Source organism: Sceloporus occidentalis, unplaced genomic scaffold, assembly GCF_023333645.1.
Source record: "Sceloporus occidentalis isolate IW3139 unplaced genomic scaffold, rSceOcc1.0.p SCAF_21, whole genome shotgun sequence".
Lineage (NCBI taxonomy): Eukaryota > Metazoa > Chordata > Lepidosauria > Squamata > Phrynosomatidae > Sceloporus > Sceloporus occidentalis.
In genome coordinates, this window is record NW_028317001.1 from 4,965,839 (window position 1) to 5,251,145 (window position 285,307).

General features: G+C 43.9%; 6 protein-coding genes and 1 long non-coding RNA gene across 9 annotated transcripts in view; 2 read left to right on the forward strand and 5 right to left on the reverse strand.

The window, feature by feature from the left end:
- LOC149301467 (Fanconi anemia group J protein homolog) overlaps positions 1–26,038 on the reverse strand; it is a 173,638-nt gene extending 147,600 nt beyond the window's left edge. Inside the window, exons 1-6 of the mRNA XM_089484364.1 lie at positions 25,525–26,038; positions 24,452–24,563; positions 21,365–21,562; positions 20,761–20,918; positions 20,319–20,444; positions 2,743–3,033 (exon numbers count right to left, since the gene is read on the reverse strand). Of these exons, the coding sequence (XP_089340490.1) occupies positions 2,743–3,033; positions 20,319–20,444; positions 20,761–20,918; positions 21,365–21,562; positions 24,452–24,563; positions 25,525–25,617 (978 nt within the window). The 5' untranslated portion in view covers positions 25,618–26,038. The remainder of the gene's footprint in view (positions 1–2,742; positions 3,034–20,318; positions 20,445–20,760; positions 20,919–21,364; positions 21,563–24,451; positions 24,564–25,524) is intronic.
- Positions 26,039–30,156: 4,118 nt separating this feature from the next.
- Positions 30,157–53,801, reverse strand: LOC149301468 (integrator complex subunit 2). The gene is made up of 25 exons (XM_089483985.1): positions 53,722–53,801; positions 51,697–52,002; positions 51,257–51,395; positions 50,527–50,629; positions 50,020–50,133; positions 48,962–49,092; positions 47,374–47,547; positions 46,425–46,651; positions 45,624–45,749; positions 45,026–45,097; positions 44,619–44,733; positions 43,643–43,711; positions 43,314–43,448; positions 42,521–42,697; positions 41,533–41,644; positions 41,049–41,153; positions 40,555–40,719; positions 39,246–39,447; positions 38,149–38,274; positions 37,048–37,237; positions 34,596–34,877; positions 33,057–33,164; positions 32,514–32,619; positions 31,462–31,638; positions 30,157–31,256 (listed from the first exon to the last, which is right to left on the reverse strand). Exons 2-25 carry the CDS (start codon positions 51,987–51,989, stop codon positions 31,087–31,089), a joined length of 3,618 nt encoding a protein of 1,205 aa, XP_089340111.1. The 5' UTR covers positions 51,990–52,002; positions 53,722–53,801; the 3' UTR covers positions 30,157–31,086.
- A 6,170-nt stretch (positions 53,802–59,971) lies between these two features.
- On the reverse strand, positions 59,972–173,047 carry LOC149301469 (mediator of RNA polymerase II transcription subunit 13-like). 2 transcript variants are annotated; one of them, XM_089484353.1, is made up of 31 exons: positions 172,927–173,047; positions 169,421–172,407; positions 166,479–166,713; positions 137,262–137,430; positions 108,115–108,260; positions 105,218–105,415; positions 99,942–100,124; positions 97,766–97,928; positions 96,333–96,443; positions 95,174–95,857; positions 87,262–87,469; positions 85,207–85,273; positions 84,762–84,889; positions 83,780–83,870; positions 83,297–83,511; positions 81,968–82,164; positions 79,048–79,961; positions 76,074–76,241; positions 74,838–75,061; positions 72,293–72,482; positions 70,334–70,778; positions 69,408–69,624; positions 68,483–68,674; positions 67,722–67,945; positions 66,946–67,088; positions 66,159–66,317; positions 65,865–66,053; positions 64,314–64,462; positions 63,049–63,222; positions 61,439–61,539; positions 59,972–60,140 (listed from the first exon to the last, which is right to left on the reverse strand). In XM_089484353.1, exons 2-31 carry the CDS (start codon positions 169,484–169,486, stop codon positions 60,008–60,010), a joined length of 6,483 nt encoding a protein of 2,160 aa, XP_089340479.1. In that variant the 5' UTR covers positions 169,487–172,407; positions 172,927–173,047; the 3' UTR covers positions 59,972–60,007. The 2 variants fall into 2 exon arrangements, with proteins under 2 accessions (XP_089340479.1, XP_089340481.1); XM_089484355.1 differs by lacking the exon at positions 172,927–173,047 and adding an exon at positions 167,229–169,192 and having other exon boundaries at positions 169,421–169,508.
- A 32,706-nt stretch (positions 173,048–205,753) lies between these two features.
- Positions 205,754–212,307, reverse strand: LOC149301470 (uncharacterized). The gene is made up of 3 exons (XR_016272247.1): positions 212,199–212,307; positions 209,070–209,173; positions 205,754–206,153 (listed from the first exon to the last, which is right to left on the reverse strand). It is a non-coding gene; the product is annotated as an uncharacterized LOC149301470 (long non-coding RNA).
- Positions 212,308–227,128: 14,821 nt separating this feature from the next.
- On the forward strand, positions 227,129–240,234 carry LOC149301471 (E3 ubiquitin-protein ligase RNFT1-like). Its single transcript, XM_089483991.1, has 9 exons — positions 227,129–227,339; positions 229,946–230,379; positions 231,929–232,005; positions 233,662–233,762; positions 234,157–234,310; positions 236,360–236,518; positions 237,434–237,499; positions 238,557–238,658; positions 239,049–240,234. Exons 1-9 carry the CDS (start codon positions 227,314–227,316, stop codon positions 239,181–239,183), a joined length of 1,254 nt encoding a protein of 417 aa, XP_089340117.1. The 5' UTR covers positions 227,129–227,313; the 3' UTR covers positions 239,184–240,234.
- A 5,448-nt stretch (positions 240,235–245,682) lies between these two features.
- Positions 245,683–268,890, reverse strand: LOC149301472 (ribosomal protein S6 kinase beta-1-like). The gene is made up of 15 exons (XM_089484356.1): positions 268,670–268,890; positions 264,028–264,077; positions 263,620–263,740; positions 260,040–260,108; positions 258,130–258,277; positions 257,102–257,159; positions 256,611–256,711; positions 255,744–255,834; positions 254,195–254,285; positions 251,728–251,835; positions 251,344–251,406; positions 250,536–250,613; positions 249,400–249,507; positions 248,519–248,631; positions 245,683–247,612 (listed from the first exon to the last, which is right to left on the reverse strand). Exons 1-15 carry the CDS (start codon positions 268,829–268,831, stop codon positions 247,375–247,377), a joined length of 1,599 nt encoding a protein of 532 aa, XP_089340482.1. The 5' UTR covers positions 268,832–268,890; the 3' UTR covers positions 245,683–247,374.
- Positions 268,891–269,201: 311 nt separating this feature from the next.
- Positions 269,202–276,482, forward strand: LOC149301473 (tubulin delta chain-like). 2 transcript variants are annotated; one of them, XM_089483968.1, is made up of 9 exons: positions 269,202–269,286; positions 270,690–270,876; positions 271,435–271,582; positions 272,169–272,385; positions 273,103–273,331; positions 273,437–273,601; positions 274,497–274,637; positions 275,438–275,624; positions 275,937–276,482. In XM_089483968.1, the coding sequence occupies exons 2-9, from the start codon at positions 270,705–270,707 to the stop codon at positions 276,037–276,039; spliced, it is 1,362 nt and encodes a 453-aa protein (XP_089340094.1). In that variant the 5' UTR covers positions 269,202–269,286; positions 270,690–270,704; the 3' UTR covers positions 276,040–276,482. The 2 variants fall into 2 exon arrangements, with proteins under 2 accessions (XP_089340094.1, XP_089340095.1); XM_089483969.1 differs by lacking the exons at positions 269,202–269,286; positions 270,690–270,876; positions 271,435–271,582 and having other exon boundaries at positions 272,257–272,380.
- The last annotated feature ends 8,825 nt before the right edge of the window (positions 276,483–285,307 follow it).

A 285,307-nucleotide genomic window follows, 5' to 3' on the forward strand; every position in this document is an offset into this window, starting at 1 on the left:
GGTCTTGGGGTAAAAGGAGGGCGACTCAAGTAACAGTGTGAATTGGTCCACATTGCCACTGCGGTTTATCCTCAGGGCCTGGAGAAGGGAGGGCAAAAAGACTTAGCACCTTGTTAGCACTTGTCAAGGACCAACATCACATGAAAAACAGAGAAAAAGAGAAAGGAAGGGAGTTTGCCAGCACTGTGGGAGTGATGGATGTGTGTGGCTTCAAGTCATTTCTGACTTATGGCGACCCGAATGCAAACCTCTCATGGGGCTTCCTTTGATTTGTTCAGAGGTTTGCCCTTGCCTTCCCCTGAGGCTGAGAGAGCGCGACTTGCCTAACGTTACCCAATGGGTTTCTTGGCCACACTGGGAATCAAACCCTGGTCTCCAGAGTCACAGTCCAGCACTCAAACCACAACGCCACACTGACTAACTAATGCTGACCTCCACTGGAGGCTTATACATAACACCAGGACTGGTTTTAGTCCTGATCTCCCTGTGGTATAGTGGACAGAGTGCTGCCCTAAGATCAAGTAAGACTAGGGTCACAATCCTAGTTCGGCCCCAAAGCTGTGGACAACCTTGGGATTCTTGGACACCTTAAGCCTAGTCTACGCAATAAATTTGGGGAAGGATAATCTTATAATAAAGTGTGTATAAGCAAGACCCATATCAGGCAATCAAAGACAGAAGAAATTCTATGCAACAACACACAGATCCCTGTCTTTGTTGCTGCTTCACTTAAACACAGTTCCCCCTTCACCTGGGAACTATAACTCAGGCCAGGATTCAGAAGCTAACTTAAAACAGGGGCCGCACAGAGCTGCACACCGTCATGGTTTATGAAACTACGATGTGTCCATCTCAATGCAGCCGGTCACTAGCTCAAGTCATCGCCTAAGTTTCATGACTTATACATATAAGCACCTATAAAATATTTTGAGTACACAAGAAACCTGCAAACGCTTACATAAATACGTCCCACTGAATTAGGGAAAGTTCAGATGTCCTCTTCCCACCTAAAACTCATGCCTATCTGCAAAAGGATGCCCTAACTTAATATATGCGTTATTAAATAATAAAACAGAGATTTTAAAATGGCATCAATGATACATAATAAAGTGCTGTATGAATGTTAATAAAAACATTTCATTGGCTGCACAGAAGCAACTCAGCAGCCCAGGTTTCACTGGAGTGAAATATGTGACTGTATTCTGCAATTGTGGCACTTCTTAACCACAGAAAAGCCTGGTCAGCTTCTCGATTGCTGGCTTTTTGGCGTCTAGTAAAAAGCTTGTCTGTTTCACAAAGCTTTCAGAGTGTTTTAAACATTTTTAGTTCATTTGTAGAATTTATCTACACATTTACTTTTTTAAATCTCTTTGTTCCTCTGACCCAGCAGTGCCAACCATGAGGCCTTCCAGATGTTGCTCAACTGCACGTCCCAGCAGCCTTTGCCAGCTTAGCCAATGGCGAGGAATGCTGGGAGCTATAGTCCAAGTCCATCTGAAAGGCAACATGAGTCCCACCTCTGTTCTTACTATGTTGATTACATTATGTATTTAACTGGCTTTGCATGGAAGGGGGGAGATTCTAAAAGGCAATGTATTTATCAATACATAAAATGAAAGTCTAAAATTGGTACTAGAAAATTCTCAGATGTCTAGTGAGGTACATAATCTTTTCAGCTACTTACCCATGCCTTCGAACTTAACACATGGTCAGAGGAAATTGCTCTTTCATGCCCTCTTGACTGCTATAAGATCAGTACTGCATAGATAACATTTGCTCACTTGTGACCCAATGGACAGAAGATTTAACAACGCTTGCAGTATTCAAAAGAGTGCTATATCGATGTAGCTAACAGGCTTATATTCAGATATTTGCTCTGCTTTTATGGTAATTTATTACATTCAAAGGTAAAGAAAAACCATGAATAACAAATTTCACTAACCAAATATTAAGTCCATTTTTAGGCTGCATCGATATATCACTCTTTTACTAGAAGACCATAATATGTAACCGAGACCTCATAAAATACATTGTGTGTTTTCAGTTTGCATAATATTTTGAATAAAATGTATATAAATACAAAAAAGAAGGGTCTGGTGGAGAGGGGTGACCCGTCCCAGCATTCTTGGGTCGCATTGGTGTAATGTGGAAAGTAACCTCCAACCCCAACATTGAATTCATGTTCCATAACCCTGTTAAGTCCCTTTTGGTCACAAGCTCTAAATCCACTTGCGCAGTGGGGCTTTCTACTTGGCTTCATCCCATACTGTATTTTGTCTATAGCATACTGAAAAGAAAAACCTGTCAATACTGGGAGCGAGCGTGTTCAGAAACTAGGCCAACCGTCCCTCCCTCTGCAAAGGTTGAAGAGAGCAGAAACATTTTTCCTGCGCACAGAGTCATGCCACAACTTCGAATTGTGACTGCGCACCTCTCCAAAACACATCCTTAGATTCAAGCAACTCAGCTTCAACAGACCACAAATCCTTTGAATGTTATTTTCAATACCACAGGGTTGTTCTTTTTAAAATAAGGATGGGGGCAGGAATCATTATTGTTTCAGTACAGAAGAAATATATCTTGCATGTTTTTCATGTTTTCAACCTTGCAGGAAAATGCTTCATTGAACTACCTTTTCCAACAGCCGGTCTAAACTGCTAAAAGACAACAGGATATGAAACGGACAGCAAGGAAATAAAGCAATAATTAGGGTTTTCCAAAAGACAAAGAAAAACAACTTACATCTTTGGCTTCCAGCAGCTCTACGCATTTTTCGTTCTTGTTGCTGCAAGTCGATACCGTCGGATGGACACAAGTGTGGTCCCTGCTCGAAAGGATTGTCATGTGGACACCTGAATACGCCGTCCTCCGCATCTCCCGCGTAATCTGAGCTATCTGTTTGTGGGTTCGGGTTCCAAAGTATATTTTGGGGATGAACAGCCTCTCTCCATTTTCTTTCTTCTTGGCGTCGGCAGCGTCTCGGGCTTTTTCCTCCACAGAAGAGCAGGAACACCGACCGCAAGGGCTAGAAGGCTGTAAATAAGATAGAAAACATCTCATTGAGAATGTTACCATCGCCACAAAAATACCAAAGAGTTTTGTAGCACCTTAAAACCTAGCAGGTTTTCCTTAGCTTTTGTAATAATCTGTTTCGTCAGATTCACAATTCACTTGGCGGAATGGACTAAAAGCTTGCCTCAAACAAAACGACAACATAAAATCTCAATTAAGTGTTCGGTTTTTTTAAAAGCACATGATGCCGCATAAATCTGTAAAAGAGAACGTGACGTTAGGTAATAGAATTTACACTTATTTAGCTAGAATTGTCTACTAAAAACATTCATTGCTGTGCTTTCAGCTTCAGATCTTACATTTTTAGACAAAGCCACACTGGGGGGAGAAGCACTTTCAATTGACTAATATATTTCTATATTAGTTGCATTGTTACAACTAGTCTGTAACGCTTACATACATTTTGAGAATCCTGGGACATCGATAAACGGAGAATTCACTAAGAAAGAAATAAAGGCAGCTTTCAAATATGCTAAATTAGTCAGAACGTAGTCAAGGAATGCCATTCTGTTAGCACACAGTTAAACTGCAGCTTTCCAGTCACTATCCCCTAATGTTCAAGAATTCATTTTTCAGCTAGCGTGCCAACACTACCATCGTAAAACGCCACACATTTTTCCCCATGTAAAACTAACCTACCAAACCGAAGTGTGCCATAGTTCGATATCTTTACGAGTTACGGCTAAGAAATGAGAGATACAACATTTGCAAATTATGGTTTTAATTGTTTTTTTAAAGCTTCTATACATAACACAATGTATTTTGTTTGCACAAATCAGCACCGGGTTGAAATAATAAAACTCTTTTTGGTGGATAGAAGTCTGATAAGCCTGAAATCAGATGCGCATTTACTTGTGAGAAAGTCGAACTGAAGACACCAGAACTTCTAAACATAGGCCTGTTACAGACTGCCCAAATAAAGCTGCTTCGGGTCTCTTTGGAGGTATGCTGTTTAAATGATGCATGCATCCTAAGAATCTGGAAGCTGCACCAAAGCTGCACTCCAGTGCTTAGGAGTGGAGTGTGGCTTTGGCGCAACCTCCGGACTCTTAGGACCCATGCATCCTTTAAACAGCATACCTCCAAAGAGACCTGAAGCAGCTTTATTTGGGCAGTCTTTAACAGGCCACAGCTATACTACTATGTATTGTTTGAGTCCCCCATGAGATTCGACAAGTCGGTTTATCCATCGGAGTCTATAAATCAGTTTATCCAAAAGATCAGCTCCCCACATGCGTGTTGAGATAAAAGCTCTTTCAATGTTTTCCATGTTCTTGTGCTTTCTAACCATGCAGCCCTAAAACAAGAAAGAAAACTGATCTTCAAAAGGGGAGGAATCAGAGCATTTGCCAAACAGTCCTTTGTGTTAGAGTGGAATAATAAGGTAAAGAATAATCATTTTGGAAAACAGCCTTAGTGTAAAAAATGACACGACGACACAGTGTGCCCAACACGCTATTCTTGTCAATTTCACCATTTCTTCCCTCGCCCCCTCCCTCCGAATTGTGAGCGGTAAGATGATCCTTCGCAGGCAAACGCAAAGTCACGGTGTGCGTCGCATCACAATACCAGGGATCAACTGTCTCTTGGCCTCCGCTCTGTGGAAAAGCAGGCTCAGGTTACCCCTCAGCCCCACTCAAGCTTGTCCACCATTAAATATTACAATGCGCGATAGAATGGAGGTAAATGCAACCCCTTCAGGAGCTGTCACTCACTGGGATAAAAAGGCCCGCGGACGTGCCAAGTAAACAGGCCGCCCAAGCAGATAAGGTTACCGGCCGCGCTAGAATTGTTACATTCCTCTCTCGGGTTGCCAGCAACGGCAGGTTTCATTACGGTTTGCTGCCACATTAAATAGCCAGTTCCAAGTATCCTGCCTCCCCTATATTGAATAATTACTTATTCACCCGAAGGATAAAAGGAAGCATTATGAATGGGGCTCTTGTCAGCGATACAGCGAGGAAACAGCTGACGGGAGGTGTACGTTACATACGAGTCCGTCAGCGGCCTCCATCGTAGAATCGGCACAGGGAGGCAAGGACTCGGTTTCCATCGCGTGATATGTCTTGTCCGTACTCTGGCGTGGGCTTTGGGAAAGAAGCAACAACATACCTGCCCACAAGCCCACCACCATCCCCATCACCACCCACCCATGAAATATGTATAAAGATTCAGGTGTTGGTTGTCACATTGTTCTTGCTCTTCCCTCTTGCCTTCGGTTTACACAGACATTTCTTTTAATCGAATACGCTTTGTTATGACCGAAGGGTGAAACAGACAGGCCAAATACACTTGTCCCTCCATATTTGCTAGGGTTAGGGGCACAAGACCCCAATGAATATGGGAAAAAAACGCAAATAACAAAAACACGTGAGAGGACACCTCTCTAGGAATCTCTAGGTCCTCCAGTGCAACTCTGTGGTCAACATCCGACAGACACTGACCATCGAACTGTGCTGGAGGAGCTACAAAGGTCTACTAGAGTGTTCTCTCTAGGAATCTCTGGGTCCTCCAGGGCAACTCTGTGGTCAACGTCCAACAGACACTGACCATTGAACTGCGCTGGAGGAGCTACAAAGGCCTAGTAGAGTATTCTCTCTAGGAATCTCTAGGTCTTTCATTGCAACTCTGTGGTCAACATCCGACAGACACTGACCATTGAACTGCACTGGAGGAGCTACAAAGGCCTAGTAGAGTATTCTCTCTAGGAATCTCTAAGTCTTTCATTGCAACTCTGTGGTCAACATCCGACAGACACTGACCATTGAACTGCGCTGGAGGAGCTACAAAGGCCTAGTAGAGTATTCTCTCTAGGAATCTCTAAGTCTTTCATTGCAACTCTGTGGTCAACGTCCGACAGACACTGACCATCGAACTGCGCTGGAGGAGCTACAAAGGCCTAGTAGAGTATTCTCTCTAGGAATCTCTAGGTCTTTCATTGCAACTCTGTGGTCAACGTCCGACAGACACTGACCATCGAACTGCGCTGGAGGAGCTACAAAGGCCTAGTAGTGTATTCTCTCTAGGTCTTTCAGTGCAACTTTTAGTTAAAGTTGACCACAGAGTTGCACTGGAGGACCTAGATATTCCTAAAGAGAACATATTAATCAAATCCGTGGATAATGAAATCCGCATATACCAAAGCCGCAAATATGGAGGGATGATTGTCAAATGGCTTCCAGCGTTTATATGACGCATGAGGCAAAAACGGGTGGGAAATGGAACAAAACCACGCTCCGGGGCTGAAACCCTGAGGAAAAAGAAGCCCTGATACTGCAGCATCACACAGAAAATGTGCATCTTTACTCCTGCAAAGCAAAAAAGAGAAAGTGACCAACTGTTGGGAAAGACTTAGCCATTTTGGCTACCCCAAGAAAGGCAGGATGGAGACATAAACGTGGCATTGCAACGTTAGTTAGCACAGCTTTACAGTTTACATGTGTATCATTTATTTATTCATCTTATTTCTAACCTACCTTTCTCCCCAATGAGGTTAGACTAGATGGCCCTTGGAATCTTTTCCAATGCCCTCACGACAAACATGTATTATAGCCTGCATTTTTGGGGACTAGGGCCTGCTTCAAACACACGAAGGATTATGCCATAATAAATGTTTGAGTCTTATGATAGCAATACAGCTCTTCAATTGTTGGTGTTCTGCAATAGAGACTTCAGCATGCCACCAGAGAGAAATATGTGCATTGATGCTGTAATCCAAATCAATTTTCTGTACAAACACACATGTCTTCTATCACCGGGTTTATTGGGAGATGGGAATTAAAATGTACTTGACATTAGGATTTTGTTTTTTAGAAGTATATATAAAGATATAAAATAAAAGACAGCAAAAACGGCGAGGAACCGGGGGGAAAAATAACATTATTTATTGAGGCCATTTTACAGGTGGCCTCAAAAGATTTTCTTAAAAGGTTTGAAATTGGTATAATACTGCCTTTAATAAGCACCTCGCCCTCCGCTGCAGCAGCTTTAAAATGTTACCTTTTTACTTTAAAAAAAAGAAAAACCCCAACATCGGGAAAGTAGTAAACCCTGTCTGATTTTATAGTCACCAGTAAAATGGCATAGAACGGCTTTGCAGTAGTCATAACATTTCTCAAAGCCACAGACGCCACCAGCCAAAAAGTAAAGCCTTTTAAGAAGGTGCCCAACAGAAGGGAGGGCATGTATATATAGCTGTAACTGTTTTTTCCTCCTGTTTGTGTATGGAAAAATAATAATAATGACAATTATTATTAGCAATTCAGGCCTTTGTTTTGTGTGAGTAAAGAAGAAGTTCACCCTCTTTTGCAGAAATATATTTTGATAAAGGTTTAATCTGGGGGAGGAATATATGTACGTTAAAATAAAATATACCAGACTATATGTAATCTTTCCAGTTATTGTATGCTGTGATGGGTCTATTGACCGTAAATAAAGATTGTATTGTATTGTTAGTCCCAACCATGATAAACCCACCGAATGAATTGTTGAATGATGGGTCAGCGCTTATGTCAGTGATGGCGAACCTATGGCACGCGTGCCAGAGGTGGCACTCAAAGCCCTCTCTGTGGGCACATGTGCCATCATCCCAGCACAGAGTTTGCCAGAGTTTGTTACTAGAAAGCCAGAGGGACATGGCACTTTGCAATTAATAAGTGGGTTTTGGGTTGCAGTTCAGGCACTCGGCTTCTAAAAGGTTCACCATCACTGGCTTATGTAAATCCCATTAGTTCAATGCGTTTTCTCTAGATGGAAGGCAATTGCAATTGAGGCCATTTTGTTTAACAACTATTTGAAGGGTAGGGTTGCCAACTATTCATAATTTTTATGGGCCGTTCTGGTTTTGTGCGCTGTCTGTATAACAGCAAGCTTTTCCCACCGTGACTCATAGTCATTGGCATTATTATACTTTATGGAATTGGTTAAACCGCCTTAGAAAGCCATTTCATCTAGCAGCTACTGTCACATCGTGTGCCCGCAAAATCCTAGACGGAGTACTGGAAAGAAAGGAGCTCGGAAAGGCTTACGTTTTGGACAACACTTCCCAGAATCCTAGAACATATGAATCAAATCCGCAAAGGTCAAAGCCACAAATGTGGAGGACCGACTGTAGACATGAATGCTTGGGAAAAGGGAGAGTATTGGGAAAAGAGGAAGACCGCATTCCAGATGGATAGACTCAATGAAGAAAGCTATGGCTTTGAGTCTGCAAGACCTGAGAAGGGCAGTCAGTGCCAGGATGATTGAGAGGTGCCACAACAAACTACACTTCCCAGAATTCCATAGCACTGAGCAGTTAAAGTGGTGACAAAACAGATTACTTCTGCAGTGCGTTAGGGGTCTCTCATTCATAGTGTCGCCATGGGTCAAAGTCAGCCAACAAGGAAACGGCACGCTAGCAGTTCCCTCGCTCTCATGGCAGCGGGTTTGCGGGATCTAAGGGCTATAATGACCATTAAGCAATAGTGACCCGTTTTCCAACTCACGCGTTTAATAATTAAAGTAAAACAACGTTATTAGAGACACAAGGCTGTACTAGGTCATGCCCCTTGATGTTGTATTCATTTTGCCCGGCTGCTGTGATGAGCGATTAGACGGCCTATATTTTGCCAAGGGAAACAAATGCCAACCTCACCAAGGAAACCAATGGAGTGGGGGGGGAACTTTGTAGAAGGTAGCAGGCATCTTTTAAACAAATGCAACACACTTATACCTATCCCTACAATATTGTAGGTTAAAATGAAAGGAGGGAGGTTACAAGCTGTGTAAAAACGTACCCCTGGTTTTGAGGTGTTTTGCTTGTATCGTGTTTTTAAAAGTCTCAACTTGAATCATGAGTCTAACTTCAAAAACAAACCTTCTGTATATGAAAAAGCAAGGCTTCAAATATTAAAGTTACTTTATGTACCAAGATTTGTGAAAGAACCAAGTAGGACGTTAATCTGAGATTTTAAAAAAAGGAAACGAATCTTTAAGCCAGCATTTCCCAAATAGGTTCGCCGGCACAATTTTATGAAGTCGCCTAGTAAATTTAATTCAGAATGCGGTTCTACCCTAAGTTCAATCTCAGTAATAAAAACAGTAACTGGCAAAAGACTTGACTTACTCATGCGCTGCTTTATTGTTGCAATAAAAGAAGTACGTTTGCACTGGCGGCCAGCAGTACATGATGGCCAACAACCAAAGAGGTTTTCCTAACTCCCCCAAATTTTATCCATAGGACGACCTGCCTCCTGTCTGCTCAAAAGGGAGGTTTTCGAGGCCCAAACGCCACCATTGTGATGCTCTATTGCAGCAGTCCCCAAACTGTGCCCTATAAGAGATTTTGGACTTCAACTCCCAGAATCCCCGACTATTGGTCAATGTGGCTGAGGCTTCTGGGAGCTGAAGGCCAAAGTCTTAGGTGGACAGAACAACGCAAACATGAACTTAGGAGAAAATAAAACGTGTTGTTTCCTGTTGTTAACTTTCAACTTTCACTTTAGGAAAAACAGATCTCCAAGGACCCAGGTCATCCACAGCTATTTTCAGGGCTTGCAAGTCAATCCATTTGTAATGTGGTTCTTCCTCTTTTTCCATTCCCTTCTACTTTACCAAGCATTGTCCCGAAATCTCCCTGGAAGCCAAGATGATCATCCTAAGGCTGTTGTAGTTTGGTCACATCGTGAGAAGGCCTGGCTCACTAGAAAAGACAATAACGCTGGGAAAGGTAGAAGGAAATAGAAAGGAAGGCCACAAGCTAGATGGATAAATTCAATTGTAGAGGTCACAAGTACAAATGTATAGGACCTAAGCAGAGCAATGGAGGACAGGGGGGCTTGGAGATGTCTCATTCACAGGGTCAAAATGAATCAGGGACAACTTGAGGGCAGTCAACAACAAGAAGAAGAATAATCTTTTCCAATGAAAATGAAACTGTCCAAGCCTGTGTTCTGATAAATATTCATATAAGCAACAGAGGCTTTTGTCATAGCCACCTAATGGAGATTTTTGCCTTGCTGCTAAGCAAGGAAACACCTGCTTCTCACGCAGCCTTCAGAAGGAAAACACTCAAGCGGATAGATTTCATGGCCAACCCATCGTCGCAGCTGCCTCGCTCAAAAGGACAACGTAGCCTCAAGATAAGCCAGCTTAGGAGGTCAGCGGCTATAAAAGCGAAGGACTGAAACATCAGAAATGGAACGCAAAATCCGACGGCAATGTAAGGCTAAACAAACAACAGGGTCGAGATCCCTGACACGAGAAGCGATAAGAGCTTCCTTGGCGTCCCAGATCTAAGTGTCATGGGAAACCAAGTGTGCTTGCTAGTGAGCGCATAGTGTGCGAAATCTCACACAAGGGCAGCCTACTAAGATAACTGAAGTAGCGTTATCAAATCTTCTTTTTTTCTTCCCTTTCTTTTTTGACAAGGAAGCCCAACCCGATTCTTTGAAAAGGCATAGTCTTCGGCTTCTTGATTAAAAGTGCACAAAGCAGCTGTTGATCCGCTCGCCGTAACCAGCAGGTGAACCCGATTCAATATTGATCGCAGGCTTTCACAGATCGCCGCCAACCGAGCAAACGTTTTAATTAAGCTGGAGCTGGCTTCAAAGGGCTCATTCAGGACGTCAGTCAGCGGGGCTAGCGGATCGGATACTGTGTCGGGGTGAGAGTGTGTAATACAAATCCGCAACTTTCTTCGTCCCGTCGGCGGTAAGCTAGCCGGCCCAGAGCCCCGCGCTCTGATTGTAACAGACTGCCAGTCTCCTGGAATGCGTAACCGAAGTCACCCAAGCCCCATTGTGAAGGTTGTAAGCAATATGTTAAACTCCAATGGGCTAGCACATTAAGACAGATCCTTTTCACAGCTGTGTCTTGATACTCCAAGTGTTTGTTACACTACTCTCCATTTACTGTTTACTTACTTGCCCAGTGGAAAAGGGAAAGGGGAGGGGGGGGTGTTCCAAAAAGCAGCTGCCCCAGTTTCTTCGGGGGGGAAAGTAAAACCGGGGAGCGGAGCAGAGAGTCTGTGCTTCAGCGGGATTCATGGAAAGAGTGCTGCCACGCTTCTGGAGACTCCGAATCTGAACTCAAAAGACAACACACGAGGACACAGGTTGAAATGCACACCCATAAACGCACACCTGTTACCACAGACTAGGAAACGCTCCGCCGCCGTCAGCAGAATTTTAGGGGGATTGCAAACAGGGCTTGAGGATGCTGTTGAAAGTGGTAGGCATCAAGGCATAGCTAGGATTTTCTCAAGCCAGCGAACGCATTCATTCTGCTCAGAGACGAAACAAGCTAGAGTCCTGAAATTGAATATCATGGAGATAAAGCAACAGGATCTAGAACTCTGTTCAGAAGCTATCCTGATTTTTCCTAGCTCTTGTGACTTCCACTTGAGAGTAAAGAAAAGTACCCTACATTTTAGGTCTCCTCAAAAATCTCGATAGACTTCTCTTCTAAACAAACCACTGCCCCTCATGCCTTAGACCAGGCTAACCCAACCTAGCTCCCTTTAGTTGCGTTGGGATTACAACTAGCATCATTCCCATAGCTGGGGACGCAATGGGACTTCCAATCCAACACAGCTGGAGGAAGCCATGTTGAGGTTGGTTGCCTTTCTGTTGGCCTAGTTAGCCAAGCATTTCAGGGCAGGAGCTCAGAAGGATCTCCCTAGGCACTTTCTAGGAAAAACGGTCAAAAAATCTATATCTCTATGAGATCACAAATGGAGGACTACTACAGATGGGCTGTTTGCATATTCGTAGTGGAAACCTGAAGCAGATTTATTTATTTCAACATCACTACCCTCTTCCCAAAACTCAAAGTAAAGGTAAAGATAGTCCCTTGATATGAATCTCTAGTCATAACCGATTGCAGGGGCCGGTGCTCATCTCCATTACTAATCTGAAGAGCCAGCACTGTCCAAAGATGAATCTGGTGGTCCTATGGCCAGCATGACTGCATCGAACGCTATTACCTTCCCACTGAAGAGGTACCTATCTATCTACTTGCACTTCCATGCTTTCGAACTGCTAGGTTGGCACAAGTGATAGGAGCCCACTCCACCATGCGGCACCTGGGCTTCGAACTGCCAACCTTCTGATCTTCCGATCATCAGAATTGATGTGTTAACCATAAATAAACAAAGCACAATATAAAACCAAAATGAAAGCGCATCTTGTCAAGAAATCCCCATGATAGGTTAGCCTTAGGGTCACCCTCAGTCAGAAATGACTTCAATGCACACACATCCATCTGGAACAGCCTTGTTTTGAATTACAGGTCTCACCACTGGCACCGATTGCTCATAGTCCAAGCAGGGACAGTTCAACCCCAACAATGTGGCCATACTGTCAGTGGGTTATGGGGACTGTAGTCTGGGACATGTAGAAGGTGTATTGATGTAAGGCAGGGGTAGGCAACCTTTTTGAGTCGGGGGTCGGGTTGCTGTCCCTCAGACAACTGGGGGGCCGAACTCAAAATGGTGTCCGGAGTGGCGCAGAAACTGCAGCGGGGGCAGCAATCGGCGGCAGGACCGGGCTGGGGCCGGTCCCAAGGCCTCGCTGGGCCGGATCTGGCCCGTGGGCCGTAGGTTACCAACCCCTAATGTAAGGGATACCCACAGGCCTCTGAGTGGTAACAAGAAGTAACAAACTTCTCAAGTTTGAAGTTGCTGAAATTTTCAACCTTGCCCACAGTTGCCACTCCAAATTCATTCTGGAAAGTCCAAGAAATTGTCCTCAACACTGTTGAGAAAGCTGGATCAGGAACAGTAACACATGGCAGTGACATGGTTATAGTTCAGGCGACCCCAGAGCCACTCTCCTAGTCACCTATAGCGATTAAAATCATCCCTCCAGACAATAAGGAAGAACATTTAGCAGGCTGGTTCTTTTGTGACACCAAAATCCTCAAACATCTAAGCACATGAATATGTGGGTAGTGCGCTGGTGGGGGCGGTAAGGCTGTAGGCTAATAATCTTTTTGAATTTATCTATTCTTTTATGTTATTATTATTATTTTGAAATAAAGATAATCAGATGCACGGTGTTTACTGAACTACACCATTTCTGTTTGAAGTTTTACCTTTTCTGAAGCTGACAGTCATACATGCAAAGGTCCTTCACTTAAACATACGCTCTTTTAAGATAAAAGGTCAGGCCCAAACAAAAGCTGGGTGCCCTTTTAACTGTTAATAGAAATGCAATTCTTTTCACGAAGTCATGTTTCCGTGATCCCAGCGGCATCCTGCTCCTACTTCCCTCCGCTCTTTTCTCATGTAACCCACGGCAGGTCTTTTTAAGTGAACAAATATGTTTTAATTCTTCTATTGCAAACACTTGTCCGCTGGGCTTAGGACAAAAACAGTAGGATCACCTCCCCATCCTGCAAAAACAAAAAAGCAAACCCTAATACATATGTATGTTCAAAGAGTTCCATGCACGGCCTGGCTTTCGTAATACATAGTTAGCATAAGATAAAAGAAGAAGGAAAACACCTTCAAAGGATATATTATGAATAAACACCAGGCAGGCAGAACATTAGGGAGAGCAAAGAGTTTACCATTGCCTTTATCATGGCTCTTTTTTTTCCTGAGCTGCAAGTCAGGTTTTAGAACTGGTACCAAAAGCAGTGCATTTCAATAGGAAAGAGGAGAAAGGAGTTGGAGGAGAATTAGTCAACATGTCTACTTTCACCGGAAGATCTTGAGGGACTTTTCGTATGTGATGAATGAAACCAAAGTAAAATATGTGGCGCTTCTCACTTTTTCTTCACTGTAGGTGGAGAGATTCAGAGAGATAAATTTTGAAGGGATGTCATATTGAGGATGGGGCAAGCTTGTTTTCTGCTGCTCCAGAGAACAGGACCTGGAATAATGGATGCATGCTACATGAAAAGAGATTCCACCTCAACATTAGGAGGAACTTCCTGACAGTAAGAGCTGTTCGACAGTGGAGCAAACTCCCTCGGAAAGCGGTGGAGTCTCCTTCCTTGGAGGTCTTTAAACAGAAGCTGGATGGCCATTTGTCAAGGATGCTTTGTGATTTCCTGCATGGCAGGGAGTTGGACTGGATGGCCCTTGCGGTCTCTTCCAGCTCTATGATTCTATGACTGTGACATGTCAGTTTGATGACTGACTGGGGACTTCAACCTGGATCTTCCAAGTCCTGGCTCAAGTCCCAAAAAAGACTAGTGTAGGAAGGATGAGCCCCTTTGTGAAACGATCTGGCAAAACTAGACCACCAAGAGTCCTATGCATTTGAACCTCCGCAGACATTATCAATCAGAAGTGTGCCAAATGGTTAAGAACTAAGAAATATGAATACTACCTTTAAAAAAAAAAGAAATTAGCAAATTACCGTATATATAAGTCATGTATAAGTCAAGGGTGGGTTTGGGGGCCAAAACTATGGAATTTGATATGCCTCATGGATAATTCAAGGGTAAAACTTAGGGCCACATAAGAAAGGATCTAAAGGATTAAGCGAAAGAAAAGAACTTACAGAATTTCAGAAGGCCTAACTGACTGTACTCATCCTAAAAGTTGAATGCATGATAGAATAGAGGAGGTTCAGTACTTCCAGGCCAGTACTAACATTGACCCATGGATAAGCCTATACTGTACATGAGTATATACAGTAACCTACAGACAAGACACAGGAACAACAGCAACAACTGGGACAAAACAGAAATCTTAAGACAGGGTCAGAAAACATATCATTCCCTAAATCGACAGGCGTCTTATGTGAGTGTATCTAGCTCTTGTATTTCTGTTAGCAGTAAGAGCCAACACTGAGATAATTTTGGCAACATCTTTTAGAGTCCTGCATACTTTATAGGTACGCCGTGATTTGGTGTCCAGTTCGACCACTTTGTAAAAATGTACCTAGTTAAGTATAGTCTGTTTTCTTCTTCGGTCTCCTCTAGTACCAACCTGAAATAATTGAAGCCTTTATCCAGGGAGATGATTAGGCCTTGGGTTGTAATTAACTTTTCCATTACTCGAAGCGCCGCTTTAAGCAGATTCCGAAACCTGAGCCTTGTGAACTTTAACATTGTGAGCGGAGAGTGAGACCGGCATTGTTGTGCTACGTGTTTCCATCGTATGAGGTTTATAATGCAGTGTCTGTCTGCAAAAGGGGACCTGGGATCAAAATATGGAAAGGTGCATTTGTTTTGTGTGTAGGAAGGGGGATGCACAAAGGGGCAGGCAGTTCAAGCAACAGAAATGGACATTCATCCTCATTCGTGAGGCTATTTCTATCTGAAAACCAAGAGCACCCCCTGCTGACGTCTTCCATGCTTTAAAACTAAACTCCGCAGCGTGACAGTTGTCAAATTTGACCCCGCTTTGGTCTACTCTTAGTCTTATTATTTATTGCCCATTAAATCCGTACAGATCCCCGTCATCTTAGCAAGCGCAACCATTACAGTATGGTTTGTTGGGACCTTCAAGGTATCAAGCCTCTAAGCGGGTGACGAACACAAAGTATGCTTTAAAAAGTATTTCAAAAGCACCTCTCTGGTTACGTCCGTGGCTGGGATGGAAGAGATCTTGTTCCCGATACCATCATTTCCCCACAGGCACCCTTTTCTCTTTCCTCGCCTGTGAGCACTTAACTTTATTCTGCCATAAACGCTGACTTACCTGGGAAAGGACATGACTTCTGGGAAAGGGCTCGTGGTGAAAAAGAGAGAGTGGAAGGCAATAGGAAACAAAAATAGCTTTTATATACATGCACACATAACATTTCATTTCCTTCCCATTCTGTTGTATTGACGGCGCAATAGTAGCCCACTGAGTATCACCTACAAGATCAGATAGCACCATTAAGCATTTCTCCATTTGCGTCACTCAGTGCGTCTCGGGAATTCACCTCCAATACGCCCTTTTCTTGTAATACTAAAGCCTAAATGTGCATTTCATGTAATGATTGTGTTTTAACCTGGCTCAAGTCGTGAGGAGAGGCGGGTAAGAAATAAAATTATTATTATTATTATTATTATTATTATTATTATTGAGACAGGAGGAGGCCCCATCCTCCAATAGCTGCCTCTGAGGTCCCCCAAATAATAATAATAAATGATAACCAGCATGGCATATCAGTGTGAATCCAGGACTAGAACTTGGGGAGACCAGAGTTCAAATCCTCCCTCAAGCCATGGTTGACCACATTTTCCCAGCCTCAGAGGAAGGCTGAAACCTCCTCTTGAGTAAAATCCTGCCAGGAACATCAGAGTCACTATGGCCTGTCACAGAATGCCAAAATAAAGCTACTTTGGGTCTCTTTGGAGGTATGCTATTTAAATGATGCATGGGTCCTAAGAATCCGGAAGCTGCACCAAAAGCTGCACTCCGGTGCTTAGGAATGGAGTATGGCTTTGGAGCAACCTCCGGACTCTTAGGACCCATGCGTCATTTAAATAATATACCTCCAAAGAGACCTGAAGCAGCTTTATTTTGGCAGTCTGTAACAGGCCAAGTTGGAGCTGACTTGAAGACATGCAACAACAAGAAGGCTTAAACCCAACTGTCAGATCCAATTAGAGTAGACCCACTGAATGGTAAACCAACACTTATGCAAGCCCCATTGAGTCAATGGTTCTACACATAGGAGCCCTGGAGGCGTGGTGGTTAAATGCTGGTCCTGCAGCCACAATGTTGTGAGTTCAATCCAGGAAGGGCTCCAAGGTTGACTCAGCCTTTCATCCTTTCACAGGTCAGCAAAATGAGTAGCCATCTTGTTGATGGGCTTACGCATTGTAAACCACTTACAGAGTGCTGAGTTCACTGATAAGCAGTATAAGAAATGTAAATGCTATTGCTATTTGGGATTAACAACTGGATTTAAACCTGAGAAGCGCTTTAAGAAGTGTGGAAGTGTAGAAGTGAGGTGGCAGGACACAAGGCTGCGCCACATTTTAAGCCACCTTGGAACTTAACAAAACTCCTTTCAAAACACAAACCTTCTTTTAAGTTAACTTCCGACAGTGAATTCCAAAGTCTGGGAGAAGCCCCCAAGAAGACCCTTCCACTGAGAAGACAGTGGGACAGAGAGGAAAGCTTCTCATCTGAACTTTCATCCCAAGGGAGATATGGTCCTTCAAAGAGCCTGGTCCTATGCTGTAAATTCTTCCTTAATTCAAGAATAAAAGCAAGTGAGGAGGAGAAGGAGGAAGGCAATTTTGGCAGACAACCATTCATTCCACTTTTCGCTCTTCCCAGCATTCCCAATCCGTGCACCTACGCTGTGTTAAACAAAACAGATTGACACAAGGGGGAGTTCAGCAGGTGTGTCATATATTATTAAAAGTTTATACACTGATTTACAGGGCCAGGTTTTTCTGCTGACATGCTTTCGGCAAAGATGGTTCAGGAGTGAGGGGGAGAGAGAAATCGATGGAGTTACCTTGGCAGACGATCTGACCCATTTGCATTTAATGGAATTTCAAAATTATCCAGTACTTAAAAGAAACAGCCATCGCTCTGAACGCTACTCAAGCTCCGAGTAATAAATCACTCAAGATTGTTTAAAAGGGCTCCCCCGCCACCATCGCCACCACAGATGCTTAACTGGTTTTAAAAGCTTACGCGATTCCTAGCGAAACGGGCAGGAAGAGAATGCAATAAGGTGAAAGACATAATCCTTTCATTGCTTTCCTTTACATTAAAGGCCACAGGCTTCTTTGTGGACGCGTATATCACTGCTTGACCACCCGCCGTTTGGGTGTCACTCAGCCAAACATAGACGCCGTCTCAGGTGAAAAAGTGCCATGCCTGAGCAGGCATTTGCTGACATGGAGGGTCTCTCCATTACTTGATGTGAGCTCGCCGCATGTAGTTGTATTCAGATTTCACATATGTGCCTGTCGACGTATGGCAGCCCCATGGATTTCACAGGGTTTTCTTAGGCAAGGAATACTCAGAGGTAGTTTTGCCAGTTCCTTCCTCTGAACTACAGAACCTGCTATTCATTCCCATCCAAGGCTAACTCTTCCTACCTTACAAATTCAGACGGGATCTTGTGCGTTTGGATATATCGGTCTATTGGCAAAGTGACTCCTCGTCCTCCAAGCTCTCCTCCTTTTCTGCAACTACAAGGATCTTCGATTTGTTTTAGAGCAGTGATTTCCAAATGTTGGTGTTTTGGACTTCAGCTCCTTGAATCCCTGACAGTTGGTCAAGCTGGCTGGGGCTTCTGAATTTGAAGTCCAAAACACCTGGAGAACCAAAGTTTGGGAACCACTGTTTTAGATAACTTGTCTCATCACCTTGTGTTGGATGGGATTTGGGTAATCCAAGTTCAGGCCCTCACCAAGCCAAAGTTCACTTTGGGTCAGTCATTCTCTCACTCTCATTCTTATGCTTCTAACTCTATGATTCTATAATTCAGTCAAACTTGTTTGCAACATGCCAGATTACAGCTTGACGTCGACATCCAGAATATGTCTCACAACTGGAAATATAAGGCGGGATTCCAACCCAGAAGATGCTAAGAGTTTCTTTAAAATTAATATGCAAGTAACTTTGTTGCTGTTGTTGTTAGAATTTGCAAAGCTCGGATGAGTGATTCAGAACATTCTGGAGCCTGAAGGGAGAGGGTTTACCTGAAGTTACGACCTGTGAGGCAATTTGGCTGAAGGAATCCCTATTGATTTCCCATAGCTCTCCGCTCTGCTGCAGGAGGAGAAGGAGGCTAACTATAGAAGCAACTTAATTGTGCCGTGACTGATTTTTCTGTTAGACACTTACAGCAGCAACAGTGAAAATCAATACTAGTTGCCCAGCTTATTAAGTCATTGTGGCAGCTGAGGTCATTAACTTACAGCAGCAAAAAGGAGCCAGGAGAGAGTTCGTCTTAGTTATACTTCTTGTATCCACATTAACTACTCTTGCTAGCCCTTCAAGGGGAGATTAGGAAGTATTCCCACACACAAAAGGAGTCAGCTGAAGATCCAGAGGCAGGTTTAGGATGGAAAAATCCCTTTCTCAACTACCAGGTACCAACCCAGTTGCAGAGAGCAGAGTAGGCAAGTTATTGTATTTGACTACAGTTCCTATGTGGCCAACCTGGTGAGGGATTTTGGGGGTGTTGTAGTCCCAAAAAGTAACATTCCTGGGCTCTGGCGCAGAGGTAACTGAGCAGCTTGACCCCACAGCGAAGGATGATAACACGGATGACAACAGGACACATGCATGAACCCAAAGGGAAGCAAATCGCCTTCAAATATTACTCTCAATTCTTTCCAGATGCAGGTATGCGGAAGAGTCAGACCTGTTAGATGTTTTTGTTTTGAAATGACGCCAAACATTCTTTGAATACAAATGCCGACACCATTTGTCAAAAGGTGCACCCCAGTGTAACAGCATCCTGACCCTATAGATGGAAGAACTAGGGAATGGAGAAGGGGGTAAAAGAAACCAGTTCATCTAAGCTGGGACCCTTTCACACCACACAAATATAATGCTGTATTTCTACTGTGAGAGCCAGGTTGAGTGTTGGACTAGGATTCTGGGAGACCAAGGTTCAAATTTCAGCTTGGCCATGGAAACTCAAAGGGTGACCTTTGGGACATCATACTCTCTCAGCTTCAGAGGAAAGCAAGAGCAAACCTCTTCTGAATCGATCTGGCCAAGAGAGCCCTGTGATAGGTTCTTATGGCCTTAGAGCTGCCATAGGTCAGCAATGGCTTGAAGGCATACAATGAGAAAAGATTCTGCTTTAACTGACATGGCAACATCCTTGTCAACTGAAAATCCTGGGACTTGCAGTTCATGTATGTATGTATGCTTTCAAGTACCTTGTCGACGTACGTGAATGTTATGGGGTTTTCTTTGCCCAGAAATGCTCAAGAGGTGGTATTGCCAGACAGAGCCTACTGTCCCAGGGATTCATTGGCAGTCTTCCATCCAAGTACCAACCAGGGCTGGCCCTGGCATCTGGTGCCTTTAGGGCAGTGGTCCCCAAACTGTGCCCTTTAAGAGATTTTGGACATCAGTTCCCAGAAGCCTCATCCATGTTGGCCAATAGTCTGGGATTCTGGGAGCTGAAGTCCAAAATCCCTTAAAGGGCACAGTTTGGGGACCACTGCTTTAGGGTATTTAGGCCCTTAAGGAGAGGCCTTTTGAATTTTCAGCCAGAGAGCTCAAGTTACAAGGGGAACTGTAGCACTACAACTATAGTGTGAAAGGGTTGCTTAGCATCACATCGAACTCTTCTAGAAAAATGCAAGTTCTGTAAGGCTGCTGTACTTACGGTTTTGAGAGCGGAAGGCGCAGCTTTTCCCGAGGCCTCTATCAACTTCCCATTTTTCTGCTGCTGATACATTTCCAAAGCGCCAACAAACTGGACTCCTTTGGCCAGCCGGTGTCGTTTCCTAGCCTGTTTAGGATTTGCAAAATAAATAAAGTAAGCGCTGGCTTGTTAAACTCAGTGTTTCTATATCAAGGGAACTCTCGGCGCGTCAATTTATCTACTACAGAACCCCTGCAACTGCCATACTGCAAAGAATTCTGGGGGGGATAGTCTGTGGGTTTCTATTTGCATGGTTAGATTGTTTTCTTGGTCCGCCACTTAAAATATGCCTATACAAGATTCCTTTGCTAATGCCTGAATCCATTTTACCAACAGTAAAGTGGTCTAAGGCTGAAGAGCGGGGTATAAATACGCACAATAAATAAATATTAAGTTTTCTCACCTGCTCTTCAGTTTCTAGCGAACGATTCCGTTTCCTATCCACTCTAAAATCATCATCTTCACCACCTTCCTGCAAAGACGCCTGCTTCTTTGCCGACAGTTTGGAAGCAAGTGTGGTTTTTGACGCGTCCTTTCCGACGGCAGGATATAAATCGGAGTCTGTTAAGGAAAACATATGTACGCATTACGCTACAGGTAGTTTCTTCACCTTAAAAGACACTTTATTCCACAAACTGGAAGTCAATCCAGCTTGTTAGGATTTCTATACCATGGGAGCAGTCACCAAGAATGCTCTTGTCTTGTCTCTTCACCAAATATGGCTGGGACACAGAGCAGACCTTCTGGATTGTTTAACACCAAAGAAATACTTGGTTTTCGAACCCAAAAGTGGGTTTTCGAACCCAAAAGTGGGCTTTCGAACCCAAAAGTGGGCTTTCAACCACTTCTGGGTTTTTGTGGTTTTCTGTTGTTCTGGTTGCAACTTGTGTAGCTCCCAGAGGGTCCCAAAGACAGAAAGCTGGACACGGTTGTCCACCCCAACCATAAGACATAAACACTCAAGGACACCTAATAAAGATTTCCCGAAGGACGGCTATAAGAATCACCTCCATCTTTTGGCTTTCCTCCGCTGTTGGTGGGTGTGACTGGTCCACTGTTGGTGAAGGCGTAAGACGTGCCTTGGCTCTGCTTGGCACCATCCTGGCTCTGCGTTGTGTGGCTAGCATGGCAACCGCAACGGCACGACATCAAGAGATCTGGCTTCTTGCATCCCTTTGAGCCCGTCAAGTCATCAATGGGCTTTTCTGAAGAGAAGACAAGAGATATGTGCTTATTAAAATGTTGGAGAAATCATATTGGAAATCGTTTTGGAACGCTCTCCCTGAGGAGCTCCGTTTAGCCCCCTCCCTGGAGTCATTCAAGAAAAACCTTAAGACCTACTTATTTTGTCAAGCCTTCCCCCACATGTCCTGATTGTTTTTTTCTCCTGTGTATTGTGTATCGTATTTTTAGACTGTTTTATCGATTTTGATTTAACGACGGATTTTAATGATGTATAGTAGTGTATGGTTTTATATGAGGGATTTTTTTGCTGTTAATTCTTATTTATAATCTGTAACTTGTCCTGTAATGTATTTCTACTATTGTTTTGTAAACCGCCGTGATCGCAGGAATGGCGGTATATAAATAAAATTTCAATCAATCAATCAATATTGTGGGAATTTTCTCAGATGGGTATTGTGCCTTTCCAAGCCAGGAAGATATATGAGTCGCTCTGCCAACAGAGAAGCAGTGTAGCTACCTCCCACAACATAACCCAAATAATGGACTTTTCTGGCCATCAAAAGCAAAGAATCATCGAAGATTTCTTTCATCAGGTCACAGCCCTGATAACTAAGGGACAAGAACCCAAGAATCTATACGCATGGATCTACCAGAGCCATAAACCACTATGAATTCAGACCTTATGTGACCTTCTTGTCCTTACTAGGAAGAGTGCCTCCTCCTCATTCAGATCATAATTCCTTTGCGCCCAGCGACTCACCTGTTCTTCTGCATTCTATATGAAGCACCACAACAGAACTCAATAATGAATAAATGACAGCCGAGCACCATTTGAATAATTTACAAAGCCAGAAAAAAAAGCCCAGATATTTTTCCAGTTGACTGGACTGCATACTTTTCAGGTAAACAGCCTACGAACAGGGCAACCAGGATCAAATAAATGCTACAGGCTGAATTGTAGTGAGTGAGATCTAGTTTAGTGGTGCCCAAACTTTGGTACATCAGGTGTTTGCTCAGCTCCCAGAAGCCCCTGCCAGCTTGGTCAATAGACAGGAATTCTGGGAGCTGTAGAGACTTGAGGCGTGACTTGAGACTTGATGGTAGGGACTTGAGACTTGACCTGAAGGTAAAGACTTGAGACTTGACTTGAGACTTGAAGGTAGAGACTTGAGACTTGATGGTAGGGACTTGAGACTTGACTTGAAGGTAAAGACTTGAGACTTGACTTATTTATTTATTTATTTAGGTATTTATTTATTTATTTATTTATTTAGACTTGAAGGTAGAGACTTGAGACTTGATGGTAGAGACTTAAGACTTGACATGAGACTTGAAGGTAGAGACTTGAGACTTGACTTGAGACTTGATGGTAGGGACTTGAAACTTGAAGGTAGAGACTTGAGGCGTGACTTGAGACTTGATGGTAGGGACTTGAGACTTGACTTGAAGGTAAAGACTTGAGACTTGACTTATTTATTTATTTATTTATTTATTTATTTAGACTTGAAGGTAGAGACTTGAGACTTGATGGTAGGGACTTGAGACTTGATGGTAGAGACTTAAGACTTGACATGAGACTTGAAGGTAGAGACTTGAGACTTGACTTGAGACTTGATGGTAGGGACTTGAGACTTGAAGGTAGAGACTTGAGGCGTGACTTGAGACTTGATGGTAGGGACTTGAGACTTGACCTGAAGGTAAAGACTTGAGACTTGACTTGAGACTTGAAGGTAGAGACTTGAGACTTGATGGTGGGGACTTGAGACTTGACTTGAAGGTAAAGACTTGAGACTTGACTTATTTATTTATTTATTTATTTATTTAGACTTGAAGGTAGAGACTTGAGACTTGATGGTAGGGACTTGAGACTTGAAGGTAGAGACTTGAGGCGTGACTTGAGACTTGATGGTAGGGACTTGAGACTTGACCTGAAGGTAAAGACTTGAAGGTAGAGACTTGAGACTTGATGGTAGGGACTTGAGACTTGACCTGAAGGTAAAGACTTGAGACTTGACTTGAGACTTGAAGGTAGAGACTTGAGACTTGATGGTAGGGACTTGAGACTTGACTTGAAGGTAAAGACTTGAGACTTGACTTGAGACTTGACTTATTTATTTATTTATTTGGGTATTTATTTATTTAGACTTGAAGGTAGAGACTTGAGACTTGATGGTAGAGACTTAAGACTTGACATGAGACTTGAAGGTAGAGACTTGAGACTTGACTTGAGACTTGATGGTAGGGACTTGAAACTTGAAGGTAGAGACTTGAGGCGTGACTTGAGACTTGATGGTAGGGACTTGAGACTTGACCTGAAGGTAAAGACTTGAGACTTGACTTGAGACTTGAAGGTAGAGACTTGAGACTTGATGGTGGGGACTTGAGACTTGACTTGAAGGTAAAGACTTGAGACTTGACTTATTTGTTTATTTATTTATTTATTTAGACTTGAAGGTAGAGACTTGAGACTTGATGGTAGGGACTTGAGACTTGATGGTAGAGATTTAAGACTTGACATGAGACTTGAAGGTAGAGACTTGAGACTTGACTTGAGACTTGATGGTAGGGACTTGAGACTTGAAGGTAGAGACTTGATACTTGATGGTAGAGACTTGATTTGAGAGAGGATCAAAGTTTGGGAATCACTGATTACTAGCTCAACACTGCCCTCAATAGTAATACATAAAACAATCCAGGAACCTTGGACATTACATGGGAAGAAGAGCTTTCATGCATAAGTTTTCATGGCCTTAGTCCACTTCATCAGGGGCATCTGAACCCATGATTCCAATATTTCACTCTGCCTAGTGGCAGAAGTCTACTTCCTCAGATGCATTCCAAGCCTCAAGTACCTGGTTTGAGCCACAGAGACCCTGACTTGGCTACAAGAGACGAAGACTAGAGCTCACCGTATTGCGCCTGCTGCCACGACAAAGCCGAACAGAGCAATGCCAAGCTTTTCCCACTTCCGGTTGGACTCTCCAAGAGGCAGTGTTGCTTGGAGTTTAGCCCTTTCACGATCTGTAATGAACGAAAACATCAAATCAGCACAGAAGACTTCCAAGCCATCTTTAGGGCCTAGCTTTCTACTTGCGGGGATTTGGTTGTTGTCGATTACAACCCCCAGTCTCCAATTGTAGGCCCTGAAGCCCCCTGCCAATTATCAGTGCCCAGGATTGCGTAGCATAGAGCCAGGGCAGTTAAAGCAGTCTCAAACTGGATCATGCCTGCAGTGTGTTTTGGATCTACTGTCAGCCCTCCCCATTTGCGGCTTGGGCTTTTGCAGATATGATTAATATGTTCTCTTTAGGAATCTCTAGGTTCTCCAGTATGCCTCTATGGTCAACGTTTGTCAACTGTCACGCTGAAGGACCTTGACCACTGTAGCTAGGCATCTGTAGGTCCTCCAGGGCAATTCTATGGTCAACTTGTGGCAGATGTTGACCACAGAGTTGCCCTGGAGGACCTAGAGATTCCTAGAGAAGTGTTCTTTCAGATAGTAGTGCTTTTGTGGTTTTTCCACTTTCATGGAAGTGCCCCTAAGCCCAGCAGCAAATGTGGAGCGTCCGCTGTATATCATTAGAATTAACCCAAAGATATAGCAGTGTTAGTCTGTAGAATCAGTACGTGGAGAGATCTTGTAGCACCTTTGAGACTAATTGAAGGAAAGAAGTTGGCGGCATGATTTTTGTGGGGTTTTCGGGCTATGTGGCCATGTTCTAGAGGAGTTTATTCCTGACGTTTCGCCAGCATCTGTGGCTGGCATCTCTCTGAAGACTTCACATTGGCAGCATGAGCTTTCCTAGACTAAAGTCTACTTCCTCAGATGCATTACATTAAATGCATCCGAGGAAGTAGACTTTAGTCTAGGAAAGCTCATGCCGCCAACTTCTTTCCTTCAGTGAGCCTCAAAGGTGCTACAACGTTAGTCTCTCTACATACAGAACGGATTCAATTCATCAGCTTTTGCCACACAACGTACAGCGTTCATCATTGCCAGCTGCGAAGGATATGCCTTGCAAGGGAAGAGGATCTTCACGCCACCAATGGTGTATTCTGAGGCGGACGAAACCATGATGACGCTTACGTTTCTGAATTCGGAGCTTACATCTGTCAATAAAAACAAAAAGGGAATGCATTTTAAATACTATAGGAGTCATGTAAAGCCACCATAGTGTAGTCCAAGGTTTGATTTCCAATTAGCCATATTGGAACTGATCAGAAACACTGGAATGTTCTAGAACAGCAGTTCCCAAACTCTGGTCCTCCAGTGTTTTGGACTTCACTTCCCAGCATTCCTTACCATTGGCCAAAGCAGCTGAGGATTCTGGGAGCTGAAGTCCAAAATTATTATTTATTTCATTCCCATGCTGTCTTTTTCTCCCAAAAAGGGACCCAAGGCAGCAACACACTGCAGAAATATCCCAGTTTGAGACCGCTTTAACTGCCCTGGCTCAGTGCTAGGGAATCCTGGGAATTGTAGTTTATTGCGGCACCAAGTCTCTCCCTGACAGAGGTGGCTCAATGTCCTTCAAAGCCACAGTTCCCAGAATTCCATAGCAGTGAGCCATGGCAGTTGAAGCGGTTTCATTATTTCCGCAGTGCGTTTCGGACCGCGGAGGACCAAAGTTTGGGAATCGCTGTTCTAGAATATTCTTCTTCTCTGTCCCTTTCTTTTCTTTTTTTTCCTGCAAATAAACAAATGTTACAAGTATAAACATTTCCATCTAAATAGCCATTTTTTAAATGCTATATGGAAGTCTCCCTAACTTTTAAAGGAATGCATGGGTTTGTAAAAAAGGAAAAAAAGACTTTTATTTGAAATATGACAGTTTTGCAAAAGAAAAAAATGTGGGATAAGGAGATGTATTTTATATAATAATTATTATTATTATTATTATATCCAGCCTTCGATCCCATTGGACCGAAGCAGCATCCAATAAGAATAAAATACAATACTTTTTAGGTAGGTTGTTTGTTATATGAGTTAGATAGATAGATAGATATACATATATACATACACACACACATACATGTTATATATGTTATATATATATATATATGTTATATATGTGTAATGTATGTGTGTTTATGTATAAAACATGTTTTATACACATAATATATATATATATAAAATACATATATATATATATATATGCACACACACAAATTATATATATATATGCATTTTATATATATAACATAAATATATATTACATATGTTATATATATATAAATATATGTAATATATTATATATACAATATGTTATATATACATATATATATATATTATGTGTGTAAATTTGTACTTAATAAATTTTGTATTAATTTGTACTTAATAAAAATTAAAAAAGAATAAAATAATACAATACAGAATCCAATAAAAAACACAATAAAACCCATTTTAAAAGCTATACTGTTTTAAAAAAATTGGAAACAGAAAATGGAAGACATTTTGTTTCTCTGAAGCTTCCATTTTTACCTCAGGAATGGTTTTATATTTAATATTACTATAAAAAACAGGGCTATATTTTTATTTAATAAATGGGTTAGGATACAAGTGAACAAAAAAGATATAACTTTTTCCCTCTGAGGTTTCCATTTTTACCTCAGGAATGCTTTTATATTTAATTATATTGTATTTAAAAAAACCAGGGCAAATAAAGGCTAGGCTCCCCCTCCGCCTTGTAATGGTAGAGTCCAGTGTTTTAGCCCGCCCCTCCCCTTTTGGCGAAATGGACTCGTCCAACCGCCGCATAACTCCCCCCTCCCCCGCGAAAAAATATATTTACCTCAGGATTCTAAACCAGAACCCCTTCCCTTTAGGTTCGATCCATTTTTCCCGCCTGTACCCCGACCGGCTCTGTCGTCATCCGACAGCGCGAACAGCCAATCAAAAACGAAAAGGGCGCTCGCAGCGACCAATCCGTTAACAGAAATCAAAGCCCCGCCTATGTTTCCTCGAACAGTTTTGTCCTATAGACTACTCCTCGGCCTTGCTTCCGGGTTCTTGTGGTTGCCGTGGCAACCGGCTGCTGAGTGCGGCCTAGCACAATTTAGGCTGTTTTTACCTCCTCTTCTCGATTTTCCTATAGAGACAGCCTAGTGCTAACATAATAATTATTATATATATAATAAATATTTTGTGTGTGTGTGTCTCTCTCTCTATATATATATATATGATAATATATTATATGATAATTTTATACACTTATAATTATATTAAATATACAAAATACAATTATATTATAAAATTATATATATATATATATATATATATAATATGATGATATATAATTATATACAATTTATAATTATAAATATACAAAAATACAATTATATTATATAATTATTATATATAAAGTGTAATTATATAATAATCATATTAGAAATATTATATTATATAATATAAATATATAACATAATACTAATTATATATAATAAATATTATATATATATTATTTAATTATATACAATTTATAGTTATATACAAAAATACAATTATATATTATATTATTATAATTATATATATAATGTAAGTATATATTAATTATATTAGAAATATTACATAATTATATAATATAATTAAATATAATAGAATAATGCAAATTATATTATTAATATAATATTAATATTAATTATTATTATTTATATATTTTTATAATTATATTAGAAATATTATATAATTATATATATTATATATTATATAATTAAATATAATATCATATTTATCTCATATAATATGAGAATATTATATGCAACTGGTGTTGGTCAAAAAGTGTGCTTTTAAACCAACCAACCAACCAAAAGCAGAGCAAATTAGGAAGTAAAATAAGCAAATAAAATGTTTATGTAGTTAGCAATTGGTTTATGTAGTTAGCAATTGGTTGTAACACTACCTACAACAATTAGATGTATCAGTACAATTGTTTGTTTGAACCTATATGTTCATCACATAACTGTATGTAAATAGATAATGGGCAAGTTTAGAGAAGGAGACAATTCTAGAACAGCGATTCCCAAACTTTGGTCCTCCAGAGTCAAAAACACACTGCAGAAATAATCCAGTTTGAGACCGCTTTAACTGTCGTGGCTCAAATGTTAGGGGATTCTGGGAAATGTAGTTCAGTGAGGCATTTAGCCTTCTCTGCCAGAGAGAACTCTGGTGCTGCAATAAACTACAACCGAAACATTATTGCTGTAAACATTCTCAGCTCCAATTTTTATGAAAAGCCAACTTTTGTCTATGAGGAAGAGACTTTTGAGGGTTGCTTTTTCATTTTGGCACAAGCCACATGGCTTTATGTTAGGCTATGGTGACATCTTGTGGTGGATTTAAGTTCTTTCCCCTCCTAAAGCTATTTCCACACCACTTTTAACTGCTATGGAATTCTGGGAACCGTAGGTCGGTGGGACATTTAGCCTCCTCCGCCAGAGGGCTCAGGTGCCACGGCAAACTACAATTCCCAGAATTCCACAGCATTCAGCCACGGCGGTGTCAGCGTTTGTTATTTTCTGCGTTGCGGATGCAGCTTGTGCCTAGGCTAATTACTTTAACATAACAATACAGTCCGTCCTCGCCTTACGCGGGGGATCCGTTCTGGATCCCTCCGCGTAAGGCGAATTCCGCCTATGCTCAAGCCCCATTGGAAACAATGGGGCTCGTGCGCGGCGGCGCGGGTGCTTGCAGGGTGCAACGGGCGCACGCGCCCATTCAATTGAATGGGACGCGCCACCCCTTCCACCCCGCACGCGCCCCGTGGCTTGAGCGCGTATGCTCAAGGCCGCGTATGGCACGGGTGCGCTGTACAAGGTTAATTTATCAGATAATGTCAGATAATATGGTTGTGTATGCATATAAATGTTTAAGATTTTGAAAATGCTGGCATAGTGACTTCAGTGCTGGACTATGACCAGGGTTCAAATCCCGGCTCGGTCATGAAACCCACTGTGTGGATTCACTTTGAGCAAGTCACACTTTCTCAGCCTCAGAGGAAGGCAATGGCAAGCTTCATCTGAACAAACCTTACCAGGGAAACCCAATGATAGCTTTGCCATAAGTCAAAAATGACTTGAAGTCACACCACAATTTGTCAGATTGAGCATCCATCGATCAGGATTTAGATGCATCATGGAAATCTGTGATGTTAAGTTCAATTCCAGTTTAATAATTCATTATTTGTATGATACACTTGAGCCTCTGAGAATGCTACCTATTGGAAAGCTTGAGTTCGGACACAGTGTCAGTGGCGGCGACAGATACTCCAAGATGGTGGTGTCTGGTGGGGAGATAAGATGGATAAAATCTTGCGCATGAACCACGAGAGCATCTAGAAGGTTCCCACAGCAGTGGGGCAGTCTTCATTAGACTTTTAAGGGGCAACCCAGGGTTTCTTCCATTACGTTCTTTGGACTCTTGTAAAAATCATAAGTCAACAGGCGACTTGAAGCCACAAACACAAAGAGAAACACACAAACACTTTTGGGATCCACTTGCCAATATGGCCAAACCCCATTGCAGACAGTGGCATTTTGGCTACGCAAAAATTTGCTGTTAACTCCATAGGATATATAGATATAGTACAAGAGAAAGAGAGATCGGAACAGTAGAAACGTTTATAAGAAACACACTATATGCACCGGGTCCTCATTGAAATGTACATTAAAATGTTACAGCCTGAGAAACCAGAAGGCATGCAAACATACCTACTTCTTTTCCACTATTTTATGAGAAACCAACTACAATACACTAACATATAAAAATAAATTACAATAGGTTCGGAGCATAATATCATAAGGAAGGAAGGCTGGCGGGTACCATTACACCGAAGCAGGATATTCTGAACCATCAGAAGAAGAAACGAAGCTTTTAAAGAATAGCGTCAGGTTCAACTTCGCTTGAGTGTAGAATTCAAATGGCAGCTATAAAGAGCTTTAAAAATCACCAGTACAAACAAGTACTTCTTTCTCGGGAATGAAGGCAGCATGGGATTAAACTTGTAGACATTTTCCTATTTTCCTTATCACCATTTTTGACCCTTTTGAAAACTCAGCCAGTTATGAGCACGCAACTGGAAAGCAATTTCCCTGTGCGCCAACCACGATGTATACGTTTTCACGTCACAGTCAAAACATCCTGCGTTTTCGTTTGGTTCTTAACAGCCTCTTCCAAAAATTTTTAAAAAACAAGCTTAAATTTTAAAAACAAAGTCAAGAGAGTCTTGTTTTAGAGACTCTGAATTCAAGTTTGCATCCAGATTTCCATGTGGCGCACACCAGAGTCAGCATACACTGTGCATTCAAATATCAATCGGTTGTGGATCCTTCCAAGGAAGGCGCTCCACGAAGCCCACTAGCAAGAACCCGAGATGCTTTCACTAAAAGCAGGCATTCACATCTTTCACTGGTGACGCGGCATCGAATCCACCCTGATGGAAAAGCAACTGCTTGTTCCAAGCCAATTCTCAGCTCCGCTGGCCTGCAAAACGTCCTCTTTCCACCAAGAAATCAGCCTAGCAAAGAGCCCTTCCATTTTGGAAGGGGCTTAAACACCGCCAACACTCATGTTGATGATTTCAATGAACGTATTCTCAATACAGTGGCACAGCTGGACATTGGGGTCTGCGCTACTCGTGTCTCCTGCTCCGGATTTACAAATGGGTTCCTTAAGGAGTCTGGTCCGCTCACACGGCTTCTCCTTCAGCTGCTGCAGACCTGGGGAGAATTCAAAAAGGAACGAAGCAGTGGTTGAGGCTCAACGTGGAAATTAGGACCGGTATTTTGGGGCACTAGTTTAATTGAGAATTACATGATTTGAGTGTAGAAAGTCCCAGATCGCAGCTACCCTCTCTTCCCAGGATAAGAAAGGATTCCAGCTAGCACCATCTATGGCACATTTCCACATGCGTTCAACACTTACGCGTTATGATCGGGTCGAAGTCTCTCGTCTCCGTGGCCACATCCGAGGCGCAAACTTGTCCGATCTGAATAAGCAGGGACATAATATCCTCGTAGAGAGGGGGGAAAGCTTGGCAGAATGAAACCAAGCAAGGCAGGGTGGGCACGAAGAAGGCGTAACGTTTTGCCGCAGCTAAAACTGGGGAGAAAAAGGAAATAATTTGAAATGACAGGCTGCATCATAGTGTGCAGATCAAGGAAAGCAGTGGAGCCCTTATGTCCAGTTTTGGGCAACAGAGTTCAAAGAATACATTGAGAACCTGGAACGTGTCCAGAGGAGGGTGACCAAAATGATAAAAGATCCAAAAACGAAGTCTATGAAGAACAACTTCGCGAGCTAGGCATGTTTAGCTTGGAGCAGAGAAGACCAAGAGGTGGTATGATAGAGCCCCTGCTAAATATCTGAAAGGTTCTCCTATAAAAGATGGAGCCAGCTTGTTTTCTATTTCTCCAGATATCAGAACAAACCAGGAGATTCCATTTACCAGAAAAGAGACTCCATCTAAACATTAGGAAGAACTTCTTGACTGTAAGAGCTGTTCAATGGATAGGTATCTTTATGAAGTCGGATAGGTCCCTTTAGGCTTATGTTTCCGCTTTTTACTTTCTAAGTGCGTAGCCATTCTTGCCGTAATCTTAAATGCATCTAAATATTTATGTCCTGTCATATGGAAAGAAAGCTTATTCTCTGTCCGGTTGGCAAGGCAGGAAATTAAAAACACACCTTTCATGCAATTGCAATGGTGTGTTCTTGTTTCATTTCTCCCTTTCCTAAGACGGAAGCTTGACTGCGGAAACAGCGTGGAGAAATCCTCCTTTCTTTCTACAGTGATAATCATTCAGGATTGGGGAACATGTGGATTGCAGCTTCTATCAGCCCAAGCTAACCTAGACACTGATGGGAACTGCAATCCACCCACAACTGGGTGGTGACCACACATCCCTCCTCCGATTCAGTCACAACTCCAGCTCCCTCACCCCAAATTCTAACACCTTGCAGGATTCTGGTCTTACCAGTTAGCAGTGTCCCCATCACATTGATAGCTAAGCGCGCCACGCTGAGGGATTTCGGCAGCGCATACTGAATACACAGGTAAGAAAGCAGCTGGATGGCGAAAATCTGGAAGGGGAGAGCAAACAGAAAACCCAGACATAAAACACGCATTGGTATCTACATGCTGGTTACTACTTTGGATCCAGACAATATGAAAGGCATTATCATCCTATTGGAGCCTGCCCAAGTTTTAAGTTCATAAGGACATAACTTGCTAGGAGAAGAAGAAGCTTTTAATGGAGTACACATAAATGTGTTTTTAACTCAGGCCTCACTCCAGGATAGAGGTAGCAAATAAGTTAAATAAATGCAATAAATAAGCAAGCATGTGTATGTATGTATGTATGTATGTATGTAAGGGATGGAGGTTCTGGGCACAAAAGGGAATGCTACCATGTTCTTGGAAGAAAGAGGCTTCCTATGAACATTTCTTCAAGTCTGAATGTAGTGGAGGGTTTGGAAGGGAGAGCGTGAGGAGAGAAGCTACCTTCCCCAAGCAATACCTGTTTCTCCAGTTCAGGCTGAGCGATCAGCTCAGGGATGAAGTCCAGGCAAATGTGCATCGACGGGATGCCAGCCACTGTCAGGGGAAGCAGCTCACACGGGTAGCCCTGTTTGAACACAACCCAAAGACAAAACCAATAGAAAGATGAGGTGATAGAAAGAGAGAAAGAAATCTGAGTTGCATTGCAAGGCGTTTGATTCAAATGAATTCAAGGAGTGGGAAAGAGACAGCTCAGCCCACTGTTGAAAGGAAGCTATTTCAGAAGGACTGAGGCCTGCAATGACCAGAGTGTAGCAATACCATGATAAACCAAGCTGACAGTTTCACTGGGTGTGTAGCTCGCTTACAGTTTATTTAATTAAAAAACCATCTTAAAACAATTAAAACAGGAATGAGGAACCCAGGGCTTTTCTGACACAGTCTGGCTAAAACTGAGGTGGGACGGAGCTGCAAAAGTCAAAGATGTCACTTTTTTGGACTACAACTGTCACATGGGTTCCTGGGGGCTCTGTAAGTCAGGCTCCGTTGCTGCTAGAGGAAAGGGAGAAATGAAAAAGGTCACAGACACTGCAGCATGGAGGAAAAGAGAGGAAAATTGACAGTGGTAATGGGGGAGAAAAGGCTGCCAGCTCTCAGATGCTTGTTTTTCCAAATAAGGGAGGTGTGTGTCTTCGGAGCAAAGGTGTTGTGAGACGGATGTCTTGGAAAGAACTACAGGAGCACAAAGATGGATGGACAGACACAAACACACACCACGAATGATGTAGCAGAGGAACATATGGGAGCAACAGTGCCCTCTCCTTCCACTGATGTTACCTTGACCTTACGTGAGATCAGGGCAAATGCTCACATAAGGAAAGGTAATGTTAATCGATTTGATTCCAGCCAGAATATCCGCAGCCAGCAGCCATTCTGGACTGGAGGAGTTCCAAAGTCTCGATGGCATTATAAGCACACCAACATCTGGAACACCCAAATTCTCCCCTCTATAGCATGTGACGGGAAAGCTCTTTCTACCCAGAGAGCCGCTGCTAAACCAAGGAAGGCTGTGCAGCATATGTTCTGACATACCATATTGAAGGGATGTCATATTGAGAAGGGAGCAAGCTTGTTTTCTGCTGCTCCAGAGACTAGGACCCGGAGCAATGGATGCAAACTGCAGGAAAAGAGATTCCACCTCAACATTAGGAGGAACTTCCTGACAGTAAGGGCTGTTCGACAGTGGAACAAACTCCCTCGGAGTGTAGTGGAGTCTCCTTCCTTGGAGGTCTTTAAACAGAGGCTGGATGGCCATCTGTCAGGGATGCTTTGATTGTGATTTCCTGCATGGCAGGGAGTTGGACTGGATGGCCCTTGCGGTCTCTTCCGACTCTACGATTCTATGATTCTATACAAGATGAAAGGCAGAGCCCAGAAACATTACCTTTTTTTTTGGGGGGGGGGGGGATTATAACCCTCCCATTATCACCACCAGCAGTAGAAGTTTTACAAACTGGTGCTGAACATTGCAGAAGACAGAAAAGCGGCATCCACGCACCTGGAAGTGAACCAGCTTGGCGATGTTGGGGTCCGCAATGAACATCTGATGCAAGAGGCAGCAGATGAGGCACTGCACCTCACGAAGGCTGCAGAGGAGGCTCTCTTTTTCCTTCTCCCCGTCTGCCCACTCCTCTTCTTCCTCTCTGGGTTGTCTTTTCGGAGGGCTGGAGCCCGCCGTCCCCGGGACGCTCCTCAGCAGCCTGCCAGTGCTGACACTTGTGGATTTCTCTTCCTCCATGGGCAAGCAGATCTCCAAGAGAATCTGGACCGCGGCACTGTCCTGGGCAGCAGCAGCCGAAGGCACACAGAGAACAGGACAGAAAGAAAAACAAGCCAAAAGCAAGAAAAAAGTCAGGATATTGTCATAGCGTTGGTTTCGTTTATTCCACAATTAACCAAAAGAATGAGGATTGTGAAAGAGAACCAATGACTCAAGATGGCTGCAACCAAGAATCCAATCGGCTTGGTCTATATGTCATATCCTATCCCTGCCTGCCTTGAGATGGAGATAGGACAAAACTCTGATTGTGTGGATTCCTCCTCTTTCCAACCACAGCTAATAAATAAATCATGATATTGTAATAACTAGGGGCTTGTGTAATCTGTAGTTGACTAAAACAGTGAGGTGTGAGAAAGAAAAGCAACCTCTGTCGCTGCTCTGTTGTGTAGCGGTTTGAGTGTTGGACTAGGACTTCAGGAGATCAGGGTCCAAATTCCACTCAGCCATGGAAACCCACTGGGTGAGCGTGGGCAAGTCACACTCTCTCTGCCTCCAGCAAAGCCAAACCCTCTCTGAAGAAATCTTGCCAAGTGATAGGGTGGTGATAGCCAGAAACTACTTGTAGGTAAAAAATAACAACGACGAGAATGGCTACTGTAAGTGAAATGAAATAAAATCTAGTGCATGTTATAAAAGGCAAGGCTCCCTTATTATCTTTTACTAATGCTGCCATATGGATTCTAGTTCTGCTGCTCATATGGAGGAATGAAGAACAGTGGAGTTCGCTCTAGTTCTTATCCCTCTAGTGATAAACTACAACTCCCTCTAGCTGTGACCGACCGAGTTCCCAGACCCAGAAATCCCATTTCTGCAACACGGACGGAGGACAGCTGCTTGCGGGCCTTTTGAACGGAGCGTCCCAGGACAGAAACGTTAACGTCGGAGATGCAAAATCAGCATGGAGCTTCCCTAACTTCAGGATAAGGCCTGGTTAGCCACTTACACAACAATCCCTGCTAAAAAAGAACAATGAAAGGGGTTGTGCTGGTTCTGGATGGAGTAACTTGTGCCGCAGACAAGATTGAGCAGCCCAACGAAGCGTGAGGGTCTTCGGCCTCCCTTTTGTTGGCTCTTGAAAAGGACGTATGTGACGGCGGTTGCAAAACCACTGGCTCAACACCCCCCACACACCCTCACCGCAAGTTGGGAGCATTTAATCACACTTGGGTGAAGGCAGGGAGAGAGGGAGAGAGGGAAAAAGGGACTGAATCAGAGCTAATGAAAAGAAAAGCAAGCGTAACAAGTAGGCCGGCCCAGAGACACTGAAGAAGTCGAAGGACTGTTGCCAGAGGCTCACAGTCCCCCAGACAGCATTCTTTCCTGCTGCCTCCATTAAATGGGCGGACAAAAGGGCGAGGGCTCATGTTTGTTCATGCTCTATTACCCCTCTGTTGCAGAGTTTATAAAACACTTCAATGGATGTCAAGGAAGGGGTGCGGGTGCGGAGGAGAAAAGATGGCAGGCTGAAAGAAGATGCTCGCCCAACAGACCAATGCTCTGGGATAGAGCGTAACATTTAAAGACGTTTGAGCAAAATGGAACGTGGGCACTTTTGAACCCAGCCTCAAGTCTTCACCTTCCATGTTGTTATGATTTTTTTGCAAATGGGAGTATGTAGAGAGATCTTGTAGCGCCCTTGAGACTCCCTGAAATACAGAAGTTGGCAGCATGAGCTTTCATAGACAAATGCATCTGAGGAAGTAGGCTGAAGTCTAGGAAAGCTCATGCTGCCAACTTCTTTCTTTCAGTTAGTCTCAAGGGTACTACAAGATCTCTCTACAATTTGTGACTGGTATTGGTGTACAACATGGCAGCCTGTTAACAAAGCATACCTAGGGTTTCTGGGTGCAACCCATAGGGGCAAGCCTTTTCACCCCAACCCCTTCCAGATGTGGTTGACTATAACTCTCATAATCTCCATCCAGCATTGCTATGATGCCTGGGTAGAATGGAAACTGGAATCAACAACATCTGGAGAGTAGCTGGGGTGGGACGGATGTTCCTATAAGATGTACATAAAGTATGCTACTTCAAAGTGCTGATGCACACCTTTGTGGGATGGAATCTAGACTTATACTGCAACCTCAAAAAGGCACCTATTATTTTTTTAGAAACCTACCCAAGGTGCCCCTGGCTGAGGATTTTGAGAGAGAAGCTTTTGAAGAATTACCTGGGCAGCCAGCAATGCGTTTTTCAGTTCTTCCCTCGTGACTTCTGGAGCTTCCAGGCCCATTAAAGTGTTTTGAGATGGACGGATGTCTTGATCTGCCGTTTCCTTGAGATGGGCACTCAGGTAGGCTTTCGAGGCAAGAAGGTATCCATTCAGCATATGGAGGGTGATATCCATCAGAGGAGGACACCTAAGAGCAAAGGGGAGGAGAAGAGGCAAGAAATCACTCCTCAGGAAAAAGCAATCTGAAATGAAAAACAACAAAAGTGGCAAAAGAACTCTTAATCTGCCCTATAGGTAATAGGTAAGGAAGCATTGCCTTTTCAAACCTCTGCACTCAGGAAGTCTAAGATGTGAATCAATTCTGAAAAGCTATTATCCAATCTGGCCACTTAGCAAATGGACAGTTTCTCCTTTCACGTAATATATCCTACTATCGATGAAGAATAAATCGCCAGTCACAGGATAGATACTGATGCCCCACCTGCCATTACAGTAATGGTGTTGGTTTCTGAAGCCTCAGCAGACAAGGTAAATAATGACACCCATAAGGGCTAGAAACTTGAAGCTGAATTTCAGGACTTATTGCCCCTGTTCTATATATATATTTCCCCCTACAAGTCTCCTAGAGCTATGGTATATGCATAATTCAGATCATTGCACAGTATTAGTGATTGATAGCTGGCATGTCTGGAACAGTGGTAGAGAAGGTGGATGAGAGACAGTGGTGTCATTTAGCTGGTTCATATTGGTTTACCCAAATCAGTTGCTAAACCTGTTAAAAGACCCAGAGGCTGGGGAGCCAGGAGTACAGAAAAGGAAGAGGAGGAAGAGAGTGGAATGGATGGAGTGGGCAGGGAAGCAAAGAAGGTCAGAGGAGGAGAAACAGGGACGCAAATGTGCCCAATGCCCATCATACAGCATGGTCGCTGCCAAGTGGCTGGAGGAAACATTAACCAGATGTGGAGCTGGGGAAGAAACACTGCCAGTTCCTGGGATCCCAGCAAGGAGGCAGCAGACGTCCCCATTTACACATGGACACATTTTGGCAAAACATTAAGACAGAACTGGTTGTCCCACTGTTGAGAGAAGGCCGCTTACCGGTGGACTCTCTGATCACATCTCAACACAATCAGAGGGTCGATCATCAGGTCCTTCTGAGTGTACTTTTGCTGTCTGATCATCTTGTCGGACGGCTGCAAGGCATTCACAGTCATTACCCACAACCTATAAAAACACCAAAAGAACAACGGACTGTGAAGCTGATACTTTGATTCCCGGAAGCCACTTATCTGACCGTCAACAGGGGCTACATTTCCAAATCAGGTTTAAAAAGAACATCAGGCTTGGTAGTCTCTCTATTAGCATCCTATCAGGAGTGGGCAACTGCGTAGAGGCCAACAGCCAAATCTTTTCCTCTGCCCTTCACAGGATGCACCCTACCAAATTTACCCCCAAAAACCTATTTTTCCTCCATTTCACTTCCAAAGTGGGGACAGAAAGTGATGCCATATCACTTCTTGTTGCCATTTTGGAGGGGAAAGAGAAGAAAAATAAGGAACAAGGTTGGGGAAATGTAGTGAGCACTGGGCTTAATTTCTGCCCCAACATCATACCAAACAGGTCTTTAAAATTTGGGAGAGGGGCTTTGAAGGCTGTTAAAGTAGGGTCCGTGAAGTTGTATGAGGCCCATGGGTCAAACTTTCCCTGTGCTATACATGTTGTTATTACATGCCTTCAACTTGACACCAACATAAGGCAACCCTATTGTAAGGTTTTCTCGGCAAGGTTTCTTTGGGTCAGGTTTGCCACTGACATCCTCTAAAGCTGAGACTTATGGCAAACCTAACCTAAGGTTTTCTTGGCAATATTTGTTCAGAGGGCCTTTCTTTGATGCTGAGAGAGCATGACTTGCCCACAGTCACCCAGTGGATTTCCACACCTATCAGAGATTCAAAGCCTGGTCTCCCAGAATCGTAGCCCAACACTCAAATCACTATACTAACACTATAATATACACATACACATCATAACTATGCTACATACAAGGAACTATCCAAACCTGTTTCCCACGGTGGACAACCTGACACTGCCCCCCCTTAGAAATCCCACAAAGAGGACACGAAGACAGGCCCGACAAGAAGCACATAATGCAAGGCTAGTACAACTGAGCAAAGGGCAGCAGCTGAACCACTTACCTCCGTGGCATGACTGTGTTCAGCACCATCCACAGTCGGTTAACCGTCTGAAGGATTCGCCGAGAGATCCCGGGATAGAGAAGCTGGTTCATATTTGACGTCAGCGCCTCTGCGTAAGGGATCAGCTCTCCTGCCGAGAGGAGTGTCAAATGCTCCAGAATCTGCAGGACCTGAGTGTGATTTCCCCGCAGCGCTGAAAATGCTAAGGAATTGAAAAACAAAACAAAACACAACATTGGAAATACATTATGGCATCCCACAGATAGGTTTATCAAATACATACAGGGTTTAGAGCAAGGATGGGGAGCTGAGGCCTTCTTAACCAGGAAGAGAGGAGCCACTGGCTCTCTGGCATTTTGAACTAAAATTCCCATAATCCCTGACCGTTGGTCATGTGAGTGGAAATGATGGGAGTCAAAGACCCAAACATTTTGGGGGCCAAAGGTTCCACGCTCAAACCCTAGGTGTTGTTGGACTCCATGTCCATCAGCCCAGCCAGCCTGACTAATGGTGAGGGGTGATGGGAGTTGCAGTTCCTGAAAGTTTGGTGAGCTACACATTCCCCACCACTGGCTCAATGGATAGAGGTCTATAAGGCACAAAGCTGAGTAAAAAGCCACATCATGGCCTGTTACAGACTGCCCAAATAAAGCTGCTTCGGGTCTCTTTGGAGGTATGCTATTTAAATGATGCATGCATCCTAAGAATCTGGAAGCTGCACCAAAAGCTGCACTCCGGTGTTTAGGAATGGAGTGTGGCTTTGGCGCGACCTCCGGACTCTTAGGACCCATGCGTCATTGAAATAGCATACCTCCAAAGAGACCCAAGCAGCTTTATTTGGGCAGTCTGTAACAGGCCCATGATTTAAAAAAAAAAAACCAAACCTACAAAAAAACCAGTGGGATACAGAACTTGGAAAGAGTGCAAAAAGAGAGAGAGAGATCTACATTCAAAGAGAGATGCCAGGATGCCATTCCAGCTTTGATTTTTAATAAGATCTTCAATGCATACATATGTGTATAGTCAGCCCTGTGAAAACACACTGGGTGACTTTGGACAAGTCACACTCTCTCAGTCTCAGAGGACAGCAATGGCAAAGCCCCTCTGAAGGAACCTGCCAAGAAAACTCTGCAATAGGTTTGCCTTAGGGTCATCCTAAGTGAGAACGACTTGAAGGCATACTATACACAACACACACACAAAACACACACACAGAGGACGGGATGGTTATATCATTTAGGTTGTTCTTGCAGTCCTTCCAAAGAGACTCCTACTACTCAGCTATTAAAAGGCATTCTAGGACTCTTACCCTCCTGAAGCTGCTTGGGAGAATGCTTTTTGGCAGCATTGGTCAGAAGCATCCTGCGCAGCAAAGCATCGGTGCCCGTGATGTGCTCCTCACAGATCCAGTCATCCACAATGCACAGATGGGGGTAGTTGGTGGCCAGGAGACGGAGGAGTGCGGAATGCAAGCCTTCAAGAGCCAAAAAATGGGGTTGGGATCGATGGATAAAAACCTACAAGTTGCCTAAACAACCAAAGTCCATTTGGCACCTTGTAACAGAAGCTCTGATCAAAAAGGATGAGAAGCAAACCCAACATAAAAACGTAACAAGAGTTAAATTTCCACACCGAGGAAATCCAGATTCTGCACCAAGAAGAGCAGAATCCTGCAACCTGAACCATGTTTTCAGCACAGTCACAGCTTTACAGAATGCTGTTTTCTTCTCTCTGCACTCATAAGCCATCATTACAGGCCTGCGTTTTTGTTTTAAATGGAAATTAAATCCCAGCTAGTGTTACCTCCCAGTTCCTGCTGCAGCCCCTGAGCCTTTCGGATGAGAAATTTGATTGGGATCTGATCCATCAAGGCAGGAGAGTAAGACTTGGGCTTCCTTTGCATGGCAGCTGCAATGAAAGAGGCAACACAAATAATAATCAAATCAATCAAAAGCAACCACAAACCACATACGATCAGATATCTATATCTATATTATATATAGATACACACACACACACACACACACGCGGGGAAGGAGGAGAGATGTGGACTCCCATATACTAGGTCAGGAGTGGAGGAATCTAGACATTTTAGACTATAATTCCCACCACATTCACTCTGATCATGAAGCTTCTGGAGGTTAAAAGACCAAAACATCTGGAGAGCTACATGATCCCCAGATCCCTTTTCTTAAATTGACTAGAATTTGTCTAGGGAAAAAATGGTCCAGAAAAGAACTGTTTAGAAAAGGAAAATTTGGCTGTTTGGCTCATCCCTGGCCCATACCCAGAGTCTTTGAACTGGCCAGGATTGCTTCTTCGTAAGACAAGACATAATACAGGACCAGAAGTTGGGCTGTGATGCCGTAGCGCTGTTTCCGGCGAGCATTCTCTCCTCCCTACAAGAAACAAAATAAAAGAGAGAGAGGAAGAAACATAATAAATATAGGCAGCTGCTCCCGTACGGACTCAAACCTTGTGTTTTCCTAGTGCACTACAATCTACTTACAGAAGAAAGGGGCATTTCTGATGTTCTGCTACTCACATCTTTTAACTGGAGATTCTAGGACTGAACCTGGGACCTTCTGCACCCAAAGCAATGCGATGGTCCTGCCCCACACCAAGCTCTTATGTCAAAATCGTGCACTCTTTCCAAGTCCTCTATCCCACTGGTTTTCTAAGGACTGAGCCCTCGTGTCAAGTGGCCACCGTATCCTTTTGTTGTCTGTTCTGAACTCATCGGGTGTGTGTGCGAGAGAGAGAGAAAAGTAGATTTAACATTGCCACCAAAAATTGGAGGCCTTCATGAAGTTCTCCTGCACTCCCTGGTCTTTCCAGAACATCCAGGGCGTGCCTATATTGTTTTGCTGTTCCAACCTTAGTAACTGTGGCTAAATGTCATGATCTGTTAAATATACAGTCTGCCTTTCCTCCAACAAGCTCAAAGGCTTCCTCCCCATTTTTATCTGCGCAATAACACTGCCCTGGAACACATCTAACTCTATATTAATTGAATTATATCTGTAGTCAAAACCAATGCAGCAGAAAAATCCAATTAATTTAGATGCATGTACAAGGTTTCCAGTTCTCTAGATCAGTGGTTCTCAATCTTTGGGCCTACAGATGTTTTGGATTTCAATTCCCAGAAGTCCCAGTCAGGATGCTCATTGTTCAGGAATTCTGGGAGTTGAAGTCTCAAAAATCTAGAGGACTAAAGGTTGAGAACCACTGCTCTAGATGGACATGCACACACACACATAGATATATATCCCTACCCCCATTAGTCCTTCAAATACGTTCAGGATTTCCTGCTCTGTGATGGGCTGGTTTGTGGCCTCTGGGTTGGACTTGGATGCTGGAGTAAGGATGGAGTTGATATAGACATCAATTAGAGGCAGCAACTGAGGATGGAGTGGCGTGGCGGTCTCACACAGCTGCCGATAGATCCAGTCCTTAAAATAAAGGAACAGAGAGTTTACTTAGCCTTCAAAGTTTCAGTTGATGCACTAGGAGGAAAATAAAGTCCCATCCCTCCCTTCCTTTTATTAGCAGCTGAGGCCATGAGCCCAGACACTCCATGCTTTGGAAATGCCAGGCTCAGAGGCTTAGATTCAGGTTTTGAGAGACATCTCTGCCTGCCTTCACCCCATGCCAACCTTCTGTTCAAAGAAAAAAGAAGTACAAGCTCAATTTTCCCCTCTGCCTGCTTGCTGGCACTCTCCCTCTCTGGAAGAGGTTGAGCAAGTGGCAGCGACATGGCTAAAAAGGTCTGGGAGTCACCAATGGGCCAATCCCTAAAGTGCCCACCTCAATAGGTGCCCAACAACGCCAAGGTATGGATCCTGTCCTCAGGCCAAGCACTGAACCTTCCCATGTGCAAACCCCCTTCTCTGTCATTCAGTTATGGCTCCTCCATCTAAAACTGGGTCCAAGACTTTGCACCGTTTGAGTCCAGTTCTTTCCTACTTTGCACAGCAACAGATATCTGGAACTTGAGACAGTCCTTTCCCAATCCCAACTGGAGATGCCAGCGACCAAACAGCAATTCTTTCTTTTTGAGTTACCCACCTTGATGGAGACTTTGTGCTTGGTGAAAGATCGGCTCCGGAGAAGCTGGTAAATGCAGTGGATGGGCAGGAAGCCAGTGATGTTGGCGCTCAGGTTACTTGTGACTGCCACGCGGACGGCGTGAGCAGTGACCACCTACGACAGACAAGATTCCTCAAATCCAAAACTCGACAGCTCAAAAGCAAATGTACTCCAGCTTAAACTGAACTCAGGACTGTGAGGCAGTTCACCTCACAGACATGGCTTAGATTTATCGGCCTGGAAGCTGAAATAATATAGAAGGTGATTCAGGAGGAAGAGGGCCAGCCATCTTCTTCTTGCCACTTTACCTGTTCAGTGAAAATTTCCTGCGTGAAGATAGTTTTCATGCGACTCAGAGAACTAGGCTTAATGACAATCTGAAATAAAGAATTAAATGTATGTAATGAGACATTCTTGTCACATTTTTCCTTATATAGTGTGCCTCTGATTTTGGAGAGACTACCTAATGTTTCTTTACTATCAGCCTCATGCAAAGGTTAAATCATAATGCGGGACCATGGGTTATTCATTATGTTTATAGTCCAAGACTCTGAGCATGAAATTGAGTAACTAAGGACCAATACAGACAGGCCAAAATAAAGCTGCTTCGGATCACTTTGGAGGTATGCTGTTTAAATGCTGCATGCATCCTAAGAGGCTGGAAAGCACGCCAAAGCTATGCTCCAGTCCTAAGGGCTACTACAATGCAGCTTTGGCACAGCTTCTGGCCTCTTAGGACACATGCATCATTTAAACAGCATACTTCCAAAGTGACATGAAGCAGCTTTATTCTGGCCTGTCTGTATGGGTCCTAAGGGAGGGGAAATTTGAGTTACACTTTCAGAAATCCCTATAATCCAGATTCCTTACACTACCACTTCCATCATCTCTACCAGGGTTGCTGAAATTTAACAGTTCAAGACACAAGGATCTGGTTGCTTTAAACTGTCCTTCTAGTCACAGAAACACTGCTTTCGTGTGACTAGTCCCTGCCAAGCAGGTAATGTTTAGTGTCTCAGGCAGAAAGAAGTATCTTTTTCTCATTCCTTGATTCTTTTAGGTTTGAAACAAGCCAGGGACTGAAAAAGGAACCTTCTCTACATACTGCTGCAGAGATCCCTCTCTGTTCTGGATCATATTGCTGAAACCACTTCATGCAAATGTGGACTTCCAAGAGCTTTCCAGTAGAAAGGCAGGAGATGACTCCAACAAACCAGAAACACAACACGAAGCAGCAAAGAGAGAGGCAGAGAAAGGAGTTTCCAACAAGACGCACGAGGTTACCTTCATTCCCAGAGTCGAACAGACCAAGTCGATGATGGCGCTGAGCTGATTGCTGTGGAAGTACATGGCAACCAAGAGGAGCATCTCTCCAAAGGAAGCAGACACCCCAGAAGTGCTGTCAAAACAGGATAAAGAAAGAGTTATTACAAAGGGTAGTGAGGGTGGAACAGTCCTGACGCAGCTGGGTTTTCCCCCTGCAAATGGGGAAAGCAAAGGAGGAAAATTTCAAAGTAGCAGCCACATTAGTCTCTTGCAGCATAAAAAGGAGGAAGGGAGAGAAGGGGGAAAAAAGAAAGTAGCAGCACTTTTAAGACTAACTGGTTTCTATTTTAGCACAAGCTTTCATGGATATGAACCCATTTCTTTCGATGCAGTACAGTGATATCCAAAGGGGGAAACACACTTACCTTTCAAAATAAGCTTCTTCCTTGATCATCCAGCTCAGCCACATCACCATCAGCTGCTCCTGTTCTGGAGTGCTAAAAAGATGCAGAGGTTACGGTTTCAAAAGCTTATGCTACAACTTCTTCCACTCAGTAAGGGTGCTACAAGATCCCTTTGCACACCAATATTCCAGATCAACATGACTAGGTCTATAAACCTAACTGTGGCCCCATACAGACAGGCCAAAATAAAGCTGCTTGGGGTCACTTTGGAGGTATGCTGTTTAAATGATGCATGTGTCCTAAGAGTCCGGAAGCTGCGCCAAAGCCATGCTCCAGCCCTAAGGACTGAACATGGCTTTGGCACGGCTTCCAGACTCTTAGGACACACGCATTATTTAAATAGCATACCTCCAAAGTGACCCCAAGCAGCTTTATTTTGGCCTGTCTGTAAAGGGCCTGTATTTGGTTTTTGAGAGAAATGGTTAGCCACTTTGTGTCCCATATTGGGAGAATGGTGGGATAGAAATGACATAAATATATAACAATGCGCAGCCAATGAATACTCTTTTGATAAGAAAAAGAGGCGAAAAAGAGGCCACTTCTGTGGTGAAAAGGGTACCTGACAAGTGTGGAGAAGGCCAGCAGCATGCAGAAGGAGAGTGAAACAAAGCGGACGCCAGCTGGCGTTGCTGGAGGGCGGCTTGTCATGAGTTGGAGCAACTGCTCCGCTTCCTCATCCGTCGGCCTGGGCGACAATGACACAAAGGGAGAATCAGCCCCTGCCTACAGACCCAACACACTCCCACAAATACACAATGGGGGGAATGGCTTGTTATAAAATGGTTGTTTTATAAGTCTGCATGCCTTCAAATCACTACCAACTTCTGGTGAGCTTGAGGCAAACCTATTTCTTGGCACAATTTATTCAGAAGGGGTTTCCCATGGCTTTCCTCTAAGGATGAGACAGTGAAACATGTCCAGTGGGTTCTCATAGCTGGGTAGGGATTCGAACCCTTATCTCCCAGAGTCCTGATCCAAACACTAAAACCATTACACCACACTGGTTCTCACAACAGAGAGGCTGTTGTTGTTTTCATGTGCCTTTAAAGTTTAATCTGACTTATGCTCATCTTCTCCAAGGCTATTCTTGGCAAGATTTGTTCAGAGGGGGCTTGCCTTTGCCTTCCTCTAAGGCTGAGAGAGTGTAACTTGCCCAAGGATACATGGTGGGTTTCCATGGGTGAGTGGGGATTTGAATCCACAGCACAGGGGGGAGAGAACCCATGTTGATCCCCCCATATCAGGTAGCTAGAGCAGCACTGGTCTAGAACTAAGAAGGACCTACTTTGGAAAAAACACTGAATCTTAATAACACGACCAACTCCTCCAAGTTGAAAAGGTATATTTGAAATGTGCTTACTTCAAGCCAGCGATACCCATGAGAGCACAATAAAGACGCAGGAGTGCGCTGGCTTTGACGACATGCTCCTCTTTCAGCCCTGAATACACAGAGACGTTGGTGTCCGTGTCAGCTTCCGCTTCCTCTGTAATGTGCATGCTGCGCACGGTGGGCAGGATACCCATCAGCTCCAGAAGCAGCTGTCTCCTCATCTGCCAGAGCACAGAGCTGATGGTCTCTTTCTTTCTCTGTGGGCATGGAAGGAGAAGAGAAGCCTGGATACTCCTTTTAGAGACATTATTTTTCTCTTACGAGTTATCATGCAAAACACACTTTCGTTAAAACGACTCAACCATATTCTGGATCTAACCATGTGCTGCAGTTACCAATCACAGATTGCTTTCCTTAATATTAAACACGACTGCCTAAACCATAGTGAAAGACAAGTTGAAAACCAGGATGCAAAGCCAGTGGTTTACAATCTGACATGCGTGAGGTTCTGATATCGGCGAGTTACCTTTTTGGGTGCACCGCAATGTAAAAATGTGATGATTTGACAAGTAATAATACAGATTCTTCCCTAACACACAATGATCAAAACCACAACACGGAAATAAGAACCACCTCTACAACAGCACAGTTTGTTTTATGTATAACAGCTTGCATTAGCTTATATTTCTATGTACAGGTTGAGCCTCCCTTATCCGAAATGTTCAGGAGTAGAAGCGTTTTGGATTTTGGAATATATGCATAGTACATATAATGAGATACCTTGGGGATGGGACCCAGCTAACCATAAGGACAATTTTGGATTTCAGAATTCCAGAGAAGGGATACTTGGTCTGTCTATCTATCTATCTATCTATCTATCTATCTATCCATCCATCCATAAATAATTTTATTTAGCAAACCCTGGCAACGTCTTTTGCCTTTTTACCTGTTCCCAGACTAAGCGGGAGTCTGTTCTCACCTGCTGACCGTTCCGGATAAAAGTCCCAAACCAAGTCCGAACCTTGGCATTGGTCCCCAGCAGCAAGCCACTCACGAAGCACACCAGGTCGCTGACGCCATCTTCTGAAGACTCGTTCTTTGTGTGGTCCAGAGTCAAAGCCACTCCAAGCCCCGGTAAGTGACATTCCTCCACCTAATCCCACATGCAAAGAAGAAAGAAAAAGAAAGAAATGCTCGGGGGATCATTTACTTTGAAAGGGGAGATGTACTAGCAGAGGAATAACACTCAACTAGAATGACCACTGTCCCATGCAAAGGCAGCTTCTTCCCTTGCAAAGCTGTTCAGGATCTTTGCTCCTTTGCCAAGCTCATAAGAACCTGAGAAGAGAAACCCACAGGATTAAACTAAAGGCACCTAAAAAGCTAAGTTCGGCCGGAGAAGGGTCTTCCCCAGAGCTCTCAACCCAATACTCAATACTAGCCATTGACCTGTGGGGTCCCTCAAGGTTCTGTGTTGTCCCCTATGCTGTTTAACATATAAATGAAACCGCTGGGAGAGGTTGTCCGGAGTTTTGGGGTGCGGTGTCATCAATATGCAGATGACACTCAACTCTACTACTACTTCCCACCTCAATCCAAGGAGGCTGTCCTGGTCCTAAACCAGTGCCTGTCTTCAGTAATGGACTGGATGAGGACAAACAAGTTGAAACTTAATCCAGACAAGACAGAGGTGCTCCTGGTCAGTTGGAAGGCAGATCGGGGAATAGGGATCCAGCCTGTGTTAGATGGGGTCACACTCCCCATGAAGACACAGGTTCACAGTTTGGGGGTACTCTTGGACTCAGCTTTGAACCTGGAGGCCCAGGTCTCTGCTGTGACCAGGAGTGCTTTCGCACATTTAAAACCTGTACACCAGCTGCGCCCGTTCCTTGAGAAGCCTGATCTGGCCACAGTAGTACATGCCTTGGTTACATCCCGTTTGGACTACTGTAATGGGCTCTACATGGGGCTGCCTTTGAAAAGTGTTCGGAAAATTTAGCTGGTTCAAAGAGCTGCGGCCAGGCTATTAACAGGGGCAGATTACAGAAACCATACAATGCCCCTGTTGAAACAGCTTCACTGGCTGCCAGTTTGTTTCCGGGCACAATGCAAGGTCCTGGTTATTACCTACATAGCCCTACATGGCTCAGGCCCACACTATTTGGCAGACCGTTTCTCTTGGTATGAACCGGCCCCGACTCTAAGATCCTCTGGGGAAGCCCTTCTCTCTGTCCCAACATCCTCACAAACAGGGTTGGTGGGGACACGAGAGAGGGCCTTCTCAGTGGCTGCCCCTAGACTCTCGAACTCCCTGATCTCCCAGGGAATGGATCAGAACGGCTCCCTCCTTGATGGCCTTCCGCCGGCAGGTGAAGACCTACCTGTTCAAACAGGCATTTAGGGATTTACTATAAAGGACAGGCTGGGATGTTCAACGTTGGACCAGTTTAAAAATTCTTTTCAATGTACTTATTTTATTGTACTATTTTTATTTATCTACCTATTAAGGGGCTGCTCCACCCATTGTAGTTTCCCTTTCCTCCGAAGGCAGATACAAAAGTGCTTACCACCATGCCACGGACCCTCAGCGCCTGGGAGGGGTTCATCTTGCAAAGGTGCCGGAGAGCCTCTGTCCTGCGACGGCCCCCAAAGCTTTCCTCGTCTTGCCGTTCACCGTTCTTGATCAAGCCCCTACAAACTGGAAAAGGCCAAAGGCACAGTGGGGAAAGGGTCTATGTTGGTCAATTACATCCCTTCTACTCTTGTTGTGGTTACTGAGTGATATCAAACCATTTCCAACTTATGGCAACCTATGATTTGTTCAGAGGGGTTTCTCATTGCCTTCCTCTGAGGCTGAGGGAGTGTGACTTGCCCAATGTACATCCACTGGATTTCCACATCCAAACAAGGAATGTCTCTCAAAGAAACCCAAGTCTCTCAAAGTCTTATTCCAGCACTTAAACCATTTCACCACAATGGATGTTGGCCCTTCATAAACCCATCTGAATTAAAAGTTTGTACACCGCACTGTAGTGTACACCCCTAAAATTCATTGTAGGGACTGCCATCAAGCTGAATACAATGTATGGTGACCCTAAATACTAAACTAGGGCCTGTTACAAACTGCCAAAATAAAGCTGCTTCAGGTCTCTTTAAATGACGCATGGGTCCTAAGAGTCCGGAGGTCGCGCCAAAGCCACACTCCATTCCTAAGCACCGGAGTTCAGCTTTGGTGCAGCTTCCGGATTCTTAGGATACATGCATCATTTAAACAGCATACCTCCAAAGAGACCCAAAGCAGCTTTATTTTGGCAGTCTGTAACAGGCCTAAGAGCCCGTACAGACAGGCCTAAATAAAGCTGCTTCAGGTCACTTTGGAGGTATGCTTTTTAAATGATGCATGTATCCTAAGAGGCCAGTAGCCGCGCCAAAGCCACATTCTAGTCCTAAGGACTGGAGCGCAGTTTGGGCGCAGCTTCTGGCCTCTTAAGATGCGTGTGTCATTCAAACAACATACCTTCAAAGTGAGCCGAAGCAGCTTTATTTTGGCCTGTCTGTATGGGCCCTAAGTAAAATATTCCGTGCAGTAAGCAACACCTTTCCCAGTATTAATTATGCTAGATACCTTCATTAAAACTGTCAGGTACATTGGCCACTAAGAGGCAGAGGAACCAAGCTCCGTTCTTCACGTGTAATAAAGCTTCAGCCACATCCACAATAGGTAACAGCGAAGGCAGTTCTGGAGGGAAAGAGATTGCGTTTAAATAAAAGCAACAGTCATCCTTGCTTTAACGCTATAAGAATCACCACCCAAACAGAACATTGGTTTGGTTCTGGAAAATTTGAGGATCTAATATGAGCTGCGAAGGGGACAAGATAAGAAAGAAGGGGTGCCCATAGCATTCTGGTGCTATTGATCATCCATCTCAGTGTGAAAAAATGGAACGCTGCATTGCTGTTTCTGGAGTTTGCAGGAGACAACTGATTCTGCATTTACCAGATTGAGATGGGCCACATGTTACTCACTCCAGGGCTGCACTTTATCTACTCCTGCCCTGAATCATTTAACTCCAGCCTATTTCTCTGTCCTCAGACATATGTAGAAAGGAGACACACTTCCGAGGGCACATACCTGCTTGCAGGATGCAAAGTACATCGGCCGCTTCTTCCAAATAAACTGGGCTCTCAAATAGTTCTGGTGACTTGAAGAAAAACTCACCATTTGAGTCTGCCACCTGCAAAGAGACGTTTATCTTGAGAGGCGCTTTCCCAAAAACACAAAACCGGCAGCCAGCAGCCAACAAACTGAACAAATAGCAGGAGGAGGGAAAGACCTGCATGCATTCTCAGAGAGGCTTCTACAATTTGGACCAGTGCTAGCCTGGAAACCATTGGCTGCCACTCTGTGGACGGTTTCCAGGAAAGAAAGAAAGAGCTGTAGGCAATGGGCACAAATATGGTGAGGGTCCCCTGCATACTGGGAGAAGGGAAACCTTGATGGTCCTCCACTTCAGACAGCTTAAGAACGTTTTGCTCTGGATCAGCGGTCCCCAAACTGTGCCCTTTAAGAGATTTTGGACTTCAGCTCCCCAAATGTATTGTTAATCTGGGATAATCTGAAGTCCCCAATCTCTTTGCCATTTATGCAGACCTCTTTGAGGACCCTTCCACATGTATTTATGAACTCCCAAAGCCCTTAAAGGGCACAGTTTGGGGACCACTGCTCTAGATGTTTTGGACTCCTGCTCCCATTTTCTCCAGTCAGGAACTTGGGAGGTTAAGGGAGACGCAACAAAAGTCGCCTTCAGAACTTCCATTTGTGTTTTAGGGGTGGAAGAAAGGGGGGGGGGGGAAGGACATACCTTGTTCATAATGGCTAGCAATTCACTAAGCACAAGACGGAGCCGCCGGGGAGAATCGCTGTGTTCGAACTCCAAGGCAAGGCCATGCTGCAGCTGGGACACCAAGATGCTCTCGCCACTGCCTCCTCCAAGCTTATGCCTAAAAGAAGAGGATGGCGGTTCAGAACATAAAATATGGACTCTTACTAAAGCAATAGGGCTCATGATTTTTCATCTGCTCAACCCAGCTAAAATAGCCTTGGGGAAGGTAGTTTCTCTGTAGTGAAGGCCATCCATTTCGTGCTACAAGATCTCTTTACATACTACTCAAGATTGTGGAGGGCCGTTTGCAGATCTCCACCGCTGTATTAAGAATTGCACAGGATATAATAAGGCAGCTGGGCGAATATATATTACAAGTCTTAAGACCGAACATGTATTATTTGTTCCCTCGGAGTTACCTCAGCTGTTGCTCCTTGTTTGCATCCTGCTCCAAAGCGTGGAAATCCACAGAGAGCAGGGCGACGATGGAGTTGACCGCTTCCACTCCGGAAAGCAAGCGAAGGATCAGCTTTTTGTCCTGAGCCCAGCTCTGGCTCTGGTCAGCCGGCGCGCATAAGGCCATGCGCACCAAGCAAGGCAGCAGCAGGCGGAGCTCCGGGTCGCTCAAGGCGGCTAAGCGCAGGACGTCCACCTTCTGCATGGCTTCGAAGGCGTAAGGGCTGACAAACTGCAAAGCTGAACAGTCCCCCATCGTCCCAAGTGCCCTGGAAACGACAATAAGGCAGAAAGTGGATGGTTAGGAGAGTAACTGCTGAGAGAAGGCAGACCAAGGTCCCACGAAAGTAGCTTTGATTCTTTAAACAGAGGCTGGATGGCCATCTCTTGAGGGTGCTTTGAAGGTGTATTCCTGCATGGCAGAATCGGGTTGGATCAGATGGCCCTTTTTGGGGTCTTTGTATGGTGCCTTCAGTCCCTTGGAGGAAAGGCAGGCCATACATATGTATATATAAATATATAATATTTAGATATGTATATTTATATGTGTATATATAATATTATATATTATTACGCTTCATTTATATAGCGCTGTAGATTTACACCACGCTGTACATACAAACAATAAAATAGATAAAGTAAACCTGCCCATACTGTACAATTCATTATGATATATATATATATATATATATATGTATATACACACACACACATATATATATATATATTACTATACATAATGTATTATCTATAGCTACTAAATATAATAATGTATTATCCATAGCTATTACATATAATAATGTATTATCTATAGTTATTACATATAATATAATGCTTGTTATGTTTATTATACATATAAAAACATTTTAATATATGCATAATAAATATAATAAACATTATTATATATAATAATTATATAAAACATTTTAATATATGCATAATAAATATAATAAACATTATATATAATAATTATATATTTATTATACAGAATCTATCATATATAATGAATATATATAATAATGCTTATTATGATTATTATACATATATAAATTTTAATATGATTATAATAAACATAATAAGCATTATTATATATAATGATATATAAAACATTATGTATATTATTTATATATATTAGATATTATATATATAAACATATATTAAATATTACATATAGAACATTACACATAATATTGAGATATATATATGTAAACTATTATATGTGTATATGTATATATATATATATATATATATAATATTATATATATAGAACATTAAGTATAATCTATATACATATATAATATTATAAAATAGATATCTATATAATAAATATTCTAGATATTTATATAATTATACATAACGTATTATATATATTATATATGATAATGCTTATGTTTATTATACATCTTTAAACATGATTAACATTGTTAATAATGTATACATATACGTCTATATTATATGATAGCTATCTGTATTATATTATAATATAAATACTATAGATATTTATATAATTATACATAATATTTTATATATAATTAACATATATTATAATGCTTATTACCTTTATTATACATCTGTAAACATGATTAATATTGTTAATTAAGGTGTACATATATATATATATATATTAAATATTTATAATAGATACCTATATTATAATATAAATATTATAGATATTTATATAATTGTACATAATATATTACATATAATTACAATATATTATAATGCTTATTACCTTTATTATACATCTATAAACACGATTAATATTGTTAATAATGTTTATATATATATATATATATATATAAAATGCACATATTATAGCTATATAATGTTTATAGATGTATAATAAAGACAATAAGCATTATTAATGTTGCTCTTCTATTTATTGGCATCCCTCTTTTTCCCTTCCAGAGGCTTCCAAAAGTGACAATGAAACTCTAAGCCATCAATGAACCTAATAATCAAATAGCAATAAAAGGGGGGAGACTCACTTGCTGACCCCTCATTAAGGAACAACACTGGCTTATGACACACCTGGGGAAGGAAACACCAGCCCACACACCACTACTTCCGGTGGAGACCTCGCTTCCGCCTAATAGAAGGCAGGGGACCCCCCAAAATAGGTACTTCCGGTGTGGAGCGGAAGGACATCACCTAGCCACGCCCCTGTAAGGGCGGAAGTAGCTCCTCCTGCTTCTCCTGCCCGGCCTTCAGGGAGACCTCCGCCGAAGGCAGAAGCCAGAAAAGAGGAACTTCCGGTGTGGAGCGGAAAAACGCCACCTGGCCCCCGCCCCTGTAAGGGCGGAAGTGGCTCCTCCTGCTTCGCCTGCCAGGACTTTCAGTGTGCCTCAGTCTCTCTCTCTCTTCCGCCTCCATTCTGGACCTCCTTTGCCCTTATAATTAATAGTTAGGAATTATTAGCTGGCAGGGGGGCGTTACTTATTAATTAGATGATCCCACCTGCTGCCATGTTATTTCTATTTCTATTTTATATATATATTTATATATATATATATATATATATATATATATACACTATTTAATATATTTTAATATATATATGTTATAATTACATAGAATATATATATCCTAACACACACACATATATCTTTAATATAAATATTCTATATAATTCTAACTCTCTCTCTCTCTATATATATATATATATATATATATTCTATATAATTGCAACTCATCATATATATTACATATATATTAATTCTAACTCCTAAGCGTGTGTAATATATATAATGTATATTCCTTATAATTCTAGCTCATCATATATGTCTCACATCATATATATACTATCTTCTACATAATTCCAACGCCTTTCCTATATATATATATATATATATGAATATATATATATATTCCATATAATTCTAAACATATATACAATCTATCTTGCATATACTATTTTAAAAACACTATGTAATACTAATTCATCATACTATTCTAACTCATAATATATATATTCCATCTATCTATCTATCCATCCATCCATCTTCTATATAATTCTAACTCCTTTCCTCTCTCTATATATATTCCTTATAATTCTAAGTCATTGTATAAATATACTATCTTCTATATAATTCTAACTCATCACATCTATAATTGTAACTCACGATATATATACCTCTACATCTATGTGTATGTATGTGTGTGAAATACTTATATGCATCTATACTCTCTATCTATCCTCTATCTATTTCTAACTCATATCCTATGTATATTTAATATATGTCTATATACCATATATAACTTTCATCCCATCTTAGGGCGACTGTGAAGACCAGATTCGCAGGCACATCGCATGCGCTCTGAAATGTCTGTGCGCATTATTGAAAATCAAAGTTCCACTTCGATTTATTATTATTATTAGGACACTGGGAGTCCAGGGTTCGAATCCTGGCTCGGCCATGGAAAGCCACTGAGTGACTTTGGGTCAAGTCACGCTTTCTCAGCCTCAGAGGAAAGCAAGGACAAACCCACTGTGAACACAATTCTGTTTTGGGGTCGCCGCCAGTGACTCAGAGGCACACAATGACACCGAAATGACCACCGCCAGAGTGCCTTTCTTATATAAGAGCTTGGTTGTGTGTGCCCCTCTCAGAGCCATGTATACCAGTTCGAGTGTTGGCGCTAGGACTCCAAGAGACCAGGGTTCGAATCCCCGCTCAGCCATGGAAACCCACTGGGTGAGAGACTGAGCAAGTCACACTCTCTCAGCCTAAGAGGAAGGCAACGGCAATGTGTTCCCTCTGAACAAATCTCGGTAGCATTCAGACCAAACGGATCTGAAGAAGTAGACTCAATATGAGCTCAAGAACTCCCTCTCTACTCCTTAAAAGTGGCCCATCTTTTTACCCTCCGTAAAGAGGGTAAGTTAGTAAGTTATCAGAAGCAGGAGGGGGTTCAAAACATAAAGATATAGTAATGCTTAAGTTTAATTTTTGCCATGCCGCTGGGCCTTTGTATCCTAAGAGGCTCAAAGGAAGATGCGCCTCTGGATGCTGCAACCGGAGAGTCCAGAGCAAAGTGGACTTTCTCTCTCCTGGTTATGGCTCTGCAAAAATACTACCAGTTTCCACCTTCTGGTCTTTGCTATAATAATAATAATGAGTGTATTATCTATAAGGTATGGACCCATCTCACATGAATTGTTAAACCAAACTATAAAGCTATTTTATGACATCGGGGAAAACAGTAGACCCAGTATGCCCTATATATGGACAGCTAAGGAGATTTGGCACATGGGATATCAATGTTCTGCAAATGTGAACCGGTGTTGACTCTCACCAAAAAGCAATGCATGAGGCATCCCCGTTGCACAGGCAATCTGAACCTGTCTTGAGACACATAGAAAATGGAGGAATGAATGAATGTATGAAGGCAAGGAAAGCTGAGAGATGCCTTCCACAGATTCTAAGAAACATTGGTTTATTACCAATAAATACCGGATAATATAATATTATTATTTAATATACAATATTAGTGAGGATCAATAAGCCTTGTGTGAGCACAAGGCAACGCTCCGTTGTCGTCTTGCTGTTTTAACCCAAAATGGGAATTTCTTCCTAATAAAACCATTCCTAAGTTTATGTGTTTCCTCTACTTATTTCCAGTGGCTTCTTTTCCTATCACACGCAAAGATGATTTAAGCAGAAGAGAGGCAGGCTCAAAACTGATCTTACGAAGGCGACTTCTCAGGAATTGCCTAACTCACAATATATTTTGGATTATCACCATTTGATTTTGTTTTTAGGGAGGCCTCTGGGCAAAGCCCTTTAGGAGAGCCAGCAGATGAGTTGCTGAACCGGCAAAAGATGGAAAACAGTTTCCAGATACCCGAAGCCACAACAAAGACGGTGTGATGTCCAGTTTGTGCGTGTGTCCATAGCAGGCAGGGATGCAAAATGCACGAGCTTTTAAAATGCTATCACATTATGCTGTACTTAAACGTACTCTGCTTTAACCTAGGAAGCTTCGTGCCACTGGTTTCTTTAAAAACGTGGTTTACAGCTGGACTCTTCTGACTTCATCCTAAGCGTTGTTAACCGCTTCAAAATATGAATACTCCCAACCTTGAAACAGTGACACATCGGAGTAATCTGAACGCTTGGGTGCAAGCGTAACAGCCTCTTGTTCCTTAACTCTGGTTTGCAACGGAGCGGTGCAGAAACAAACAGCCTGCAAACCGTTTGGCGCAAGTTTATCATCTTTACTAGACACAAGGAATAAGGCCATAAAGGTCTTGTTTTTCCTTGCCAAACCTAAAAAGCAAAATACGGCCCTCAAAATGTGGCCGGACCGCACCTCCCACGATCCCACATCGTTGGCTATGCTGACTCCACTTTCAGTCCAGTGTCTGGAGAGGGTTATAAACCACCTCGATCTTGCTTAAAAGGCTAAACCCTGCCAAGTATTTGCAGCAGGCGTTCCCCAAACCCCACTTACCTCAATGGGTGTCTGTCACTTCTTCCATGACTACATCATTCATTCCCACATGCAGCGTCCTACGCATCACGCAGAGCAATAGCCAGGTTCAATATCTGTGGATGGTCACCGTAGCCTCAGGAACCGGAGAACGTTGCTGGCGAAGATCCTTAACCTATAGAAAGGCACAGCGATCCTGAAAGCAGAAGCAAGGCAGATGCGGAAAAAGAGGGACCAGAGGGAAGGTAGGCAACACGGACCCCAATGCTTAGAGAAGGCAACATCTCAAGAGCGGATCTCTCCAAAGAAAAGGCAGAACGGACACAGAGAGTAAACCAAAAGAAGGGGATGAGAGTGTTGGGGAACCACTTGCGTCCTTTCTGACTTTGGTGCTTTTCCATCCTGGAACCCGAACGGTGATTTAAAAGATAGGAAAACTGTACGCAAGTGACCTAATGAAAAGCGTCAATCCAAAAAGAGATTAAAACAAGAGGTTTGGGCTGGGTAGAAGAAGCAAAGGAGACATTTCTTGTTAGCGGAATTAGCTCCGGACACAACTATTCACAGCGTACCATATATACTTGACTATAAATCCACCTCATGTATAAGTCGAGGGCATGTTTTGGGGCCAAAATGATAGATTTTGATATGTCCTGTGGATAAGTCGAGGGCAAAACTCATTATAACAAAGGATCTAAAGGATGAAGCAACAGGAAACAATGCCAAAGAAACGACAAAATCCCAGCAGATATAACTGTTTCAAAGGCTACATGGATAAGAAATTAGAGGGGATCAGTGCTTGTGGGGCAGAATACATACTGGCCCTTTTAGAAAATGGTTTTCAAAAATCAGAGTTAAAGTACAGTACTTACATTAACCCATGGATAAAGTCGACTCACATTTTTGGGGTCAGTTTTTTGGACTAAGATTGCTAGACTTACACATGAGTGTATACAGCAGGGGTCGGCAACCTACCCGTGGGCCGGATCTGGCCCGGCGGGACTGGCCCAAGCCCGGTCCTGCCGCCGACTGCCGCCCCCACCGCAGCTTCCGCGCCGCTCCAGGCGCCTTTTTGACTTCAGCCCCCCAGTTGTCTGAGGGACAGCAACCCGGCCCCCGGCTCAAAAAGGTTGCCTACCCCTGGTATACAGTATCTACCAAAACCTTATTGATGCATACACCAGTCAACAAAACCAATTTATGCTGTCGTCGTAATTTTTAGTTATCACGAAACGGCTAAAAACCCGAGGGACGCGGGGAAGCAGGAGACGCCGTTTCCGCCGTCGCGGCCTCTCCAAAATCCAACCGGCGGAGAAGTCCCGCGGAGCCTTAGCGACGCAGACAAAAATACTCAGAGGTGAAAGTGACGCAGCTTTATTGAAGGGGGGAAGGACATATCTTTTCCTTTTTAAAAAAGAGTGTCGCGATTTCATCGAGTGACACAGATTCTCTCTCGGCTAAAACGCGCAGAGGAGGAGCAGGAGGAGGAGGAGCGCTTACGGCAAACGCGTCCTCCTTCCTCGGCGGGGGACCAAAAAACGGGAACGGGGCCCGAAAGAGTTCGTTTCGGCCCTCGACAAAAATACCCCCCACCACCACCACCAAAAAATTAAAATTATTATTATTATTCTCCTTTTTAAATCCTCGCTACAAGTTAAACCACCTAACGATATCGCTTTATTTTTTCATTCTTTCTTTCTTTTAATATATTGCCATTATGTTAACTCTGCAAAGGTTGCGATATAAAATTGCTGTAAGACCCGGTACCTTTTGTTTTGTATTTTTTTCTTTTCAGCTTTTATATAAACACAGCGAACTTCATTGACTGTACACGCATAATCTGCAACTACAGCTTAGCTGTAAATCTCCCACACACAAAGGTATGGACATCTATAACCCTCCCCGCCCCGAAACCTCCTATATGCCCCCCCCCCCGTTAAACTGTACATCGAGACCAAATACAAATTTCGACGGTTCCCCTCCCCTTCCCCGAAACCCTCTCCCCCTCCCCTTACAAAAAAATAATACTCTAAAAGCAATCTACTGCAACTTTTCAATTTAAGACGATTACATATATATTTTTTAGACCAATTGCTTTAAAGCAAGAAGGCGGTATAAACCTTCTAGGAAAAAAATTCTGTTTTTGTTTTTGTTTTTATAAAAGAGGTTAAGAAATATAAGACAATTTATACATTTAAAAACTTACAATAAATAAGAGATGCAGGCATATTTTTTTTGTTTTTGTTTCTTGAATACTAGGTACTATAATCCAATACAAGAACATTGCGATGTTCTGAAAGCATTCGACAAATTGGTTTCTCTTTCTTTCTTTCTTTCTTTCTTTCTCTCTTCCTTTCCTCCCTCCGTTTCGTCGTACGGTTGTGGTCTCCATGCTCGATTCTTCCTTTCAAAATATTCATCCAAACATGGCTGGGGCCTATGGCTCATATACTCTTCACAAATACTGTGACAAGGTGGGGATGGGGATGGGGGGGCGAGGGAAGGATGGTTACTCCGCTACTAAAAAGATGTGTTATAATACAGTTGGACCGATCGATCGACCGCCTGAATCCGTCTGATTAGAGGCAATGCGCCAACGAAAAGAAAAGGGCCGGCGGGGAAATGACCGAGCCCCGCCGAAAGTCAAAACCCAAATTTTGTCGGAAATGATTTGAGAATGATAACTCCCCTCCCCGATCGCAAAAAAAGAAAGAAAAGGACTCGTACGGCGAAGGATTAACTTAGTCCTGCAGTGAAAAATCTTCCTTTCCCTTTTTCGTTGGTTGTAGTTCTTTCTTTCTTCTCCTTCTCCTTCTCCTTCTTGCACAGTTCGGATAAAGATCACAGCATATTCATGATAAAGTTATACAACTGGTTCAGCACCACAAAGTGAACCGGGAGACACGACCGCCGGTCCTGGGTCGCGGGGTCACAGGTTAGCCAGGAGAGTGCGTTGTACTGTTCCAACACAAACCTGGGACAGAAAAGCGAGAAAGAAACGTCCGGCCGTCAGTCAAAGGAAGCCTTTTTGTTGTCGTTCATTTTCAAACCAAGCTTAATACACAACTATTTGATCAAACACAGTCGGTGGAAGGGCTTAACAACTATCACTAGGTGCTACTGATGCTGCTGATTTAATTTACACTCATCCATCCATCTTTGCGCCTCTGATATTTGCGGCTTTGATTACTATGTTCTCTCTAGGAATATCTAGGTCCTCCACTGCAACTCTATGGTTAACTTTAACTAAAAGTTGCACCAAAAGACCTAGAGCTTCCTAGAGAGAATGTTCTACTAGGCCTTTGTAGCTCCTCCAGAGCAAGTCTATGGTCAGTGTCTGTCGGACGTTGACCACAGAGTTGCCCTGGAGGACCTAGAGATTCCTAGAGAAAACACTGTACTAAGCCTTTGTAGCTCCTCCAGCGCAGTTCTATGGTCAGTGTCTGTCGGACGTTGACCACAGAGTTAGCCTGGAGGACCTAGAGATTCCTAGAGAGAATACTCTACTAAGCTTTTGTAGCTCCTCCAGCGCAGTTCTATGGTCAGTGTCTGTCGGACGTTGACCACAGAGTTGCCCTGGAGGACCTAGAGATTCCTAGAGAGAATACTCTACTAGGCCTTTGTAGCTCCTCCAGCGCAGTTCTATGGTCAGTGTCTGTCGGACGTTGACCACAGAGTTGCCCTGGAGGACCTAGAGATTCCTAGAGAGAATACTCTACTAAGCTTTTGTAGCTCCTCCAGTGCAGTTCAATGGTCAGTGTCTGTCGGACGTTGACCACAGAGTTGCACCGGAGGACCTAGAGATTCCTAGAGAGGTGTCCTCTCAGGTAAAAACATGTCGTTTTCGTTATTTGTGGGTTTTCCCATATTCACGGGGGTCTTGTGCCCCTAACCCTAGCGAATATGGAGGGACAAGTGTATACCTAATGTTTCCTCTTAGGAGCCCTTTATATAAAATGGGAAATCAAGGATTGGTATCTGGAATTTATACTTTTTAAAAACATTTTCAAGCCGTGGATGTTTGAATCTGTGGCTAAAAAAATTGTGGATAAGGAGGGCCAACGCATGAAGCACTTCACAATTGCAAAGCGACGTTTTATCCAGCCAGAAAGAAGTCGTTACAAGTTGAAACAAACAAGAGTATAGCCGCAAGGCGAGTGTTGCACGTTAAAAATGACAACCCTGTATTCCTTTCCTGTCCTTCAGGCCCCAATTCTCCCTGTCGCATATGTTCCCCTCCCTCTCCCTCTCCCAGAAACAAACACTGAATACCTGAGGACGTCGGAAGTTTGATTCGAATCAAGAGGGTGGGAGTGTTTACTGTGAAGTAGCTCGTCCGATTGCACTGAAGGCACATGGAGGTGCAAAGAAGCCTGTGAGAGACATTTTAAATTAGTCAGTCTTTGGATATAATCCCCTTCTTTCTCTTCAAACCAACACTTACATTTGTGAGGAGGAAAAAGGCACAGATGCTAGCAAAGCAGATTGGGAAGACTATGACTAGGGACTAGGACTTGAAAGAGTCCCAGGGGATGGAAAGCCATAGAAATTAGGTCTGCCTGGTCACTATCAATCGCCAGGAGTGGCACTACCCATTGGTGGCAACTGCCATAGCAAAAGGATTCAGAAACACAGGCTACATCACTGCCTCACTCTGAAAGCCTCTCCAGTCAAGAAGCGTTACCAATGCATGCATGTTCTTTGTGGGTTTTTCAGGCTATGAGGCCGTGTTCCAGAAGAGTTTCTTCCTGACGTTTATATGCAGAGCTCCTTCCCTTCTGGCCAAGGCCTTTCACTACTGTCTAAATTCAGACAACAGTCTTTAAGTCCCCAGACGGGACTGAAGCAAAACCTCCCCCTTGCAGGAGCCAAGGAGCATATGTGGGCTTGAAATTTGGCTCCGAAACAGGGACCCGAGGCCAGCTGAAGAACTGTTTTGCCCTACACTTAAAATATAGATACTTGATTGCTACAATCCTAAATTGAAGAGGTGCCCTAAAAAGACATTAGAGGTCTTTAAACGGAGGCTGGATGGGGATGCTTTGATTGAGATTTCCTGCACGTCAGGGGGTTGGACTGGATGGCCCTTTGTGGTCTCTTCCAATTCTATAATTCTATCAAAAGGCATATGCTGTAGAGCTCTTTGCCTGATGTTCTCAGCCAGGCTAAGTCGTCCTTAGGAGTCGGGGTAAAGGCAGTAAAACTTCATCACAGCCAGCTACATAGTTCAAGCTTGCACTTGCTGGCGGCTCTAACCAATGCTTGGCTAGTTATTTTTTAGGACTACACATCCCAGGATCCCCCAGCCAGCAAACATGGTAATGGGTATCCTGAGAGCTGTAGCCCACCCTCCCCAAATTAACTTCTCCAAGCTCTCTTCCTTGTCAGGGGGAAGCAGCCAGAGGCATGGAAGAAGCCAGCGGTCTGAGTGATGTCCCCAGAAGCAAAGTTCTGGGTGCCCATTGCTGCAGAGGAGAAGGAGTATCTTCTTCTTCCTCTGTGCAGAATTCAGTGGCAGGTTATCTCTGCAAAGTAGCTACTGAAGCCTGAGAAATCGTGGACACCAGGGTCTCCTGGATCCTTTGCTTGATGCTTCTTTCAGTAGGAGGGTTCTCCCTTCAACTCTGAAAGCAGCAGATACCTGTGAGCTGCACACAAACTCTTTCCTATTGCCTGATCCGGTATATTTAACAGCGTGTTCCAGTCCCATATGGTTGCTACCTTCCCACACGTTGCCAGCAAGCTTCCCCTGACCAAAGATGAGGATGTGGTGTTTCCTGAAGCACTGTTTCATCTGTTCTCATGCATTCTCCCCTCTCACAGCGCCAACCCCACCTCCCACCTCAGGCTTACAACCCGCGCGCACTGCCCTGGTTCGTTACCTTAAGAAACAGCGGGCACTGATTTTGTGCTTGAGGACACGCCGACCAAAACCAGTCAGGCAACGGACCTGCTTTGGCAGTTGAGACGAAGTAACCGAGGGCCAAGGGTTGCTGCAGGATGTTGGTGACTTCATCGTGAGACTCTGTCGAGAGCAATCGGTCGGTACCTTGCCCCTGGTGAGAGAGAAGGATGGAAAGTGATGAAGGACAGCAAGAGTAGGTCAAACCAAAGGCCTACCTAAACTGAGATTAAGAGCCTCGGATAGCCCCCTTTCCCATGGTTTTGTCCAAACCTCTTTTAAAATAATCTAAGGCCTGTTACAGACTGCCAAAATAAAGCTGCTTCGGGTCTCTTTGGAGGTATGCTGTTTAAATAATGCATGCATCCTAAGAATCCGGAAGCTGCACCAAAGCTGCCCTCCAGTGCTTAGGAATGGAGTGTGGCTTTGGCACGACCTCCGGACTCTTAGGACCCATGCGTCATTTAAATAACATACTTCCAAAGAGACCCGAAGCAGCTTTATTTTGGCAGTCTGTAACAGGCCTAAGTTAGTGGTAAGGTTGAGGTTGAAAAGTTCCACAGTTTAACCATAGGCTGAAGAAGTATTTTCTTTGGTTTGTCCTGAACAGAAGACCATTCAGCTTTACTGGACTCAGGATTCACAGAACCTCTATTTCCTCCATCCATTTTTCTATCTCATATATCAGTGATGGCGAACCTTATAAATGTATATACATCTTTCTATACATTCATTATAAAAACCCAAACTCTAAACCTTTCTTGATAACCAAGTTGCTCCAATGATTTTTCAAATCTCCCCTTTTGCAACTGTGCCATATCCTTTGAAAAATGCCACGGCCATCGCATTCAAAGTATAGTCTAACCCAGATCTTATGGGGAGGAAGAGGGAAATTATGTTTGTTGGTTTATGTTTTGGACTACAGCACCCAGAATCCCCACAGCTTGCATGACCGGTGGGGAAAGTAATTTTTCCATGCAATTACACACACACCATAAAAGCATTACGATATTGATAATGAAAGTCCCTCTAAACCAGGGGTTCTCAACATTCATTCCTCCAAATGTTTTGGACTACAGCTCCCAGAGTTCTGGGCCACTGGCTATGCTGTCTGGGGCTTCTGGGAGTTGATGTCAAAAACAGCTGGAGAGCCAAAGGTTGAGAACCACTGCTCTAGACAAATGCATTATCGCTCTTCCTTGGGACATAACACACAGAAGATAGTATTTTGCCACAGGACAGTACCTTGCCCATATCGCCTCCATGAGTAAAATGGGAACTTGGTGAATGCACAGGGGACCCTGTCGGGGACGCAGGCAGGATATTTATAATATCAGGGTCGAGGTCGTCCGCAGTGTCCAACAAGTCAAAGATCCCCATTCCATCGGCTCCATCTTGGGAGGAAAATAAAAAGGCATTTTTGTTAGCCGAAAGCCGCCACACTTCTATACTTTATAAAAAGAAAAGAGACAAAAACGTGAAGAATACTTTGCTGAGATCTAACATGGTTTAGTGTTACAGCTTTCTCCAACCTGCCACCTCACAGGTTATTTATCTTGCAACTTCTAGCACTCCCCACAATGTATTAACACTGGAAGCAGTTGATGGGAGCTATGCTCCAAAGCATCTGGAAGGCTGAAGCAGGTTGACTTGAACCACAGAGATCTGTGAAGCTATGAAACCTGCACAGCAAGTGACACAGAATACGTAGCACACAGGAAACCTTAGGGCCAGCTGTATTTTCTGGGTCGCTTGCTGTGCAGCTTTCGTAACTTCACAGGCCTCTGTGGTTCATGGTTGTATGTATCTAAAAAAACCAAGTATGAAAGAGATCAGAGTAAAGCAGGAGTTGAGTCTCTCTTTAACCACCCAATGTCTTACTCCAATCTGTTTTGCACCAATTTTATGCTTTGCTGTGACTAACACTAACACTGACATTTGCATCCAAGGGAAGCACAAAAGGACCAGCTCCTTGCTGTTTGGCACATTCCTCATAGCCAGTGCCTGAGAGTCGGTGGACTATCACCAAAGATTTTAACAGAGGATAGTGAAGTATCAGGAACCAGAAAAATAAAAACACAATGCAGTTACTATGAAGGCAGCAGAAGGTCCTAGGGCTGGGGTGACAACTGAAGAGGGTGCACCTATGGGGTCACACTGGCACTCTTGATGCAACTGGAAGCAATGTGATTCTATGTTACATAAATAAATAAATAAATAATAACAATAATAATAATTTATTTTTATCCCGCCTCTCCAACAGGATCAGGGCAGATTACAATGCAATAAAATCATACAATACAAGAAATAGTCCCATTATCCCCTCCTTATTTTAGTCACTGTTGTATATTGGAGGAACTGTGGATTTTTGGAGGGGCGAACTGGTGGCAAATGTAACATTTGCATTTGGCACCAGTTTGCCCCCTAAAATTGCAATATATATATATATATATATTGAGGAAGATCCCAGGGCTTTGAAGGACTTCAAGGGACACGAAATGGGTCCCCAAGGCCCACATGAAGGCCCACAATCCTCTCCCAGGAGAAAGCAGGACTTTGTACTGGTGGGCAGAAGAGGAGGGAGTCAAGCGTTACATGGAGGCAGGAGAGAGACAGATAGAAAAACCTGCATGTTTGAAAGAATCACTTCAACAAAAAGCCGTATTTTAGGCCATCAGTCTCTATCTATCTATCTATCTATCTATCTATCTATCTATCTATCTAATTGCATATATCTTTCTACAAAGCTACTGGAAGACAGACACAAACGCACGCACAAGTAACACACACACAAACCATTGTTCGTATTAAAGGCCAGTTCCAAGCCAGTTTCAGTGGTGTAGGTGGACGAGGCGACTTGCACCGACGCAGACGTGGGGAACACGAGGATGTGGGTACACGACGTATCCTGCGGCGTGTTCAGCTGGGACGTCTGCATATTTAGGGTGGTGCTGCGCCCAAATACCGAGCCAGTTGACACAGAATCTTTCGAGGGGAAAGAAAGAGAGAGGATAAGAGAAGATCCCCCTTAAGTTTCAGTAGTCATGAATGTTAGGAGAGAGGGGTGGGGAGAAGCGCTGGGCAAACTACCTGGCATGATGACAAAGGATCCCTGTGGTTCCATTGCCACTAAGCAAGCGCTGAGGATGCTGGGAGAATCAGCTGCGGATATGCCACACATCCGGCACATGTCTTTCAGCCTCTTGCTGAGGGACTGCAGATTTCGGCGACTTAGCAAACAGCTCCAATCTAAAGGAGAAACCACAGAGGATGACTGTCTGGGAAATCACTTAGATGCCCGCTAATGAAACAAATAATCTATACACATGGAAGTATTCACTGGGGCAGATATGTTCTGGTTGTGATCTCTGCCGAGTCCCACGATGCGCACGAAATGGAGAAACAGCCAGCAAAGAAGTCAGTGGATCAAGCAACCAGCAAAGAAAATGATCTACAAACCCATCTGCCCATTCTGTAACACACGATTAACTACTTTAGCTTCCTATTCCAGTCGGGTGAAGATGGTGTTGCTCAAAAACTTTCCATACACTGTTTTGTCCATCCCAAGAAAATCAAAATGCAATTCCAGACATGGTCTGGGACAAGCAAGGCGAGAACTAACCATTTTAAATTCTTTCCCAGATAGCAGTACAAGAACTAGAAGCGCTCTTTCACTTTTGTGCCTAGTGATGAAGGCTTCACAGTTATAACACAGGCATCTTTGGAATATTCACATATTACATCTGAATGAGAGGGGAAACGTCAAGGCATTCTTGCCCACATCAAACGTTTCAGCAAATTAGAGAGTGCCAATTGCAGTTATCTTCAATGGGCAATGAAAGAACAGCAAACCTTCCCAGACACGTTTCTGTCTTACCTTTCAGTTCCCCGTGGCCTATTCTTCCAAGACGTCCTATTACAACCCTCCAGGGCAACGAACTCATCTGGACAAGCCCCAGGCACCATTCCCAGAGCTTCTGGAGACCCAGCCTGCGGGCAGACCCCTTTTTCCTGCGAGCCCTAATAGGAAACAAAGGTTCGCAGGTGAACAGATCCACACAGGCACCATCTGTCCCTTTTTAGGCTGTTCCCAAAGGTGATTTTAACATTATTTCACTTTTTAAGTGTTTGAAGGGGTGTCACACTGAGGATGGAGCAAGCTTGTTTTCTGCTGCTCCAGAGAACAGGACCCAAAGCAATGGATGCAAGCTACAGGGAAAGAGATTCCACCTTAACATTAGGAAGAACTTCCTAACAGTAAGAGCTATTTGACAGTGGAATATACTCCCTTGGAGGATGGTACAGTCTCCTTCGTTGGGGTTTTTTAAACAGAGGTTGTATGGCTATCTGTTGGAAGGGGGTGATTTTGCGTTCCTGCATGGCAGGGTCTGCACTGGATGGCCCTTGTGGTCATTTCCAAATCTATGATTCTATCACTCTTCTATGATTCAATGATACACAATCCAAACAGTAAAAACATTACATAACCTACATCTTATTTAAATGGCCTCTACTATGTGCCTCAAAGGCATCAGGTCCTGTATGAACTTAGAATCTAAACAAGTCCTTGCAGTCTAGGTTTACAATGTAAAAGGAGAATGCAAAAGAGAAAGGGGATACCAAAAGGAAGAGGACAACGTTCTAAATTCTTACCTGTTTGGTACATCAATGTTAATGATGCATGTTTCCAAGAGTTCTCCATACATGTCTGTGCATGATGCAAGAAGCCACCGTTGATCGTGGGAAAGACAGTAACCCACGAAAAGCACGTTGTATTTCTGCCCAGCCTCCCCAAATGTTTCTCCCAGCTCTGTCTGTTTATCTTTGACAGGAGCCAATATGAAAGGCGGCGCATATAGCTTGATACACTCCGGTCTCTGTGAAATTGAAACAGAGAGGATAGAAGAATGGAAAAACCTTGTATTATTTGTCCCATATTGTATGAGATATATTCTCTCTCTTTCTCTCTCCATCTCTCTCTCACACACAAATATTACTCTATTATATCTATTATGTCTACTACTTTTCACTACCAATTCCTCAAATGATCCAAGTGTGGTATGGGAGTCCTGACACAAGCAGGGTACATAAACCAGGTACACTGAAGGTTATGGCAGAGCATCAACTAGGGCATGTTGCACTGCATTCTCATATTTTATCAAATTAAGAAACGTCTGAAATGTCGCAGCAAAACTAACTTAAGGGTCAGATGACGGAAAGAGCATGTTTGCAGTTTCTTTCCTTCCCCAAATTGCAGCGCATGTGCCAGAGGTTTCTGGAAAACCTGCACAGAACATCTTCCACAGCAAGTGGAGTGTGGGGTCCCGGTGTGTACATTATTAATACCTCACCCTGATGGATATTTCTCCACCCCTGACTCCAATTCATAAAGTTTTCCTCTTTGCAACACTCACCTCAGGACTTCTGAGTGCCATTTCCATTGCTAAGCCTGGGCCAAACCCGGTTAACGTTTTCACATTGGTTGATGTGGGGAGCGGTCTGCGGCACTGCGTGAAGGCTGAGAACGCCAACGACTTCAGATGCTGAGTGTAGATGTGTCTGTCTTCATTCTTGACAGGTTGTAACAGATACTGACAAGGAACGAGCTGAGAGGGCCGGGAAGAGAGGGAAAGAAACAGCTTATGTTAACCAGTACTGACTTGCTAGAATACTGCTATGGCTTCGACTTGTGGATCTGGAGTTTTGGACACGAAAGAACCAAAGCTTGGAAAGTGACGTTTCTGGACTTGTATGATGACCTGGTGGATTCTCAGTTGTTGTCCAAAAAGTAACTTTCTTCAAGCTGGGGAAAGGCTCCCCAAACGAAAATGGGACGTGTGCACAAACAATAACCTAGAAAGGAGATTTTCTCTCCTTTACAATTACTCCTATGACTCCTATAAGAGCACAGGACAGACTTCCACTGTTCATGGGTTCAGTTCTCTCTAACCCTTCAGGTATAAGATCAACCTTCAGCCACCCTGTTTCCACTGCCCCATCTCCCTGGCAATAATGATAAAATCTCCATCCTATCAGAAGATGAAATTTGCAAGCAGATGCCTTCAGACCCCACATACTCTCTTACCATTTTATAGCATATAAACCCATAAAATAAACTGACAACATGGGAAAATTTCACGGTGAGATTGGCTGCAGCCTTTATAAAGGCTCCTTGGCTTGAGTCCTACTGGTTAGTCCCAAACAGACAGACCCACTGAATGAGGCCAAGCAACAGTGGACCCACAAGTTTGATCAACAGAAAGTAGTCACATTTCCAGGATCTCCTGCACAAATACACGTAGGGCGACAGGCAGGTTTCCTTTCCGTCTGCTCACTCACCTGAACAGAAACGATGTTTCTGATGTGGGGAGGAAGATTTTGGATCATTTCTAGAAAGCAGCGGAGAAGGCCAAGAGTCCAGACGTTGGAGGAGCTGCTCTCCTCTTTCTTCTCGTACGTGAAAGGATCGACGATGTAGACAACGATGGCCGGCGGGTAGGTGACCGCGTGCGAATCGCCGTCAGTGGGGATCCCCACTTTGTCACGCTCCATAGTGCTGGAAGCAGGTTGCAAAGAAAAAGAGAACGGCTGTGAGACACAGAAAAAGAACCTCTCTTGCATTCAAGTAAGGTAAGAAAACAGCTTGGCATCAGTATGTTCCTTTTGGACTACAGCTCCCCAAATTAGCACCTCTGAGTAGTAACCACGGGGAGAGGATCAAAAGTAAAGCTGGAGGAGATCTGTAAGGATACCCTGGATTGCCAAACCAACAAGCCAAATAAAATGGGCCTTTGAGCAAATTAAGCCTAGAAGCCAAAATGATTATATTAAGCTATTGTACTTTGGACATGTCTTGAGATAATATGACTCACTGGAAAAAGCAATAAAGAGTACAAGGCAGAAGGAAAAGAGGAAGACCACATTTCAGATGAATTGACTCAATCAAGTAGTAGTAGTAGTAGTAGTAGTAATAATAATAATAATTTATTTATATTCTGCCTTTTCCCTGGGGAATCAAAGCGGATTACAACAGAAGCTGTAGGAAGCTGTGGCCCTGAGTTTGCAAGATCTTAACAAGGCTGCTGATGACAAATGCCTTGGAGATCTCTCATTCATAGGGTCACCATTAGTCACTGCTGACTTATGACAATAAGTAGCAATGTGCAAACTGCCCTGAACGCTTTGAAGCAAAGGTGAGGTATAAAAAGAGTGGAACCTATCAATCCGAAAAGCACCGTGGAAATAAATCTCTGCTACTACATTACCTCTCGGAAACTTCTGGGTGTGGCTGTGCGGGGAGAGAGGGAGCTTCCCCAGGTATTCCAGCTGCTTGCTGTTGCGGCTGCGTCCCAGCCTGCCCATTCTGGACCGTTGCGGGCTGCGTGGAAAGGGACGAGGGGGTGGCATTGTTCATGCTGCCAAATGGCGGGAACGAGGAAGGTTTGCTTGCCGGCATCCCACTGCCCATGCTGGAAGAGGAGGACGAAGTGGCAGTTGTGGTCAAGGTAGAGTTGGCAGTGGTAGCGGTGGAAGGGATGGAGCTGCTTGAGTTCATTGCTACGGCGGTGCTGGCGGTGGATGATGGGGTTGATGATGGGGTGGAGCTGCCTGCCACCGGAGGCTGGGTCGATGCAGGATGGCTTGCGGGGGGAACTAGGTTGGACTGAGAAAGCAAGGAATTGTCCAATGGCTGTGTAGCAAGGTAAGGACCTTGAAAGAAAGAGGAGGGGAAAATGGCACAGGAAAATTAATATTTTGTTGATTCAGTCTGAGGATCAGTGCTGTGATTTTCATTACTTTGCCCTCTCTATAAATGGACTTTATACTCCAAACTCACCCACCGCTGTGCTCCATAAAACTCTGATTTTTCAATGATTTTATTTAACATGAAAAAACACAGAAAGGGTCCCTGTAATGACTGACAGTTGGGATGTTATAGTTGGAACCCCACTAGAATGTTAAAAGCTCACAGGCTACTGAAACTGGCAGGCCATAATCATAGAATCATAGAATCATAGAGTTAGAAGAAACCGCAAGGGCCATCCAGTCCAACCCCCTGCCATGCAGGAAATTCAAATCAAAGCATCCCCGACAGATGGCCATCCAGCCTCTGTTTGAGGACCTCTAAGGAGGGAGACTCCACTACACTCCGAGGAAGGAGTGTGTTCCACTGTCGAACAGCCCTTACTCTCAGGAAGTTCCTCCTAATGTTGAGCTGGAATCTCTTTTCCTGTAGCTTGCATCCATTGTTCCTGGTCCTGTTCTCTGGAGCAGCAGAAAACAAGCTTGCTCCCTCCTCAATATGACATCCCTTCAAATATTTAAACAGGGCTATCATATCACCTCTTAACCTTCTTTTCTCCAGGCTAAACATCCCCAGCTCCCTAAGTCGTTCCTCATAGGGCATGGTTTCCAGACCCTTCACCATTTTAGTCGCCCTCCTTTGGACACACTCCAGTTTCTCAATGTCCTTTTTGAACTGTGGCGCCCAGAACTGGGCACAATATTATTCCAGGTGGGGCCTGACCAGAGCAGAATATAGTGGCACTATGACTTCCCTTGATCTAGACACTATACTTCTATTGATGCAGCCTAAAATCGCATTGGCCTTGTTAGCTGCCCCATCGCACTGTTGACTCATGTTCAACTTATGGTCTACTTAGACTCCTAGATCTCTTTCACATGTTGTTTCCTTAAGCCAGGTGTCCCCCATCCTATATCTGTGCATTTCATTTTTCCGCCCTAAGTGCAGTACCTTACATTTCTCCCTGTTGAAGTTCATTTTGTTAGCTGTGGCCCAGCTTGCTAGTCTATTCAGGTCATTTTGAATTTTGATCCTGTCCTCTGGAGTATTAGCTATTTCCCAAACATCTATTTATATTTCTGTTTGCTTACATTCATTTGGGAACACACTAATTTTGTTCACTTGGGAACAAAGTAACTTTCCAGCCCTTGTTATGCCACTCAGTTTTCATCAGAAGGTAGAAATTACATTTTCAGTGTTTGAGGAGCAGTCCGCTCCTGCTTTAACTTGGGCTACTTAAAACAAATATTTAATGAAAAGATTAAAAACTTGCCCAGGACCAAAGGGCGAGACCCTGTTTAAGTCCAAGTGTAGATATGAATTTGGGGTTTGGTGTGTCAGCATCACAACACTTTTAACTCTATGCTATGTGTGTATTTCAGTGATAGGTTTGAGGAAAATGAAGGAGGGGAAAGCATACCCAGATCATATCGGCAGACTTGAGCGTACAGCTTGAGCCTAGAAAAGGAATCGTTGTTGGCATGAGCTGCTTGGGAGAACCATTCGGCAACAGACTTCTCAGAGAACTTGTTGGAAGCGGCAGATCCAACTCTCATGATGCCATCAGGCAACAGTTTGCAGATGGGTCGATGCTGGCCGAGTCGACAGGACTGCAAAACAACAATATGGGAATTAAACACGGTGAATATAAGGCACCGGTGAATGTCTATTTTAAGCAAGCGTCAAGCATGGGACAGTGCCATTCTACTACACAGTAATTAGCTACAAGTAAATGCTTACTAATAAGTAATTCCCTTTTTCCTAATTAAGATACAACTACATGAAATCATGCTCATGTTACTGCTCCGGAGCGAAAGCTGTTGTATAGATACTGCAGTCAAAACGATGGGTCAGGTCCAGATTTTCGGTGCATCCAACTGAGCTGGCAGAAGCTGACTTCCTCAAGCCCTCCTTCCAACGAAATGCGACACGAAGGATCGGGGAGTGTTGACGGTGGCACGAAGATGTGCAGCGAGTGAGAAAGAATGGAGGGTCCCGAAAAAATTAGGCAGAGGGGCTTTTGCAACTGGAAAGCAAATGCTACTTCCAGCCAAATATATTTGGCTCCTTTAGGTACCTAATGAAGCAGACACAACTCCCTGAATGCTTCTGCCACAATAAACCCAATAGTTATTTGGGCTTTTTTCTTCTAAATATGGGACGTTTCAACATTATTATTTTTCTAAAGGATAGTTTTCCTGTATTTTGACTCAGAGGTATTGGTCCATAAAGCTTCAATACACAGATTTTATCAATCTGGGCTGCAACTTTACTCTTAGAAATACATGACTATTATAAACTATGGCCTAATACAGACAGCCAAAATAAAGCTGCTTCGAGTCACTTTGGAGGTATGGTGTTTCAATGATACATGCGCCCTAAGAGTCCAGAAGCCACACCAAAGCCACGTTCCAGTCCTAAGGACTAGAGTGCAGCTTTGGTGCAGCTTCCAGACTCTTAGGATGCAAGCATCATGTAAACACCATACCTCCAAAGTGACTCAAAGCAGCTTTATTTTGGCTGTCTGTATAGGGCCTGTATGACTATTACATGATGCCACTAACAGGATAACAACCATTACGTGTCACCCTCGATTGGGCTTTTAGATTGGTTTTCCCCTGTTGTCAGAGAGAAAAGGTAAAGTGGAACGTTGTTTAAAAATGACATCTGAATGCTCCGTCATCTAAGAGATAGGTTCCATTTGGGCCCTGACCAAGCATGAAAAATGCAACTAAACCAAAAGGTGGAAGCAGCCCTCTTCTCCCTTTACCCTGAGCATGATGCGACAAAATGGCATGTAAGGCCAAAGAAGAAGCTGCCGCCTGTAGTTCAGCTTCTCCGTCATTGTTTCGTGACAACTTCACGACTGATTTGATCTTCAGAGGTGGAAACTATTATTTTCATTCCCAAGAAAGCCTCAGCAAGCCTGAGCCAAACACTTAGGCACAGCATCATTTCACGCACATACACACAAGGGTGAGTTACTTTCCAGGGATCCCCAGCCAAAGTTTCCCTAAAACCCTACACTGTGAATTGGCAAATTCAGTGGCCATATGTTGGAGTTTCTATTTGAAATGGAAAGGGCAGCATTTTTGGTTCTGCTGCTGAAAGTTCGGTGAGATTGAAATGATCACAACCACTTCGGCCAAACCTTTTACTCTTCATTATCCTTTGTACATCAACAGCGCTCTCTCTGTGTGTCTCCCGGATTGCTGTGTCTTTCTCTGGCTCTTGGTACATCTCCATAATTTTCTTGGATGAGGTAAAACAAGTTATTTTTAATCCTCCCAGCGAGGGTCTATGTGACAGTGATGCACCCCTTTTCTCTGACAAGACTCAGTACGTAAATACAGCAAAGCCGCCCTGTTATATTAAGCAATGTTTTCCTTCCTTTCTTTTTATAATGAATCTTCAGAAATATAACAATTAAAAACAGCAGTTCCAAGTGCAAAATCCAGCCCTGGGAAGAGTAACAGCAAGCCCTACAGTTGCTTCACAGAGAGGAAAGAATGGTGTGTGGAAGGTAAAAATGCTGTAAAAACGGGATTTCCTAGTAGGAGAATGGCAGAGCCCTACATTTGTAACAAGCCCTACCATAAAATAAGCGGCTGATCAAGGGATTCAACGAACCTGAAAAGAAAAGGGAATCTTTTTCTTATAGGGTTGAGATAGGCGGTGCCTTGGAATTATGCATCCTTCAGGAGAATGCAAAATGGTGTGCGGCCTTGAATGCGGGAGGGCAGTACATAAAATAACCACTTGATGGCATCTGCATGATAAGGAAACTGCTCCTTAAATGAAGTTTTGCTAGATGAGCGAAGCCTTTTATCTCTTTCCACCATCCATTTTGGTTGCTTTGTGGAGATAAGGCCTCTGGCAGTTTTAAGTGCCAGCTGGAATGCAAAGTTGAGGAATGATCCCCATTAAGAGAGATGGGGAACAATGCACTTTGGGGGTGTCCTTACCTCGTATATCGCGGTGAGATCCCGGAAGAAGGTCCTTGCTCCGTTTAGCAGCGCTTCGTTCTCCGGACACACCACGACGTAGGCTATGTCTCTCTGAGATCCGTAGGGCTCCAACATGAGTCTCTCCCAGTACGGTAAGGCAAAGGGGGACAGCACCAGGAAGTCATAATCGTATCCCAACAAAAAAGTGGGAATGGGCAGTGGTTCTGGAGATTCGTCAGTTCCTGGATGAGATATCCACATTTCACCATAGGCATTAGAACAGGACCAGATTGTAACAAAGCCACTTGTATTCTAGAGGACCGACTGCCAGCTCTCTACTCTCTTCTAAATAATTTAATCCTGAGAGAGGAGCAAGCAAGGGCACAAACTTTCACATCCAGAAGAGAGATCCTGGGAAATCTATCTAGCTCCAACTGAGATCTACAGTCTCAGAAGTTCAGCTTCGGACATCAACGTCAGACCACAATCTGAATATGCGATGGATTCACATCCGTCCCCTTGCACATGCCAATGCTCTCCTCTGCTTACTGATCTTCCAAAAGCGTCTACCTGCACATGCTAAGTTTACTAACAGTTTAGCCTCCAAATGAGAATCAGGACCATGTTTCAAAGTAGGTTCGTAACTGTGAAGTCGAAGGCTTTCACAGGCGGCATCCATAGTTTCTTTGTGGGGCTTTTGGTCAATGTGGCCATGTTCTCTGAAGATGCCAGCCACAGATGCTGGCGAAACATCAGGAATAAACTCTTCTCGAACATGGGCACATAGCCTGGAAAACCCACAAAAAACTATAGTTTCTTAATTCTCAATTAGAAGCAAACCATGGTTAGCACTAACTGTGGTTTGCATGCTCTAACCCCCAGAGTGAACTACAGTTGCTACAAAACAGAAGGCACAGGGATATTAATTTATGTATGTATGTATGTATGACACAGGGAAGCAATGGAAACCTATTTGTGACAGGGCAACTATCATTTCACTACACTGTGAACTGGTCCTATACAAATACAAGGTGGCACAAGGTCTCCAACCTCAATTCCTTGAGGTCCTAGATCTTGTTTTGATGCTCCATCTGGTATTTGAGCACACTTTCCCCCAAATAAATGTTTTCGCAAGCACCAAATTCCTTTTCCTTAGGGTTGGAAAGTTAAAAAACATCTCTCCCACCTGCCAGTCCCCAGCCCCAGTTAAAACGAAAACGTTTTGTTTTGGCAATAAAAATGTTTAACATTTACCGTAAGAGCCCCGGCCAGCCATTTTGTGAAACTGCTGCCACGTGAGAGGGCCCTGTACGCCCCAAGATCGAACGGTCCTTTTTTTCTGAATGGCATCCTGAAGGACAGGCTGGAGCGAGAGCAGCATGCGGAGGATGTCCTGAGAACATTGCATGCTCACGTCTACAACTGAAACACAAAGTTAGTTGGAAGGAGCTGTGAATCAATGTTCTGGTCGCTGGCCATGCATGTCAACAACTGATATTTCCCATTTCCAGGCCTTGTAGCGGAAATATTTTTGCTCGGTTGCATTCCTAAAAATGACTACACTTCACATTTATGGCCGTCATTTTTACAGGTTTGATTATTCATGGATTTGATTAATGAATATCTAGGTCCTCCAGTGCAACTCTCTATGGTCAACTTTAACCAAAAGTTGCACCGGAGGACCTAGAGATTCCTAAAGAGAATACCCTACTAGGCCTTTGTAGCTCCTCCAGCGCAGTTCTATGGTCAGTGTCTGTCGGACGTTGACCACAGAGTTGCACCGGAGGACCTAGAGATTCCTAGAGAGAATACTCTACTAGGCCTTGGTAGCTCCTCTAGCGCAGTTCTATGGTCAGTGTCTGTCGGACGTTGACCAGAGTTGCCCTGGAGGACCTAGAGATCCCTAGAGAGAATACTCCACTAGGCCATTGTAGCTCCTCCAGTGCAGTCCTATGGTCAGTGTCTGTCGGATGTTGACCACAGAGTTGCCCTGGAGGACCTAGTGATTCCTAGAGAGGTGTCCTCTCAGGTAAAAACATTGTCTTTTTGTTATTTGTGTTTTTTCCACATTCACATGGATCCTGTGTCCCTAACCCCAGTGAATGTGGAGGGACAATGTATACATTTTATTGGTCACACTCCATGCACCTAAAAAAATTGAAATGCTGGATGAAAAACTACAGGAGGTTTTCTGATTAAGAAGTGGTTAGCCACAACTTAACTATTTTTTGAGATTCTTATGCCTCATTCATCTAGTTTGATGACTTGGCAATACACACATTCATGTTGGTTGACGTATCAGCCTTCCAATTAAAGGCTTAGGATAAACAGATTTAAGAATCCGTCAACTGGTTGACAATTACCCTCGAAAGGAGTATATTTGCCTGTTACTTGAATAACCCAATGCATTCTTCAAAAAATGACACGAAGCATACAGAGCACGCATGGCAAAAAAAACCCAAAACATTTGTGCCCTGTGCAGTAAGTATTTGCAGCTTTTGATATTTGCGGATTTGATTATTCACAGATATGATTAATATCTTCTCTCTAGGGATATTTAGGTCCTCCAGTGCAACTCTATGGTCAAATTTAACTAAACATTGCACTGAAAGGCCTAGAGATCCCTAGAGAGAATACTCTACTAGGCCTTTGTAGCTCCTCCACGGCAGGTCTATGGTCAGTGTCTGTCAGACGTTGACCACAGAGTTGCCCTGGAGGACCTAGAGATTCCTAGAGAGAACACTCTACTAGGCCTTTGTAGCTCCTCCATTGCAGTTCTATGGTCAGTGTCTGTCGGATGCTGACCACAGAGTTGCGCTGGAGGACCTAGAGATCCCTAGAGAGATTACTCTACTAGGCCTTTGTAGCTCCTCCAGCGTAGTTCTATGGTCAGTGTCTGTCGAATGTTGACCACAGAGTTGCCCTGGAGGACCTAGAGATCCCTAGAGAGGTGTCCTCTCAGGTAAAAACATGGTGTTTTTGTTATTTGTGGTTTTTCCATATTCACGGGGGTCTTGTGCCCCTAACCCTAGCAAATATGGAGGGACAAGAGTAAATTTCAAGTACAGCCATCAGCCAGCAATGCTGAAACTCCCATGTAAAACATTTACGAGCCAAGTGAGATTTGGTTAAATAAACTAAATCTGATTGTTTGCACCAACTAGAGTAGACCCACTGTATCAATGCAACATATATGTGTACCAATTTACCAGGTTCCCACTGCTTCAATATATCTATTCTAGTTAGGGCTGATAATTGGATTTAGGCCTAAATGCTGTTATGCTTGTGTGAGTAATTTATTTAACATCCTAATATACTGATGCACTAGCCACACTTGACGCAGCTAACCAGAGTATTATGTAGTAACATTTCCTACTTTTACAAACTATTTTTGTCTCGCATGTCACGCTGTTTCACAACAATGTATTATATTATATATAATATATCAAAGAGCACAGTTCAGGGAACACCAAACAGTTTAGCATGCTCCTTCAAAGACATCGAAAGAGTCTAGTTCAAGATCTCAATGCAACATAGGACAAAAAAAAGTATATATGGGCTAAAGGAGGCATAACTATACGATAGAAATCTTTCATGCTCTGCCGAAAAAGTTCATCCTATAGGTATGTGGAGGTGGTCCACCAAAACAGTCACCGTAGAAGATTTCCTTACTACTTCAAAAACCAGAGCCAACCCACAAATCCGTTTACACACACTTTGCGGAACCTTGTTATGTGACTTCCAAGACAACTTTGACTTAGAGTGGCGCTACTCATAGGACTTTCTTGGAAGGCAGTTGACTTGCCATTGCCTTCCTCTGAAGCCAAGGGAGCGTGACTTGTCCAAAGACGCACAGTGGGTTTCCAAGACTAAGCAAGAATTCAAATCCTAGTCGCCCAGGGTCCTAGTTCAACACTCTTACCACTACATCATGCTTGAAGAAGTAGTCAATTTAACTGTAAATGCCACAGAGCTCCCTCCAATGTGACTGTGTCCATGGCCTAAAGCATCAAGGAAGCTACGGTTAACCTAAGAAACCAAACTTTCCAGTCTTTCAGAGAATAATAATGTGGAGTTTCAGAAAACTAGAAGTTTCTAGGAAACCCAAATAAGCTATTCTCTCTCTTCAAACTGTAGTAAACCACTGGGTTGCTTCTAAGTTCGGGGCGGAACATTGAAAGCACTGCGGCTGGCAACGTCACGTCCTCTAGCAAAGAAAAACACTTACCGTTTCGTTTTGACCAGTGATGCAAGCAAGTATTTTTCACAAGTGCTTCGTCAACTTTCCCTCCCGACATGTTGTCCATAAACTGGCGCCCGTGTTCCAACGCAAGGTAGCAGTCGTTGCAACAATCCCTTTCCTCGGCCCGTACCACGCTCCCAACGGCACCAACTTTGGGCAAGGAGTCGTGATCCGCTGCACCAAACGGCGAGAACAAGTTGGTGCACTGGTCTTGCAGCAAGAGGATCAGGTCGTCGGGTAGCCGGTCGGCCTCCTTCGACCCTCCGCTATGCTCGAGAGAAGTGGCGCGGAGGGCCTCGAAGCGTTTCTCGGCTTCTTTGCCGCATTCCGAGTTGCGCCCCAGGATGTCCAACTCGTCCTCCAGGAACAAGCCAGAGCTGTTGCCAAATTTCCTGTTCATCACTGCGCTGAAGCCACAGGTACAGCGGTATTGGGCCTCCTGGGTTGGATCGGGAATGTAAACTCCAACGTCAGCACCTTTGATGTTCATATTGCAGACACAGACGCAACAGCTGTCAAAATTACAGTCTTTGAAGAGATTCATCACCGATTCCGAGAGAATGAGGTTGACGTAGAGGCTGTGGGCCTCGGGGATAGAAGGAACGGTAGCCGGCTCAACCGAATTCAGCGGCCGGCACGTGGATGGTGTTGAAGCTGGTGAATACAAGTCTGAATTCTCATACTTGACTGAACCTTGGGCACTGGCCGGCCCACCAGCCCCGCGGGGAGTTCGAGGAGTCCTTGGTGTCCGAGGAGTTGGGAAACGAGGAGTGGAAGGCGAAGGGAGGATGCCCGGCCCGCTATTACTTGGCGGGGCACTGCTTGGTGGCATTCCAAATGGAGTATGCGTTTGCGGGGTATAGGCAGGGCCATAGTCTTGATCAATGGTGCTCCCATCACTTAAAAAAACACAACAACAATAAAGAGTGAGGTTATTATTATTCCACGCTTTCAAATGGTAGATCAACCTACAAACAGTAAGATGCTAGTGTACAAGGCAAGGAGCTGGACGCAATGCAAACGTCTGGACAAAATGGCCAAGATATAATAAGGCACATACTAACATTAATCTATAATCAATGATCTTATATACCACAAATGTTTAAAACTGAATTTAGACCCTCACTGGACTTGCAAGAGTCGTAGGCGAAGCCTCTTAATGACCCTAAAGTCTTTCTATGACAGTATCCACATCGAAATGCAATATATTACAGTCGGCCCTCCTTATCCACGGGTTTTTTATCCACGGATTCAAGCTAGAAAATATTGGAGGGGAATTCTAAATTCCAAAGAGCAAACCTTGATTTTGCCATTTTATATAAGAGACACCATTTTGCTATGCCACTGCATTTAATAGGACTTGAGCACCCATGGATTTTGCTATCCATGGGGGATCCTGGAACCAAAACCCCAGCAGATAACAAGGACCCACTGTACAGTTCCCAAATGCTGGGACCAAGCAAAGGAGGAGAGCTTCTATGGTCATTGCCCGGCTTGAGAGCATCCAAAAGCATATTGCCAATTACTGGACTGAGTGGAACTGTATTGGTAGGTTCTTTGACCCACAGAGAAAACACTGAAGATGATTCAAGATTGAGAAATCTAGAGTTACAAGCTGTTAAGATCCAGCAATAACAAAGCCTTGTTCTACAATGCAGCTTCTGAAGGAAGACCTAGAAATCAGAGGGGTGATTTTTGCAGCCGCCCATCTACAGACAGGGCAAAATCCTCCCTTCATATATGTACCTCTCACATTCAGGTAAATGCTCGGATTTAGCTTAAATGCTGATTTGGCTTCCTTCTGTTCTCAGTGATGTCACTGTATAACCCAACCCGATTGGCTAGGAAGCCACGTCTCACTGTTACTGGGAAGACTGCCTCCTTTTTTTGTTGTTGACAGACAGAGAGCACCAAAGGCGCCTCCAGCGTGCTCCTTTGTGCCGTCAGATCAAATGTTTGCTCCCAAACCTTCGACACAGTCCTAGGAATTTACGAAGGATCCCATTCCAAACATGACATTTGCGAGCAATCGTTTCCCTTCCCTAAACAAAACAAAGAAACACTTTTCCCTTCTCTCCTTCCCCGATATGTAGCATAATAAACCGGCGCTATTAACGCTGCCAGAAGTGCGGCGGAGTCCCTGGTTCGTCTTTACGGAACTATTCATGGCTTATTAAAATTAAATTAATACTCCAAAGCACCTCCAAGAAGCCATTACACAAGAGTTAATAAATAAAGTTTAACACCTAATAGCTACTTTTAAAACAGAGAGAGACATTAACACCATTGTAAGCTACACCGTAAGCCTAGTGTGAATTATTCAGAGAGTACAACATCTCAAGCACCTTGCCAACACTTGGAATATATTATATGCAACGCAACGCTAATGTTCCTTAACACCCCACGGCTCCTCAAATGTGTTGGAATACAACTCCCATGATCCCAAAGCCAACACTTGGTGGTGGTGATGGCATGATGGGAGCTGTCCTCTATGACACCTGGAGAGAACAAGGCTAAGGAAGGCTTGGCTAACTTAGCCAAGCTTGAACTAAGTTGGTTATCTGAGGCCTTTTACAGACTGCCAAAATAAAGCTGCTTTGGGTCTCTTTGGAGGTATGCTATTTAAATGACGCATGGGTCCTAAGAGTCCGGAGGTCGCGCCAAAGCCACACTCCATTCCTAAGCACTGGAGTGCAGCTTTGGTGCAGCTTCCGGATTCTTAGGATGCACGCACCATTTAAACAGCATACCTCCAAAGAGACCCAAAGCAGCTTTATTTTGGCAATCTGTAACAGGCCTGAGTTGTACAAAAGCAATGCTCAGCTCTTGCACCAGCATATGGAGACGTCTCTTTGAGCAGTTTAAAAAAATAAAGGCCTCTTCCACCTTATAGACAGACACATACCCCTCTTTGATGAATGGCATTGTGGGTCCTGGAGGAAGCAACTCCAACTTGCCAACGGTCCAGCTCTGACGGTAAACGCACTCCTCCGGCAGTTTGATGGTCGGGAGGCATTGGCTGGGGAGAGTCTTCAATGGTGCAAACATGGAGCAGCCCACAAAAGGTTGAAGGTTCTCAGGCTTATAAACGTAGGAATAATCCTGGCAAGCAAAGGAGAAGAGCAGACATGAAGATGTGGACAGTTAGAAAATGAAGAGCGGGGTAGGAGACAATAATCTGGCTCCCTACATCATTTAAAAACACATGCATTTAAAAAAAACACAACAATATGGGCACACACACAGGACAAAATAAAGCTGCTTCGGGTCACATTGGAGGTATGCTGTTAAAATGATGCATGTTTCCTAAGAGTACGGAAGCCGCGCCAAAGCCATGCTCCAGTCTGGAGCGTGGCTTTGGTGTGGCTTCCAGACTCTTAGGACGCATGCATCATTTAAACAGCATACCTCCAATGTGACCCGAAGCAGCTTTATTTTGGCCTGTCTGTATGGGGCCAATACAGAAGTGGAAAAGGAGTTGGGTTACATCTGGGCTGAAGGCGCACATTCTGAGCCTTCATCTTTATGGCAAAGAAAATACTTGTCTCCAACACTGTTGCACTTTCTCAGTGCATAAATCCTTACTGAACAGCAGAATTAAGGAACATACATAGTTTGCTGCCCAGAAACTAGGAAAAAAGGCAGCCAAGCCCACTGAATACTATTCAAAATTGGCTCCCTTTCTATAATACAGCAGTTATAAAGAAGCTGACATATACATATATGTACGGTTTAGGAAAAAGGTAATTTTTTGAAAATCGACGGATGCAACTCCTTTGTCACATTTTGGAAGGATAAAATTTGCTGTGCTGGAGTTGCGTGTTTGAAGATTTTTAACTTAGTCATCTGTATATTATACTTTGCATCACGAGACCCTAAGATTTATGTATTGCACAATGCAAATGTATCAGAACTAAGAAAACATTATGGTGAAAACCAAACCAAGTGCCTTTCTTATCGCGCAGAACCAAAGCTTTGGTACTACAAAGACAAAATAAAAATCCCACCGCATCCCAAATAAGAAAAGAATTAGAGTGGGTCAGCCTGTACCTTTTGAAAAGAATGTAAGAGTCAGTAAACACGGTATCTACCCACAAGAAGCCATCTATTTAGCCAGCCTCTTTTAAACATCTGATAAGCCGCAAACAGACACAGGGGAATAACAAATGAAGAAGAAATGAAAAAGCAGGGGGGATTTCGAGAATAAAGGTGTCAAGATGCTGAATTCACGTACCTTTATTTCGGAGGGTTTGGGACTACAGAATCCTTCGTCTACCTCAATTCTGAACTGAACGCCGGCGGTAGCGCCATTTCCTTCTAGGACGGTTCCTCCCGGTGTAGTGTCCATGCTGCCATACTCCTTATTGTTCATGTTCATGGGAGAAAACCCCATAATGTGTTGCTCCAAGGATGGCGGCGTGGGATACATTTTATGAAGATCCGCCGTACCTGGTTTAGATTTAAAAGGGTGTTTGTTTTCTACTTCTGTTACAGTATAGTCTGCTATGGCACAGGTTTCTGTAGCACGGCAAAATTACTCTACTGTAAGATTATTATTAATTGATTTTTAAATAATCATATGGACCAGCCATCAACGGTACTGTATTTGCAACCATTCACATGACAAGGAGAACAAGGCACAGCAACTTCCACATATCGTAGAGAGGACATCAAGTTGTATGAGTGACACTATGAAGCCAGGAAGAAAGCCACTTACTTATGCATGACAAGGGGTCCAGATTTCCTGCTTTTGACTCTTTGCAATTGGATTTGTCATCTGTTCCATTCAGCAGTCTTTTAGACCCAGGCTGCGGAGGGGGAAAGAAGGGGGGGAAATCAAACATTGTTCTTATTAAGAGGTGGGGAAGGCTGGTCAGCATGACTGGAGCAGTGTATCACCCGAGGAATGGAACATTGAAACAGACTGCTTCCATCAACTGAGCTGACCTTGTTGAGGATGCTGATAAAGTAGCATGACGCAAGGACCCAATGGCACACTGGTACATACGTCACTCTCAGCAATTCTCAGCTGAGACATTCCCCCAAATGGACCCTTTAAGAAGGCCATGATTTGGGGAAGTAGTGTTCAGTGTTAGGGGCAGTGTCTCAGCTACTTCACCGTTCGAAGGGAGGTACACCTGTGACTTCAAATTGAAAGGTAAGAGGTCCAGGCATACAGAGAAAGGTGGGGTATCAATTCAATAAATAAAAGAAATGTAAAATATTTCAAAATGCCCCTACCCCCTACTGGCACCCCAATATACTGTACTTTCACAGCTACCAAGTGGAACAACTGGAACCTGCCCCATCCAGCCCCATTTGATCCAATGTTCTCCACACTGCACCTTTACCATTGATGGTCACATGGATTCGGGGTGGGAACCGTGCAGGATTTATGCAGGCCCTGAAGGCCTTCCAAGCAGCCCCAGCGCCCCTCTGCCACCCCTCCATCTTTCTTAAAAAGGACCCCAAAAGGAGAATTGTGCCCGCTAAAGCCCCCAGGGGGTATGATTCCCATATAAAACAAGCCCCCTTCCCACCCCATCCCAGCACTTGGTTTTACTGGAAAGATGGAAGTATGAGAACTGGCCCTACTATTCTTATTTTTAACCGCACACTGTGCATCTCTGCAAGCGCTGCTTCTTGACCCCTACCATAATATAAAGCTGCAAAACAAACCTCAGCAGAAAACCACTTACTGTGAGCTCGTCTTCATCGGAATTGAAGAGATTGTCGAGGTCTGTGTAGGAGACAACCAGGTCATTTTCATGGAACAAACTAGTTGACGCCGTGCGATTGTGAGGAGGAACGCGCTGGGCATCCAATGCTGAAAGGAGAAGATGCTCAACATCAGGCATAATTTAAATTATAGCAGTTTAACCACACATGTAGTTGAGCCCAACAATCCCAATAGATAAATGCATTCTTGTATTAGAGATCCTTTTCTCTTTGGCACATGGATAATCTAATGGGTCAACTTTGGCAGTTATTTTGCCCCCCAGTCCCAACAATATCTAATTTTAATGAAATTAATTTATTTGAACATTAAAAAAAAACTAAGCACATATACTGGTCAATGACCGAATAAATTTTATTGACTATTAAACTAAGCACAACATATTTTTTAGAAAGCAGGAACTTTACCTTGTTTGACAGAAGGACTAAAAAGAGACATTGCATCTTCTCCCACGTTGGGTGCCCCATCGTCAGTCTGGAGGGATCAAAAACACCAGCCAGAGGTATGTGTGAGCATGTGGTTACTACACATGAATCATCAGTAATATATGAAGCAGCTGAACATAGTCAGGCTATTGGTATGTGTAGCCCAACACATGGGATACTGGCAGTATTTCTACTACCAGTAACCAAGCTAGGAAGAGGTCCTTCACAGACTGTCACCTATGATTCTTTTCAAGGGAGATGCTAGTAACTGAACCGGGGTCTTACTCTTGAAAAGCATATGCCTGGAGATATGGCATCTAATAACAAAAGTGGAAGCAGACTAGAAAAGGCAGAAGCAAGATCAACACAGCTACTCCTCGGGTGTTTCAAACAATCTTCTCAACTATATTCACAGCCTGAATATGAAAGAAACCTATTCTATCAATACTCACCCCCTCCCTCTTTCTATTACATACTAACATTCCCCACATCGGTGATTTCAACACCAAGTATTTACTCCATTTTGAGCAAACCAAGACTGCTTAGTCCCTCTTCCAGCACATTTGTCAAATGTAGGAGCCACCTTATACCATGTCAAGAGCTTTGCCCATTTTTGTAGAGTACTCTTTTGTAGTGTACTCTTGGAAAATGTACTCATTTGGACAACAATTGCCAGAAATCTCCAGCGCATGTGGGCACAGTGGCTGGGGTATTCTGGGAACTGTAGTACTGTAATACCATTCTTTCCTTACTACCTGCCACCACATCTTTAAAAACTAAAGATGGCAGGGATTGGGAATGGGAGCAATTCCATGCCAAGTGTGTGATCTACCACTGAGCTACAACCTCTCCATGTAAACACTTCATGAACATTTCCATGCATTTAATGCAGAAAACATTAGAATTGAGCACCTGAATCCTTTTTCCCTTTGACCATCCCATCCCTTCAAGTGTCACCTACTGGCAACTGTTCTGGCAAACTAACCTCCAGCCAGAAATGTAACCTGAACATGCTTTTCCCTTCCTCTACTCCTGGTACACTGTATCTAAAATTTAGACTGCTGGCCTGAGTAACGGGACTGCTATGCTGCTTATCTTCGTAACATATTCCAGGAGCTTTTGGAGGTCTAAAGGGCAGAGTATAACATTTATACTACAAATGCTTTAAGTAAAAAAAAGTGTGTGTCCTGACCACAGATCCTTCTTTAAAATCTGCATGGATTTTTTATGTTCCAAAACTACTTTTACAGCTGGGGCCCAAAGAAAGTCTTTAAGGCCTGTTACAAACAGCCAAAATAAAGCTGCTTCGAGTCACAGTGAAGGTATGGTGTTTCAATGATGCATGCGTCCTAAGAGTCCAGAAGCCACACAAAGCCATGCTCCAGTCCTTAGGGCTGGAGCGTGGCTTTGGTGCGACTTCTGGATGCATGCATCATTGAAACACCATACCTCCACTGTGACTCGAAGCAGCTTCATTTTGGCTGTCTGTAACAGGCCTAAGTATACTTAAAGAGATTAGGCATAGTCTGTGGGACATTTTGACTTCGAAGGCTTTCACGGCCGGCTTCCATAGTTTTTTGTGGGTTTTTCGGGCTATGTGGCCATGTTCTAGAAGAGTTTATTCCTGGTATTTTGCCAGCATCTGTGGCTGGCATCTTCAGAGAGTGCTGGAGATCTTCTCTGAAGCTGCCAGCCACAGATGCAGGTGAAACATTAGGAATAAACTCTTTTAGAACATGGCAATACGCCCCAAAAACCCCACAAAAAACTATTTTGACTTTGTTCTTAGAACAGCGAGCCCCACCAGTCCACTGCAATCTGTTTTTAAATCCTGAAAGTAGGTGACCATGTGGCATGGGCTGAAACTAGTATCAGAGAGATAGAAGCCCACCTTGCCTTGGATGCCAAGAACTAGTTGTGTGGTTCTTGAGATCCTAGTCCACATGCATTCTATACAGAAGCCATTCCTGAAACGTTGTAGAGCCCTTGCTCTTAAATCACCACATGCTGGTCAGTGCCTTCACGTTTTCCACTCACCTTGTGTTTCTTCCCAACTTCTCGCTCACTGTTCTGCCTGTCCTTTTTATCTGGAAAGGGAAATTCTTCATCTCCGTCGACGAATGCATACGGGTCCATTTCTGGCTCCTGGTCGGCTACTATTGCTGCTAGATACTGATTCTTGCTCTGGTACTGCTGTACCAATTCATCAGAGACCTTAAGAGGTTTCCTGCATTGCACCATTAATCTGTAAAGAAGAAAGAGGCATGGTTACAATGGATAAGAGCTGGAGACGCAAAATCCTTCAGTGGATTAAACATTTCATTGCTTCCCACATTAGTTTCTTACCCTCTCTCCAATGATCTCAGAACAATATATGTAAGATTTATCACCTTGCGACAGGTGGGCAATTCGATCCCGAACTCAACAAAATCTAAGGCCATCAACTCACTTCGCAGCGGAGAAAGAATTTTAACTCATGACACCCTTTTCCAAATCTAAGCAACACACCACACTGACCCTCCTACAACAGTGGTGCAGTGGTTAGAGCAGGGGTGAAGGACTGTGTCCCTCTAGATGTTTTTAGTTTTCAATCCCACAATTCCTACTACTGGCTATGCTGGTTAGGAAAGATGGCAGATGTAGGCCAAAATATCTGGATTGCCACAGTTGCTCAACCGCGGTTTAGAGCAATGAACTGGGACTTGGGAGATCTAGGTTCTGGTGGTAGGCCCAGGCCACCAAACTGAGGAGTAGGCCACCAAGCTGTAAGGGATACATCCGAACGGCAGAGTGAGTATGAGATACATCAAGCAAGCCATAAACACAACCTGAAAAGGTTAACCTTTGGATTAAATCTCTCAGATCCCGTCACCCAATACGCTTGTACCGACTGGAAGGGAAGTCTGAAGCAGAAACGTTTCCAAGTGAATAAAGGCTGAAGCAAATACAGTCATCCCTCCATATTTGCGGCTTTGATATTTGCGGATGTGATTATTCACGGATTTCATTAACATGTTCTCTCTAGGACTGTCTAGGTCCTCCAGTGCAACTCTGTGGTCAACGTTAACTAAAAGTTGCACTGAAAGACCATTTGTAGCTACTCCAGTGCCATTCTATGGTCAGTGTATGTTGGACATTGACCACAGAGTTGCACTGGATGACCTAGAGAGGTGTCCTCTCAGGTAAAAACATGGTGTTTTTGTTATTTGCGGTTTTTCCATATTCACGGGGGTCTTGTTCCCCTAACCCTAGCGAATATGGACAACTGTATAATCCCTTTATTCTGAGCATTACCACGGAGGAGACCCTCTTCCCAAGCTTCAAGTAATCTGAAAATAGCTTTCCATGTTGGCCTTTTTCAGCTAAGGCGACTTCCAGTCTGTCTCCCAAGAGACAAATCCTGATCAAATCTTTTGTTCCAATTTCCCTTAGATTGTCCTTCAGGGAAGCACCGAACTGGATGCAAAACTGAACACTAGAGACAGCTGGAATTTCTATCCGGAGAAGGGCTGGGAGCAGCTGGAGCGTTTGCACGATCGTGACTTCATCCCACTCCAGTGATTTGCAAACTTTCCTCTCTTCCCACGTCAACCGATTCGCTGAGGAGCCCCGGCATGTTTGCCACTGAACTCTAGGATGCTGCCCACGAAGAGGCACATTACTGGGGCCTGTCGGGGCAGGTTTCCAAGTTGTTGTTCTACATATTTGTGTGTGTGTTTTAAAGCAACACTGAGATGCTGCCTTTCTGCACTGAACAGACGCAGACCCAGTGGCTTTATAGAATAGAAAAGCCCCTGAGAAAAAAACAATTGTTATAAGCATCCAAACCACCAACAGCCAACGTAACGCAACCTAGCAGCGGAAAATCAGGCAACACACAAATATAATTCAAGTTGCCGGTAATTTAGAAGCTTGTCTGAACAATAAACTCTCCAGCTTTCAGCAAATCCCAATGATGTTCTGCAGCCAAGGCATGTCAGTGCACTAGGTCCCACCTCACCTTTTCTTCTGATATAACACATGCACCTGGGCCTTGCCAAGCAGCTTGAACATTTCAGAGACTATGCTATTCTTTATGAACCTGCCTGGATCTTGAAATCTTCAAGGGAAGCCCTTCTGTTGGACCTGTTCCCCTCATAAACACATTTGGTACGGATGGGAAAGAGATGGCCTTCTTTAGTGCCTGCTCCCAGACACTGAAACTCTCCCCGGAGGGAGGCTGAATTCAAGATATAGCCGTATTAATCTGTTGAATCAGTATGTATAGAGACCTTGTATGGCACCTTTGGAGGCTAACTAAAAACAGAAGTTGGCAGCATGAGCTTTCATAGACTTAAGTCTACTTCCTCTGTGCAAATGCAAAAAGGCTGGGTTTTTTCCCTCCCTCCCTGTCATCCTTTTAGCATCAGGCCTTTTGGCATTTAAGGAAGGATGTAGTTATAGGAAGGCTTTGACTGGATGGGTGATACTGCATTCTTTTCTATTGTGGTTTTATTTCATTTGAAATGTTTTACTTGTATTTGTTTCTGCATTGGATTTTGTCACAGCGAGCCACCTTGAGTGCCACTAGCTAGCAGAAAGGCAAGGTATACATTTGCTTAATATGTGAATAAAACGTTGAGAAGGCTCCTGAGATAGATGCTGGTCCCTCTGGTCTAAGCCAATGCACGAACTAACAGCATGCCACAGAATATGTGCAATGGTTGGCCACTGTAGAGCAAGGGTGGTGACATGCGAGGGACTCCAGATGTCGCTGAACTACAACTCCCATCAGTCTTCATCAATGGCTGTGCTGCCTAGAACTGAAGGGGCCTGCAATCCAACTGCTGTTGAGGGGAGTTATGACCTCCTCATTCATATAAACTTACCTATTAAGTGTTTTGTGGGTCTTTTGGGGCTATGTGGCCATGTTCTAGAAGAGTTTGTTCCTGACGTTTTGCCAGCATCTGTGGCTGGCATCTTCAGACAGCACAAGAGACTGGATGCCAGCGTTGTTTAGTTACTCTAACACCGGCCTTCCGAATAAGCAAGTAAACTAAGCTAGGAGGGGGCTGAAAAGCAAAACGCGCATTTCCTTACTCCTGAGCAAAAGGAAAGCGACAGCTCAATGTTGTTCAAGCTCTGGATGTGTTTCCAAGCAACTATCAGCTGAGAGACCAGGGACAGCTTCACCGCGGCACCCAAAGCCTCCAAAATAGTGGAGCAGAGCCAAGGAGATGGTTCCCAGCACTTCTGTTTCCTCACCACTGATCCCACCCAGCCGAGGATGTTTACTAAAGGTCACTCTACTGATCTGGATGGAAAGAGCAACCCTGCGAGAAGGGCTGGTTTCATTCTCAGAAGAGAAGCAGAGTTTAACCAAGAGAGAATTCCAGGATTAAATGCCAATTTAACTTGGAAGAATTAGGTGTCTAACTTGATGCCCTTTCGTACATCCTTCTGCTTCAAGTCATGCAAAACCCACGCTCCTCTAGGCTTGAAGTGTATTCCAAGATCAACGCGGGATTTGCAAATTCTCTATGCAAGTACCTATCAGGGGGAATATAAAAAGGGAAGGTTGGAGGGTTTGCTTTTGTGGTGGTGGGGGGGACCCTAAAGGCACCAGATCCCATCTGATCTTGGGAGCTAAGCAGGGTCAGCCCTTGTTAGCACTCGGATGGGAGACTGCCAACCAATACCGGGTGCTGTAAGCAGTATTTCAGAGGAAGGAACTGGCAAAACCACCTCTGAGTATTCCTCACCTAAGACCAGTGGTCCCCAAACTGTGCTGTTTATGGGATTTCGGACTCCCAGAATCCCAGGCTATCATGGCTGAGGCTTCTGGGAGCTGAAGTCCAAAAACCTCTTAAAGGGCACAGTTTGGGGACCGCTGCCTAAGACAATCCCTAGGAGGTCGCCGTAAGACAACAGAGAACTTAAGGGTACATACTTATGAGGACATGGCTAGAAAACCTAGTCAATGGAAAGACTGGAAAAACATGGCCCTCATACTAGATATACTGAATCCAGAAGATGGTTCCTCACATAGCTCTCACACACCTAGAAATATTACACACGGATGTTGGGCATAGTTGTTTTATGGCAGGGGTGGGCAAACTGCAGCCCACAGATGGCATAAAGCCCTTCTAGGGACATTTTTGTGGCCCCGAGGGTTCAATTTCAAAAAAATTAACTTCTTTTTACACATACAAATATATATATATTTCCCCCAAAGGTCTTCATTAGTTGTAAGGAACATTTCTGCCACATTTCTGGTCCTCTCGGGCTGCCTTTAGGGCCAAGAGAGACCTTTCCCTTAAAATAAAAACCAAACCCATAGGACATAAAAGAATTCTTACTTTAAAAGGCCTCCCTGTTGGCAAAGAGAGGGCCCAAAAGATCTGATTTCTGGGGGACCAGTAAGGATACAAGATCTCCTGGGAAGGCTAATGCAGCCCCACACAATTGTGCAACACTGTTTTAAGGGTACATTTGCACTTGCACATGTAAAGCACAGGGAAATGTGAGTTGATAGACATACGTCTCATACGAATAAATGCATGCAAAACCAAGGTTCATCACTACATAACTCCAGGGGAAAGGTCTGCTTTCTCCTTCTTGAGCCAACCAAGATGAACTCGTATCAGACAGCACCTTCCATGCTTTTCACCCACGGGTGCTCCGCAACAGAGCCTTATGCTGCTGAGCAGGCTAAGAGGAGCTGGAGGCATGCAATGGCACCAGATCATACTGGAGACAAGCTGGCTGTGAAGAGTCCTGACCTTTTGGAGCCAGACCATGACTTCTGGAGGCGGCCCATGTACAACTGAGACTTTCGGGTTTACACAGAGGGCAGAGGAAAGCTTGCTATGTAGCACTGCTAGACATTTTGGATGTGTTTATGACAGAAGCAGGCACACAATCAACCAACATATGGGATGAGAAAAGAAGGGAGGGAGGGAAGGAAGGAAGGAAGGAAGGAAGGAAGGAAGGAAGGAAGGATGGATGAGAAAATGAAGGAATGAAGGGTTGAGGGAGGGAAGAAAGAAGGAAGAATAGAAAGAAGGAGGGAGGGAGGAATGGAAGGAAGGAAGGAGGAATGGAGGGAAGGAAGGAAGGAAGGAAGGAAGGAAGGAAGGAAGGAAGGAAGGGGGAAAGCACCCAAGACAACGGCAAGATAAAATGCCATCCGTTTTCAGGTGCCTTTAGCTAGGTCCAAGGAGTGGCCACATAATATTGAGAGCCCTGTTATATAAAAGAAGCAGGCCCTGCAAAAGGGTTGTAGAGGAGAGAAAAGCAGGCAAAGATGCTGGATCAGCAGGAAAAAACCCTCCCTCCTACCCCCGTCTAGATGAATCGTTCCTCAGGCACACTTCTTTTTAAAATGATCTGTCTTGTAAACCTCCTTGAGAGACCCTACTTACAAACAAACCTTAAATGTCCTATGCTCTCCCTCCCGTTCAGTCTGACTTGCTCAGTGGTTTACAAACCCATAGGAAATTCCATCCATTTCCATAGGAAATAGAAATGACAGTTAAAGAGGAATCATACTGCTGTAACTGTCTAGTGGGAAAGGGTTCTGGTTTCTATTCCAAGTCCATGAATTGCCTATTTCTATCACTTCCAACATGGTTAACTGCCCTGACTGCTCAAGATACAACAGGACATGCATTTTGAACACTCTTAAGATGGAAGAGGATAACTTTTTAAGTATCAGCGCAAGGCAACCTTGCAACCTATTTAAAGTATGAATCGACTGTCCTGGATTGTTCCATGACCCTCTTTGGCCAGAAAAGGGTCTGTTTCGGGGAATCTGGAGCCACAAAACCACCTTGGGGGGGGTTGCATGAGACCCCAGGGCCACACTTTGTTTTCCGTCTCTCTTGAGAGATTCAAGATCCATGGGAGAAGATATAAGCAAGGAGGCTCAAAGAGCTTAACCTCAATTGGGTTGCCTTTAAAAATTTGGAGACACGATTTCTCCCTCTTCATTCCAGAGATTCCAATGGATTGCACAGTTTATTGCAAGCTTCAATGTTTGGGGACACCCAGAAAGGGATTTTGCTTTGGACTAAAAATCTTGACTGGAAACTATGATAACATCGTAGGAATAACTGCTCTTCTGGCAGAGTTAAGCAGAGAGGTATTCCATTAAACGCCAAGTCTTCGTTCAGGAATTTGTGACAAACGCCCAGTTAGTGAGTCCCCTCGGAAGGAAACGCATAAGCCTTCAAATCCGACGTATATGAATAGCATTTATAGCAGAAGTGTAAAAAGCCGCTTGCAAGATCAAACTCCAGGAAAGGAAACAATGGCAAAAACAGTTGCTCAGGCTCATTATTAATCCATCAAGTTCAGCATTATCTTTTACCAGCAGTAGCTTTCCGACGTCTCAGGAACGTTTCTTTCCCAAGATCCTACTAAGTGGAAGCAACCTTCTGCGTGAAATGCCGCAATCTGGTTCCTATTGTCAGTGCCAACTAGAGTAGTATCAATTGTCTCTTAACCCATTGATTCAATGGGTTTACTCCAGTTGGACCAGTATGACTCCATCATCATACTGTCCCTACAAACAGCCAACGCAACTCAAGGAGGCCTGAATTCTAGATATCTCAACCTCTACGTTATAAACCTGTACCAGTGTTAGAATGAAATGGTCTTCTCTCTCTCTCCTTTTTGCATTGCCAAGACACAGATTATAGGCATGCCTCCGTTAACAAAGCCTCTGGCATAAAAAGCTCTATTCTACTAAATAGAGTTGGAAGTTGTGGATTCTTAATGGTAGAGGATATGTTGAAGGAGGACATGTTAATGAAGGACAGAGCTATAGATTTACTCACCAAAATGAGAATAAAGTGGCATGGAGGCCGGTGAAAGAAAAAGTCGCCTCCGGACAAGTCTTCTTTAGAAGGTTTACTTATGTACAGTTTGCCCGAACTGGTTGTTTCGTTTTATATCTGCATATCGTTCTGTGTATACTTAGTACTTTAGAAAGCATACATACAGATATCTGTAGGCAGACTGGCTAGCAAAAACTCTTTTAAGCGTTAGCACCTTTTGTGGGCTTGCTTAAAGGACCGCTTTTCATCACTACAGATCCCTAAATTGTTAGAAGTCCTTCTTTAAAATTCAATTTTAACCTAAGATTTTTCAGTCCAATATTTTAGGAAAGATCAGGTCTAACAGACAGGCGCCTGTGCTTTATAAATGAAGGGCAATGTGATCAGAATGGATAGTTTTGCAGTCTCCAAATGGCCTGAGCAAGTTGCAGAGCAGAAGCTATGGTAGTAAAGAAACTTATGGCCTGTTACAGACTGCCAAAATAAAGCTGCTTCGGGTCTCTTTGGAGGTATGCTATTTAAATGACGCATGGGTCCTAAGAGTCCGGAGGTCACACCAAAGCCACACTCCAGTCCTAAGGACTAGAGTGCAGCTTTGGTGCAGCTTCCGGATTCTTAGGATGCATGCATCATTTAAACAGCATACCTCCAAAGAGACCCGAAGCAGCTTTATTTTGGCAGTCTGTAACAGGCCTATGTTTACTAGGATACATTCTAATAACTTCAAATTACACAGGTGAGTAAGAGTGTAAGGCCAAAGAGACAATGCACACATTACAACAGCCTCCAAAATAAAGAGTTTTGAGTCTACTTAAAGCTTGTGTTAATAGAGGAATAGTCCTGCCTGCTGACAACTACAATGGCTACAGCAGCCCTAGAAGGTCCATTCCCTTGAAAGCATCACAATTCACTGCAACACAAAATGATCACCTCCTCAAACTAAGATTATTATTTTGATTTCAGAAGAAGGTAGTAATCATCATGCTACAAATAATTAGAAACAAGACAGCATTAAAAAAAAAACCCCACAGGATCCTAAAGTTGGCTTTCACAAGGCAAATGTTTGACTAACCACCAATTGTCCTGAACACAGATTTTGTTTTTAGGATTCGAACTTAAGCTACACTTACTCTGTGGCTGAAGATAAAGCATCTGGCCCTGCAGATCCCATGGGGTCATCCTTAAACTTTTCGCTCGGAAGCGGAGGTGGCAAGAAATCTATGTCCCTTTTCTTTGGAACCTTGTAAAACTTCCAGGTGGAATCTGCGTCGTCTTCTTCCAAGTTCACCGCCGTACCGACGTACATCGTGGGCTCTATAACCTCCGGAAACGGAGCCGGGAAGGTCTGGGACAAGCCCTCTATTCTATCTTCCATGGCTTTGGAAGGAACCAAAGGATCTGGAGTAGGCATCTGATAGAAATGCTGGCTCTGGGGAGTGGAAGGGGTTTTGGTTGCCCCTTCGTCGGGAACTTCGCACGGGTGAGGGCTGAGGGGTGGCGGCTGGGGAGAGTTGGCCATCTCGGTGCCATGCATTTGAGGGGTTTTTGCTACGTCGTTCGTTCGGAGGTTCGAAAACCTGACTTGGCTGTCGGACGCCGTGATCACGAGCCGCTGGTTGGCCGAGTCGGCCTCCATGGCAACATCGTCGCTAATGGACACACGGTGGTGAAATGGAGTCAAAGGACGCTTCTGGGGCTTGTCCCCCTTCTCTTGCTTTTCGTTCGCCTTGTGCTTTGGAGCTGCTTGCTGCTGCTGGCCCACAGGAGGCACCGTCCCCTGTTGAATCGCAAGCCTTGGTTTGAGACTTTTGTGCCTACAGTTGGGACAGGGAGAGAAGACAGTATATATCACCTGTATTTTAAATGCCAGAGGCAACCGTTGCATCTTGTTAATACTGTGGGCCAGTACTTCCATCAAAATTAAAGATACAAATCCTCTAAATAAATAAAAGTTATAAATATATACACACAGTCCTGTATTTTATCATGTCATGAATGGTCTTTTTCCAGCGATAGAGGTGGAAACATCCTATAACGTGGGTTGATTCCATCTCTTGCTCCGAAATAGGCAGGAAAAAGACTATATATTTCCACCTACATCGCTGAAAACGAACATCTCAGAGGTAAGAACCAATGTTCCTTTCTCCTCACAAAGGTGGCATAGAAAATACACAGAGAAGAGTCAGACAGACACACTCAGAAATATATCAAATAAAGTATATATTGCATGGGTCCCTGCATTATCCATCTGGTCTTGTGTTGTTTTTACAATACTGGCAGGAACCATACCTTGAGCAAATGCAATTTGTCCTCTGTGTGGCTTCGACAAAGTCCCAAAATGCTATTTTGTCAACTGTCTCCTCTTCGCACAAGCCATTTGACGTAGCAGAATACTTCCTCCTGCATTGCAGTTCAAACAAAAAGGTTACTGCTAGGTTTTTTTTTAAGTACATTAAGTTTTAAAAATGGTAAAGAAAAGAGCACATGAGTCTGTACTGCATCCCCAGCTAGGACAGAAAGTTAAACTCCACTAAAATGTTGCAGGAGCAAGAGGGAAAACCGTAAGTGGGTATCTGATCAAGCCCTGGCAAGTGTGAGAACCCAGAGAGCTTGGACTACGACAAACTCATTAACAGCTTGATCAAAGATTACATTTTTAAACGCCGGGATAAATTAATTAATCCTGAGTGTGCCTGATGTTTTGAGAAGGGAATTAAGGCGGAGATAGGCGGGATAGATGGAATCAGGTAAAAGGATTATACGCCTGACTAAGAAATTCCATACCTCTTAGCCGAGGGCCCAAGACTTTTTCTCGCTGGCGATTATGAATTTGGCAAATTCTTTCAGGACAGAAGAATAAGGGAGGCAGAGGTTAGGGGACATGCTTTCAGTCGGTCCGCAAGCAGAGGCAATATCATTCTCTTATCACGGAGCACTCAATATGTTGGAAGTCTTTGGTGGGCAAAATTTGAACACAGGGGCTTCTCTGATTTCACAGCTCAGACGCAAGCCACTATTTTACATTCGCCATAGTGAAGTTCCAAAACGTAACCCAGCTAGGTGAGGATCAACTGATGAACCCAACTTATGCAGCAAGCTTGAAGTGGCAAAATATAAAAGGGCACGGTAAAATCAAAAGATTGAGCTCTCTGTGATTGTTTCAACAGGGGAGAAAAAAGGGGCAGAAGAGTCTTCCCAGTGAGCAAAAACAGATTGGAGGAAAGGATGGGAATGGAACAAGTCAGGGAGGTAGGAGGCAGAAACCATCTCTCAAAGCAAGGGTTATTTATGGAGGAGCTATTAGTTGTCAAAAGCGTCCAAAGAATTTGAAGGGGCTGGTGTTGTGTTTAAGTCATTTCCAATTCATGGCAACCCTGTTTTGGAGAGTTTTCTTGGAAAGATTGGTTCAGAGGGGATTCAGAGGCTAGTGTTGGCTGTCCTTTAAAAGCATCTCTTTCCCCAGGTATCACTCTCATCCTCCTCAAACATCTCCATGGCTAAGCTACAAATAAAAAAGTGTGACTTTCCTCTGGCCCTCCAGATGTTGAGGAGGCACAACATTCATCATCCCTAACACTGACTCGGATTGATGGAACATGAAGTCTAACATGGTGCGCTGAAGGTTCCCCATTCCTGCCCCAAACCACATCGTGTTAAGTGACATTTTCATCCTTTTTGGAACACAACTGTGTTGGTGTTAAATTGTTTTTTAAACCACGTACTTGGTTAGTGCTCTGTTCATATTGCATTCTTGCCAAACTCGATCGACCACTTGGTTGGCCAGCTTCCGAGGGATTCTGCCACCGTGGTGACTAGTGCTGTCCGAACTGAACACATCCGAAACAGAAGAGAGCTTCACCCACTTTTGGGCTGAGCGAGCATCAACTGATGAGAAGGACAGAAACACCAGTGTTTGTTAAGACCTTACATTTGATCCATCCCACCTAATAAAGCAATAAAATAAAAATATCCCCCTGCTATCAACTCATGCCAACTCTGTGCCCTTATTTAGTCTGACAAGACCATTAAAAGACCTAACAAAGGTCACAACAACATCAGTTGCTCAGCTGTCAATGTGATATTGGACGTATCTCAGCAATAACTTTCTGCATTCTGTGTACAGTTAACTGGCCAATTAATTGTTGCTGCTCTGTGTATTAAGTTAACTCATTGTGTTTTCTTTACAGTGTTATTTGCCACTGTCTGCTTCTGAAGTTGAGAAAGCATGACTTGCCTAAGGTCACCCAGAGGATTTACGTGAGTGAGTTTACATAGAGTTACTCAGTTTTGATTTGGTTTAGAAATCATTTTACTTTTTGGTTTTTTAAAACCAGCATCTTTGTGTATAACCTTTTACAAACTCCAACACTCACAGCATTATGCTACACTGATTCTTCCAACAGGCCAATATCTACCTATTAACGGACACTAGTCTGGCATCTGAAATGGCAGTCTTCAAAAGGGAGAATACTTCAGGATACACTGTCACTAACCTTAAAGTAGCTGTTCTCAAGAAAACAAACTTTCAAAGGCGATTAGCCAGAGGGAGAGACTGCTGACTTACACATCATTAGTAAGCTCCCAACGATCATCAGAGGTTTGAATCAGGATAAGAGATTCTTAGCACATTACATGTGTTTGCTGGCTTGCCTAATGCCAGAATGTTTGCGTTATCAGCAGGAGTTTGGTGAATGGCCAATGTTAGGTAATTGTCACCGTCAGTATTTTCTGCATTTGCTTTCCCTCCAGCCTTACACACTACACCTCTAGCAATGTGCACCAAATTTAGATCTGAACTTCACAAATCTGATTGTACAGTCCACAAAAGCTTAAGCTATACAAAATGTTTAGTCTTTAAGGTGCCACAGGACTCTGTCCTGCAAAAAGCTAACATGTTAAGCACCATTTGTGCAGCTCGCCTAATGCTTTGAATGCGCATGTAATCAAAACAAATTCTCATTATCTAGAGGCACTGCATGCCTACACATTGTATATGATGGCCTGTTAGAGACTGCCAAAATAAAGCTGCTTTGGGTCTCTTTGGAGGTATGCTATTTAAATGACACATGGGTCCTAAGAGTCCGGAGGTCGCGCCAAAGCCACACTCCATTCCTAAGCACTGGAGTGCAGCTTTGGTGCAGCTTCCGGATTCTTAGGATGCATGCATCATTTAAACAGCATACCTCCAAAGAGACCCGAAGCAGCTTTATTTTGGCAGTCTGTAACAGGCCGATATTTCTTGCTTTTGAAAATTACTATAGCATGCAGTTTATTAAAAGAACAGCACAAGGAAGGTGATAATAAAAACACCTTCAAAATTCCCTCTATAAAAATCTATTGACAGTCCAAAAAATAAAATGATTTCCAGTCAAAACTGGATAACTGTACAAACAGAGAACTCTGGATCACAAAACCAGGCCCAGATGTCCTACGTGGATTGTAGCAACAGTGAACATTCGTACTTTTCTGCCTTTTGTTATCTGAAAAAGACTATTGTTATTAAAACTTTTCATTCATGTTACCAGCCATATTTGTTGTGGGGAGACACCAGGTCTGCGCAGCACCACACTAAGGGCACAGGGACCTCTAGCATTGCTGCTTACTCACTGATCGAGTCATGCCTGTCCTCTCATACCCTTTGCTTAGTTTATAGACACAAACCCTGGAAGCAAACACCATCAACAAGGTGATAATGGAAGTTGTTCCTTATTAAGGGAGCGTGTCACAGTTATGAAAGGAAGATTATGCAACCAAGAGTGGGAGAGGTGAGCATCTTTCAAAATTACAAATCATAAAGGCTATGGATGACTAATCTAGTGGTAGGAGCACCAGGACATTTAGAGGAAACGTGACCAACTACTCGGACGCCTCTGTTCACACGCAACGTTGCCACTGTACCTGTTTGAACATCTTCCGGGGATGTTGGTGGAGTCAGAGTAACCGAAGACATCGCTGGGTCTCTTGTAGAAGCAGGCACTTGATGGGCGCCCAAGCAGTTGCTTGACCCAGGAGCACTAGGCGCGGGAATGTCAGTCTGAGGAACTAGAACAAAGCATGCTGGGTAGACCATTCGCACACCAGCTGCAAAGGAAAAAATGAACAGAAGCAGTTTATTCATTCAGCAAACCAGCCAAGGCACAAGCACACTAACCAGCCATTATAGGACTGGCTGCTTTTTAAACTTTCCTTGACAACTAAATACAAAAATAGGCACACATCTCGATTATAGAGTTTTGTTCCATCTTTCCTCCATCAGTATCAGGTTTTTCATTCTGACTTTATGCTTCGGAGATGAAATAATATGAGACGGGTTATGCTAAGAAGGTGTAAGTCGCTGGCCCAATACCTGTTAAAACAATAGTTTTCAACTCACTAGTGGTCCTTCACAAGATTTTCTAATGAATGTTCATTACTGATGAACAAGTTCTCTAGGAAGGAGATTTGCTCATTCTGGTCACTTTCCCCTTATAATTCAAGTCACAGAAAAGGGAACACGGTGTGCCCAAAGCTGACCAGGATTCGGCAGCCGATCTCTGAGTGGTAACCAAGAGATCGCCAAGTGTCCCAAAGCCAGACTGATCAACAGAAAGAAACACAAAGCTTAAACAGAAGGGAGGAGTGGGTTTTTCTATGAAAGGAGTACTGAATCTAGCACTGTCCTGAGCAGACCAATTCTTGCCTTTGAACTGCTAGTGAATGTCCACCTGATAGTATTTTGCACTTGGTTCCAGCTGGTGGATCTTAGGGTTCTTATTTTATTTGAGGACGCAGCTGGTTGGGTAGGACACGTTTCTAGGATGGAGGACCATTGTCTCCCAAAAATAATACTCTATGGTGAACTCACCACGGGTCAGCGTAAGAGGGGCGCCCCAAAGAAGAGATACAAGGACTCCCTGAAACAACATCTCAGGCTTGGCCAAATCGGTCACCAACAATGGTCTGCCCTGGCCTCGCATCGGGAGGCATGGAGACGCACTATCCACAATGCGGCAGCCTTTTTTGAAAGCTCACACTGAATGAGTCTCAAAGAGAAATGACAACACAGAAAGAACCACAACCCGGAAACATCACCCAAGGAGACTTTCCGCTGTGCTTTCTGCAACCGGACCTGTTTGTCCCGGATTGGCCTTTTTAGTCACCAGCGCGATTGTACAAAGCACGGGATGAGTCCTTCCTGAATCTTCATTCGCGAAGCAAAGCCAGAGAGAGAGAAAATTCCACAGACGTGAAGTCTGTCTACCTTTACCTGGCACCCTCCAAATGTGTTGGCCTACAACTCTGACGGTCTGACTGCCAACATATCTAGAGGTCACTAGGTTGAGGAAGGCTGCTCTGGAACAGTGCTACTTAAAGTGATGGTCCCTGGACCTGTCCAATGCCTGAGACGTTGAGTATGGTACCTGGCAAGTTCCCAGGAAAGAAAGTAACGTCTGTACCTAATATAGTGCTGGTCTATGGCACACTGAAAAATATGGTTAAGTCGAGGGTAAAAATTAGGGCTGTGTCGCAAAGGATGTAAAGGACGAAGCAAAGGAAAACAATGCCAAAGAACTTACAAAATGCCAGGAGGCCTAACTGTCTGTGCTCATATTAAAAGCTGGATCGATGAGAGACTAGAGGGAAATCGGTGCTTCCAGGACAGATTGCTCTCTTGCTTTTCACCAGGGGATGGTTCCTTTTTAGATAAATAAGAGTTAAAGTATAATAGAATCACAGAATCATAGAGCTGGAAGAGACCGCAAGGGCCATCCAGTCCAACCCCCTGCCATGCAGGAAATCACAATCAAAGCATCCCCGACAGATGGCCATCCAGCCTCCGTTTGAAGACCTCCAAGGAGGGAGACTCCACTACACTCCGAGGGAGTTTGTTCCACTGTCGAACAGCCCTTACTCTCAGGAAGTTCCTCCTAATGTTGAGGTGGAATCTCTTTTCCTGCAGCTTGCATCCATTGCTCTGGGTCCTAGTCTCTGGAGCAGCAGAAAACAAGCTTGCTCCCTCCTCAATATGACATCCCTTGAAATATTTAAACAGGGCTATCATATCACTTCTTAACCTTCTTTTCTCCAGGCTAAACATACCCAGCTCCCTAAGGTGTTCCTCATGGGGCATGGTTTCCAGACCCTCCTTCGGACACGCTCCAGTTTCTCAATGTCCTAACATTGACCCGTGGATAAGTCGGCTCAGGTTTTTGGGGTCACTTTTTTGACTAAAACTTCTAGACTTATACATGAGTATATACAGTATGTGGCATCAAAACCTTTCCTTGGCTTAATGCGTGAGGTCAACGTCTAGTCAAGTCTATCATACGGTACAGTTAGGCCCAGATTCTTTCAAACCGAAGGGTGTTTTTGCAAGTAATGAAAAACAGTCAACCCCAATAAGTTATTATTAAAACACCGTAGCCAGAAACAGCAATGAATTACTTGCAAGGTGCTACAATGAGTAATAGGGGGGGAAATAACTCCTAAAAGTGTCCTTCCAAGCTCTGGAGATGGGTGCTTTCATGGTACACTCTGCCACTTTCAGTTTCGGCAATACGACTAGTATTAACATACAATGCAACAAGTAACTTGCTCACTACAAGCTGGAGGAAACTGTTTATCACAGCCAGAAACAGCTACCCATTTCCTTAGGAGCAGAAGCACACGAGTACCACTGAATGATGCGGAAAAGCATCAGCATCTCCATTTCGGCTCCGCAGCACACAGCGTATGGTCCTCCTCGACAACGAAACTCGAGACGACTTCCACTATCATTTTACCCATCCCTCAATTATTCTTGTGCCCACTGCTAAGCTAAAAGCATGTTTCTTGTCAGTGATGCAATATAATTTATCTACCTTTTCCTGCTCCTCACTAAAGCCGTAAAACGCCTTGCCATCTCGGCCATAAATCCTAGTCTAGTTGGGCCAGTAATGATGCCACTCTTCTAAGCGAAGACGCTTAAATCTTAATCCATCTCGCTACCCTCCTTTTTAAAAAAGGAAAGTTAAATAATGCCATGCTGGCCAACGTGGCTTATGATACATTCACTATTTAAAGAGCAAGAAGACTGTTTCCCATCTATTAGCAAGTAGTCAAAGCTAAAAGATCCAGTTTCTTATTAGCACCCACATTCTTTCTGTCTTTTTTCCCAAGGAGCTCAAGATTGTATTGATGGGTCACACCTCATTTTATCCTCACAACAACCCTGCAAAATTGGTTCACCAGACAGACAGACAGACAGACAGACAGACAGACAGACAGACAGACAGACAGACAGACAGGATAGATAGATAGATAGATAGATAGATAGATAGATAGATAGATAGATAGATAGATAGATAATTTGCCCAATGTCACCCAGGGAGACTCATGGACAAATGGGAACCTACCTCTGCCCAGTTCTAATCTGGCACTCACTACCAAACCATATCGACTGTAATCTTCATAAATAAACTCAGCCACCTATGTTTAAAATGGTATTATGAAATCAACCTGTGCCTCTGTACACTTGTTTTAGACAAAACTCCCATTATTCTTGGTCACTGGACAGGGCTGATGGGACACGAAGTTAAGGAGCTCTACCCTGAACTACTGAAATTCGTTGGATGATGACTGGCATCACAGACCAAACCTAAGGGATGTTGCTCTGTAAACAGAGGGTTACGGTGCTCTGCATGCTATTTTTAATATCTTTAATACTTTCCTATATCCATTTTGAGAGTGAGCATGGCATGGTGGGTTGAGCATTAGTCTACAACTCTGGAGACAAGGGTTCAATGCCCAGCTTGGCCATAAAACCCACTGTTGTTTTCTCTCCTTTGTAAAGCGCTATGTATGGCTCTATACAAATAAACATAGTAACAACAACAATGTTCTCAGCCTCAGAGGAAGGCAATGGCAAACCTCCTCTGAACAAATCTTGCCAAGAAAATCCCATGATTTTATCCCATTCTATTCTACCTTGGAGTGAGTGGGATCTGGCAGAAAGGATACTGTTGGGGCAATAAGTAAAAGGGAGGTATATACTGAGGGTTCAAAGTTTATACTAGCATAGTGAATACACTTTGGAGGTCAGCTTTTATAGTCTTCTGTTTGCACAGTGGAAACAGGAGGAGCCAAATGTCAAAAGGGGGAAAAAATCAAATTGCCGCCAGCACTGCCATCACATACAGGCACCTCTGTGCTTCCATTGGTTTCAAACACCTTCCTTCCTCTCCAAAAAATGACAACTTCTTTGAGCTTACAGTGAAGGATGGCAGGAATTGCAATCTGACAGCATCTGGAGGGCCGCACGCATTCCTCCTCAGTGTAACAGTCTGTTAAGCTTATCTGTGCGGCAACACTGCAATTCAAAGTCTTTATCTTATATGCAGGAACTCGGCACGGACTTCCATGCCCACAGCGTCCGAGCTGCTACCAAAACTACTCCATTCATTCAATGTTACATCTCACCAAGGCCCTTGTTTAAGAGAGGGAAAGGAGAGGCCAGTTTTAACTTTAACAACTACTCCTTTTCATCAGACAATAAATAGCTCAAGAGTTAGCGGTCTTATGAAGTTATTCCTGACAAAGATAACTCAGTGGTAATATATATTTCAACACATTGCAACGCTGAGCTGATAGATTTAAAACCTTTCCATTAATTACAACGATGTCCCCAAACCCTTAATATCACAGCTTGCAAAAAAGGCGAATAAGTAGCATCACACTAAAAGCATTCCTCTTTTTTGTCTCTGCAGAAACAAATTCATTCTGCAATGGTTCCTAATGTAACATAGAAGCCTAAAGTCCAAAGTGAAGACTGAAGAAAATTCCACTTCCCATCCCCAACCAAGCTATTGTTAGATTATATACTCTTTTATCCAGATATAATCTATTTAAAGTTATGAAATAAATAGGATATGATCTATTTATTCAGGTTACAATCTAAATCTTTGCACATCTAGCCCTAGGCTCTGTCTCGGGTTCCCAATAAGTGAAATTGTGAAACAAAACAGTCACTCCAAAATGTTATTTACTATTTGAAATGTATGTACTTTCTATTGCTATTATAATGCTTCTGAGTATTCTATACACCCATCAGCCAAGCTAACTTTTGTTAACGTGTGCGAAAGATACTTTATACACTTCGTAAAGCATTATTAAGTAAAGTAACTCCGCCGTTCGGAGCTCCGGAAAAGCTTTCATACCAACAAGGACTTCCACGGCAGCCAGAGAGTCATCCTCCCAATCCATCTCTTCTTGCTTTTCCTCCAAGCCCTCCTTCAGGTTGGATGTGATCGGATAGAACTGCTTCCATTCGCCAATCAGCTTTTTCGTCGCCGAATCCGACAGCTTGAACGACTGTCCCGTGAGCGTACCATTTAATCCGAATGGACTCAGAATAACTGGAAGTTAAGGAGAGGAAGGAAATTGTTAAGACTCAGCATTTCGAAACAAACAAACAAAAATCCTGTAATATACATATATACACCCAAAGCCTGTTGCTATGTCACCAATGACTAAATCTATGGCTGTGTGGGCAGACAGACGGGTAGAAATTGGAGGGCATACTTGCACTGCTGGCTAATTCTATGCAACAAGGACATGATAAGGCCCTTTCTGGAGCGACAAAGTCCCTTTTGTTAAAGGCTTACCAAAGAGCTGCTACAGAGCCTTTTATTTAAGATGGCTTTCAATGGCTGAAATGAAGGAGGCCAGCAGAGGTTTCAGGGTAAACATCCCACTTTGGAATATCTGTATCACAAAGTATATTTTAACCTATGCTACAAATGCAAGACAGGGGATGGTTTTTTAAACAATCCAATAGTCAATGCAATCGGGAGAATGGTTGGGATCCCATGGGCACCTTCTACTTTCTTTTGGACTATCAGAAGAAGAAACCTCCCTTTTGCTTAAATTCAATATTGCAAGAAGTGTCACATTCCCTTCTCTCAGGCCTGATACAGACAGGCCAAAATAAAGCTGCTTCAAGTCACTTTGGAGGTATGCTTTTAAATGATACATGCGTCCTAAGAGTCCAGAAGCCGCACCAAAGCCACGCTGCAGTCCTAAGGACTGGAGTGCAGCTTTGGTGCAGCTTCCAGACTCTTAGGATGCATGCATCATTGAAACACCAGACCTCCAAAGAGACTCGAAGCAGCTTTATTTTGGCCTGTCTGTATAGGGCCTCAGATTAATTTTTTTAAACGGTGTGGAGCTTGAATACATTTCAAAACGGAGCAGACTTATACGCTCCACGTTCTCTTCTTCTTGGTGCATCGAAATCCAAAGCTCCTGACTTGTTTTGAAGTAAACCATAGGGCTTCCCTGGAAAACAGGACTCCGTGCCCTATTCAAAACACGATACATAGTTCGCATTGTGAAGTCGAAGGCTTTCATGGCCAGCATCCATAGTGTTTTGTGGCTTTTTCGGGCTCTGTGGCCATGTTCTAGAAGAGTTTATTCCTGACGTTTCGCCAGCATCTTCTCTGGAGGTGCCAGCCACAGATGCTGGCGAAACGTCAGGAATAAGCTCTTCTATAACATGTCCACATAGCCCAAAATACCCACAAAAGTCCATAGTTTGCATTCTTAATTTGTGGGCAAACCATGGTTTTGGAAGATCATTTTTCAGGAACCAAACATACCAGTAAGAGAGGTCAGAAGACTCCCAATCTTCACATGCAAGAGGAAGGAGAACATGAATGCAACACTCCTATGTACAAGCGCACCATGGTGCTATGAATAGCCTCTCAACTCAGGTTTAACATGGTGTAAAACATGGTTCAGCGTTACAAATTTGAAACGCCAGCAGACTGAGCGCTCAAAGACATGACAACCAAACGCCCTGCATTCATTCGCGGGATAGACTGCGCTGTGCTGTGCTGCACTGCAGCAAGGAGCCACCCTCGGCCGTCAATCTCAGGACAAGGACTTATTGTCCCTCATTAAAATGTATGTGTACCGAAACAGTGTGAGTTACGTAAGACTCAGTGTACCATAACAGCAGCTAGAAATTAATCCATCTAAACATCTGACACAGAAGCTCATCATGTAAGAGAGCAGCAGCAATAGGTACCAATATTCTTGTACACAGAGGAGAGAGAACTGGGGGGGATTTTTAAAGGATTAGTATCATCTATGGAAGCAGAAAGCTACAGATCAGAGGGTAAAAGATGGAAATCCTAGTAAATGATGAAGGATGGCCTCTGAAAGTGCAACAAACTGCTGGATATTAAGAAGAAGGGTACCTTCCTTAACAAATGACAGCAGCCAAGAGACCACTGAAAAGTTGCTGAGCATGTTTTTATCAACATGCATACAGAGGAACCAGTTCTTTTATATATATATGTATGTATGTATGTATGTATGTTCAGGATCATTCCAGGAATGAGATAAGGATCTATTTTATGGTCATGCAGAACGTCTTCCTTTTTGGTGCAGCATTTACGCAGCGACCTGCAAGATTTTTCAGCCACATTATCTTAACAACAGGTTAGAGATCACAGAGAGGAGAAAACTCCTGACATTGGCCAGAGTGTCTACAAAGCGTTTATTGAGTATGTCAATGTTATTGTATTTGTTAAATTGCATCCCATTTGATACTGTATAATTTGTACTGATGGGTCCGTGGACTGCAATAATAAATAACGCTACTTACTATCTCTAAACCCTATCCTGATCCACCCTGAGAATGTGGAGTCTTTTTTTTTTCTTGCATGAATTAAGCTTCAATCTGTTTGCCCTCATCCAATCCATTACTAACAATAGGACTGGTTTAGAACTGAAACCGCTTCTTTTGACTGATTTGGATACCAGAGAGATTTGGGCATCATCAGGATACTGATGCACTGTGCCCCAGCCTCTCTCCCAGTAGTGCCACATATAAGTTAAATAGCGTAGGCAACAAAACACAACCCTGTGGTTGCCCACAGACCAGTGGCCAAGGAGTCGGACAGGAATCCCTCTGCACCACCATCTAGGCTCATCCCTTCGGAAAAGCAATGGAGCCATTATAGAGTATGCTTTACGTCTTGCAAAGCTTTAGTCGAGGTAACCAAGAATAGACTGGTTGATACAGACGCCGTCACACAAAGAGACCTACCTTGAAAAGGGCTGTTAGACTGCTGGGCCAGAGTGAGATGCTCTTCGCTGACAAAGTACACAGGCTGGTGCTGGTTTATTTCCACACTGGTACAAACGTTGCTGTCCCCGTGTAAGAAGAAGGTGAAGGAGCAGGACAAGTGCTCGCTATAGGAAAAGCAGAAGGAAAACAAGCTATTAGCCCAAAAGTGTACATACACAAAAGGTCTCATTCAATATTGTTTAAAGGAAGGAAGGAAGGAAAGAAGGAAAGGATAGGACTCCATCTCCAAGTCGCTCTTCCTGCATAATAAAAGTGCATTACTTTTGCCTTGCCCCACCCAACCAAGTACTCTAATATCCATTAGTCCCGGGTGTCCCCGATGTGGTACCAATGGGCACCTGGATGCCCAAAAGCACCTTTCCTGATGCCCATCAATGTCTCCTGCTTAACTCAATGAAATGACAATGAATAAAAAATGTTATTATAATGACACAACCACACAGGCCATTTACCAAGTGAAGCAACTCAAATGAGACACCACCATTTTTATTCCTTTTCACCTGTGCAATCCATGTAATCCCAAAGGCAACCTTAGGGAACGAAAACCATGGCAGCCGAAGCCATGCAGTTTGTTTTGCAATGCTTGCCATCTAAAATGCAATTTGAATGTTTAAAAGAGAAAAACAGTTTTAAGACACCGAGTTGGGTCTTTCCGTCTCCAAATATTCCAAGCGAACGCAAAATCGGCGAAACAACGCCTCAAGTACAGAAAGCTGCAAAACTTAAGGAAAAGGTATATTTAACTAGGCTGCCGAAAATTAATCTGTTCGTTGACTCTCTGTTATCTCCAATGACTAATGAGCATTTCGGAAAACAAAAGGTCTTTTGGTAAGGAGTCAAGACACTCTTTCCTTTCAATTAAGTTGTAGAGACTTAACAAAACACATACTCCCAGGAACCCTGGCAATCCTCAAACACAACCGAACAAATTCACTCATTCCTCGCCGTCCCTAAGTCAACGTAAGAATTAGGCATTCAGCACTTAATCCACTTGTACAGCCTATTACTTCTCCCCCCACAACATACACATACACACTCATTTGACTGAAAGATTTAAAATATCATTTGTCCCCTGGTTCTTACACAACAGACAAACGCAGAGAAAGAGATGTCTAGATTTGGAGAAAACACAGGTCCGCTGAACAATTCCAGGCTCTTTCCACCCATGATTAAAAAGGTCTGTCACATGAATGCAGATACTGAAAAATTAAATGAGAGATTTTTCCAGTCGGGTGAGGGATTCTGGAAGCCAGAGTCCCAAAACAATAATATTTCCAAGCTCCGAACGTACATTTCACATGCGCCGCAGAGGACTGCAAGCTTCCTGATAAACATACCTATAAGGTACCCATTTCTAAATACATGTGTCCCTCCATATTTGCTAGGGTTAGGGGCACAAGACCCCCGTGAATATGGAAAAAACGCAAATAACAAAAACGCCATGTTTTTACCTGAGAGGACACCTCTCCAGGAATCTCTAGGTCCTCCAGTGCAACTCTGTGGCCAACGTCCGAGAGACACTGACCACAGAACTCACTGGAGGAGCTACACAGGCCTAGTAGAGTATTCTCTCTAGGAACCTCTAGGTCCTCTGGTGCAACTCTGTGGTCAACGTCCGACAGACACTGACCATAGAACTTTGCTGGAGGAGCTACAAAGGCCTAGTAGAGTCTTCTCTCTAGGAATCTCTAAGTCCTCCGGTGCAACTCTGTGGTCAACGTCCGACAGACACTGACCATAGAACTTCGCTGGAGGAGCTACAAAGGCCTAGTAGAGTCTTCTCTCTAGGAATCTCTAAGTCCTCCGGTGCAACTCTGTGGTCAACGTCCGACAGACACTGACCATAGAACTTCGCTGGAGGAGCTACAAAGGCCTAGTAGAGTCTTCTCTCTAGGAATCTCTAAGTCCTCCGGTGCAACTCTGTGGTCAACGTCCGACAGACACTGACCATAGAACTTCGCTGGAGGAGCTACAAAGGCCTAGTAGAGTCTTCTCTCTAGGAATCTCTAGGTCCTCCGGTGCAACTCTGTGGTCAACGTCCGACAGACACTGACCATAGAACTTCGCTGGAGGAGCTACAAAGGCCTAGTAGAGTCTTCTCTCTAGGAATCTCTAAGTCCTCCGGTGCAACTCTGTGGTCAACGTCCGACAGACACTGACCATAGAACTTCGCTGGAGGAGCTACAAAGGCCTAGTAGAGTCTTCTCTCTAGGAATCTCTAGGTCCTCCGGTGCAACTCTGTGGTCAACGTCCGACAGACACTGACCATAGAACTTCGCTGGAGGAGCTACAAAGGCCTAGTAGAGTCTTCTCTCTAGGAATCTCTAAGTCCTCCGGTGCAACTCTGTGGTCAACGTCCGACAGACACTGACCATAGAACTTCGCTGGAGGAGCTACAAAGGCCTAGTAGAGTCTTCTCTCTAGGAATCTCTAGGTCCTCTGTGGTCAACGTCTGACAGACACTGACCATAGAACTTCGCTGGAGGAGCTACAAAGGCCTAGTAGAGTCTTCTCTCTAGGAATCTCTAGGTCCTCTGTGGTCAACGTCTGACAGACACTGACCATAGAACTGCGCTGGAGGAGCTACAAAGGCCTAGTAAAGTCTTCTCTCTAGGAATCTCTAGGTCCTCTGTGGTCAACGTCTGACAGACACTGACCATAGAACTGCGCTGGAGGAGCTACAAAGGCCTAGTAGAGTCTTCTCTCTAGGAATCTCTAGGTCCTCTGTGGTCAACGTCTGACAGACACTGACCATAGAACTGCGCTGGAGGAGCTACAAAGGCCTAGTAGAGTATTCTTCCTAGGAATCTTTAGGTCTTTCAGTGCAACTTTTAGTTAAAGTTGACCATAGAGTTGCACTGGAGGACCTAATATTCCTAGGGAGAACATGTTCATCAAATCCATGAATAATCAAACCCACGAATATCAGAGCCGCAAATATGGAGGAATTAGTGTAATCTTAAGTGCACATCCCTTTGTTTTTAATACTGTTAAGAATATAACGTCGGGAGCCACCTTCAACCAAAAAGTAATCTCAGGTGTACCACCATCTAAAGAGTATCTTACTAGGATGAGAAACATGCAGCCATTCAGATGATGTTGGATTATAGCTCCAAGCATTCCTCACCACTGGCTATTATGTTTAGGGCTGGAGGAACACATGATTTCTACCACTCTACAGAGTAAAAAATGTTATTCATATACTTCCAAATTAGCTGACATTGATTTTTGTCAAAGGATCCCAAGGATTGTAGTTTCATGAAGAGTCTTGGAATTATTCATTGGCAATCCTAACTCTTACTTAATGTTCTCAGAGTTCCCAATGGAGGGGAAAATGTTAGTATAAACAGTGCAATTTGTTTCTTCAAATGGGAACGACCTATAGCTTGGTGACAGATTTCCAGTTAGAGGGACCAAGATGAAGAGAAAGATCGATACCAGAGACCGTGAAGAGAGCCACTTCCAGTCAGGTGAGACTATCCCAACCTCAGCATCATCTGAAACAGGAGTGTTTTCTATGATGGAGATTATTTCCAGGAGCGCCAGTGTGGCATAGTGGTTTAGGTGTTGGACTATGACTCTGGAGACCAGGGTTCGATTCCCAGGTCGACCATGGCCTGTTACAGACTGCCAAAATAAAGCTGCTTCTGGTCTCTTTGGAGGTATGCTGTTTAAATGATGCCTGGGTCCTAAGAGTCCGGAGATCGCGCCAAAGCCACACTCCATTCCTAAGCACTGGAGTGCAGCTTTGGTGCAGCTTCCGGATTCTTAGGACCCATGCATCATTTAAACAGCATACCTCCAAAGAGACCCCAAGCAGCTTTATTTTGGCAGTCTATACCAGGCCCAAGAAAACCACTGAGTTACCTTGGGCAAGTTACATGCTCTCAGCCTCAGGGGAAGGCAACGGCAAACCTCTTCTGAACAAATCTTGCCAAGAAAACCCCATGATAGGGTTGCCATAGGTCAGACTTGAAGGCACACAACACACAAACAAATGTGAAGAATAAATCTGTCACACAGGTATGGCCATAGTGTCAGCCTCCTTCCACCTATATACACTGGTACCCCGGGATACGAACGCGCCGCGATACGAAAATCCCGGGATACGAAAAAAAAAAAATTAATTAATTATTTCCGGGTTACGAAGGTTTCCCCGGCTTGCGAAAAAAAGCCGGCGCTGTTTTAAATGGAGCCGCGGCGGAGCCGCGGCTTTTCCCCATTAGCGCCTATGGGGATTCGGCTAACGAAAGTCCCCCGGGTTACGAAAATGGCGCCGGAACGAATTAATTTCGTAACCCGGGGGACGAGTGTAATGGGAAAGGCTCAATGGGAATAAATGGCAACTCTTCAGTACGTTTAGTGTATTTAAGCAAAAGGCGAAAACAAGTGGTCTTTCTTCCCATGCCCTACAAATGCAACCATAAGCATTTGTGTTTATTATTCCTGCAAAGCATCCCTGGGGTTTTTGCTTTGCAGGGAAACTCATCATGGAAAGCCCAACCTTTGGTCCAGATATAGATTCATTTTAATGTAATTAATATGTTTTTAAAATAGTATAATATTGGGTAGAGTTGTCTGGAAACTGCACATTGAACTCTCTGTTTATCCAAGTCAAGGGCCATCCTAACAGGGGATTCCCAAGAAACCCCAGATGTAAAGATGCACAGAGATCAGGACTCCTGTCTTTCTAGCACATCCTTGCTCTCTTTAAAGATTGGAACGGAGGAGAGATTACAAGCAGCATCAGTACAAAAGAAGACTCTTGTAGTGAGTTAAAATTAGTATTCATTGATACTTTAAAAGGCAGCGGGTTTTCTTTTTTACAAGGCCATTTCCACGCTCCCTTCAAATCTCACTGAAGGGGAGAAATACTGTATCTACAGTGAAAACACACAAAAGTGAAGAAGAAGGGAGAGGGCGAAAAATCAAAGCTTTATGGGGGAGCTGAAACACTTTCACCTGCAAAGAGCACGGACCCCCGGAGACTTTGCTCAAGCTTTGTTTGAAACTAAAACCTTGATTTCTTCTCTCCCAGAATATAGACGCTTGCTCACTATCCCTCTGTAAGTGCATGAGAGGAAGGCACTTTTAAAATTGTGAGGTGATGCCTGCCACCCAAGTGCTGAAGTTGGACATTACCTTTACTTTTGCCATCGCCAAACAGTCATGCAAAGCACCCGAATTGTGTTGTGTTACAGTAATGCCTACCGTATATAAGTCGAGCGCAGGTTTTGGGTCCAAAATTATGGATTTTGCTATGACTCGTGGATAAGTCGAGTGCAAAACTTAGGGTCATATAGCAAAGGCTCTAAAGGATGAAACAAAGTAAAACAACCTAACAGAACATACAAAATTCCAGCAGACATAACTCTTTGTGCTTACTCTTTAGTAATGGATGGATGAGAGAGTAGAGGGGGTCAGTGCTTCATGTATTATACTCTTGCTTTTCCCCAGGTTCCTTCTTGTAAATAAGAGTTAAGATACAGTACTTACATTGACCCATGGATAAATCTACTCTGTTTTTTTGGGTCCAATTTTTGGACCTAAATTTCTAGACTTATACATGAAGATATACAATACAATTTAGGTTGCATCAATAAAAGTATAGTGTCTAGATCAAGAGAAGTAATAGTGCCACTGTATTCTGCTTTGGTCAGGTCCCACCTGGAATACTGTGTCCAGTTCTGGGCGCCACAATTCAAAAAGGATGTTGAGAAACTGGAGCGTGTCCAAAGGAGGGCGACTAAAATGGTGAAAGGTCTGGAAACCATGCCCTATGAGGAACGACTTAGGGAGCTGGGGATGCTTAGCCTGGAGAAAAGAAGGTTAAGAGGTGATATGATAACCCTGTTTAAATATTTGAAGGGATGTCATATTGAGGAGGGAGGAAGCTTGTTTTTTGCTGCTCCAGAGACTAGGACCCGGAACAATGGATGCAAGCTCCAGGAAAAGAGATTCCACCTCAACATTAGGAAGAACTTCCTGACAGTAAGGGCTGTTGGACAGTGGAACAAACTCCCTCGGAGTGTAGTGGAATCTCCTTCCTTAGAGGTCTTCAAACAGAGGCTAGATGGCCATCTGTCGGGGATGCTTTGATTTGGATTTCCTGCATGGCAGGGGGTTGGACTGGATGGCCCTTGCGGTCTCTTCCAACTCTATGATTCTATGATTCTAGGCACTCTTTCCGTTCTCCCAGGCCTCATCCACACCAAAACATGCACAATATCATGGTTCTGCCACTATGCAGCGAGCAAACAAACACGTGCCCATATTAGAAAAACAAAGGATTAAAGTACGCATCTAGGAACGTTTCGACTAGTCGCTGAAAGGTTTTAGGTCACCGTAAAAAAAAAAATGGGTCGCTTTATCAAAATACAAGCTGCGTCTGGAATCTACCATTTCATTTTTAATTCTGCTAGAGCACTTCCTTTCTCTGTCACTCAGATGCTACTGGTCTTGGCGGCTACTTCGACAATGTTTTATCTACCCAGCCTACCATAGCGTTCAGTGCGTCTGCCAAATAAAACACGCTCGTATTTAAAGTGTCACAAAACTCACTGGACAGATTGAATCGTGTATTTCAGAGCTGGATCCTACAGCTTTCAAAGAATGGATGGTCTTACTAACATCCTACAAACTTACCCAGAATAGTTACTCTGGAGAGAGCTGAGAAACGCTCTCAAACACAATCCTGGAACAACAGAGGAGGAGAAAGTCCTAGTTGAATTGGCACTGAGATATGAAAGATACAGCTAGATCTTGACCTCTGTTTTTGCTAACATACTTCCCTCATAGATGTATATTTCAGCAATACTTCCTAAATCCAAAACGCCAAAGAAAAGATGCACATCACAAGCAATGTGCCACCATTAACATCACTCACAAGAAGGTGGTAAACTGTTGGCAGGTGGAGTTTTATTTCCATCAAATATCTCATAATCCCATCAAAATGCAGTACTTTCGAGACCTGCTAATCTCTTCGGGAGCCGTGTTTATTGATTAAAATCAAGATCAATTAGTGATTTAATCTGTCTTCATTCATGCCGATTTAAATCAGTTTAAAAAAAAAAGGCAGACCGAACGGAAAATATCAGGCGCGGTATCAATGGGAAACGTGATCTAAATTAGCGAGTCAATCTGCTTTTTTTTTGTTTCTGCGCTGATTCAAATCCGTTCGGAAAAAGGCAGACTGAATCATTAATTTAAATCAAGTGTCCCACTGATACTGCTTCAAAGATCTCCTACACAATCTGACCATGAAATCATATTAGTTTGCAATTAAATAAGAGCATTACTCACACACCGTTTCAGCCTTCCAGAAGGTTAGTCATGTTAGTTTGCTGCAGCAAACACGGAGTACTTTAAAGGCTTTGTAAAATAACACGAACGTCTGCAGACGCCAGACCATTTCATAAGATGCACGGAGTGGTATCCAGAATATTTATACATTGCAATGGGACTGCAGGCCAGACTTCCTCAACCTTTCTACTCAGGAAGAACCCTTAAGATAATTTCCAGGCCTCGGGGAACCCATACATTAAAATTATTACTATATCTTCAATTATATTTACAATTCAAAAAGCATGTTACGATCTCTTGTGGAACCCTTAGTGACCCTCTTGTGAAAAACCCTAGTGATGGTGAACCTTTTAGAGGCCAAGTGCCCAAACTGCAACCCAAAACCCACTTATTTATTGCAAAGTGCCATGTCCCTCTGGCTTTCTAGTAACAAACTCTGGCAAACTCTGTGCTGGGGCGATGGCACATGTGCCCACAGAGAGGGCTCTGAGTGCCACCTCTGGCATGCATGCCATAGGTTCGCCATCACTGCCAGAGTTTCAGGGAAGTCTGGTACGGAAACCCCACTAGAGACTGCGAAATCAGAGGGAGATTAGATATAGAAAGTACTAACGGTGGCAATTAAACTATTACTAGTAGTACATTATACTACTGTATCACACAATTAAGTATTCAGTATTACCAGTACTACGTTCTATTATTACCTCTATTACACTATCAATGACATTTGTACAATTACATTCTTGTGTTGCATTATTAACGTTCTCACGACTGGGTTTGCATCTCTGTCACACTATACATTGGTCGCATTTTCCTCTGGGGGTGTAGGAAGCCATTTTGTGGCTTTCTCAGCCACCTTGACACCTAACAGACACCTCTTTCCCCATGTTCTCCCCTTCTTGTTGGGGAAAACAGCTTTTTCTGGGGTCAAAACAGCCTGCTGTTGTTGTTGTGTGCCTTCAAGTCTTCCCTGACTCATGGCAACCCTAAGGCGAACCTATAATGGGGTTTTCTTGGCACGTTTCTTCAGAAGAGAGGTTGCCATTGCCATCCTCTGAGGCTGAGAGAGTGTGACGTGACCAAAGTCACCCGTCGGGTTGACATGGCTGAATCAGAACTTGAACCCTGGTCTCCAGATTCCTGGTCAACGGCTCAAGCAACAACACCATGCTTGCTTAGAAAGAACCAAAAACATAGAGGAATTGCCTATGTGGCGACAGAGGAATGTGGATTGAGCAATTTTGAGGGCCAAAAAAAAATTCCAATATTTTTCAGGGGTGCAGTAATAGTAATAATGAAATGTAATTCTTGTAATACTGAAAATATAATTATGTAATACAATAATGTAATGTACAAGAGTATTTTCTGCATCTAATCTCCCTCCGATCTCAAGGGTCTATAGTAGGGTTTCTGTACCAGGCTTATCTGTAAAACACTGTGACACAGGGTCATTCTTACAACCAGCACATAAGATAGTTGATGAGATTATATACAGGAATTCAGGAAACCACACACTGTGAAGTTGGGCTGTTCTCTTCTTTCTTGCATGGATCATTTCTGCTTCATTCGATCCTAGGCTGAGCTACAAAACCCAAGTAACAAACCAGAAATGAAATCAATAAGCTGAAACACGGCCTCATATCCCAGAAGTTTCTTTTCGGGAAGTGAAAATGAACTAGTTATCTTTGTCCAATTAATGTAAATGCTTGTTTCTCAGAACTGATCAAACTGGTCCTTTTAAAAAAAAAGTCCACTTTAACACAGTGACTGCATTTCCACAGAAGATAAACCTGGGGCTCCAAATGGTCTTGGTTTAATCATGAACAAGGAAGAGACCGGTGTAACCTGTCCGTTCACTACTACTTTACTTCTCCTTGTTAAACTGACTGCTCACAGATCAGAAAGGTTAGTAGGAACATAATGAGACTGTGTTGCTCAGGATCACTTCTGAAGGGGCCTCATCACAATCATTGGTCTTCACCATCAGGCCCAGGAGAACCTCAACAAATCTGGCCTTGGCGCGTCAATTCCTTAAGAGCTTCTTTGGACTCTACATAATCCAGCCATGCCCCTATAAAATGGATACAACAGAATGGATATAACAAAGACTTTTCTTTATCATGAAGCTCAGGTCTCGAAGGAAGGCCTGTGAGGTAGACATCTTGAAGGGCTTGGTAGAAAGGAGGAGAGGCTATCAGCCAGACATCTAAATACAGGAAGATGGAGACTCTCTGGACCCTTAGCCATGCTTCTACCACATCCAAACGTTTCATAAAAAATCCTTGGGACTGTTGAAAGGCTGAAAGAGAAGATGTGAAATCAGCAAAGTTCCAGCCAAAGGAGAAGATGTGAAATTGGTAATGGTCCAACTTGACAAAGAATCAGAGGAAGGGTCTACTAGAAGTGTGGAGAACAGCATGAAAGCACAAGTCCCAGAAGAGAGAGGTGAACCACTCTCCTTTGCAGAAGAGGGAAAGGCATCCTGAACCTCTTCTAAGGAATGAAAGAATTAACTTCTCTGAGATCAAGGTTGGTCACAAGCCTCCACCCATTTGGGAATGGTAGTTTTATCTCCATCTTGTCGGAGATGGATCAAATTGCTCTACTGCACCCTTCTGTAGAAATGCTGCAATGCCTTGGTTGAGTGGCTCCAAAGGATGCATTTATCTGAAGGTTCCCACCAGGGGCAGCTCATGGAAATCTATGGAATACCACTGTCAAATTATATGGAGGCCCCATGCAATGGTAGTGACAGAACGTCACATCGAAGTCTTGGCTCATTGTGCAGGCTGAGACTGGAGACCATAGTTCTTAGTCACCGACGCCATTTTCTGGTTGGGCTCCAGCTTCTCATCCATGGAAGAGTCGAACAACTCTGTGAAACAGAAGGTCTTCAATGGTCAACATTAACGTGCAGAGCGTTGCCAGGCATGCCTATGAGGAGCAATGGCCTTTCCGCTACCAGTCCGCACTGCATGCTTCTTCTGCACATCCTGATTTGAAAGAGAACTGTGGTTTCCTTTAAGTGCAAGCAGTAAATTCAGGAGTGGGAACAAGGTGTGACTCTATCTTACAACATCAATGTGGGTTTAATGGACCAATGGTCTCTCTTGGTATAATCAGATTCCTGTGTTCCTAAACTCTGCATTACATGAGCAGGGTTAGAGGTGTCCTTGGACCAACCAAATCCATGGCCTTTTCTACTCCTGTTGGTTTAATGTGATTTGTTGCATCTGATCAACTTGTGGACAATATGTTGAATCTATGCTCGCCCATGAAATTCGTATCATGTATAGGCAGAGGGGATTCAAACCCTGTTCTCCGGTCATAGTCCGACACTCAAACCGCTCCACTACGCTGACTCTGTCTTGCTTGAAATATTTACGTCCCACCCTACATCACATTCAGGGCAGCGTACGAGATAAAATCAATCCAAAACAATTTAGAGTCTCTTCGTTCAACCACTGAGGAAGACTACATTCCTTGCCCATTGCAAAACTGCATTCCTTGTCCATTAACTCCTCTTTGTTATCCGGAGAGTGTGCACACGAGACAAAGCGATAAGCCGAGATGTAAAGAAAGATGCAGCCAGCCTGGGCCTCTCTAGCAGCAAATTCCAAACCGATTCTTTAATTATCCACCATTTTAACATGGGCCCAAACTTTTACAAATCTGTTACTAGGGAACGAAGACCCCGAAGACTCAGCTAAAGTACCAGCAGTCTCTACGTATTATAGACCGTGTTCGAAAAAGCCTCTAATAAGGGCCAGATGGTCCCCGAATCCCAAGCATGCGGACTGCATCACTGATATAGTAGCAAATGGTAAGAGGGCGACTAAAATGGTGAAAGGTCTGGAAACCATGCCCTATGAGGAACGACTTAGGGAGCTGGGGATGTTTAGCCTGGAGAAGAGAAGGTTAAGAGGTGATATGATAGCCCTGTTTAAATATTTGAAGGGATGTCATATTGAGGAGGGAGCAAGCTTGTTTTCTGCTGCTCCCGAGACTAGGACCTGGATCAATGGATGCAAGCTACAGGAAAAGAGATCCCACCTCAGCATTAGGAGGAACCTCCTGAGAGTAAGGGCTGTTCGACAGCGGAACAAACTCCCTTGGAGTGTAGTGGAGTCTCCTTCCTTGGAGGTCTTTAAGCAGAGGCTAGATAGCCATCTGTCAGGGATGCTTTGATCTGGATTTCCTGCATGGCAGAATGGGGTTGGACTGGATGGCCCTTGCGGTCTCTTCCAACTCTATGATTCTATGATTCTATGTAATGCAGAATCAGAGTCAAAAAGGCCTTATAGTTGTGATCTAATTCAACTCCATCCAGAGTTAGAGCATTCCTAACAGATAGATGTTATGTTAATACATTGCAACATGGGAGCAGGGAAACCCCGATATGCAACACTAGACAAAGAACATGAAATTAAAGAAGATCTTGAAGGATCCCTTGTAATTTCGTGGTTAGAAAGCTGGGATTAAACTACAGGTTTCTGTAAAGACTCTGTTAGGGCAATGTTGTTGCTGTACGAAATCAACTTAAAACGTATTCAGACTATATTGCCTTCCCAAAATATTCTTGTTTTAACACATTCCTGATGTTTTTTTTAAATAGTAGTAAGTATTACACAACCATTTCTCACAGTCTTACAGGAAGAAAATGAGAGGCCGGGTTTATAAGAGGAAGCAACGTTTGTGATGCTACTGGAAACGTCTGGGGGAAAAGAAAGACAAGTTATGTATTTGTATACGAAACTGGCTTAATACCAAGTTAGACCATTAGTCTGGCTAGTTCAACATTTGCAATGCTAGCTGTAATTCGGGATTTCAGACAGGAATATTTCCCGACCTGTTTGAGATTGAACAGCCAGACTGCAACGAAAACTATACGTTGCAAAACATCGCCAAAAAAGAGTAAGACGGAACTAGATATCATTCTTCGAAGATGTGACAACCAATACAGTGGTTGGGAGGAATCAAGGGTTTGGAAGGTTTTGCTCCCCTTAATACAGGAATTTACTGTGACATTCTGTTTCTTTTATAACTGAAGCCTCACTAGTTTGAAATAAAAGAACAACAAGGTGCTCAGAAAGCTCTATAAAACGTTTCCCGCACGAAGAATCGCTGCATTTATAACTCATTACCCTCCGCGTCGCTTTGCTACTGTTACAAAACGGGCACAGATTTACATCCAAGAAGCTCAATGCACATCTCCTTTTAGAAATCCCCATTCTAATAACGATAGCCAAATTTAGGGCCTCCACTTTATGCCATTAATTGGGGTATAATATATTCAAAATGCTTGTTCCCCAGCTTGAACGGCTTTAACTAGCTTAGCTTAATGTGACAGTCTGCAGTCAACGGTGCCTTCCTCGGATTCAATGGCATAATTTTAAGGATTACCCAAGGCTCCAGAGAAGCACGCCCAAAGTCTCGCGAATTATCAGATTATCAGTATATGAAGAGCAAGGGTATTTCCATACCCAGGCGGGTTACTCAGCTGTACCGCTAGTAAAACTCAAGAATGCACTGTATAGACTTGGACTATAAATTGACCTCAAGTCGAAGGTAGGTTTTGAGGCCAAAATCATGGATTTTAATATGACTTGCGGATAGTCGAGGGTAAAATTTAGGAAGCAAAGGATGTAAGTTATAAAATTCCAGGAGGCATGATAACTGTTTGTGGTCACACTAAAGGCTAGATGGATGAGAATGCAGTACTTTCAGGTCAGATTACGCTCTTTCCTTTCGCCAGGAGATGGTTCCTTTTTAAATAAGAGTTAAAGTGGAGTACTTACATTGACCCACTGATAAGTCGACTTTGTTTTTTGGGGTCATTTCTTTTGACTAAAATTTCTAGACTTATACATGAGTGTATACAGTAGCTGTAGTTGTGCTGCTGGATTCCCCTTGGCCTTCCCCTGCTGTCCTCAGTAACCTACCATCATCATTATGGTAGGTTCCCATAATAGCCTCTCCTATCCCATGACTCCTGCAGTCAGATTCACGTGGAATAAATCCTCTCTGGTCACACATTCAGATTTCCTGCACTCTTTGTAGAAAAGGTTACAATCTCCGCGTTCTCAGATGCATGGTGAGGGCACACCATGCGCTGGTCAAGATCCAGTTCCATGTGGCTCCCTGCTGCAAGAAGTCACATTATAGTAGTGGGGAAGGAGGAGGAGATTCCATAGCGCTGCTGTAAACAGTCCTAGCGTCACATGCAGGGATTATGGTTTCACACAGAGGAAAAACAAACAGCAGGTGCCAATGTGCCGATCTTACAAGGCCACGCTTTCACAGAGCACTCACTGGGAAGCCAAGAGGAAGAGATAACTCCATTTTACGCAAGCGTTTCGACACTGCAAAGAGCTTCTCAGATTTAAGGCGACGAATTATTTTCCTTACGCACCGCCTTTCCGATCACCTGAAGTGCTCATCCTATGTTATCTGGCAATTGCTCAGCTTTAACAATCCACGCGTGCTTGTAGAACGGAAAATGTTCCATTTGTTTGTTGACCAGGGACTGCTAAAAGTAATACAGTGATCCCTCCACATTCGCTGGGGTTACGGGCGAAGGACCCCCATGAATGTGAGGAAATGGCAAATAAAACCTGAGACAACACCTTTCTAGGAATCTCCAGATCCTCTAGTGCAACTCTATGGTCAACATCTGCCAGACATTGACCACAGAATCACACTGGAGGACCTACAAATGCCTAGAAAGGTGTTTTCTCTAGGAACATAAAGGTTCTCCAGCACAACTTTATGCTCAATTTCTGGCAACGTTGCGCTGGAGGACCTAGAGATTCCTACAGAGAACATCAAAACCGCAAATAATCAAAGCCACAAGAGTCAAAGCTGCAAATGTGAAGAGAAGGTTAAGAGGTGATATGATAACCCTGTTTCAATACTTGAAGGGATGTCATATTGAAGAGGAAGCAAGCTTGTTTTCTGCTGCTCCAGAGACTAGGACCCGGAACAATGGATGCAAGCTACAGCAAAAGAGATTCCACCTCAACATTAGGAGGAACTTCCTGAGAGTAAGGGCCATCCGACAGTGGAACAAACTCCCTTGGAGTGTGGTGGAGTCTCCTTCCTTAGAGGTCTTTAAACAGAGGCTGCATGGCCATCTGTCAGGGATGCTTTGATTGAGAGTTCCTGCATGGCAGGGGGTTGGACTGGATGGCCCTTGCGGTCTCTTCCAACTCTATCATTCTATGATTCTACAAACTATATACCTTCAAGAAAAAGAAAAACCCAGTAGGTTAACAAAAAGCTTAATTAAAAAAGGAAGCTGCTTGCTATGAATAGCTACAATGCCCACACATCAGAGGACTAATGCAACAATTTATTGCAATAACCTTTTATTGAGTAACTCTTTGCATTTACCCCACTAAGCACATTAAATCCAGATGCCACATTAAAGCCAATGCAGAACTGGTGGCTGCTTTGTATTTTATAAGTGTATTTTGTAAATGGTACGCCAGGCCTGGGAAAATATTCTCAATTGGCTCCTCCATGCCTTGTCCATCCCTGCACTAACTATACTTAAACCCGCCTTGAATCCCATTTTGTGAGAAAGGCAGGATATACAATAAATCCACTAAATATATAAATGCAAACAGTGGCTAATACTTACCAGTTTCCATTTAACTTGGATTCGCTGGTTGAGTAACACTGTGCTTCAAATTCTAGTTAAATTTAATTGTGAGGGTACAAGAGATTGAAAGTAACAGAAAAGCCAACATGGGAAGGGAAGGCAATGGCCACATGTTTCTGCGCATGGCTCTCAAAAATGCAAGCTACAGTTTGCAGACAGAGCTACATCCTATGCAAGCCTACATTGTTGTTGTTGTTGGTTGACAACCTATTTAAAAGCAATACAGATCTAAAGCTCCACAAAAACATCAATAAAAGCATCAATGCAAAAGCCTAACCGCAAAGTAGAAGCACCTTGAGATTTCACAATAAGCCATTGTGGAGACACATGCTGCCAGACCATTCCTGCTCAACAACTGCAAGAAGAAGAAGCAGCTGGGGAGGAAAGCCATAGAACCGCCATCTGTGATTTCATTATGACAGCATGCAAACCAGGAACTTCGACCAGAGCCCTCTCTGACTAACCAGAGAAACATACACTATGGTTTGTTTTTGACATGTGATTGAGGGCAAGAGTCAAGTCCCAGTTCCTGGTTGACATGTCACAAGTAAACACACCGCTGTGGTTTGGTTTCGCTGCTCCTGACTGCTGAAGGAGCAATGGCTTGCGCAAGCGCATCTATCATTATCTGTCAATTGGACCCAAATCAAATCATGAGGCAGCTTGGGTCATTCCCTCATTGCCTTTCAATACATTTCTGTATGAAGACAGTAAACCTCCTTTGTTGCATGCCCCTATGTTTTATCCTCGACTTATCTACGAGTCGTATCTAAAGTCATAATTTTGGCCCCAAAATATGCCCTCGACTTATACATGGGGTCAACATATAGACAAGTACCTACAGTAGGTGCATATTTTAATCTACCAAGGACACTGTGACCAACATAACACCACTATCTAAAGTGCAGCATAAAATACACAAAACTAGGTATGCATAGCACAACACAGTTGCCCAATACTCTAGACTACTACTACTACTACTACTACTAACACTATCTGATGTTGAAGATTTGCTGAAGGAGTGAATGAATGCGGGAGAGAACGCGCCACGTTTTCTTATTGCAACAACTCATTCGTATAAGAAGTCAACATCACAACGGACTCATCATAAGAAATGTCTTGGGCCTGTTACAGACTGCCAAAATAAAGCTGCTTCGGGTCTCTTTGGAGGTATGCTATTTAAATGACGCATGGGTCCTAAGAGTCCGGAGGTCGCGCCAAAGCCACACTCCATTCCTAAGCACTGGAGTGCAGCTTTGGTGCAGCTTCCGGACTCTTAGGACCCCATGCATCATTTAAACAGCATACCTCCAAAGAGACCCAAAGCAGCTTTATTTTGGCAGTCTGTAACAGGCCATACTTAATGCTTAGTTATGAATGCTTGCTCTGACAGCTTTGAAGGCTTTCTGTCATACGTTCTCAGTACAGGACAGATTCTAGTAGTGGGGGGAAAGTTAACGCTTCCATCTGGAGGAGTGCTTTTAGTAAAAATGAGGTCCCATTAATTTTGGGGATGGCGTGGAATGTAAAAACGAGGGCATTTCAGGGAACGCTGCTATGCTGTGGTCTTACATCATAGATCTGAAATAACAGACAGCAATTAGTGCTCAAATATAAAATGACAGATGCTCTATTTTTATTGTCTGACCTCATCTGAAGTGACATGAATAGACGTTCACACTTAATGTAGAAAAATACTATGAAGAACTGTAAGATACACTGTGGTCTAAGTGTAATAAGAGAGCTGGACTTGGACCAAGGAGAGCAAATCCTTCCTCAGCCATGAAACTCAGGCTAGGTTTGCCTTGGGTCGACCTCACAGGACTGTTCATAGGATAAAATGGGCCATTATGCAAGCCACACTATGCAAGATATAAAAATATGATTAAAAGTGGACTTTAAATAAGTTTAATACAGTAGTTCCCAACTGTCCTAATGTTGCAACCTTTTAATACAGTTCCTCATCTTGTGATGACTCCCAACCACGAAATTATTTGCATCGCAGTTCCTCAGGGCATCACAAATATGTGTTTTCCATTGGTGACCCCAGTGAAAGGGTCATTCGAACCCCCAAAGGATTGCGACCCACAGGTTGAGAATCACTGGTTTAATAGTACAGTCGGCCCTATTTATCCACGGATGTTTTATCCGCAGATTCAAGCATTCGCGGCTTGAAAATATTCAAAAATAGTATACATTCCAAATAGCAAACCTTGATTTCCCCATTTTATATTAAAGACACCATTTTTCTTTTTCCATTATATTTAATGGGACTTGGGCATCCACAGATTTTATTATCCACGGGGGATCCTGCAACCAAACCTCAGCAGCTACCAAGGGCCCACTGTAGTAAAATTAAATAAAGCAAAGCATCTCTAAATATACATGGTTTAAGAGTCTTCCATTCGAACCATGCTCCAAACAGAGCCTTTAAACTACATCTATTGTAATGTCAGTTAACTGTCTAGCAAGGGGTTCTTTGGAAGCACAGACCCAGGCCCTGGGAAGGGAAGGAGAACCATAGCGCCAAAACACCTCCCCTAATGTTCTCAAGCTTTCCAGGCAAATCCACAACCTAATCACAGCGGCAACGGAAAACGCCGTTCCGATGTAAAAACGCTAAATTCGCCTGCGAGTGGTCTCTGTAGCAACCCAATATCCCAAAGAGACAGCCATGTGATCAATGCTCTCAGCTCCTGCTGTTTATCCTGCACTGTCCTACTTACAGCAGCTTTCCATTCCAGCTGTCTACAGCAAGAAAAGGGGGGAGAAAAGAGACGGAGAGAAAAGAATCACCTGGGCTCCGGCTGGTACATGGTGCCACTTCAAATTAATCAACATTGTCCTTTTAAAATAAAAGGAAACTTCGACGTCGGATTAGAGGAGGCGGGCAGAAGGAAATGGCAATGGTGGTTGTTCTTATAAGAGATAAAGCAGGTTTGCACTACAGCGGTCTCTCCACGTTCGCTGGGGTTAGGGGTGAAGGACCCCTGTGAATGTGGGAAGACATGGGAGAACACCTCTCTAGGAATCTATGTGCAACTCTGTGGTCAACATCTGTCCTAAGTTGATCACAGAATTCATGCTGGAGGACCTGGAAATGCTTAGGGAAGTTTTCTTCTAGGTTCTCTAGCACAACTCTATGGTTAACCTCAGGCAGAGTTGCGCTGGAGGACCTAGAGCAGTGATGGCAAACCTATGGCACGCGTGCCAGAGGTGGCACTCAGAGCCCTCTCTGTGGGCATATGTGCCATCACCCCAGCGCAGAGTTTGCCAGAGTTTGTTACTGGAAAGCCAGAGGGACATGGCACTTTGCAATAAATAAGGGGGTTTGGGGTTGCAATTTGGGCACTCGGCCTCTAAAAGGTCCACCATCACTGACCTAGAGATTGGTCATTCATGCTATCCTTCCTGGCTTGGTATAAATTTACTTTGGTTTTCAGATTACGTGTAATACACATATCTGCAGCAACAACAACAACTGACATATCAGCAATAAAATACGAAATATCGAAATACATACAAGGCTAAAACTGAGTCACTCCTTGAACTCATATAAAATTAGCTAGGAAGTTAAAATGCATAAAAATTAACTAAAAGCACATAAAAGTTAAATAAAAGCGCATCTAATAAGATGTGTATCAGTACAGCGACTAAAAATTTTGACATTTGCTGTCGGAGAGCAATCTAGGACACGGCCGAGAAAGTCGCTCCAGCAAATATGGCAGCAAGGCCTTTATTATGCGCCCTGACACCATGTTAATAATAATAATAATATGTTTTATTTATAGACCGCTATTCCGCAATGGTCATAGCGGTGTACAGTAAAAATCTGCAACACGCTTGGCAAACACCCAAGCCGCTCTCCTACACCGCATACTTCGGCGGGGAAGTTCACCGAGCATCTCAATCCCCGCAATTCAGTGTCAAGGCCTTTATTTGAAAGTGAGAAGCAAGAACGCATTCAAGGCGACGCTTCTGCCACATTCTGGAAGGAACGTCGCAGGCCCTTCGCTGTTGTCCTCCATTTTGTGCGCCGAGTGAAAGAAACCGAGGAACGACAAACTTACACAGATGAAGAGCTTGGGAAACGGACTTTTGAAAAGCGCTTGGTCCCCAATATTTGCTATGGTGTTTGAAAAATAACTTGTGACAGAGGGAAAATAGCTCGTATTACTTGTTGCGCTGTCATTACTGATATTCTTTTGAGAGCAAAACCCTGAAGATTCACTGGCAAGAGAGTGGCATCAGAAAGATAATGACTGTCAAAACGCCTTTAGAAGTGCACTTTAAAAGTAACTCATGGAAGTAAATAGAAACCATTATTCACTACACCAATAAAGTAACTTCATTCTTACTAGCTACGTTACTACTTTGTTAATAATTTGTTCCTTCTAAGCTCAGCAGACATTTACATTACATACGGCATGAATGAAGGACTAAAGAGTGTATGTGAAGGAGCAACATTTCCTTCAATGTTGGCAAATCTTCTGTTATCTGAAGTCCACAGACCTCAAGCGAAATTTAAAGATGACACTAAGGAGCCCACAGATACTGATTTAAGGGGCAGGACTGAGTTATATTTCTCTTTTCAGGACTAGCATTGTTTATTAATACAAAAGAGGCTGCACAATAAATAAGGATTCCTACTTTCACCTACAGCGACTATGCCATGTTTGTGGGGGTACACCTGGCCCTCCACATTTGCAGCTTTGACATTTGCGGCTTTATTTGCAGTTTTGGTTCATGTCCTCTCTAGGAATCTCTAAGTCCTCCAGCGCAGCTCTGCCAGAGGTTGAGCATAGACTTGTTCTGCAGAACCTACAAGTTCCTAGAGAAAACACGTCTTTGGGCATTTGTAGGTCCTCCTGCATGATTCTAGGACCAACCTCTGGCAGATGTTGACCATAGACTTGTTCTGGAGAACCTACAAGTTCCTAGAGAAAACATGTCTCTAGGCCAGTGGTTCTCAACCTTCCTAATGCCACGACCCTTTAATACAGTTCCTCATGTTGTGGTGACCCCCAACCATACAATTATTTTCATTGCTACATGCAAATATGTGTTGTCCGATGGTCTTAGGCAACCCCTGTGAAAGGGTCGTTCGACCCCCCCCAAGGGGTCCCGACCCACAGGTTGGGAACCACTGCTCTAGGCATTTGTAGGTCCTCCTGCATGATTCTAGGATCAACCTCTGCCAGATGTTGACCATAGACTTGTTCTGGAGAACCTACAAGTTCCTAGAGAAAACATGTCTCTAGGCATTTGTAGGTCCTCCTGCATGATTCTAGGATCAACCTCTGCCAGATGTTGACCATAGACTTGTTCTGGAGAACCTACAAGTTCCTAGAGAAAACATGTCTCTAGGCATTTGTAGGTCCTCCTGCATGATTCTAGGATCAACCTCTGCCAGAAGTTGACCACAGACTTGTGCTGGAGAACATACACGTTCCTAGAGAAAACATGTCTCTAGGCATTTGTAGGTCCTCCTGCATGATTCTAGGACCAACCTCTGGCAAATGCTGACCATATAGACCTGTGGTGGAGGACCTAGAGATTATGAGAGAAACCACTTCTCTAGGCATCTGTAGGTCCTCCAACGTGACTCTATGATCAACCTCTGACAGATGTTGACCAGAGATGTTGCACTGGAGGACCTGCAGATGCCTACAGAGGTGTCCTCCCAGGTAAAAAGAATAGTGTTTTTTTATTTGTGGGTTTTGGCACATTCCCGGGGGTCCTTCACCCCTAACCCAGCGAACGTGGAGGGACCACTGTATTCAGTTCAGCAGCGCTAACAGAAAAGTAAACTAATATCCAGATTTGTTGCTACTTCATAATTATATAAGAGGGATGTTTATTTCTGAAGAGTTTCTTCCACTTCTGGATCATAAAAGCTGAAGTCTATATATACTGTTCCTAAGCCCAGGTAACAGCCTAGTGTGCACTGACACTAAGCTAGGGTTTAGGCACTATATTGACAAGACCCAAGTCAGTCTTAATCTTAAAACACTTTATCAAGGCCAGGAGGAAAACTGCTGCCCAGTTTAGTTTCCCTTTTCCTGATTCCTGGCATTTTAAGATTATAGTTTTAAAATAAACTCTAAGAAAATGAAATCATAGTTTAAAAACAAAATAAGGACAGCTGAGGAACCCATGGCTTGTACTTTTCTCTTTATTTCCTAACTGCAATTTGCTGTTTCTGTGTGCTTTTATATCGTTTCTGACATATGTCAATCATAAGGTGAACCTATTACACTCAACCCACTACACTATGCTGGCTCGCCCTTGCAATTTCCTTTCCTGCAATTTCCAAATTTAGAAACGCCATTTAATCAATAAAGCATAAACCCTTCCCAACTTCTCCCAATTCAGTTTGTAGCTGATGTTTCAGCAGCCAGTTAGAGTTTGTTTTAGACTCAGAGCATGAAAATGGGTACATATGTGTAAATGCAGCCCATAAAATCTGCCGTTCGTTTACTATTATGCCGGTTTCTATTTCCACCTTTTGCAGTTTATCCCAATTGTCAAAACATTGATAATCAGGGTGTTGCAGCTTACATTTTTAACTGTGATCACTGTGTCAGGTTTTTTAAGGTTTTGGGATGGACGCTGAAGGAGAGGATCACAGCATCTACCCCTAGAATTGGTCAGGCCTCACCTGGAAGACTGTGTCCAGTTCTGGGCATCACAATTCAAAAAGGATATTGAGATGGTGGAGCATGTCCAGAGTAACGGTCAAAGGTCTGGAAACCATGAAGCCCTATGAGGAGAGACTTAAGGAGCTGGGTGTGTTTAGTCTGGAGAAGAGAAGGTTAAGAGCTGGAATGATAGCCCTGTTTAGGTATTAGAAGGGATGTCATATTGAGGAAGGAGCAAGCTTGTTTTCTGCTGCTCCAGAGACTAGGACCCAGAGCAATGGATTCAAGCTACAGGAAAAGAGATTCCTCCTCAACATTAGGAGGAATTTCCTGACAGTAAGAGATGTTTGACAATGGAAGACGCTCCTTCGGAGAGTTATAGAGTCTCCTTCCCTGGAGGTCTTTAAGGAGAGGCCATCTGTCGGGGATGCTTTGGTTGAGAGTTCCTGCATGGCAGGGGGTTGGATTGGATGGCCCTTGGGGTCTCTTCCAACTCTATGATCCTGTAATTCTAATCTCCAGATTTCTGTAAAGGTTCAGGAAGCAAGTGGTAGGAAAGACATCTGCAATCCTGGAGGAGCCCTTGGCTGTTAGAGGAGATAATGCAAGGCCAGGGAGACTTAACTTGGTATAACACAGTCAGCAATTACTTCTTGAACACATAAAGCAAGCTTAAGTTTAATAAACATTCCTTATTTTAATTCTTCCTCCCAAATGTCAATCGTTCATAGGATGGAGTTGGGGGACGACGGCAGCCTTCTCTACCCATGCTTTCAAAGTTTCTAGAAATTACACATCTGGTCACACAACCCACTGTTATCAACGCAAAGAGGATTTTTAAAAGGGGCTCAATAGAGGACCTGCCACCGGTGAGTCTTAGGCCTGTTACAGACTACCAAAATAAAGCTGCTTTGGGTCTCTTTGGAGGTATGCTGTTTAAATGATGCATGCATCCTAAGAATCCGGAAACTGCACCAAAAGCTGCACTCCAGTGCTTAGGAATGGAGGGTGGCTTTGGTGCAACCTCCGGACTCTTAGGACCCATGCATCATTTAAATAGCATACCTCCAAAGAGACCCAAAGCAGCTTTATTTTGGCAGTCTGTAACAGGCCTTAGTAAATATAACAGACCTTTCTCTATAGTAGCCTTCCCTATATGACATTCCCTCCCAAAGGGAAGCTGGCTCCATCCATTTTGAAAGTCCAGCAGGCAGCTAAACCGTATTGTTTTGCATGGCTGTCCACCCTTAAAATTAGGGATGGCCGGTCTGGCTAATTTAACTGTATATGATCTTCATATCAGTCTGTTTTTAAACAGCTTCTATTTGTGTATTTAATGCTTTTATAGGTTGTATGTGGCCCCAGGGGCCCTGGAGGGCTGGGATAAGACATATAAATGCATCCAATAAATAAAGAATGTGCACCACCCAGACTCCCAATGTGGCTGGAGATTCTGGTCTGAATGCATCTGCTGCTTTTACTTGCCTCTTGGAAAAGGAAAAAAAATGGCTAAGCATGGTCAAGAATCTCAATTACCGCATGGGTTTGTTTCACATTTTTTAAAAACCGAGACACGAATAGTAGATTGGTTCCCGAAACGGGGGAAAGTCAGAAGAGCCCAACAAAAATAATATCCTGCCCCTTCCTTTTATAGATTATGGCCATTCCTTCAGGAGGCTTCTAGGTGCCGCAATCTTCCATTCTGAGCAAAATACCCTGAAGGCACCGGATCCAGTCGGATCTTGGAAGCTAAGCAGGGTCAGGCCTGTTTAGTATCTGCTTTCCTTTCGCTGGCAGGCAAAGAGCTTTCCGTTTAAGCAGGCTTTTTAATGTGTGAGCAGAGGAGCTTCTTACTGTGATGTTTTATTTCTCTCTCCGTTTTAACTTATGTGTGTCTTTTAAATTGTTTTGTGGTGATTTTAGACGTTCTTGTTTTATTTACACTTGACCCTCCGAATCCTCAGATTCTTTCTGCACAGATTCAACCATCCACGGCTTGAAGATGTTCAATAAAATACAAACCCCAAAAAGCAAACCTTCATTTTGCCATCTTATAAAAAGGACCCCATTTTACTACGGCGCTGTATTCAATGGGACTTGAGCATCGGCGGATTTTGGTATTCATGGAGGGGGGGTCCTGGGACCAAACCCCAGCAGATACCAAGGATCCACTTTTTGTACTTTATTGTGAAGGTTTTTTAAATGACTTTGTCTGGAAGCCAATTTGGGTCCACTCTGGAAGAAAGGTGGCATACAAATGAAATATATAAATAGCACCTGGATGGGGGCCTGCCAAGGAATACCATGTACTTCAGGCTACTTCAGAGGAAAGAAATAGTAAACCACATCTGAGTATTCCTTGCCTAAGAAAACCCTATTAAATTTACAAGGTTGCCTTAAGCTGACAGGTGACCTGACGGTTCATGAACATAGTGGATGAATGTGGTCTGCAGGCCACAAGGTGCCCATCTCTGGCTGTAAAGATGTGCCTCTCCTCCCCTACATCAACTGAAGACTAGCAATAGCACTGACATTTCTATATCACTTATCAGTGAACTAGAACTTTCTAAGTGGTTTATAATCTCTAAGCCAATTGCCCCCAACAAGCTGGGGACTCATTTTGCCGATCTGCAAAAGGATGCAAGGTTGAATTAACCTTGGAGCCCAAGATTGAATTAACCTTGGAGGTGAAGGGTCTGGAAGCCATGCCCTACGAGGAACGACTTAGAGAGCTGGGGATGTTTACCTGGAGAAGAGAAGGTTAAGAGGTGATATGATAGTCCTGTTTAAATATTTGAAGGGATGTCATATTAATGAGGGAGCAAGCTTGTTTTTTGCTGCTCCAGTGAACAGGACCCGGAGCAATGGATGCAAGCTGCATGAAAAGAGATTCCACCTCAACATTAGGAGGAACCTCCTGACAGTAAGGGCTGTCTGACAGTGGAACACACTCCCTCCCTCCTTGGAGATTTTTAAACAGAGGCTGGATGGCCATCTGTCGGGGATGATTTGATTGTGATTTCCTGCATGGCAGGGGGTTGGACTGGATGGCCCTTGTGGTCTCTTCCAACTCTATTATTCTATGATTCTATGACTCTAGGATCGAACTTATGTTGTGGCTGCAGGACCAGACTAGGAGCTTCTTTGCCCATTGCTGTTTTGGGTGTAGACCCAATCTCTAGCCACAGTGCCAACCCAACGTACTGCTGCTAAGTAAACTCCTTTAGCTTCAATGGGAGCAGTACCTTGTGAGTGGACAGGCAGGGTACCTTCTCTATAAGGTATTATAACCCTCACAATGCCTACAAAGCATCTGAGGAAGTAGACTTATCATATATACTTGACTATAAGTCGACCTCATATGTAAGTCGAGGGCAGGTTTGGGGGCGATAATTATGGATTTTGATATGACCCATAGATAAGTCAAAGGTAAAACTTAAAGGCATGTAATGAAGGATGTAAAGGACGAAGGAAAGGAAAACAATGCCAAATAACTATTTGTACTCATACTAAAGGCTGGATGGATGAGAGAGCAGAACGCAGTTCTAGCTTTTCACCATATATACATGTATGTGTATGTAAGTGTCAATATTATACTGTATATATGAGAGTTAAAATACAGTACTTACGTTGACCTGTGGATAAGTCGACTCGGGTTTTTGGCGTCAATTTTTAAACCTAAATTTCTAGACTTATACCTGAGTATATACAGTAAGTCTATAAAAGCTCCTGCTGCCAACTTCTTTCAGTTAGTCTCAAAGGTGCTACAAGATCTCTCTACGTACTGATTCTACAGACTAACACGGCTCTATCTTTGAATTTTACCCTTTAATTAGGATTGTATACTCTACATCAGTGGTCCCCAAACTGTGCCCTTTAAGAGATCTTGGACTACAGCTCCCTGAAGCCTCAGCCACGTTGGCCAATAGTCTGGGATTCTGGGAGCTGAAGTCCACTGCTCTAAATAAATCACTTCTATCTTTAAAGAAATCATGAAGTTATGTGATGAGCCTCCTGTTTAAATTGGTCTCCCGCTCACATAGCCTCAGTTGCATTATAATACCTGAACAATTTAAAATGGTTTTAGTAGGCATTTTGTTCCACATAGGAGGATTGTTTCAAAGTGGAGGCAGAACCCACAAGGTGGCGCAGAGCATTAAGACTGCTATAGTTCTCCCTCGGGGCGGGGTGGATTTAATATGTAATTAAGTACTAAATAAATAGATGAGTCCTCAATCTCTCCCCTTTGCAAAATATTTCTTTCATAGAACGAGTCTGCACACATTTTTACATTTTTAAAGGCTTCACACGTCTGTTGGGTTTGGTTTTTTTTCCGAAGGGGGGGAGAGAAGCCAGGCCTGCCTGAAAGCGGCAGAAGTATTCCTCGTCCGGAGGTATGGGAAGGGAGAAGGAGCTGAAAACTAAACCACCGGAGAAACGCTGAAGAAAAGCTGTCTGACTCACCGCGGAATTTCCTCCATGAACGTCCTCAGGCCATGTCAGTGGGAAAACGTGAAGGGTACCGACTCGGCGCAAAGATAATTATTTCTGCCCTTTCGGTGATAAGTAAATTATTCATTCAAAGCTCTACCTTATAATAAGGAGAAGAACAGCCTTTGAATACATTTAGTCATTTTGAGCGGTGAGGTCACCATACGCTTCCATTTCGCACAGACGGCGTAGAATCGCGCAACTGCTCTTTCCTTTATCAGGCGCCCATCGGAAATTGGTGGAATTATATCCCTCTGACCTTAAAGCATAGTAAGAGCCGACGCGGTCGTGCAAAATACCTCTTTTCTAAAACGTGCGAGCCAATGGTGTTAAAAGCACACATGCCCTCCTGTGCTCCAAAACAAAACATGTACTCATAGAAAGCTAGAGACAGAAGGAAATAGAAGAATGGCCCAGGTAAGGACTTCTTGGGGTGGCAAGAGCGAATCCATTGCATAGGCATACATATTTCTTAAGACAAAGGTCTAGCTAAGAAGAAAGTTCGTCAGCGATCGGAGACTGTGGAGCATTTCTGTGCACATACTTGGTTGTCTAAGATGTTCTATATTGCCCCCCTTTTTTGTTTTCAAAGCATGCTTATGGTGGGAGGACTTAAATTCTGACTCAAAGCATGGGGAATTGTGACCTGTTCAACGCACCGTATATACTCAACTATACGTTGCCCACATATAAAGTCGAGGGCAAGTTTTGGGGCCCAAAATTATGGATTTTGGTAAGTCGAGGGTGAAACTTAAGGCACATATAATGAAGGATGTAAAGGACGAAGTAAAGGAAAACAAAGAACTTACAAAATTCCAGCAAACATAACTATTAGTGCATATATTAAAGGCTGGATGGATGAGAGAATAGAAGAGGGTCAGTGCTTCTAGGGCAGATTAAACTCTTCCATTTCACCATATATATAAATACAGTACTTACATTGACCTGTGGATCAGTCGACTCAGGTTTTTGGGGTCAAATACCTAAATTTCTAGACTTAATACCCAAAGAGAGTGTGGGATAAAGGGGAGTGTGGCCTTCCAAGATCTGCGTGGAGCTGATGCGGCCCCTCAACCTCTTGCAATTCTCTAGGACTAAATGGTCTCCAAGTGGAATATCTCTAAAGCAAGTATAGTCATCTCTAACCGACCAGATGTTTTTGGCATCTAAATCCCATTAGCGTTTATCAGAAGGACCAATGGTGAGTGATTATAAAAGCAGCAATCCCAAAACAGCTGGAAGGAGACAGCTGTGCATCCCTGATCTGAACATCACTTTCTTCCTTAGGAATAGGTCTAATAGGTGAGACTGTCTGAGGCTTCTCCTCACATGATCCATATTTAGATGGATGGCCAACAGACACAGGATGGTTGGTTTTATTATGAAACCTCATCTGGTGTTTACTTCATCAACTGAAGTTCTTAAATTAACCTCGCGTGAATCTAAACTTTAACAAAAGTCTTTGATGAAAAAAATATATAGAATTAAAATTAAGACAAAGGAATGACCACAGGTTGTATGTCCAACTGGAAGGAATATCACACTGTTACATGAAACTGAAATATACTGTACCAACAGGTTGTAAGATTTCCTCACTGCTATTAAGCTGTTTCCTCACCAGACTTAAATCAGCAGAACTTAACATTTGGCATTTTAACTGGATTCAGTGCTAAGTCAAAGAGCGTGCGCTCAACACATTTTGAAAGACTGTGCAAACAATGTACGCATGTAAGTAAAAGCCACTTTATGCTATACATGGCAATCACAATTACCAGACCATACAAAAAACAGGGAATGAATACCAAGGACCTATACCTCAATAAGGATGTGCCAATATGCATCTCTGAATTCTTTTAGAATACTTCTGTTAGTGCCACTTTGCTCTTTCCTATAGGAAATATGTGACATGACCCTCAAAGAGGCACTTGGGAGGGATCTCCGCTGGGGGAATTCCAAAGGAATGGAAAACACCTACAACTCTGAAAATACAAATTCTCTTCCACGCTTCCTAAAAGAAACGAAAATGCACCAAAGCGCTACAAGAGGCGTTCTTAATGCCCACCTTTAGCAAGGATGCAAGAAAAGTCACACCGCATACAATGAGATGCAAGATCAAAACTAACCAAAGCTTTACATTTTTACGTTCAAAATCAAAATTCAAAATATTTTATTTGGTCAAATAAAACCTCGTGAATAAATGAAGACCATGAGAGGTGAGAAGACAACAGGCGTTGAGAGCCTAGCACAGTGGTTCCCAACCTTCCTAATGCCGCGACCCTTTAATACAGTTCCTCATGTTGTGGTGACTCAAACTCATGAAATTATTTTCATTGCTACTTCATAACTGTAATTAAATAGGTGTTTTCCAATGGTCTTAGGTGACCCCCATGAAAGGGTCATTCGACCCCCAAAGGGGTCCCGACCCACAGGTTGGGAACCACTGGCCTAGCATGAAAAGAAGAGATCATATTGTCAGGAGAACCTGAAAGCACTGTTCACTACATCTGAAATTTTGCTCTTTTTACATTACATTACATTACAAGATTCACATTACTGTTGCTTCCTCAATGGACCAGCACAGCTACATGCTATTATAGGCTACATTCCAAATGACTATTTTCCCTAAGAGGTCTCTGTAATCCTCCAATGCCATTTTTGCATCCCATCTCTATGGGTGAATGTCATGTGCATGAAGTGACAGAAGCCTAGGCAAGATGCGCCTAAAACAAAACGCTGGCTCCACTAGTGTCAGAAGCAGCAAACATGAAAATGAGCTATTTCAACACAAGAATAGCTGTGGAGGCAGATTCTCTTTTAGGAAACAGCAAACATATGCAAGTCAGTTCTAGCGCCACATGAAATCTGCACTCAAAAACGAAGAATCGGTTTACCCTTCTTTAGGCACTGCAGAAAGAAAATAACCATTATCCTAAAGCTACAAGTAAAAACTAAATGCATAAAAGGAAAGGCCAAGGAGAAGAAAGGAAAACAAAAACAATGTGTCCTACCTTTTATTTATAGGTTTTTCATCTTTCTCGTAAGGCTTCACAAACCATTTCCCAATGCGCACAAAGTTCCGGTTCATTAGACATCTTTCCACCAGGTTGTGAATTGCTTTGAAAAGCAGAGTGCGGCATTCGTAGGAAAGCCCATTCTCCCAGACACCATCTTCCTCATCTGCAAGAATGGAGAAGAAAAAAAGTCAACATCACATTTTCTCTGGCGGTAAACATCAGTGTTTGCATAAGGGCCACTTCATACATTACATTTAGGAGGGCACTCAAGCTATCCTGGAACGTAAAGATACGAAGCAGCTTTCTAGTAAGACAAGGAACGTTCCTTCCAAACTGGTGCTGCCCCATTCGATCAAGCAGCCTCAGACAAGTCCCTTCCAGTCCAAAACAGATATATGTAAGCATAAATGCTGAAGAACAGGCATGAAGTCTTCTGTATGCAACTCATGGGCTCTGCTAGTAAGTTACAACGGCAGTCTTGTCTCCCAAGTGGCTATGTTTTAGGTTGCAACCTCCTTGGAACAGAGACCTGCTTTTTTGTTCCTAGGCACCTCCGAGTCAAAACTGAGCACCTAGGGTTTAACAGATGTTCAAAGCTCCAACTGATATCAGTGAGAGCCATTCACTGTCTCAAGCATCAATGACAGAGACCCCTTAGGCGGACTTGCATCTGTCAATACAATAAATGGTCAATGCACTAATATACTGCCCATGTTCACAAAGTGCCTAAGAATAATAACGGTAAGGATGCACAAGCATAAGGAACTTCCATTTCAGTCAGGGACAGATACAACATGGTCAATAAAAGACTGGATCCCATACTTCCACACATGTCTCTAACTTATCCAGGGTCCTCCCGCACCAAGTCAAGGTATGCCAAGATTAAGCAGCGGCATCAGCTGAAGTCCCTTTGGCCTTTACTGTCAGCTTCTTGGAAACACAGCAGACGAGGGCTCTATTCTAAGAGTTCGAAGAGAACACACAACTAGGCCAGGTCTACATTTAGAAGCAAAAGGGAGAGAGTTTAGAAGGCTGCTTTTAAAACAAGCTGCTTGCATTATCCATGACACTGTAACTGTCACTGCAGTGGACCCTCCACATTCGCCGGTGTCAGTGGCACAGGAGCCCTGCGAAAGTGGAAAGATCGCAAATAAAAACCTGAGAGCGCCCTTGTGAGCCTTTCTCTTCCCTTCTCATTGCTCAGAATGGATGAGAGCATCTCTGGTTATGAACAAGTATTGTGTTATACTCCAGCCATTACAAGCCTGTCCTGCTGCAGTCTCCCATCACACCATTCCAACTTCTGATTGTAAAAACGATCAGCTGCCAAGGAACACAATACTTCCAAACTCCGCCAAAGGGCAGGGAATTTCTATGTACTCTAGAGAACCAGATGAGAACCGGGAAGAGAAAATCCCATATATCCACACAACACGCAATGCTGATTTTGAATCTGTTTGATATATTTATTCCCTAGGGAAAGTTTTGTTTAACCTGGCAGAAATGTCCATACTGTGTGTATTTATCACATATGTATGATATTGTTTCCAAGCACAAGTACATACAGTACCACATAAAAGACGGCTGGCTCGCAACTGAAGAATTCTAAGTTCATCTTCTGTTCAAATACTTGCTTAATCACAATCTCCAAACCCATGCCCAGGAGGGAGATTGGAGAGAGATCTGGCACTTTGGCGCATTACAGACCGCCATTTAGTACACGCTCCGCGCGTACTAAGGTTAGGAAGGGGCGTACTAGGGTTAGGAAGGGTCTTACCTTCCTAACTGGCCCCGGCCCTAGTATGCGCAGAGCACGTAGTAAATGGCAGCGCCCGTCCACACAGGTGCCACCATCTTTACGTCTCGGACGCACAGCATCCGGACGTCGCACGGCGGAAGCGATGCCGCGAGTGTGCGCCTCGTGCCTCCACTTCCGGGTGCCAAAAAGAAGCGCCATTTCAGCGCTTCTTTTTAGCTGCGCCGGGAAGCCTCGCAGTCTGGCCACTGGGACTTCTTGGCGCAGCTAATGGCGGCGGCGGTAGACTGCCCGCTTTTGGGCGGTCTGTAACGCACCTTTGTTACAAAACTGTTGAAGCTTTGGATTTTAATAGCCAAGCCTGTTGACTCCTATACTCACCAAGCCGTCCTAGCAGTGGTTCGGGCTTGGCAACGCTGAGGAAGTATTACTACAGCCCCAAAACATGGAACTGGCGCACATGCCGATTTCTAAGACCTTCGGTGTCAAGTTTGAAACTCAAAAGATATAGCTGTGTTAGTTTGTAGAATCAGTACGCAGAGAGATCTTGTAGCACCTTTGAGATTCACCAAAAGAAAGACGTTGGCAGCAGGAGCTTTCGTAGACTTCGGCCTACTTGCTCAGATGCATAAAGCTGGGAGTTGTCACCAAGTTTCGGCCATGTCACATGCGCACTGACAGAATATGCTACTAGGAACAGCATTTAATTTGCTGGAGGGTTTCAACATTTTCTGGATGGAGTCCAACGGCATACAAAACACCGCCAAAACCAGGACTTTCTTCTCCTCCCTGTTCCCGCTGCAGTCTCCCATCGCACCAAAACCTGCTTCAAATACTTTTCTACACCCCACAGCTGAGTTGTAGGATCCACAAGGACTGCAGGAAAGAAGGGGAATTGTTGCTTCTGGGGCAGAGGAATCCATCAGATATATATCATTCAATCCTGGCCCCGGGGGCTTGTAACCGGCTGGGTGCTTCGTTCTCCTTTATGACACACCTTCCCATTGTGTTTATTGTTTTAAATGGTGCCTTTAATTTAATGCCTGATCTTGTGCTGTGTTTTAATTGTACCTTTTCCCTTCGATATCTCTGAAAGCTGCTAGGGCAGGGTGCAACGTCATTTATGCTCATGGAAGGCGGTAAGATAGCAAAGATAGTATCTAGCAGCAAGAGGAGACCACAACTTGTACTGAGGGAAGTACATAGAACCGAACACAGACGAGTCGGCGGAATGGCAGAAGAAAAATGCGTTGCACAATAAGCAACAGACTACTGGTCTACAACTGAAAAACTTCAACTCCTCTCTGCAAGACCCTGGATGGTTAATAAAAAATTTCAGCAAGGTAGTAAATTGCCTAGAGTTATTTTAGACTTATGTTTCTGAGCCTTTGGAGATATGATACTCACATTCTCTTCTGAGCATTATGGAAGCCTTCAGCCAAATCATGTCCCCACATATTTTTTTGTGGGTTTTTCGGGCTATGTGGCCATGTTCTAGAAGAGTTTGTTCCTGACGTTTTGCCAGCATCTGTCAGAAATGTCAGGAATAAACTCTTCTAGAACATGGCCACACAGCCCGAAAAACCCACAAAAAACTATGGATGCCGGCCATGAGGGTCTAGAAACCAAGCCCTATGAGGAACGCCTTAGGGAGCTGGGTATGTTTAGCCTGGAGAAAAGAAGGTTAAGAGGTGATATGATATCCCCGTTTAAATTTTTGAAGGGATGTCATATTGAGGAGGAGGGAGCAAGCTTGTTTTCTGCTGCTCCAGAGACTAGGACCCAGAGCAATGGATGCAAGCTGCAGGAAAAGCGATTCCACCTCAACATTAGGAGGAACTTCCTGAGAGTAAGGGCTGTTTGACAGTGGAACAAACTCCTTCCTCGGAGTGCAGTGGAGTCTCCCTCCTTGGAGGTCTTCAAACGGAGGCTGGATGGCCATCTGTCGGAGATTCTTTGATCTGGATTTCCTGCATGGCAGGGGGTTGGACTGGATGGCCCTTGCGGTCTCTTCCAACTCTATGATTCTATGACTTCATATGTCCCTCACCTTATTTATTTTAACCCCAAGTCACAAAATATGACATGAGAAGCCCCTTCATATTTACTTAGTAAACACCACAAAGGAGAAAAGCCCAGGTCAAGAATTACATTCGGAAAATATTAAGGATTTGTATGTTTGACTCTTCTGGAAAATGGAAAAATACAAGCAGGAGGGGGGGATGCAAGTTAAAATTGGGCACTGGAGGAACAAACTCAATTTATAATACAGTCAAATGAGTTTGTTTTGTCACCTTTTTGTCACCTTTCAACAAACCAAATTCATTTGGGTAGCCAACAACATGAAAGGGCACTATTTAACATCACCTATAGATGGAAAATAGATAGCTCAGTCAATGCACTGGGCATTTGCCACTACAGGAACACCTACACCATTTCAAAGGTGAAGGCCATATATTTATCTGCAAGAGTACAAACTGTCCCAGGGAGACAGTCCTTTCACCTAAGAGAACACCGTTCTAGGAATCTCTAGGTCAGTGGTGGCGAACCTATGGCATGCGTGCCAGAGGTGGCACTCAGGGCCCTCTCTGTGGGCACACATGCTGTTGCCCTAGCATAGAGTGTGCCAGAGTTTCTTACTAGAAAGCCAGAGGGACATGGCACTTTGCAATAAATAAGTGGGGTCTGGGTTGCAGTTTGGGCACTCGGTCTGTAAAAGGTTCACCATCACTGCTCTAGGTCCTCCAGTGTAACCCTGTGGTCAACATTTGCCAGAGGTTGATCATAGAATCATGCTGGAGGACCTAAAATTCTATGGACAACTTCTGGCAGGGTTGCACTGGAGGACCTGGAGAGTCCTAGAGGGAACATGTAGATCAAACTACAAATAAATCAAATCTGCAAAAGTCAAATCCGCAAATTTGAAGGGCCAACTGTATAACAGAATAGATGTGCCCTTGCTTTCTTGAGAACCAGCTGCAAGGAATTAATTTTTCCAGTATCTTCCTCAAGGCACAAACGCCATGGTTTCTCAACTTGCCAGAAGGACTGCCAAGTGGCTGTTGGCAGTTAAAGTGGGTCATGACCTATAACAATCGTTCCCGAATGCGTATTGCTGTGCGCCTTCAAGTGAGTTTGGACTTATGGCAAACCTATCAACGGGGTTTTCTTGGCAAGATTTGTTCAGAGGGGGTGGCCTTTGTCTTCCTCTGAGGCTGAGTGTGCCTTGACCATGGCTACCCAGTGGGTTTCCACGGCTAAGTGGGGATTTGAACCGTGTTCCCTAGAACTGTAATCCAATGTTCAAACCATTAAACGACGTGGCACTCACATCTATGGAAACCAGCCATTTGCCTTGAAAAATTAAAAAACTGAAATGTCTCAACAGAAGAGTGAAGACATGGACACAATCATGGGACACTAGAGGACCATTTGATCATTCATTCATGATTAATGTATTTATCCATTTATTTTATATTCTATCTTTCTCCCAATATGGCAACCAACGTGACTGATAGTAAGTTAAAAAGGCTGCCTGCAAAAAGGAAGAAAAGAAAAAAGAAGGCTTCAACTGAGCCTCCCTCAGAAGGGAGGACAGAGATAGGACAGAGAGAAAGCCCTCTCCGAAGATCAAGCAGGTTCAAATGGAGACATAAAAGCTATCAGAGACACATGTTGTCACACAGTCTGGACTAAAGCCATATCGGGTTTTATACATCATAACCAACACTCTGAATCAGACTGGTCGCCAATGAAGCTGTTTCAATGCGGGATTTACATGTTCGCTAAAACCAATCCCCGGTCGGGTCATTATTTAGTCACCGGCACTGTGCAGATCGTGCGCAAGTCCAAAGGTACGTCCACACCCCAGTCCACACCCCAGTGATACAGGATACCCAACAGCATACAGATCCCACCTTTCTTCAAACGTTTCTGCCTGCTTAATAGCTCTGTATAAGGTGAGACCATCATACCTGTTGCACAGAGGAGTAGCAAGTCATAGTTTGCTGTCCTGGTAAGCTCTGAGGAAGGTCAAACCAACTCAAGAGTTCCTACCAACTCCAAAACTCAACATGATCTCCCTCTCTCTCATGTATCTCTTTCTCATACACATAAACACTCACCCGCGCCATCAGACATGCACAGAGAGCTTAGGACAAGGGTTGACAGAGCGCAAGTATTCGGCTAGTGAGCCAAGGCAAGACTCGAAGGCCCTAACATCCTGCATTCAAGTGAAGGTGGAATCCTCTAGGTCATTCCCTTCATCAAAAGATGAGCATTAGACACAAAGAGGCATTTACCAGCTAAGCCAGTGTTTCCCAAACTTTGATTCTTCAGATGTTTTGGACCTCAGCTCCCAGAATTCATGTCTGCTGGCCAAGCTGGCGAGGGCTTCTGGGAGTTGAAGTCCAAAACATCTGGAGGACCGAAGTTTGAGAAGCACTGAGCTAAGTGATCTCATATGAGGGTCGCATACCAACAGTAAAACGCATGAGCTTTTATAGACTTCAGTCTATTTCCTCAGATGCATTTGACAATAAGTACAGTCCTCCCTTTTCTTACGTGAAGGATCCTTTCTGGACCACCACCACCCATGTAAGGGGGAAATTATGTATGCTCATGCCCCATTGAAAATAATGCAGAGCATGCACATGGCACCACAGGCCCACACAGCATTCATTACATTGCGCCACGGCTTCAGTGTATGCTGAAAGCCATGGATGGGGAGCCCGCATATGGTGTGGGCTCACTGTAAATGCATCTGAGGAGGTAGACTGAAGTCTACATAAGCTCATGCTGCCAACCTCTTCATTTCAGTTAGTCTCAAAGGTGCTACGAGATCTCTTTACATACAGACAAACATGGCTATATCTCTGAATTCTAGCAAAATTCATGGCCATCTGAACATAATGCTGGGATTATGGACACCACACAAGCATAAACAGATCTATCAGAGATTAAGTCTTGCTGCTGAATGAGGCCTGCTTGTCAGTGTTCATGTTTTGGATTGGGCAGCAGCAGCCTTGAGTAACCCGAGTTCAACCTCCTCCTCCGATGCTGCAAACTCGCCAGGGAGTGTCCCAGCAAACCACTCCCGAGTGTTAATTGCAACCTTCCAAGCAGAGTCATCACGAAGAGGAACACAGCCTGTGACATGTTAAAAGTTGTCAACCTGGAATCAAGAGGCCATATAAATCGCCAGTCTTGCCATCCCTTGACCGCCACTCGCCCCCAGAAGGGTTCAGCTCAGCCTTCAAGAGAAAGGCGTCCTTTATGAAAAAGCAGCGCAGCCAGCCCTGCATAAGCTCTTTATTAAAACTCTTGTTTGCCCAAGTTGGGTGTCTGCAGGAACACGAATTTCAGGAAACCTCGGCCCAACTATAATTATCTGGCGTACACAAGCAAAACTCGGTGCTTTCCGTGGGGGTCCATTCAGCCTCCAATGAGCGCAGGCCTCTCCAGAATAATAGAGACCAACATGCGCACAAAGGGAACCCGGACCCCTCGCCGTTCGAGGAATGGAGAGGCCCGGCTCTCAAAACCTAACTGCAAAATAATGATCAAACGTAAGGAGTCCCCGTCTTGCAAAAAGGAGAAAGCGCAATTACTTCGCCTCGGAGGCACAAAACGGACCTAATGAGATTAAGTTGCAACGAACCTTCAAAAGTGACTGAGGCCACAAATTAATGCGTGATTATTTTGAAGGGGGGGGACGTTCGACAAACATTTTGGAAATAAAACTTTTAATCAGTGTTTTTAAATTGTGGTGCACTCATGTATAACACAGAGACACATCCTGGATGAACTCAAACTCTTCTGGAAAAGACTGGAACACTTAGGCGGGGTACAGACCGCCAAAAAGAGGCGCCTCATTGGCACCTCTCTCTGCTGCGCAGGAGCGCCGCAGCATACAAATTGTGTGGCGCTGCTGCACAGCAAAGAAGGAGCTCCTGTTTGCGGTGCCACAAAGTGGCAAAGATGGCGCGGTTACGTCACAGCTGTGCAGTGCCGTTTAGAGGCGGCACAGCTGCGACGTAATCGATGTATGTATGGCGCTGCACAACTGTGGCACGTGCATGATGTGCTAGGGTTGCGGGGCATGTGCACGCGCGGCCCCAAGGCAACCTTAGCACGTTGTGACGTGCCGCAAAGGGCCCATCTGGACAGAGCCATAGTAATTTTTCCAGGTAAGTGACCGCAGAGGCTTTAGTCATGTTCTAGAAGGCATTTTCTCCACTCCTTAATGCAGCACACTCTCCTCATTCACACACCTGTGGATCAATGTGGACACAACTATCACTATTCTTAACAACTGGTATATATTTATTACTGTCCAACTTAACAAAAAGGGCAAAGCATAAATTTCTGTGCTTTTGATTTTATTGTTCCATCTTTTTAATCATAGAATCATAGAGTTGGAAGAGACCACAAGGGTCATCCAGTCCAACCCCCTGCCATGCAGGAAATCCAGATCAAAGCATCCCCGACAGATGGCCATCCAGCCTTTGTTTGAAGACCTCCAGGGAAGGAGACTCCACTATACTCCGAGGGAGTTTGTTCCACTGTCGAACATCCCTTACTGTCAGGAAGTTCCTCCTAATGTTGAGCTGGAATCTCTTTTCCTGGAGCTTGCATCCACTGCTCCGGGTCCTGTTCTCTGGAGCAGCAGAAAACAAGCTTGCTCCCTCCTCAACATGACATCCCTTCAAATATTTAAACAGGGCTATCATATCACCTCTCAACCTTCTCTTCTCCAGGCTAAACATATGCTGTTACCCACCTTGATCCAACACAGGGAGAGGCAGGTTATAAATAAATACTATTATTATTATTATCATTATTATATTTATATCCCACCCTTCTCCCAAGGCTGGGACTCAGGGCGGCTTACACCATTAAAAATAGTACACTCATCCCTCCATATTTGCGGCTTTGGTTATTCACGGATTTGATTCATATGTTCTCTCTAGGAATAACTAGGTCCTCCAGTGCAACTCTATGGTCAACCTTAACTAAAATTTGCACTGAAAGACCTACAGATTCCTAGAGAGAATACTCTACTAGGCCTTTGTAGCTCCTCCAATGCAGTTCTATGTTCAGTGTCTGTCGGACGTTGACCACAGAGTCGCCCTGGAGGACCTAGAGATTCCTAGAGAGAATACTCTACTAGGCCTTTGTAGCTCCTCCAATGCAGTTCTATGTTCAGTGTCTGTCGGACGTTGACCACAGAGTTGCCCTGGAGGACCTAGAGATTCCTAGAGAGAATACTCTACTAGGCCTTTGTAGCTCCTCCAATGCAGTTCTATGGTCAGTGTCTGTCGGACGTTGACCACAGAGTCGCCCTGGAGGACCTAGAGATTCCTAGAGAGAATACTCTACTAGGCCTTTGTAGCTCCTCCAGCGCAGTTCTAAGGTCAGTATCTGTCGGACATTGACCACAGAGTAGCCCTGGAGGACCTAGAGATTCCTAGAGAACTGGTCTCACAAGTAAAAAACATAGTGAAGTCGAAGGCTCTTCCAAGGTTGTGAGAGTGTGACTTGACTAAGGTTACCCAATGTTCCACGGCTGAGAGGGGATTTGAACACTGATCTTGTTTTGATAGTATTAGAAGCTAATGAAGACAGAACTTGCTAGTTATCCTTTTTAGTTCCAGTCATAGGGCTGAAATCATTCAATTTAGGGAAGAGTTGGTGAGGCCCATAACTAAGCTGGCACCAAAAGCAGCCCAACACAAATGGGTACCTAAAAGGTGAAAACCAAGGGAAAATGAACATAAAAAGTGGCTGGCAAAAAGCCCAGAAGCCAAAGGGTTGATGGGGACCTTAAACAATTCATTTTCACAAGAATCCCATGATGCAGCAATGGAAATATTGGAATGACATTCTGATTATTGGGTAAAAATATAAGATAGTAAGGCAAAAAAGCAAGGGCAGGAATAAACCTATTTCTGAATACATTGTTCAATACGAAATGAAAGCTTGCTCCTATAGTTTGTCACACTCCCCTCGGACCAAAAGAAGTGAGCAGAGAGCATTCATCTTTCAATGCCTTGAACTGCGAACATGAGTACCTAAGTGAAAATCTGGGATACACGGCTGATGTGCAGGGAGCCTGCCCCTTTTGCCTCATCTCAGGCTTATAATAGGCAGTCTTTTCTGCTTCTAGTGTTTGTTTAGCGCCAGCGGTGCCACACAAAGCACAGACCGGTGACACGGCTCCAATTCAGAGGGCGCAGGGCACGCCAACCGACGCCTCGGGGGCGCGCAAGTGCGCTTAACAGCAGCCAGCCAATTTGTGGGTTGCCCACATACCGAGACACACTTTTCAGAATGTGAATCCCAATTCATGTATTGTGTGCTGGTCAATCTCTAGCCAAGAGAAGTGGGTTTGTTCCTGCGGAGGTTAGGTTCAAAGAAAAGGTACTCAGTGGGAGAATATGCAACAGGGAAATGGACTGCGGAGAGGGTTTAATTCTTCCAGAGGTCCAAAACACACTGCAGAAATAATCCAGTTTGATACCGCTTTAACTATTTAGTCTCTACAAAACTAAACAAATATAATTCTGATTGGGTTTTGGGTGGGTTTTTCGGGCGAGGGAGTGCGAGGGAATCCTGGGTATTGTAGTTTATTGTGGCCCCAGAGCTAAGGCTCAATGTCTCACAAAACTACAGGGCCTCATCTAAGGCTGGGTCACATTAAAAGTTTTTTAAAACGCAACCCCAAAACAGCTGCTAAGAGAAACACAGATAATGCCATTATAACCAAGCCCTTATCTCTTTTAAAGAGATAACAGATGACAGCGAGAAGAACTGGCCTTAAATTGTTTGAGAAGCTTCATACATATCTTCTCAGTAATCCTTGTAGCACCTTTAGAAGGTAAATCGGTATTATACCTGGATTGCAAATGGGTTTGGGGCTGAAGGATTTGTGCAAGTAAGGTCCAAAACAGACTGCTGATATAATTCAGTCTGAGACCGCTTTAACTGCTCTGGTTCAGTGCTGGGGAATCTGGGGAAATGTAGTTTATTGTGTCCCTAGAGATCTCTAACAGAGAAGGCTCAATGTCTCACAAGGATTCCCTAGCACTGGGCCAGGGAAGTTAAAGCGGTCTCCAACTGGATTATTTCTGCGGTCTGTTTTGGATCATAATCTTCCATTTCCAAATCTTCATCTCCAGACGTATCCTACAGTACCTGAATTGCTGCAAAGGTTGCCTGAGCACTCAGCTGGAATGGAAAGGGAGTGGCAGCTTAGAGAAAAGTGAGCTATTAAGCGCTTGCGATTGGCAGATCGACGGTGCCAGGTCCATCTCCTCGCTCGAAAAGATCTCAGGTAACAGCAATCGGATCATTCCTGCCTGGATGATTCTGAAGAACTGCTGCGAGTCAAAAGTACAGTAGCCTGTCTTGCGACACAGAGACCAATGGTCGTCCGTGGCACGACGCCGTTCCTTGCGATCTAACCAGACAGGTTTTAACCTTTAGGGGTGGAAAAATCTCAGTCACCTTAGAAATTTGACGCCGGCACCTGAGTGTCTGGTTGCCTCCCATCTTCCATCCTGGTCCACAGATGCCTGGTAGAAATCAGTTCCGGCGCAAAACCCGCTGCAGAAATAATCTGGTTCAAGACAGCTTTAACTGCCCTGGCTCAATGCTAAGGGATTTGTGGAACCGTCATTTTGTGAGACATTGTGTCTTCTTGGTCAGAGAGCTCTGAGGCCACAACAAACTGCTGTGAGCCAGGATTGTTAAAGAGGTCTCAAACTGGATGATTTCTGCAGTGTGGTTTAGGCCTATGTTTCCCAGACCTGTACCTCAAGGAGATGCTATTTGGCATGTAGGGACACAGCCTATGTTTCTCCTAACTGTACCATGTGTAGAGAGATCTTGTAGCCCCTTTGAGACTCACTGAAAGTAAAAAGTAGGCAGCATGAGCTTTCCCAGACTTCAATCTACTTCCTATTATTATTATTATTATTATTATTATTATTATTATTATTATTTTATTATTATTCAAAGATATAGCCGTGTTAGTCTGTGGAATCAGTATGTAGAGGGGTCTTGTAGCCCCTTTTGAGACTCACTGAAAGAAAGAAGTTGGCAGCATGTGCTTTCCTAGACTCAAGTCTACTTCCTGAGATGCATAACTATGTGTGTTATCTAGCGTAACACACCTTGCTTAACATCAGTCCTAACAGTGAATATCCTAGCCACAGAAATTCCTTCAAACAGATTGTCCTTCTTATATTAAAGCATCTGCCACAGAGTCATGTCTTGTACATTGCACTGAACAGGCATACTGCACCTGAATGGATTAATGGTATACTTTGAACACAGACATCACTTGCCTGTGCTACACACAACAGAATAAAAACCAGTAGTGTTGAAAGCTACAATGGCTATTTTACAATCTCTTCAGACACTCCACGTTGTTAATTTTAAGGATTACAGTAGTCCCTCCACATTCGCTGGGGTTAAAGGACCCCCGTGAATGTGGAAAAACCACAAATGCAAAAAACCACTGTTCTTTTTACATGAGAAAAGACCTCTCTAAGCATCTCCAGGTCCTCCAGTGCAACTCTATGGCCAACGTCTATCCGAAGTTGGTGATAAAATTAATGCTGGAGGGCCTGCAAATGCCTAGAGAAGAGTTTTCTCTATGAATTTCTAGGTTCTCCTGCGCCAACTCTATGGTCAACGTCTGGCAGAGTTACGCTGGAGGACCTAGAGATTCCTAGAGAGAACATCTTAACCAAAACCGCAAATAACCCAATCCCCAAAAGTCATATAAAATAATAATAAATAAATAAATTGTTTATTTATAGCCCGCCTTTCCTTGGGATCAAGGCAGGTTACAACATCATGGCAACAACAAACGACAAATATAAACAGTACAACATCAAACATTAAGAACAAGAATTAAAAACACAGATTAAAAACCATGCAAAAACTAGCCAAAGTGCAGGTGCAAAAGGAGGGGGGGAAGAAGCATTACAACATCTGGGGGAAAGCTTGTTCGAAGAGAAAGGTTTTAAGTCTCTTCCTAAATTGGTCGAGGGAGGGGGTCGAGCGGAGCTCTTCGGGAAGCGAGTTCCATAACTGCGGGGCTGAGATTGAAAACGCAGTCGCAGAGTGTTTCGAGGATGGAACCATCAAAAGTTGCTTCCCGGCTGACCTGAGTGTGCGGGGCGGATTATATGGGGAGAGGCGGTCCTCCAAGTACCCTGGGCCCAAGCCATTTAGGGCTTTATAGGTTATAACCAACACCTTGTATTGGGCCCGGAAGCGTGTAGGCAGCCAGTGTAAATCATGCAGAACAGGTGTAATATGACTGGTCCTGGAAGATCCAGTGACCCGCCTGGCTGCCATGTTCTCCATTAATTGAAGCTTCCGGGTTTGGTACAAGGGTTGCCCCATGTAGAGCGCATTACAGAAATCCAACCAGGAGGTTACCAGAGCGTGCACCACTGTTTCAAGGTCCCCCCAGCCCAGGTAGGGTCGCAGCTGGCATATCAACCGAAGCTGATAACAAGTGCTCCTGACTGTCGCATCCACCTGAGATGTAAGATGGAGCAACCAGGAGCACCCCCAGACTGCGAACAGAGTCCTTCAGGGGAAGCGTGACCCCATTCAGGACAGGTGGACAAATCTCCAAACCTGGACCCGGGGATCCTATCACAAGTACTTCTGTTTTCTCTGGATTCAGTCTGAGTCTGTTTTCCCTCATCCAGCCCATTAATGACTCCAGACAGGCATCTAGAGGAGAGATGCCATCCCTGGTCACTGCTTCAGTCGGAGACACAGAGAAACATATTTGGGTGTCATCAGCGTACTGATAACACTGCGCCCCATGTCTCTGGATGATCTCTCCCAGCGGTTTCATGTAAATGTTAAATAGCATGGGGGACAGAATGGCTCCTTGACGGACACCAGATGTAAGGGCCCTCTTATCAGAGCACACGTCCCCCAGCTGCACCATCTGGACTCTACCCGAGAGGTAAGAACGGAACCACTGGAGCGCAGTGCCCCCGATTCCCAACACACCCAGGCGTTCCAGAAGGATACCATGGTCCTGCAAATGTAGAAAGCCAACTGTACTTATTTTGAATGTTTCTATGTTACATTTAAGGGCCATCCATCCCTCTCACAGATATTCATATCATTCATATTCGCATCCAAAATTCCATCATCCAAAATTCAGGGAACAAGGGAAAGAAAAAGCATCCCAAAATCCAACCAGATTTTGCGGCCGCTGTTTTAAAGCCATTCTTTGAGCTCAGTCTCAGCCAAACCTTGAGCTCCCGATGTTTAGCTTACTTTACAGAAGGCGGCACCAAAGGGGAAAATGTTTCCATGCAATGCGCCAATTTCTTTCGCTTTTCCCAAACCTCAGAAGAGTACCAAAATCATGGGTGTGTGTGTGACTCAAGCGACCAAGGAATAATAAGTTAAAGAAGGACGGACGGGGGAATGAAGAGAGAAATGTGGAAATTATGCTAGTTCAAGAGACTGCCAGCACTGCCTGCAAAACACAGCCCAAGTGTTTTTAGTTACAGCCAACATACACATTACTTACGCACAGCAAAAGCCAAACGACGCTTTGTACTCTTACGTCTACATCCAGCATGAGCGCATAAAGGACTGTATGAAGAGAGTGCAATCTAGCAGATTCACAGAACCAGAAACACTCATTTCATACTTGATCCAAAAATTAAGTACAACACCAAGCCCTCCTATTTTATTTTATTTAGGCTCCATACAGACAGGCCAAAATAAAGCTGCTTCGGGTCACTTTGGAGGTATGCTGTTTAAATGATGCGTGCGTCCTAAGAGTCTGGAAGCTGCACCAAAGCTGCACTCCAGTCATTAGGACTGGATTGTGGTTTTGGAGCGGCTTCTGGACTCTTAGTTCACATGCATCATTTAAACAGCATACCTCCAAAGTGACCCGAAGCAACTTTATTTTGGCCTGTCTGTATGGGGCCTTAGTTTATATCCTTTGAGCGCTTTGGATCAGTAATCGATTAGTAGCCGGCTCTTGCGCAGAGTTGGCAACCCTTGTATATAATCCAAGCCTGAGGCAGACAAACCTTCCTCTGGCTTCATGTTTTTGTTAAGAATCAAGAGCAACCCAAGAGTTTGAGGGGTCCTCTCCTTCCTTTCTTTTCTACACAACCTTTCTTTTTGCTTTATTTTTGGCACCAGCCAGGGGAACATCCTTGGTTTGCACGACTGTTTGTAGAAGCCAGGATTAACTAAAGTGTGCAAGCCCACTCCCAAACGTAACTACTAACCAGTGTGCAAATAACCCACGCTCAGCAAAGGCAACAGTATGCAGGCAAAGCTGCACCGCAGCAAACTTTGAAAACAAAAGGCGGATAGGGATTCGTGAAAAGGAGAGGAAAGTGGCACAGGAATAAGAGATTTTAAATTAATTGTTAGAAGGCTGTATCGCATTGATTTATGCAGCTTTCAACCCAAAGACAAGAGTTAAAAACTAGGGTCCCCAAAGGAGGATGAGTCAATTTATAGGTCCAAAACATACTGCAGAAATAATCTAGTTTGAGACCGCTTTAACTGCCCTGGCTCAATGCTAAGGAACTTTGGGAACTGTAGTTTGGAGAGGCATTTAGCCTTCTCTCTCAAATAAACTATAATTCCCAGGATTGTCTAGCACTGAGCCAGGGTTGTTAAAGCGGTCTCAAACTGGACTATTTCCACAGTGTATTTTGGACTATAGTTTACATTACTACGCAGTAACTTTAGGAGACAGATCTGAGATACTAAAATTAATGTATCTGAGATGGAGACAACATTAAGATTCCTTAAACTGGCAGGATTTTAAATCCAGAAATGTTGCAAAAATACATATATGACAGCAGAAAAATGGCAATTATTATTAAATCATGTTTTGAGTTTGGTTTGAAATACTGACTCTTTTAAAAATTGCAGCGTGCGGAGCAAGTCCGAAACTGTCTGCCGGATATGCAAAGGCTCTAACCAACACTAGCCCAGATAAAGATAAGCCAACATAAACTACTGTTCCCAAAGAAACCGGTTCTACAGTTGTAATACCGGAGCGGACGCTCAATTAGTTTCCAACGGCAATTCTGAATGCAAAGCTATTGGAAAGTGACCGACTGAAAAGTTATAGGTGAAGAAGAGCTTCATGATGGAGAGGATCAAGCCTCCTTCATCAAGACCAAAAGAAGAAAATGGCTTCAAATGTGTCACAGAACACGTCTTGCCCTCAAGAGAGGAAAAAGAGTAATAAACACTCACCCTCATTTAACCTGATAGTTCTCCGAAATTAGACTGCAAAAGTTAGCTACATAAAAGGCTTGATTTTAGGTAACTTTTTCAGTTAGGTAACTCTGTAGATAGATAGGGATTTCCTGCATGCAAACTCTTCTCTCTCATCCAAACTAACCATTCCCTCTTTGGGACTAACAGGGATTCCCTGAAAGTGTGAAGTCGAAGGCTTTCATGACCGGCATCCATCGTTTTTTGTGGGGGTTTTGGGTTATGTGGCCATGTTCTGGAAGAATTTATTCCTGACGTTTCGCCGGCATCTGTGGCTGGCATCTTCAGATCTTCAGCTCTCCAACAGAGCTGTTGGGTTTCCTCCTTCCTCTCTCAACTCTGTTTGAAAGATGGTGAGATAAAGGTTTCTTTTTACCTGAACTATTCACTAGCTAGATTAGGATATGATTTCTATGTAAATATAGATTAAAGCCATTAGTAAACTTTTGTTTGAACTTCACGCTACTTGCGTTGTTTCTGAGTCAGTCTCAGTCTTTAGGGAAGCATAGTTAGACAAAGGCACGTTTCTGCTCCTCTCTGATTTCAAGCTAGACCTTAACAGGCTTGGCTTTGACATGTTTTGATATTTAAACATTTTTGTTCCCTGTACAAAAGGCTGAAGCCTTAGGAAACTTAGGCCTGTTACAGACTGCCAAAATAAAGCTGCTTTGGGTCTCTTTGGAGGTATGCTGTTTAAATGATGCATGCATCCTAAGAATCCGGAATCCGTACCAAAGCTGCCCTCCAGTGCTTAGGAATGGAGTGTGGCTTTGGCGCAACCTCCGGACTCTTAGGACCCATGCGTCATTTAAACAGCATACCTCCAAAGAGACCCCAAGCAGCTTTATTCTGGCAGTCTGTAACAGGCCTTACATTATCTGACAAAGTCCTTATTTGCCACCTTGCGCCCATTCTGTAGAGATACGAACCGCGGGCAAGTTACTGCTGACATGGCAAAAGACCAGGAAAGTGCTGTGGATGGAACCTCTCCAGCTTTTATGTCTATCAGGCGTTGAGATAAAAACCGCAAATAAAGAAATTCGGCAGAGCGGTTGCGCAAAAAGGCACTGAAGCAATGCTTTGAAAAGGACTGCCCTGCTCCACGGAACATGTCTCCACATGAGTCCGGGAGGCTGCCAAAGAACACGATACCGTGAACTTTGGGAAAGGATCCGAGAGGCTGAGAAAGGAAGTAGTAGTGCAGGGAGAGAAAATACATCACAACTTACAGATAAAAACTATGATAGATGGGGGGTGGAATCAAGTAAAACCTTCATTGACACTCCTCACTGCGAAAGGCAGATGGTTCAAAAGAAGGAGCCTGTGCAAATTGCTTGCAAGTGGATTCAAAGACAACAGAGCGCCAACAATGTGCTTCAAAACAAACCCAGCGCAACAGTCCTGTATCTTTTGTTGCCTAGAGTGGTATAAACAGTTGAGAAATTATTTTCTTAAGCTCATCTACATTTAAGAATCTAGTTTATTTTTTCATCAGGAGAGAGCAAAGGACTTGGATTGTTTTGGAAGAGGGGACATATAATCCTCAAGAGGATCTTTCCCTTTCAAGCAGCCTAAACCTTGGATGCTTCTCCTGTTCCGACACACTTTCCACAACCAAGCGTTTTATTAGGAACCTACAAAGAAAGCTGGGTTTTGTCAGTGGACATTTAATGCTAATGCATGATCAGACTTGCTCCGTTTAGCTTATTTGTCGTCCGTGGAGCCTTTGCACAGCGAGAAGCAGTTTCCCCCAATTTCTCTCCCATTTATCCTCACAGTCTTCCTTTGAGGCTGGTTAGGCCGAGAAACGATCTCCAACAGGGAAGCCGTGTTCGTCCGTTGCGGCAAAAGCGAGAGGGAAAAGTCCTGTGGCACCTGGAAGACTAATACACTTATTGTAGCAGAAGTTGTCAAAGGCTGTAATGTAACGCGCTTTATCGGAGGTGCTTTCCAGAATCTCAGAAACATATGATGCGGGTGGGTCTGTGGGCACTGGAGGCCTGAGGGAAATGAAATGCAGAAAGGACTAACAATGACAGAACCATTATTAATACTGACCATTCACAAAATGGTTGCCTAACATGGCACATCCTGGCACTAGATAAGGGCAATCAGCGCATGTAATGTGATAAGACGCTATTATCCCGATCCAAATGACTGGCGTTAAGACTGGAACAGATATTCTGGATAATACTTCTTGCATCAAGAAAGGAAACCACAGCTCACACACACAAAAAGTGTGTCAGCCTTTCAAGTGCCACAGGTCTCTCTTTGTTTAGGCTGCAAATAAAGCTACAGGATTACACACGTGATTTACGACTGTAACTGAAGTCAGTGGGATTGCTGCATGCTGAATGAGAGAAAGATTACTGATTTTTAGTTGTTGTTGTGTTCTTTCAAGGTGTTTCCAACTTAAGGCAACCCTATCACTGTGTTTTCCTGGCAAGATGTGTTCAAAGGGGGTTGCCATTGCTTCCCTCTGAGGCTGAGAGTGTGTGAATTGCCCAAGTTGGTTTGCATGACGAAGTGGGAGTTCACAACCTGGTCTCCAACCAAACAACTACAGCTCACTGGCTTACATAGGACATAGTCCTTCCTTCTAAGACAGACACAAAGCAAGATCCCAGCACTTCTGGACACATGAATCTGCTTTATACCAAACTGGAACATCATCTGTAACTAGCAGCAGCTCCTCAACCAGGACATTTCTTTTTTAGCCATGCTTCAGAAAATATTTTCACTGGAGGTACCAGAGTTTTGTCACTTGAATCATGCGATCTCAGCGAACTTACTCCTTGAATATACAGCTGGTCCTCCACATTTGCGGCTTTGACTTTTGCAGCTTTGATTTATATGTCCTCTTTAGGAATCTCTCGAATCCTCCAGAGCAATTCTGTCGGATGTTGACCATGAAGTTGTGCTGGAAAACCTAGAAGTTCCTAGAGAAAACAATTCTCTAGGCATTTATAGGTCCTCCAGAATGACTCTATGATCAACCTCTGGCAGATGCTGACCACAGAGTTGCTCTGGAGGACCTGGAAATCCTTAGAGCGGTCTTCTCTCAGGTAAAAAGAATAGCATTTCTTTATTTGCGGTTTTTCCCACATTCACAGGAGTCCTTCACCCCTAAACCTAGCGAATGTGGAGGGAACACTGCATGTCCTCAATGGCTGTTTACTTATTATTATTATTATTATTATTATTCCATCCTGTATTCCACCACCTGCAAAAGAGCTACTTCTAAAACCCAGGCTTTCAATTCAATGTTTCAGGAAGACATAAATCTATCCTATTTGCATATCTTTATCTCCGGTGTGCAGAACAGAGCCTCATTTATATGCTGACAAAAGCATGGGAGAGAGGCAGAGTGTGTGCAGGTGTGAGCGTATGTGTGCATGTGCGCATGTGCGTGACGCAACCGCCGTTGCACCTATCAGGGCACGCTCCCGCTTCCCTAATGAGCCGCAAGCAATGGAGATGTCCTACTTTAAGCCCTGCAGGGGAGGAATTACAATAATCGAGCCTCTATTGTCACTCGGGACATGTGTCACTGTTGTGAGGTCGTCATAAGATAAAAATAATACCACCGCCAGGAGCCAGCTGCACAGCTGAAGGGGTAATTTTCATATTACATCTGGTAAATGGCCGTCTGCTGGAAAAAAGGACAGACATCAAGATCCTTCACTCAATACCCTGAGCCTTGGAAACAAATCCCTTCCAACCAATGAAGCAAAGCAGGGGGAAAGGTTTGCAGGGGGGGAGCAAGAGAGTAGCCATTCTCCCAGGCTTGATGCCGACAGCCAATCCAGCCAGCTGGCAGAGTCATCCAAGCATTCCCTTCCAGGCAAAGGCAAGGTCCAGGGTCCATAGTGCTAAGGGGCAGACAGTGAGATGGCATTGAGTATTGCTGATTCTGTGCTGTTTGGAAAGATCCTGCCAAGAGAACTAACAAATAATGAGAATTGTTTCTTTGAAGGAGGTCACATTTCAGTCTGCAAGCATGCTTTCCTCTGGCCTTTGATTTGGTGGGTTTTTAAACCACTGCAAAACCTGTGAGTTTTTAAAATCGTTTCTCAATGAGGGACACAAATCGGTCAAGGTTTTCCAAGCGTTCCTGAAAGACCATTTTCCCAGTGGCGTAGTACCACTTTCCCATTGCAGGTCCCAGCAATCTTCTTCGGTGATATACAACAAAAGAGGCTGCTGCAAGCCCTTGGTTCCCCACTGAAAGGTCCAAAAGAACGCGATACTACTCACTGAAGTTGCGTAGCCGCGTCACGCCGTCTGTTGCAACTGAATGGTATTCCACCGAGGAAAGCTTCCATTCTGTACATAAAACTGCTCCCTGAAGGTAGAAAGCTTGAAAACCACTGCTTTAAATCAATTACGCAAAAGGTCCAGCCAATAGAGGCTCGCCCAAAGGGACGCTGCCAAAAAACTCTAATGCATCCAAGGATCTGTGGCCGCAGAGGCAACTCTTCATGCTCCGAAGCAAAGCCAGAACCAAAGAAACGTCCAAGAAGGTCTTGCGATGTATAATTACTCCTTTTAAGAAGCATGGCTGCTCTCATTCCACAACCTTCGAAGAATGTCCTCTGGAAGCGTTCCCCTCCTTCGCAAGACGAAAAGGCCCAACATTATATCATACTGCCCCCAGTTGTTTCTAGTCGTGGGGAAGTTGCACAGGGCTTTAGTGTTATTAGAAACTCCATTATGTAGACATATATAATCTATCCATAGCAACAACCATAAAAATACAGCCTGTAAGATTACCTAATCCTGGTACTCTTAGGAAGTTTCCGCTTAGGAAGAACACTGGTCTATCTCTGAAGCATAACTGTAGTTCATATGGAACAGAGTATTATCAGAAGGAACTAAACCCTCACTCTACTTTCAGATGGTTCCTCCAAGTAAAGTAGGCATCTAGACACTGGTTTCTTTAGATGTAGCTCAGATGACTTCCGGGAAAACAGTACTTCTTTTTAAGCACCTCTATATGCGATAACAATCTAAGAAACGGTGACAAAGCTTATTGAAGCTGGATCTGCCGGCAGCTTTTAAGGAGACGCAATATCGAATGGGAGGTCGCATACTCCTAACCGCCAATGAAGTCAAAAGCCACAAGCCTTCAGAGTGAATTGACTCGGTGGGAAAACCAACACAAAGAGGTGCATGACGCTAAGGGAGCGCAGTGTACACAGACTTTTGAAGGCTCATTTCCCAGGCTGCAATGACCCCCTCCTATGAGCAAACCTCTTAAGTGTTGCTCCATTTTTAACAGACAGTATCTATACTTCAGTCTCACACATGCCAAAAAACAGAATCGCTCCCAGATTTGTTGCAAAAGGTTAAAAAGTTTAAACCCCGCACTTCCGAGACACTGAAATGTTACACCTAAACACGATGAGCAATGTCTAGCATGACGCATGCGGAAGAACTTCCCCACCTTTCTTTAGTCCCCTCTGAAAAGCTGCTTCCAAAGGACCTCCTGGGACACAATTCCATCAGGGGCAAGAAGTTGTATACTCACCAGAGTATACACGGACAGATCTGTGTTATCCCTTCCAGAACAATAAGGAGATGCTGTACTGCAAGAAAAAGATTTCAAGTTTGGGCTTTGAAATGTTTCAAAAGGCAGTAGGCGATGAGCAAGGCCTTCTTCTAGTGGGGTCCCTGCTGCTGTTTAAGAGCAGAGGAATACTGGATGCGAGAGATAGAAAGACTGAATTGTTCTTAAACTTCTATATGTGAATGTTTAAAACACTGCTGAGAGGTCAATGGTAGTACATAAGATTCCCTCTAGGAATATTTAGGTCCTCCAGCACAACCCTGTGGTCAATTTTAACCAAAAGCCACACTGGAGGAGCTAGATTCCTAGAGAGTACACTCCACTAGGCCTTTGTAGCTCCTCCAAGCGCAATTCCTATGGTCAATGTTTAGTATGGCAGATGTTTCCCATAAAGTTGCACTGGAGGACCTAGAGATTCCTAGAGAGAACACTCCAGTAGGCCTTTGTAGCTCCTCCAGCGCAATTCTATGGTCAATGTCTAGTATGGCAGATGTTGACCACAGAGTTGCACTGGAGGACCTAGAGATTCCTAGAGAGAACACTCCACTAAGCCTTTGTAGCTCCTCCAGCACAATTCTATGGTCAATGTTTGGCAGATGTTGACCACAGAGTTGCACTGGAGGACCTAGAGATTCCTAGAGAGGTGTTCTCTCAGTAAGAATATAGTGTTTTTGCTATTACACATTCACGGGGGTCCTGTGTCCCTGACACCAGCGAATGTGGAGGGACAAGTGTATGGCCTTTCACACTGCCTGCCACTTGACTTTGTAGATTCGTTCTACAAATATACTGAAACTGTTACCTCAGTTGTCTTTTTATTTAAAATAAATTGTTTTAAAATGGAAGTTTGCCTCACACGCATGCCTCCGACCCCTAAAAACAGCCCAGGGCAGGCTCTTCGTGGCAGACAACATTGGTTAAAGGCACAGAAAGCTTAAAACGGACACCCTCGCACATCTGTTGGCCTTTGCCTGGAAGCAGCCAGAGACAAAAATAGGCTTACAGTCTAAGTTACAGCTCAGCTTGACTGAAGAAAGTCTGTACAAGCTACGGCCGAGGTAACTCGCAGGGCAAAATAAGGAAGCTAGAGACGTCCTGACAGAGCATTCAAGTGTCTGTTCCACAAGTGACCTCTTTTTGTTTTGTTTTGTTGCAAATGCCTTTCAGTTCTGGGACCATGACTGTCTGCGACCATGTCCTGGTCTCCCTAACCCGAGTCCTTGGGAACTCATCTGTTATTTCAATCATCCAAGCTTCCTTCGGTGCCTAGCATGCTGCCAGCCTTGCAAAACATTGGGATATGTTTCCTATGGAATAGGGGTGCATATGGAAGAGATTCAGCGAGATTATGCTAATAGAACCGGTGCCACTGTGTCAAGTTCACAGGCACCATGGCAACGCCAACTTCGTCCCAGCGTCTTTGTACACCCCAAGAGCATAGATATGAGCAAACCGTGGCGCAAACCAAGAACCCCACCGCTCACATCTCACCTCTCTGCCACAAACATACTCACTAGCCTTAGGCAGACCTCTCAATTTCCTCTCTTCCTCTCTCTCTATATAAAATTTCTATACGGCTCCATCATCAAATGGCAATCTGAAGGCGGCATCCATAAAGTGACAGAAACACAGGACAACTGAATGAAATAGAGGCATGAAAATGATTTCACAAACATAAATAAGCTCCATTTAATGTACTTCAAATACAGCTATGGCACACAATTCTCAGCTGGATGGACAAATGATCTTAGGTCTCAAACACATTGCAGAAACAATCGAGTTTGAGAAGGCTCTAACTGCCCTGGCTCAATGCTAAGGAACTCTGGGAATCGTAGTTCTGTGAGACACTGCGCCTTGTCCAGGGGTCGGCAACCTATGGCCCACGGGCCGGATCCGGCCCGGCGAGGCCTTGGGACCGGCCCCAGCCCAGTCCTGCCGCCGATTAACGCCCCCGCCGCAGCTTCCGTACTGCTCCAGGCGCCATTTTAAGTTCGGCCCCCCAGTTGTCTGAGGGACAGCAACCCGGCCCCCGGCTCAAAAAGGTTGCCTACCCCTGGCCTTGTCTGTCAGAGAGAGATCTGGTGCCACAATAAACTACAATTCCCAAGATTCCCCAGCACTGAGCCAGGGCAGTTAAAGCGGTCTCAAAGTGGATTATTCCCATAGTCTGTTTTGGACCTTACTTGTACAAATAGCCTCAAAAGCCACTTGCAATACAGGTATAATACTGATATACCTTATAAAGGTGCTGTAAGGATTACTAAGGTATACATGAAACATTTCAAACAATTCTCACTGTCATCTGTTATCTCTTTAAAAGCGATAAGGGCTTGGTTATAATGACACCGTCAAGACTATCATCTAATGTTTCTCTTAGCATCTGTTTGGGTTGCGTTTTTAAAAAGCGTAAGCCGAGCCCTTTCGGGATGTTTTGGATTAAAGCACATGCTGAAAACACTTGACTGAAATCGGTGGGGCTTTTGACATTTGTTTCAAATGTTTGCTAGCTGCCTATATAACGCATGAGGCAACAGGCAACTCATGCAAGACCACAAGCAGCTCAGGATAAAGAGGCAAATGGATCCCTGTTTTTGAAAGCAATTAAGCTCTTGTCTATCATGTTTTTCTTTATACCTTGTTAGCTAGCTAAGCACAGCTATAGTGTCCTATTATGATTTATACCACATTGAAACAGTTTAGGGTCCCATCAGATTTTATATCATAGCTATGTGAAAACCCTCCAAGTCAGCCATCAGACCGTCCGGTGTAAAACTGGGGAATAAAAATGCTTTCCACCCATAAAGAGTGCAAACTCTGCAACCCTTTTCCATGGCCCCAATGTGCCAACGGTACTCAACTGCATCTAGATCAGTGGTCTTCAAACTGTGCCCTTTAAGAGGTTTCGGACTTCATCTCCCAGAAGCCTCGGCCACATTGGCCGATAGTCCGGGATTCTGGGAGCTGAAGTCCAAAATCCCTTATAGGGCAATGTTTGGGGACCACTGGTCTACTCTAGACCATGCCTTACATATACAAATGTTGCTTTTCTTAATATACAGAAGAAGCGCAAGACTGGCAATACCACCCTGAACGATGGTACTCTCACCTTGCAACCCGTGGCAAGGAATAAGAGCGCCCCAAGGAAGCTGGTGTCTATCTATACTGCTGCCACCAAGATCTCTGTCATACAAAGTCAGTGCCATGCAACACAGTTTAGCATATGGCAGCTGCATGCATGCATGCATGTGTTCTCTTTTCTGAAGGCTGTGCCCCATTTACTGCCAGGACAAGAAGGGCCCAGAGAAGCGACTGTGAGTGGGTCCCTAAGTATGGACCCTCTTGACAAGGACTTTTAAGGTATGAGTAGATTTACACAAGGCTGGGTGGTCATCTGTCGGGGGCACTTTGATTGAGATTTCCTGCATGGCAGGGAGTCGGGACAGGATGGCGCTTGGGGTCTCTTCCAACTCTAGGATCCTAAATACTTCTGTTACTACAGACAGACAAAAGCGGCCTTGCTATGAGAACTTCTATTGTGTTTGTATCTCACTTTTGGGAATAGTGACATTCGAGTTAGCTAATAGTAACACTAAACTACAAACATACCCAGAGTTAACTGGGCAGTGGCACCAAACAGTACTCCTGTTACAACAACTTTGCTGTGCTGAGGCACAATCTGAAGCCTTGGTGATAATCTATAACGTCCTAGATGGCTTAGGCGGAGGCTAAATAATAATAATAATAATAATAATAATAATAATAATAATAATATGATTTATTTATATGGCAGCCTTGTATCTCACCTGCCCAAACTCTGAGATCCTTAGGAGTGGGAATTGTAGTTTATTGTGGCACCAGAGCTCTCTGACAGAGAAGGCTCAATGTCTCTCAGTTCTATTGCCTTCGTGGGCTTGGCTGCTGGGGATGTGAGAAAGGGGTCCAAAACACACTGCGGAAATAATCCAGTTTGAGACCACTTTAACTACCCCGGCTCAGGGAACTGTAGCTCTATGAGATACTGAGCCTTCTCTGTCAGACAGAGCTCTGATGCCACGATAAACTACAATTCCCAGGATCCCTTAGCATTGAGCCAGGGCAGGTAACGCGGTCTCAAACTGGATTATTTCTGCAGTGTGTTTTGAACTAAGGTCTTCTGGGTGGCTGTCCTAGGCTCTGGAATTCCCTTTGCTCTCCTTCCATTGATACATTGAAGATTGATGTCTTAGATTGTTTTAACTTTGTGACTAGTCCAATTCTATTTTAGCATTCCACTTGCTTAGATTTTAGCTACAATGTAGTTCTTTTAAACTGCATGCTGCCTCAGTCCCAATTTTGGGTGAATTGGGTAAGGTATAAATAAAGTTAGTAATAACAAAACGTAAGCAGGTTGTTTTCCAAAATAAAAAAATCTCCCATGCAGGAACTCCCATTCTGCCATGCAGGAACTCTGAATCAAAGCATCCCTGACAGATCCAGCCTCTGCTTAAAGGCCTCCAAAGAAGAAGACTCCACCACTCTCTATGTCCTCCAGGGCATCTCTGTGGTCAACATCCAACAGACATTGCCCTTAGAACTGCGCTGGAGGAGCTACAAAGGCCTTGTAGAATATTCTCTCTAGGAATCTCTAGGACCTCCAGTGCAACTCTATGGTCAACGTCCGACAGACACTAACCATTGAACTGCGCTGGAGGAGCTACAAAGGCCTAGTAGAGTATTCTCTCTAGGAATCTCTAGGTCCTCCAGGGCAACTCTGTGACCAACGTCCGACAGACACTGACCCTAGAACTGCGCTGGAGGAGCTACAAATACCTAGTAGAGTATTCTCTCTAGGAATGTCTAGGTCCTCCAGGGCAACTCTATGGTCAACGTCCGACAGACACTGACCATAGAACTGCACTGGAGGAGCTACAAAGGCCTAGTAGAATATTCTCTCTAGGGATCTCTAAGTCTGTCAGTGCAACCTTTAGTTAAAGTTGACCACAGAGTTGCGCTGGGGGACCTAGACATTCCTAGAGAGAATATATGAATCAAATCCATGAATAATCAAATCCACAAATGTCAAAGCCGCAAATATGGAGGGATGAGTTGTACAACCAAAGTTACATTGGTGGAGAGACACCAGAGATGGAGCCAAGCCTAGCCTCACACAACAGGGACTGAGAGCAGACACTGTGTAAGTCCTATGTCAGATTAGTGAGACCAAGAGGGAGGACTCTCCCAAAGGTCTTAAAATCCAGGCAGAGGTGTAAGGGAAACACAGTCTTTCACATCACCAATTGTACACATTGCAAGTGGCCCCTGGGTACTTCCTCACAGCAATCCTTACAAAAGATCTGTCACGGAGGACAGCGATAGTCTTGCCCATGGCGCAAGGGCAGAGGTCTGATTTGATGCTACAACAACACTACTACTACGCCACTTTCCCACTCAAGAGTCCTCAGTGATGAATAGGAGAGACGCTTCTGAGGCTGAGTCATGACTGGGACTTTTGACTCACAGCCCATGCTCCTAGAAACCGTGTCACACCAGCTCTAAACAACAGGAAACAATCCTATGTGTGTGTGAGAAAGAGAAGCTGCTCAACGTACATGAATTACGTTAGACATTTAAAGCACTTCCACATTTGCTATTCCCACCACTCACTCTCTCCCTCTCAGTTGCACAGCGCTAGCAAAGACTAGGGCAGCAATGGCATCTACGTTCCAGGAACTAGGGACCCAAGGGCTGTTTGTGACACTTCTCCAAACGGCAAGGACGGCTGGAGCTTTTGTGAGAGCGACCCCCGTTTCGCTTTCTGCATTGTGTTTTGCAGCCTACAGAGAGGGATTCCAACATCTGTACAACGCTGGGGAAATTTAAACAGCTATGTAAATGTTAAACAGCAACAGTAACAAAGGACAGAGAGTAGGCTAGGCGTACGGAGAGGATGCCAACAGGGTTTAAATGTGACATTTGGAAGACATAAGTGCGTCTTCCAGTTCAGAGAAACGGCTGCCAAGGGCAGGCTTGAACACCGAATAGGAAAGAAATAGTAGTCCAAAATTTTGGAAGAAGCCCCACAGAAGAGATCCCAATGTCCCAATTCTGAGTGCCAAACAACCCCGAGGAGTTGTCAGGTTCCTTTACACAGTCCATCCACACTAGCTTCTGTCACGACTAAACCACTTCCAACTTTGAGCATCTAACCCAGCCTTCTCCAACAGGCTTGACTTTACATCCCATCCTCCCCAGACAGTCCAACATCTAGGTTTAGGTCTTTATTTCTCCTCCTTACTTGCCAGCGCAAGAGCTCAACAGACAATACTCCTTCGAGAGCCATTATCTGCTGGTGTAGATAGTTTTCTTTCAACACCAAACAGCATCAGATAGCGCAGGTTTACCAAGCCAACTTCCTCCTCCGCTTTAAAACCATCCCCAAAACGCACTTCCACGAAGTTCTTCAGCAACTCACTAACCCAATTCTGTTCCAATTGTATGACTCTGACCTTAAAACGTTACCCGTCTTAGCCTGGATAGGTAGCATATTTGCTATATAGTGCACAAAGCCTCAGACATGCTGAAAACAAGAACGGGCAAAAAGGCAGGCAAGTGACAACTATGTACTGACATTACCTATCGCTCATTTCCGAATGCTAACCTTCGTCAATGTAATTGCAGTTAAGAACACCGGAAGCTGCCTTCTTGCCAGATCATAGTCTTCTTCTATCTAGCATAGCGTTGTCTTTTCTGACTGGCAGCCACTTTTTCCAAGCAGAAACCATCATCTGTGACTTGGTCTTTTTAACTGGACGCAACAAGGGATTCAAACCTGGGTTCTTCTATAGCTTTCTGTGGGTTTGGGGGGCTATGCGGCCATGTTTTGGAAGAGTTTATTCCTGACGTTTTGCCAGCATCTATGGCTAGCATCTTCAGCCACATCTCTGAAGGCCCGAAAAACCCACAAACAGCTATGGATGCCGGCTATGAAAGCCTTCGACTTCACACTGGGTTGTTCTGTTTGCAATGTAGGCTCAACCACCGTAGCCCAGCCCCACTGAAGGTTAAAGGCCTGGCTTCACAGATGTGGTCTCCCAAGAAACTCTTTTTAAACACAGCTATGGCGCCAGGATGGACAATTTCCATATAGCCATACGTTAGCGTGAAAACAACAACCAAGTCTAGGACAACTCACACAGCTGCCTCACCGTCACAGGTGCGTATTCAGCGTGTAAGGTTTGACTAATTTCAGGCAGAACAACAAAACTGTCCCCGCAGATCTTCTGCGCCGTGTCTCAGAGAAAGCGCAACCTCTGCCATCTTTTCCACAAGTCACCACACTGCCCAGCTAGAAGAGAAAACTTAGTTCACAAAGTACAGCTATTCCAGTTTATATGTCCCTTTACAGTGTGGCATTAGAGAGAGGAATACCTGCAGCATGCAATGTTTAAAATAGAACAAGCAAAAAAAGAAGGGTACAATCTGAATAAATGCAGTTGCACGTACTTCACCCAGTTCTCTTTAAAGCCAAGATTATCAGGGGGGTAAAAACTGATGGTGATGAATGGGACCGCCGCAAACAAGGTGTCCCAAGGCTGCGTCTTACCTGCCAGATCGTGGTGAATCAGGTCAGCAAAGTTAGGGTCATCACCCCACCAGAATATCCACAGCTCTCTGCGCCCGGGCCTTTGGTCTCGCCGCCATACGCTCAAAACGTCGGCCTTCAGGCAGCGGCTGTAGCTGCTCAGGATGGGGTCTTCTTCGGTCACCGGGAAAAGAATCGGGGCAGACGTCGGACCCTGCCATACGTAGCGTTTCCATTTAATCCCCGTTAAGTCGGCCTGAAGGGAAAGCGCAACACAGGTTAGGGCTGGATGATCTCGCCATAGGTTTCAGCATTCATCAAAACCAGGGGTTACTAGCCGCCTCACAGCGACGCTCACCCCAATGAACCCACAAAATAAATGTGTGTTTTCCCCCTATGACAAATATCTGTTAAAGCCTATCAACTGCAGCTCCAACCTCTGCACCATTCAAACCAATGGGGTTTTGTTACTCAGACAGAGCAGGAGTCCATTCTAGAACGGCAAGGGACTGGGGATCACTTGTTTGGAATGGCATGCTCCCTTTTTGGTATCCTGTTGAACATCCTCATACAGGGGAACATTAGGAACATCCTAATACATCCTAATACAGAGGAACATGTGCTCTGAGAGTCTGCATTTCTTGCAAAGGCAAATAAATACCTTGATATTAACCCACCTCCCTCAGATAAGTCATTTACTATGAATGCCAGTACTGCAAACAACCCTGACCCAAATCATTTTATATTAATTCTTATTTCCCCTCAACTTACACATTTCATATATCTGTATCCATTTTCTTCGTACGCCAAATGTAACGCTTAACCTCCATATCTTACACACTTTCCTATCGTTCCATAAAACCCTTTCACATTTCCAAAAGCCATATCTTAACACACTTTCCTATCATTCCATTAAAACTCTATCACATTTCCAAAAGCCACGCGTTCACGCGGTATTTTGATTCCCAACCCTTCTTAAACCACCTCAAACCCAATCCTTTCAAAGGCAAGAAGCCTGCTGAGAAACAACAACGCTCCTTATTGCCGCTTCTAGAGAACCTCAGAGAAAGATCTAGCAAAAAACAACAACGCTCTGTCTTAACTTTAAGCGACTCTACTACAACCCACACCATTCAAAAGACAGCTTAAGCAAGTCTTTATCCCCCCCTAATTCAGATTAATTCAGATTCCCATTGCTTTCCTAGAAAATATGGTGGTGGTAATGATGATCAAGCAATATAGAAAAGATGGTGGTGGTGGTGGTGGTGATGATGATGATTAACTAATATAATCCTGGCCTGTTTGCAAAGGACTGGGAGCAGCGAGTTGTAAGCAGACCTTCGTCCAGGGTTCAACTTCACCACCCAGCCTTTCGCTCCATATCCAACTCCCTTCCCTCCCCCAAGAGATGCAGACAATAAAGGATTTCCTGCACATTTAACTCCAATACGGAAGCTCCCACTACCTCTATCTAGTGGCCTGAATTTGCAACAGTTTGTTATCTTGGAAGGGGGGGGAGCATAATACCTTAAATACCAAAGCTCCCCTGGGGAGCAAGCCAGCTCTGTGACCCTGCAGACATCCTCAGGGTACCCACAACTACACACAAGCAGATCGGTTTCAGTATATCTTACCTCCAGGATTAAATAACACCCACAAGTCAAAATCTGCTACCAATTTGGGGGAGGGGGGAGAGGACCAGAAAGAGGTCACCCAAAAACCTAGACTGGTCAGGAAGTTCAACTGGAGACCCTAACTCAATTCAGACCCAACTAGCTTTCCCACCAGTAGTAAGTAAATAAAGAAAGACAAGGTGGCGACAAGGGGCTGCGACTCCCCTCGCGCCCCCCATTAAAAGTAGCCAAACAAAACGCAATCCACAAATGGCGAACATTGTGTCAGTTTCGTAGCCGGTTGCGGGGTGCAGCTTTGTTTTCGTGTGTCTTTTTAAAAGAGCCCACTCAAGCAAAGTTAGCCTGGAAAACAGAAAACCCAGCAGGTTTGGGGAAAGGAGGTGATGGGGTTGGGGGGGGTGAAAGATGAAATATGTCAGGTTGTGGGGTGCAGCTTTGTTTTCGTGTTTAAAAAGAGACAAGTCAAGCAAAGTTAGCCTGGAAACCACAAAACCCAGTGGGTTTGGGGAAAGGGGGGGGGTTGTTAAAGAGAGAAAAAGCAGGGACGCCTTAGGCCTCCAAGCCTGGGCGAAAAGGAACCGAGGCTAAAAGCCCGTGTGCGCACCCTCGGTTACACACCCCGAAAACCCTGCCGGAACGGAAGAGGCGAACGAGGGAGGAGAGAAAATGGAAGTTGCCGGAGAATCGAGAACAAAAAGGGGGAGAAAAAGAACAACAAAAGGAGAGAGAGAGGGAGGGCGAAGAGATATCGGGGGACGAGAAACCGTGGCAAGGAGGAAACCTTGAGCCCCCCAAGAGAGAGAAAAAGCAGGCATGCCGACCCATAAATATGTGTGTATATATGTGTGTGTGTGTGAGTGTACACAGAGAAGGAGCTGGAATATTCCTCTTTTTCCTGGCAAGGCCTACTTGAGAGGACTCCTCCAGCAGTAGCAATGCTAAAAATGGCTGCTGGTTTTCTCTCTCTCTCTCTCTCTCAGTCTCTCTCTCACATACTCCCTCCCTTCCTTTTTCCTTCCTTTCCTTTCCTCCGCTGGCGGATCTCTCTCTCTCTCTCTCTCTCTCAATCTTTCTCCCACCCCCAGACTTTTATCTCTGGATCTGTAAAGGGAAAAAAAAGAAAGAAACACACACAAAATTAGGGAATAAAGCCTGGCTTCGTCTCTCTTTCGCCAACCACTGCCACCCACCAAATAAAAATAATGCCACCACCGCCACCGCCACCCTGGTTTTGCTGGCCATCTCCCACCGCCCTTCGCCACCCTCCAAGTAAAGCCCCTTTTCAGACAAGGGGGGAAAAGGTAGGCTGGAGAAAGAAAAGGGGCTCACCAGACAGAATAGGTTGGAATGGCAATCCTCCAGGCTGGCCCCGTTTGGTACGAAGCAAGAACTCATCCTCACAGCCACAACCCACACGCCATTATCCCACAAGCCTCCGACAAGAAAGAAAAGAGAGAGACAGACAGACAGAGAGAGAGAGAGAGAGAGAGAGAGAGGAAGGCAGGCACACACAGCAGCAGCAGCAGCAGCACACAAGGAGGGAGGGACTCACACTCACATAGACACACACTCACACATACTCAGAGGAGGAGGGGAGGGAAAAGGCCTTTTCCTTTCTTGTTTCAAAACCCACACCAATCCACACACACACACACACACACAGTCGCAAGAACGGGAAGGGATGGCGGTGGGAATAATGCCCAGGCGCACCGAGGCAAAGGAATAAATGCACCCTTCCCTCTCAAAGAGGTTGCGATAGCCAAACAAATGATGGTAAGGAAAGGAAGGAGAAGAGAAATCTTCACCCAAGGAGGACAAGGGAGAGAAATCCTCACCCAAGGAGAAGCTTGAAGGCAATGGAAGGGAAGGTTAAGAAAAGAAAGGATTAGGAAGGTGTGTGATCTCCAGCCAGAAAAATAGAGACAGAAAGAGAGAGATAGAAAGAGGCGCACAGACACACAAATAATCCAGAGGATTGAATGGTGGGTGGGAAATAAAATCCAGGAATCTCGTCTCTTCTCTTTTTCCGCCTCTTCTGTCTCTCGTCACACTGGATTTTCGAGAAGATCTATGGATCAGACGGTCCTCCTTTTTTTGTATGTCTCCCTTGGGAGTCTCTTGGAGAGGAAGGAATGCACCAAGATGGGCTTGTGAGGAGGAGGAGGATGGAGAGGATGATGTGCTTCTTGTCTTGTCTCCTCAGATATAGATGTATTGTCACAGAGAGGAGACGTGGACAACTTTGTGGTCTCCCAGCAAAAGAGGAGAGGTGTTCCAAGAAGGCCGGTCCAAATCTTCTCCCCCCCAAAATCCAATATTTGGGGAGGTCCCTGGTGCTGGTTGTTCCTGAAAAGCTTGCAATAACTCTCCTTTCGATTCAAATCCAAAAAGCAGTGGCGAGGTGTTTTCCCCTCCTGACTGAAGATGATGGGATTTGGAGTCGCTGGGAAGGGGGAAAAGAGTCCCTTCGTCCCCAAATAAAAAGAGATATCCAAGAAGAAAGTGTTTTTAAGAGTCCAAGGGCTGAACTTCCAAGGCAACTATCTTCCAAGCAGTCCTTGGTTGTGTTTCTGGCACTGGGTCCAGAGGGTTGGCAGGACCCACTTTTAAACACCTCTGAGCAACAACAACAGCAGCGACAAATCTCTCATCCAACGATCAATGTTTTTCCTCTGGTCAAGTCCATTTGAAGGTCCTCAAAGGAGTAAAAAAAACCCCAAAAGCCCAAAATTAATTCCAATTAACGCCGAGAATATTTGCAGAGACGGCGGGATTCCTTTTGAAAGGAACCAGAAGAACAACTGGGAAGGAAATGTCTTTCCTTGGCTTCCTTCAGACAAGTGGAGAATATCTTCCGATGATGATGATGATAATAATAATAATAATAATAATAGTAATAATAATTATATTAATTACAGGAATAATTTAAAGCGTCTTTTGGGAGGGATGAGGAAGGCGAGAAGAAGAGTATCCCAAAAGTAAGAGCAATTCTTCAGGTCAATCTTCTATAGAGCCAGAAATATTTGCACAGATATTGACATTATTCTTTCTTTCCTTTGAAGGACTGATTGAATAAAAATAATAAGGAAGATGCTTCCTCCCCCCCTTTTTTCCCTCTTAAGTCAACTTTTTTTGTTTGGAGGACAGAAATATTATCTCCAAGGCAAACAACCAAATACAAATTTTAAGTGTCGACGTGAGAAGTTTTAAGAAGTGAAAATATCAAGAAGGAGGAGGTTCCCTGTCCTTTTATATTTTAATGGAGAGGTTAGGGAAATAAAAGGGGAAAAGAGACTAAACCCAAAGGAAAAGACGGGGAACCCTTTAATATAGATAGATAGATACTAAGGGGCCCAAATTAGGTGGAGGAAGAGGAATTTAAGCTCTCTTCCCCTCTTTTAAGGTTTGTTTTCCCTAAAGGAGAATAACCCAAGAAGGGAAAAAAGTGGGGAACCCTTTAATAGATAGATAGATAGATCTACAGATACTTATATCTATTTTAAGGGGCCCAAATTGAGTGAGGGAAGAGAAACTGAAGCTCTTCTCCTCCTTTAAGGTTTATTTTCCCTAAAGGAGAATAAAGGGAAAAAATGGAGGAACCTTTTAATATATAGATAAATAGATATCTGTATCTATATATATATATTAGAGGACCCAACTTGAGTGAGGGAAGAGAAACTGAGGCTCTTCCCCTCTTTTAAGGTTTGTTTTCCCTAAAGGAGTTAATCCAAGAGGGAAAGATGGGGGAACCCTTATATATAGATAGATAGATAGGTAGGTAGGGAGTTATATCTATATTAGGGGGACCAAATTGATTGAAGGAAAGTAGTTTGACACTCTTCCTCTCCTTTAAGGTTTGTCTTAAAGGAGAGTAATCCAAGAGGGAAAGGTGGAGGAACCCTTTAATAGATAGGTAGGTAGGTATTGATATATATAGATAGTAAGATAGATAGATATTAAGGAGCCCAAATTGAATGGGGGGAAAGAAACTGAAGGTTTATTCTCCTTTTTTTCTCCTTTTCTTTAAAATAGTGACAGGTGAAAAAAAGGGGGGGCAAGGTTGTCGCCTCCGAAAAATAAGATTTTTGGGAGGTTGAAAGGATCCCCAAAAAGAGGCTTTAAGAGGCCTCCACTTCTCTCCACTCTTCCACAGGTCTTCCTTATTATATTTATATATATATAGTATATATAAATATATATATATATATTTGTGGTGTTTTGTGTTTTCTTTCTTCTTCCTCAGCGGTGCCTTTGACGGCGGCTGCCCAGCCTCGGCATCTTATAGATCTCCTCTGGTTTCTCCCATTCCGCGGCTCCTGTTTTAATAATTAGAAGAAAACATAATTATTATTATCATTATTAATTATTATATTTTAAAAATAAATACACACACACACACACACATATATATTATAACATATATATAATATTTGTGTGTGTGTGTATATATATATATATATATTATATTTATGTGTGTATATATTTATATATAAAATATTTATATATAATATTTATATTTATATATATAATATATATATATGTATAAAATATTTTATATAATATTTATATATATAATATATACAATATACATATATTTATATATATATAAATATTATATAAAATATTTTATACATATATATATATTTATATATAAAATCCACATACAATACATATATATATATATATATATGTGTATTTATATATAATATATATATATATATATAATATATAATATATACATATAAAATGTTTCTATATATATATATATATATATATATGAACTATATATATATATATATATATATATTCTTTCTCCTTCCCTTTCCCCGACTAACCGTCTCTCCTCCTCTTCCTCCGCAACAGCGCCTTTTTTAATCTTTAATCTATATTTAAATTAATTTAATAATTATATATATATACATATATTTCCCCCTCAGACTCGCTTGCCTCTTTCTCCTCTAATGGCGGCCAAACAGGAGACCAGCGTCGTCGAGAGAGAGAGGAAGGAAAAAACCCCGCCCACCTCGGCCGCCATTGGCTGCCCTCGGCCTTCCCGCCCCGCTGATTGGGCCAGAGCTCGACATGTGACGTTTATCCCGCCTCCTTCCCTCCTCAGCTTCAGGGAGATGGAGGCTATAAGTACTTACAAGCAGACGGCTGCCGCTAGAGGCGCCAGAGAGCAAGCAGGGAGGGGTTCAGTGGGAGGAGGAGGAGGAGACGAGACGAAAGGGAGGGAAGGGAAGGGGCGCTAAACCAACAAGATGAATAGAGCGGCCGCTGGTGATGGAGAGCGCCACCTGGTGGCCAGGGGGCAGAAATGCAGCTTTTTAATTCTATCATTTTGAAGGCAAGGGATGATTTTGCAGACCCAGCCCAAAGGTTTTAAGGGCATAAAATGCCATTGGGAAACACTGGCATTCCAGGCCATCATGCCAACAGCTATCAGGGCAGAAATGCACAGGGAAGCCATTGAAAGCCACAGACATTCAAGGCAATAATGAAATTCTGGACTGTGCCAACAGCTATTCGATCAGGATGCACAGGGAAGCCATTGAAACCCAATGGCTTTAAATCCTATAGCTTTCTATAGGGTTTTTTAGGCTGCGTTCTGGAAGGATTTATTCCCAACGTTCGCTGCCTTGCCCTCATTTCGGTCACCATGGAGAGAACCATCTGCCTCCGGTTTCTTGGGAAAGGATGGAGCTTGTGCTCCAAAGCGAGACACACACATGTACACACTCATACTTCAAAGCGACACACAAAACAATAAGGTTACAAGTACGTGTGTTTGTAATTAATTTTTAATTAGGACACCCACCCGCTGATTTCGCTTTTAGCGCACGCCCGCCATACTCTTCTTCCAGAGGCAGGTGAAGACTTTTGGCTCGCTTTCTTTTGGCAGGTCTTTTGAGGCCTGAGCGCTCAGAGAAAAGCATGCGCTCAAACATCGGCATTTGTCATTTTTCTCTTTTTAAAAAAGAAATAGCTATGCTTTTAACTGCCTTTTCACTCCATCAATAGCTCATTTATACTTTAACTTGCCTATGATGAGTCTTAGGAGTTTATCACAGTTCAGTGAATTTACGTGGATTCGAATCGCGTTCGAACTGGCTTCCCATTGCCCGAAAATAGCTTGCCATTGCCTGAAATTGTGTATGATCACCTCTCACGCAATAACGTGAAACCCCATGACTGCGTTCGGACTGACTTCCCATTGCCCGAAATTGCGTGTGGTAGTCTATCACGCAATAATGTTAAGCCCCATGATTGCGTTCAGACTGACTTCCCATTGCCCGAAATTGCGTGTGGTAGTCTATCACGCAATAATGTTAAGCCCCATGATTGCGTTCGGACTGACTTCCCATTGCCCGAAATTGCGTGTGGTAGTCTATCACGCAATAATGTTAAGCCCCATGATTGCGTTCGGACTGACTTCCCATTGCCCGAAATTGCGTGTGGTAGTCTATCACGCAATAATGTTAAGCCCCATGATTGCGTTCGGACTGACTTCCCATTGCCCGAAATTGCGTGTGGTAGTCTATCACGCAATAACATTAAACTCCATGATTGCGTTTGGATTGCCATTGGATTATACTTCCAATTCCCCTTGTCTGATAAACTCCTTAGCTGTGTCCGTTTCAACTTTTGTAACCCACCATGGCTTCAGTTCTGATAGGGATATCTGCACATGTGTTCCTTACATGTGCAGATGTTCTTTTTCAGGTGTTGTGGCGATTTCTTATTCTCTAGTTTAATACACATTTACTGGGGTTAAGGGTGAAGGACCCCCATGAAGGTGGAAAAACCGCAAATACAAAAACACTATTCTTTTCACCTAAGAGAATACCTCCCTTGGGATCTCCAGGTCCTCCGATGCAACTCTGTGGTCAGCAACCTGCCAAAGATTGATCATAGAATCACGCCGGAGGACCTACAAATGCCTAGAGAAGTGTTTTCTCGAGGAACGTCCAGGTTCCCCAGTACAACTCTATGGTCAACGTTTGGGAGAGTTGCGCCAGAGGACAGGGACGTAGCCAGGATTTTAGGAAGGGGGGGGGGTCCAGACTAAGTGCCACCATTATAATGGGGCTTGGGCGCGGCGGCACAGCAGCACACACCATTCGTTTTTCTAATGGAAGGGGGGGTCCGGACCCCAAGGACCCCCCCCTTGGCTACGTCCCTGTGGAGGACCCAGTGAGTCCTATAGAGAGAATGTATTAATCCAAACCCGCAAATAAGCGAAGCCGCAAAGGTCAAAGTTGCAAATGTGGGGAGCCAACTGTGAAATTTTAATTGTAAATTTTGTACATTTTTAATTGTATTGTGTTTTTCTAGACTGATTTGGGTCCCAGTTTTGGGAAGCAAGTGGGCTAGACATAAATATAATAATAATAATAATAATAACAATAATAATATAATAGTGGTCAAAGCCCCCCACCCACCTTACTGTAAAGCCCTTGAAACTGAGCCTATGCTTCATACCCAGCAGACAGGATGAGAGAAGTATCTGACCACATCCCCATAGCCAGGCGCAAAATGAGGGCATCATTTCTTAAACAGAGGCTAGATAGCCATTTGTCAGGGATGCTTTGATTGAGAGTTCCTGCATGGCAGGGGTTTGGACTGGATGGTCCTTGGGGTCTCTTCCAACTGTATGATTCTATGGTACTGAGATCCTCCAAAGGTCTTGGTGCCGCTACGATCATTGAGCATTTGGCTATGAGGAGGTAGCTAGTAGTCATCCTATATTGTATTCAGGATTCTATTACATACTTCAGCTGGGTCCTGCACCTGGGAAAATCTCTGGGTCAGGTTTTTGGTGCCAGGATATATACAGCGGTGTAGCGATAAATGCTATCAAGTACAGACCTTCACTGTGTTAGTCCTCATCCCATAGGAACTGCCACGACTGGGGTCTGGACTTCCAAATTTATCACTGTAGAGATCCAGGCAACTGACAACCAGGAGCGAGTCTTCTGCAAAGCTAATGGGTCTTGCCTGCTTAAATACTTTGGGACACAAAAGGGGACAAAACTGGGGAAACACACACATGCGTACACACACAGCCGCACCAGGAACTGTGGCTAAATTTGGAGAGAGCTGGGAAGTCCAAGGAAGAGGTTGACCACAGACAATGTCATAGTCCCTGCTATTAAAAAGGTCTTAGACACCTAAAGGAATGGGAGGAGGGAAAGAAAATGGATCTGGCTGGTGCTGGATGCCAAAGAACACTGTGGGATCTTGGCCTCTAGCAGCTAATTGCATTCATTAATTAAGCGGTGTGTAAAGAAGAAGCACTTTCTCTTGTCTTGTCCCTAATCTTCTACTAATCAATTTCAATCCCAAGATACCATGGTCAGAGAAGAAAGGAGGAAAAATGGAACTCTCTCCCGTTTCTCGGTGCCATGCCTATACTTTACAACCCTCCGAAGGCATTAAGCAAGCCAACCAGGCCCCTTAAAAAGGGGTTACCTTAATTGACGCACTGTTTGCAGTGTATTTACCGTGGAACGGGAGTGCTGCGTGCATGAACAGGCCAAGGTACAGGAAAGGTATTTACGTGCCGAGTGTTCCTCTGGACGGCTGGCTGCAATCCTAGCAGGTGTATCTAAAGAGCTGGTACAGCGTACACACAAGATAACAGCGTGCGACGTAAGCGCATGAACTCCCAGGCAGATAAACAACTGCATTCACAACTGATAATGTCCTTTAGAAAGGCTACTCCCTATGCAAGCTTTCAAGACTTCGCTTGCCCTGAGAAGTGCGACAAAGATGTCTGTGTAACTGTGTAAGTGTGCATATAACAGCAACACACCCATAATTATTTTGGGGTATTTATGGAGATTGATAGTTTTTATGCAAGGGTTCGCTGACACCTGGGAATTATTTCAAGGGTTCTCCCAAGGTAAAAAGATTGAGAAGGGATGGTTTAGATAAAGACGGATCCTGGAGCAGAGGACAGGGAAGCCTGGCGGTTCCCTAAAACTTTGCTGAGATTGAAGTGATTTGGCAAAATTGGATCACTAAGACTGCTATGTAGTTGAGCCTCCTCAGGCATCATCAGTCAGAAGTGAACTAAATGACCAAGCATTAAGAAATATTAAGACAGTGACAGTCATTGAACCCTTCCAAGAATCATAAAGGCTGCCTCCAATCTATCCTATGCACATTTACTTGGGAGTAAGCTATGCTGAACACATGGAGGGTGCTTCTAAGCAGACACTGCACATGTAAGAATCTCCATATCTAAACATATTTGAATGATAATGGATGGGAAAATTAAGATTTGCCCTCCACTTGCACGTACACGGAGGTAAATAAATGTACACTCATCCCTCCATATTTGTGGCTTTGATATTTGCGGATCTGATTATTCACAGATTTGATTCATATGTTCTCTCTAGGAATATCTAGGTCCTCCAGTGCAACTCTATGGTCAACTTGAACCCAAAGTTGCACCAAAAGACCTAGAGATTCCTAGAGCTAATACTCTACAAGGCATTTGTAGCTCCTCCAGTGCAACTCCATGGTCAGTGTCTGTCAGATGTTGACCACGGAGTTGCACCGGAGGACCTAGAAATTCCTAAAGAGGTGTCCACTCAGGTAAAAACATTGCGTTATTTGTGGATTTTCCATATTCACAGGGTCTTGTACTCCTAACCCTAGTAAATACGGAGGGACAAGTGTAATAACAACCTCCCTATCACTATTGAGTCCCCCCCCAACACACACACCTTAAAAACAGTTACAGAGTCCCTATACACAAATATCATAATTCTACAATCCACATTCCCTGCTTGGCCATGAAACTCACTGGGTGACATTGGGAAAATCACACTCTCTCAGCCTCAGGGGAAAGCAAATCTGAACAAATCCTGCCAAGAAAACCCCACAACACATTCGCCTTAGGGTTGTCATAAGTCAGAAATGACTTCAAGGCACACAGAAAGCCACCGACTTGTTCCACAAAACTCCTTCGGTCCGCTTTGTCACAGCCTTGACATCCGCAATGGAACACAAAGCAACACTTGGGACCATGAGGGGTCCCTCCTCCATCACTTACATTTAGGGGGGACTCACCCATAACTGTACATGTAACACCCCATAACAGTATATGTAACTAGAACCAGTTAAACTACAAAGGGAGTAAAAGCATATACTTAAGTTATAGTGTTGTTACTGGGCAAAGACATTAATTTCAAGGGGTCAGTTTCAACCTCCGAATCTCTCTCTCTCACACACACATAATAGTGTATTCACATTACCGCAGTTTGATGCCCCTTCAGCTACCATGGCTGCATTGTATGCAATCGTGGGATCTGTAGTTGGCAAGAGTATTTAGCATCCCACTAGAGAGCTCTAGTCCACCCACCCCTGAAATACAGTCCCCCAAGTACTTGCTTTTAATAATCTCTCTTCTCAGGATACCATGCAAACTAGAGCTTCGGTTCCTGTGGCAATGATCAATGAAAGAAAGATAACAGATCCTTCTCTCCTGGTGGGAAGAAAAAGGGAGATCAAGCCCATATGCCAGCATAGTCCTTATCCCAACGTTAGATGGCATTTATTTGTTTTAAAGGCATCAAATTAAAGGCCCGGCCCTCCTCACAAGCGTGTTGGTGTGTTTGCTGCAGTACATGACAGGGAAAATGAAAATATTAATGTTTGAGGTGCAGCAGATGGCCCCGTAGGAAGAGAAAGCAGACTGGCAGACAATACACTTGACTCCACAAGCCTGGAATGTCTTTGGCAAGTCAAATGTTCCAGCAGCAGAAGCAGCAGGGGAGGAGGAAAAGTCAGCATTGGCATCTCGGGTCTGTAATACGAAGGCAACTATTCCCTCGTCCCCTTTCCTACTCCATCTCCGTTTCGGCTCTGAAGGGCTAAGGAAACGTCTGGAGAAATCTGCAGAGTTGCGCCACCTTGAGTCCCTATGTTGGGGGAAAGTCAGGATATAAGAAAATACAATACTATAAGAAAATACAATACTAGTACTACTAATAATGAAACTGGCCAAAGATGATGGCGGCTTAAACCAAAACCTGCGGCTGATCAACTTATTAGAATGAAGCACCCTTTTAAAAGAGAGCATCGCACATAGATAGAATGAACGATTTTGAGACGCTACCTTTAGAAACCAGTGAAGTTGAACTATAACCCATGGTTCATCTGCACTGCAGCAATAATGCACTTTGACGCCACTCCATCCTACGGATCCTGGAGTTTGTAGTTTTGCAAGGTCTTTAGTCTCTAGAGCGCAGGTGCATGACAAAACTGCAAATCCCAGGACTCTGTAGGATGGGGCCATGGAAGCACCTCTTTTTGGCAGAGAAGACTAAAGACCTTGCAAAACTACAAACCTCAGGATCCGTAGGATGGGGCTTTGGCACTTAAAAGTGTCAAACTGCATTACTTCTCCTGTGTAGATGCATCCCTCCAGTCTTTCAAGCCTAAGTAACCTACTTCCCGCACAATGTTCCCTTTAAAATTTCCCAGAGGATAAAAACAACATGGTTACAAGATTAACTTTCCAAATGATTAAAAGAGATAGCTCCCACCATCCGCCATCCCATTTAAAACAGACGCACAACCCAATCATCAGAATTATAACAAAGGAACATTTTGAGCCACAAAATGAAGCACGTTTATTTTAAACGCGGGAGCAAAACAGGCAGAAAAGGGTTGTTTCCAGTGCTGAAGCTGCAGCCTTTTAGTAAGGTTGCCAAGTCTACTTTATTATAAGGGAAGTCCTTTATTTGAGGGCTGGAAAGCTAGTCCCGGCAGGCCTCCCTTATTATATGGGATTGCCCCGATGTGTGGGTTGGAAAGCGTTTCCTTTTCTACAGAGCTAAAAGATCCTGGTTTTGGTGTGTGTGAGGCCTTCACAAAGACAGAAATGCATGCATCGTTTAATGTACGAATGTAGATAATAAGTTAATTTTACAGGGAAATAAATGGTTATCTGAAATCAATTTTTTTCTTTTGGTATTTAGGTAGAACAGAAACGTCTCGATGCTGACGTTTGGAATCCTCTTGGTTAGCCCCAATGAAACTAAACCTATAGAACCAATTGTTGAATGGTGAGTTGGCATATAGGCAAATCCCATTGATTCAGTGGGTCTACTCTAGACAGGAGCAACAGTCAGGGTTAGTCAGGATTTAGGCCAGTATATTTGTTTATATCCAGCCTTTTCTCACTTACTCAAGTTGGCTTGTTGTTGTTGTTGTTGTTGTGTTGTGCCTCCAAGTCCTTTTTGACTTATGTTGACCCTATCATGGGGTTTTCTGTGGTTGAAAGTATGTAACTCACCTAAGGTCACAAGTGGGTTTCCGTGGCCGAGTGGGGAATTGAACTCTGAACCCTAATCCCCAGAGTCATACAAACAAAAACCCATCAGCGATACCTTTTATTGGCCAACCAAAATGCACAATATACTTGTTGCAAGCTTTCGAAGCTCCATGGGCATCAGGCGAGATGAAGAAGACCCTGGGCAGGTTGCATGCTCTCAGCCTCAGAGGAAGGCAATGGAAAACCTCCTCTGAACCAATCTTGCCAAGAAAATCCCATGAGAGGTTTGCCTTAGGGTCAGAAATGGCTTGAAAACACACAGCAACAACAGCAACCCCTGAAAATCAATTCTCAAAGGCCTGCTGGAATAAAAACGGTTTTACCTGTTTGCAGACAGACAGTTTAAGGAGGTAAAAGTCTAGCCTCTCCAAGACGTGAGAACCTGGGAGCAACAACTTGGTCAGTCTTGTACGCCATGGATTTCGACAGTCGCTGTCTTGAAAACCTAGAAACACTAAGTCCTACACCTGTGAGTAAGCTCTGTGGAACCTGATGTGACTTATTTCCAAGCAGACATACAAATAATTTTGTCAAGTGCTGCAATTTATTTTTTAAAAATGACACAGGCTGATCACACATAATGTAGAGAAGCGAATGCCAACACAGTGATAGATTTAGAGCAGTTTAGTTAAATGTCCAGGCCTCTGCCTTCTTCTATAACAGAGACGAATGCTGCAAACCAACAAGGCGACAGTTTTACAGACAGCCATGGAGTATGAGATGTACAAAAACGTTTGTGGAAAACATCAAAATCAAAGGCTCAAAAGACATTAAGCATCGTCTTCCAGATCAAGTCCAACCGTTGTTACAATCTTGAGTCTATGGAGTCTATGGATCCAGAAATGTTCTGTTCTTCTCCTCTTTCTTTTTGCAGTGGTCTTATACACCAACTGGTTGGAGGGAAGAGTCTAAAAATGGTTAAAATGGCTCCTATCCCACTCTTTCCTTTACGGAGAGTTTTCAAGAAGAGTCGCCAGGGGCCATAACCTGCATTCAGAAGTGCTGTTTCTTGTAGTATAACAGACATTGTATTTGTACAGGACTGGCTGCACCAGGACCAGAGGAGCTGAAATAGGAGAGCAAAGAATCCTGCCAGGAATCCAGGGGAGCAGCTGCCAGTCAGTGTCAGTGTCAGTGTTGACCATACTAAGCTATTCTACTAGCAAAACAGGAAGGCGGCTTACCATGGTTCCTGGAGCAGCGTCAGGATAAACACTTCCAGGAGACCTAAGAACAAACCTCTTTGGATATAAGGTAAAGCAAGTATTAAGGCAAAAATAGACAAGACGTTCAATGCCTCCTGATCAGACTACCGTAATGTACTCTATGTGCCACTAACCTTTAAAAAGTCTCAGCCCAAATATTCAGCCCAAAAAGACAATGACCATCTCATGTAGTTCAGCCCTGAGATCTCCTGACCGGTCAAAATTTCCCTGCGTACGGTAAACTCTGCAATGCTATACATCAAAATAAATGTTGAAAGCGTGGCAGTATATTACGCGTTTCTGCTATTTCGGCACTTACCGCGACGTTGTAAAAGGCATCCCCCCATGGCTTGCTTGTACAAATGTTCCTGCCACTGATATTCAAGGCTATCGCAACCTTAATTTTTTTATCCAGAGTTTTCAGAACAAGCTGTGACATAACCTTGCCCTTCTTTGCTTGCTTGGGTTGCCAAAGATTTCCTTACAACCTGCAAAAAATGATTTGGAACAGTAATCTGTACAAAAATGGGAAGGCATTTGGCTTTCCAACTGCTTTGGACTACAACTCCCAAAATCTCTGACTAACTGGCCTCGATGAATGGGACTTCTGGGAGATGAAGTCCAGGTTCTCTGGAAGACCCAAGACTCTCCATCATAGGAGCAGACAACCAATACAAAGTTCTGTGAATATGCACAATACACTGGTTATGAAACCAACTAAGTTCCAAAATCAAGGGTAAGACAATAGTAATGTACACTCAAGTCCATTGACTTGGACTCAAGACCCAGTCAAGTCGCTTAAATGATTCGACTTGGACTTGACTTGGACATGAATGATGTACTCACTTGACTCAACTCAACTCACAACTTGTATATTTTTAGCGACTGACTTGCTGGCCTAACTTCATCCAGAAATATTACAGAACAGAAAATGGTTTTCCTCCTTTGAACACTTCCATCTCACTGTTTTTTGTCTACTGACACATGAGTAAAACTATACTTTGTGATAAAGGAAGACCTCGCCTTTTGTAGACCTCCGCCTCAAACCCACTGTCTAATATGCTTGCTGTTCTCCTCCAAGAAACACTTCCGACATTTGTCATTTTATATAAGGGACACCAGTTTACTATGCCATTGTATTTAATGGGACTTGAGCATCCATGGATTTTGGTATCCATGGGTGGTGGTGGTCTTGGAACCAAACCAAGGGCCTTCTGCACAATATCCATAAGACCCAGCAAGCAAGGATTATGGGAGTCATACTCAAAAACACCTGAAGGGTAGTTGCCGCTTACCTGTCTTCCAACCACAAACGTGTGCCATGAGAAACACATGAAATTAAATGTGCCTGTGAGGCTCAAACTATCACCCACAGAGGAGGCAACCGTATGTGACCCATAGATTTCCCCTTGCCCGCCTCTGGTTTGACTGAAAGCTGTGTGGTTATTTTCTTTTTTAAATGCATCTCTGATTTTATTTTCTTAACTTTTCAGGGTGCTGCTCAAGGGAATCTTGGCTTTGGTTCAGTGGACTGTTTCAGTGCTTCTTCCACTAAGCATGGCAATGCCTCCCCATCTATTCACTCTGTACCTTGCCTTCTAAAAAAACTTGCTCCAGACATTTGGAAAGCCCTGTGGAGCAGTTTTTGGTGCCCTGGGGGCTGTTGCTAAAAGGGAACTAAGGGCCCAAACAGATAAAGCTGCTTCGGAGGTATGCTGTTTAAATGCTGCATGTGTCCTAAGAGGCCAGAAGCCGCACCAAAGCAACGCTCCAGTCCTAAAGACTGGAGCGCAGCTTTGGTGCAACTTCTGGCCTCTTAAGATGCATGTGTCATTTAAACAGCATATCTCCAAAGTGACCAGAAGCAGCTTTATTTTGGCCTGTGTGTTCAGGCCCTAGGTACCAATTTCCCTAGTGCTGAAAACGACAATGATGAAAATGTCACCCACATCCCTGGAAGGCAATGGAAACCATTTAGGTGACCAGCATTGATTTTTACCAGCCTTCCAAAGTTTTCTTGGGGGGCAGTCAAGCTCCGTAACCTGACAGTTGCCCACTTCTGCATACATTAGTACCCTCACCCCAAATTCAGCATGGTTGATTTAAAAGCAAAATGAATTCCCAATGACAAGTGATAGACCCTTTTCTGACAAGCGGCGCTCAGTCTTAACACTTGATAAGGCCTGATGAGATTACAATCAACTTAACACTTGAGCCTCAATATTATTATGATTAGATTGGTTGCTCCAGCGTGGAATGAAAAGATTCCATTCCTGAAATAAAAATGTTCGCCGCAATTGTTTTTCCAGCTCAACCGCATGCAAGGGCAGCTATCTTGCCTGCGATCATAGTAACCCATGGTTTATGATGCTGCTTCCTCAGAAAGGAGGAGTTGTTACAGACCTCCCCAGTAAGTATTGAACATGCTGATGAATGCTGAGCCGTTGTCGCATGCAGTTTTGCGGTAATAATTAAATGGTTTAATTTGAAGGGGGGAAAAGAGAAAAGAAGAAAGCAAACAAACAGGAGTCATAATAGCCAACGTTGGCCCTCTACGGACCGGCAATAATTTAAGTGCCAAAGCACAAAGATTGGCTATTAGTACAGTTCAAAGACTCCCGACAAGATGCCAGAAGCTGCGCACTTGAAGCGTCCTTTAGTACCCCCTAAAGTGCCATCTGCAAAAAGAAATCAGACTCTCACATCCTAAGTAGCCTAGATTTTCTTGGTTGCAAAAGCCAGCCCTGGGCACCCTTGAGCCCAATAAGGGGTTGTGCGTGTTTTTATTGACTCCACACTGTTCTTACCCATGTCATTTAGTTCTTATATAATGAAGCATTTTCAAAATAGTACGCCCTCCTCTCCTTCCTCTGGTTTTGGATGGTTAACCAGGCGATGAGACAAAAATAACTAAATGATTATCATCATCAATGATGATTATTAGTTAAGATCCTACCTCAGTCTACGTTTCATAACTTTACAAACCCTCAGCTCTGTCGCAGAAATACAACAAAATTGTTAGCAAGCTGCGAAGATGTGCATCTGGCAAGAGTGCTCCAATGCACATGAGATACTTGTGATGCACATCAGGGATTTCCAATTGGCATTGGGCCCTTCCAGTGTGCATCAGGTAGTTCGGATGAGTGTGAAGCACTCTTCTTGTGCTCTGGCTCTTCCTAACTGGTGTTCGGATATGCATCTAGGAACAACCACATACACATCAATGTGTATTTGGACTAGCACTGCCCAATGGCTGGTTGTATGTTGCAAAGAAACAGCAGCCCCTGAGTGATTATGGATACTGAGAACATCACTGGTAACAGGTAGCATAGTCGTGAGAGCTTGGAAAAGTTGCTTTTCCCCCCAACTCCAAAGCCTACAGCCACGGCAGCTGGGGAATTCTGGGAGCCGCAGTGCCGAAAGTAACTTTTCCAAATACTGACTCTCCACTAAGGCATGAAAAACCATTGCTGCTTACTTTGGACTTCTCACCAACCTGACCTTCCCCACAGGCTTGCTGGTAGGGCGCCATGCGCATCACCATCTTGAACTAATGGGAGGAAAGGCTGGGTATAAATGCAAACAATGAATGAATAAATAATTGGGGACAAAAACCACAGCGAAAGGGGGCAATGTGTCAGTTTTGCAAAGAAAGGTGATCCTCACTAAAACATACCCAGACTGTCTTCCTTCTTCACAATGGCATGCATTTCCATAGTGCAAAATAAAATGTCTCTTGCGCCAAGTAAATAAATCATAAAGGCTAACACGAATCCAGCAACAAAGGAAGAAAACTGCAATATCGCAGTCACAATAATCCATTTGTGCCTCCGACGGCACTGGGAGGAGGTCATGTACAAAAGGCAAGTGGGGGGGGGGGGGAAACAAGCCAATCACAGAAAGGAGCATTCCACATCTTGACATACGGATCCTGCAAATGCCAACTGCAGGATTACATCATAGTGAGAAAAGGACAAAAGAAAAGAAATTTTCCTCTGCCAGCTCTTTAAGGAACCGGTGCTACGAGTGGCTCGCCTATGCATACGTGCGCAAACACAAACACATGAGTGTGGCAAGGTTTTAAGGACCTTTACATGCAAGGAGGTTTACTGGTCGACAAGGCCGAGGGGTACAACACCTGGACCGAGTCACTTGGCCACAAGCAAAATAGATGCCACTGTATGGCCATCAAACTGAATCCATGTACCATATATACTCGACTATAAGTCGGCATCATGTATAACTCGAGGACAAGTTTGGGAGCCAAAATTATGGATTTTGATATGACCCTTGGATAGGTCAAAGGTAAAACTTAGGGGCATCTAGCAAAGGATCTAAAGCAGCGCTTCTCAACTTGTGGGTCGCAACGTCTTTTAAGGGTCGGTCAACCGTTTCACAAGGGTCATCTAAGACCATCGGAAAACACCTATTTCCAATGGTCTTAGGAACTGAGACGAAAATCATTTTGTGGTTGGGGTCACCACAACATGAGGCACTGTATTAAATTTGGAAGGTTGAGAACCACTGGTCTAAAGGATGAAGCAAAGCAAGGCAAAGTCAAAGTACTTACAAAATCCCAGCAGATTACTCTTAAGGCTGAATGAATGAGAGAGTAGAGAGGGTCAGTGCTTCCAGGACGGATTATACTCTTGCTTTTCACCACCACCACCAAAAGATGGTTCCTTCTTTTAAATAAGAGTTAAGATACAGTACTTACATTGGACCACGGATAAGTCAACTTTTTGACCTAAATTTCTAGACTTATACATGAGTACTTTTGCAAAAAGCAACTTTTGGGAAGAGGTGACCTGAAAGGCTCCAAAGCATCCACTAGGCCACTTTTAGACCCATGAAGGGCATTTCTAGAACATGGCCACACCGACCCAAAAAACCCACACAAAACTATGGATGTTGGCCATGAAATACTTCAATTTCACATTAAGTGTTTTTTCATTCAGTACTTACAGCACTTGGCACCCCCTGAAATAACGGCGCACTGTACGCCCCACTTCTCCCGTAGCTTCTGCCAAAGAGAGAAAAACGAGAGTCAAAATATGTCGCGTCGGTCCCTTCTTTTGAAGTTTTGCTATGAATGCACCCTCTCCCCGTCCCCAAATATTGCATATGCCGAATTGGAGTTTAATTAGACGGTAACCGTAGGGGCTTTTGTGCTTATGAGGTAATAAATACTCCTCAAGCTAATAAACTCTGCAGCAGTACGAGTGGTTATTAATCTCCTGAATACACACACACACACACATATATATATATACACACAGAGAGAGAGAGGAGGAAAGGAGGGAGGGAGACCTCAAGTTATTACTGTTGTATCAAGATGTCTATTGATTAAATAATTTGGGCAAAACACTGGAGGAATTTGCCTCAGTCCAGCTGAACAGATCACACCCAGAGAGATGGGTTTGGAGAACACAATCCTAGAAGTCTCCATTTGGAGAAGGAGTGAGGGATAATGGATAGTGTTAAGACTGAGATTTAGGCTATCTAGGTTAAAGTCTCAACTCGGTTATGGCACTGGTTGGCATTGTCTCCCTCCGCTTGATCTACCTCATGGGACTGTTGTAAAGAGCGAGAGGAAGGCAGTCTATTATACTATCATTATTACTACATTGTTCTATACTCTTTGGAAGACAGTTGTCGTTGTGTGCCTTCAAGTCATTTCTAACTCATGGCAATCCTAAGGCGACCCTATCAGAGGGTTCTCTTGGCAAGTTTCTTCAGAAGGGGGTTGCCATTGCCATCCTCTGAGGCTGAGAGAGTGTAACTTGGCCAACTTCACCCAGTGGGATTCTATGGCCAGGATTCGAACCCTGGTCTCCCAGTAGCCTAGTCCAACATTCAAACCACTACATCACGCTGGAGGATAGGAGAGATCTCAATGCCAGTCACAGCATTTGAAAGTAACTGGTCATAAAAAGCAAGTTGCTTGCAATTAATTCCTTTCCCCAAGAACTAAGGTGTTAAAAGTAACTGCATGGTTATGAATTCAAAGATATAGCCAAGTCAGTTTATTGAATCAGCATGTATAGAGATGTTGTAGCACCTCTGAAACTCACTGAAATGAAGAAGTTGGCAGCATGAGCATTCTTAGACTTAAGTCTACTTCCTTAGATGCATTTGGTGGAACGGAAGCCAGGCACAGACATATATTTGCCATAGGTATGTGAGGATGTCAATTCAAATTACAAATCCTTTCTGTATGGACATGAAGTTGCAGGTTAGGAGTGACATCCTGTTGCTTGCATTTGTTGAGAAAGAGGATACAGACGTATATATGCCATTGGTATGTGAGGATGTCAATTCGAGTTTCTTGAAGAGGTTGATGGATTTCCACTCCATTCGACTAAATTGGGGGCTTTCCATAGTGGCAGAATCCAAAGATATAGCTGTGTTAGTCTGTAGAGTCAGTCCGTAGAGAGATCTTGTAGCACCTTTGAGACTCACTGAAAGAAAGCAATTGTAATGGTTATGACTTAATAAGGCATAGAGCCAAGCTTTGTTGAAGACCCTCTTGCGCCTTCTCTCATCCCTGACTCCGGACTCTATTGCTTGCGCCGTCCTAACTGTTCCAAAGGTTCCTTGCCTAGCCTAGCATGTCAAGGATTTAGAAAGTAACTCTTTCCGACTGTCAGGATTTATATCCCAAACAGCTGTGTCAAGAAGTCACGGGAATCAAACGGCCGTTTGGAGAGCGCCATCATCTATTAACTTCTCCTCGGGTAGTTTCGATTTCAGCAGCTTTGCAAATAATCGCAGAGTGCCAGAGCATCATGTTCAAATCTTCTATTTGTCTCCCCAAAGTTCAAAAACCATGCGTTGCATTTTAGAAAATATCTGCACCAAGCGTGGTACGTTTTTGGTAAACATTGCTCCTGTAAATGTTTGAATTCTGTGTGCAATGCTGCCTTGTATCCGAGACTCTTCCCTGATATTTGAATCCGTTGCTCTGCATCCTAGTCTCTGGAGCAGCAGAAAACATGCTTGCTCCGTCCTCAGTATAACACTCCTCCAAATTTTTGACCAGGGCTATCATATCACCTCTTAACTGTCTCTCCTCCAGGCTAAACATACCCAGATCCCTAAATCTTTCCGCATAAGGCATGGTTTCCAGGCCCTTCACCATTTTGGTGGCCCTCCTGATGGGTTTTGCCTGTCAATGAAAAGGGACGCCCTGGTTGTGGTGGAGGGCCGCAGCAGCTATGGGTTGGAGGCATCATTGTGCGATAAGTATCGCCAAAGCCGCTCTTTTCGAGGTGTAATCGCAGTTTAAAAGCGACATATAGCCTAAGAGGAAGGCAAAGACAAACATCCTCCGAATAGATCTGGGCAAGAAAACTCCCATGGGACCCATGACTTTTGGGTTGCCATAAGTCACTTGAAGGCGCATCGCTTCATTTCTGCTGTTCCAGAGATTAGAACACCAGCTAATGGACTCAAGCTACAAGAAAAGATGCGCCAGCTAAGCATTGGGAAGAATATATTGACTGTAAGTGGAATAGACGGCCCAGAAAGTGGTGGACGCTACTTCTCCAAAGTAGCGTTTGGATGGACATCTTTTGGCGGTGTTGGAAAGTAGGCCGATTACAGCCATTTGTAGAAGTTACAGCATTCTCTTCTTTAAAACAGAGAAGCGCGCATAGCGCATATATATATATATATATATATATATATATATTCTCCTCCAAAAGAAAATGATCTGACTTCACCGTCTAAAATCCTCAGGAGGAATGCTATTCATAGAGCTTGCGCAGATGGCTTTACCATCCAGATAAAATCAAACGTAAAAAGAAAAATGCCTGTATCTTTGGGTAATGAATGTTTTTTAAGTTTGGGGATAACTGCGTTAGGATGGCTAACTTTATTCCCTTCTGCCTGAAATGTATTCCTCTTTAGCAAAAGGCGAATTACCAAATAAAATTGGCATTTTGCTTCTCTCTGCCGCCCGCGTTTCGCAGGCCTTGGCTAATATGGAAGGCAGCAGTCATCAAATTTATTCAAGTTTCTCTTGTCAACAATATCATTAACCAAATCCCTCAAATTCAAAGTTAATAAAAGCATCTGGGTTTTCTAGCACAGCAAGACCGGCTTGCATATTTAAACCACATACATAGATGAATTTGCATCGGACCAAATTTGCATATTAATGAAGGACTAATTGCTCTTTCAGTCAGTTGCATGCATATGAATTTACTACTCTTTGTATGATTTTTGAATGCTTGAAATGATCCAGATTTTTTTTTTAAAGGCATCAACTTTTCCTTTTTCAAAGCTTCATAAATATTTGTGGGAAGAGACTATTTTTAAAAGCTTTAACCAATTCTTACATTTACGTTTCATCGGAGAACAACAGTTTGGATACAATTTGGCCATTTCTTTCGGGGATATTTAACCGAATGCTCCAATGAATTATACTGATGCCATGTATAAACTCTTGTAGGGTACCCACCAGCCATCATTATAGGTGCATCTACACTATGGAAATAACGCAGTCTGATACCACTTTAAACTGTCATGGCTCCATCCTGCAAAAAACTGCGATTTGCAGCTTCCTGGGTCACCAGCACTCTGAAAGAGAAGTATAAAGACCTTGTAAAACTACACATCCCAAGTTCATCTTCTACCTAGATACCAAACGAAAGGGCTGATTTCAGTATTTGGTTGTAAAACAAAAATTAACGTATCGTCCACATTCATAAGTTACACGCTTCTGTCCATTTGATGGATTCACACACAAAAATATAGGATCCTTTGGCATCTTGTTCAGTTTACATAAGGGAGAAAAGTGTTCCTAACTTCAAATAGGGGATATCCCTTATAAGGGACACCTGCTAGCCCAAATAAGGGGCATCCTTGACAATAAGGGACACTTCGCAACCTTATTCTAAGCTCAGGAATCGGGAAATACGAGTGATGGCAAACCTATGACACGCGTGCCAGAGGTGGCACTCAGAGCCCTCTCTGTGGGCACATGTGCCATGGCCCCAGCACAGAGTTTGCCAGAGTTTGTTACCAGAAAGTTGCAATAAATAAGTGGGTTTTGGGTTGCAGTTTGGGCACTATGCCTCTAAAAGGTTCACCATCACTGGGACATACCAATACTGTAATATACTAATACAGAGAATATAGAGATTGCTGTTACTTTGGCCCACTTGGCCATACCTTTCCCCAGTGGTTCTCCAACTGTGGGATGGAAGCCCTAGAAAGGACACAAGAGTTGTTCAATGGGGGTGCAAACCTTGGAGGCCTTGAACACCCCCAAAAAACTGTCCTGGAGGGGAAGAGAAAAGCAAGGAAGCTTGCAGACTCTGCCTGGAGGATGAGGAGGAAGAGAGCTATTCCCTTAACATGTAAAAATAAAATACATGAATATGTGAACACAGACATTGAACAAACCAGCAATTTTTATTCATATACTTCATTGAGCAGGAGAGCACAATAGTCTGCATGTAGATGTAAAGGGGGTCACAAGGGTCCAAAAGTCTGAGAACCACTGAAACAAAGGCCTGTTACAGACTGCCAAAATAAAGCTGCTTTGGGTCTCTTTGGAGGTATGCTGTTTAAATGATGCATGCATCCTAAGAATCCAGAAGCTGCACCAAAGCTGCACTCCAGTGCTTAAGAATGGAGTGTGGCTTTGGCGCAACCTCCGGACTCTTAGGACCCATGCATCATTTAAATAGCATGCCTCCAAAGAGACCTGAAGCAGCTTTATTTTGGCAGTCTGGAACAGGCCAATGTAAGTCTGGACCATCTGAGCCTTGAACAGTCGCTTTTGGTATTCCTAAAGCCATTTCCCCAAGTGCACAAAATAATGTGTAAATCTTATTGTTCCCCTTGCACTACACCTTGCATGTCAACCCTGCACTATTATCCCCAATGCCCCAGGCGGGTGAAGATGGGTGATGCTCTGAGCAAATGAATAATGGCTTGCTTAGCCCAGCACATTCAAATGTGCCAGCCGCCAAAGATGTTGGACTGCAGCTCCCATTGCCCCCAGCCAAAACGGCCACTGACACGATGATGGCTGGAGATGACAGCACTGTAATATAACAACACCAAGTTGGGGACGGTTACCATAAAGCCAATCAAGTGAATTCCCTGATGCCTGTGGTTTTATCACAGATGCATGTATGGACCCACTATCCTCCATCTCCCTCACAAATATTCTGAAGGCATAGCAGGTAAGAGTTGGATCACCTTGGTTGCCCAAGGCAAGCAACAGCATTTGCAATGCCCACCCGCCGTCCCCCGCGGTTCCTCCTGAATTTTTCTCTTTCATCCAGGAGGTAATTTCATCTCTAGAAAGAAAGTAACGGATCCGCTCTGGCTATAAAGGATTTGGCATTTTGTGTGATGGGAAATGGCAAAATGAACAGCAAATATGGCCTTTTCCCTACCAAGACAGTTTAGCACTAACATGCAGATGGCATGATAGTCCATCCAGTCGTTTGGCACTGCACTGGATTCTCCCCCGTACCTTGCCTTGTGATATATTGATATCAGAGTTCATGCATGTGGGGAAAATAATAATACTAATAATTACTAATATTATATTTGCATCCTGCTCTTTATCCAGAACTGGGACTCAGAACTGGGAACATATGGTCCTTTGAGTAGCCTGGGCTGGATTGGGCTTTATAGGTCATAGCTAGTATTTTATAGGTCATAACTAGACTGGTAGCCATCACAGCTGCTCTAACAAGGGCATCTCCTGTTCCCTATAACCAGCTCCGACCCCACCATACACTTGGATAAAACTGTAAAGTTGGCTTCAATTAATTTTTTTAACCTAATGCTCCATCTAGATTTAATCTCCTATCAACCTGTTCTGTTAATCTTATGAAACGTACCACCAAACTCTGTATTTGTGTGTGTGTGTGAGTGTCAACTCATGGACCCCAGAGTTACTTTTGCTTTTTAAGTAATATCCATTATTTAATCTCACCTGTCAAAGAGTGGAAGAACCATCCATCACAGTTGCGATAGTGCATTAAGCTCAAGGACCTGACCAGAACATGGCATGACTTCACCCAGACTCTGCCAACTTGGGTCTGGAATGGAAAATAGCATCCAAACTGTATACCTGGACTAACAACACTCGATTGTCAAGACAGGAATGCAAAACCTACGCACAAAAAAAGTCACAGGATATTTAGACATAAACAAAGAGCAGGTACTAAATCCAAGGAACAGTTCCAAAGGCTGAGCGCAACGACACACAAGAACCCGCTTCGTGAATGCAACATCCTGAGCGTTTGTTGGTGTTTCTTCTGTAATCCTTACGGGAACGATGTATACGTCTTGTCTCAAAAGAGTGAGCCAAGACAAAATTTTAGATCATGTTCATGGACAACTCTTCAGCCACAGGTCGATCTCAACTTTGCACCTGACTTCCCACACAAGAATAAAAGCAAAACAAAAATGGTTCTCTTCCCCACCTTCAGCAAGTGTGCATTTTAATTCAATGTCTGGTGCATATTTATTTGCTTACAAATTTAGTCTTTAGTACCTTGAGGAATAATAATAATAATAATAATAATAATAATGATAATGATGATGTTTTTTATTATGTACTTTATATATGATCATATATATATATATATATATATATATATATATTATAAATATATATATTTTAAAATCAGTTGAAAGATTCTGGGTTACGTGTTGGTTATATCACAGACGCTTGCCAGTCAACAACTCACTCACACATACCTTGAATATTAGCCAACCTAGTACTAGCCAGTCAGCATTTCCACATCTGGCACTAGCCAATTGCCTCTTCCACAGCTGGTTTTCCCCCCAGAAGCGACCCTCTGGAGAGGAATAGGTCCATCAGAACTGAACAAGAAGATGCCACTTCTGCACCAACCCTCACTGCTTCTAAGGATACGACATTTGTCTTTACTCCAGTTCTGAGATGCGTCGTCGGCTGCTAAGGCTTGTCTTATATAGAGACTATAAATCCCAGGATAACAGAAATCAAATTAACAATTAAAACAACAACAATAGGGCACTGATAACACATAATCAGATCAGCTTGAATTACAAGGTACTAAAAACTATGGCCAGGTTATAATGTGCTTTTTAAACATTTCTATATTTGGAAGGGGGGAAAAAGGAGACTGATAATAATGTCCCCCAGAGCAATGAAACGCACAAAGAGATACTCTCCTGCCACCTCTTTAAATCATTAGTCCTGAGCTTAAATCTGGTACAAGGCAACTGATGAGCAATCTCATTCCCCCTTCAAAGCAGGGAGCAGCTCTCAGCAGTTCGCATTTCTTCACACAGCAGATGTTTGGCTGTTTCAGGAGCGTCGTAAATAGCCCACGCCATCTAATACCTTTCAGAATGCTGATCTCAGTTAACTGTCGTTTCGCAAACTAGGGTTTTTTTTTCCTGGAAGGTGGGCCAGGGAGTTTGTCCAGCAGGAAAGTTTCTTTAAGGACCGGAGGACATTTTTTAAGCACGGACCTTGGAAGGAGGTCTAAAAGGACCCTCTGACGGGCCGACAGTGAACAACAGAATCTGGGGATGCTTCAGGGATGAAAAAGGAGAACTGGCGGAGCTGGACTAAGCCATGCTGAGGCCTGAAACAATGCCAAGTTTAGGAGACCTATAGCATTGACTCTCTCCAATATGTAAAATGGGAAATTTAATGTTTGTATGTTGCTGCTTTTTATTTTGAAGTTCCTATTAACATGAAAATGCCTAAATACCTTGGAGGCACCAGATCCTGTTTGATCGTAGTAGCTAAGCAGGATCAAGCCTAGTTACGACTTGGACAAGGGATGTCCAAGGAATATTAGGCTGTTATTCAGAGGAAAGCAATGGCAAACTACATCTGGACATTCCTTGCCTAAGGGAAGCCTACTGAAATTCATGAAGTCACCATAAAATGAAGGCACCTTGTTGTTTTGTACCTTCAAATCGTTTCTGACTTAGGTCAATCCTAAGTCAAATCTATCATGGTTTTTTCCTGACAAGATTAGTTCAGAGGAGGTTTGCCGTTGGCTTCCTCTGCAGCTGAGAGAGCATGACTTGCCTATGATCACTGAATGGGTTTCCATGGCTGAGTGAGGATTTGAACTGGTCTCCCAGAGTCTTCTCCAGCACTTAAAGCACTATGCAACTCTTGAAGGAACCTATGCACAAAACAGCAGACTTTAAGCTGTAGTTGACTTAGCCTGTGTGTAAATCTATGATTGAAAACAGTTTATACGGCTGACAAAGAAGAAAAGAGAATCAAGCAGCAGCAGACTTTTTCACATCCAAAGAGAATGCATGGGCTCTGTAGAAAATCCTAGCACAGTGTTGGCCCTGAATACTCCCCAGTTTCAATGCTGGACTCCCCACTTCATCCCCTGCACCCCAGAACGTGCCACGACAGAGTTTGCAAAGTCAGTGCTTGGTTATCAGGATGTTTCCCTGCTCCGAAATCCTCTTTGGGGAGGAGAAAGATCTGCTAAAGAAGAGAGAGCGGAATGAGGAAAAGAAGGAAGCCCAAAGCAGCCAGCCATTAAAACATCCTGATCCAAAACTCTTGGGCACGGCTAAATAAAAATGGAAAGCAGTCATCCAGTTAATATAATTAGTGGGATAATTAGAGTAATTTAAGTGTCCCCTTCCCAGCAGAAGCGCACAGAAAAGGAAGAGTGAGCAGATTAGATGTGCACCGCCTTCTTCCTTGCTTTTGGCTGACACCTATCATCGTATGTATTTTCCTTTTCTTTTTCTACATTTATACCCAAATAACTTTATCAAGTACAAGCCAGTGCAGTGAGCGCTGGAGACCAGGATTCGAATCCTCGCTTGGCCATGAAAACCTACTGAACGATCTTGGGCAAGTCATAGTCTCTCAGCCTCAGAGGATGGCAATGGCAAATCCCTTCTGAAGAAACTTGCCAAGAAAATCCTATGATAGGGTTTCATATGATTTATTTATGGTTACGTTACATGCATTTTATTATACATATTTTATACATAGTCTATTATGTATTCAGCCATGTTTGTCCGATGAACTTATCTTAGTTAAAATGCCTTATTGGTTTGCAATACACTTATAGAACTCTGGGCAAAGGCTCAAAATCATACTTTACTAGCAACCAAGCCCTGATTGAATCTACATTTAAACTATTCCTTTTGTTTGGCCATTGTGCTGAAATAAAGGGGGGAAACCCTTCAACATTTGCATTGTGTCCTCAAGCGGCCCATTGCCTAACACATTTGCTGTCCTTTTTCCCTCTGAAAAACAAATGCATCCCAAGCTCCGGGGTCAAGCTTTGTCTTTCTAGGAAGAAATAACTTTAGAAGGATCCAGCTTACAGCGAAGACAGGCTGCCAAGTAGACCAATTTCTCAAAAGGGTATAGCAAACGTGGTGTTACTCGATATGCTTCTTAGTCCTGCTCTAAACGGAGGACGTTTCGGAATTCCTCCTAGACAGAAATGTAAGACATGTCCTGAAAAAGAAGAACGTCTAGCCATCCTGGGCTGAACATCTTGTCCTTTTCGCAAAATATCTTGGGCCACTCCTGAAGGAAAGGTGGAGATGTAGATCAGATCCTATTGACTTCCCTCCCAGCCCTTCTTGTTCTCTGTAAATGTAGCTGTAACCCTCACACTAGATCTGGAGCAATGGATTTTCCTGCTGTCCCATTGCAGGGGGGTATTGTCCAGCATAGGCCATTAAGATCCATTAGCTTTACAAAAGCCTCGCTCCTGATAAGAGATTAAAAAACGGTTAAACCTGGTCTCCAGATATGAACGAACACAGCTGTTTGCATTTTGGAGAAGTGGCAACGGGGGGACTGTCACGGCGAGTGCTTATACTTTAACATTTACCATCACATCTCATGTATATGGGGCTTGTTTTACGATTTTATGGTGGCGCGGTAAGCTGCTTAGGGGTCTTACACCAATGAGAAGTGGTACAAGAATCATTCCAGTGAATAACAACAGCGACATATAAACAGTAGTGACCCACACCACAATATTCTGTTGTGCATCCCACTTTCTATTAACAGACAGACTTGCGGTAAGAGTCGAATAAGAAGGAATGGCAGGATGGCAGTTCAGGAAAGATGGGTTGAAGAGAGGCGGCTCCGTCTTCCAGCAGACCGGCTTGTAGTCGTTGCTGAAAGCCTCCCACGTTTCGTTGTCCTTCAGCATTAAAGACGCGGGTCACGCAGCTTCCTACAGGCGTCAGCAAAGGGGGAAAACTATTATTTGTTTGTTTCAAATGTCTAAATGGTTTCTCGGTCTCTGGAAATCAATGGGTCTGTGAGCGCGAGGGAAAGGTGCACTGAATATTGTTAACGTCCTAGCATTTTGTGCCTTGGTTATTTCTCTCCATTTTCAAAACAAAAAGAATAACAACAACAACCACAAGAAAAAACACCCCGCCGCTGTGTTCCAGACTGATGGTTTCAATTATTTCTTTCACCCAACAGCCTTGAAAAAGAATGCTTCTCTTCTTGATCAGTAAACTGGATGATGACTCCCCTCTATCACAAATTCCCTAGCTGGGCACCTTGTTTATGTGTCTGAGTTAAAACTGCATTTGCCATCTGCCAGCCCAAATTGCCTACAACGATCCGACGACTTCAGCATCCAATGGCAAAATGCAATGTAGAGCCGCAGGTCTGCGTTCCCCCACTCCATTCCCACACCCAAGTCTCCCTTTATATCGGGACGGAAACTACAAACTCCACAAAACCCTAGCTGGCACGGCAAATGGCACATTTGCCAGTTCGCCCCAGGTCCTGAGGTCTGCAGGCCAAAAACTGATCTGTCTCCTGGTAATATCATTACTTCTTATGCATTATATACCAACCGGCGTTGAACACAGCTTGACAAAAACGGAGAGAAAACTTATTTCCCTGTTTGGAAATTAAGACACAAACCTTAGCTGAAAGGGCTGTTACCAGATCAAGGAGATGGAGTAAGGAACATTTACTCATTACTTGCTTCTAGTCGGAAGATAGATGCAGGGTAGAGCAGAGGGCGAGCCCTGGCACCAAGAAACCATTGACGCCTTGCAAACTGTAACAAGCTGCTAGGCGTCACCTACGCACTGCAGGATTAACGCAGTTTGACGCTGCTTGAATTGCCATGGCTCAATGCTACGGAATTCTGTTTTGTGAGCTATTTGGCCTTCTTTGTCAGAGAGCTCTGGCGCCACAGCAAACTACAAATCCCAGAATCCCACAGGACGGAGCCACAGCAGTTAAAGGGGTGTCAAACTGCATTAATTCTGCAGCGTGGAGGCAGTCTACTAGCTGCACACAGTCCTCCCCTTTTGCCCATTGCTAAGTCCCTCAAAACTGGAATAGCTGCACCCTCGTCTCCCAAATGGATATGATCCATGACCTTACGTTTTCATGGGTCATATCCAGGTGGGATGCATGCCCTAACCCTAACCCTAACCCTAACCCCTAACCCTGACCCTAAACCCTAAACCTAAACCTAACCCTAAACCTAGCCCTAAACCCTAAACCCTAACCCCTAACCCTAACCCCTAACCCTAACCCTAACCCTGAAGATGCCAGCCACAGATGCTGGCGAAACGTCAGGAATAAACTCTTCTAGAACATGGCCACATAGCCTGAAAAACCCACTAAAAACTATTAAATTCAATTGTTGGCCCCACAGAACCCAGAAAGAGGTGCGCAGGTTTAATTCAGGGATGGCAAATGTTTAGCTCTCCAGGTGTGTTGGACTGCAGTTCCCACGTGTTTTCTAGCCAGCACAGCCCATTCAAAAGGTCCAGTGCCGCAAACTGCTCACCCACCATTTTCTTTCTTGATAGGGCCCCAGAGATAAACTTGCTAATTTCCCCCTTGCTCCAAAACTTTCCTGTCTTCTCCATTTATAGCAGGCAGTACCGCAGCGACAATTCCCTCTCCCGCCAATCTGTTTGGCTCACAGACGCCAGGGCTGACACTGAGAAAAAGATTTTTAAAAGGAGGGGGGTTCAAATCTTGCGCAGCTGCCAACTTAGCATTCGAAACTCCCAAGCTGCATGGTTTCCCCATATGCTACGTAAAAGCGCGGCTTGGCTTCCCGTGCCAAAGCTGCCGCATTTTGGAGAACAAGCCATCTCTTCCCCCCACCGCCCCAGCCTTCTCCTTGCTTAATGTTTTCATTTATATACAAAACAGCCCCCCATCCCGCTCGACGTAAATGTAAAATAGTTTACAGTAAATAATAATAATCATCATCATAGTTTTTATACGCAGTATTGATTTTGGCATTTCCAAACCCGTGAAATTTGACTGGGGGTGGGTGGGTGGGGGGTTGTAAATCCGCACATAAATTGGCCAAATGAAACGCACAAATGACAGAAGAGAAATTGGTCACGGGAGGGTTGTATGTGTCAGCGGTGCGCTATTTAGCTAGTTAGATGAGAAATATATCAAGAGAGGCCCCGTAAATTGTAAAACCAGTCATAAATACAACAAACACGTGGCAAGAGATGGGTTTCATCTGGGCCTGGGAAGAGAGCAAGGAACCTAGAGAGAGATTGCTGCTTGCAAGATCATAAGCCTGCCTGCCTGTCTATCTACCTGCCTATCTATCTATCTATCTATCTATCTATCTATCTATCTATCATCTATCTATCTATCTATCTCTCTGCATCTCAAAAAATGGAAGAGATGTGATATAGTTGGTTGAGTGGTGGATTAGGACTCTGGGAGACTAGGAACTTTATCACCCAAGCCGACTGTCCCATCACAATCATGCTAGTTTAAGAATGGAAGCATATTGGTTTGGCATTTTGCAATATTAATATTAATATTAATAATACACTCATCCCTCCATATTTGCAACTTTGATATTTGTGGATCTAATTATTCACGGATTTGATTAATATGTTTTCTCTAGGAATATCTAGGTCCTCCAGTGCAACTCTACGGTCAACTTTAACTAAAAGATGCACTGAAAGACGTAGAGATTCCTAGAGAGAATACTCTACTAGGCCTTTGTAGCTCCTCCAGCGCAGTTCTATGGTCAGTGTCTGTCTGACGTTGACCACAGAGATGCACTGGAGGACCTAGAGATTCCTAGAGAGAATACTCTACTAGGCCTTTGTAGCTCCTCCAACAAGTTCTATGGTCAGTATCCATCCGACGTTGACCACAGAGTTGCACTGGAGGACCTAGAGATTCTTAGAGAGAACACTCTACTAGGCCTTTGTAGCTCCTCCAGTGCAGTTCTATGGTCAGTGTCCGTCCGACGTTGACCACAGAGTTGCACTGGAGGACCTAGAGATCCCTAGAGAGAACACTCTACTAGGCCTTTGTAGCTTCTCCAGCGCAGTTCTATGGTCAGTGTCTGTCCGACGTTGACCACAGAGTTGCACTGGAGGACCTAGAGATCCCTAGAGAGAACACTCTACTAGGCCTTTGTAGCTCCTCCAGCGCAGTTCTATGGTCAGTGTCCGTCCGATGTTGACCACAGAGTTGCACTGGAGGACCTAGAGATCCCTAGAGAGAACACTCTACTAGGCCTTTGTAGCTTCTCCAGCGCAGTTCTATGGCCAGTGTCTGTCCGACGTTGACCACAGAGTTACACTGGAGGACCTAGAGATCCCTAGAGAGAACACTCTACTAGGCCTTTGTAGCTTCTCCAGCGCAGTTCTATGGTCAGTGTCTGTCCAACGTTGACCACAGAGTTGCACTGGAGGACCTAGAGATTCTTAGAGAGAATACTCTACTAGGCCTTTGTAGCTCCTCCAACAAGTTCTATGGTCAGTGTCCATCCGACGTTGACCACAGAGTTGCACTGGAGGACCTAGAGATTCTTAGAGAGAATACTCTACTAGGCCTTTGTAGCTCCTCCAGCGCAGTTCTATGGTCAGTGTCCGTCCGATGTTGACCACAGAGTTGCACTGGAGGACCTAGAGATCCCTAGAGAGAACACTCTACTAGGCCTTTGTAGCTTCTCCAGCGCAGTTCTATGGTCAGTGTCTGTCCGACGTTGACCACAGAGTTGCACTGGAGGACCTAGAGATCCCTAGAGAGAACACTCTACTAGGCCTTTGTAGCTCCTCCAGCGCAGTTCTATGGTCAGTGTCCGTCCGATGTTGACCACAGAGTTGCACTGGAGGACCTAGAGATCCCTAGAGAGAACACTCTACTAGGCCTTTGTAGCTTCTCCAGCGCAGTTCTATGGCCAGTGTCTGTCCGACGTTGACCACAGAGTTACACTGGAGGACCTAGAGATCCCTAGAGAGAACACTCTACTAGGCCTTTGTAGCTTCTCCAGCGCAGTTCTATGGTCAGTGTCTGTCCGACGTTGACCACAGAGTTGCACTGGAGGACCTAGAGATCCCTAGAGAGAACACTCTACTAGGCCTTTGTAGCTCCTCCAGCGCAGTTCTATGGTCAGTGTCCGTCCAACGTTGACCACAGAGTTGCACTGGAGGACCTAGAGATCCCTAGAGAGAACACTCTACTAGGCCTTTGTAGCTCCTCCAGCGCAGTTCTATGGTCAGTGTCTGTCCGATGTTGACCACAGAGTTGCACTGGAGGACTTAAGAGATTCCTAGAGAGGTGTTTGGTTGTTTGCGGTTTTTCCATTTTCATGGGGGTCTTGTGCCCCTAACCCTAGCGAATATGGAAGGACAAGTGTAATAATAATAATAATAATAATAATAATAATAAAGATGATGATGCAGTACTTTCACATCCAACCAACATTTCCCATCAATTCAGTGTTTACCTTTTCCTTGCCGCCTGGCCGCTCTGACATCTCGTTCTTTCCTTGGCTACATCATACTTTTGTCAGCTGGATTGTTGAATGACCCTGGGCCAAAAACCTGAAGACGTCTGTGATTTACTGCAGCACATCTGTACTTTCTAGTACGGCTAAATACACACACACACACGCCCTCGCGCACACAGACACCCTGCAAATGGCACAGAGCAGAGAATTATTGTCCGAAGGTCACGTTCAGCTCGGCTATGCTATCGCTCAGGCCAATTTAAATAGCCAGACAGCAGCGGCAGCGGATCAATTAAGAAAATTAAAATGAAAACCTACTCTTGACTAAGTGAGAAATTGGCTAGCCCTTGGATGGCCTCTACGATGGCGGCTGCCTCCGAGGCACGCTGGCTGGTTATCTGGCAAGAAATCCAAAGGGGCATTTATTGGTGGAGACTTTAGGGCCAAAGCGTGCGGCCACCAGTACGTAATTCTACTGGCCATCAGGGATTTTGAATGTAATGCCAAGGCCCAAGCTAAACGCTATATATGTGTGTTTGGGAGGGTGCATTTAGAGCAGTGGTCCCCAAACTGTGCCCTTTAAGAGATTTTGGACTTCAGCTTCCAGAAGTCTCAGCCATGTTGGCCAATAGTCTGAGATTCTGGGAGCTGAAGTCCAAAATCCCTTAAAGAGCACAGTTTGGGGACCACTGATTTAGAGAAAGCTTTATGAGGTGAAGGGCCTACATACCATAAAGTCAACATTTAGTCTTGGAGGCTAAGCTAAGCAGGATCAGCCTTGGTTCATACCTGGACAGGAGACCACCAACAAATACCAGGAGCTGTGGGCTATATTGCAGAGGAAGGAACTGGCAAAACCACCTCCGAGTATACATTGCATAAGAAAATCCTACAAACCTCTACCATGAGCAGGGGGCAATTTTTGGCCGCAGAGCCAAACTAGCCCTGAGATGAGATGTCAGCACTGCCACACCAAGAGTACTTCACCCAAAGTAGATGAAACGACGGCTAACATGAGTCTCACTCCGTCACATGCAGACATCCTACGTGTAAGTTTGGGGAATCGTTTTGGTCAAGGCACTGCCATGTTGTACCAAGCGTGGAAGGGAGAGACAAGATACATACAGACTTTTAGCACCACGGATCTTCAAGGTGGCTCTCACGACAAGTTTTAGCTTGATTCAGCTGAGGTGTGGCTGCAGGGATTCTGCAGAGAGAGAGACAGAAGTAGGCCTGGACATGCATAAAAAGTCACAACTTCCTAGAAAAGCCGGTGTGGTACGATGGGAGGTGCTGGTTGTGCAAATCAAATCGGCACCCATCCCTTTTTTCCACCCCATTAATCCTCTGTCATCCCACTTTTCAGTTGCTTCTAAAATGTCCTGGTTTCTTTCTCCTCTTCCCACTTTGCCCCTTTGTCCTGAGCTTACTTCTGTTGCTGCAAACTCAGTTCAAAATGCAAAAGTACTTTGCACTCAACTCAATAGGGAGAGAGGAGAGGAGAGGAAGGGTAAAATCTTGCCCTTTCCAGTGGCCTCAAGCAAAAGCAAACTGCTGCAGCCTCTTCTAGCTCATGTGCTTTTTCTCACTAATACTTTTTGTCATCTTGACCACACCGATGTTACTTGGCCACACATCTCCCAGTTCTCCCCTGTGACATACTGGAAGGTATGAAACCCTAATTTGACCACCAAGAATCATAAGGCTATAAAATCTCTAAGACAATGGACTGACCCCTTAAATCTAACATGCTCCAAACCACCACCAAGTATTGCTTACCTTTTCCTTTAGGGCTGTCCACGATCTTCAGCAAAGGTAACACTGCTAGCGATCGGAACAACACAAAACTTTGGCTCAGAGGATCCATAAATGCAGTCCCCAACTTGCCAATGGCTAGGATATCTTTTCCTCGGGTGACAGCACCGGATAAAGGAGACAGGCCTGGTATGTAAAAAGTGGCTTTCTGAGTTCCTAACAAATGCCTGTTACAGACTGCCAAAATAAAGCTGCTTTGGGTCTCTTTGGAGGTATGCTGTTTAAATGATGCATGCACCCTAAGAATCCGGAAGCTGCACCAAAGCTGCCCTCCAGTGCTTAGGAATGGAGTGTGGCTTTGGCGCGACCTCCGGACTCTTAGGACCCATGCGTCATTTAAATAGCATACCTCCAAAGAGACCCGAAGCAGCTTTATTTTGGCAGTCTGTAATAGGCCAAAGCTTGGAAAATTTATGTTTGCATTACCTTTTGCAATGACAAATAGCCACGATGGCTTGGGGGATTCTGGGAGACATAGTTCAAAAGCTTTCAGAGTTGTAGTTCTGGATTGATTTGATGTAAGGATATGGCCGTTGAACCTTGTTTAATCGACAGAGTAGTATCCTCAGCCTCTGCACTTCACAGGCCCAAGGCATCCAGCAACTCAAAACACATTGCATCCGAGCTTTGACAACTATTTTGGACTCTCCTTTAGTCAGCTCCCTTCTCTTCCTCTAGAAAATATATCCCACCGACGAAAACTGCAAGCGGTGAAACCGTTCCAATCCCTCAGCAGGACATGGGCAAGAGAAGAACGAATGGGGGAGATAGTTTATGTACTGCCTAGTTGTATAACAGCAGTACTCTCTATTGATTTGCAGTATTCTCACAATAAATAGCTTTTGAGTTTTAATTAAACCTCTCAATTTGTTTCCAGCCATTAGTCAATCTCAGCGGCAACTTATTGTTCGGCGCAGTATATTATAAAAGCAGGGAGAAATTAGCTCATAATTTATTTAGTGGACCGATTTTCCCAGGATAATTTATTTACCTACGAGGGGCAAAAAAGTACAAAGAACACAAGGTTGGCAGTGGGAACGGCCGGTCGCAAGACTTTGCTCGGCCTTCTCTAACCTGCTGCCTTCCAAAGGTTTAGGATATCAAGTCTCCCCAAGCCTGTCTTGCATGGCGAATAGCCAGGCATCTTGCGAGTTGTAGTCCTAAACATCTGGAAGGTACCAGGTTGGAGATGTCTGACTTACAGCACCTCCAGATGGGAAGAAAATATCTGGAAGTCCTAGATTTTATTCTTGTACAAAGCAATTTTTTTGGTGGGGAGGGCGGTAAAGAGATTCACATTATTGTTTCTTCATCCCAAAGTATTTCCTGGGAGCGCTCAGCATTACCAAAACCTTTTCATTCCTGCTCTCCAGGTCAGTTTCAATGAACTATTATTACTTATTATATATTCTTATTGGCCTGTTACAGACTGCCAAAATAAAGCTGCTTCGGGTCTCTTTGGAGGTATGCTGTTTAAATGATGCATGCATCCTAAGAATCCGGAAACTGCACCAAAGCTGCACTCCAGTACTTAGGAATGGAGTGTGGTTTTGGTGCGACCTTCGGACTCTTAGGACCCATGCATCATTTAAATAGCATACCTCCAAAGAGACCCCAAGCAGCTTTATTTGGGCAGTCTGTAACAGGCCTATACTCCTAATATAGGGATTCAAGTTTCAATTAACTCAGTACTTTCTGAAATGATGTGCACTTGTACTTACCCTCTGCGTTCCTACATTCTTGGAATTACCAAAGATGGCCTCCACCATGTAAACTATAGGAACTAAAGGACTTCTGCAATGTGGAGTAAACCCAGAAAGGTAAGCGTTCTGCACTAACGCATGATAGCTATACATTAGGTTTGTGCATGGTACATTTGGAACCTCAAACCTTGGTTTGGATTCAAAAACAATAACTACCACAGCGCAATGTCTGAATTCAGTCAATGGACTTTAAGAAATATCAACGATAACCCAGTTCATTCTCATACCACTGAAATGAAAAGTACATTCTGTTTTATGCAGATGGGTTGTTTTCTCTTGGGAGTTGAAAGAGACCATCTTGGAAAGCGGTTTTTCGGAGCCACAACCCCCCGAAATGGTTAACTTCAAAGCAGAAGAGTCAAAATTTTATGAGTAACGGAAGGGAGGGGAGGGACAGAATTTAAAAAGAGACATGATGTATAATTCTGCACTAAGGTGAATCAAATCAACAAACCGATCGATTTGATTCATCACAGAAAAATTATTTTTTCAAAGGGTTTGCCTGTGACTGTATTAACAAAAGGGGCATAAGTCTGCCTTTCGCGGTTAAAAATTAGGGCACCGGCTGATTTGCTTCTGGAGATGTCTGACCTGGCCATGGTGACACATGCCTCGCTCGCATCCCATTTGGATTGCAGTAACATACTGCAATTAGGGGCCGCATTTGGAAAGCATTCAGAAACTCCAGTAGGTAAAAGCTTGCTGCAGCCAGACTATTGCCTGGAGCCGATTACTGAAAGAACAGAAACTCCTTGGTACAATAATTTCACCAGCTACTGATCTGTTTCCAGCTACGATTCAAAGGGGTTGGTTGTAATCTATAAAGCCCTAAATGGCTTAGATCCAGACTATCTGAAAGACTTTAATTCCTTCTATGAGCCGACCCAAATTTTGAGATCCGCTGCGGAAGGCTCTTCCCAAACTATGGAAATCCTTTCCACCGGAAGCTATTCCTTCTACAGCAGGCAAAGACCTTTCATACAGACAGGTGCGGAGGGGTCTTTTAATGGTGTGTGACGTTCTTACCCTTTTCTTGATAAGTTTTTAACTGTTTTTAAAAGTTTTAACACAGCGCTTGGTTTGTAGATGATCGCTTGCTTGTTTTTAATTGCTCTTCGTCTTCGGGGTTGAAAGCGATGAGATGGATTTCGTTTTGATTCATTTCGGAAGCCGTCTTAAATCCTGTGCTGGGAAAAAGGTGGGATAGTAAATACAATAAAATAAAATGTTTAGAAATTATGTTTAAAAACAACACCTGAGTTCTTTTTTTCCCATTCAGGGCAGAAGGAGAAATCGGCGTTGGCCTCATCTTCCTTGTTTCCACCCTTTCGTTGACCACGAACGGCTCCCATCTTCCTCCGCTTTTTTGACAAGCCATAAAGCCTGTCCTGTTCCATCAGGCTTTTAATGTTCAATGTTTTGCCACTTGTTAATTTTAACAGCCCCTCGTAAATTTTATGGTATCGTTTAATTCCTTGTTTTATACGGTCGCCCTCGCTGCGCGCGAGACGGAATGGGCGGTTTTAGGACGCCATTAGATAAATAAATAAAAACCAATTTTTCTAAAAGTCGTTTAAAGATGCCACATACGACCAGCCTTTGCTCAGCCAAATATCTCAAACGGCCTTTCAAAACAGGTCATGATGAGCCATAATATAGAATGCGCAGAATGTTTTGGGGTCTGCCTTCTTCAGTTGCGCAAAATAAAAGCGAGCTGCGTCCAAAGTGATAGTTTTTAACTCTCTGCTTTCGACACTCTTCGGTGGCTGATATTACTATACATGAAGCCATGTGAAGTTAGGGTCTTAAGTCTATGAATGCAGAAATTATCCTTTTTCTGTCTAAAACACCTGAAGGAGATGGCACTTAGTACCAAAGAAGAACAAATCCAAGATGTTGTTCCAAGCTGAAGTACCAGGTTGTTTCAGCTCACTGGTCAGGACTGCAGATTCATGGTTCCTGAAGCATGTACACAGATCTGTGGTTTCTTCCCCTATGTACTGCAGATGACATCCTACATGTGACATATGTCGGCATCCGGTCCGATAAATAAGATTGCAGGACTGGCAGGTTATGTCTTGTTTAATATAGTAGGCCTTGTGCCAGTTGTTGCGCTAGTAAAATTGACAGCCTGCTTAAGATACTTACTGTTAAGGCGATGCTTTGAATCACAAACGTATACAGTATAATACTTATTATACCCACTTATTATACAAACTTATTATACACACTTAAATAGCAGATTACAATTACAGACAAACGTCTGACAAGGAAGCTCCTTTCACCAAAATACTGGATAGGCTCCCTAACCCCTCTTGAAGAGTCACTAAAGTCTGTCTTCAGCTATCATGAGACCATGTGGTTCTTCTTGCCTGACTCTGGACGGAGATGGGACTCATCCCTCCACATCTGCAGTTTTGATATTTGCGGATTTGATTCATATGTTCTCTCTAGGAATATCTAGTCCTCCTTTGCAACTGTATGGTCAACTTTAACTAAAAGTTGCACTGAAAGACATAGAGATTCCTAGAGAGAATACTCTACTAGGCCTTTGTAGGTCCTCCAGCGCAGTTCAATGGTCAGTGTCTGTCGGACGTTGACCACAGAGTTGCCCTGGAGGACCTAGAGATTCCTAGAGAGAGTACTCTATTAGGCCTTTGTAGCTCCTCCAGTACAGTTCGATGGTCAGTGTCTGTCGGACGTTGACCACAGAGTTGCCCTGGAGGACCTAGAGATTCCTAGAGAGAGTACTCTATTAGGCCTTTGTAGCTCCTCCAGTGCAGTTCAATAGTCAGTGTCTGTCGGACGTTGACCACAGAGTTGCCCTGGAGGACCTAGAGATTCCTAGAGATAATACTCTACTAGGCCTTTGTAGCTCCTCCAGCACAGTTCTATGGTCAGTGTCTATCGGACGTTGACCACAGAGTTAGCCTGGAGGACCTAGAGATTCCTAGAGAGGTGTCCTCTCAGGTAAAAACATGGTGTTTCTGTTATTTGCGGCTTTCCCATATCCACAGGGGTCTTGTGCCCCTAACCCTAGTGAATGTGGAAGAGTGGATTCTTCCTCTCACCAACCCAGAGAACTGTTGTTGCTAACTGCCTTCAAGTTAACCATGACTCATGGAGACCCTGTGCATGAAACATCTCCAACCATTTATCTATCTACTACATGGTCTTCCTCTCTTTTTACTGCCTTACTACCCTTTCCAAGCATTATTGTCTTTTCTAATGAGTCAAGCATGCCCTCTCACGATGTGGCAGAAGTACAACAGCTTAAATTTAATCATTTTGGCTTCTAGGGAGAGTTCAGGATTGATTTGATCCAGGACCCATTTGTTTGTCTTTTAGCTGTCCATGATACCCACAGAACTCTTCTCCAGCACATCTCAAATAAACCGACTTTCTTTCTATTTGCTTTCTTGACAGTCCAGCTCTCACGCCCATAGACAGCAATGGGAAATATCAGATATGGACAACCCTAACTTTAGTGTTCAGTTGCATATCTTTGCACTTCAGGATCTTGTCTAGTTTTCATAGCTCCCTTTCCCAGTCCTAGTCTTCCTCTGATATCTTGACTGCAACCTGATCATTCTGATGGAAAGTCTTCAGCTATTTTCAATTTCCTCATAGTCTACATTATGAGTTTATGTAAATCCTCTGTGATTATTTTTGTTTTCTTAATGTTCAACAGTAAGCCTGCCTTAAAGAATCATAGATCTACCATACATACTTGACTATAAGTCGACCTCATGTATACGTCGAGGGCACGTTTTGGGGCCAAAAGTATGGGTTTTGACATGACTGCGGATAAGTTGAGGGTAAAACGTAGGGGCATATAGCAAAGGATTTAAAGGATGAAGCAAAGCAAAACAATGTCAAATAACATATAAAATTTCAGCAGACATAACTCTTTGTGCTTGCTCTTAAGACTGTATGGATGAGAGAGTAGAGGAGTCAGTCTCTAATAATGAATGGCTGTAAGATTGTTGTACGGTTTTGTTCAAAGAAATGTCCAACCAGTATTCTCCTATCATTTGGCCTTTCTCATCTGCAAATGGAAGGTTATTACCATGCCCATATCATTAATTTATTACTTACAGATTGAGATATTTCAGCTGGAGGATCTGGCAAAACGATCGCTAATAAAACAGCCTTCACTCCAATTGGTGGGATTTCTCTGGCGCTCCGATGCAATTTCCCAGCTGCCAAAACAAATTGCCAAAGACCAACATTAGCCGATCGAACTTTCAAGCAGGGCTATCCTTAACTATTCCCAAGCCAAAGCTTGGGGAAATTACTTCTTTTGGACTACACCTCCCAGAATCCAAGGTGGGAGTTGTAGTCCAAAAGAAACCAGGCTCTGCTGCAACCATCCACTGCTGCACCTACTAAAGCTAAGTCGAAAGAAAATGCATGCAGCGCCATTGTGTGAAAACGCTTCTGTTTCTTGAGCATCAGTCAAACCTGAGCCAGACATTTTGCAGCGAAAGAAGCTGCTGTATTAAATATTCATCACACGGAATTGAAAATGTGATTACATTTAACAATAAGGACTGAGCGATTCTCAGTTATCAAAAAAGCTTCTGTGAGATCAGTCGCTGGTCGAAAAGCTGGAAGGGATGGATGCAACTTGAGTTGTTTGTGAGGAATTGGGTGGGAAAGACGTCTATAGCCTACATAGTGTTTGCAAGAACTTTAAAAAGTTAAGTTTTGGGTGTTTGGTTGAATGAATTATAGGATTACATGGAGATAGATAAGCTAACTTTCCTTACTAAAAGGAAGCCAATGGAAGATTTTTATAGGATGCGGGAAGCTGGAAGTAAAAGGAAACTATACAGTGATAATTTTGGAATGAAATGGAATTAATCTGATAACGATTTGTTTGAACGAGTTTAGGAAGTGGATTAAAACACAACCGTAACGATGATGGAAATATTTTAATAACAATAATAGGCAGAATGGAATGAATTGGACAATTTGATCTAGACTACAAGCAAAGAGACAATTTGATCTGGACTATAAGCAAAGAGACAATTTGATCTAGACTATAAGCAAAGAGGCAATTTGATCTAGACTATAAGCAAAGAGACAATTTGATCTAGACTCTAAGCAAAGAGACAATTTGATATAGACTATAAGCACAGAGACAGCTTGATCTAGACTATAAGCAGACAGTTTGATCTAGACTATAAGCAAAGAGACAATTTGATCTAGACTCTAAGCAAAGAGACAATTTGATCTAGACTATAAGCAAAGAGACAGATTGATCTAGACTATAAGCAGACAGTTTGATCTAGACTATAAGGAAAGAGACAATTTGATCTAGACTATAAGCAAAGAGACAGACTGATCTAGACTATAAGCAGACAGTTTGATCTAGACTATAAGCAAAGAGACAATTTGATCTAGACTATAAGCAAAGAGACAATTTGATCTAGACTATAAGCAAAGAGACAATTTGATCTAGACTATAAGCAGACAGTTTGATTTAGACTATAAGCAAAGAGACAATTTGATCTAGACTATAAGCAAAGAGACAGTTTGATCTAGACTATAAGCAAAGAAACAGTTTGATCTAGACTATATGTTTGATCAGTTGATCATAATAAATCTATTCTATCTGATCTAGACTATAAACAAACAAAGGGTAGGTGGATAAATGAAAGTTAATAATAATAATAATAATATGAAAGTTAACCTAATATGATGTAAATTATAGTGTTGGAGATAAAAACAAAGGAAGTAGGGGTATATTAAGTTCGAGTTATAGATATTGATGATTATGTAAACACTTTATATCACTACGGAAATATATACGTAATTTGAATGTGTTTTTCTTTTTATATATTTGGAAAATCAATTAAAATATTGTTAGTTTTGAGGACTACAGTTCCCCATGGCTGCTATGGAAATCTGGGTATTGTAATCAAAAACCTAAGCTCTGACCTGTCGCTGTATTTAAGTTAAAATGTACTTTAAAAGACAGAACCAAATCTGATAGCAGGGAGAAAAAGGGGACAGGGGTGATGGATTATCCTCAAGTGAGGAGCCTCAAGAAATGCACAAAGCCAACCAAACTAACACAAAATGGAAAGCAACAAAAGCAATGCGGTAAGAAAAGAGGGAGGCTGCACTAAAGGTGGATTGATTCCATTAAGAAAGCCAGAGGACTCAGTCTGCAAGACCTGAGCAGGGCAGATGATCACCGGGGATCTGGGAGATCTCTTGTTCATAGGGTCGCCGTAAATCGAAGACGACCGGATGGCAAATAAAGACGCAACAACACAAGAATACTAAAGACTGAGTGCATGTTGAGCACAGCCACAGAATGCTGAGGATCAGTTGAAAAGAAACAGATGTAAAACGTGTGTGTGTGCGATGGAATGGTTTGCTGAAGGAGGGCATGACTGGCATTACAAACAGGAGAGATCCTCTAAGGAGATGGGAATACACTGCAACATTTTGTTGCAAGCCCCACCTGTGTGTGTATGTGTGTGCGCACGCATGCCTTCAAGTTGCCTGTCGACTTATGGCAGCCCTATACATTTTTCAAAGGGTTTTCTTAGGCAAGGAATACTCAGAGGTGGCTTTAGCAGTTCCTTCCTCTGAAATAGAGCCTACAGCACTTGGTATTTGTTGGTGGTGGTATGCCATCCAAGGACTAACCAGAGCTGACCCTGCTTAGCTTCCAAGATGAGACAGGATCTGGCCTTTTGGGTATTTAGGCCATCCCACCTGTCTAGTAATAAACTAAGAGATGTAGTGTCACAGTTTCCTAGAAGTATTTGGCCCACACTGAAGTGAGTGACAACCTGACAGCAAGACTTAAAGGACACAAAGGACATAAATAAAGCTAATAATAATAATAATAATAATAATAATAATAATAATAATAATAATAATAAAGGATTTTGAATCTGAATTGACATTCTCACATACCGATGGCATATATACCGTATATACTCGACTATAAGTCAACCTCATGTATAAGCCAGGGGTGAAAGTATGTATGTTGATATGACCCATGTATATATCTAAAAGACGAAGCAATGGAAAACAATGCCAAAACACTTACAAACTTCCAACAGTCAGAACTGTTTGCGCTCATCCTAACGGCTGGATGGATGAGAGAATAGAGAGGGGTCAATGCTTCCAGGACAGATCATGCTCTTGCTTTTCACCAGGGCATGGTTCCTTTTTAAATAAGAGTTAAAGCACAGTACTTACATTGACCAGCGGCTAAGTCGAATCAGGATTTGGGGGTCAGTTTTTGGATTAAACCTTCTCGACTTATACTTTATAGACAGTATATACAGTCCTTGGTTTCCACTCCACGAAATGCATCTGAGGAAGCAGAATGAAGTCTACGAAAAGCTCATGCTGCCAATGTCTTCCTTTCAGTTAGTCTCAAAGGTTAGATACAAGATCTCTCTACATCAGTGGTTCCCAATCTTCCTAATGCCGCGACCCCTTAATACAGTTCCTCATGTTGTGGTGACCCAAACCCATGAAATTATTTTCATTGCTACTTCATAACTGTAATTAAATAGGTGTTTTCCAATGGTCTTAGGCAACCCCCATGAAAGGGTCATTTGACCCCCAAAGGGGTCCCGTCCCACAAGTTGAGAACCACTGCTCTACATATAAGGTACAATTCCCTCTATACCTTAAAGGACATATTTCTGGAAGTATAAAGAAAGGCAGGGCTTTGACCACCACACCCTGAAGTCTTTGGTTTTTTAAAAGGAGTCCCAACATCTTTACGGGGAGGAAATCTTGCAATAAAGATGTTGTTTCCCTAAGACTCTTACAATAAGCCTCCGCATCTGACCACGAACTCCGTGCTTTTCATATCTGAAAACCCTCCCAAGACATGCTAGTTGTTGCGTTCCACAGGGACAGCTAACCTTTAAGCTCTCTTCTTGATGCTTTTCAATATTAGCATCAACCGAGAAAGGGAAAAAAGGGGGGGAGAAGTTACATACCTTCCGCTGAGCCATGCCTCAGAGGAGAGCGATCCGCAAGAAGCCTGTACATGCAAATAACGTTAATTAGTGGGTTTTTATAATTCAGTTCCTCCTTTTTTTGGTGCACAGAGGAGCAGGGGGTACGGAAGGGCGGGCAAGAGGCAATAATCTGAGCTAAATTTTCATCTTAATTACTTTTGCTTATTAAAGTTGTCTTGCAGCCCGCTGCAAAGGAAACCCACCCACCCACCCACCCAAAAAAATGAAAGCAGACATACAGCATCAGGACCTTATATGTTTCTGTTAAAAGGGTCGGGGGGGAGAGAAAGGGCGGGAGCATACACCCCACAAAACCGTTTCGGCACCCACGGCGGAGAAAGGCAAACACAATTTCCCCGACATAAAATATTCATCGCCGCCGAAGGATTTCAAATTGCGCTCCTTTAATTTATAAGTCAAATGAGATACATAAAAGCGTAAGAGCATCAGAAGAGCCGGGTCGGAGTCGACCAAAGGCCTCTCTAGTTCAACGTTTTGTTTACACAGAGGCCAATGAGTAGCTTCTGGGCAGCCCACAGGCAGGGACCTGACTGCAAAAAACATCTCCATTTCCCACTCCTCGGGATAGAAATCAAAGATGTATTACAGATCTATACCGGGGTATAAAGATGCCCATTGAGACGGAAGCAATGGATATATTGCCAATTATATCGGAGGTGGTATGTAGCCATTGATTGATCTTTAATCCTATTAAAGCTACCCAAGTTGGCAGGGATTCTGGGAGCTGAAATCCAAGACACCTGGAGGGTCAAAGTTTGGGAACGGCTGCTTTAATCCATGGATGCCCGCATCCTAACAAAAGCATACCATTGACAAACATGTACAAAACAGAGAATAGAGAAACCTCAGTTTAAAAACATGTACACTTTACTGTGTCCAAGGCACAAAATTAGGATGGAATGAGCTTCACAAAGGAGAACCTTGAGAGAATGAGGTTGGGAAGGAGGAGAGACGTAGTGCAACACATCTAAAGAGCACCAAGCTGGGGAAGACTAGAATGAATACAGAGAATTAAGTCCTGTATTAATGTCTTCTCTGTGGCAAACAGGAAAATTTAGAGGAGAAACTTCATATTTCTGTGGGATATGTGGAGCTGATACCTAAAGATAGGAACACTTGGTGTGATGTATTTTGTGTGCCTTTGTGATCTACCAGCTTGCGTTGCGGGGGCTCGGAGCACATGTACCTAGCTTCCCAAAGAGAAAGGACACCAGTTTTGCCCAGGAACACAAGCTTTACACGAATTATCCTTTTGTGCAAATAGAAATAAAATGACCGAAAAACTCAGAAAACATTGGGTGCCTTACTTTCGCAGTGGAGATAGGATCTCTCGAACACTCGCAGCGTAATGTTGCATGCTGAGGATACACACACACCACTCGGTGCTAAGAGTTTGATGTTACTATAGTGGCCATGGCTTCATCCTTGGAGTTCTGGGATTTGTGGTTTGGTGAGGGACTCTGAAGTCTCTGCTGGAGAAGTCCAGCCTACTGAAGTATAATTCCCACGATACCTTGACAAAAGAACAACTGAGGGACACATCACCTTAGGAACTGTCATTCTGGAAAGTAGATTAGAGTGCTCTAGAGGAGAAGTCTGAGTATCCCTCTGGCATTAACATGGTGAGAGGTTTGAAGGCAACAAGTCATGGAGGGAATGAAGGATCTCAGCCAACAGTGGATCTGCCCTTCTTGGAGAATATCTGTGAAAACTTGGTAAAGGATTTGCACAACAGTTCAGTGGAAAATACCATTGAAAACACACGAAATGCAATAGTGGGGCTAACAGTGTTGACCTACTGTGGCTCTTCAATGCACAAGCTTGGAATAAAAGGTCAGAGTCAAGGATGACCCCCAAACACAGCTCACCTTCTGCTCTCCCCTTAGATCCTGAGCTCAAAACACAGTGGCAGCAGTTATATAGAGCCACTATCTCCATACCCCAAAGCAATCACCTTCTAGATGGATTAGACTAGAACAGGTTGGGTAACTGCATCAGAACTGGGGATCAATTCACCCCTCAGACCTCCTTATGGATAGTATGCCTCCCATTAAGCCTGAATGCCTCTGCTTTCCATTGCAGTCCCTCTCAAAACGGCATCAGGAAGCGATGTCACTCCCCGCGGCCATTTTGAGAGGGACCACAGAGGAAAACAAGGGTATTTGGAGGTAGTAGAGTATTTTGGCACACATCTTGGATTGGAATGGGGACATTTTCATGTGTTTTCACACGGTCTTATGGAGGGAGGGCATTCTGCATTGTTTGTGGTCAAAAATTGTCTGAACATTAGTGGGGGGCTTGGAAGGACTTGTGGGGTCTTCAGAAGCTACAAAAGGTAGCATGTAGTTCACAGGATGCAATTTGTCCACCCTGGACTAGAATGAAGGAAGAGAAGTTAGTTTGTTTTTTAATTCCTTGCCATAATAGTATATCCAACAGAAGGGAGTTTACAATCCACCTCAATGAAGCATGCATTGATTTAATACAATTTTAAAAACTGGATCTCTTTATCACACCTGTTTCCCAAATCAGAACCCACAATAAAACTGAGTTTAAAAAACACAGCAAACAGTTCAGTGGAAAATGCCATTTAAAACACATGAAAAGCAGTAGTGTGGCTACAGCACTGCCCCGTTGTGGCTCTACTATGCTATAGCAGTACCCTTCGGAAACGTTGCTAATCACCACTATGTGAAGTATGAATTTCTCCACAGGACTGAAATCCAATGGGTACATCAGTTAATAGGATTCTGGTCATGCTGGGATTACGTTTCCAGCTGCAGTTACGTATGACATATCGTCCTGTATATATAAATACAGTATACACATATACACACACACAAAGTCACACGCTAGTTTGTGCCTATAGAGATAGTTAACTACTTTCTAACATTTTCAACATACAACTGAAACAAGGACAAGGAGGAAGGAAGGAAATATAATTATTCAAACTATCAAAAATAACAACATAAAAATTGATATCATTCCACAGTGTATAGCATCTCTGAGTGATGAAAACCAAAATCACTGAGGTATATTTTTATTTACCTCTCCCACCCATGTCCTGAGAAAAATAACAAGGGCTTTCCACCAGCTCCTTCGTTACATGTGGTCTTAGCTGGAATCCATTTTGAAATGCAGAGGTTCTTCTTTCTTGCATGATCAAGAAATCCAAAAGGTGAAAAGAATGACAGAATTTGCAGAAGGATATAGTGGACGATAGGGGGTCTTGGAGATGTCCCATCCACAGGGTTGCCATGAGTCGAGATCGACTTGAAGGTGGTTAACAACAGCAAATACAGGCCACAAAAACCATAGAGTTGGAAGAGACCACAAGGGCCAATCCAGTCCAACTCCATTCTGCCATGCAGGAATACACAATGCCTGACAGATGACCATCCAGCCTCTCTTTAAAAACCTCCAAAGAAGGAGACTCCACCACACTCCTGCGTTCCACTGTTGAACAGCCCTTACCATCAGGAAGTTCTTCCTAATGTTTAAGTGGAATCTCTTTTCCTGTAGTTTGAATCCAGAAACTACTATGGTTGCCTTACGGTTGCCATAATGACTTGAAGGCACGCAGCAAGCAAAGAACCAACAGTGAGTAAAGGCACTAAAGAGAATTTGCATTATACTTGACCAAGATGTCTGCAATGTCACGACAGCTGAATGGTAGCTGGCTAAACTGTCTATGGTGTCATACAGCTTCTTTCATCCTCTTCCCCATTGCCTTTCATGGGAACTAAATAAAGGTTGGAGAGGCTGTGAACTGATCTGGAGGCATCACAAAGAGGTACCAACTAGAGATACCATATATACTCCACTATAGGTCATGCATAAGTCGAGAGCAAGTTTTGGGTCCAAAATTATGGATTTTGCTATGGATAAGTTAAGGGTTAAACTCTGGGGCATATAGCAAAGGATTTAAAGAATGAAGTAAAGGGAAATAATGTAATAGACTTACAAAATTCCAGCAGAAATAACTCTTTGTGTTTCCTCTTTAGTAATGGATGGATGAGAGGATAGAAGGCACTGGTGCTTCCAGGTCAGATTACACTCTTGCATTTCACCAGGGGATGGTTCCTTCTTTTAAATAAGAGTTAAGATACAGTACTTACGTTGACCCATGGATAAGTCGACTCAGGTTTTTGGGGTCCATTTTTTGACCTAAATTTCTAGACGTATACATGAGTATATACAGTAAGTGACTGAATATCAGCAACTCCATGATAAAGAGGTTGCAGTGATGTTCTGCAAAAACAGATGATTCATCACCCATCGCCACAGAACTGGTGGGCACATAAACCTGTGAAGAACAGCGACATCAAACTCCTCTGGGACTTTCACATCCAAACTAACAACTAACAACAGACTGAACTGTGACTGAGGAAAAGAAAGTATGGATTATAGATGCAGCAAGCCCAGAGACGGCAGAATCAGAAGCAAGGCAAAGAGATGATAATGTTTATGAAATATTGAGAACTACAAATTTGCGATTCAGCGCCTCTGGGGAAAAGAAAAACCACGTTGTTCCAGTGGTGACAGGTGCTCTGGGAGCAGTTGCAAATGGACTGACAAAATATCTGAATTAAATCATCGCAGGTAGGCTCACAAGAGCAGTTACGAAAAAGCGGCACTGCTCGGAACATGCCATATTATTTGACAACACCCCATTGATTTCTAGATATGCGGACAGAATCTGACAGCCTTATTGCGTGACAAAAGTAAGCCAACGCGGTGAGAGAGAAGCGGCTTTCTGCTTATCTCTCTGCAAGATGTAGTAGCACTTCCGTTCTCCTTCCAGAGGGAGACAGATGGAAACGCATATTTTTGCCAAACAGGTATTTCCAGTGAGACAAAAGACTCACTTTTTGTCAGGAAGAGAACAGATGTGCTTGAGCTTGAAGGACATGCTTCTCTCTTATTGCATGTCATGCCCTAAGACTCTGAACGGCGAATGACCCCAAAATCCAGTTGGTAACACCAGGTAGACATAGAAATTGTGGCTAAAAACCCTTTATTGGTCTGTTCATGATGTTTCGGGATGCTCTCTGCCCCAAAATGGCCAACTGACCAAACACTGTCACCTTCAGACACACAAATGGTGGTCACAGTTCTTCTGAAGCATGGATGTTCCCTAAAGCTCAGGTGGTGTGGCCTGGGCTTCAGAGCATACTCACCCCAAACTAGATGGCCCTTGGCGTCTCTTCATAACAGTTAAAGTCCTACACATGCGAAGGATAGACTCTGCCACTGAGTTACACCTTTCATTGATATCATAGAAAGAAGAGATGGAAATGGTCATTTCATGCCCCACAATTTTCCGCTGCACTCTCACAGATAACTTACTTCAGTCTGGGATGTTCAGAGTCTGCTCTCAGGAGTTTATCAATCCAAATAAATTGCCGGAGTGTCTTTGAAAGCAATTTCTCGTGAAGCCTTCTGCACGCCGTTGGCATATCCTCCGCATCTTGAGAGGAGCAAACGGCCTAATATGTCGCTTTCTGGGCAGCTGAAAGCTGGGAAGTGCAGCTCAGGATTGATACGCTTTTGGGAACCTGTAAAAAACTAGAATTATTATTATTATTATTATTATTATTATTATTAAATCCTAAACAGAAGAGCTGGCCGCACCATTAGGCACAGCGACCATCATTCATTCATGCATTTGCCAAAGACCTATAAGCTTACTTGATTCTTTGGATTCACCAAGTTATCTTCATGTTGCAAAAACTCAAGCTGCAGCCCTAAGGAAAGCTGAAGGGTTCCCTCTGATATAAAAACCATTTCCCGGCAGAGGAGATGTAACGCCTATAGACACAATTTCGTTGCAAATTGAGGACAAGGCAGTAGGTGGCGAGGAGCTTTCCTTGGATATTTATTTTAAGCAATGGATTCCTTTCATCTCCCTTCTCTTTATCTATATCCTCCATATATATTTTCTTAAACTCAGGTATACACAGCTAAATATCCATTTCGCTGGTGCCTTGAAGGGGTTTTGGATATTGTGCTACAGCTGCTTTCCTTCCTTGATGTTGGAACCGTTTCTCATGTAAATTCAGGCTCTTTGTAATCCTTTTGACCCTTTCTTTATTATTCTTCGATATTCTTCTTCATTATTATTATTATTCCCATCTCTCTTTTCCCTTTTGCCTATTGCGGCACCGTACTCACAACAACATTGTACATTTTTCAATTTTAAATACAGACTTCAAATAGATACATCCCATTTCGCTGCTCCATGACTTTGCCAAGTAAAACTCCTTTACGTGCTTGTTTTGCGGTTTTCACGAACTCAGTAAACGCTTATTGTTTAAGGAGAAAAATCCAGTTTGCGCCGTTTTATTTTGTCCTCTGATAAAGAAATGTGCTTGCTTACCATAGTCTCATATAGTCAGGATTGTCGGAGCCTGGCCTTTCTTCTTGAGGACAAAAGGGACAAATCTCAGGGCAAGAGGACTGCCTTTAAAAGTATAATTCTGATTAGTGAAAACTGGAGAAGGCTCCTATACTTTTAAATAGTTATGTAGAAGGAAATTGAGCACGTTTTTAAAGTCATTTCTGACTTATGGTGACCCTAAGTTTCTTGGCAAATTTCTTCAGAAGGGGTTTGCCATTGCCATCTTTCGAGGCTGAGAGAGTGCGACTTGCCCAGGGTTATCCACTGGGTTTCCACGGCCGAGGTGCGATTCGAACCCTGGTCTCCAGAGTCATGGTCCAACGCTCAAACCACTACACCACACTGTCTCTCTGGCTGCATAACAAGCAACAGCTACTGAAATTCCCTCTCCGACAGACCATTAAAGATACAAGAGCCCTCTCCGGATCCCAACTCGGTAACCCTAATCCGAACTATAAGAGCCCAAACTTCCAAAATAGGGCTAACTCCTCAAGCTATAGTAGGATCATCTTGAACATTTCCCTAGCGCATGGTTTAACACATTGTTTTTTGCAGACATGATGATGAAACCTCAGATGGAAAGTCTGTGTTTCTCCAGCCCTCCTTCGCCATCGTCGCAATGTCAATGCAGCTAGAAACCTCCAGCTAAATAGAGGACAAGGAAGAAAATGGGGTTTTTATGGGTGCCTTTCCTATTTCTCTCCTATCACCATCTCCTTCTTCCAAGGTGTAAGAAATTCTTCCTCCTAAATAACATTTTCCTTCAGTCCCCAAACTCCTATCGTTGCAGGAAATTAAAACATTCTGTTGAGCATTTAGAAATGCGGCTTGCGCATCCAAAGAAAAGGGGCAAGCAAAGGTAGCAAGGGAAAGAGAAAACAGCACATATTACAAATTCTATCCCTGAATGATTTTCAATATCTCACTCTTTGCAATGCTAGAAATTTGAGGACGGAAGGAAAAGTTCACGGATGGCAGAATTTGGAGGGAGGGCAGGGAGGGGAAATCCCTCTGTATCTATACCCCTGCTTTCCCCATTTTCCCATACAATCTGTGTTTGCTTCAGAAGAACCAAACTCTTTGGCATTCAGTACAAAGTATGTAAAACACCCCAGAGCCAAGCAGCAAGGATAGCTCCTAAGAACGCGCTCAGAAGACGCCGCGCATTGAAATTATTGCATATGCCACAGTAAATTAAGCTTTGCTTACAATGCATTGGGTTGAGTACACTAGCCAGCCTTGTTTACCAAATTGCTTTTGGCCTGAATGGATAAAAGATGAACAACACACTCCATATCAGCGCATGAAGGGCCAACCTCTCTCAGCCGAGAAAGCAAACACTTGTGAGTGCCTTTGAAGTGCGCAGCTTTGAATGTTGCCAGAAAGGGAGAAAACAAACCCTCCAAAAACGGGGCTGGCATTTTCGAAGGGAAGGGAAGACCCGGAAAAGAAAAACACAGGCGCAGATGCACGCCCATAATGTACATTGCACAGCAGTTGTCGCATTCATTGAGCTATTTCCAATCCGATTCGCACACTTACAGCTTTGAGGCTTATATATTTATTTAAATACTTATATCCCAGCCTCTGTTTCCTTCAGGGACCCTGCAATACAAAATACAATACAGTCTTCTCTTTGGGAGAGATTGCATGCACAAAAAAGGTCCCTGATTCCCAACATCTGCAGGTGGGACTGGGAAAGACTTGCTTGAAATCCTAGAAATCTGCTATGTGTTAAGTCTGTAGAGTGGATATTTAGGAGAAATGGACCACAACCAACAGTCTGATTCAATAGAAGGCAGCTCAAGAAGATGCTAAGTAAAACAGGATGGGCTGAAAAAACAAAACGGGTTTTTAGGGCTCTGTGGCCATGTTCTAGAAGAGTTTATTCCTGATGTTTCACCAGCATCTGTGGCTGGTATGTTCAGAGAATGCAGGCACAGAAGAGAGTGGGATATATAAATATTATCTATGCCAGCATTCTCCAAAGAGGCCAGCCACAGATGCTGGCAAAACATCAGGAATAAACTCTTCTAGAATATGGCCACATAGCCCCCAAACCCCACAAAAAACTATGGATGCCGGCGGCGAAAGCCTTCAACTTCATGTAATTCCTTATGTTTGTTGCTGTGTGGCTTCGAGTCATTTCCGATTTACAGAAACCCTATCGCGGGTTTTCTTACCCAGATTTGTTCAGAGTGGGTTTGCCACTGCCTTCCTCTGAGGCTGAGAGAGTGGGACTTGACCAAGATCGTGCATTGGGTTTACACAGCAGAGCTGGGATTCGATCCCTGGCCTCCGGAGTTGTAGCCCTAACACTCAAACCACTTCGCTGGCTCTACATGCGCACGACACTACCGTTGTCTAATTTAAAAAGAGCAATGTGGCATATAACACACACACAGTTTCTGGCTGCATCCACATTGCAGAAATAATCCAGGTTGACACTACTTTATGGCTCAGTGCTATGAAATTTTGGGAATCGTAGTTTTGTGAGCCATTGAGCCTTCTCTGTCAGAGAGCTCTGGCGCCACAACAAACCACAATTCCACGAATTCCACAGCATTCAGCCATGGACATTAAAGTGGTGTCAACCTCTATGGTGCAGACGCAGCTATAGCAAGAATATTAACATTTAAAATAGATAAATTACAAGCCCCATCCCTGGAAAAAATGCATCGGCTACCTTGCATCAGGCTTGACAGGTGGACAGCAGCGATTCCACTTCCGTTGTTACGGCGTTGTAGGTGTTGAACCATTTCAGGAGCCAGTTCAGTTGTGTCATTATCTGCTTGGCAGAAAGTAAAATGGCATGTATGCGTATGTATACAATCCAGCATGTTACTATGGATATTGATCATCTATTGTACAGTCTTATCCCAGAAAGAAGACTTTAAAGGCCAGGGGCTACAAACCACAGATATGTGCCTCAGTTGGTTGACTGGCAATTTTGAATGCAGGCATCAAAAAAAAAGGAGAGGTGAGGAATCTGCAATGGAAACTCACTGAAGAGAAAACCCAAGAGAAAACAATCTGCTCTTGAGTTATCAGAGGCTGATTTCAATCAATGGAAACCCCATTTCTGAGTCTGTTCAGTGAGTTCGGGAGATAAGATGGGAAGGGCAATGCAACATTGTGCCCTAAGTGCATTTGGAATTTAATAATTTAACATTTGACGTTATACATTTTATAACTATTTTTTACACCTTCTCCAAGCCTTTAACCATTAAGAAACAAAACTACCCCAACGCTGCTGCAATAGTGTACCATCTCATCCCAAAATAACAAGCCTGTAAATTTCAAGTAACGGAGGAGCGCAAAAAAATAAACTTAAAATGCTGGAAACGCCTCACCCTGATTTGTCAAAATCCTCCTGAAACTCTCAATAAGACCAGCGTCGAGTTTTTGGTGTGTCAGGAATACAGAAGCGATCTCCTTTTAGTGTGCTTTTCTGTCGCAGCATTCCCCCGCAGCCTCTTTTGAAACAGAGATATTATTAACATGAAAGAAAACAGATGTCTTTTTCACATGCAAAATAATCTGCTGGGGGATTTAAAACATTTAAAAAAGACGATGGGCCGCATTCATCCATGTTCCCCCCTCCATGCGCACACTTTTCTCCCTAGCAGAGCAACATGGAACATTATTTTTTCAGGTTTCCCACAATGCAAAGTCGATTTGGAAACAGCGGAGACAAACTTTAATTACCTCAAAGCTCACGCAGCACGGTTCCTGCGAGTCAAACAGATTTTTCACTGTCCGTTAATTGATCTGCCCATTGGTTGAAATTAAAAGGTGCCCTATAAAACCATTAGGAAGGGGAAACAATCAACAGGGACGCAGCGGTTTCGACCCCGGTTCAAAATCCCTGCTCAGCAAAGATACTTAACTTGATAGAAACAAGGGTCTGGAAACGTTAACGCTTCGGACTATAGCTCCCAGAATCCTCCGGCTGATCGAGGATGGAAGAATTCCTACCGTTGACCTAGAATGGAAGAATATAACTATGTCAGTGTCAGGATGCAATTGCGCCAGATCGATCCCGCCACAGGTTTGCTCTAGAACCCTGTGTTGCATTTAAAGGTTTCCCAGAGCTTTGGTGGATGGCAATCGTAAAACGTTGGTATCGCATTTTAAACGCTGGGCACTGCAGTCTGAGGATTAAATGAGAGGTTAAAGGCCTGTTACAGACAGCCAAAATAAAGCTGCTTCGAGTCACAGTGGAGGTATGGTGTTTCAATGATGCATGTGTCCTAAGAGTCTAGAAGTCGCACCAAAGCCATGCTCCAGACTGGAGCGTGGCTTTGGTGCGGCTTCTGGACTCTTAGGACGCATGCATCATTGAAACACCATACCTCCACTGTGACTCGAAGCAGCTTTATTTTGGCTGCCTGTAACAGGCCAAAGGAGGCTTTAAAAATGGATCGTAATGGTAAGAGTCCTGGGATAGCCGGTTCTAACCAGGGTCTGTTATCATCATGCCATAGAATTATGTGTTAAATGATGGGCATTGCAGTCTGAGGATTATATGGGAGGTTAAAGGAGACTTTGAAAATTGATTATTGCATATATGTATAAGTCTAGAAATTTAGGTCAAAAAAATTGACTCAAAAAACCTAAATCGACGTATCCATGGGTCAATATAAGTACTGTATCTTAATTCTTATTTAAAAGAAGAGTAAGAAGCAAGAGTATAATCTGTCCTGGAAGCACTAATCTCCTCTACTATCTCATCCATCCAGCCTTAAGAGTAAACACAAAAAGTTATGTCTGCTGGGATTTTGTAAGTTCTTTGACATTGTTTTGCTTTACTTCATCCTTTAGATCCTTTGCTATATGCCCCTAAATTTTACCCTCGACTTATCCACAGGTTACAGCAAAATCCATAATTTTGGCCCCAAAACTTTCCCTTGACTTATACATGAGGTCGACTCATATTCAAGTATATATGCTTTAATGGTAACAGTCCTGGGATAGCTGGTTCTAACCAAGGTCTGTTATCATGTTATGGAATTATGTGTAGGCTATAACAAAAGGAGACGGGTAGAATGAAACCTGCACCCTCTCCAAAAAATAAATCCTTTCACTCCCCAAATTTCTAGCATTGCAGAGATGTGAGACATTAAAACATTGTTCGCCCCTTGAACTCTGGTATTTGCTAGGTTCATAAACATTTTGCCTGCGCCTTTTCTTTGGACGCCTAACTGTGGCGAAGAACCTTGTACCTCACATTCAGCGTTTCGTAACTTGACAAACCCTTAGTTACGTTCCAGAAATGCAAGGTAAAACTGTCCACGAATTGCGAAGATACTACTGATATGAACAGTGGCAAGAGTGCTCCAATTCAAACCAAATGATGCGCATTGGCAACCCTGTTAGGCTGGTGTCCAAATGCACACTGAGGAGTGCCTCAATAGACGTTGATGCCCACTGCACATTGGGCTTGTATTGTGTCAGTCACTCCACCAATGCGCAATGGATGCCCATACAAGCCTGGAGAATTTGAGGGCCACAAAGCAAGGCTTGGAAGCCATCCTGTGGCCACCACAAGTTAGTAGGACATGCTAATCGGATGTATTATGTGTACCAACTACAGACCTTGCCTCTAAATCACGCTACATAATTATAGCACTACGATTCAGGATGCTATAGTATGTGGCCAAGGCAGCTAAAAGGGAATCATGGTGCTACAAATGTAGTGAAAGGACTCTCTGAATTTAAAATCACACGTTTAATAACATTATTATTATTATTTGGGCACCTCGAGGAGAGGCAAGGAAAAGAAGGTAAGAGAGTAAGGGAAGTAAAACGAAGGATGGCGCATGTTACTTTATGCCACGGTTTTCCAAGTAGTAACGTCTCCTCTAGGCAGACATTGAACCAAGAAACACTAAAAGCCTGAATGGTGTTATATAACCTCGGGCTTCCAGCTATTTCTTCTCCTTCTTTCTCCATCTGAGGTGTTGTTTTTCCGGAGCAATAAATATTCTCTTCTACGATTCTTACCAGAATAACTTCTTGACCCAGAGGATGGCAATGACAAACTCCCTCTGAAGAAAATTGCCAAGAAAATCCCATGGGTCTCCATAAGTTGGAAATGACCTGAAGGCACACAACGGACGTTATCAGACAAGGGAAATTGGAAGTATAATCCAATGGCCATACGAACGCAATCATTTGGTTTAATGTTATTGCGTGATAGACTGCCACACGCAAATTCGGGCAATGGGAAGTCAGTCCAAGCGCAATCATGGGGTTTGACATTGTTGCGTGATAGACTGCCACATGCAATTTTGGGCAATGGGAAGTCAGTCCGAACGCAACCATGGGGTTTAATGTTATTGCGTGATTGACTACCACACGCAATTTCAGGCAATGGGAAGTCACTCCGAACGCAATCATGGTGTTTCACGTTATTGTGTGATAGACCACCACACGCAATTTTGGGCAATGGGAAGTCAGTCTGAACGCAATCATGGGGTTTCACGTTATTGCGTGAGAGGTGATCACACGCAATTTCGGGCAATGGCAAGCTATTTTCAGGCAATGGGAAGTCAGTTCGAATGCAATTCGAATTCACATAAATTCGCTGAATTAGCAAATTCACATGAATGCGTTCTGGCCCCACTTTCTTTTCATTCGAAATTAAGAGAAATGCCTCCCGTGTGATAAACTCCAACAATATCAACAACAAATGTGTAATATTATTACATATTGGGCAAGTTCCAGAGGATCTTCTTGGGGTAGCCATAAGCTGGAAAAGACTTAAAGGTACACAGTAACAACAACAACAACAACAGTTTGTGAAGTCAAAGGCTTTCACAGCTGGCATCCATAGTTTTATCGCGGGGGGTTTTCAGGCTCTGTGGCCGTGTTCTGGAAGAGTTTATTCCTGACATACAATAGACTGTAACACACATACACACACACAAATAAATATATAAATTGTGTGTGTGTGTGTATGGCTGGCCTCTTCAGAGAAAGCTGGCATGGGAATTGTGTGTGTGTGTGTGTGTGTGTGTGTGTGTGTGTGTGTATATATATATATATATATATATATATATATATATATCTGTGTGACCCTTGGCTGAGAGAAAGTGATTCATATGTTAATAGTTATAATAAAATATAAAATATTTATAATGAATATAAAACAGTTAAAATATAAAAGTTATAATAAAATATAAAATAGTTAAAATGTAAAAGTTATAATAAAATGATTAAAATAAAATATGATAGTTAAAATATACTGTAAAATAGTTACAACAAAATATAATAAAATAGTTAAAATAAAATATAAAAGAGTTAAAGTGTAAAATAGTTAAAATAAAAAATAATAAAATAGCTAAATTAAAATATAAAATAGTTAAAATAAAAATATAATAAAATAGTTACAACAAAATATAAAATAGTTAAAATAGCTATAACATATAATAACATAGTTAAAATAAAATATGATAAAATAGTTAAAATATAAGATGATATAATAGTTAAAATATAAAATACTTATATAATAAAGTACAATAAAATATTTAAAATGTAAAATATTTTTATAAGTGGGAAGAATAATAATCAAATGCTCTGCTGCTGAGAACTAGGCCTCGAAGCCTGCCTAGGAGTTGGCCTTCTTCTCCCTTTCCCTCAGAGATTGTGGCCTAGGCCCGACTCCTCGGCGGTCGCCATGGCAACCGCTCCTCACTCGAGGCCTGGTCTGGGGCCTAGTCGTGGGCCTGGTCCCTCCTTCTCCCTCGCAGCCGCAGCAGGCTCTTCCTTCCTTCCTTCCTTCCTCCTCCCAAGAGTCGGCCCTCGGAGCCAGCAGCCGGGCTGCCCCGCTGCTTCTTCCCCGCTTGTTTACCTCCTCCGGCCCAGAGGGAGAGATGGAGGCCAGGCCGAGGCCTACCAAGCCCGCCTCGCCATGAAGCTCCGGCCGCGCTATGAAAGGTAGGAAGGAAGGAAGGAGAAGACCCCACAGACCCAGACCCTAGCCCTTTGGAAGATACATATACATACATACATACATATACAGTATACATGTCTATATATATACATATATATATATATATATATATATATACACACACACACACAGTATATGTGTGTGTGTGTGTGTGTGTGTGTATGTGTGTGTGTGGGCTGGGTGGTTTAAAGCAGGTTTTGGTTTTAAATCAAATGATTTAAAGACAACCATTCCTGGTTTCAATGTTACACACACATAGATACAGATACATACAATACATACATTCAATAATCTGACATATATATATATATATACACACACACACACATACATGTACACATGTACATACAACAGCCAGACTTTAAAACACACAGATACAGATACATATACAGACATACAATAGTCTGACTTTAAAATATATATGTCTGTATGTGTGTGTATATATATATATATATACACACACACACACACATATATATATATACAATGCATACATACAAGTCAGACTTTATATATATATATATATATATATATTAAAGCCTGACTGCTGTATGTTTGTATTATATGTATGTTTGTATATGTATGTGTGTATATACTGTATATTGTATGTGTGTGTGTGTGTATTAAAGCCTGACTATTGTATGTACTGTATATGTATATATGTGTGTGTATATATATGTATACATATATACACATACATATACATACAATACATACATACAACAGTCAGACTTTAATATACATATACAGACATACATACAGTAACCAAAATTTAATACACACACACACACATATACAGACACATTAGCCAGACTTTAAAATATAGTCAGACTGTAATACACACACACGTAGCCAGACTTTTGTATACACACACATATATACATATATATATATATACACATGCAAACACATATATGTAACAATAGCCAGACTGTAATGTATACATAAACACAGACACACACACACACACACACATACATATACTGACCTACATACTATAGCCAGACACTTATATATCTATCCACACACTCACACACACGAACATATGTATAGACGCACACACGCACACATATGTACAACAATAGCCAGACTGTAACATATACATTCACACATATACATATAACAGCAATAGCTAGAGACTTTACACTATATATATATATAAGTGTGCATGTTGTATGCCTTCAAGTCACTTCTGACTTACAATGCCCCTAAGATGAACATATCATGGGGTCTGCTTGGCAAGGTTTGTTCAGAGGGTGGTTGCCTTCTGCTTCCTCTGAGGCTGAGAGAATGTGACTTGCCCTAGAGCTGAGGAATCCGGTATCTACTGCCGGATGTACAATACATTTTCATTCCCGCCATCTTCTAAAGAGCTTGTGTCCTCTGTCGTCACCCATTTTTACCCCCACGACAGCCCTGTGAGGTGGGCAGTAATAGGTTCGTCTGGCAGACCGACCCTAAGTGGGCATTTGAGCCTCAGTCTCCTTACTCTTCTCTGCTCTCTACCTGAGAAGCCATTGAGTCCTGCAGTGTTTTGGGCCCCAGTGCCTCCCAGTCTAGCCAGTGATAGGAGTTGTGGGTATTATGGCCCATTAGTATTTGGAAGGCCCAAATTCCCTGCTCTAGTACCCTTTTCTGTGGCAATAGAGGGATCGCTGTGGCGCAAACAGCAGGTTCCCATCGGTCCTAGGATAAGCGACAGGAGGCTAAATCTTTATTTAATTGGCCTTTTAAATCTGGGAGTCAGTTTCTAGCATTTCATCCAAATGAATAGTTAAGATTCAAAGACTGCAACAAGGCAGTCCCTGGCGGGAACTCGAATGAGGGAATTAAAAGAATCCTCTGGGCGAAACATGCCATCTGCTGCTTCTTGCATGGTTTCGTAGGATGGCTTTAATAATAATAATAATAGATATTTGCTTGCGTTTAGAGCTTCTGTATTAACCCATGAGTTCTCTGTCCCACCGTTCGTGAATAAGCGTCCTATTTGAACCATCGCCACGCAACTTGTCAAGCCACCACCTGTCTCTAATCTCGACCTTTCGGAAAGCTGAACCATCCAGCGAAAGATCGTCTGTGCAAAGGACACACATTATTTATATACAGGTCATGTTTCTAGGGATCCTAAATGATCCTAAATGCATGGGCTCTTCAAGGATCTTGGGGCGAAGACTTTGGCAGGGACCTTGGAGGCGGCAAGTCAGACTGAACCAGAGGCCAAAATTCAATGTACAATGATCTTTCGAGAGAGAGAAAACTGGTTTCTAGACCCTTAGCATTTTTGTTGTCTTCCTCTTGACACGATCCAGCTTGTTGGTCTTGAATAAAGCCCAGACTTGGACACAGCATTCCAGTTGAGTGTTCACAAAGCAAAACAAGAATGGTATTATTGAGTCCCTCGATCGAGGGACTTTACCTCTGTTGATGAAGTCTAGAATTGCAAGAACATATTAAGTCAAATCTGCAAATGCGGAGGGCCAACTGTACTATACTTTCCTACTCTTTCATGACTCGCTCTGCCTAATGGTAGGTCTTAGAAGCTGTCTCACGCACATTAATGCTCTTTCTAAGTATGCTCTGTTCCTTTTAGGGATCTTCACCCCAAAACCCAGGAATTTGGAGCAAGCCACCATCAACCCGATACCATGCAGCCCAACTCTAACAGTCGCCACAGCGTACCTGCAAACGGCGACAATACCGCTACCTCCCAGTGCGTTCACGCAGCGGCGTCGCCGGGAGAAGGTTCTTGCCAACGCGGAGGGGATGTTCACATCCAGCTGGGCACAGTTCTTGGAGAGGCTGGAGAAAATTTGGGCTCCAGGCACCATCCACGACCGGGGACTCAAAGTCATTCGCGCGCCCACTCCCACGGCGAAGCGAGGGGCAACCAAGACGGCGGCGCGGATTTGGAGGAGCAAAGCGGCAGCTCGCTCTCGGAGCTTCGCTATCTCCTCCAGTGGCTGTACAAGAGTCTCCCGTACCTCTTGATCCTGTCCATCAAACTTCTCATTCAGCACATAACCGGTAGAGTATAAGGTTTTACGGCGCTCTGGATGCCACTACATTTATTAGGATTAAGGGTGAAAGGGAAGAAGTCCTAGATGGCTTGACGGTGGGAAGCTAAACTGATCTATATGACCTGCACATTGTGCAAATTAAACAGGGTTCCATTTTGTATTAATTCATAGACTCTCAGGCCTGTTACAGACTGCCAAAATAAAGCTGCTTCGGGTCTCTTTGGAGGTATGCTATTTAAACGATGCATGGGTCCTAAGAGTCCGGAGGGCGCGCCAAAGCCACACTCCATTCCTAAGCACCGGAGTCCAGCTTTGGTGCAGCTTCCGGATTCTTAGGATGCATGCATCATTTAAACAGCATACCTCCAAAGAGACCCGAAGCAGCTTTATTTGGGCAGTCTGTAACAGGCCTCAGTGTTCCTTAGAGGCATATTTCTGGTTTCTGGCATTTCCTACAGGCATTCAAACCTATTCTCACCTTGCTTTTGCCATTTTATACAAGGGACACCATTTTGCTCTGCCATGGCGTATAATGTGATTTGAGCATCCATGGATTTTCGTATCCACATAGGGGTCCTGGAATCAAACTCCAGTGAATAGAAAGCACTTACTCTTAACCTTTTTATTGGGCTAGCCTAATAGAGTGTCCCTTGTTAGATGCCTTGTTTAATACCGAAACAAGACGCACGAGGAAAGTAGCCCTGTTTTAGGAGAGAATCACTTTCCGGGAAGCCTTCATGAAGTGTGATTCTTCACTAAAACCAGGCCCATGCTCTCCATGCATCTTGTTTTAGTGTTCGGTGACACTCACCCGATGTCCAAATTGCACACTAAAAGTAAAATGGAATATTGGCATGTAGGAAATAGGAAGAATTGAGAGTAAGGACAGAGTAAAGTGTGTTTTGCATCAGGAGCGGGGAACATGTAGACCATGGGCTTTTTAAAATCGGTGTGACCAAATTCCTCCCAAATGCATGCAAACACACAGTCAAAAAAAACCTCCACCCAGCTCAAAACTTCCATCTCAAATACCTCCTTTCCCGTCTTCAAAATAGTAACAGGACCTCTCTGATGAATTTGGACCTCACCAACCATGAGAATCCCAAACTCAAGCCTTTCAGGTGTTTCCGGCTAGGAAACAATCTCAATGTTCAAGGAATAAAAGCATGCGCTAGACCAGCGGTTCCCAAACTCTGGCCTTCCGGGTGTTTTGGAGTTCAGCTCAGCCATCTTGGCCAATAAGTCTAGGATTTGGGGAGCTGAAGTCCAAAACACCCGGAAGGCCAGAGTTTGGGAACCGCTGGTCTAGCGCATGCTTTTATTCCTTGAACATTGAGATTGTTTCCTAGCCGGTGACTTCTTCACAAAGTATAGTTGTATATATTACCCATGAGTATAGAGCAGCTGGTATATTTTTGTTACGTTGTGAACCTTTCTGCATGTGGTCCTCTTTAATTTTTCCCTCTATTTTATTTTTTAAATTCAGTTCGTTGAAATTATTTTGGGTTCTTTTTTCCTCTTTTGCTTTTATAATTGACCCCTGTTTTTCCCAATAGGCATTTCTCTGGCAGTTGGGCTGCTAACAACTTTTATGTATGCAAACAAAAGCATTGTAAATCAGGTTTTCCTAAGAGTAAGTATTGACCTCTCCAGTGAGGTTGTAAGTATATATATATATATCTCTTATTAAGAAGTTAAAAGCCTAAATATTGGACTTGTTAGGTTAAACTGCTACTGTCCAGATCTGTAAAGAGTACAAATCCCATCACCTCACCCATTGCCCATTCTGGGTGGAGGATGATAGAGGTTGTAATCCACTGGGGATACAGGCTGTGGGAGGTGTCTTTGATGAACAGCATGCTTAAAATATTGCTTTTTCAGTTTCTTCACCCCAAAACAGTGGCCATTATTTGGCCAGTGAAGATGCTTAATCCGGGTGGAGCCATTTCTGATGGCCTCCATCCACTTAGATCCCTCGCCCAAATATTTGGAGGTGATACCTCCCTTCTTGTGCCTGAATGGTACTATTTTGGGTCCAGAGGGCTTTGTTTGGTGAAGAGGGAAGAAGGGGATGCCCACCTCTGCATTGGCCCAAAGGAGGCATATGTCACCCGTGTATCTCACTAGCTATTACCATATAGGATTTTCCTCCTGCCCTTCTGCTTTTTATCCCTTTACGTGGCTTTCTTTTCTTCGCCTTACGTTTTATTGCTATGATTGGATTACAAGCCATACCTTTTCTGATTTGCTTATGAATAATGAGCTCCAATAGCCCATAACATTGCAACCGAAAACATGTTCCTTTCCTACATGGATTTTAGTATCGAAGGCACATGTATGAGAAGAGTTAGACAACTTTAAGATTTTCTTCAGGAACAAGACAACTCATTAAGCATCTTTAACAACTGAGGGAAGGTCTAGTAGTGTTTCTCCTAGATCCAAGGGCTTCTAACCAAAATTGGCAACTCTCACTCCCTTCTGTAACCTGAGTGCATCCTAAAAACCTGCTCTGAAGGCTGAGAAAACCATCTGGAGAAGGTTTTGGGGGCTGCAGCAGGAGACAGAGAAGGTCCCAGTTCCTCTGGCTCTGGATCCTCCAGTATTTGATGGACTCTGGACTTGGATCTGGGTGATTTTGGGGAGCCAAGGAGTGGTCTCAGGGCAAGCTGGAAGCTCAGTTTCCTCCAAACACGATGTTGCAACCAAGCATCCTCTTAGGCTTCACAACAATGGGCCCATGTGCCACTAGTCAAAGGTGCACATTTACATATTGCAAATGAAATCCCAAAGAGAAAGATAATGGTCGAATGTGGACTCACTTGCAACCTGTAGGTGCTTTTGGTAAGGCCTTATCCTTTGATAACCAAAGCTGCCAACTTCCTAATTATATGGAGTTGGGGGCCTTTTTGTGCTATGTGAATAGTGCAGGTCCTTTCAGACTATGTAGTTGTATTGCTCTGATTCCATTCCATTTGAATTGTCCTAGGCTACATCCTGGGATTTGTAGTTTGATGTGGCACTAAGAGAATACTAAATAACCAACTACAAATTCTGCGATTCCATAGGGTTTTGCCACGGCACTTAAAGCGGAATCAGTACTAGATTTGTGTAGGGTCCCCTGTGCCAATGTTCTGAAAAGTCCAAGGACTATATGAGCTCCGCATGTTATTGTACTTCCAGTTGGAAAATTCACATTGAAAGGGTAGTAGACTAGTGTATTGTCTGTGTAATAAGAACAGCTGAGCCACATTGGGCCAACAGTGTTAATTTTAAACTCCTTACCTTGCAGGAAAGGCGTTCCAGATTGCAATGTGCATGGTTGCTGGCGTTTCTAGTGGGATCGTCTCTCCTCATCTATTACGCATTCTACTCCCAATCCCTTCATTACAGGTGAGTTATTCTGCATGGGCTCATTGTCAGCTTGGCTAAATCACAGAGCTTAGAAACGTTCCTTTTCTGAAGGAGAACTCTCTGGGAATTTTAAGAACTGCAGTCCTAAAAGTGACTGGTCCAAGTTCATGGAGGACGGTAGGTTTGCCAAGGGGGTCTTAACTATCATAACTGAGCCAGTTAGTAGAGGACCAGTCCAAAAGAGTGGGGTGTCCCTCTCAACCTGCCAAACCACCCGATAGCTCCCTCTTCTGTGGGAGCTCTTTGGGTTTGTCTGCATTCAAAAAAAGCATGGGAAAGCCTTGAATCGGCGTTTCAAAGAATGGTGGCAGTGCTCTAATGTCAAAAAAACAAACACAAAACACTACCTTAAATGCTCGTTCCTGTTCCTCAGCCTGATCTTTTTAAGTCCCAGCGTGGATGTTACGAACGTCTGGGAGGTACTTTGGATGGTGGGCATCACAGACTTCATTCTGAAGTTCCTCTCCATGAGCTTGAAATGCATCGTTCTCCTGCTGCCTTCTTTTATCATGTCTTTTAAGTCCAAGGTAAGAGAATGTTGTTGTTTTGTTAGTTTACTAGAAACTAGTTTAGTGTTTTCTAGAAGTAACTGGTTACACTGCAAGTTGCTTACCTGAAGGCAGAACTACATTGTTTTGTGCACAGTCGGCTCTAGCAATCTCCAAGAAAGTATTCCTTTTTAGCAAATGAAAAAGCAGTGAATATTCAGTAGGGCACTTCTCGGGCTGAAATACATACACTTTCCTCCTCAATTTTACAAGGGCGGCTGTTAATAATGTTTTGTTGGTCGTCCCTGATGGCCTGGGATTTCCCATGTTACCAGTATAGGAAGCTTTATACCTATTTAGAATAGGATTCACTCACCCTTAAAGCTGTCAGTACCTAAGACAGCTGTGAGTACATAGATATAGCTTGACTGCAGAGCATTATCATCATGTCCAGTGTGTGATCCCCGATTGCCTGGGATCAGTCAAATGAAGCTGAAACTAGATAGAGCTGGGGAAGTGGTGAATGTCACAAACTGCCATAAAGAAATAGAGCATTAAGACGTTTTAGTTCAGTCCTAAGGCTCCTGGATCAGACCAAAGTCCCACTTAGTCCTAGAATTCTGTTGCCCAAAGTGCCCAAGTAGATGCCCAATGGCATGGACATGAGGGCAATAGCAGGACATGAGGACCATAGCACTTTCCTACTGTTGTTCCCCAAGGATTGGCACTTGGAGCCTCTGATCCTGGCACTATAGCTTATGACTGGGAGCCACTGATAACCTTCTCCTCTGTGCATTTCTGTTATCCCTGCTTAGACTATTTATGTTGGCCATTGTGACACAGTGTGGGTAACAATTCCAACATTTTGAATATGCGCTGTGTAAAAACGTTACATGCTGTACATGTCCTCCATTCCCTGCTATGCATCTTCACTATGTAACTGACAGAGAGAAAATTCCCTTTCTGCACACCGTGGCTTAACTTTCTAAACCTCTTGCACCCCATTTTCCTCGCTCGTGTTCACAAAATCCTTGAAGTGAAGAGGGGCCTGATACCTATCGCAATAATGAATGGCGATGCGCACTTGGCTAAAGTGGTCTTAAACCGTCGCTGGCCAAAAGTTAAGTTTTTCATGCTTTAAAAATAAATATGCAGCCGCTAAATGCATGTAGTAATTAGCCGCGGAAAGTATTTGACAAAGTAATGACAGTTCAACATTAATGCTGACTCTTCTATAACGCTTTGATGTATGATTGAAGGACGGCGGCCGTTTCATCTGGTTTAAACAATTTAGGTGAGAGGAGAAAGGTTTAATGACGGGATAAAATCTGCTTTGCTTTCAGGAGGGGGCAGCAGAGCAAAAATAAATCATTAAGTATTATCACAGTAGGAGCGAATAATGAAAATCTTGCCTGATCAGCAGATATCCACGTTATTGATCTGGTGAAGGAATGTCTGAAAGCACAGCCAGATGGAGATTCCTGGCACTGGGGCTGTATTATATATGCTAGACTGATACCTGAAAGGTGAGCCTCCGAGACTTGCCTGCAAAGAAGTTATTTCCAACAGTAAAAATTAGAGACGCCTGTTTGTTTCAGTCACATAAAACGTATGCTACTGGCCCAGTGTTGCATCTATGAGCTATGTAAAACTACTAATATTGTGCAGCTTGGTTATTCCAAGGGGTTTTTAATAATGTAAGTATTGCTAGGGCTTCCCTATGCTCCTCTCTCAAATGTTGCTTGAATTGTTTGGCTGTTTGAACACTGCCTTGTGCCAAAAACTTGGGGAATGGAGTATGTTGGCCAGCAGCTTTCTATCTTAATCATCTTTGGACATACTACCTTTTTGTGTACAATGGGTTTTCATTCTCTCCTATGAGGGGAGCATTCACATATTGTTTTCCCACATGCATTCTAAAAGAGGAAACGCCAAGGAGGACTAGGTCTTATATTGTTTCGAACTTGTAATTTGGATTTTAAACCCATTTTTGAGCCCTGGTGAAACATAAGGCCAGCAAACATCCTCACTCCCTCCAATTTTGTTCCTAAACATTCCCGCCCCACCCTTTTTCAAATCCTTCTGCAGGGTTACTGGTATATGCTCTTGGAGGAATTCTGCCAATACTACCGCACCATTGCCCCTATACCAGTTTGGTTCCGATACTTTGTTGGCTTCAGGGAGCTGGACAGTGCACTAGGATGGAGTCTTGGAGTCTTACTCGCTTTGCTGTATCTCATCCTCAAGGTAAGCAGTGATTCTTTGTCTATGGGGAAGAGGATTTGTAGGAATAGGTTAACTTCCCTGGGCTGTTAGTGACATGTGGGGATGCAAGTCCACCTCACATCTGCATATGTCTTCTTCCATCCTCCGCAGTGACCAAAGCCCCCCTCTCAGACTCATCATTCGGCCTCTGCAGCCGTTCCATGGCTAGTGGAGAACAAGTGGTGGATCAGAGCATATGGCTTTGTCCCTGTAACCAGATGCAGAAGGATCACATCATCCACTAAGACTTCCAGAGGACCCAGCGGGTGACAACTGCTCTGCGTCTGGCTACAGGAACATAGCCATATGCGTCTCTGATCCTCCAGCTCTCCATAAGCCACAAGACGGCTGTGCAGGAGGCTTGCAGGATCTAAATGGTGAAATTGGGAGCGGCGGTGAGAGAAGAGACACAGCATCGGTGAAGTTGAAGGCTTTCACGGCCAGAATCCAAATTTTTTGTGAGGTTTTTGGGCTATGTGACCTTGTTCTGGAAGAGTTTATTCCTGACACACAGTATACATATATACCCTACTCACTCCCACACCAGCATTCTCTGAATATGCCAGCTACAGATGCTGGCAAAACATCAGGAATAAACTCTTCCAGAACATGGCCACACAGCCCAAAAACCCCCCACCAAAAACCATAGACACAGTATAGTTCTGCAACTAATAAAACCTGATGCTTTCTAGGCCTATAAAATGAGGCCAGTGGTGTTTAATTAATGCTTAAGGACGCCTCAGAAATTCATTTGTATCCTGCTCTTTCCTCAGAACTGGGATTCAAATCTAGTGGCTTTAAAAATCAAGTACATGCTTCTGGGAGCTTGACCAAATGAACCCCCTTTTTTTAAATGTACAGATCCCATATTGTATACCACTTGTTTCCATTTTTCAGCTCCTGAGTTTTTTCGGACACTTGAAAAACTTCAGGCGGGTCTTGCGGATATTCTGCACGCGACCAGTGAGTATTTTTGTGCCCTCGATTAACAAAAACCAGATAAGGAGCTCTAGTTATTTCCCCACAGGAAAATCTTTCAGCTTCAAAACGAATGGCCAAGTTCATAAAGTCAAACAGAAGAACGGTTGATCTGTGCCAAAGCTGGGCAACTGCAGGGGCTGGCAGGGCAAGGTGCAGTTCCTCTCAAAAGGGAAGTGTTATCACATCACTTTCTGTTGCCATTTAGAGAGGAGGCGCATGGGAAAACGGATGTGTTGGGGTGTTGTACAAGGTTCTAAGGTGGGGTGGGGTGGGGATATAGTCACACATTAAGTGTCCAGGAGATGTTTAGGCCTTGTCTGACCCAACAAAAGGCAATTCCCTGCATTGCTCACTTTGAGCTGAAGATGTAAACCCTTCTGCAAACATGGCTGGACTAAGCACAACCTTCTAGATCAGTGATGGCGAACGTATGGCACTCAGAGCCCTCTCTGTGGGCACATATGCCATCGCCCCAGCAGAGTTTGTTACTAGAAAGCCAGAGGGACATGGCACTTTGCAATAAATGAGTGGGTTTTAAGTTGCAGGTTGGGCACTCGGCCTCTAAAAGGTTCACCATCACCGCTCCAGATATAGTGGCACTGCAACTTGGAGCAGCACTAGCCAGCAGAAACTGAATGATCAAGTGCCATAGCTCTCTAAATCAGGTTTCCCTGCCCTCTTTTGAACAGCTGCTATTGCTTGGGGAAAGTTCCAGCAGCCCTTTTCCTCTCCCTTTCCTCCCCAAATAAAAACGAGAGCTAATGTGACATAAAGACTAATCTGTAAACCAGCAAATCCACAGTTCAAATCTTACCTCTGTCACAAACATCCAGGGAAGTGACTGTATTTAATATGCTCTGCCTAAGGTTATGGAGGCATGTTGAATCCATGGGCAGCCAAGATCCAGCAGTACTCTTCCGTCACCTTCCCCTGGAATCCTTTTTAAGTTTCTAGACTCCTACATTTTGCCTCTTCTATCCATCTCCTCAAAAGTACCGTGGTTTCCTCAACTGTTAACTTTCCTTCTGTCCCTTTGCAGGGCTACGGAGTAGTAGCCAGCAAGCGGCAGTGTGCCGAAGTGGATGACATTTGCTCCATCTGCCAAGCTGAATTTCAGAAGCCTATTCTCCTCATCTGCCAGGTAACTCTCATCTGTCTTCGGCTAGTTCAGGTATAAAAGCTATGCGCAGAGCAGTAGCGCTACTACGGGCAAAGAACAGCAAGCCGAGCGCAGAATTAGCATGCTTTAGCATTTTTACGTAGGCAACGCCATGAACACTTCACTAGCACATGAAATATCTTCTATCTGCCTCTGTGCAACTCCTATTTCTTGAAGAGATTGGGAGATATTGGGAGATTGGCACAGTCAAATCATACAGACTTATTCTCAACTATCCTCCTATCATCGGCGTACAGCTGAATTTTTAGGATGCAAAAATTAGAGGGAGGTAGATAAAGGAAGGGAATTGCTGTCAGACAAGTGTTCAGATCAAGTTGGGATGCTCTCATAACCAAAGCGTTCTCATTTCAGCACGTGTTTTGCGAAGAATGCATTGCGCTGTGGTTCAACCGAGAGAAGACATGCCCGCTCTGTCGAACGGTGATCACCGACCACATCAATAAGTGGAAAGATGGGGCCACTTCAGCACACCTACAGGTCTATTAAAAAGAAAGGGATCATAATCCTGCCAGATACACATGCTTCGCAGTGTAAACTCATTTAAAAACTGGGCTTCACTGTTTTGTGAGGAAAGGATTACAAAGAGGGTCGATGACAGAAAGGGATAACTCCACTCACTCAGGGCTTTATGCAAAGCTAAAAACAGCTTTTTCTTGCACAGGCTCCCTTTTGTCTGCTTCCAAATGGTACTTACCCTTCAAATTGTGTGTAAACTTGGAAGATAGTTTCTTGAGCTTTAAATGGAGCCTCCTTGCAGTGTTGAGCCAAGTCTTAAAAGGACCTACTACTAAGGAACATGGCACCTTGGCCCCGAGTCCGATTCGTAACCCTAAGGGCCCATTCCCGCCACACAATTATAAAGCTCTGTTTTAAAAGCCAGATTTCCATCCTGTGATTTGCAATTTACAAAGGGGCATTTACAACGGTCAGACAGAGAGCACTAAATAGCAAATCCCAGGATTGAACCATGGCAGTTAAAGCATTATCCAGTTCTATACCTGTTGGTTTATAGTCAAGACTACCAACAGGATTGCAGCACTTGAAACGCCAAGAATCTGGTTTGTGCAACACATTGGGTCTTGTTGCAGGTGTCATTTTGCCAGAGCTTGGGAAAGTTACTTTTGACTACGCCTCCCAGAATACCCCTTTAAGTCAGCATGGCCATTCAGGGAGCTATAGTCCAAAAAAAGTAACTTCCGTCCCTCTAGAGGGAACACTACTTTTCCCCTACTCCTCCAGATGCCATCATTACATTAACTAGAAGACCTCACCGACCGAGAAAGAGACATGGAACGACCTTTGCTTTTCAGTTCCGTCGATCAGCATTTTCATGACGTACCCCCGGAAAAGCTTTTCTACTTTTGTAAGCCTGATTTTTTTAAGAAAGGAAAAATCTTGAGTACTATATTTTGTCATAACCGGCTAAATTTTACTAAAGAGTGAAAGATCTATTTTAGTGAACCTTTTATAAAAGAAAAAGAAAAACAGAACCTGTAGTATATATGAAACAATATATGGAATAAACATTTTAAACTGGTTGGTTTGGAGTTTCATTAATACCCTTTATGTTAAGCGCTGTGTACATTCACTGAAAAACAAGGGTTACGGTTAGGGGACAAAATCACACTCATTCACTTTGGCCAGGTATTCAAGCTATTTAAACAGTGAGAACGCATGGGAGATGCAGTTCTGCAAGGCCACAAGGTCCCCATCCCAGCATTTATTTAATAGGGATGCCCCACTTCCATTAATTTTGATACAACAATTCAATCAGCAAACCTAATTCAAAACCGAAAGCCTACTTCCAGTTTTAGGAACGCTTCACAGCTCCACCTGAACCAAAAACCAAACCACAGGTAGAGAGATCTTGTAGCACACCTTTGAGACCAACCGAAAGAAAGATGTTGACAGCATGAGCTTTTGTAGACTTCAGTCTACTTCCTCGGATGCATTAGACACTTACGTTATCTCTTAAAGAGGACAAACGGCAAACAAAACAACCACTATCCATACATTTGTTCAAAGTTGCATTTAATTGCTATTTACATCCATTTGTTTTCGAAATCAAGTATATTTTTCATTACAGTAAACAGTACAGAATGAAATGCAGGAAGGGTGTTGACCCTCAATACCATTCCTAGTAAGGCAGCTGTAGGATGTGATTCTTTACAGATGGTTTACACAGCCAGCTAGAACCCTGGCAGAAAGAGCGCTTTCTTTAAATCTGTACAGAGGAACCCCCTGCCAACTCTCCCACACAGATACACACACACAACACACACACACCCCAACCCCATATCCTTCCCCCAAAGGATCAGACACTTTGGCACAGAAATGTTAAATTTCTGAAGGTACTTGGCATGGTTAAAAACAGCTGCGACGAAACCTGCATCCTCAACTTGCCCTTCCTCCAAAGGTTTAGGACTTGATCCTCATCCCAAGATGTGTGTTAACTGGCACATAGACTACCAAGATGTATGCTTAACCTGCACATACACCTTGAGCTTACCAGTCTTCGCTCCAAGATAGCCCAATCTCCATTCCTACCAACAAGGCTTACAAGGGATTGGTTGCCCTTACTAAGTGGATGCTCGCAGATTGTCTTAGGTGGGTAACTGATGGGTTTCTCCCCTGCAGGTTAAACTACACTTTTATGTTAAGCATGTTATCACCACTGCTTTTAAAAAGCATTTTAGAAGCACAATCCCAATCCAGACTAACCAGAGCAAGGTTTAAAATTTGCTTCTCTCCCCCCATGTACTGGGTGTATTTGAAGAAAACAGCACCAGTGATGTTCAGGTTTCCCTCCCATTTTAAACCCCGGCACAAATGGGTCGATGGAAGGACCGGTTTAAGCCTCTACCCGCGCCAGTCCCAATGTGGATCAGGGTTAACAAAAGGGATCTTCCGCTAGCTGCACGCTTTAACCTAAGTTATCCAGACCAGTTAGGAGTAAGGAATGGCTTCTCGCACCCAGTCAAGAGTCCCCACGTAATGTTCCCTCCATCCCTGAGACATCAACGCTGGGCATAAGTCAACCTTACAGAGTAGATGTAATCCATGGCACAATGGGCAAGGAGGACAAACCTCTTAAACCCAAACGGCACACAGGAGGACAGGCCAGTTGAACTGCGTGAACAAAAGCCATCACCGACTCAAGAACCTTAACACCTGCAAAGGCATACAAATACCCACCTATGTTTCCTATGAAAAAGGAACCCAGAATTGCAAACCACATGAACATGCGCACAAACGTGAGCACCACCCAGATGCCAAGGTGGCGACGCCTGGCATACAGCTAGTCCACCAAAGAAGGTAATACTGTAAGCGCACGTTTACTAACTTCTCAACTGCATTACAACACAGGAGTTGCAAAAAGGAGTTAACAGTCCGTTCCAGTCTAAACAGCAGTCAGCTAACCAAGGTAGTTTGTCAGTGATACTCAAAATGGTTGCCCAGAGGTTTTGGACTTCAACTCCCAGAATCCCTCACTTTTGGCTCTGAGGCCTCCGGGAGTTGAAGTCCCAAACCCCTGGAGGACTCAAGTTTGGGGAATCACTGGGATAGATGACCCCATTCCAAGTCCCCACAGATTAATAAAATGTATCAACGGCCCTATAAAGACAGGCCAAAATAAAGCTGCTTCGAGTCACTTTGGAGGTATGGTGTTTACATGATGCATGTGTCCTAAGAGTCCAGAAGCTGCACCAAAGCTGTGCACCAGTCTTTAGGACTGGATCGTGGCTTTGGTGTGGCTTCCAGGCTCTTAGTACGCATGCATTATTTAAACAGCGTACCTCCGAAGTGACCCGAAGCAGCTTTATTTTGGGCTGTCTGTATTGGGTCAACTTTGGGGTCACATCTGCATCACGTTCTACAGCAGCAATGGGGAAACGGTGGCTCCGTTGCCTCCTGCTGGACTACGCCTCCCATCATCCAGGCCAGGGGCTGATAGGAGATGCAGGCCGACGTTTGGAGAGCCACGAATTGCCCACCTTGTCTACGGGGAATGGCCGAACGCCCATTTATTCCAACAGCTCCTCCTTATATAAATCCCATTGGTTTATAGAGCATCTCACAGGGCAGGAGGGCTCTTCCTTCCCTTTACCACAAAAGCGTGCTGCCGAATACAAGGCGCACAGCGTCCATTTCAATACCATCGGCCTAATGGGAACAAAACATGGTTCAAGTTCTCAAGATTTAATACTTAAAATACGTAGTTAGCCACAGCAGGTATTAATCCCCGTTATTATTATTATTCTTATCATCTTAATATAATGGTACAAAAATCTATAAAAAAATCAAAATTATAGCAAAAGTCCCGAGATTATAATTAAAAAAGCACAGCTCGTACAAAATAAATCTTAATCACTATAACCCTAATGAAAACTTTTTAAGACATTGTTTATGTTTAAAGAAAGCACTTAAGTTCTCCGATAGCCACTGCATTGCATATGCTAGCATTTTGTTTTCCTTCTTCTGAAGTTGTACAAGAGATATATAATACAATTCATCTCCCCCAGAAGTCGACACTAAGAAGCTATATATACAGGGGAGAAGGAGGGAGGAGAAAAAATATATATATATATCAAGGTTTGGATATCTTTGCTTTGTACAAATAAATACAGGGTTAACACATATTGCATAGTGTGTGCTTGCTGTCCCAAGTCGTGATTCCAACATTTTCACAGTTCAAAAAAGAAGAATGCGTGATGCAAAAATGAAAAGTGAAGTTGACTTCTACAGCGAAACGAACCAATAGGAAAAACAGACAAACAACACGCTGCCAGCCGTATCTCCAGCGGAAAGTGATACGCGTCCGAAAGAGGATCATCAATACACATGATCGCAAGAGATAGTATTACATTTCAGAGAAGAGATGCCACTATCCAAGTCTGCTCCAAAGCTTGAGAAATTTACTTCGTGGGAAGGCTATACCTTTTAGGATCAGCCAAGAAAGTAACTTTTCCAAGCTTTATAATCCACCTTATGTATCTAACTCCTCTCTCCTATAACTCCTCTTTCATTTTAACAGGGCTTGGAGTTGTGTCTGAATGGTTTCTTAGGCCCCATACAGACAGGCCAAAATAAAGCTGCTTTGGGTCACTTTGGAGGTATGCTCTTTAAATGATGCATGCGTCTTAAGAGTCCAGTAGCTGCACCAAAGCTGCGCTCCAGTCCTTAGGACTGGATCGTGGCTTTGGTGCGGCTTCTGGCTTCTTAGGACACATGCCTCATTTAAACAGCAAACCTCCAAAGTGACCCGAAGCAGCTTTATTTTGGCCTGTCTGTATGGGGCCTTTCTTTCAGCCAAGTCAAAATGCCAGCAATGGAGATAGCCAAACATTATCCTGCCTCCGTATTCTGGATCGACCGCTTGTTTTATTGAGCATTAGGATTCAAGAGAGAAAAACCTGGTGCTACGTCTATGTACCACCGCAACACATATATATATAGCCTGAACCCAAATTTCCCATTGAACTTTTGTGATGTGGGAGAAAAAGTCACAAGCGCTGTCCAAAGTCAGGGACCATCCAAGTTGAGCAGGCCCCACATAAAATGGACACTATCCAGATTTAGCCAAACCATGAACTGGCCAGCTGGTATTAGAAGGCCAAGTTGGTCGAAATCTAAGCCAACCTGAAGTGTAACTACATCCGGATCCACCTTGTGCCACTTGTTGTGCAGGTACTCCATACTGAACAACAGTCCCCAAGAGTAACTTTTGCAAACTTTGCACAGCACAAAGGAAGGTGGCAAACCAGGGCTTTGGTCAACCTTGAAGCAACCTTCTTTCTACAGTGAGGAATGGTCCAATAACATCCCTCTTATCCCTAGTGGAAGTAGCAGCCCAGCTTTTCGTGAGCAGGAAGGGACTCTCTGCCATGTGGGTACTACAAAGACAATTCACCTTCCCCATTTGAATCAGATAAACTGGAACAACATAGCCAGTCAATGGGAAATCTAATCCCATGCGCGCACACATTCTGGGAAACACTAGATTTGCCTCCACATCTCAGTGCAATTTCCAAAACTGCCACTCAGCCTTCGCTCCCCTGGTTTCAATGAGACTACTTTTTGCTGGATTGTCCTCTTAAAATGGATGCTAAAAAGAAGCGGAGAGAGGGATGCTGAGTCTAGGCTATAGACAGAGAATGTATGGTCCTGAATATCCATGCGCTATTCACCCCAAACCACATCACTGATGGGAATTTGAGTTCAACATTTAAAGCAGTGGTCCTCTTCCTTTGGTCCGCCACGTGTTTTGGACTTCAGCTCCCAGAATCCCCGCGCTTTGGCCATGCTAGCTGAAGCTTCTGGGAGTTGAGATGCAAAATATGTGGGGGATCAACGTTTGAGAACCGCTATTTGGATCAGTAACGGAGGCGAAGAGTACTCTATGGCTTGAGTCCCAATGATGGCAGGTAGTGTTCCACTCATAGTTCTCACACTGCCGCATCCTGAGCCCCACTCCGCCCCAGAAACTACTTCTGCGGATTGCCAATCCCTGTGGGACAGCGCAGATTACCATGCAATGGATGGGGAAAGATCACACATTCAAGACATCCAAAGTGGGATCCAATCCGCCGGGATAAACACAGACAATATGTCACCCACTGCCACACTGTTGAAGGTGAAGCTCCTTAACGGTATTCAAATCAAACAATATAGAAGACTTATGGCTTGGATCCTATGGCTCATGAAGAGAAGCAACACAAAGAAGCAAAAGGAGTACATATTCCTCAGTGGCAGAGTCCACAGAAAGAGAAAGAGAGAGATGGACGCAAGGTCTGACAAGCGAGAAAAAGAAGCACCTGGACTCAAACGCTGCCGCACAATTACGCAAATCTCAATGCAAACGCACCACAGCCACCCATGCACACTCTCTACTACCCTTAGCGCAGAAGCCCCGCAGGCTTTTATGAACCCTCTCGCCAGCTACGTCCATGGAAATGCTTTCTTTAAGGCAGGAAGTATTTAAGTTAAGGTAAAGATACCTTTATTTAATTCTTTGTACCTGTTAAAGTCATTTTTTGTACAGATTTTTGTGTTTTTTTTTCCTTCTTCGTCAAACAACAATCGCAGAAAACATAAATAGTAAACCTTTTGAACGCCGCCGAAAATTAAACTGCAAAAAGTTCTCTGGAAGACATTCGTCAAAGGCCATCTTAATACTTGGGTTGTGGTTTCGTTTCGGATACAATCAAGCGGAGAGGGATCGCCCGCAGCAGAGGAAACAAAAACAGCGCAGGCTTAATTCTTGGCCGGGAAAAGAAAAAAGGCCAGTCGTGGGGCCAAGGTGGGATAAAGCCATCCTTTCCCAGCATTATCACTCAGCAAGACCGGCGTAATGGTAAAAATAGAAACAAAACCAGGTAATAGCCTGCTATGGTCAATCGGAACGCTGCTCCTTTGCGCAATACCTCTGCCTCGCCTTTTGGTTACCGTTTACGACGGCTGCGGCTGAGCACATTTCCAGCATTGTGAGGAAACGATACTACCGGCGTAAGAAAACCCAGAAGGGAAGCCTATGGCCGTCGCGTTTCTGCGTAAAATGATAAATCCCAGGCAGCAACCAAAGGATCGGGCAGAGAAGAGCAGGCACTGAAGGCATGCACACAGCTCTGTACTATGGGAAACAGACCCTGCTAGTGTGGGCAGCAGTGGCGCTGGAAAGGAGAGGAGCCCCACATCAGCCCAGGTTTCAGCACAGAAAACTGCCCAGCCGAACCCAGTTTCTTACCGCCGGAGGTATTTCCACAAGACCGGCAGAGGGGCGCCTTAACCGCCCCAATCCTACTAACGTAATTAACAGTGATTTCTTTCGTTTTCAACACAAAACCCATCATTTCGCTATGAGGACCAACCGATTTGGAAGTCTGATTTTTCTATGTGCTGCAACAAACCAATAATTCTGTGTTTTCCAAGTCAGGGGTAATTGGGGGGAAAAATATAGGGGGGAACGGGATGGGGAATCTATTTGAAAATATATATATATATAATCTATATTTTAGGATTCATTTTTTAGATTCGTTCAGATTGTTTTCCATGTGGCACATCCATGGCTTGGAGGCTGCCTTGAACCTCCAGTTTCGCTCCACTGGAGGATGCCCTTTGCAGAAGCCGGAAATTTGGGGTTAATCCCGTTTCGAGGGATGGAGGCAAGACTTCCCAGGAGGAAGAAAACGTCCTGCTCTCAATACTGTCACAGCTCCGAGCGATCGACTGGAAAAAAATCCGTGATTAAGAGCAGAAAGGGTACCGACGCTCCCAATATTGGCCCGCTTTGCTGCTCCTGTGCTTGGGGATGATACAACCCCATTTCCCCTCAAGTACGCTTTTATGCACCACTGATTCAAAAGGAGAGGATGGGAAGCCAGAGGGGGAGGGAGGTTCCATGGTTTTCATTCTTCTTTCCCAATCTGTAATTCTGTGCAACGACCAACCTTGATACTATCACTGAGAGAGAGAGAGAGAGAGAGAGAGAAGAAGAAGAAGAAGAAGAAGAAGAGAGAAGACAACTTCAAGAGCCCTCAATATTTCAGCATGATGGGAGCAGGAGGGACTGCTGCCCTCGCTGAGGTTTTGTCCTCATGTCCTTCTGCCGCCCAAATCGGGGTATTATTATTTTTCTTTTTTCCGTGGAGGAAGAGGGAAATGATTGCTGTTGATTTTGTCATAGGTTCATGCGCAAATGCTCTGGCCGCTTGGAGATCATGGGGAAGGCTTGCTTTTTGTACGGCCCGGTGTGCGGTTGCCGGATCGGGAGCGGAGCCGAGGCCTCTCCGCAGACCGTCACGTCCATTTGCTCGATCCCGCCGGTTTCCATCGGATACTCCACGGGCGCCTGAGCGTTTGCCACGCCGGAGGAACTACCTCGTCCCCAGAAGTCCCCAGGAGAGAACTTAACAGGGCTTTAAAAAAAGAAAGACAAGAGGCATCATAGAATCAGAGAGTTGGAAGAGACCACAAGGGCCATCCAGTTAATCTGCTATATAGGAATACACAATCAAAACAGACCCAGAAGATGGCTATCCAAACTTCAGAGTCTGATGAAGGCAACTGTGCAGCATTCTGAGGGAGCCCTTACTATCAGGAAGTTCCTCGTAATGTTGAGGTGGGATCTCTTTTCCTATAGTTTGCATCTATTGCTCTGGGATCTATTCTCTGGAGCAGCAGAAAACAAGCTTGCTCCATCCTCAATGTGACACCCCTTTGAATATTTAAACAAGGCTATCAATACAGAAAAATGTGGATTTTTAAGCCAAATTGTATGAGTAAAAAGCAGGAGAACTGAGTTTGGCTGGTTGAATTTCTGGTTTCTCTTACTGTCTTTTAAACCATCAACCTAAGCCCACAGTATAACTATTAACTGGGCGTAACAGATCGGGGGTGAGGAACCTTGACGATATGAAGATTCCCTCCATAAGTCTGGCCCTTTCTCTGGAGGGACTGCCAGTGCCTCACACTTCCATACTTCACTGATCAGAGAAGATGTGGGGCAGATGAAGAGCAAACTGAGCTATGAGGCCTGGAGAAGCACTGCTTCAGGTTGTCCAGCAACCCAGCATCTCCCCTGTACAATAACCCTGTAACATAGGATCTCATTCATCTTTTGGAGATGGCTGTTAGGCTGGAGACAGAGCTATCTGAAGGCTACTCTCTTCTGATTCTATAAAGAGAAAGCTTTCTTCTGCTTTGAATTAACTGAAGTGTTGTTATTTCTGGGAAGGAAAGGCACAGTACTTTCCCCTTTGGGGAACAGGCACAGGCCAGAAAACGCACCAGGGCTGAGAGGTTAACAAAGAGAAGAGAAATACCTGACTGGCGTTCGTGGGCTGCCGATGAATCTGCGAGGTGATCGGATTTTTGGTTCAAAGGAAAACTTCTCTTTTACGCTTTCAAGTACGGATGGAGCCACATACGTAAAGCCCTAGATGATGGAGAACAAAAGTAACCAAACACCCCCACCGCCCCCCAGAAAGACACAGAATGAATGCTTTGCATTATGACAGAAATCAATCTTGAAAGCCCAGAACCAGCACTGCTGCCCCAAATCCTATCACCCAAAACCAGAGCTTATATACTATTGAAAAACCATTGACTGAAGCGATCATTCTAAGGCTCTAAAAAAGCCACTGGTGGCTGTTACATCTGCAGTACTTTAAACACAACTCTTTCCTTACTCATTTCTAACACTTACTGCAGGCTGCAATCCAGAATAGAGCATTGGACTCTGGCATCTCATGCTGGCATACAAAAGACATAACCTATGTGTAATGAGCTGGGGCTCTACCACTGGACAGATGGGTTTTAGAGTCCTTATTGGCAGCATGGCCAAACATTAACAGCTTTTCGGTGGTGGGAAAGAGTTAACTTGTATTAGTGTCCCTGTTGGGTGCTTTTTACATTTGCTTTGTAGTTCAAGGATGGGACAAGATGGAAGGCGGAGAACCAACTGGGCGATGAATATACCCCCTTGGGACTCAGTCTTCCATTGGCCAGTGTTTCTCTGCTGTGTAACATGAGCTACATCATTCACAATCAGTAAAGATTACGTTATAGCAGTTATGTGTGTCCAGCACCAAAAGGACTCTTGGAGAGACCTGCATATGATTGTGGATTGCTCTTCTGCAGCACCCAGAGAATAGGCTATTTTCTTCCTTTCAAACATCTAACCCCCATCCTGTTTTCTACTTACCACGAAGACCTGGTTGGCACTTTCGCTGAGAGCAGAGTCGTCAGGGCTATCGACAGGAGTCTGACGGGTAAACTTTGCGTCAAACTGGCTCACATCCTCTTCGGATTGCTTTGTAGAAAAAGAAAAAGAAGAAACCACACACAAACGCACACACGCACACAAATGAATAAAGGCTTTGGAGGTTAAGCGGTTATCAATCAGAACAGCTTTAGCTGAAGACGAAGAACAAAGCCTCCAGATGGAGAAGCATTCTGCAGAGGCAAAACCTGGAGAGTGCCAGGGTCCTGAAGCCACCAGTTGAAAATCTCTGTAGCCAACTGGACTGAGAAATGAAGGCAAACGGGAGTGGGAAGGGAACCGCGGAGCAAAGAAAAGGAGCACAAGGTTTGAAAAGAGATGGTTGAAAGGCCAGGAGTCGAAGGAGACAACGCCCCCTCCCACACCTCAGGCACACACCTGTATTCCAATACTCTACAAAGCATTTGTTACACCAGTGCTACTCAAACTGGTGGTCACTGGCAAATCTCCACGAAAGAAAGAAACACTGGTATCCAATGGGGCCAAGTATAACGCTAGTCCCTGGCACACAAGATGAATATCATTGCTGGTCCTCCACATCAGTTACCCTGAGAAGCACTAGTCTATACGTGCTCATGCAAAAGAAGCAAGATCTGGCCATGGTTACACGCACCTTAGTTACGTCCCATCTGGATTCCTGTAACACATTCTATGTGGGGATGCTTTTAACAGCGTTCAGAAACTTCAGTTGGCCCAAAGAACTATAGACGTTGCTAAATGGCTCTGGCTACAAGCAGCGCACAATTCTCCTGTTGCGACAGCTCCATTGGCTGCTGGTTCAACACAATTCAAAGTGTTGGTTGTAACCTTTAAAGACCTATACAGATCAGGTCTAGGTTATCTGAAGGACCGTATTCTCCTATAGGCTTCTGCCTGTGTTTTGAGGTCCTCTATGGAGGGCCCTCCTTCTCTGCCACCAAAATATTCAGGTAAATATCAGAAGATAGATGAGGACAGGGGTCTCCTTGCCTACATCCGAACAACAGAAACACCACAGTACAGGACACTAAATTACACAGCAGTTTACGATCTGAAGTCACAGGGAAGTTGCTACATACCAATAAAGGTTTAAATGGAGGTTCCACCTTCCGCGCAAGCAGCTCTTCCCAGTTAATATGCCTGAAGAAAGGGTGAGCCTAAAAAACATCATGTCAGGTCAGAACCAAACCAAGGGAGGCTCAACAAAGACATGTAAAAAGGCAGCCTCATGTATTTTACTAGAACACAAACCAAAGCAAGTATTTCTTCGCTACATAGCAGAGGAACTGGAATACAGACAGCCAATAAAGTGCATAAGACAAGACATGAAACTGACCTGCCAACCCTTAGTGGGGTTGTAGCATAATTGGGACAACAGATTTACATGTAGTTGCACTGCCATGAAGTGGTAACTTTTGGGAAACCGAGTAACTGGGGTTTCTGGAGGAAAAATCTTATCAAGAGCTATATCCTAGAGGGGTTTTAGTATTAAGGAAATGCAAATGTTTCACATGAAGAATGTATTGCTTCAGTTATTGCCTGCATGGTTGCAGAAAAACTACCTTGCAGAACCCAAATGGCTAGCAGGGAACTGGAAAAAGACACATTTGGTCTCCTTTCATTTAATGTACAATAGAGCATGAGTTATTGTGTGGTTTTCTATCCCATCAGTGAGCAATCTGGGTCTCAACTCTTTAAGGCAGATGTCTAAATCAATACTATGTAATCATTTTTGAACAGAGCTCCATTTTAAATCAATGTTCGCAATGCTTGGTCGATTGTGTTGTCGCTCTTTCCAACTGGCAGTACAAGACATCACCTGCCTGGCTCATAAGAGGAGGGTGCCCCATCTTTTACATTTCATCAAAACAATTGAGCGACGTATACCTGAACTTCTCCAGCATCTCCAGGACTAGCTCCTAGACGTGAGGCAGCATTTCTCTTTAGCAGCTTGGAAAAGAGAAAACATATAAATATTCACAGGGGGAGAAAACACTCAGGGACTCCAGAATACATTTTGCTACTTCTGGAAAAGCTCTTCTCTAGGTTTAATATCAGCTCCCTTGCAAGCAGAGTTAGTATGTTCAGACCGTTCATATAGCATTGATAGTGCTATCAAGGTGTTGCATTATCCTACTGTTTGCAAAAGCAGTGTCAAAACTGCTCTGAAAACTGCAACGAGTAAAGATGACTTTATGATCTAGAGCAGTGGTCGCCAAACTGTGCCCCCCATTAAGAGATTTTGGACTTCAGCTCCCAAAGCTTTCCTACCTTTTTCAGCAGATCTCTGGCTTCTTGTGTGAGGTAGGGAGGCAAGTTGAGTTTACACTTGAGAATCTTGTCAATGGTTTTCTTTCGGTTTTCCCCAGTGAATGGGGGCTGGAGAAGAGCACAGCGGCAAGGTGGGGCAGAGAGAAAGAGAAGGAAAGAGAGCCATGAGGAACTGGGCACAGGAAAATAAAAGATCTGCACAAAAACAGCATCTGCTTCCACATCTCTTCCTCCCCTCAAACACTCTTATTAAAACAATGTTTATGCAGAAAGGCCTAAAGCACCGTTTGTGAAACAACACATATGGGAACTTGCTTCCATTGCTAAGCAGCAACACAATGGGCAAGTAGATATTTGATCGGTTGAGCGTAATGTATGTATGTATGTATAGAATGTCAAGTAGGACTGGGGGACCCATGACCTTCCAAGTGTTAGGGGACTACAAGTCCTATCACCCTTGACCAGAGGATGATCTCTTTGGGAACGATGAGACTTTGACTACAAGGCTGTGGAGTCAAGAGTCATGGAGTTGGGAGTCAAGCAATTTTGCCTGGAATCAGTGGAAACGTACTGACCCCAGATTAAAATATAAAAACATACACAAATATACCAATATACTGTAATTGTAAAAAGTAGTAAGGAAACGACAGCTTATGTTAGAGGCTCTGTTCATCTTAATAATAATAATAATAATAATAATAATAATAAGTTTTATTTATAGACCGCTATTCCGCAATGATCATAGCGGTGTACAGTAAAAATTGAATACAATACAAATACAATGTGACAATTAAAGCAGGGAGAAGTCTCGTCCTTCAGGCAGTCCCTGACGTTGCTGGGTCTGCCTGATCGCTCCCTCTGAGGCCAAGATGACAGTTGAGGAGGGAGGGGCCTCTTCCTTCAGGCAGTCCCTGATGTTGCTGGGTCTGCCTGATCGCTCCCTCTGAGGCCAAGATGACAGTTGAGGAGGGAGGGGCCTCTTCCTTCAGGCAGTCCCTGATGTTGCTGGGTCTGCCTGATCGCTCCCTCTGAGGCCGAGATGACAGTTGAGGAGGGAGGGGCCTCTACCTTCAGGCAGTCCCTGATGTTGCTGGGTCTGCCTGATGGCTCCCTCTGAGGCCAAGATGACAGTTGAGGAGGGAGGGGCCTCTTCCTTCAGGCAGTCCAAGATGTTGCTGGGTCTGCCTGATCGCTCCCTCTGAGGCCAAGATGACAGTTGAGGAGGGAGGGGCCTCTTCCTTCAGGCAGTCCCTGATGTTGCTGGGTCTGCCTGATCGCTCCCTCTGAGGCCGAGATGACAGTTGAGGAGGGAGGGGCCTCTACCTTCAGGCAGTCCCTGATGTTGCTGGGTCTGCCTGATCGCTCCCTCTGAGGCCAAGATGACAGTTGAGGAGGGAGGGGCCTCTTCCTTCAGGCAGCAACATCAATCGAGTTTGTTGCAGAGTTACTTTCGTAACCTGAAGGACGAGACTTCTCCCTGCTTTAATTGTCACATTGTATTTGTATTGTATTCAATTTTTACTGTACACCGCTATGATCATTGCGGAATAGCGGTCTATAATTTTCTATAGTCTTTAGTTTTAAGGTATATCCTGTACTTCTATTAAAGCCTTTTTGAAATTCAATTTGTTAAATCTCGAGTTTGTTGCAGAGTTACTTTCGTAGGAATTCAGGGCAGTCTTCTTGTTCAGAAATTTCAATCAAATAAATGTATTTGATGTTATATCAATCTAAGTAGTCTGATATTTCACGTGGTGGACATGAAATGCCTTGTGCTACCATTTTACTCCAGCTAATCTTTGTATTAATAATTCATATCTATTTTCCCTCTACAGCCTACCTCCAATGAACCTTTAAAAATCACCTCTGGGAATGTTTTTCTTTTGAGAAAGGGATGGAAAGTTATGTAAGATTTATGCAAGAAGGGGAGAGGAAAGGAATAAGAAGGTAAAGTATGTGATTGAAGGTATGAGTATGTGTGTGAAGACAGGAGTAGATAGGGAGGGTTATATTAAGGAATGAAGAGAAGAGAAGAGAAAATGAGAGGGCAAAGGAAAGAGAAGCGATAAAGAAAAGACTAGAAAGATCATAGAAGGGAGTTAAGAAGAAGGTGAAGAGGTTTTGGAGAGAGAGAGGACAGATTCAAAGTGAGATGTAGAAGGAAAAGGTTGAAGGTTGTGGTAGATAAAAGATGGAGATTGGGGTGAGAATTGTATGGTTTGCTATGTTTGCCAGGTATGTTGGGTTGACTGTTTAAAATATGTTATGTTTATAGAATGTACTGTAAGAACACAATAAAAATGGGACAACACCCAGTCTGCTGGCACTGGATACCAAAGTACACTGTAGCTCTTGGCCACAGAGTCTAATGCAGGCCATATAGACAAGAAGACAAGATCTCTCTAACAGCAAGAAACGAAAATAAATAAAGCGACTAAACACATGCAATAGAGAAGTGTGCACCTACTGCTCCAGTCAGCATGTCATACATCAATGCCCCCAAACTCCACCAATCCACGGCACGGTTGTGCCCACTCCTCATCAAGATTTCAGGGGCCCTGGAAGTGACAAAAAAAAACCAAACACACACAAAAATGGTACTATCTTTCATAACAGCTGAACGGTCAGCCTTAAGAAACATAATAATAATGCAATGGTTCTACAGAGAGGGCCTAAAATGGTAGCACCTCTTTTTTCTCATTCTGAATGGCTTGTAAATATCTTTGTCTGGGGTGAACAGATGCTGACTTCAAGTGACCGGACAAAGCAGTTATTGTTTATTGATATAATTATATCCATGCTTCAAACCAGTCTCTCCTAAGCATGAAGCTGACCTGTTCTCAATATCACTTCAACTGTGACTGATATCAGGTCAATGCAAAACAAGTCACTGGGAATGTAGCAATCCTGAAGTTAGGTATTTGACTCACCTGAACGGCAAACATCCCTCGAAAGTTGCACCCAGATAAGCAGGTGTACACTTGTTTATGACCTGCAGCCCAAGCGACACAATTTATGATTCACAAAGCATAGCTTTATTATTTGAAAAACTGACCTGCTCATATCAGACCAAGTCAGAATTTCAAATTCAGTTGCAATTTGTTTTAGGGGTCAACGTGTCAAGATGTCTTTGCCTTTGGATCGACAAGTCATAAAGAGCGTGATATATGTTGCCTTGCTGAAGCTGTTAACAGTACCTGCAAGCGCAATGAGTCTGAATTCTTACATTCGGGATTCCTAGGCCTGTTACACTGCCAAAATAAAGCTGCTTCGGGTCTCTTTGGAGATATGCTATTTAAATGACGCATGGGTCTTAAGAGTCCGGAGGTCGTGCCAAAGCCACACTCCATTCCTAAGCACTGGAGTACAGCTTTGGTGCAGCTTCCAGATTCTTAGGATGCATGCATCATTTAAACAGCATACCTCCAAAGAGACCTGAAGCAGCTTTATTTTGGCAGTCTGTAACAGGCCCTAGACTCTTATCAAGACTGGTTTACATTGATCTAAAGAAAGCCACAGGTTACCAAAACATCAATGTGGTACAAACGGCTAGTATAAGCATCTAGAAAACAACCACAATACCTGGGCTGAAGAGCTACTGAGTAATTGGTATAGCTATGTATGGAATTTAATATAAGAATATAAGCAAGTAAGCTGAGAACTGTATTTAAGGGAAGATTAAGTAGCTATTTAGATCAATGAACAAAGACTTAAGCTATTGTACAATGTTCTCCCCACCCCATTTCAAAGACAGTTACTCTAGATCAAATCCTGTTGTGGCCTTTCTTAATCTGATGCCCTCCAGAGGATGCTAGGGTTGGGATAGTTACCTTAGAATTGTTACAGATCCTCTAAATACAAAACCCATAAATATTAATGAAACTTGCTCTGAGGCTTATGGAGAGGTTAGGTTAAAAACCCACACCCAAACATAGAGCCAAGTTTTTAGAAAGGTAAAGTTTAGCCATTACCCCCAGACCAGAGTAATACTTTTCTGTTTCATCATGCGGGCTCACATGTATTCTATTGTTCCACAGAATGTATGTGTGACAGTTCCATCATGAATGGATTCTTTGCACAGTCCAAAATCTGTAAGCTTAACGTGACCTAAAAGAGAACAAAAAATGAAAATTGGAGTAAAGACAAAGAAGCATTTGAGAGCAAAGCATCATATCAGAATACAGTTATGTGTCCCAAGGTGGTGGTTGCTGTTGTGTACCTTCAAGTTGTTTCTGACTAACGGCAATCCTAAGGCAACTTAATCATGGGGCATTGGCAAGACTTACTCAGAGGAGGTTCACTATTGCCTTCTTCTGAGGCTGACAGAATGTGACTTGCCCAAGTCACAGAGATTCAAACCTTGGTTTCCCAGTAACCTAGTCAAACTCTTAACCCTGACTCTCAAGTGTTCCAAGAATGGCAGTTCAAGGTGTGGTCTAAATCAATTAAAAAGCAAACACCTTAAAAATGAGAATATTAATTATATGGCATAAATTGGTACAGTAGCAAGAAAATCACAAACTTAGCTTTGTCTCCCAGAGTCCCAAACTGCTGGGCAGAATTTAAATGTTTTACTACAGAGTGTTTCTTCAGGCAGAGTATTCTATGACAGCTACAGCAGAGACTGTCTTGCTCATACAGATCACCATAAAGATTTTACATGTTATCTAATTCCGTAAGGACCACCACACTGATTGAATAAGATCCCCCTAACCCAAACCACACAAGGTTGACAGATCACTAACAGCACTTTGAACTGAGCATGGAAATGAATCCCAAGTTGCTCTCTAATCACATCAAAGTGATTGAGCAGCTCAAGATGCCAATTTTCTTGGCTTGGCGATAGACTTGTCAGCAAAACAACTTGATGTTGTATTTCTAACCTTGATGATTCAGCATGATGTTTTCTGGCTTTAGATCTCGATAAATGATCCCCTTCTGGTGCAGATGTCCCAAAGCCATTGAGATTTCAGCCAAGTAGAAGCTGCAAGGCAAAGATTTGCTTTAGGACAGAAAGGGGGATAAACTTGCGTTTCACTTTAACATGTCTGTGCTATTCAATATCCAGACATCACACCAAACCGTGGTTTGCACTAACCACAGTTTAGACCCCAAACCACGATTTCAAGTTCTGAATGTGTCCACCAACCCAAAATATAGAGCTGTTTTGACTGGTCCCCTTTCATGCTCATCCACTCACTTGAGGAGGGGACTATAAGTCAGCCTAGACTTCATGCCAGACCATGTTTTGTGTGAACAAACTGTCCCAAACTGTCATTTTTAACACTCAATTGTTAAGTACAAATTATGCAACTAATTAAAACCCCATCTCAGCCTTCTCACATGACTTGAAAGCCGGCCAAATGTCTCTTACCAAGCTGTGTCTTCCATAAATATCCCCTCTCTCTCCAACTGCATAAACAGTTCTCCTCCTACGTTGGGAAAAGAAAGACATAAGGAATAAGCTCCTTTTCCTGCTACACGTAAAGATGAAAAGCAGTATGAATGGCTGTACGCATGTGTGTGCCCTAAAGTCACCTGTAGACTTATGGTGACCCCATGAATTTCATAGGTGTCTCTTAGGCAAGCAATCATTGGGGTGGTTTGCCACTATCCTTCCTGCGAGATATAGCTTACACAGCACCTAGTATTTCCTTGTGGTTTTCAACTTCCTTTCCTACTACGTTCAACTTCTTTCTCCTCCCTACATTTTTTAATAGCAGGTGTGCACTGCTCACATCGTTTCACTGAGAGAATGGATTGTTTATTTACTTTTCAACCCAGACATACATCTCATGCCCACCTTTAGTGATATAGACAATTCCATTTCTTTGGGCTTCTGCTCTATTGCAACCCAGGAACATTGTGCAATAGCTAGATGTCAGAGATGAAACATTTCTGTTTTGGAGACTAGTCATTGGACCATTATCTCAATATCTGTTGCTAGACATAACCCATATACATCCAGTCTCCCTTTTGGAACAGAGACCTCTTACAGACTGGCCAAAATAAAGCTGCTTCAAGTCATTTTGGAGGTATGCTCTTTCAATGATGCATGCATCCTAAGAGGCCGGAAGCCACAGCAAAGCCATGCTCCAGTCCTAAAGACTAGAGAACAGATTTGGCACTGCTTCTGGACTCTTAGGACGCATGCATCATTGAAACAGCATACCTCCAAAGTGACCCAAAGCAGGTTTATTTTGGCCTGTCTGTATGGGAACTTAGTTTAACTGCAAACCTCACAGCTACATCTGGCCTAATTTTTGGACCACTCTGTTTTTTTGCTTCTATTTTGTTTCCCCTTGCTAGCTGAAAAGTTCTGGACACCTCCAAAAGACATAATGTTTTTACCACAAAAAAGCACTCGATAGTAGCAGAACCTGACATTTACTGCATCCTTACCACTGAGATACTCAAGAATGAGGTAGAGTTTTCCACCCGTCTGAAAGGCATAAATCAAATCAACGATGAAGGGATGTTTGACTTCCTCTAAGATGTTCCGCTCTGCTTTCGTATGAGCTGTATCTTTTGCATTCCTAACAATCATGGCCTACGGAAGCAACAAATCAATAGTAAAAGCCATGTTCTATAAAAATTTACCATTACAGAAAGAAATGCTTATCTTACCTGGAATCCATTCATTTCCAGGAGAGAAAGGACAAACATTCTTTGGATGGGTTGCTCCTCCCAGTCGCTCTAATAGGCACCCAAATGACGCTTTTCCCCTTGCCTTTAAAAAGTGTCCTATCAGACCAGGAGCAAGCTATCCAAACAACGCTCCTTCCTTCTCCACTGCGAAACAGTGAAAAAAGCCGATAGAAAGAAAACAAACTCATTTGAGACGTGGTGTTGGAAAAGCATGCTGAGGACATTGTGGACAACCAAGAAAACTGTTTTAAAACAGATTGAGCCCAAACTTTCCCTGGAAGCCAGAATGACTAAACTGAGGCTGTTGTACTTTGGCCACATCATGAGAAGGCATGAATCATTAGAAAAGACAATGATGTTAGGAAAGGTAAAAGGCAGCAGAAAGAGAGGGAGACCATACGCCTGATGGTTAGATTGAAAATAAATAGTAAACTCCTGGACAGGTGCAGATCAACAAAACACAGGGCTTTGCTCTAGAGTTTGTTGAATAGTCAGTGTGTTGCCTTGCTTCTCAAAGCCAACCCAAAGGTTGCCAAGTATCTGCTTATGTCCCTTCTCTGGCTTGCAGAAGGCAAAACAGGCCAGAGCTGGCTACTAGTATTCCTAATCATACCCAACTATTTACTGTATATACTTAGGTATAAGTCTAGCAATTTAGGTCATAAAACTGACCCAAAAAACCTGAGTCGACTTATCCATGGGCCAATGTAGGTACTGTACTTCAACTCCCATTTTTTAAAAAGGGAACCATCCCCGGTGAAAGAAAAGTGCAATTTGTTCTGGAAGCACTGACCTCCCTCTATTCTCTCATCCAGCCAGCCTTTAAAGTGAGCACAAAGTTATGTCTGCTGGGTTTTTGTAAGTTCTTTGGCACCGTTTTCCTTTGCTTCATCCTTTAGATCCTTTGCTACACGCCCCTAAGTTTTACCCTCGACTTATCCTGGGGTCATATAAAAATCCATACTTTTGGCCCCCAAACCTGCCCTCGACTTATAAATGAGGTCACCTTATAGTCAAGTATATGGGGTATATATCAGACCATTCATTCTCACACAGGCCAGTGTTCTGGCAATTTCTTGGCTTACGATTACGTTCAAATCTGAATAGTTCCTATTGGTCCTGTAGCTATTCTTTCATTTAGTTATACTCCAAGGATTCTTTCCTCTGGCACTAGAAACTCTTGTTTTATTCCTTACGCTGCTCCCCCCCAATTTCTTGTTAAAAAGCAATAAATGACAAAGGACAAGATCTATCACATCGTTATGTATCTCTTTAAATCCCGTCCATCTCAAATCAATGGGATTAAGTGGTTGGCGTCTCAGGTAGATTACATCCAGAGCAATTTCTTTCCAAAGATTGATGAGCGCTGGAAAACACTTCTAAAGGCAACTCAAAGATCCTGCCGTGTTTGCTATTCTTCTATGTTATGATAAGCAGTAAATGAGAATGCTTGTTTGAATGACTACCTGACCTTCAATCAGTGTTTGAAAGAAAATGAAGCAGGGCCCCAAAGATTTCACTCATGCGCAAACAAATATGGAATTTCGCAGGCATCTGAGAAAATTGTTACTGGTGACTGTTCTCAAAAAAGAAGAGAAGTACACAGTTTTAATTACATGAAGCCCTTTTTGTAGCTGAATTAAACAAAAAACCCATCAACTCACCTTTTTAAGCACCTTCATGGCAAATATTTTTCCAGTGTTCGCTCCTGTCACCTTCCGAACTTGAAACACCTGCCAAAAACATGTTTTTAAAATAAAAATTACTAAATGTGTAATTAAAATACATAAATATTAGCAGTCGCCACAGTGGTACGTGTTTATGTTCCACAGTCGGCGTTTGACAGAAACAGGCTGTGGATTTTAACTTGCTGACGAAATAAAACAAACCAGAGATGCTGCCAACACGGTTTCTTACAGGCACAGGGCCAGGTTCCTTACCAAGCTGCTACTCTGCAGCGTATACTCAAGTCAGGGATATAGAACATTATGGCCTTCCACATGCAGAACTACAATTCCCATCAGTCCTAGCCAGCATAGCCAATGGTGAAGTAATATGGACCATATAGTCCAAAAGCAACTGCAGGGCCACATGCTTCCCTACTTTGGGTCACCATGAATTTAGGAGCTAATATATCAGTCATCCTTCAGTAACAGGACTCTCACAAGATGGCTCACTGTCGTACCATTATATATAAATGTAATATAGCATCATCAGTATATACAGTAACAAAGTGTTTTAAGAACAGAAGGTAGCCTCAATTAACAATTCTATGAATCTATGGCATCAAACAGACAGGCCAAAATAAAGCTGCTTCGGGTCACTTTGGAGATATGCTGTTTAAATAACACAGGCACCTTAAGAGGCCAGAAGCTGCGCCAAAGCTGCGTTCCAGTCCTTAGTACTGGAGCATGGCTTTGGCATGGCTTCTGGCCTCTTAGGATGCATGCATCATTTAAACAGCATACCTTTAAAGTGACTCGAAGCAGCTTCATTTTGACCTGTCTGTTCGGCCCCTATGATTCAATTAATTCTGAGACTATGGAGAACAGGACCAGTGACAGCAACCACCATTACAGAACTATCCAACAACCATGCATCAGCAGACAGCATAAAACATGACCACCAGCAGATTATCCCCACATTGTAATCTTTACCAGAGTCCATGGGACATATGTGAACTTCTTTCCTCATCTTCTACACCTAAATTCTCACTAAAAACTGAATTGGCTAAACCTAGGGATGCCATAACTTGAATCTGAGTTGACCGTAAACATCAAAACACTGCACAGCTTATCTATAGGGCATGGGTAGGCAACCTTTTTGAGTCGGGGGCCGGGTTGCTGTCCCTCAGACAACTGGGGGGCCGAAGCCGGAGCTTCCACCCTCCGGGGGCGGAGCCGCACATGGGGGTGGAGCTTCCACCCTCTGGGGCGGAGCCACATGCCAGGGCGGAGCTTCCACTATCCAGGGGCAGAGCCACATGTCAGGGGCGGAGTTTCCACCCTCCAGGGGTGGAGCCGCATAATATTTGCAAGAAGCTACTAGGGCCGGGAATGCCATAACACAGGAAAAACGCATGCACACTGTCTCAACCCACAAAAGAGCAAGCAAGTCCATGTGGGGGGATTTTACAAAGAGAATACCAAAGGATAACAACAACAATAATAAGAGCAATATTTGCAAGAATGGAAGCGACTAGGCAAGGCCACAAAACAGCAAAAAATGCATGCCACTGTCTCAACCCACTTTCTTTCTCTCCCTTCCTCCCTCCCTATCACTCCCACCTTCTCACCTTTTCTCTCTCTCTCTTCTCCTCTCCCTCCCTCCCTTTCCTCTCCCTCTCACCATTTCTCTCTCTCTTCTCCCCTCCCTCCCTCCCTCTCCCACCCACCCTTTCTCTCTCTCTCTCCTCCCCTCCCTACCTCCCTCCCTCCCTCTCTTTCCTCTCCCTCCCACCCTTTCTCTCTCTCTCTCCTCCCCTCCCTCCCTCTCTCTTCTCTCCCTCCCACTCTCTCTCTCTCTCCTCCTCCTCTCCCTCCCTCTCTCTTCTCTCCCTCCCACTCTTTCTCTCTCTCCTCCTCCCCTCCCTCCCTCTCTCTCTCTCTGCCTCCTCCTCCTTCCCCCCCCCGCCCCTCCATTTATAGGAGGGAGGAGGGCGAGGCCAGGAGGGAGGAGGGCGGGGGCCAGGAGGAGGTGGGCGGGGCCCATTTGAAGGCCCGGTGCGGCTCCTGGAGCCCCGTTTCAGGGCTCCAGAGGCCGCATCGGGCCTCCCAGGGGCCCGGTGAGGCTGCTGAAGCCCCGTTTCAGGGCTTCGGCTGCCGCATCGGGCCTCCCAGAGGCCCGGTGCAGCTCCTGGAGCCCCGATTCAGGGCTCCAGAGGCCGCATCGGGCCTCCCAGGGGCCCGGTGAGGCTGCTGAAGCCCCGTTTCAGGGCTTCGGCTGCCTCATCGGGCCTCCCAGGGGCCCGGTGCAGCTCCTGGAGCCCCGATTCAGGGCTTCGGCTGCCTCATCGGGCCTCCCAGGGGCCCGGTGAGGCTGCTGAAGCCCCGTTTCAGGGCTTCGGCTGCCGCATCGGGCCTCCCAGGGGCCCGGTGCAGCTCCTGGAGCCCCGATTCAGGGCTCCAGAGGCCGCATCGGGCCTCCCAGGGGCCCGGTGAGGCTGCTGAAGCCCCGTTTCAGGGCTTCGGCTGCCGCATCGGGCCTCCCGGAGGCCCGGTGCAGCTCCTGGAGCCCCGATTCAGGGCTCCAGAGGCCGCATCGGGCCTCCCAGGGGCCCGGTGAGGCTGCTGAAGCCCCATTTCAGGGCTTCGGCTGCCGCATCGGGCCTCCCAGAGGCCCGGTGCAGCTCCTGGAGCCCCGATTCAGGGCTCCAGAGGCTGCATCGGGCCTCCCAATGGGCGCCGCTATTTTGAAGGGCAAAATGGCGGCCCGAGCGGCCGAAATCGGTGGCGATTTCGGCTGCAGAAGGGAGCGGGGGCCGGCAGAAAGGCGCCCACGGGCCGGAGGTTGTCGACCCCTGCTATAGGGCAACCTATAAAATTCACATGTATGAAGCATGAGTTAATAAATCTGGGAAACAAGGCAGAAAAATAGTGGGTGGGACATTATTTATACAGAAAAGGGTTCACTGTGGCCTAATTAATTGGCCACAGTTATCCAGGGGTCTGTGTATATATGTGCCTTCAAGTCCCCTGTCACCTTATGGCAACCCCATGAATTTCTTTAGGGCAATTAATACTGAGAGGTGGCTTTGCCAGTTCCTTCCTCTGAAATCTAGCCTACAGCACTTGGTATTCCTTGGTAGTCTCCCATCCAAGTACTAACCATGGCTGACCCAGTTTAGCTTCCATGATCTGGCACCTTTAGGGATTTAGGTTGCATAGGCCTGTTACAGACTGCCAAAATAAAGCTGCTTCGGGTCTCTTTGGAGGTATGCTGTTCAAATGATGCATGCACCCTAAGAATCCGGAAGCTGCACCAAAGCTGCACTCCAGTGCTTAGGAATGGAGTGTGGCTTTGGTGCGACCTCCGGACTCTTAGGACTCATGCGTCATTTAAACAGCATACCTCCAAAGAGACCCGAAGCAGCTTTATTTTGGCAGTCTGTAACAGGCCATAGAGATCTTTTCCAAGATGCCAGGAACTAAATCTAAGACGTTTTGCACACAACTGTAAGACTGTGTCAAGAACACAACCCAAGTTGACTCCACCACAGTAGGCCAGGGTTTCAGGACTGCTCACCTTTCCGTAGCCACCTTTCCCAAGAACACGTAGCAACTCAAAGCATTCAGGGCGTATCTTTTCAGGACCTCTGTTCACACTCGTTTCTGAAATCTCAAACTTTTCACAATGTTCCATGCCACTAAAAAAAGAGAGAGGTACACAAGCATGGTAGCCTTAAAAACAAAAGTTGGCAGGGAGAAATAGCTTATTAGCATGATATTTTCATTGAGTTCAATGAATATAGGATCTGCACTATGGGATCAGGCTACAGAACTGCAACAATCCAGACACCTCACTCTTGCTCAAAGCAGTCATTTAGTTGTACGGAGGTTTACTGTTGCTGCACCCTGGCTTCATGGCAAACTGTTTTGTTGTTCTCTGAAAGTCTACCTGTCCTGACTATCATTTTTTCTTTTACATACTTACAGGTCGTATGGGCCAACTCCGCCGTGGTCCATGCTTTCGCTCAAGTGACCCTGAAAGACAAAAGGGTTTTGAAAAGGTTAACACCGCTGTGTATAGCAGACAGTTTAGGAAGTGTTACAAGTGCCGCTTAAACATTAACCTGAGCTTTTAAGATGCGACAGCCCCGAAAGGCTGCAGAGAGGGCTTACATAAGCACAGTCAGCGCAAGGGGATATGGTAATTCCTATGCTGAGCTTCTGAGGAAGCTCCACGGCATTCGACAGGAGAGTTGCCAAATCCTCAGAGCAGCAGACAGGGACTCGACACTCTTTCGCCAACTGCACCGTTGCCCAATTTTGCACAAAGCCTAGTCGCACATTTAACTCTGTAAACCAAATCTTTTCCAGCTCCTACCTAGCCACCAGTAATGTTTCACCCTTTTATGTTACGTTACACAATAAAAATCTGTTTCGCTACTATTTATTCAATGCCCACCTTATTCACACAACGGCAGGTACAGAGATCACATCCAGAGCTGTGCCAGCAGATGTCTGCTTGTGCAATGAGGCTTTCTTGACCCTTCTTCCCTATTACAGCTGTTTTATAAAGTATCTGGTGGCTGAGCGGACCTTCAGGAAAGCCCCAGGGCTGTAGCATTGAAAGTACAAGTCTGCAAGAGGCACCAGATCCATGTAACTTGGGAAAGTTAAAAGAGTGGCACCTTGCCTGAACAATATGCCTCCCAATCTGTTAACTAACCATAGTTAGTTTCCATCCTTGGAGGTCTTTAAGCAGAGGCTGGATGGCCATCTGTCAATGGGGATGCTTTGACTGAGAGTTCCTGCATGGCAGAATAAAGGGGTTGGACTGGATGGCCCTTGAGGTCTCTTCCAACTCTTATGATTCTATGGTTAACTCCAACTGGGTGTATACCCAGAAGTAGCCATGTGGACCATGCACAAAAGTATAGCAAACTCCACACAAACATACACAAATACTCTGGTGACATCTTTCTTAAAGCCACCCAAACGGTTCAAAATATAGGACACGAGTTTCCGAAGCTCACAAGCATCTTCTTCTGTATGTGGCAAAGGCTAGGTCACAAAGGAACTGCCTTTGCTTTGAACAACGGAGACAAAAGGCAAAGATCTCACATCAAGGAGAGGTAGCATTACCTTATGCTCATTTTTATGCCTTGGTCGTGCTATACTACCTTGTTGCAGAACTGTGATGTTGCACAACCAATGCACACTGATATACAACACAAATGCAACTATATAATCGAGGCATATTATTCAACACTATGCAATCTGCCAGGCATGCAGGACTCTGCTTTCATAACCTTCATAACCCGCAACTGTCCACCCACTTACATAAGGGAACTTATACATGCGAAAGCCACCAACAGGATTGGCAACCTATGTCTCCCATGGAAATCAACCTGGTAAATAGGTGCAGAGATCCTAGCCGCAGTGTCTACTGCTAAAACTAGAGGTGACAGGGCCTCATTTTATGGAGAGACTCCCCTTCCTTACCATCCAAGGCAAAAATCCTCCTGCCTTCCACTTAACCATCTCTTCCATCTTCAGTACAACCTGCTCCCCTATGAATGTCTCAGTCCAAAGATCATTCTTGCAAATGATTCTGAAGCTGGAAAGTCTGAACGGGTGGCATTCATTGTGCCACCCATTGGTTACTATGGGCTTGAGCTCCGGGGTTTTTCCCAATCCACAGAGGTCCCAGAACTAAACTCCGATGGATGGGAAAGGTGCACCGTGCTTGTATTGGTAGCGTGGATTCCCTTACTACTCACTTCTTAGGTTAACCTCCGAACACCTTTATATTAACAGGGCGTAGATCATAGAATCATCGAGTTGGAAGAGACCACAAGGGCCATCCAGTCCAACCCCATTCTGCCATGCAGGAACTCTATCTTTCAAACTATTTTAAATGTAAGTTCCTTGGGGCAATAACTGACCTTTTTAGTTTTACTTGGGTCCCAAACACACTGCGGAAATAACCCAGTCTGGGACCGCTTTAACTGCTCTGGCTCAATGCTAGGGAATCCTGGTGTGAGACATTTAGCCTTCTCTGGTGCCAGGGTAAACTACAATTCCCAGGATTCCCTAGCACTGAGCCAGGGCAGCTAAAGCGGTCTCAAACCGGATGATTTTGTGCAGTGTGTTTTGGACCTTACTGCTTCAGCTTCCCTGAACTACAGCCAACTTCATCTCACTGGAAGTCATCTGACATCTCGGAAGTCCCTCGAGGGACCCACCCAAAAGCCGATAAGGCATTTAGCTCTGTAGGTGTTAACAAGGCTCCTTGTCACAACCGCATTTTATCAAGCCACCTTGTGTTGACACTTTTTACAAGGCATAAGGTGACAGCTACTAATTTAGATGGCAAATCTTGCCAAGGAAGCCCCAGGATAAGGCCATAGCCTTATAAGTCGGAAGCAACTTCAAGGCACACAACAACAACAACAACAAAAGGGAAACTGATGGAGAAACGAGTCTCTTTAAGACTACTAAAGGTGATGAATACATACTATGTCCAGAGTAAGAGGCAACCAATCACCCTGACTTTCTGAAGGCAATTCCTTGCTCAATGTTGCAAGTAAAACCATGGTCTGGATTGAACTCTGGACAGGTCCAAATGGGCTCTTAGATAGAGTACAGTAAAGGACACTTTGGGCTCTTAGATAGAGTACAGTAAAGGACACTTGTCCCTCCACATTTGCGGCTTTGATTATTCACGGATTTTATTAATCTGTTCTCTCTAGGAATATCTAGGTCCTCCAACTCTATGCTCAACTGTAACCAAAAGTCTCTCTGAAGGACCAAACACTCCATTAGGCATTTGTAGCTCCTCCAGCGCAACTCTATGGTCAATGTCTGTTGGATGTTGACCACAGAGTTGCCCTGGAGGACCTAGGTTCCTAGAGAGAACACTTCGCCAGGCATTTGTAGCTCCTCCAGCGCAACTCTATGGTCAATGTCTGTTGGATGTTGACCATAGAGTTGCACTGGAGGACCTAGAGATTCCTAGAGAGGTGTTCTCTCTTTGTTATTTGCCTTTCTCCACATTCATGGGGGTCCTGTGCCCCTAACCCAAGCGAATGTGGAGAGGACTACTATGAAGTATTAGTAACAACAGGCCTAACAATGCAGTAAGTGCTGGTAAGCAATAATAATAATTGTGCAACGATCTCAAAAGAAAAGAATAGTAGCAAACACTCCGTGGAAAAGGTAAGCAAGGAATGACAAGAATTAGCCTTAAGAGGCAACAAAGCCATTACTTGAACGTAATAGCAATAGTGACCATGATAAATAATAAAGGGGTAGGCATGGCATAGTGCTTGCAGCGTACTTTCCCATAGGGAAACATTGAGGAACACTTGCCCATAGGGAAGCCACACATTCCCATAGGGAAACACTGGAGAACGCTTGCCCATAGGGAATCATTGGGGAAGGCTGGGCCATAGAGAAGCCATACTTTCCCATAGGGAAACGTTGGGGACTATTTGCCCATAGGGAATCATTGGGGAAGGCTGGGCCATAGGGAAGCCATACTTTCCCATAGGGAAACGTTGGGGACTATTTGCCCATAGGGAATCATTGGGGAAGGCTGGGCCATAGGGAAGCCATACTTTCCCATAGGGAAACGTTGGGGACTATTTGCCCATAGGGAATCATTGGGGAAGGCTGGGCCATAGGGAAGCCATACTTTCCCATAGGGAAACGTTGGGGACTATTTGCCCATAGGGAACCATTGGGGAAGGCTTGCCCATAGGGAAACCATACTTTCCCATAGGGAACCATTGGGGACTATTTGCCCATAGAGAGTCATTGGGGAAGGCTTGCCCATAGGTAAACCATACTTTCCCATAGGGAACCATTGGGGAATGCTTGCTCATAGGGAAACCATACTTTCCCATAGGGAACCATTGGGGACTATTTGCCCATAGAGAGTCATTGGGGAAGGCTTGCCCATAGGTAAACCATACTTTCCCATAGGGAACCATTGGGGAATGCTTGCTCATAGGGAAACCATACTTTCCCATAGGGAACCATTGGGGACTATTTGCCCATAGAGAGTCATTGGGGAAGGCTTGCCCATAGGTAAACCATACTTTCCCATAGGGAACCATTGGGGAATGCTTGCTCATAGGGAAACCATACTTTCCCATAGGGAACCATTGGGGACTATTTGCCCATAGAGAGTCATTGGGGAAGGCTTGCCCATAGGTAAACCATACTTTCCCATAGGGAACCATTGGGGAATGCTTGCTCATAGGGAAACCATACTTTCCCATAGGGAACCATTGGGGACTATTTGCCCATAGAGAGTCATTGGGGAAGGCTTGCCCATAGGTAAACCATACTTTCCCATAGGGAACCATTGGGGAATGCTTGCTCATAGGGAAACCATACTTTCCCATAGGGAACCATTGGGGACTATTTGCCCATAGAGAGTCATTGGGGAAGGCTTGCCCATAGGTAAACCATACTTTCCCATAGGGAACCATTGGGGAATGCTTGCTCATAGGGAAACCATACTTTCCCATAGGGAAACCTTGGGGGCTATTTGCCCATAGGGAATGATAGGGACCCCTGTGGCCCTTGCCCTCCCCGGGGTTCCCTTCCTGGGCCCTCCTCACTCCTTCCTCCAGTTCCTCGTCCGAAGCGGCCTCTTCAGGCTGGTCCAGGTCGATGTCGAAGACGCCCGCCATGGCCTCGCCCTCGGCGGCTGCCCCTTTGCCCTCAGGAGGAGGCGGAGGAAGAGGCGAAGGCGAGGTTCGAGAGCCGAAGGGGCGCCTCATGGGCCCAACGCGTCCAGCCCCAGCGCCGCCATGACGGCCGCCATCGCCCGGGAGCGGCAAGGTCCCTCCCCACATACTGCGCCTGCGCGGGCCTCGGAGGAGCCACTGCGCAGGCGCAATACCCACCACTAACCTCCCACTGCGCAGGCGCACACGCCCAAATCGCGTCTTTTCCCTTACTCTCGCGCCTTTCGCCCCTCCAAACCAATGCGCATGCGTCATTTACTCACTCTAGCGCCGCCTATCGGTATAGAGAAATGTCCTCCTCCAAGGCTTTTCTGAGCGCATGCGCACTGTTCTCCTGTGAAGCCCAAGCCTTGCCCTTCTTCCTAACGCGCTCCAAAAAGTCAGCATGCGCAGTAGGGACGAAAAAGAAATTCGTTGAAGGAGGGACTGAGAACAATGCGCGGCGCATGCGCAGTATCAAAAAACACCCCTGAAATCCTGATTTAAAGGTGAGTGGGACAGAAATGCTTTTAGATTTCTGGAAGGCTTAGAGAAACTGAGGCACTGCAAGTGGGGAAAAAAAACCATGGCACTAAAGCAGTTTGACACCTGTGGGATCCTGGGAGTTGTAGTCTGGACAGAGAACTACAAATCCCAGAATTCCATGGGAGGGGGATTTTGTAGTTTTTTGGTGAAGCAGGGCTCTGGGTGCCACAGAAAACTACAGATCCCAGGGCTTTGTAAAGTGGAGGCAGCCTCAGCACTGAAGAAAAGTTTTGACACCTCTTTTACCTGCCATGGCTTTGGAATCCTGGGATTTGTAGTTCTGGGAGAGGTTTTTTTCCCACCCTCCTCTGTGCTTCAGCAAACTACAGATCCCAAGGCTTTGTCTTTAACTGCCATGGCTTTGGAATCCTGGGATTTGTAGTTCTGGGAGAGATTCTTTTTTCACCCTCCTCTGGTGCTTCAGCAAACTACAGATCCCAGGATTCCACGGGCAATTAAAGAGGTGCTAAAAGTGTGGACCCTGCTCTAATTAACACAATTAATTGATGTCTAATTAACAAATTGTAAGCCGCTCTGATAGCCTTGGCTGAACAGCGAGGTATAAATAATAATAATAATAATAATTATTATTATTATTATTGACATGGCTCAGTGATGTAGGATTCCCAGAATTCCCTACCATTGAGCCAAGAAGGCACTTAAAGCGGTCTCAAACTGGATTGTCTCCACAGTGTCTGTTTTGGACCCAAGTCTATCTTTGGACCTAAGGCCAATGCGATCTTAGGCTGCGTCAATAGAAGTATAGCATCTAGATCAAGGGAAGTCATAGTGCCACTCTATTCTGCTTTGGTCAGGCATCACTTGGAATAATATTGTGTCCAGTTCTGGGCTCACAATTCAAAAAGGACATTGAGAAACTGGAGCCATGTGTCCAAAGGAGAGCAATGAAAATGGTGAAGGGTCTGGAAACCATGAAGCCCTATGAGGAGAGACTTAGGGAGTTGGGTATGTTTAGTCTGGAAAAGAGAAGGTTAAGAGGTGATATGATAGCCCTGTTTAAATATTTGAAAGGATGTCATGTTGAAGAGGGAGCAAGCTTGTTTTCTGCTGCTCCAGAGACTAGGACACAATGGAGCAATGGATGCAAGCTCCAGGAAAAGAGATCCCACCTCAGCATTAGGAGGAACTTCCTGAGAGTAAGGGCTGTTCAACAGAGGAACACACTCCCTCCTCGGAGTGCAGTGGAGTCTCCTTCCTTGGGGCTCTTTAAACAGAGGCTGGACAGCCATCTGTCAATAGGGATGCTTTGATGGAGAGTTCCTGCATGGCAGAACGGGCTTGGAGTGGATGGCCCTCGGGGTCTCTTCCAACTCTACGATTCTGTGATTCTGTCGTTTCATTTTAGGATCCAAGGTGGAGGATGTCAATCGTCACGATCCAGCTTGGCCAATGTGGGAACCAAGTCGGCCGCGAAGTGTTCGATACCATCTGCGCAGATCTGCGCAGCGGCCAGGGACTGTGTTCCAAAAAGGAAAACGATTCCTACCAGGCCGCCTGCAAAGAACGTTTTTTCAGCGAAGAGAAACCTGGAGGTATTGTATATATACTCGACTATAAGTTGGCCTCGCATATATATAAGTTGAAGGGCCAACATTATGGATTTTTGACATGGCCTTTGGATAAGTCAAAGGTAAAACGCAGAGGCATGTAACAAAGGATCTAAAGGATAAAGCAATGGAAAACGATGCCTGAGAACGTACAAAATTCCAGGATGCATAACTATTTGTATCCACACTTCCGCATCTGCGGCTTTGATTAATATGTATATCCTCTCCAGGAACTTCTAGATCCCCCCAGCGCAGAAGTTGACCATAGAGTTGTGCTGGAGGTACTTAGATGTTCTTAGAGAAAACACTTCTGTAGGCATTTGTGGGTCCTCCAGCATGACTCTATGATCAACCTCTGGCAGATGTTGACCACAGAGTTGCGCTGGAGGACCTGGAGATGCCTAGCAAATGTGGAGGGGCCATTGTTATTACATAATGAAAGACGTTGGCACCTTTTATCATCCTTGGTTTCTTCTTTTGTTTCCTCTTTGTTCATCTCTCCTTTCTAAAACGTGATTTGGCTTGCATTTTCTTCCCCTTCAGTGCTGGCCGCTCGCGCTGTTCTGGTGGACATGGAACCCAAAGTGATCGGACAGACTTTATCAGTGGCTTCCAAGTCCGGCAGCTGGACGTATGACCACCGGTCTCAATTCTGTCAAAAGCAAGGGTCAGGGAACAACTGGGCAAATGGGTATGTACGCTGGCATCAATGCTGGAAAGATATGCCAGTCTTTATATATTTTCCCAGAGAGTCGAAGGCTTTCAGGGCCAGCATCCATAGTTTGTTGTGGGTTTTTGGGGCTTTGTGGCCATGTTCTGGAAGAGACTCCAAGGAGGACACATGCTCATCGTTCTCCATCATCACCACCTCATGCAATGCCCTCTGCTTTGGGACCAGCAGTTGCCATTCCTCTTTGGGGAAGTACACCGCCACATCTTTAAAAGTCACCTTCTTCAAGGTTTCCTTCAGACCTTCACCTTTCTTCCTTCTTTTGGAAGCCATCTTGGAAAGATTCAGTCCGAAGAAATACGAAGGGATATAAAGAAAGCAAGGCAGTCCTATTTCGAATCTGGGATCACACCAGGAAAATGGCTCACCGCAAAGCTTGGACAAGTCACGCTCTCTCAGCCTCAGAGGACAGCAATGGCAAACCTCTGCTGATGAAACTTGCTCATTAAAAATAGAGAATGCAGTGATGATGGAGAACTATGAGCATGTGTCTTCCTTGGAGTCACACACTATATACATACCCAACTCCTCTTTTTTTGTGTTCTAGTTACTGCGTCCATGGGCCCAAACACAAAGAAGCGATCATGAACTTGGTCCGGAAAGAGGCCGAGAAATGCGACCGACTGAGTGGATTTCTCACCATCATGAGCATGGCTGGCGGAACCGGATCAGGCCTGGGTGCCTTTGTGACCGCAGACCTCAAAGACACATATCCCACCTCATTCCTGCTCAACCATGTCATCTGGCCCTATGGAACCGGTGAGGTGAATGTTGCAGCTCTGTTAACAACCATATTAGTATTATCAATATCAGTAGATTATCATCCTATTTATTTTTAACCGGACGTTTCCCCAAAGGCCAGGACTCAAGGCACACAGTACGGTTAAATCATGCTGCAGATCCAACATAGACATGTAGTTAAGCTGGCCGCAACACCATCTTAAGAAGCAAGTTCCAGAACCTGGAGTAGTCCTACTTCACTTCCCTATGAGTGTATTTGTGAATGTGGTGGGACTAAAAGAACGGCATTTTCTGGGGGTCTAAGAGCCCTTGTAGGGTCATACAGGGAAATATATTTTGTCAGAATAGACCAATACTTTCTAAGTAGTAAGCAAGTGCTCTTTCAGAGACCAATAGATGCAAATGTGCAGGGAACCAAAGCTACTGAAGGTATCCCAGCTGTCAATCTCCCATATGGAAACCTTTCAGATAGTCTCCATACCAAGTGCGTACTCCATCCATTACTTGGAGACACTATAATTTTGTGAGGACCCCAACTCCCAGGATCCCCAGCTTCTGTCCAGGGGATTCTGGGAGTTGTAGCCCCCTCCAAGGTTGCATCTCCAAGTTCTGGCTCTTCCTTTTGCTCCTCTCCAAAGACAGTTTTGTATCCTCCATGAGGAAAATGGTGAACCCATGAAGTCGTTGCCTTTAGAACCGAGCGATTAGCCTCTCCTTTAATGCATCCTCTTCTTTTCCAGGTAATTGTGCAAAACTACAATGCCGTCTTGACCCTCTCGCACCTTTACCAGTCCTCCGATGCCATCCTGGTTCACGAAAACGATGCCGTCCACAAGATCTGTGGGCAGCTCATGAACATCAAGCAGATCTCTTTCCGGGACGTCAACCGAGTCATTGCACATCAGCTGGGGAGTGTATTCCAGCCGGCTTACTCCGAAGGAGCCACCCACTACAACAGAAGTCCCCTAGGTATGTGGTATTAACTACACAACTTAGAAACGTCTCTAAGTTACTAGCACTCAGGCCTCCTCACCAGGCTATCTATGCCTGTCTTGTTTCTCCCCTTCTCCTTAGGGAGTCTAATGGAAGTTCTCGTTCCCCATCCCGAGTTCAAGATGCTGGGTCTCCGGAACATTCCTCAAATGTCTGAAAATTCCCTCCCCTTTACGACGTTCGCGTGGCCTGGGCTCCTGAAACACCTGCGGCAGATGCTCATCGCAAACGCAAAAATGGAAGAAGGTAAGGGGCCACCAACGAATCCAGACCGCATCCAGCGTGGAGCCTCCTATATTAAATGGTGTCTACAGGCGGAAGACGACAGGCGTTAAAGTTGCACCCTTGGCTAGAATTCAGAAAGGTTGGCAGGATTAAGGAATTTAAAATTGTCTACTAAATACCTCCTCTAACCACAGGTCTCAGAATATAGTTCTATAGCTTGAACATGGCTGGCTGGGGGCTTCAAAGTAGTTCAAAAAAGTAACTTTCCCAAGCCCTTCATTTGACCACTTAACCCCAACAGGAGGAGCCATTCTTACACACTCAAAGTCTTTAGAGTTGAACATGCCCTGAGTTGGGCAGACTCCTAGATCCCTTTGATACCACTTTTAACTGCCATGGTTGCATCTTATGGAATCTAGGGATGTGTAGTTTGGTGAGGCAGTGGCGCCGTCCGTAGCAGGGAAGAATGCGGAACGGCTCATGAAACTACTTTCTTTAAGAGTATCTGCTGTCTCTCTCTGCTCCTGTACACGTGCCTTAGCTCGGTTACTGATTGCTTTAAGTTAGCAAGGAAGGAAACTAGAGACATCCCTAGCAAGTCTCAGTGTGTGCTTAGGGAAACGTAGTCTGTTGAAAATTCACTGAGTGGTGGCAGCGAGATACAGGATCTCAAGGGGTTTCATTCAGCTCAGTAGGGGAGTGGGAATGGAGACCTAGGAGATCCTAGAAGGGAAGTTTAAGGGACTCCCTGGGAGTAAGAGCCAAGCACAGGGCTGATTGCCCCCAGGGATCACCACATGCGGAACGGCTCATGAAACTACAAATCCCAATAATCCCTAGGAAGGAGACGTGCCACTTAAAGCAGCACCACTGCGTTGTGTGAAAGAGAACTTAGTTTTGACGCACTTGTTTCCAGGTATCGACTGGCAGGTGCGGCCTCCTGTGCCTGGGCTCCCTGCCCCTCAGAAAGAGTCTCCGAACCGGACAGTTCATTTCAACACCTCCATCGCCAACCTGGTGACCTTGCGAGGCAAAGACGTACAGAGTGCCGATCTAGGTGAGAAACGGTTGGGAGTTAAAGGCTTTCATGGCTGGCATCCATAGTTTTTTTGGGTTGGGAGTTAGCCACGCATGCTTTCTCTGCTCTGTGGACACTTAGGCCTGTTACAGACTGTCAAAATAAAGCTGCTTCGGGTCTCTTTGGAGGTATGCTATTTAAATGATGCATGGGTCCTAAGAGTCCGGAGGTCGCGCCAAAGCCACACTCCATTCCTAAGCACTGGAGTGCAGCTTTGGTGCAGCTTCCGGATTCTTCGGATGCATGCGTCATTTAAACAGCATACCTCCAAAGAGACCCAAAGCAGCTTTATTTTGGCAGTCTGTAACAGGCCTTACTTTCCTTTTTTCCTAAGCTACCTTGAATCCCAGCATCCAAAAAAATAACAGTAATTATTATTTTTATAGGTACACCTCCATTAATGAAATAGATGTGTTCCTGGGCATGAATTCTTGAATAGAAACCTTAGTACCAAAGGAAGAAATAACATGGAAAGAATGTTTTTTTTGGTGGGGTTTTTCTCTGAAGATGCCAGTCGCAGATGCCGGCGAAATGTCAGGAATAAACTCTTCTAGAACATGGACACTTAGCCCAAAAAACCCACAGAAAACTATGGATGCCGGCCATGAAAGCCTCCGACTTCACAATGGAAAGAATAGGCAAAGGTTTCTTAAACACATAAACAAGAGCGGTGCAGCATATTTCGGCACACTTTGTATTCAAAATTAAGTAAAGTGTTCAGATTCTTTATCCATGGATTCAACCACCCATGGCTTTAAAGCATGTTATTCTTGTTATAGGAGGTTTCCGAGACCCTGCTTTATATACCTCTTGGCTAAACGCTCCAGAGGACACCCTGACCATCTGGAAAACCCCAAGAGCCTTTAATAGATATGAGAAATCCGCATCTCTGGTGAGCAACAGCCAGTTTTTGCTGAAGCCCCTCGACGGCGTCGTGGGGAAGGCCTGGAAAATGTTCGCCTCCAAGTAAGTCGGGAAAATGCTTTTTAATATGCCGTTAACTCCGAATTCTCAGTGGGACAAAATGAAAAGGAATTCATCAATACTGCCAGCCAACTAAGCTATTGTTCATGCTGGGAGGTGTAGTCCCCAAAGTGACTTTCCCAACCTCTGAACAAAGCAATCTGGATGTTTTCTTGTGCCGAAAGTCCCAGCCATAGATTAAAACCAGCAGAATAATATGAGCTGTGAATACCCGAAGCCCTGTTACTTTTTCAGGGCATTATAGCCACCGCCGAGGCCTGTTGCTCACCGAATCGTATTGTTCATTCCGCGCAGGGCTTACGTTCACCAGTACGCCAAGTTTGGGTTGGACGAAGATGCTTTTCTGGACTCTTTCACAACTCTGGAACAGGTGATCTCAAGCTATGCCAGCCTCTGATTTCAAAGCCATCTTTCGCCAGCCTGGGACTGGCTGCGCAGAGCTGAAGCCCTAGGAAGGGGGCGGAAAGGCCATATTGAAGGGTGCAAGGTATATATCTTTCACTGTTGATGGAGAGACACATGAGAGCCAAGAGTCCAGCATGAAGAGCCTTTCTGAAGCACCCATATCTCAGGCAAGCTTGGGGGTTTATGCACATGCGGAGCTCTATGGCTGGAGCATCAGGGAGAGCTCTGCATTGCAATAGGTGTCATTAACGCAAGCACCTATCTGTACGGAAACGGCGTTTTCCACAAGCTACAGAGCACCCAAGACTCTGGACAAAGGCTAGAGCTTTTAGACATTGGCCAGTAAAAAGCACAAGTCACACAGGGATCAGGGTTACCCTCGCCAGCACCTTTTATGTTTAAAATGCAACAATGCTTATAAAATAAACTTGATTTCCGATGGTGCCGTGTGCGTTCATGATTCGACAGCCCACACCTAGCTTGTCCTTTCTAGATCTGCATCTTCTTCACTTCCATGGAGCTCAGGATATTACATTAAGAACTGTACTTGCAGCAGCTGCATAGGTTGTGCGAAGGAGCGAGATAGTGAGCCGCCAAGGTTTCTCAACTTTTGGGCCTCCAGATGTTTTGGACTTCGGTTCCCAGAAGTCCCAGTCAGTATGCTCATGGTTCAGGAATTCTGGGAGTTGAAGTCTCAAACATCTAGAGGACCAAAGGTTGGGAACACTGTGCTAGACCAAGGGAAATTGTGAGGCTTTCCAGTTCCTGGATTGCAGCTGCCACCATGACTACTTGATGGACATTGTAGTCTAACAGGCTATAGGAGAAACACTGATTCCCTCCCCTCCCAGTGTTTGATAGTAGGGTTGGGATTGGAATATATTTCTATTCTGTGAGTGTCCAACATCCTCTTGTCTCTAACAAACTGGCTCTAGAGATGTGTGAAGGCAGGGTTCCCAGTCCGCTCACCCATAGGCCAGTTAGCAATACCAACCACTGTAACATAAGGATGTATTCTTTGCATAAGGAGAGAAATTCATGGGGCTCACCATAAATCAGTAAGGCACAGTACTATATGGTTTCAAGCATCTACTAGGGGTCTTTTAAGGTAGGGATAAAGTAACCCCCCCTTATCCAAGACCCTCAGTGGAGGCCTGAAATTGCAAATGGTCCCAAACTCTATACCTGTAATGTTTTCAGACCTTAGTATGTGACCATGTTCTAGAAGAGTTTATTCCTGACGTTTCGCCAGCATCTGTGGCTGGCATCTTCGGAGAAAGAGGATGGCATCTGAAGATGGCAGCCACAGATGCTGGCGAAACGTCAGCAATAAACTCTTCTAGAACATGGCCACAGAGCCCGAAAAACCCACAAGAAACTATGGATGCCGGCCATGAAAGCCTTCGACTCCACTTTTTGGAATTTGATTGTGCGTAACAAATTGCAAAGAGCAAAACTGTGGGACTACATTACATTTTTGTGCTATGGCTGACTGCAAGTAAATGAAATTGTGGATACGAGTGGACTACTCTCTTTTACTTTTAATATATGGATGTAGACACAGACGCATCCCATGATCGGTTCGCCGTAGGGTTGCCATACGTTGGGAACAACTAGAAGGCATGTAACAACTGTATTTTACTTTTATTACTTCAGTTAGTCTTAAAGGTGCTACAAGATCTCTTCACATACTTTTAATAGATAGATGTATGCACAAAAACAACCCACAAGATGGCGTAGTTGTCTAGCCCTACAAAGAAAGATAGACAAACTGCAGCATGCGAGAAGTGCTCTTAGCATAAGAATTTCCATAGTCTAATGCTATTTATTGCTCTTGGTTTTGGATTCTCAGCCCCAGGAGCAAGCGGAGTACTCCGCAGAACAACCTCAAGCAAAAAGGTCCTTGGCTGGATATTTTGGATATAAGGAGAGGCGGACACTTGTTAACATTCAAAATTATAGCCATGTTAGTCTGTAAAATCGGTACATAGAGAGATCTTGTAGCGCCTTTGAGACTCACTGAAAGAAAGAAGTTGGCAGCAGGAGCTTTCCTAGATGCCAATTTCTTTCATTTAGTCTCAAAGGCGCTACAAGATCGCTCTGCGCTTGTTAAAAGGTATGTAGAGAGCTCTAAATGAAGACAAAATGTGGTCAATCTTGGCGCAATCCTGTTGGGTAGACCTACAGAATCCACTGTTGAATGATGAACCGACACATAGGTAAATCCAACTGAACCAATGGGTCTGCTCTCATTGGGACTCTGTTTCTTGAAGAAGACACAAACTAGGAGAGGTTTGCAGCAGTTTGCTTTTGCCTGAGCCTCCTGGGAAAGGCAAGATTGTCCCTTCTTTCCCTCCCACTGAGTTAACTCAGGGCAAACTACATCATCATCATCATCATCATCACCTTATTATAATAATTATTATGTATTTTGAACTCATTTTGCAGCAACTGAAGTACGCTGAGGACAAAACGGGAGGAAGAGGGAGAAACTGGGACGCTTTAGAAGCGGCTGAAAAAGTGGGATGGCAGAGGATTAACCAGGACAGTCCCTTCCAAATTGGGACAGTTGGAGGATATGCATCTGCGGCAATGTTTTCCCCGATCTGATTGTGGGAGTGCGTTTTCTCATTGTTTTCAAAGCTCTTACCTTATATTTAAAACATGGCCAAGCTCCCCAAGCACTTTTAAAGGCTTAAGCACTTAAGAGAAAAGAAGGGAGGGCGGCCAAACCATGTAAACAGTATTTGTACCAGTCAAGTTGACAAATGGTTAGGCGGGACCTGCATTCGCTGGTCTTTCACGCAACGGCGGAGAGAGAGAACTTTGCACCGCTGTTGTTCTCCAAAGGTTGTCGCTCTCCAAAGGCCTCCGGTTACGTTAGCAGACTGGCCCAAAGTTCATAACTTTCGGAGGACGTCACCGGTTTGCCCCCTGTTTAGATTGTAAAAAGCATTCCCTTACGAAAGAATCGGCATTTCCACAACGCTTCCAAGCCTTTGGGAGAAGGGCTCTCGGTTGCTTCATGCCTTTTCTTCCTCCACATCTGAGTGATATAAATATATTATTTCACCCAAGTATATCCAGTATCTGCAGGCGTATTTTTGTATTATATTATCGTTGTCATTTGTCTTCAAGTCATTTCGGACTCATGGAGACCCAAAGGCGAACCTATAATGTGGGTTTCTGAGGCTGAGAGTGTGTGTTTTGCCCAATGTCACCCATTGGGTTCCCATGGCCAAGTGGGGATTTTAGCCTTAGCCCCATGTTCAAAGCACACCGCGCTTTGCGAGCCATAAAGAGAGGTAGGTAAGAAATAGAATTATGATGATGATGATGATTATCATCATCATCATCTCAGCCTCAGAAGACCATGATAGGGTTTGCCATTGAAATCTCACATTGGGAATCTGGGCGACGTTTTCTCCCATCAGGGTGAGTGCAACTAAATTAGGGCTGCATCCGCGCTGCGGAAAATGACGCCGTTCGACACTGCTTTAATTGCCACGGTTCAAGGCTATGGGTTTTGTTGTGGCACCAGAGTTCTCTGGCAGAGAAGGCTAAATATCTCACAAAACAATAAACCGCAGAGTGCCATCGGGGCATTAAACTGCATTGTCAAACCCTGCATGTTATGGATTTCGATGGTCCCTCACTGCTCCTTGATAAGGAGTCCAAGTAGACCACAAGTTGAATAGGAGTCAACAGAGCGATGCGGCAGCTAAAAAGGCCAATGCAATTTTAGGCTGCATCAATAGAAGTATAGTGTCTAGATCAAGAGAAGTAATAGTGCCACTATATTCTGCTTTGGTCAGGCCCCACCTGGAATATTGTGTCCAGTTCTGGGCCCCACAATTCAAAAAGGATATGGAGAAACTGGAGCGTGTCCAAAGGAGAGCGACTGAAATGGTGAAGGGTTTGGAAGCCATGCCCTATGAGGAACGACTTAGGGAGCTGAGGATGTTTAGCCTGGAGAAAAGAAGATTAAGAGGTGATATGATAGCCCTGTTTAAATATTTGAAGGGATGTCATATTGAGGAGGGAGCAAGCTTGTTTTCTGCTGCTCCAGAGATTAGGACACAAAGCAATGGATACAAGCTACAGGAAAGATTCCACCTAACATTAGGAGGGATTTCTGATAGTAAAAGCTGTTTGACAGTAGAAGACACTCCTTGGGTTAGGGTTAGGGTTAGGGTTAGGGTGGAGTCTCCTTCCTTGGAAGTCTTTACACAGAGTCTGGATGGCCATCTCTCGGGGATGCTTTGATTTGGATTTCCTGCATGGCAGAATGGGGTTGGACTGGATGGCCCTTGGGGATCTCTTCCAACTCTAGGATTCTATGGTAAACCTTGCAAAAGTATATCCGAGGCCTGAGAGAACCTTTCAGGGCTTGGCACCGGTTATACCACCCTCTGCGTGTATGTAGAAAGAACAAGGCATGCCCTGGCATTGCCTTGCGTAAGCGAAGAGGGCCTCTGACTGAGAAATGAGTTAACAGGAAGAAAGAATTGACGGAGGGGGAAAAGAGAAAGAACGAGAGAAACAGAGAGGACGGTTTTTATGCAAAGTTGTGAGCAATAAAAGAAGTAACACAAGCGTTTGGTTTGAAGCAAGCCTTTTTTTCTATTCCATTCCCCTCCCTTTTCCCCCCCCCATTAAGAGATGTGGACTAAAATTGCAAAAGTGGTTTCCAAACAATGGTCCTCCAGGTATTTTGGACTTCAGCTCCCAGAATCCCCAGTCAATTTGGCCAACGGTCAAGGATTCTGGGAGCTGAAGTCCAAAACATCTGGAAGACAAAGGTTCGGGAACCTCTGCTAAATGTTTAACACAGTTGAATGCGGTGCTGATTGAAACTGGTTTATATTGGCGCAAGAGGGGATCATCTTAGTTATAAAACTTACCGGACAACAGTGGTTCCCAAACTGGGATCCTTAGGGTTTTTTGGACTTCAGCTCCCAACAACCTCAGTCAGACAATGTTCAGGGATGCTGGGAACTGAAGTCCAAAACACCTGGAAGGCCAAAGGAACCATGTAACCTATCTGAGGCCAGTCTACCTTGCAAGGCTGGCCCAAGACATGCAAATGTTTGGATGCCTAAACTCTACTTCCAAATGTTTGGTAGGAGTTTAGAGTTAATGCATTGGAGCCAAAGGTGCCACAAATGTGACCGTCCGAATTGTCCAGTTCCCATCAAGATCCACATGGAAGTGTAACCATCTCTTTTTATGGGAACTTCTCCAGCAGACAAATTTCTTAGGCGTTGTACCTCTGTCTAGCCCTGTAGTATCTGCATATCTCTCCCCTTCTCTTGCCTTTGCTAAGCCCTTCTCCAAAGCTCCACTAAAGATGGTTATCGCCTTGCAATCCATCCCTGAGACCTCTAATCCACCCCTTGGCTGCAATCTCTCTCTTTTTTGTTTTCCAACCTGCCTGCCTCCGGTTATTTCTCTTGCGGCATCCAATGCGTTAGTCATTTGGGACCCGTGACTCAGCGCAAGGCAGGTAACCTTTTTCCCAGAAGCAAAATGTGCTGCTCCTTTGGGTGCGGCTTCATCTTGGTCACAGCAGCAGCTTGGTTCTGCAAAGAGGACAATGGAAAGGGTGAACTATATATATATATATACACACACACACACACACACACACACACACACACACACAACCGGAACTTCTTGGTTGCTGCGTCAAGGACTCCGAACAGTTGCATTTACTTTGACAGAGGTGTGACTCGCCTCTGGTTAGAGCTTGGACAAGTTCCTTTTCAAGGAACTACACTTCTTCTAGTGGCTACGGCTCTGGAGACCAGGTTCAATTCACTTTTGGCCATGAAACCCACCGGATGACCTTCGGCAAGTCACAAGCTCTCAGCCTCAGCGGAAGGCCAGGGCACATCTCTTCTTAACAAACCATATCCAAGAAAACCCTATAACAGGTTGCCATAAGTTGGAAATGACTTAAAAGCAGACGCAACACACGCACAAATTCTTCTACCAGTTGTGGTCCCCAAGAGTAATGTCCCCCTTCCTTTAAGGATGAGAGTAAACTCATGCCTCCATCTTTGCGGCTTTGATTATTCATGGATTTGATTCATATGTTCTCTCTAGGAATATTTAGGTCCTCCAGTGCAACTCTAGGGTCAACTTTAACTAAAAGTTGCACTGAAAGGCCTAGAGATTCCTAGAGAGAATACTCTACTAGGCCTTTGTATCTCCTCCAGCGCAGTTCTATGGTCAGTGTCTGTCGGACGTTGACCACAGAGTTGCACCGGAGGACCTAGAGATCCCTAGAGAGAATACTCTACTAGGCCTTTGTATCTCCTCCAGTGCAGTTCAATGGTCAGTGTCTGTCGGACGTTGACCACAGAGTTGCACCGGAGGACCTAGAGATCCCTAGAGAGGGGTCCTCTCAGGTAAAAACATTGCGTTTTTGTTATATGCGCTTTTCCCATATTGTATTAGTGACTTTTATTGGATACTTTCTGCATTTCCTTTGCAGTTCGAAGCTGCTAAACGAAGACTGTTATTAACTTTAATTAGCCTGAATGAGTTAACTTGTATTAGTTGGATTTAGAATTTGAAGCTGCTAAATGAAGACTGTTATTAATGTTAATTAGTCTGAATGAGTTAACTTGCATTAGTGGCTTTTTGGATACTTTCTGCATTAGTCTTGCAGTTCGAAGCTGCTAAAAGAAGACTATTATTAACTTGAATTAGTCTGAATGAGTTAACTTGTATTAGTAATTTTGTTGGATACTTTCCCGCCTGGATTCCCTGTGATTGGGCAGGATATAAGTATATTATTATTATTATTATTATTATTATTATTATTATTATTGTTGTTGTTGTTGTTGTTGTTGTTGTTGTTATTATTATTATTATTATTATTATTATTATTATTATTATTCTGCATTAGTCTTGTGGTTCAAAGTGGCCAAATGAAGACTGGGAACAGATTGCGGGAGTGAATTTGACTGTATTGTACGGGTCTATGACCGTAATAAAGATGACCTGAACTGTATTGTTAACCCCGTTTGTATAGATCTTATGGTATAGTATGGCATTGCGTATAACAGGAATAATCAAAACATGTGAAAGGAGAGAAACATACGGACAACTTGAATGAGATGTGGTTGCCCTTCATTTCATTAATAAATAAAAGAATATTAGTTCATTGCTGGAAACTGGACCTGCAGCAATTGCTAACCCTTATTCCAGCAAAATAAAGGATGGATGTAAGGAAAGTCACGTAGTAAGAAACGGCACCATCCTTTCTTCTCCTGTGAAGTACCTTTTTTAGGAACGGCAGTGAGTTTATTATGGCCTTCGACCATGGCGTCCGGCACGCACCGAAAGCGCCTGGAATGTTATCAGCCTTCCGATGTTGATGGTCAGATTAGCTCTCTCTCGTCCCAGATAAGAAAAACACTGTGCTCCTCCTCTGCTTTCTTGGCCCTTGCTCCGGGAGATGCTCAAAGAAAGGGACGATCGGTCGCTCATGGAAGGGAGAAAGAAAAGATGGGGTCAACGTCTATGGTCAGTCTGCATGGCAAGGCTTAAATGCACCCATGGGCCGGCTCTACTCTTAGGCACAGAGGGGCAATTGCCTTGGGCAGCAAAGACAAGGGGATGGCAGTACAGGGATGGAGCTGTCGTTGTGCGCCTTCAAGTCTTTTCCGACTCATGGTGACCCTATCATGGGGTTTTCTTGGCAAGATTGCTTCAGAGGAGGTTTGCCATGGCCTTCCCCTGAGGTTGAGAGTATGTGGCTTGCCAAAGGTCCGCCAGAAGGTTTCCATGGCCAAGAGGGGATTCGAGATATAAATCCATCAGCGATCCCTTTATTGGACAACCAAAATGCATAACATACTTGTTGTGAAAGCTTGCAACAAGTATATTGTGCATTTCAGGTGGCCAATAAAGGGTTCACTGATGGATTTGTGTTTGCATTTGTTAAATGGCCAACGCAGCTATCCCTGAAAGTGTGTGTGTGTGTGTGTGTGTGTGTGTGTGTGTGTATATGTGTGTGTGTGTGTATATATATATACACACACACACACGCGCGCACACACACATATCAAGGGATTTGATACACACACACACACACTGTTTATATATATATATACATACACACATATACATATATATATACACACACACACAGAGACACAGTATATATATATATATATATATATATAGAGAGAGAGAGAGAGAGAGAGAGAGAGAGAGAGGAAGAGATACTATATATATCTATAGACACTATATACTATATATACAGATACACACAATATACACACTACACACGTAGTATGTCTGTCTGTCTGTCTGTCTGTCTGTCTGTCTGTCTGTCTGTCTGTCTATCTATCTATCATCTACCTACCTACCTACCTACCTACCTACCTACCTACCTAATCTATCATAGTATGTATATAGTAATATATGTTGTGCTTCTTTCCATCAGAACAATGGTCTCTAAAGGGCCATTTTTGGTGGTCAGGGCCCTCAGAAAATGGAGGAAGGGATGTCTCTTACAAGGGCTTCTCTTCACCTCATAACATCCCTATGTTCAGCCCTTCTTGAGGGGAAAATGTGGGACAGGCACGCATAGAAATGTGATATATTTATATATGAAGGTGACGCAGAAGGCCCAAACTTCCTTGTGAATTTTAATACAAGCAACCCACACACACATATATATATGCTATTTTGGCCACAAAATGCTTGACCTCATTATGTCCTAGGTTTAATCGAGGAAATGCTGGAAGGGATTTTAAATATCCAACCTCAGTTGTAACCGCACCAATGTATGCATGCATAGCTGTATTTGCTCTGGTTATAGTGTCTTATATTCGGTTGTGACTTCGTCCTACTTAAGATTTTTAGGTTGCAATTCCCTTGCGGTCAGAGGCACATTGGTCTCGCAATATTCTGTACATTGGCGCTAAATATATACTGCTGCTCTCTTTCGGCCAGAGTGGTGTTTTGGTTTCGGCGCTGGACTATGACTCTGGAGACCAGGGTTCGAATCCTGACTCGGCCGTGGGAAACCATTGCGTGGCTTTGGGCGAGTCACATACTCTCAGCCTCAGGGGAAGGCACCTCGGAGGAAACATGCCAAGAAAACATTGTGATTCGCCTTAGGGTCGCCATAAAGTCGGATACGACTTGAAGGCACCCAACAACCAACTCTCTTTAAGCAAATTATAATTCTAGACTGCAAACGGCAAAATCAAGGTGTGCTTTTGGGAATTTTATATGTA

Bases quoted from the DNA above. Each gene is read 5' to 3' on its own strand.
- LOC149301468 (XM_089483985.1), bottom strand. From the start codon at position 51,989: ATGGGGGACTGTTCAGCTTTGCAGTTTGTCAGCCCTTACGCCTTCGAA. The intron at 43,449-43,642 runs GTAAAGTGGCAA...TGTCTGTCGTAG, and splicing joins AGGAAATTTTCACTGAACAG to GTGGTCACTGCTCACGCCGT. The intron at 39,448-40,554 runs GTAAGAGTCCTA...TCAATTCCTTAG, and splicing joins TCCCAAGCAGCTTCAGGAGG to CATTTTCAGCGCTGCGGGGA.
- LOC149301469 (XM_089484353.1), bottom strand. From the start codon at position 169,486: ATGAGTTCTTGCTTCGTACCAAACGGGGCCAGCCTGGAGGATTGCCAT. The intron at 70,779-72,292 runs GTATGCTTTCCC...CTTTCTTTCAAG, and splicing joins AGTCTGCCGATATGATCTGG to GTCCTTACCTTGCTACACAG. The intron at 63,223-64,313 runs GTACTGTCCTGT...CTCTCTCACCAG, and splicing joins ATGGAGGCGATATGGGCAAG to GGGCAAGGTACCGACCGATT.
- LOC149301471 (XM_089483991.1), top strand. From the start codon at position 227,314: ATGAAGCTCCGGCCGCGCTATGAAAG. The intron at 230,380-231,928 runs GTAGAGTATAAG...TTTTCCCAATAG, and splicing joins TCTCATTCAGCACATAACCG to GCATTTCTCTGGCAGTTGGG. The intron at 234,311-236,359 runs GTAAGAGAATGT...ATCCTTCTGCAG, and splicing joins TCATGTCTTTTAAGTCCAAG to GGTTACTGGTATATGCTCTT.
- LOC149301472 (XM_089484356.1), bottom strand. From the start codon at position 268,831: ATGAGGCGCCCCTTCGGCTCTCGAACCTCGCCTTCGCCTCTTCCTCCG. The intron at 263,741-264,027 runs GTAAGTATGTAA...CTCTTTTTTTAG, and splicing joins GGAGTTGGCCCATACGACCT to TGGCATGGAACATTGTGAAA. The intron at 255,835-256,610 runs GTTAGAAATACA...GTTCTCTTTTAG, and splicing joins CATCATGCTGAATCATCAAG to GTCACGTTAAGCTTACAGAT.
- LOC149301473 (XM_089483968.1), top strand. From the start codon at position 270,705: ATGTCAATCGTCACGATCCAGCTTGGCCAATGTGGGAACCAAGTCGGC. The intron at 270,877-271,434 runs GTATTGTATATA...CTTCCCCTTCAG, and splicing joins CAGCGAAGAGAAACCTGGAG to TGCTGGCCGCTCGCGCTGTT. The intron at 275,625-275,936 runs GTAAGTCGGGAA...CATTCCGCGCAG, and splicing joins TGGAAAATGTTCGCCTCCAA to GGCTTACGTTCACCAGTACG.